The sequence below is a fragment of the Sparus aurata genome, chromosome 23 (assembly GCF_900880675.1).
Source record: "Sparus aurata chromosome 23, fSpaAur1.1, whole genome shotgun sequence".
Classification (NCBI taxonomy): Eukaryota; Metazoa; Chordata; class Actinopteri; order Spariformes; family Sparidae; genus Sparus; species Sparus aurata.
In genome coordinates, this window is record NC_044209.1 from 14479891 (window position 1) to 14760184 (window position 280294).

The 280294-nt window shown below is 41.3% G+C and overlaps 21 protein-coding genes, 1 long non-coding RNA gene, 4 other non-coding genes and 1 pseudogene across 60 annotated transcripts; 10 read left to right on the forward strand and 17 right to left on the reverse strand.

Moving 5' to 3' along the window:
- Positions 1-645: 645 nt before the first annotated feature.
- On the forward strand, positions 646-35509 carry LOC115576060 (Na(+)/H(+) exchange regulatory cofactor NHE-RF2). Its single transcript, XM_030408553.1, has 6 exons — positions 646-1387; positions 2549-2842; positions 25998-26225; positions 32561-32714; positions 33212-33330; positions 33449-35509. Exons 1-6 carry the CDS (start codon positions 1181-1183, stop codon positions 33602-33604), a joined length of 1158 nt encoding a protein of 385 aa, XP_030264413.1. The 5' UTR covers positions 646-1180; the 3' UTR covers positions 33605-35509.
- An 11973-nt stretch (positions 35510-47482) lies between these two features.
- On the forward strand, positions 47483-54439 carry LOC115574923 (uncharacterized). The gene is made up of 2 exons (XR_003982586.1): positions 47483-47658; positions 47796-54439. It is a non-coding gene; the product is annotated as an uncharacterized LOC115574923 (long non-coding RNA).
- Positions 54440-59707: 5268 nt separating this feature from the next.
- Positions 59708-66256, reverse strand: dhps (deoxyhypusine synthase). 3 transcript variants are annotated; one of them, XM_030407986.1, is made up of 10 exons: positions 66105-66256; positions 64866-65065; positions 64578-64742; positions 64366-64487; positions 63551-63647; positions 62808-62894; positions 62404-62509; positions 62209-62312; positions 61331-61456; positions 59708-60591 (listed from the first exon to the last, which is right to left on the reverse strand). In XM_030407986.1, exons 2-10 carry the CDS (start codon positions 65058-65060, stop codon positions 60496-60498), a joined length of 1098 nt encoding a protein of 365 aa, XP_030263846.1. In that variant the 5' UTR covers positions 65061-65065; positions 66105-66256; the 3' UTR covers positions 59708-60495. The 3 variants fall into 3 exon arrangements, with proteins under 3 accessions (XP_030263846.1, XP_030263845.1, XP_030263847.1); XM_030407985.1 differs by having other exon boundaries at positions 66101-66256; XM_030407987.1 differs by having other exon boundaries at positions 65960-66256.
- Positions 66257-66959: 703 nt separating this feature from the next.
- On the forward strand, positions 66960-68126 carry LOC115575730 (guanine nucleotide-binding protein G(I)/G(S)/G(O) subunit gamma-7-like). Of its 2 annotated transcripts, none has more exons than XR_003982721.1 (2): positions 66960-67565; positions 67746-67861. XR_003982721.1 is itself a non-coding variant. In XM_030407988.1 (2 exons), the coding sequence occupies exons 1-2, from the start codon at positions 67470-67472 to the stop codon at positions 67872-67874; spliced, it is 222 nt and encodes a 73-aa protein (XP_030263848.1). In that variant the 5' UTR covers positions 66975-67469; the 3' UTR covers positions 67875-68126. The 2 variants fall into 2 exon arrangements, 1 of the variants encoding a protein (XP_030263848.1); XM_030407988.1 differs by having other exon boundaries at positions 66975-67565; positions 67749-68126.
- Positions 68127-68456: 330 nt separating this feature from the next.
- On the reverse strand, positions 68457-72874 carry fbxw9 (F-box and WD repeat domain containing 9). The gene is made up of 7 exons (XM_030407984.1): positions 72175-72874; positions 71945-72092; positions 70356-71379; positions 70055-70203; positions 69739-69942; positions 69590-69655; positions 68457-69248 (listed from the first exon to the last, which is right to left on the reverse strand). Exons 1-7 carry the CDS (start codon positions 72285-72287, stop codon positions 69174-69176), a joined length of 1779 nt encoding a protein of 592 aa, XP_030263844.1. The 5' UTR covers positions 72288-72874; the 3' UTR covers positions 68457-69173.
- Positions 72875-74921: 2047 nt separating this feature from the next.
- Positions 74922-79235, reverse strand: LOC115575225 (deoxyhypusine synthase-like; annotated as a pseudogene).
- A 2310-nt stretch (positions 79236-81545) lies between these two features.
- Positions 81546-86216, reverse strand: LOC115575948 (deoxyhypusine synthase-like). Its single transcript, XM_030408382.1, has 10 exons — positions 86161-86216; positions 85218-85411; positions 84888-85052; positions 84593-84714; positions 83838-83934; positions 83272-83358; positions 82960-83065; positions 82777-82880; positions 82280-82405; positions 81546-81971 (listed from the first exon to the last, which is right to left on the reverse strand). Exons 1-10 carry the CDS (start codon positions 86207-86209, stop codon positions 81876-81878), a joined length of 1146 nt encoding a protein of 381 aa, XP_030264242.1. The 5' UTR covers positions 86210-86216; the 3' UTR covers positions 81546-81875.
- Positions 86217-87026: 810 nt separating this feature from the next.
- LOC115575248 (transportin-2-like) lies at positions 87027-104074 on the reverse strand. 3 transcript variants are annotated; one of them, XM_030407127.1, is made up of 26 exons: positions 103923-104074; positions 102259-102358; positions 101918-101993; positions 101336-101485; positions 100945-101051; positions 99156-99289; positions 98743-98824; positions 98483-98605; positions 98097-98215; positions 97882-97942; positions 97610-97781; positions 97261-97413; positions 96194-96419; positions 95826-95997; positions 94967-95053; positions 94284-94391; positions 94035-94193; positions 93847-93934; positions 93548-93646; positions 92887-92922; positions 91522-91617; positions 91332-91407; positions 91128-91227; positions 90962-91036; positions 90119-90267; positions 87027-89893 (listed from the first exon to the last, which is right to left on the reverse strand). In XM_030407127.1, exons 2-25 carry the CDS (start codon positions 102355-102357, stop codon positions 90160-90162), a joined length of 2706 nt encoding a protein of 901 aa, XP_030262987.1. In that variant the 5' UTR covers position 102358; positions 103923-104074; the 3' UTR covers positions 87027-89893; positions 90119-90159. The 3 variants fall into 3 exon arrangements, with proteins under 3 accessions (XP_030262987.1, XP_030262988.1, XP_030262990.1); XM_030407128.1 differs by having other exon boundaries at positions 103847-104025; XM_030407130.1 differs by lacking the exon at positions 92887-92922.
- Positions 96555-96623, reverse strand: LOC115576457 (small nucleolar RNA U54). Its single transcript, XR_003982864.1, has one exon. It is a non-coding gene; the product is annotated as a small nucleolar RNA U54 (small nucleolar RNA).
- LOC115576458 (small nucleolar RNA U54) lies at positions 98317-98386 on the reverse strand. Its single transcript, XR_003982865.1, has one exon. It is a non-coding gene; the product is annotated as a small nucleolar RNA U54 (small nucleolar RNA).
- Positions 99042-99108, reverse strand: LOC115576446 (small nucleolar RNA SNORD41). The gene has a single exon (XR_003982853.1). It is a non-coding gene; the product is annotated as a small nucleolar RNA SNORD41 (small nucleolar RNA).
- On the reverse strand, positions 102483-102550 carry LOC115576445 (small nucleolar RNA SNORD41). Its single transcript, XR_003982852.1, has one exon. It is a non-coding gene; the product is annotated as a small nucleolar RNA SNORD41 (small nucleolar RNA).
- A 206-nt stretch (positions 104075-104280) lies between the features above and the next one.
- Positions 104281-114290, reverse strand: il12rb2l (interleukin 12 receptor, beta 2a, like). 2 transcript variants are annotated; one of them, XM_030407132.1, is made up of 15 exons: positions 114171-114290; positions 113613-113711; positions 111446-111602; positions 111169-111338; positions 110828-110970; positions 110474-110612; positions 109937-110013; positions 109590-109824; positions 109211-109405; positions 108879-108983; positions 108620-108754; positions 107980-108117; positions 107712-107775; positions 107259-107361; positions 104281-107059 (listed from the first exon to the last, which is right to left on the reverse strand). In XM_030407132.1, exons 2-15 carry the CDS (start codon positions 113683-113685, stop codon positions 106676-106678), a joined length of 2118 nt encoding a protein of 705 aa, XP_030262992.1. In that variant the 5' UTR covers positions 113686-113711; positions 114171-114290; the 3' UTR covers positions 104281-106675. The 2 variants fall into 2 exon arrangements, with proteins under 2 accessions (XP_030262992.1, XP_030262991.1); XM_030407131.1 differs by having other exon boundaries at positions 107968-108117.
- Positions 114291-115395: 1105 nt separating this feature from the next.
- On the reverse strand, positions 115396-117003 carry rln3a (relaxin 3a). The gene is made up of 2 exons (XM_030408247.1): positions 116726-117003; positions 115396-116184 (listed from the first exon to the last, which is right to left on the reverse strand). Exons 1-2 carry the CDS (start codon positions 116880-116882, stop codon positions 115901-115903), a joined length of 441 nt encoding a protein of 146 aa, XP_030264107.1. The 5' UTR covers positions 116883-117003; the 3' UTR covers positions 115396-115900.
- A 2334-nt stretch (positions 117004-119337) lies between these two features.
- rfx1a (regulatory factor X, 1a (influences HLA class II expression)) lies at positions 119338-132795 on the forward strand. Of its 11 annotated transcripts, none has more exons than XM_030407298.1 (20): positions 119338-119505; positions 120679-120753; positions 121315-121695; positions 122265-122374; positions 122456-122554; positions 122781-123059; positions 123272-123369; positions 123463-123886; positions 124608-124789; positions 125485-125604; positions 125868-126001; positions 126200-126318; positions 126546-126652; positions 126757-126908; positions 128207-128304; positions 128874-129023; positions 129405-129613; positions 130051-130204; positions 130315-130360; positions 130464-132795. In XM_030407298.1, the coding sequence occupies exons 3-20, from the start codon at positions 121335-121337 to the stop codon at positions 130622-130624; spliced, it is 3003 nt and encodes a 1000-aa protein (XP_030263158.1). In that variant the 5' UTR covers positions 119338-119505; positions 120679-120753; positions 121315-121334; the 3' UTR covers positions 130625-132795. The 11 variants fall into 11 exon arrangements, with proteins under 11 accessions (XP_030263158.1, XP_030263157.1, XP_030263163.1 ...); XM_030407299.1 differs by lacking the exon at positions 119338-119505 and adding an exon at positions 119845-120066; XM_030407297.1 differs by lacking the exon at positions 120679-120753.
- A 684-nt stretch (positions 132796-133479) lies between these two features.
- Positions 133480-142001, reverse strand: LOC115575332 (far upstream element-binding protein 2-like). 4 transcript variants are annotated; one of them, XM_030407310.1, is made up of 18 exons: positions 141746-141999; positions 140749-140848; positions 140489-140548; positions 140216-140252; positions 140013-140065; positions 139809-139880; positions 139617-139674; positions 139062-139233; positions 138757-138855; positions 138574-138672; positions 138382-138484; positions 137869-137990; positions 137277-137570; positions 136906-137021; positions 136725-136813; positions 136135-136341; positions 135441-135631; positions 133480-135335 (listed from the first exon to the last, which is right to left on the reverse strand). In XM_030407310.1, exons 1-18 carry the CDS (start codon positions 141872-141874, stop codon positions 135327-135329), a joined length of 2010 nt encoding a protein of 669 aa, XP_030263170.1. In that variant the 5' UTR covers positions 141875-141999; the 3' UTR covers positions 133480-135326. The 4 variants fall into 4 exon arrangements, with proteins under 4 accessions (XP_030263170.1, XP_030263169.1, XP_030263171.1 ...); XM_030407309.1 differs by having other exon boundaries at positions 139062-139248; XM_030407311.1 differs by lacking the exons at positions 133480-135335; positions 135441-135631 and having other exon boundaries at positions 136203-136428; positions 139062-139248; positions 141746-142001.
- A 1450-nt stretch (positions 142002-143451) lies between these two features.
- atad5a (ATPase family AAA domain containing 5a) lies at positions 143452-155453 on the forward strand. Its single transcript, XM_030408059.1, has 22 exons — positions 143452-143879; positions 144528-144591; positions 144999-146812; positions 147180-147264; positions 147394-147552; positions 147632-147776; positions 147862-148122; positions 148686-148834; positions 149189-149339; positions 149664-149963; positions 150430-150526; positions 150626-150708; positions 150795-150931; positions 151035-151212; positions 151354-151518; positions 151632-151874; positions 151990-152054; positions 152198-152387; positions 153018-153175; positions 153275-154155; positions 154256-154414; positions 154619-155453. Exons 2-22 carry the CDS (start codon positions 144538-144540, stop codon positions 154695-154697), a joined length of 5553 nt encoding a protein of 1850 aa, XP_030263919.1. The 5' UTR covers positions 143452-143879; positions 144528-144537; the 3' UTR covers positions 154698-155453.
- Positions 155454-155891: 438 nt separating this feature from the next.
- Positions 155892-161311, forward strand: adap2 (ArfGAP with dual PH domains 2). Its single transcript, XM_030408060.1, has 11 exons — positions 155892-156234; positions 157037-157161; positions 157279-157370; positions 157622-157710; positions 157963-158075; positions 158931-159080; positions 159197-159280; positions 159515-159577; positions 159924-160001; positions 160123-160351; positions 160869-161311. Exons 1-11 carry the CDS (start codon positions 156147-156149, stop codon positions 160895-160897), a joined length of 1140 nt encoding a protein of 379 aa, XP_030263920.1. The 5' UTR covers positions 155892-156146; the 3' UTR covers positions 160898-161311.
- Positions 161312-162029: 718 nt separating this feature from the next.
- Positions 162030-177780, forward strand: rhot1a (ras homolog family member T1a). 7 transcript variants are annotated; one of them, XR_003982728.1, is made up of 21 exons: positions 162030-162441; positions 164521-164579; positions 164785-164866; positions 164967-165010; positions 165104-165157; positions 165321-165373; positions 165814-165922; positions 166923-167024; positions 167585-167683; positions 167921-168029; positions 168132-168252; positions 168646-168730; positions 168949-169094; positions 169288-169388; positions 169626-169756; positions 170446-170529; positions 170691-170813; positions 170900-171102; positions 172645-172767; positions 173273-175626; positions 176583-177780. XR_003982728.1 is itself a non-coding variant. In XM_030408080.1 (20 exons), exons 1-20 carry the CDS (start codon positions 162405-162407, stop codon positions 176698-176700), a joined length of 1983 nt encoding a protein of 660 aa, XP_030263940.1. In that variant the 5' UTR covers positions 162030-162404; the 3' UTR covers positions 176701-177780. The 7 variants fall into 7 exon arrangements, 3 of the variants coding, with proteins under 3 accessions (XP_030263940.1, XP_030263939.1, XP_030263941.1); XR_003982729.1 differs by having other exon boundaries at positions 174187-175626; XR_003982731.1 differs by lacking the exon at positions 172645-172767 and having other exon boundaries at positions 173273-173359; positions 174187-175626.
- Positions 177781-177981: 201 nt separating this feature from the next.
- Positions 177982-181624, forward strand: LOC115575265 (uncharacterized). Of its 2 annotated transcripts, XM_030407164.1 has the most exons (10): positions 177982-178099; positions 178183-178260; positions 178404-178436; positions 179247-179333; positions 179872-179966; positions 180115-180329; positions 180408-180497; positions 180592-180678; positions 180771-180836; positions 180984-181624. In XM_030407164.1, exons 1-10 carry the CDS (start codon positions 178037-178039, stop codon positions 181031-181033), a joined length of 864 nt encoding a protein of 287 aa, XP_030263024.1. In that variant the 5' UTR covers positions 177982-178036; the 3' UTR covers positions 181034-181624. The 2 variants fall into 2 exon arrangements, with proteins under 2 accessions (XP_030263024.1, XP_030263025.1); XM_030407165.1 differs by lacking the exons at positions 178183-178260; positions 178404-178436 and having other exon boundaries at positions 178006-178099.
- c23h17orf75 (chromosome 23 C17orf75 homolog) lies at positions 181270-187942 on the reverse strand. The gene is made up of 10 exons (XM_030407163.1): positions 187565-187942; positions 187019-187093; positions 186377-186502; positions 185632-185760; positions 185385-185445; positions 185166-185285; positions 183855-183919; positions 183553-183692; positions 183356-183459; positions 181270-182983 (listed from the first exon to the last, which is right to left on the reverse strand). Exons 1-10 carry the CDS (start codon positions 187705-187707, stop codon positions 182768-182770), a joined length of 1179 nt encoding a protein of 392 aa, XP_030263023.1. The 5' UTR covers positions 187708-187942; the 3' UTR covers positions 181270-182767.
- Positions 187943-188253: 311 nt separating this feature from the next.
- On the forward strand, positions 188254-196371 carry znf207a (zinc finger protein 207, a). 4 transcript variants are annotated; one of them, XR_003982645.1, is made up of 13 exons: positions 188254-188485; positions 188801-188927; positions 189025-189163; positions 189256-189438; positions 189916-189991; positions 190077-190147; positions 190304-190458; positions 190665-190757; positions 191826-192053; positions 192269-192407; positions 193220-193407; positions 193666-193746; positions 194319-196371. XR_003982645.1 is itself a non-coding variant. In XM_030407159.1 (12 exons), the coding sequence occupies exons 1-11, from the start codon at positions 188445-188447 to the stop codon at positions 193381-193383; spliced, it is 1416 nt and encodes a 471-aa protein (XP_030263019.1). In that variant the 5' UTR covers positions 188254-188444; the 3' UTR covers positions 193384-193407; positions 193666-193997. The 4 variants fall into 4 exon arrangements, 3 of the variants coding, with proteins under 3 accessions (XP_030263019.1, XP_030263018.1, XP_030263022.1); XM_030407159.1 differs by lacking the exon at positions 194319-196371 and having other exon boundaries at positions 193666-193997; XM_030407158.1 differs by lacking the exon at positions 194319-196371 and having other exon boundaries at positions 188256-188485; positions 193220-193997.
- Positions 196372-199624: 3253 nt separating this feature from the next.
- LOC115575262 (sterile alpha motif domain-containing protein 9-like) lies at positions 199625-209688 on the reverse strand. The gene is made up of 7 exons (XM_030407157.1): positions 209638-209688; positions 207360-207434; positions 205859-205922; positions 205735-205773; positions 205061-205126; positions 204536-204643; positions 199625-203560 (listed from the first exon to the last, which is right to left on the reverse strand). Exons 4-7 carry the CDS (start codon positions 205757-205759, stop codon positions 199761-199763), a joined length of 3999 nt encoding a protein of 1332 aa, XP_030263017.1. The 5' UTR covers positions 205760-205773; positions 205859-205922; positions 207360-207434; positions 209638-209688; the 3' UTR covers positions 199625-199760.
- A 5642-nt stretch (positions 209689-215330) lies between these two features.
- On the reverse strand, positions 215331-218060 carry LOC115575015 (zona pellucida sperm-binding protein 3-like). Its single transcript, XM_030406754.1, has 8 exons — positions 217540-218060; positions 217329-217444; positions 217146-217243; positions 216901-217078; positions 216716-216833; positions 216541-216626; positions 215979-216091; positions 215331-215902 (listed from the first exon to the last, which is right to left on the reverse strand). The coding sequence occupies exons 1-8, from the start codon at positions 217921-217923 to the stop codon at positions 215844-215846; spliced, it is 1152 nt and encodes a 383-aa protein (XP_030262614.1). The 5' UTR covers positions 217924-218060; the 3' UTR covers positions 215331-215843.
- A 1390-nt stretch (positions 218061-219450) lies between these two features.
- On the reverse strand, positions 219451-222493 carry LOC115576364 (zona pellucida sperm-binding protein 3-like). Its single transcript, XM_030408937.1, has 10 exons — positions 222048-222493; positions 221858-221973; positions 221658-221761; positions 221410-221584; positions 220698-220815; positions 220521-220603; positions 220248-220414; positions 219959-220120; positions 219732-219839; positions 219451-219660 (listed from the first exon to the last, which is right to left on the reverse strand). The coding sequence occupies exons 1-10, from the start codon at positions 222402-222404 to the stop codon at positions 219467-219469; spliced, it is 1584 nt and encodes a 527-aa protein (XP_030264797.1). The 5' UTR covers positions 222405-222493; the 3' UTR covers positions 219451-219466.
- A 152-nt stretch (positions 222494-222645) lies between these two features.
- Positions 222646-228186, forward strand: LOC115576365 (uncharacterized). 2 transcript variants are annotated; one of them, XM_030408938.1, is made up of 5 exons: positions 222646-222698; positions 224146-224378; positions 224993-225349; positions 225814-225920; positions 226942-228186. In XM_030408938.1, the coding sequence occupies exons 2-5, from the start codon at positions 224330-224332 to the stop codon at positions 227158-227160; spliced, it is 732 nt and encodes a 243-aa protein (XP_030264798.1). In that variant the 5' UTR covers positions 222646-222698; positions 224146-224329; the 3' UTR covers positions 227161-228186. The 2 variants fall into 2 exon arrangements, with proteins under 2 accessions (XP_030264798.1, XP_030264799.1); XM_030408939.1 differs by lacking the exon at positions 222646-222698 and having other exon boundaries at positions 224134-224378.
- Positions 228187-229086: 900 nt separating this feature from the next.
- Positions 229087-273854, reverse strand: tnrc6c1 (trinucleotide repeat containing adaptor 6C1). 5 transcript variants are annotated; one of them, XM_030408932.1, is made up of 21 exons: positions 273730-273854; positions 267073-267175; positions 266241-266262; positions 256537-256890; positions 245102-247603; positions 243205-243399; positions 242393-242559; positions 242191-242268; positions 241512-241730; positions 240499-240645; positions 239757-239876; positions 239552-239635; positions 238731-238971; positions 238484-238648; positions 238041-238217; positions 237640-237789; positions 237153-237263; positions 236540-236758; positions 235483-235556; positions 235241-235380; positions 229087-234691 (listed from the first exon to the last, which is right to left on the reverse strand). In XM_030408932.1, the coding sequence occupies exons 2-21, from the start codon at positions 267133-267135 to the stop codon at positions 234292-234294; spliced, it is 5628 nt and encodes a 1875-aa protein (XP_030264792.1). In that variant the 5' UTR covers positions 267136-267175; positions 273730-273854; the 3' UTR covers positions 229087-234291. The 5 variants fall into 5 exon arrangements, with proteins under 5 accessions (XP_030264792.1, XP_030264791.1, XP_030264795.1 ...); XM_030408931.1 differs by having other exon boundaries at positions 240499-240648; XM_030408935.1 differs by lacking the exon at positions 256537-256890 and having other exon boundaries at positions 240499-240648.
- Positions 273855-280294: the final 6440 nt, after the last annotated feature.

Consider the following 280294-nt stretch of genomic DNA (forward strand, 5'->3'; position numbering starts at 1 on the left):
CTATCATCTTTAATAATTATTTAAATAATAAATCCGGTCAAACTTTTCAGAATAAAAGTAATATACTAGTACGACATGTATATATTTTCAAAATAGAAGTGCCGTGATAGTTAACCTAAGTGTCACTGCCCTCCAGTGGTCACAGTGGTGAACAGCAACGCTGCCTGAAATCAAGGAATGATCAATGATCAATTAAAGGTTGTTAGGAATGAACATCACCAGTTAATGGTGAGTAGTGCATCTAACATAATAAGCACTTGTCTCCGGCCAAGGAGTTACTAACCCTAATTAAAAATTTAATTAGTGTCAATTAATTTTGATTTGGTCAAATCCTCCGTCCTGTCTGCAGTTCAACAGGCAGTCATCTCAGGGTTCAAAGGGTCAGAGAGGTTTAAATTAATGTCACCATTGGCGCATGAACTAATACTATGCAGCTGAGAGATAATAATAAAGGATTGATTAATATAAAGGACCACATGCAGTGGGCTATGTATGACAGTATATGTGGTGCGCATTTGCTTTGGTATCGTCTTCTTTAGTTTATAGGACATTTTTTACAAACCCTTTCCTCCCACCCAGGGGCAGTGTTGAACCACTGTGGATCCTCTGACAGTGCCCTGAATATTTCAGTTTGCTCACAGAAACAAACAGGTAGCCTGACCGGAGGGAGGTGGTGCTATTGCGCACAACGCGCTAACCCTGCGAAAAACTACAGTATAACTGCATGCATATTCACCGCACGGTTGTTATGGATTAAGGTCCGAGGAGAAGGGAGCTCAGTGGATCATTTGGACTTTAACACGCCTGCGGCATCTGCGATGATGCGCTGTTGAAGTCTGTGCGTGCTGCCAGGGATCAGTTTTGGAGTCGCCAGCAGTGCGCGACACAAGACACACGATCTGGAGGACTCATCGCATCATCGTTTTCTCAAACTTTTACTTTGCTGCCCTCCGCTGCATGTATTTTCTACAGTGGGATTTCTTTTTCTGAAGTGCATTTGGAGCTGTTTACATCGTGTTCTGTGTGTTTCTCTAATATGGGGGAAAGCGTGCGCATCGGGCAGATATGTTCTGTGGAAGTTTAGCCCTGCGCCCGCTCTCCTAAACTCTCATCTTTGCATTCTGATCAATCACACTTGGACCGAACACTGCACGAGGTTTTTAAAAAACGACGGTGGGAAATGACCAGCGAGCTGAAACCACGGCTTTGTCTCATGGTAAAAGGGGAGACCGGGTATGGATTTCACTTGCATGGAGAGAAAGGGAAGAGCGGACAGTTCATCCGCAAAGTGGAGCCCGGCTCCCCTGCAGAAGCGTCGGGGCTGCGCGCTGGGGACCGTGTGGTGGCAGTGAATGGCGCTAACGTGGAGAAGGAGACACACCACCAGGCAAGTAGATGTGCATTCATATGTGTGCTTGTACCTTGCAGGATGAGGGTGTATCAACAGGTCACACCAGCTGGTGCGTCCTGACACTGTGTGGCCACCTTCCTCCTGACATGATGCCTTGGAAACTTTGGCCCGACAGTTTGCCCACATGAAACCACTTTGATTAAAAACCCCTCTTTTGCTATAGTTGATGTCACATGAGTAATTTCATGAGATAAACATACAGAGCCTCCTCTTGCACTGATAAAGGACTGCAGGCAGGCTGAGAAGACTGTTCCAGAAATCCACTTCTCTCCTTGTGACAATCAGAGGCTCCCTGGTGAATGTTTACACGTTCTGTCCTGTAAATGCCAAGAGCTCTCTAAATATAAATCAGCCAGTGTAAAATACACCACTGACAAACTGTCTCTACCTCTGTTTGTGCGTGGTTTTGTTTCACTCTGAGACAGCAGGCTCGGATAATCAGGTTCCCAGGCTCACAGACACAGAGGAGCAAACCTGTTGATTATTGAGTTTCTTCTGCCGTGGTGTCTTTGATCCTGGTTAACTCAAAGGGCAGAGGGCATCACATCCCTGCTTCGTGCCTTGTGTTGTCAGATAATGATGTATACCAGCATCTGAACTGAGAGGCCACATCTGAAAAAACCTCCACTCTGCCCATCATGTTGAAAGAGAGAGAGAGAGAAAGAGAGAGAGAGAGAGAGAGCTGTGCTTTTACTCTTACTCACCCCAACGACCATTTTATAAGGTGTGATTATATTCTTGATTATGTCCATTTGAATGAAAACAGTGACAAGTACCAACACAGTTCACATCAAATATCTGTTTCGTCTGACAGCAGAACCAAAGGTGTCTAGTTTTCTGTCATTTCGGGAGATTTTAAGTGAAGCAACAAACTTCCACAGTTCAAATCCTTCACTTTCTATTATGCAATAACAACATCGATCAGTGTTTGACACTGCACATCCATCACATGTCAAAGAAAACCATGAATGTGTTAAAAATGCTCGAGCACAGACTCTAATTCTAGGGAAGCTGGTTAACAGAGTAATGTTGTCTCTGTTGCGTTTGGACTGGTCTCGCTTGCTCATTGACACGCATGTAATCAAACAGACTATTAAATCACAACCATGTGTCATGCCATCCTATCCCGTCCTTCAGGTGGTACAGCGGATCAAAGCCTTGGACAATGAGACCAGGTTGCTGGTGGTGGACCAAGAGACGCACGAAAGTCTGCGCAGCCTGCGCCTCACAGCCACAGAGGAGATGGCCGTCATCGGGGCCAGGCCTCCTTCCTCCTCCTCTCCACCAGCCTCCCCCTCCCCTTCCCCGTCCTCAGTCCCCTCCTCCCCCAGCAAGAAGCGGGAGAACGGCTCGGTGTCCAAGCAGCCGGTCACACTGAGCGGCCAGGTGCAGAAGCCCACCAGGAGGTCACCGTCTAAGGCTGCGAAGAAGGTAAGCTGGCCCCTGACCCAGACAGGACATGTGTGATCAAGAGTAAACAACAGCAGCTGTGTTACCATCATGATCTTTTATCATTTTCTTCTTACTGTGAGGACTGTGCACTCAGGTATATTCTTACAACAACCGGATTGAACAGTGTGGGCTAACGTCTAGATTGGTTTTCTGTAATGCTTTTTGTAAGGAGTATTGATCTATTATGTTAAATTTTCAATTTGATCTTTTGACAACATTGTGTTCACAGTCTGGCCAGGGTAAGACACAAAAACCACTTGGTTAGAGTCAGGTAAAGATCGTGGTTTGTCTTACCTGCTTTTGTCGCCACAAAGACTGCCGGGAAATGTCCCGATGTCCTGTTAAAATATTCACTAGTTTGACTTTTACAAATGGTGAAACGCCATCTCGAACTGTGGTCTCTGGCTTGTCAGCTGTCACACCGCGACCATCCCCTCCACCTCCCAACATAAAGTCTCCTCATGCACAAGTGAGCCTAATTTTTTTCAAAATGTCTAACCATCCTGTTAAGACATGAGGTTACGTCTTGTTGCAACTGAACTGAACTGTTAGTAATACGAAGTTAGCTCAGCGTGAACAAGATGACAAGGCCTCACTAACACGCCTCCTCCTTAGTAGGCCAACAAGTAACCAGCTTTAGCCTAACAACACAAGCTTTCTCAGACACTTGCAGTAAACAAAGCATTCTTAGAGACCTGTCAAGTCCCAAACACAAGAGTTAAAAATACTCAACGTATTAGCCAACAGATTGCGGTGAGTCAACCCTTTGAACAGACTCCTCTCAGCTCAGAGCCATGCTTTCACCCCGGACTTGTTTTCTTGCTGCTTTACCAGTTTCAGATTAGATTAGTAGATGTCATGCCAGTTTCCATCTTGATCTGCAGCCTTTCATGCATGTGTGTCCATCTCTAAATTTGTGTATGTGTGTGTGTGTGTGTGTCTGTGTCCCGAGGGAAGAACATGGCTAGCTGAACGCATTCCAGATGTTGATTTAGGGGTCAAAGAGGGCCAGAGAGGTCAGAGGGACTGAGCCGTCAGATGTTAGGAATCTGGCGATGGACAACGCAGTGACTCTGCAGAACAGGAAGTCCGCAGAAATCGTAAAAACTAGATGAATAAATGCTTTTCTATTACAGATGTTGCATTGATTGTGAAATAATATTCCAGAGGGTTTTTTTTTCTTCAGGTCATTCACATCTCGTCTTCCTGTGTTTGTTTACACATGCTCTTTGTCACAGTTGGTTGCCCAGAGCTCAGTGGTCACTTGATACATTTTTTGTTTTTTTGTTTTTTTCCAATTCACTGTTTGATTAGTCCATGTCGACATGGAAAACAGGATGTGTTTCCGCCCGGCTCTGTCTCTCCTGGAACGCAGCGATCTGATCAGCTTTGGTTTCACATGGTCCCTCGCAGCGAGACGAGGCCGCTCCACTTCTGCTTTCTGCATTTACACAACATGTGTTTTCACTTAGCTTTGTCCTGCCAATATGCGAGCGGCACTTAGGCACTGTTCCTAAAGGGCAGTGACAGGGCCAATCAGTTAAAATCCTAATGTGTGTGTGTGTCTTTGTTTCAGCTCTCGCTTTTGTGACCTGTGGAGAGTAATCCCAGTGCTCGGAGGGGTCAGATTGGCCCCGCTGAGGCTCAGGCAAATGCTCAGAGGTCTCTCGTTTCTCTCTGACTTTAATGACTCTAATGAAAGAATGGAAAGAAGGGTTTAGCAGGATGAGCCAAAAGGCATTAGCAGTGCAAAAGCAGGAAAATTGGAGGACAATGTATGAGCTGCTGTAGGAACATTGATTTGACCATAAATAAATTGCCTCCTGTTCGAACTAGGACAATGCAACCCTCCTATAACAATGGACTGGTACTTTGATCGTCTGCAAAGAGTTGGATGTCTCTGTCTCTCTGTTAGATCTCAAAGGAAGCAGTACTGCAGATATGCAGACTCAGTTTTGCCACTGCACGCTCATACAGCATTATGTGTGTTTTGTAGTAGTCGTTCGTCCATGTGGCTGGCAAGGAGCTTTGGCAATCGATACAGTATCAGGACAAAAAGCAGAGGGGGAAACAGACTGACCCACACTGATACCATCAATCAACAAGTGACCAATTGTTGCGCCAGGACGAAGAATTCATCCAAGTTCTTCGTCCTGGTGTCCCTCTGTCTGTCACAGCTGGAAAAGACAACTCAGTTTGCTGTGAGATGTTTCGTTTCGCTCATTCTGATCAGTAGGAGAGCGAGACTGCTGAGCGCAGCACATTACTTCTCACATTTTTGTTCTCTAGAAAAAGCAGGAGAAAAAGAATGGGGGAGAGATGGAGAGACAGAGAGCAGGCAGCATTTGGACTTAAGGAAACCCAGGAATGGGAACAGCCAATAACAACCTTGAAGATTTGTTGGAAGGAGTTTCAGGAAGTGGGCCCCCCTCAGTGGGGAGTGTGGAGTCACACAGCGAGGGGAGGTTGCTGTTGAAGGGATTTCATAGGACTTGGCTTGCCTGTGCATGTGCCAGTATGTCAGTGAGGTCGGGTGTGTATGTGCACATCTATGTGAGCTATATGTTTCCAATAGTTTGCCCTGTGCTGAGGATAGTAAAAAAAAGAAACTGTAAACATCCGACCACCAGGCTGATGAGCAATAGGATTAAGTACAACAGGGGTCATACTGTTTCATTTTGCAGTGCTTCCATTCCATTTCACTTTGAGCAGATTGGATTTGAAAATTGAATTTGACTTCAGAGCAAAGGGTTTCCAACTGTGAGACATGCCTCTTCAGGGGAGCATTCTGAAACAAATATGCTGCCTTAAGTGAAAGGGACAGTTAGTTAGTTGTAGTTTGGTCCGCTTGTCAACACGTTCAGGAGTTGGAGCAACAGTAGCAGTTGAGACACACAGGTCATGGAGCTCAGGGAGGCATGTGGTTACTGCAGTTTGCGTCACAATGCATGCCACGCCTCTGAGTTGTAACTCGAATCTGGACACAGACATGGTACAAAAATGTTTCGATTTAAGATGACATGCACTTCCTCAAAAATTTCATTATCACTGATGTTGACCATTAAAAAGTCCATAAATCCACGTCGAAATAATAGAAAAGATGCTTCTTATAACTCCAGAACTTGCCTTAGAGTTGCCAGATTTTAAAGTTTTCTTCCATATTAAAGTATTATAGTGATAGTTGTTTTGTATATCCATGTGTACATTTCAAACAGGTACTGCTAATAGCTGATTCAGCATACTTTAAATGAGCCCAATTTGCTGAAATTCAGTTGTCAGTTGTCTAAGTTTTGTCAGAGGGCCCACAGTGTCAAAACGCTGCTACACGGGGAATATGAAGACGTTAGAAATACGGCGGTGGAACCGAATGCCAAACAGTGTCAGCAAAACTTGAGGAAGTTTTACAGTTTGTTTTCTTTCCCCTCTCCTCGCTGTCGAAGCAGCAGGAATCTCTGCAGCTACAGATTGCAGTGTAATACCCTGAAGGACGCGCAGCAGAGACGCTCCACACACACACTCCTGAGCATGTACGGGGTCACAGTTAGAGACACGTAGACATTAACCTTTTCTGCAACTATAATCACTTGCACATTTGTGCTGTAAATAACTCCATTCAGGGTCTTGTGTGTTTGTGTGAGTTCCCCAGGTTACATGACACTGCCTGTATTTTCACTCAGTTTTATGACCACTCATCCCCCAGGTTCCTTTTTTGTTTGCCTGCGTGTGTGTGTGTGTGTGTGTGTGTGTGTGTGTGTGTGTGTGTGTGTGTGTGTGTGTGTGTGTGTGTCTGTGTCTGTTTACCCTCTTGGGTCTACTTGCAATATGCAGTTCTTATAGAAACATTGTGCCCTCATGCTCTCCATTGTCCATTCTCATATTGCATTCCTAATTCAACATAACAAACTATACACCGTCGACAAAAGCCATTTTTCTTTATTTTGCTAATTTCTTCACCAAGGTCTCCGACACAACAGGATTACAGTTGAGTCATATTAGGCTGTTAGAAATTCAATTTTCAGGCCTTAATAGGACGTTAATGTTGACAGTGACCGACAGTAAACTACACAACCTTATTTAAGCCTGGCAAGGGAAGGGGCTTGTGTGTGGCTGAAAGCTGCTGTGTTGTTGCAGTTGTGTCTCAAGGCTCAGGGGTCAATTCTGACCCAATGTAGTCAGCCTATTGTATTCTTAAATGCACAGTATGTCATTCCTGCCGCCCGAGGGCCTTTAAATCAAGACAAAACCAAAAGACTTATTTCGATGTTGTGAAGCAGCGGGATCATGGGAGTTGTTGTCTGCATCGTTTCTACCGCAGCCATTGCAGATGAAAATCTTAAGTGACCCAGAAATGTTCACGGAGGAGGTAATGCTTTAAAGTTTTATGCCTGTTACGTTGAGTCTCGTCCAGCGACTTCCTTCCTCCCTCTCTGATGTTTTATCTGAGAGAGGAGACAAAGGGGATATATACTAGTGATAGAATAGAATGCACTCGCCTTGAATAAAATTACAGACCTCTCTGGGTTTTAACATTTTAACACGCGAGTTGCTGGCAGAAAAAAACAAGAATCAAAACAGCACGTAGATCAGTTCGCTTTCTCCTTGAAAACAACAGAAGGACTGAAGAGGCCTCTTGGATGAGAGGTGAAACGTCTTCAAGAAACTGAAACAAGTCCAGTTGCCTACAAGAAAGTAGTAATTGCGTCAAATTGAAACATGAGCTCAGCAGCAGTCTCTCTCTTAACTATCATCGCTCAAACAATTTTCTCACTCAGTCATTTCCGTGGAGGCACATTGGGAGCCAGCAAACACATTAAACAGAAAAAAAAATGAGTGATGCTCAGGTCTGTCTGTGCCTGCTCCCCGGGAGAAAGGCGGACATTTCAAGGACAAGAACAGTATGAGTATCCTCTTACCTCTACACACACCTGAGGTGTCAGGGCTCTGCCACCCTGCCTGTTTTCTCCCCTTAGCACACACACATGCACTGAGGTGGTTCATGTGGGTGTGTCATTACAAGGGAAGCTCAAGATAAAGTGTCAGGTGTCACTTTCTCACCAGAGGCTTTTTTTAACTCGATGACAGACAAGCACAAAAAATGTACCTGCAAAAAAAAAAAATGGTCTCTCTGTTTTGTTTTTCGTAGTGAAAACTGTTTTTCTCTGTCTTGAATTTTAATAAATTGAACATCTTTGGATTTTGGACCATTGCCGGGAGAAACAGTGATGACATCAATTGATTCTAAAATATTGTGCATTTTTTAACATTTTCTGATGTCTTACCAACGAATGATTATGAAACTAATCAGCAGATTAATCATGAGTGGAAATATTGGTCACATACATAATTACACATTAAAAGGATCTGCTACAAAATGGCTACATATTTCAGCAAAACGTACAGTTTTCCCTTCATTGCAAGGAGAATTTGCATCCCTGCGTCTTTTTTGTGTGTGTGCTTGTTGCTGACATCGCGCGCAACTCACAGGCTGGCTGTCCGTTTAATGCATGTTAACTGAACATCACATGAGGAGGAAATCAGGTTATGTGTCAACACGTAACACAGATATTGTGCCTTGCAGACGGACTGAAAGATATAGAGACAGACATGTTCCTGGCTTGTTTTATGGAAGTGGTCACATTTTGAGAGAGATATTGTCTCTGGTTCTCTCCTCTCCAGCCTCCCCCTGGGCTGAATTTTCCCTCTCGGTTGGTGGCAAGACCTCCACCATACACACACACACACACACACACACACACATTGTGGTCTTTTGTTGTTGTTCTTTCCATTCCCGCCGCACTCCTGCTTGGTGTAACACCGGGCTTGTTAGGAAGTACACGGAAAGTCGTTGCTATGGTAACAGCCAGCATCAGGATCAGTGCGCTGGAAAGACACACGTGGAAAATTCTGGTAAAGTGAAAAATTAATGTGAAGTGTGAGAGAAAGGCGAAGAGAGACAAAGAGAAAAGGGCACAGGACACCATGTCCTTAATGAGTTTGACCTTTATTGAAAGTTTCCTTCGGAGCGCATGATAAGGTTCAAGTCAGGGAGGCTGTGGCTCAGGGGTAAAGCCAGCGTCTTATTATTGGAAGGTCACTGGTTCGATTCCCCTGGTCCGCACATCTAAGTGTCCTTGGGCAAGATAATGAACCCCAAACTGCTTCTGATGTGCTGGTCAACACCTTGCATGGCAGCCACTGCCATCAGTGTATGAATGTACATATGAATTACTGTAAGTCGCTTTGGACAAAAGCATCCGCTAAATGCCCTAAAATGTCAGACACAGAACAGCATGGATCAGTCGCGGTAGCCCAGATGATCCCAGCTGTGAACAGAACTTTGTGTTCTAATAAACTTCACTGCATCGTGTGTAGGATGTGTAGGGTCCTGTTATCATCTGTTGCCTATAAAGCACACACACACACACATCTGTTAAACCAGTTACAGAGAGGGGAGGGGTGTGTGTTTGTGGAGGTGGTCTATGTGTGTCGCTGCACAGTCAAGAATGTAATACAGCTGTGTGTGACGTATAAAGATTCATGATATATTGCGTTGCATGATATATGTACTCACACCACCGGTACAGGTTTATGTGCACATTTGCGCTCAGCTATGGGAGGACACACGTGTGTCACAGGCGGTGAAACCTTAACAAACTGATTTCCAGCTAAACGCCCGCTGAGACTAAACAAGTCAAACATGGAGTTGAAGTGCGCAAGAGAGAACGGTTTTCACTAAATCCTCCCACCAGAGAACTACAGAATCCTCACGCATGTGCATCTTTGTAGTATTTGAGTGAAGGAGATCTGCGTGAGAACGACATGGACGGAGAGCCCAGTCTTTCAGGGTCGGGGAAGGAGGTCTGAGGGGTCAGGCTTAAATAAACACAAATAGTAGCATTCTTGACCTCTGAGAGAGAGCAACAGAAGAGATGTCTTTGCTGACAGTAAACAGGAGAAAAGTGAGACGTTCTGTAGCAGTCAGTCTGATGAACGCTGTGAACGTGCTGCATCAGACATGTGTCGGACACTCGGCTCTTTTCCACTGACTTTCAGCTCTAAATAGACCCACAACAGCAGCAGACATCATTTCTAATCTCTGTCTCAGTTTGTCCTCCGTCCCTTGCAGATGTCGTGAAGATGATGACTGTCATGACGAGGCAAACCGCAGTAATTTCTTGATTGGAACATTATCTTTTCAATGTCTCTCTGGTTTTGCGGATCTTGGGCTGCCGTTAGCACAACAATCATCTCTGGCCATTAATTTCCAATAGCACGAAACGAGATGATGGCTCAGGCCAGGCTCCATGACATCTCCTCCTTGTCCTGTTCCCAATTCAGTTTCTCATTTTGCCCTGGATAATCGGAAAAAGATGTCCCCTGTCAGCTCTAATGTAACGTCACACAGCGCAGGAGTCGTCTGGAGGTAGTCAGCGCTTCGGCCCGTGTGATCATCTGCGCTCCATTTCTGCCTGCCTCCCAGACGTGCTGGAGGGGGGTTGCGCATATCTGAGCTTGTTCCTTGTTGCTTTGTAAAAACGAGGCGTTTGAGGTTGTGCATGCAGAACAGTAGCTGTACAGTTGAGGAAGATGTGGGAGCATGGAAACAATGTCAAGTGTTTCCTTTTGGCAGACAGAAGGCATTTCATTTGGTTAACATTTATTTAACCTGTCATCAACGGACAAAAGTTTCCCATTTTGCACAAAGAGAATATTTTGGCCTTTTCTCGGAATATCAGACGAAATACGAGTTTTTGCATAGATTTGTTTTTAGAGTGACTGAACCTTGGTGAGAGTCAGTCAGTAATCCTCTACCAACATCTGGAGCCAGCGCTCAAGAGAAACACCCCCCCCCCTTTTAAATACCAACTGCGTTACATCAAGACGCAGGGGTCTGGATTCTGTGCGTGTGTCTGTGTGTGTGTTGGAGGGAGAGTACACCAAATTCCTGGAGTAAAAGCACGGCCTGCAGGACGTGGAAGGGTCACAACTAGGGAAGGAGGGTGTGTATGTGTCTGGGGGATTAAGGAACAGAAAGGGTTGAATTAGTAAATTAATGTAGGAGGGACATGAACAATCGAGTGTATTGTATTAAATGTGTGTGTGAGAGAGTGTGTGTGTGTGTGAGTGTGAGCACAGCTGTGTCTCCATGTATTATCTGTACATGCAGAGCTGATAATATATTCAAACGCTGCCCTTGTTAAACCAGAAGATGTTGACCCGACTGTCTCTCTGTGGGCGCAGTTGGACTTGGACAACAACAAATATGATTCTTTTACTTGGACAGCAAATCAAGCCTTTGGCCCAATCCCAGTGTAGCCCTCGCCCCTACCACTTAGACCTACCACTCTTTTTTTTGCACGTTCTTGTCGAGAGGCAGGGTGTCCAGATTCTTGTTGAGATAGAGAGGTAGGGTGAGCATGGCCCTCCGAACTGACGGTTTTCATATTGAAAAAAAACACTTCAAATCGAGGGTTATGAGAACTCTCTGCTGTTAGCTGTCAGTTGGTACCACTCCACTTGTATCAGTGCAGACTGGCAGGTTACAAGCACAGGTTACTAATGTTAGTCTCCAAAAGCAATGCTTATGTTAGCAGTTGGTAACAAAGCAGGTTTTCTTTTTTACTGATCGCATCAAATTGTGAACAAATTGTGAGTGCCCATGCATTCCTATCTCCATCATATAAACTGTAAATGACCTTGTAATCATACCAGGATGGCCACAGGGAAAGATGCCATGTTGGAAATGTCCAGTCATACCATAAACCCCATCAGCGTCAACGGATGATATATGAGCGGTGTCCTATTTCATATGGGGAGGTTTCATTACCCTTTTTAACTCTGTTGTGAAGGGCGAGGGGTTCACTCAAGAACGAGGGGTAGGGGTAAAACCTTGAAGTGGGTTCAGGCTTTACATTCGATATAGTAGATCATAATATCTTGATTTGTCATCTAAGAGACAAGCTATGAGCTGTCGACACTGCTGCTGGTTTATCTCCTACCTTTCGCAGTATAGCGCCTCCTAATTGTGGAGTTCCTCAAGGCTCCGTTCTAGGTCCCCCTTTCGTGTATATAAACTTGCACTTGGCAAAATGTTACAGACTCTTGACATTTCTTTTAATTTTTAAGCCAATGACACACCACTCATTTTATCCGTCAAATCAGGAACAACCTTAATAAGTTGTGTAATAGCTTCCCCCAATACAATGAAGAAAACCCTGATATTTCACTCTAATCCAGTTTTTGATTGTATGGCAGTTTTCACTTTAGAGATTTAGAAAAAATAGAGACCACTAGATTAAAACATTACAATCTCTTTGCATTGGTTTTCAGTTGATTAGAACTGATTTTCAGGTATTACTCATTACTCTTGAAGCAGTGCGTGGTCTGGCTCCACCATACACTTTTGTGTAGCCATGTACCTGCACTCACTCAAATGATATGGACTGATCTTGTAACCTCGTTGACTTAAAATAAATGTATACAACTTTATATTCCTAAATTTTTTGGACTTTCTGTACTATGGAAAAGTCCTACTCAAATAAAGTTTATTATTATCCCCCAAACCATAATTATACATAATGTGAAGCTGTAACATTTCTTTACTGAACGCCTCCCATCCACAAATTGTAAATCTTGTAACCGAGAAGCTTGACCCAAATCTTCAGCATCATTTATAGATTGCACTACTTTTATATAGCCCTTACTGGGTCAGAATATAGGAAAACAGGCCTGCCAACTTACAATCATCTGGAACTAATATTTAAAAAAGTTTCTTGAGCTTTTGGATTTTGGGGCCTTTCCCAACAAATAGCGTCAGTGAACATTACACTAGCTCTGCTTCTTCATTGGTGTGGTTTTTTCAATCACATCTTTTAAGTATCAGTTGTTGGATGTGGGAATTTCAGTGGAGCGTAGGTCGGCTGTAGCCAGGCCGAGGATCGATCTATGTGCTGCCCACTCAGCGTCATCGCCAACAAATATGAAAGAGAGAGATAGAGAAAAGAAGAGAAACAAAGACAGAGAGCTTAAGAGGCAGGCACAAAGAAATGTATCATTGCTAAACCTCTTTATTGTTTGACTGAGAAGTCCTTCAAAGCAGTGAAGAGAGCTTTGCAACAGGTGTGTAGTTTCTGTGCTTGTGACCAGCGAGCTCACAGTTGTAACAACTGAGCGGTGTCACAGGTCTATCCATGTGTTGTTATTCTCTCTCCTGCCCATTTCTCCCACCGTCAGCCCCTTCACATGTTCAGTTTGAGTGTCTCACATCTGTGAGTGCAGCAATACATTCCCACACATCGATCCACGCAGTGTTCACACACACTTTGAATAACACAGGCATTCGTTCCTAGTGGCCCTCTGGCCCTGCTGTGCTCCGCTCAGTTCGCACGTGGATCAGTTTAATTGCAGCCATCCGTTTCTTGAGTAGATGTGATAGCAATTCTGTAGATGCTTGAGTAACTTGACTCAACTGGAGGGGGAGGCTGAGTTTGTATGGGTGTGAGGTGAGGTTAGTGTGCATCTCAGGAGACAGGAATCCTCGCTAATTCATTCATAATGCCTCGGAAAGTGGAGAGAGGAATTTTAACCATCTGCTGCACACACACACACACACACACACACACACACACAGATACATAAATCTGTTGGCCTGGTGACATCTATGAGGCCTCTGGTACAGTGCATGTTTGTGTCTCGATGATGTCACTGGAAGTCTTAACCACTCTGGGGACCGGAGGTTTTAAATAAAGACACATAAAGAGCCGGAAATGATGATTGTTTTATTTATTAATGAAATGTCACAGTGTCCAAGCTGACGTCTTTAAAGTCTCACTTATATTGGATGAATAAAACAGATATTGATTTCTGAAAATGTTGTTAAAAAAGAATAATCAACAATGACACAGATCCCTTTCTTTTTTTTTTATTTTGGGATGCTTTTTTATGAAAAAGTATATTGAGTGGGACATTTAACAGTGTAAAAAATGAACTTGTGTAATAGAGATACTGTTTCTAAATGCACTTAAATCTAGCTCTCTGTGCTGAAATCACTAGCTAATCAGCCACAATATTGTCCCACAGGAGAAGCACGATAGACAATATTATCGCCGGGGGGTTATTCTATTTATTTATATTTCATGTTGATTAGTAGTAGGAAAGGATAAAGGACTGAAAGGTTCATGTGTTGTTCACTTCTTTACTTCCTCCTGTGCAGAAAAACATGCAACACTTGAAACCATAAAGGCCTGCTACAGACAGCTAGTCTGTCACCAGTTCCCTTGAACTCTAAACCCAGGTTAGAAAAGACTCACTTACAGATTAAAATTTGTAATTAGGTAAAAAAAATGATCAGTGAATAAATATCGTGAATGTACACTGTTACTGATATATCTGCAATAAGATAATATGGTCAAGTTTTATAGTCCAAATCCAAAAACATGTTCTGTTTAACATCACAGGAGACAAGAGAATCTGTAAATACTTTCATTCGAGATGGATTCAGCCTACAAAATGGCTTAAGTCACTTTTGACTGAACACTCACTTCACATACGCATATTTGATACTATTGAAAAATCCAAAAACCTCACCACCACCTCACTGTATTCTTAACATTCTCCGTCAGACTCCTCTCTCGCTCTCTCTTACTCTTAATTCCTAACCGAGGGACGAGGGATATCTGGCACAGACTGATAACAGGGGTGTGGACACACACGCACACACGCATGCAAAAACATGACATCACCAACAACATCAACTGCTTTTTCGATCACACATACAGATAGAGGGAAAAACTGAGCTCATATGGAAATGAAAACATCTAATGATTGGTTTGAGGAGAAGTGGAGGAGAAAATAGCTGCATTCACCTTCCAAAGCTCACACCCCTCATCTGTGACACACACACATAGCTGTTGAGTGTATCAGCATCACCAGCAGCCCACACAATTTAAATTGACATTTAAATGCAAATAGGCAGAAATGTTGTATTCTGCAGCCACTGTGTTGTAACATGAGGCAAGATAAAAGATAAGAAGGGGGGGGGGGCAGAAGTCAAAACAGGTTCAAGAATTTGGGCAGAAAGAAGACATGAAATACCATGACATGGACGATGAGAGCGTGCTGCACCAAATAAATAGGAGATTAAGGAAGAATGGGGTGAAGAAAGATAGTGAGCAACAGATGGAGAAAGTGTCAGCGAGGGGCTTAAAACACCTGTTGGTTCGCCTTTTTTCCCCTCTCTCCGTCTCTCTCTGTCCGTCTTTGCATGGTTCTGTGACCTCCTCGTGATATGCTCTGACCGTGAGAATGAAACACACAGAGGCATGTGTGGAAATACAGTTACTGTGCAGGCTGAGACAGCTGACCAAAACCGCCCCGGTGGATCGATATAGGGAAGAGCCCGTTGATGTGATCTGGACGCAGACATCGGGTATTATTTCTGACTTTTTGTTTGTCTGCATCACTGCTTTTGATCCTGCAGTGTCCACCAGCATGAAACAGGTCCAGGAACATTCAATTCACATCATACAGCAGGTTCTCATGGAAACTAAACCTGAGCTGTCCTGTACATAATGTGTTGCCAAAGCACTCATGGCATCAAGAGTCCCAAAAATGAAAAATTGGCTTAGTTATGATCCTGTATGGTCTTAAATATGGTTGTTAGCTCACACAGCCGTCTGATGCTATTGATAGGAACAAGATTTGGCCTTAAACATGTGATTCATACTTAAACTTTGATGCAGCATGTTGTGTGGATCCTTAGTAACACTATCTCGCTAAATCCACGCACAGCCTGTTAAAAGCCACAGCTGATCTGAGAACAGACAGAGCCAAGACATGCCAGCGACAACAAGGCATATTTGATTTGATTGGATCGGATGCAGTTAGCAGCGGAGTCGTAGTCATACTCGTGGTTTTAGCATCTATTCTTGAAATTGCCATTTTGCATGTGGACTAGAAGAGCAACCTCTGTGCAGATTGCATAGCACATTTTTACACATTTCATTGCTGACACAGTGTATTTTATCAACAGGGTTCTTCAGTTTTACTCCCTATGTCATTGCTTTACTGTAAGATCTATGTGGTGATCTACTTCTCAAGTGTGTGTTTGGGTCATGGAGACAAAATGTCTGATGTTTTTGATTGTGCACTTTGTTCTCCTGTAGTGATTTTACACTCGGTAAAGGAGTTCAACCTCAAAACACTCAAGGGACAGATAAACCTTGACATGTTCATGTCCGGAGCGGTGCAATGTCCAGTGTGACATTTCTCTCAAAGACAAAAATGTGTTTAATGTCATGTCTTTGAAATCATTAAAATAGAGACTTCTTTATAGCAGCTCCTCAGTGGCAAAGCACCGGGGGTGGATGAGATCCGCCCTGAGTACCTCAAGTCTCTGGATGTTGTGGGGCTGTCTTGGCTGACACGTCTCTACAGCATCGCGTGGCAGTCGGGGACAGTGCCTCTGGACTGGCAGACCGGGGTGGTGGTCCCCCTATTTAAAAAGGGGGACCGGAGGGTGTGCTCCAACTATCGGGGGATCACACTCCTCAGCCTCCCCGGGAAAGTCTATTCCAGGGTACTGGAGAGGAGAATTCGGCTGATAGTCGAACCTCGGATCCAGGAGGAACAATGCGGTTTTCGTCCTGGCCGTGGAACACTGGACCAGCTCTATACCCTCCGCAGGGTGCTCGAGGGTTCATGGGAGTTTGCCCAACCAGTCCACATGTGTTTTGTGGACTTGGAGAAGGCATTCGACCGTGTCCCTCGTGGCATACTGTGGGGGGTGCTCCGGGAGTACGGGGTCGGGGGCCCTCTGTTAAGGGCTGTGCGGTCCCTGTACTGCCGGAGCAGGAGCCTGGTTCGCATTGCCGGCAGTAAGTCAGACCTGTTCCCAGTGCATGTTGGACTCCGGCAGGGCTGCCCTTTGTCACCGGTTCTGTTCATTACTTTTATGGACAGAATTTCTAGGCGCAGCCACGGGCCGGAGGGGATCTGGTTCGGGAGCCAATGGATCTCGTCTCTGCTTTTCGCGGATGACGTGGTCTTGTTGGCTCCTTCGAGCCGGGACCTCCAGCATGCCCTGGGGCGGTTTGCAGCCGAGTGTGAAGCGGCTGGGATGAGAATCAGCACCTCCAAATCCGAGGCCATGGTTCTCGACCGGAAAAAGGTGGCCTGCTCCCTCCAGGTGGGAGGAGAGTTCCTGCCTCAAGTGGAGGAGTTTAAGTATCTTGGGGTCTTGTTCACGAGTGAGGGAAGGACGGAGCGTGAGATTGACAGACGGATCGGTGCAGCGGCCGCAGTAATGCGGTCTTTGTATCGGTCTGTCGTGGTGAAGAGAGAGCTGAGCCGAAAGGCGAAGCTCTCGATTTACCAGTCAATCTACGTTCCGACCCTCACCTATGGCCATGAACTCTGGGTCATGACCGAAAGAATAAGATCCCGGATACAAGCGGCCGAAATGAGTTTCCTCCGCAGGGTGGCAGGGCGCTCCCTTAGAGATAGGGTGAAGAGCTCTGTCACCCGGGAGGAGCTCAGAGTAGAGCCGCTGCTCCTCCACATCGAGAGGAGCCAGCTGAGGTGGCTCGGGCATCTGTTTCGGATGCCCCCGGGACGCCTCCCTCGGGAGGTGTTCCTGGCATGTCCCTCCGGGAGGAGACCCCGAGGAAGACCCAGGACACGCTGGTGTGACTATGTCACTCAGCTGGCCAGGGAACGCCTTGGGGTCCTCCCGGAAGAGCTGGAGGCAGTATCCGGGGAGAGGGAAGTCTGGGTGTCCCTGCTCAGGCAGCTGCCCCCGCGACCCGGCCCCGGATAAGCGGAAGAAAATGGATGGATGGATGGACTTCTTTATAGCATAAACTGACACTTCGGAGGGTTGTGGGGCAGCAGAGTGTGATCATGTCTGCATCAAAGATATTGCTTTCTGTTGATATTTGTATATTAAGTCAAGCTGATTGCCTTCACATCCATCATGATCTCAGCTGCGCTCAGTGACAGTTCGGCCTTCCGGTAACGACACCCTTCACAAGATGTTTACGCTCCAGAGCTTTGCAGCGGATTGCAGCTTCAGACCCGCAGCTCTTCAGTCAGTCTGATGAGTTGAGCTCCAGGCACCTTGAACAGCTGGTAAATGACAACAAGCGTCAACATCCATGCCTGCGTCATCAGATATTTGGGTCAGTGCCGCAAAAGTTCAAAGAATTTTAAAAGCAGCTCATTATTACATTTTCCCTCGGCATAACGATGCAACTTCTGGCTAATTAATTGCATTTTGCTCTCTCGTCAGCTGCATTCATGGTGAATGCAGGAGAGTGAATACAAGCTTCTTCTTTACACAGTCCAGCAGCCTCATTTATTTTCCCTCCATCATTGATTTTTCACTCTTTGATCTTTGTAGAAGAGAAATGTTGCCTCTGCCCATGTGAAGTCAGCTCACATCTATAAACGGAAATTGTTATGGTCTTCAGCTCTTCTTGAATGAAATATCCCCCCAGCACATGGATGCTGCATGGAGACTGGCAGTGAAATAAAGGCATGACGTCGGCCATTACATCATGAAGAAGTTTGTCAACGCCGCAAAGACACATTAGTGCTGATGACTGATGCAGGGCATGAAAAACTGACTCTGGAGCGTTGTGACGGCACAGCACGTTGAGTCATTATAAACAGTGACTCGTGACAAGTTCAGCTCCCGACTTTTACAGAATGTCACCCTGTTTACCCTCCTACTGGTCTAATCTTTTTTAATTGTTTGTTTATTCTTGCTGTTTGGGAAATTTCCCTTGTCACTTTCCCGCGTCAAGTTACATGAGAAGATTGATGACATTCATATATTTGGCCCTCTAGTCCTTCTATTGCTCAGTTATTTGCACATTATGTCACGTTTATTAAACAAAGACAAAAACGGAATTGGAAAAATGTCTGCATTTTATAGAGTGGACTATATTTTTGTCGGGACAAGTTGCCAGGCAAATGGTGGAGACTCTAAAAGGTAAATAATGCGATGATGATGGATGAATAGGTTAAACACGGAACTTTCTGAGCCCAGGGTTTGCGTCCTGTGTGAAACAAAAAATCTACATTGTAATATTACTTTAGACTTGTTTACTTGTTACTGTCACCTGTTTTTGTAATTGTCACTTCATAGTTGAAGTTAGTTGGTTAGGTTAATCTACTAGTTAAGTTTGGAAAAAGGTCATCATTCGGGTTAAAACAGACCTTCTCACACCTTAATCACATTCTTTCTGGCAATCTCAAGGACACCTTCTGGCAATGAGAACTAGCTAATTACAGCACCACATGGGGGGATAAGGCAGAAGACTCTTTGGAACAAAATAACACTTTCCGAAAAGAAATAGTCGGCCACACGACCCCTGGTAAAACAGCTGTTTCCCCATGTGTTCAATCATTATGCTAAGCTAAGCTAACCAGCTGCAAACTATTCTTTTATTCCACTGAATGTGTGTATAATTGCAGGGGCTCGACTTTGCATCTTGAACCTGTGGTGTTCTGGCGAGTACAGTACAGTATGACAGTATATTCATGCCTAACACAGTGTATCAGTTTTCCAATCTGATCATGTTTCTCCTTGGCTCCTGCTCCTTACTTGACCCAACCTTTTGTTTTTCCCAGAGGCCCATTCACTGTTATTTCTTTACTCTCCTCCGTCTCCTTCACTCACTCCTGAGTTATGATCTCAGGAAACACTTAAACAGCAAGTAACACACACACACACACACACCGTTCAGCAATGCAGGGGACATTGTAAACAGATCTCAGCAGGTCTTGTCCTGGTAGAGCAGCGCTGGACACACAAACACACACACAGCCAACCTTCGTATCGCGGCGCTGTTACGCAACACACCACAGCAACAGTGGGAAAAAAACTGTTGGTTATCGAGATCTCGTGTTCTCATGTTCCCTCTGCTCTCTGTGGTGCTGCTCTTCTTCCTGTCCTCCACGTGCTTATCCTCTCCTCCTCGGTTGGCCCTCATTCTCTCTCTGTTCCTGAGTCCTGTCACTTTTTTTTTCCCCGATTCCCTGTCCTTCATTTTCATTTTTACAAGCTCCAAATCCCTCTCTGCTTCTCCCCAGCTGCCTGTCATTTCCCGTCCCACTCATTTTCTTCACCGCTTGAGCAACACTCTTAAAGCAGCTGCATGTGGGGCAGACCCAAACGCATATAGGAACACGCTAAGAGTTTGAGGGTAGAGCTGCATGGTCAGAGTGTCTGACACAGAGCAATTTTCTTAATTTGGAAAAGGCCTTTTAAATGATCCTCATGTGGCCTTTACTAACGCTTGAAAAGCAATGACGCCTGTGCACCACACTGTCACGCGAACACAGAGCAGTGTCAGCACAATTAAAACTGAAACCATGAGTCTTAGAAAAGACATGCTTGAAGGCCATGTTTTTCTCTCAGCTAATATTGAAAACTCAAAGAAAGCCCCACCTCGCCTCTGTAACAGATAGAACTGGCTTTACTCGTTCCACTGCTGTCCTCACGGCAACCGGTTGCCAACCATGACATCAGCAAAAGACTGACATGCTACTGTTGTTTGTACTCCACGGGCGTCATGCAACGTCAGCGATGTTTCCATTCAGTGCACCGTGTTTAATGAGATTTTATCGGTGTCATAGATGAACTCTGGCTTCAGGCCGAGCGCACGTAGGCTTTTCTGCTGCCCCAAGGAAACGTTCCTTTGTGGACATTTTAATCATCTTGTCAATCTAGATGCAGCGATGTAATCTACAGGGTGTAAATCAAGATTGTTCAGCGTTCAAATTACATATACACCAGCAAGCATGTGACGTGATTTTTTTTTTTTTTTAAGAATGTTTTAATGCGTCAGACACTGCATCTATCTATCTATCTATCTATCTATCTATCTATCTATCTATCTATCTATCTATCTATCTATCTTCCCCTTGGTAACTGTTGCTACAGCTGTCAACAGTAAGTAGGGGTTAGCAAAATTCTTGTAATGTTTTTTCAACAATGGGTCAGAAAACAACAGCAGGTCATCCCTAAGGATATGATGACGTATATCGTATCGTGACATTCCCAGATCAGTCTCACTGAAGCTTCAAAGCCCCAGAACAGTGATTAAGGACGTATTGATTTGGGTCATGTGCTAAAAAGTGAGACAACTGTCAATGTTCCGGGGTTACAGGGACACATTTAAATGTGTCCTCCCACTTGATTGGTCCTTTACTGCAGCAGAAGTCTGTTTTCAACACTGTAGGCTTATGGTAATTTCTGCATAACAAGCCCAGCTGGAAAACAGACTGTTGATTCCAGTGGAACGTTTCCAAGCTGAGGAAAGAAAAGAAAAAAAAAAAAAAAAACATTAACAAACTGGGATACAATTTTTAGCTCATGAAAGAACTCTGGTCGAGTGATGGAAAGTCATAAAAAAAATTTCATCAGGGCCATGGAACAAAAACCAGTGAATGTGCTTTGAGTTTAACTGTAGACTGGATTTCCCCTCAAAAATGGTTTGACACAATGCTTTCTTGTTTGTTTATCCTGCCGTCCATTCACTGTCAGATGTCTCATTTATTCTATATGTTTATATGTTTGTTTTTAGGTTTTCCTTTACTTGAATTCAGTACAGTAGATGCACATATATAGTAACTGTAGTCAAGTATTGTATGCTGACATGCTTCAGACCTTCAGACCACATCTGCATTCAGCAAACCAGACTCAGCAGGTAAAACTGCATACTTTCGAAACCGGGGTTGAAAGGAAACTTGACCTCCTGATCTAAGAATGGGGATATTAGGTTAACGATAATCCCCTATGGGAAGCGTGCAAGTGAAAGCGTTGTTGACAATATGCCTTACAGGTACGCACACACAGGATTTGAAGATTCTTTGTAACAACTCAGTACACACAAACACACACACATGCATGCATGCCCAGCCACATTTGAGCCAGCAGTGAGCCAGTGATCCTTGGCTGTGAAAGGGTTAACAGCGGTCACGATCCATCCATCGCAGTAGGCCACCGCTCAATTATTCAGCAAGCTGCGATCCAGTTTCATCATCTGCCATCGTCACTGCCAGCGGTCGCATAGAGAGGGAAATATACACATGTGCACAGATAGACACGCAAATTAAACATGTAAATTGGTCTCAGACATGCAGTCACAGACACGTGTAGACACGCCAACACTGCTGACTTAAGTCAAATTTAGTTTTCTTCTAAATAGTTGTCTAATCAGAAAAATCCCACACAAAAAAACACTAAACTAGGTCAAAAATCAGCTATCAGAATCACATATCGCAATATGTTTGATCAAATATTCAATATTGATACTGCATCAATATTGGAGGGATGACTGTTGGTACTTTAACAAACACTAACACAATGATATAATAAAGAATCATCAGTCATGTGTGATGTAAGTATAAGGTGGGTGAAGGCAAATGTTACAACAAGTAGAACAGTCTGGTAAGTTCAGAAAGCAGGAATAGATAACACTGATCATCATCGTGATATAATGACCGTATGTAATCATATATATATATATATATATATATATATATATATATATATATATATATATATATATATATATATGTATATATATATACAAGTATTGCCCCAACCTTATTTCCAGGTCAAATGATTCTCAGTGGTCACAGGGATTTATCAGCTTCATTTTCAATTAGCAGCGATGGAAACAAACACAAGCGACTACATACAAATGTCGCCCCTTCCACCTTCACCGGTACGATGCTGTTAAGGATGTTGACGCGTAAAATAGTGTCCCATCCTTTGATGTCAAGCAGCGCACAAACATCGTTCAGTCTGTGTCGAGTTTGTAAGAGAGGCAGAAGCAAAAGATTTAATAAACTGATCACTGTAACATCATTAGTGGCCTCCATGTTGCCTTCTACTTCTCACACAAACGCAGTTAATGGCAGCGGCAATCAAGTCAGTCACCTACCTTTAGCGGCTTACCAACACTGAACTCTTCGTTCTACTCTAGAGTTCCTCCATGCATTTAAACCTGATGCCATTATGCACCAAAATGACGGTTTATGTGCAAGTTTTTTAAACATATACAGTACTGAGGAGTCATTTGACCTGGGAATGAATGCAGATTGTACCTTTTTCCCACTGAAGACAAAAGTTGGATGTTAAATGCCAAGAGATGATACTATGATACACATTGGCACAAAGGGGGGTGGAGTTTAGTGAAAGATAAGTTCCGTGTGAATTTTTATACATTTCATGTCGGAATATAAAACGCAACGTAATCACAATCAAATCTAATGTAATCCAAGTTGTGTAACCCAACCACAGAGTCGAACATCGTACAGTGTTGTGTGTGTGCACGGCTCTCTCCCCCACATGTAGACCGGCAGAAACAAAGGCCGATTGTGACAGGAAACTGAAGGAATTCATCGGATGGTACTCGTCCCTCTGACAGCACATCCTCTCAGTGCGCTGCAGTCGGACGCTGAGGTCAGGACATGTGTGAGTGTTGTGCTGGGGCATCAAGCTCTGCCGTGGGCGTGAAATATTCTATAGTGTTGTCCTTATAGAAACGCGCCCTGTTTTATTGCAGAACTTTCCGCATTAACTTGTTTTTAGTCGTGTGGGGAAAAAAAACACGGATTGTGTGTTTTCCCAGCAGTTCCCGCTGCGTCTCCTCCCATTGGAACCTTTGGAGAAAATGTCCGATGCTGATAACTGACTGCTTTCCTGCTTACAAACTAGATTGCTGACATCAGGGGAAAATCTACATCTCATTTCTGTCTTTCTCTCTCTCGCTCTCTGTCTCATCAAAATATTTTTCACCAAAAACCATGAAGTTCTCAACACCCACAATTCAAACAAACACGGTGACCGCATTCCATTTGATGGCCTCTCGGTTTGGAGAAGTTGTGTGGCAACTCAAACCCTCTCTGGCTCACATCTTTGGAACCAGGAGCCTTGGTCCTCATACACTTTCCCACACAAGTCAGACATCTGCACCCACCCACCACCAGTAATCGGAAAAACGACGCACGCAGGGTCACGTTATCGCCCTCAGTCTCTGACACTTGTGCACAATTACGCCTGTACAAATCAAACCCGCAGCACCAAATGACCAAATCAATGCGCACGTCAAAGACTCCAGCTTTAAGAGATGGCACGGGCCCCAGGGGGTGATTAGCAGGGTGCGGACACGCATTGAGAGGCAGTCGGAGGTTAGACTGGCAGACACTTGCGTCTCCCCCACATAATGACTCCCAGCTGTGCTACTCTGTTTATGTTAGAGGAGTTCCACTGCGAACTCTTTTCCTCCCCGTCGCCGTCTAACTGGAAACGTCTGTCATCTTGATTTCTTTTTTTTTTCTACACGGCTCTGCCTCTCTGTTTATCTGTTTATCAAGTCTGCTGCATTTCTCCGCATACTCTTAACATGACTGTTTCTTCTCGTGAACTCTCTTTCTCAATCCTCTCGCTGCATCTCATTTTCTGTCCCTCCCACGCACACTCTCCCTCCTCGCTTGTTCCCTCTCTCCTCGCTCTCTGTCTGCCATTTTTCTCCTTTCGCCCAGATCCCAGGATGCAAATACATTCGACTGTAGATGTGTTTTTCTCTCTCCCTAGCACTTCCTCTCCAGCCAGGAAAAGGAGGATCTGGAGGGACTCATGAGAGTTGTTGTTACTCTTGTCTTCCCTCTTCTTCCTCCTCAGGGCGGGCTGCCCAGATCACAGCTACCCTAAAGAATTCAGAGCCCGAAATGAAATCATACATTGCCATCTGTGTTATATTTTTTTTTACAGATGAGTGGCAGAAAGCAGAGGTACTGTTGTAAAGACGTAGTTCTTAAGCTGCTTCTTAAAAAAGCTGGCATCCTCCTTTTCTGCCAGAATAAATCAGAAATCATCTTCTTCTCTCTGTGCACTCTAGTACCTTTGTCTCTCTCTCTCTCTCTCTCTCTCTCTCTCCCTCTCCCTCCCTCTCTCTCTCTCTCTCTCACCCTGCCCACATACTCCATATGTATTTTTAGCAGGCACAGGCAGGACTATGATGGAAGCTTCACATATGCAGTGGAAACTTCTCACGTTGCGTAATGCGATTGCAGATCTGTCGCGTGCACGCAGCATGCAGACTCCTACCTGGGCGGCCAACACCTCCTCTACCTGTGCGTTACCTCTGCGGATAACATCAGAGGTCGCGGAGTTTGCAACCGATGCTATCATCCCTCTCACTGCACGTTTCATTCCCGGCGTGTAGGTGGTAAATCAGTGTGATCACGCCGTAGAGCTCGAGGCACAATTATACAGGTTTCTATAAATGTCTCGGTCCAGGCTGTTAGACGTGTCAGTGATGTGCTGCACATGGACCGCTCCGGTATAATAAAATGCGACTGAATGGCAGCACAGAATGAAAACATTAAAAGGAGATCTCGCATCACATTCACTATATAACACATTATATTGCACATTGAATATGAGTTGCTGTAACTGCATTCCCTCACAATACAAAACAGGCTTGAAAGGTGTTTTTGTAGCCACCTGCTTTGTTCACGTGCTCCGCAGACAGCAGGATACCTCTCGCCCCGTCTCTCTACAAATGATGCCGCGTTTAAGCCTCTTTTATAAGCCTGTAGGAATGTGAACACCGGTTTAGGCGTAATTTTTAGAGACCTCCTAACTGAGAGTGATCTCTCCATCGAGCTCTTCATCACGAACCAATGGATGAACCTTTGCATTTTTATCTAACACTAAAATCCCCATGGTATTGAGCCATAGTTGTGTAACTTCAGTGAGTCACACTGTACATAAAAGTTGTCGTCACTTTGATAAACGGTGAACTGTGCTGTTGTTATGTGAGCACGCTGCTTCATCTGAGCCATGCTGGTGAAATTTGTATCGCTCCAAACGCCCTCAAATTGCACTCCATATGAAAAGATTATATAAATAAATATATAAATATATAATGTTTTCTCTTCCAAGGGGTCGTCCTGGAGGGCACTTTGCACTGCATTTCTTCCTAATCGACTTGTGCTTTAGACTCTAATGCACAACTTAAATCAGTTGTCATCATCAACATAATTTCGAGGGAAACAGCAAAAGGATTAGTGTGTCCACATTGCAAAGTCACACACTTTTTTTCATCTCTTCCAGGAGGCTCCTGTCCAGGCTGAAGCCCACACCCAGCCCCAGTCCCAATCACGGCCCCAAGTCGACCCGTCCGAGCTCGTTCCACGTCTGTGCCACCTGGTGCGGTCTGAGACGGGCTACGGCTTCAACCTGCACAGTGATCGATCCAGGCCCGGACAGTACATCCGCTCGCTAGACCCAGGATCAGCTGCAGACCACGCCGGGCTCCGGCCTCAGGACAGGCTGGTTGAGGTAGGACGGAGGAGCCATAAGAACAGGAGCACCCGGCAGTATAATGTATTCCAGTACAGAAGTACTGCAGTAAATAGCTCTTGTATTGGACTGCAATATATTGTCATTGTTCCTGTTATTTTGTCCACCATATGTATGAGTGTGGGATGTAAACAAACGCAATTACATTATTCAGATATGTACAGATCTTAACAGGCACGAAGAGCATCTACATTTTTGCAGTAATGTTTGTCCGTTAATCTAGGAACCGTCTCAAAAGTGCATGCTAAATTGCCAAGGCGGCTTTTCAGATTTTTGTCAAAAGCTGTCAAATTTTTTATTCAAGACAATTCAGGCCACATTGAAATTAATCTGGACTCTCCCCGATTTTTACACAACCTCTATTTGACACAACCTTTTTGTTCTTTTCCTTTTTGTTTTTTATATGGAATTCAATTACAAATTGCGTTTTGGCCATTTCAAAATTATTATGTCTCTCGTCGGCAGCTAAACATACTTACATACACTTGAGATGAGAGTATTATGAGTAACAGAACACATTTTCACACGTAAAATCAATCAATCTCAATGATCCCTAATAACTTAACGTGCAGTGGGTTGAAACAGCAGAGTTGAACAGGGGAATGAGGTGACATGTACGCATGCTAATGAGGTGATACTGATTGATGATCCTGGGCTTGTCTGCTACATGTCAGAGAAGAGTATGATGTACTGCGTGTGAGAAAACTGCACCGGAGGCCTCTCGTAAGCCTTCATCATGTCACTTTGGAGAAGCGTGGTCTTTGTCTTTGTAGGTGTGTTTGTGCTGTGCCGTGTGTGTGTATGTGTGTGTGTGTGGGTGTGTGTGTGTGTGTGTGTGTGTGTTGCTGGTTTCCCACCCTTGCTGATTTTGCACGTGCCAACATTTCCACACAACCATTCAATCCATTACCTCCATATAAATCCTTGTGTGCTTGGATCTCCTTCTCTTGACCCTTGTTTCTATGACACAGCAACACACTCTACGCCTACCCTTTGACAGGGAAAGTGGCTATTGGAGCTAATTTACTTGTGCTTTCAAACCACAAAACACATTTGCAATGGAATTATTATGTTTTTACAGTGGTTCAAAAACGTTTCTATATCATTAATTAATGTTTGTTTCAATTTTAGAACAAAGCTGTTAGGATAGTCTAAAAAAAGAACTGTAGTCCAAAGCTCTGTGTCATGCATTCTTCCACATTTGATCACATACAGATGTGACCCCCATCTATATACACTGTCACAGCTGTAACTAGAATGGCAGCAGTCACACTTGTGTCTACTGTCAGGCCCCCTGTCTTAACAATAACAGGACCAAAGCCTGTACTCAATCTTCACCCTGTGTGTCAGACTGGAGAGGATGGTCATAGGGGAGAGGAGAAGTTATAAATCAGTCTGATGGCAGGAGCTGACAAGGGGGAGACGTGGGGGAGGAGGAGTGTTTTTATGTATGTCTCTTCTTTTAAAAGATTTAGAGATATAAAGACAGATTGTGTGTGGGGGTTGAGAAAAGAAAATAAGGGGCAGCAAGCAAAGATGCAAGGACAGAAAGGAGGGGCATGTCAGATACTGTAAAGGTTAAAGGTCATTTGTTCTAAAGTCTGAGAGGGTTGAGGAGGTGGGTGACAAAGAGCATGGGTGCTCTGTCAACTTTCCCCTTGTTAAAGTAAATATCACATGCTGGCAGTGATATCATCATTTTTATTCTAAAGTAGTTTTTTCATCTGAGTGTAAACACACAACTTTCACCCTTCATTCCCATGACCTTTGCCCTCACTGGCTGTATATCAGGGTCCAGGCCAGGCAGCAGAGCAGGCCAAACAGGATCCCAACAGGGTCTGATCGTAAGGTTAAACAGAGTTCATTAAAGAGCTCCTAGAAGGTAGAGGAACATACTTCTGTGTTTGTATGTTTCACACAACTTTCCTGACAAGTTAATGATTATTCACGTACCTTCCAGGCAGCTGTCGGTTCCATTTAAAAGCAGTTCATGACAAAATGAAAAAAAATGAAAAAAATCTACTTAAGTGACTCATCAACAAAATATTCCTTCATATAGTGTTTTGCTAAAGGTGAATTTAGTGTTTCATGGTAATCAAGTTGAAAGAGGAACTATTTTAACAATGCTCTCAATGTGTCTCCAATGACCAGCTGACCATTAGAATATGGTAAACTCATAAGAAATTATAGAAAAATATCAAACCCAGAAGAAATTGACACAATGGTGTGACATGACATTTTTGAATCTCAACAAAAATTAAACAACAATTGGCGTTTTTTCCCAGAGGGTTATGTGCCAATAGATTTAAGGCTAGCAGTATCCCCTGTGTCCAGTCTTTTTGCTAAGCCAAGCTTATTGGCTGCTGAATATTTACCAACCACCAATGAGAGAAGCATCAATCCTTTCTTCTAACTCGCCGCCAGAAAGTGAATAAGAATATATTCCAAATTACCAAAATATGTCTTTAAAGACTTTCATGTTGAGAAATGTATGATGGTTCTATAACTGTAACTGTGTTAAGGAGAATTGAGCAGATGTTCGTTGATTAGTGCAGTTGTTGATCGCACTTCAGCAGCAGTCTTGGCATTAGAACGTGCTGATGTTCTGATGCTCCACTGGAACATTAAGATGGCTGTGGAGAGTGTGTGGGAACATCCTGTAGCAGGTCACCACATCTCTCCACAGAGAGATAAATTGAAGATCACAATTACAGGCTCACACACAAATTAACTGAAAGTTACTGAAGACAGTACTGTGCCAAAGTCAGTACACAAGGGAGTTTTATTTGCATTGTGTGCATTTGCAAAATCCTGTGTAGAAATGACAGAGAGATAAATAATATTTCTGATAATATCTGCTCAGTTTAGTGCTGAAACTTGACAGAAAATTAAATATCAATAACTATTCTAATGTTAGTTGCAGCCCGAGTGTAGTGTTTTGTAACAAACAAAATATTAAAATTGTGAGCATCGAATTTGAAATATCGTGGAATCAGTTCACTGTAACTATTTATGTATTTTCCCCTTGTTTATTCATGCATGCAAAAGAAAAGGTACTGTAAGTTTCCTGTTTGTGTAAAGCTTTGCACTGTTTTTGATTGACCTTATCTTTCATTTCCTTTGGGATTCTGTAAAGTAAACACTTAAAGTGTTCTGGCAAATAAGAGATTTCATGTTATGATATGAGACAACTTCATCTTGTCTTTTAGTTTTCTTTGGGCCAGAACATCCCTATTGAGATCGTTGTGTGTGTGTGTGTGTGTGTGTGTGTGTGTGTGTGTGTGCGTGCGTGCGTGTGTGTGTGTGTGTGTACGTGCTGATAATTGCAACCGTCTCCGACCATGCGTCAAGACAGCGCTTGTGTTATCTGTCAGCAGCTTGTTAGAGAGGTGAACAACCATGACAGATCTCTCTCTCCCTCTCATGTCTCTCGCTGTCTTTTTCTCTCACCACGCCCCATTACACTGGAGGTGTATCAGCAGCGAGCGCTGTAAAGAGCACGGTGAGAGCTCGGCTTGTTGCCGATGTTTTGGCAGACACCAGTGAACGCCTCATCAGTCTCTATGCTCTGCCTGCACTCAACAGTGCATACGTGGGACCTCTTACAAACTTGTGGGTGACAATAAAGAGTATACAAAAGGCCACCACACACAATTTTTGCAAAAGTTTGGTCCAGACTGAAACATCTCAACGACTATTGGATGGATTGTCATGAAGTTTTGTATAAACATTCATGATTCTAAGAGGATGAATCAGAATTACTTTACTGATCAACATCACATTTCTTCATGTATCCAGTTTAACATCTCAGTATGTACATGATGGATAGGCACAAAATCCTAATTTGCCTGTTCATTGACTTGTCATATTACCTCATTCACACATTCATGTCACCTGTACAATAAACCTGGTTCTTCCTGTTCCATCATCAGGTTACAAGTTTGCTTTGTCCCAAATTCTGATTGATGACCTAATACTGCAAAACTAATGGCATTCCCATCAGCCAAAGCTGTACTTGATGGGAACGATGGTAACATTTAACTCACTTAGCATCAGCAGGTTACTGCTGTCTCTGCGAGCATGTTAGCATTCTGAGGTTAGCTGTTAGCTCAAAGCTAGGCTGTGCTTGAGAACAGCCTCACAGAGCAACTTGGGTGTCTTAACTGTCGATTTTCGAGATGTTATTGGACTGAATCGATGAAGTTCTGATGCTGCAGTGAGTGATTTTGCAGTGTGGGTGGTGACGGAAAAATGTATCCACCATTTTACAGCCACACAAGTGTGAAACATGATTTTGTAATTAATTGAATTGGCCACTATGCCAAATGGGCTTTTATGTCTGGTGCACTTCATGGGGAACAACAGGCATTTAATTTAAGGACACTGGCAATGAACACAATTATTTCCTAAAAGCCCATATCCATCATTTCAATAAAGAAACAGTGACCCTACTGAGACTCACTCTTTCCACTGATGAATGTAACAGCTGTTCTGGGAACAATACATTTCTACTAAATTCCACCGAAATAAGTAGAGTAAATTTGAGTGGGAAAAAATAGCTGTTCAGTCACTGATTAATGGATTATCTATAACAGCTTGTTTTACAATATCTTGGAGTTTCAACTGGCTTCAGTTCATGTCACATCCATGTGGAGGCTGAAGAGTTAGAAGTCACATGTGACATGTTCACTGATGTGCAGATGCATTTAAAATTGTTGTTGTCGTTTTGAGTAATCCAGGTTTATCTGTAGCTGCTCTTATACACACACACACACACACACACACACACACACACACACACACACACACACACACACACACACACACACACACGCCACTTCAAAAATGTGCCAGTGGGCTTCAGGTGGCTGGACCCCCCTTGAGTTTGATGAGACACACACTTAAACACAAACTCAACACAGATACACACACACACACACACACACACACACTCACACACACACACACACACACTTGTTCCCTGAGAAACATTCCCATGAGAAATAAGCTCCTGCACTGTTCCTGCAGCATGTATTAATTAGCCCAGTGGGCAGAGAGCAGAGTGTATTGTCTTGTGTGGGATGGACTGTTAATGAGGGGCTGTGAAACATGACACAACACCTGTTGTTTGGCTGAATACAAAGATGCTTGTTCTCTCTCGATCTGTCTGTCTTTGTCTCTGCTTGACTGATGTCTGTTTTTCATGTCTGCCTGCCTGTCTGACTGTCTCATCTGTCTCTCATGGGAAGAAATGATAGATGATAGATTTTTTTATATGAAAGAGAGGAGATGTTTTCCACCTGTTGATTCCACTTCTTCTAACTTACTTCTAGTGCTGTTTCCCTGCTACTGTCTCTTTGTTGATCTTGTTTCTCTCTCCTTTCGTCCGTGATCGACAGATAAAAATCTTTCTCGTTGTGCCTATTTTCCACATTTATTTTCTTCGTCCACAAATACAAGCAAAAGCTCATTTCTGCACATCCCATCTTGTCATAAGCAGTGAATTTTAAACAAATTCCCCCTCAGGACTCTGACACCTGAGACCAGCAGAATAGCCGGAGCCTAGGAGAGCGATCAATAATTGATTGTGTACCAACACTAACTTGGCGCGGTGCACCTCTACCTGCCTCAGAGAGGCCGAGGTCTAGACAAAGCTATTGAAGCGCATGCCTCCAAATGCACGAGGATCTAGATAAGAGCAATAACAGGCTATTGTGTTTTGCAAGCTAGGTGTAGAGACAAGGGCAATGTTGTCAAACAGATGGTCGGTCACATGCACACATATTCATTGTGTCCCTCTGCGCAGCTGTTTTTTGATTGTTGGAGCGTCTTTCAGAAAGTCTTCTTTTATTGTGTCACATCAAAACCTCCCACAGCTGTGTGCACATCTGTGAAGAATGAAGAATTCATGATTGATGTCAGTAGTTTGACTACCACTGGGCAGAGTGGTCCAGGTGCTCTGAGAGTCCTGCTGAACAGTGGATAATCAGCATGTTGGTGTATGGCTCCATCAGCTGGGTGAAAGAGGTAACACAGGCTTTCAGTTATGATGTGAAGAAGGTTGATTTGGGTGATTTGTTCAAAATAAAAATTCAAAAATGAATGAATAAATTCAAGTAAAGCTTTTTGGTCAGTCGCTGTGTTAACCAAAATATGTTGTGTGTGTATCTTCCATGGCTGCCTGAGGGTTTATAAAGTCATCTGTCCAAGTTATCACAGTGTGTATTGTGATAAAAAAGATATATATATAAAAATGAAAAAAAAAAAACCTGTCTCTTTTTTCTGAACCTGTCTCATTTCTCTGTGTTCTCCAGGTAAACGGCGTGAACATCGAGGGCATGCGGCATGCAGAGGTGGTGGCCTTCATAAAGAAAGGTGGAGATGAGACCTGGCTGTTGGTGGTGGATCCAGAGACGGACGAGCACTTCAAAAGGAGGGGGGTTGTCCCCACAGTCAACCATGTCAGAGGTAGGACTGTACTAACAGAAGCCGATGTATCACGTAGAAAGTTGAACTCTGAGGAAGGCTGAGTTCACGTCATATCACAAAGAGATGGCAGGTGTTTTGCAGCAGAGTGAGGTTGTTACCAAATTCGGTTAACACGGTTTTTTTTTTATATATTATATACAGGCACTAATTATTGGAAAACTAGAAAGAAAGTTCTGCTATTTCAGCTATTTTACAGTTTAGTTAAGTGCAGTGGTGGAAAGTGAAAAAGTACATTTACTCTACCCTACTTAAATAAAAAAATGTACTCAAGTATTTACATTTTCTGCTCCTATCTACTGTTCTTTTTACACCACTATAACTAAACTTAGTTACTTTGCTGATTTAAATCAATAAATAACAACAAAAAATCACGATGTATTACTGTATTATTCATTAGAATATAAATCATGTACAGAGATCATGAGGACGATCTATAGTAGTGTGTAAAACAGCAGTCTGTGGGCTTCTGTGTGCAGACTACGATGGTCCATCCATATCCAACGGCTCGGCCAACACTCAGATCAACGGCAGCTCCACCACACAGTCCATCAGATCCACGCGCTCCGACCTCAGCAGCCAGGGCAACAGCACGCAGGTGGGTGTGGGCGTTCCGTGTGTAGCAATGTGTTTGGTCTTTGGTCCCTAACATGAAAATCAGAACCCTCAACCCTTCCGTCTGTCTTTCCATCTTCAATAATATCTCCCATGTCTAGCTGATGGACGATGAGGGCCGGCTGCTGGACCCGTTTGCCGAGATGGGCCTGAGCGCCACGGCGGCAGAAGAAAAGATGAAGGTCCATGCCAAAGAGAAGAAGAAAGCACCGCAGATGGACTGGATGAAGAAATACGAGCTGTTCAGCAACTTCTGAGACGTTCCCCTCCGAGGACAATTCAAACACCAAAGGACAGAGATATGACCTCCTTGGACCCTTCTATGTGGACGAGATTGTGTTATGGGACAATGTTACTACACAGACGATGTTTCTTCTCAGAGAACGAACCAAGATCCCCCATAGAACTGAAGATTTTTTTTTTTTTTTCCTGGAATCAAATGTGACAAAAGGAAACTTGTACAATGGATTTGACTTTTTAAGCCACTTAAGAGACTCTATACCGGCTTGCTTCAAAGTGCTTAATGACTGCAAAAACTGTGCATCTCAAAACACTTCCCATACACGTGCTTCTATCAGATGGGAGTATTGCAAACAGATCTTCACAAATTTGCCTAAATCCTCACCACTCTTTGTCTTTAATCATCCCATTCTCCCCAATCCGACAGACTTGTTACAAACAAATGTGGGAGGCAGTTATTTTTTTATATTTAAAAAGTATATACAAACAAACAGTATCCCATCATTATGGACTGCATTTAACAAGAAGTTTTACGGACACTGTGACGTTAATGATTGTGGACATTGTGGGAGTTTCGTCCCATCAGTCGGAGGAAGCCCAAAGTTGGCGGAAGATCACTGTGAAAGAGTTGAGACCCTCCACTTTCAGCCCACGCAGATGCTCGATAATAATAACCACAGGCCGAGACAAGGAGCGCTGTGTGTGCTGGTTGTGTGTAACCTACACGTATTCATACTGATCGTCAGATCGGCCGTGCTCTTTTCAAAAAGAATTCACGTCAATTGTTACTTAGAGCCACCACTAACCTCTCTTCCCAAAGTGCTACGGTGTACATGAGTATAACAAAGGGAGGCACCACTAAAATAACATGTATTGATACAGTAAATAATGGAAGCTGGTATGTAGAAGAAAGGCAGAATTCTCAGGGCACAAGGCACGATGAAGGAGTTCATCATTGGCTCGGTGTGTACACCAGAGGGCAAACTTACACCACAAATAGAGGCTACTTCTGGTACTTCACTGAGAAGATGTTTATCCAAGAAGTGAACAGAGGTTGTGTTGGGCTATTTCCTAGTTAAAGATAACATTTTTGTACAGATTAAACCAACAAGATAAACAGTTATACTATTTTGCGCTTTAGAGGTGCTGGAGTGTCGATTTTGTCACCTTTTGGGCTAAGCTAAGCTAACTGACTGCTCGCAGAAGCGTCAGACTTGAGAGGGTGGTACAGTGCCTCTCATCTAACTTTTCCACTAGAGAGCGAGTAAGAGTATTTCCCAAAATGACATACCATCCCTTTAATTACACGAGGACCGGAGCCAGGAATGAAGGGGAGATTAAGGCTCAAAAGTGCAGTTAGCATACTTGAGGCTAACGTTGGGAGTGAGGAGAGACGATCAGCCACGACTCGAGCAGTGTTAGCAGGTTTGTCGGGCGGAGGGAGGCGCAGGAGGAGCACACAGTGAGGTCAGAGATGCTCTGGAGGGAGATCTAGTGAAAGAGACTGTGGGAGCCATGGAGCTTACTGAGGATTACTCCGCATACAGGGACAGCTGTCGTACACATGCTCACACACATTTGGAGCACAATGTGTGTGTGTGTGAGGAAGAGGTATAGGCTAGAATGCCACAATCTAAGCAATCTCGATGCGATGCTTTACAACAAGTGGGACTGCAAGTTGTAGAAATGTCGGTCACGTACGCAGACACGTTGTCTTTTTTTTTGTACCCGGTCACATCCTTTCCTGTACTCCACACCAGCAGAAGTGTCTTGATTCGTCTATGAGCATCAGTCTGTGTGTGCGGCAAAACCTCTCTATGTTACCGTGGCTGATGTACATACAGTATAAGCATACAGTATACATGGCTGGTTGCATTTTTTTCAATAAAGTGTGACAATGGCAATTTTTTGAATATATTAAATTGGTGTCATTGTCTTTTCTGCTTTCTCTCTTCCGTCCTTTCTTTACGTTTGTTTTTTTCATCTGCTCCATAACAACTTTCTGTCACTTTGTCCCCCTCTGTTAAAACAGTGTCCCTCAGTCGCTCCTCTTGTTCCCTCACTTTTTCCTTGTCAACGCCCGCTCTCTTTCTCTCTCTTTGTCTGTCTTGCTGAGGATTATGTCGGCGTACAGTTTCATTTTCTGCCTGTTCTCCACCAGCCAGCTGCTGCTGTGAGCCACGCAAAAGTCAAACAGAGGTCAAAAGCGTGTTTTTGTGCGCGCGAGTGCAACGGAGACGGAGAAGTGTGTGTCTGCACGTTTCATGTTTGTCTTCATTGTCTGTGTTGAGGTGTAAAGCATGTGGTTGTATGGTATTTTTTTTCTGCTTCCTCCAGCTTTTATTCTGCTTATTCTGCACCAGACACTGGTGGAAGAGCAACTCAGACAGTTGTTAAGCGTAGTACTGAAACAACAGTGTAAAAATGCTCATCTACAAGTAAAAAAGTGCATTTAAAAACCCACTCGGGTAAAAGTTTAGTAGTTTATCAGTAAAATGTTCTTCAAGTTTCCAAAGGTGCAATTATTAACAAACAGGTATATCTTTTATGCAGAATTGTATTTTAGAACAATATATGCTAATTATCATATAGTTAGAATTTTTTAGGCCATGTAGACAGATATTACTTTAATGTTGCAGCTGGAAAAGGTGAAGTGGATATTATACTATAAATATATAGTCAGGTAGTTTGTAAATTTCATCAAGGGATCAATTGGGTCGTATTTTTAATACATCAACATGCATTCATTGAATATATTTTGTTTCATTAAGTAACTTGAGCCCAACCACATATATAAGTCGTACCTGTCACAGATATATCATGTCGTCATATGTGTTGCCTGATAGGAGCCAAGAGGGAAAACTTTTGCATTACAGAACATGATGCAGTAAAAGGTGCTAGGGGTGATTTATAACCATTCAATTCCCAGTGAACTGTTTGAGTGCGCTAATGTCAATTTTGGATGATAAAGTGTTTTGCTTACTTGTAAAATATCCTGCCTCCGTCACATACATGTCCTTGTCAAGAGTCATGAGTGAGAACCACATTTGAGGGATCACTGCAAAACACGTGTGTTGTGTTTACTTTCTGTGCATATGAGAATATCAGTCAATGTATTGATATCGGAATTTTTTATCGACATCAGCCACAGAAATTCAGTATCAGTCCGGCTTTGCTAGTAACTAAAGTTGTAAATGTAGTGGGGTGAAAACTAGAATATTTCCCTCTGAATTACACTGGGATAGGCGCAATAAGCTTAGCTTCTGCCTATTCCATTTCAGACTTGATGTTTATCTATGTCTTTATTTGTTAAATGTTTAAATGTCTGAATAAATAAAAATAAATCTGAATCTGAATCTGAATTGTAGTACAGAACAAAGTAGCATACAGGGGAACTTCTCAAGTACACACGGGGCTGACCTCGAAATGTTTTTAAGCACACTACTTGAGAAAACATAATTAGTTGCTTTCCAATTTCTGGGTAGTTCCCCATCAAAGCGTGGCTCGATAGATCTGACGGGCCCTAAAAAGATGGTTGGGGTAGAAAACAAGAAGTACAAGTTTCTGCTGAACAGTAATGTATTTGTGTTTCGTCCTTTGTAAATTATACAGTGATTTCTCCTCTTTTGGCATTACTTATTTATGTGAAACCAACCTAGAGATGTCCCTTTACTGATCACGCGGAGACATCTTAAATGTGTCTATGATCAGTGGGGTCAGAGTCATCATATACAGAAGTTCCCATGCGGCCCAAACAAAACTCGATCGAAAAAGAAAAAAACACTGTATGTCCACTAGGAGGTGCAACACCAACATTTAGCATCCAGGAAGTAAGCCAAACCTCAATAGCGTGTGAGGCTGTTTGTACATCCAGTGCGTACCTGATCTTTGTCGAAAATGTAATGCCACACGTGTGCACATTATCAGGCTCGCTGGAGGTTATGGCGAGGCCGAGCAGTGACGGCAGCACATCAAAGGACAGGCCCAGTTCAAAGCAGTCTGCAATTTCAGAGCAGTAAAAGCAGGAGGACAGAAGCAGAGAATAGAGCCACAGGTGGGCACTTTCTGTTTCTCCTGTCACGACCAATGCAGGCTTTTCTACTTACTATTGATGATAGATGATTGCCTGTCTCGCACCCTAGGCTTCTGTTCTCCCACACACTACTGGAGTTTCATTTAAGTTTTTCCATACAAACATTTTTTTTTTTTTTTTTGTCATCTGTGCTTTTTCACTTTGATTCTGTTTGTGTGTCTCTTCTGAATCTTCCCCCCCCCCCCCCCCCCCCCCCCTTGTGCTCCAATCCCACCACCACCATCCCACCCAAGTCAGAGTGCCACCCATGTAACAGTGCCAGGGCTGCCTGGGATGCAGCGGTGCCCGCAAAGAGAGAGAAACCAGAGACTGACAGGGAGGGAGGGAGGGAGGGAGGGAGAGAGAAGGGGGAAGGAGGGGGGGGACTGAGTGCGTCGCCATGGCTACCGTATGTTTTTGTTAGCGCTCGTGAGTCAGACAAGCAGTGACTCACAGTCAGGAGGAAACACACACACAGTCACATTCATACTCACACTCCCACTCACTCGAAGGGAAGCCAAATAAGGACAGCTACACCAACACGCACAGAGAGGGAGAGCGAGAGGGCAGGAAAAAGCAAAGAGAGAGGGGAGTGAGCTGGATAATTTTGTGCTAACCCCAAAAAATCAAGCAAGAAACAAAGAAAAAGAAAGAGCTGCAAGGGAGAATAGATGAAAGGCAGATAAAGACAGAGAGCTAGGAGAGGAGAGGCCATGTGCCAAAATGGAGGGAAGCCGATGGAGCTGGAGGGCACGAGTGTGGGCACATACCCTCTCCCAAGAGCACCCTTCACATGGGTGGGGGTAGCGGAAACTCACTCGCAGACACACCCAGCTTGTGCACACCTTGGCTTAACTTGCTAAACCACCCATTTATTGTCTGACGCCTACACGTTTAGGAAGGCCACCTGGTTTTGCACAGCAAACTTCTCTTGCATTGGATTTTGCAAGTCTCCAGGTTAACAAAGCTGAGCGGAGATGTCGGGCTGTTTTAGAGGCTTTTCTTGAACTGCAGATCTGGTCACGTAATGTTTTTGCATTGTGAAAATGAGCAGTTTGAATATTCTTGTGCAGGTCATCTCTTTTCCTTGTTTTCCCACGACCTGTGTGTTCAGTGCAGGAGTCCTTTAGGTGGTGGAGATGACTAACCGTGTTTTCACAGAGGAGTGATTTACATACAGTTACGGACCATTGCTCATCGCACGCTAAATGTGTGTTTTGGCTACCGTTGACCCTGACATAGTGGCTCCCTGTGTGAGCGAGAGTTCCCCACACATCGGCAGCAGAAGGTAGACCACTGCGCAGCCCCCTCATCCTGCAAAGATGTATCTGTGTGTTTTTACAGTATCATAAAAAGTGATATACTGCAAGTTGTCGAGGCTCCACTTCAAGCTGACAGCCAACTTCCACTCAGTGGCTTTATGACTCCATCTCTCTCCCATCGTTTCCATCATCTAGTTGGATAACACAAGGACGAATGAATGCCTCAACAAATCAATTAAATGTGTCGTTCTGTCTCTCACTTTTCCTCGTGTGCAACTTTCCCCTACTTTCTGTCTCCCTCTGTGACTCCCCAGTGGCTGAAGCAGCCAATTGGAGCCCGTCAGTTTTATCTCTGCAGAGATAACGTACTAGAAATATCACCTGTCCTATAATGGATGTGAGTTGTGTCTTTCTTTGGAGGGGGGGGGGAGTTTCACAACGCAGGTGCAGGATAGCCACAGCACACAGTTTGACTTTCAAAGAGGGTTCAGTTAAAAGATGCCTGTCAAGATAAAAATCACAGTTTGTTTTTGTTTTTTTATCGGCATGGCTCAAGACAAATCCCCACCTCCCACACAGCAGGTGAGCAGCAGGTGGAGAAAGCATGGCATGGTGGTTTTATGGGGGAGAAAGAGGAGGGTCAAAGGTCACTGTTAAGTGGGCCAGCCAGCTGGGAAAGTGCATTAGCGGCCGGGAGGCTAACGAAGGAGGGCAGAATGTGGCGCTGTAAAAGGGTACAGGAATTGGGGAGAGTGTGTACGTCTGTTAACACGCATGTGATTAATGAGACGGAGGAAGTCACCCGGCTGTGTGTCACTCCAGATGATGTCAGCGGTTGAGCGGAGGAACAGAAACAGCATATGGCCACAGATAGGCTTCCTCTCTCACCGACAACCACAAACAAACAGAAAACTACAGTCTTAAGCGTACAGTACGCCACGTTTTCATCAGTTCCTCACGTTGAAAAAGACAAATATATACACAGGCCAGTTGCGCAACTATTTGTCATTCTTCCTGATGGCTCATTGGTTCCTTCTTCCTCTTTTTTCAGCCACGGCGCCATTGAGATTCACCATTTGATTCATAATAAACTATTTCTGCAATTGCTGTCGTTGTTTCCGACACGTTTAATCTTCATCCTCCAACTGAGAGAGGAGGAAGAAATAAGACACTGTGATCTTGATCCTTGATTTGTTCTCTCGCTCCCTCCCGTGCTATGAGCTCACTTCAGGAAAATTCACCTTCTGTGTTTGTGTGTCCCGAGAACTCATCTGTTCACCGGGTTTCAACGCCAGCCAGACCCCGATAGCTGGACCACTCTTCATCTGGCCGGCTGGGTGGTCAGCAGACCGATTGGCTGGATGTCTGATTGGCTGCTCCGTTAGATGGAGGGATGGCAGTCTATGTCAGCATAAATGCCAAGCGGCCGTGAGGGGTTTGGAAGGAGGCTATCAGATGGGAGAGCGACGGAGGGAGACGGTGGGAGCAGAAAAAGGGAGTGTGGAAACAAAAGCGAGGAGTCACATCACATAAAAGGGTTCGTTCTTGTGTGGGATAATGAACCAGGACGTAAACAAGTGAGAGGGCCAGACGTCAGGCAGACAGAAAGAAAAGAGAGCAAGAAGGGGGGGTTGTAAAGGTGGTCTTGGCTGGATATTTTTAGCATGTGGAGTGGGAGAGGGCGGTATCTTCTCAAGGGGTTTTTCCAGAGGAGTATATTTAGAGCCAGGGTGTGTAGAAAAGACAGAGGGAGAACAGGAGGGATGTGCACTGTACACTGATGCCAGTCTGATGTAAGAGTCTGCAATAGGACCACACAGATTCCTTCTGTTCTCTCTGTGGCACTGCCTCCGCTATATCTGACTCTTGCACGCTCACTCCACCGTGCGCAGAGCACAGAATGCATGTAATCAGAAACCCTTGATCATATATATTGTTCTTGTGCAAGTCCAACGCTCTCACATTGACGGGCCTCTCACAAACTCCAAAATCAAGACAGTGCACACACGCATTCTTGACCCAGTTATGAAACGGGGGAGTAGCCTCTCAACAGTGAACGCCCTGTGGACAGGTCGACCATTTAAAGACGCTCAGTGCCCGACAGCTTTTCAGCACATCGACTCGCAAAAGGCATTCCAGACACCGCAAATCAGACAGAGATTTTCCAAATACTAAAGCAGCTAATGTGGTCTAAAAGTTGAGGAGAGAGGAGAGGGACACAGCTGAAAAAGCAATGCTAATAATAATGAGAGAAACGAGAGAACAGAGTGAAAGGCAGAGAGCGGTGTGGTCTCCGTACAGCTTGCTAAGGATAATAGCATGCGTGCTGGCTGGGGCAGATAGAGAGAGAGAGCAGAAGAGAGAGAGCGCAGAGCCGCAGTGACGCCATTGTGGTTCCGCAGCACTTCCTGTCTACCGCCACAGTATTTGTGTGTCTTGTCTCCACGGCAACTGCCAACACATAAATACCAGAGAGGTAGTAGAGAGAGAGAGAGAGAGAGAGAGAGAGAGAGAGCGTAGGAAAGAGAAAATAAGGACAGGCCAGTCAAAGTCAAGTGGATCAATTCGGAGCCTCTTCGCTGGCTGTTTCGAGCTCAGTTTAGACGGTGCTGCTGGTCTCTGGGTGGACTCTATGACCGTTGTTCTGGACTGGTTTCCAGTGAAATGGTCCAGCATGGATGAGGTGGTGTAGAAACATTATGACCTCAAATGTCCCAGGACTGGGTCAAGGGGTGGAGAGGGAAAAGTGCCCTGAGCCTGCTAATTCAGGGTGGAGCCGCGGAGGAGGAGAGGGATGACGGATTGACAGGTTAATTCAGGAGGCCACCTACTAGCTGACAGGTTGCTGGTTCAGTCCACTCGAGATAGCTGCAAGCACCGAAGTATATACAGTACAGCACATTATAGAGGGACACTAAACCCGAGAGAGACCAAACCCTAAAATGAAGTGCATCGAAGGAAGAAAAGCTGTTTTACAGTAGAGTCAAACTTTAATGTTCCCCCGAGGAGCGACTTGCTTTACAGACTAAAGTCCAGCACATATGTATCCTACAGTGTCACCATGAATCATGGAGGGAAAAAAAGGCGTCATGACATTATAGTTACAGTTTGTTTAAAAAACAAACACAGATGGAAGGAAGCACAATCTGCCTCTATAATTGCAACCTTTGGGGAACTAAACCTCCGCCCTGGATCTTAACATGTAAAGGATGTTCAGGCTCCGAAAAATTGTCCGTGCCTTTGAGATGAACCTCACTTCATACAGGTGAAAGGCTAGCGCCAGAGATTTTACAGCACAGCTTGACAAAACTCACTGTGTTCCTAAACCAGCAAATCATAGCAAAAATAAGGAAAGGCTCAATAAAAGAAGAATAAAATGTATCCACCAGTGTCCTTTCCACATTTAAACTTGTTTTGCCCTTTTCTACTTCGAGCCTCAAAGTTAAGCTTCTCTACTAGGACCGTGCCCAAATACTCACAGTTTATTGCTCCAATGCTGCCAGGGGCTTACCCTCGATCACAGCCGGAGCGGGCGCAGGGGGGAAGGGACCAATTTCTTTCTTTGGTCTTCGCTACATTTATTTGGGATGACTGGTCACACCAATGCACACATTCATCAAGGTCCGGGCCCATGCTCCACACCCTACAGACGATTCACGATAACGGAGTCATCGGCATACTTAAGGACGGATCTTGATGCGAGCCTGCTCTGGCACCCTTGTGTAAATAGAAAGAGTAAGGTGTACAGCTTTAAAATTAATCTACTGTCTACCATTGGAAACCCAGTTATCGAGTACTTCAACAGTGAGTTAAAGTGAAACGAGAACTCCATCTTTCTGATCCAGAATTCTCATTGTTTACTCAATATTCCATGCCAGTATGCTCAATATAATACCAGTAAGAACTTTTTGTGTCCTTGGGCAAGGCACTGGCAGTCTCAGACACCAGAAGCAGGAGAACACGGTCAAACTTTTTACATGTGAATGTGTTTGTGTAGAGAAACTGTTCCGTTAACAATCACATGTTCTTAGGGAACGTGTCGGGTTAAATTAGTGCAACACTGATACCTCGCTGATCAGCTGGCACAGATAGCAGCTCTTTCTCTCATTTCTCCCACATTTCGTTCTTTCTACAAAACCATTTTCCATTGCTTGTTGCATAATTGGTTCTGACTCACCATGACAACTAAATGGAAGTTGATTCTTTTTTTTTTTTATTCCCAGACCCTGTGGCCCCGATTAGAGCCGCTACTGTCGTCTGACTCACTGTCTAAAATGGTCACTCAGCCGAACGTCCCGTGTGACCAGCTGACACACACAAATCTACACACGCGCACACACACACATGCACACACACACATGCACAATGCAGCACACACAAGTTAGATGAAGACAAGGGTTTATAGACAGTTGCGTATAGCATTGGTTTACTGACGCTGTGTTGCACGCATCCAATTCATAATGAGTGCTTGATCAAGTTGATCATCAACTGTATTTTTCTTTGTACATTATTTGATTACATGTGAGACGGGCAATTCTTTTGAATACGTGTTGTACATGCAAAGATAATCACGAAGGTAAGATGAAAAACAGCGAAATGTATTGAGAAATACGTACGCATATGTAAGACACACACATTACCACATACAGTATATAGCCTAGCTCTGTACTCTGACCTCTTAAGTGATAGCAGAACACAGTGTGTAGCATATTTCTTTATGAACTGTTAACTTAAGGTGACACATTGCTCTACAAATTCACCCACTGCAGCTCACGATCCGCAGTCTTTCCCACCACATGATGCATATTAAAATACATGCTGCTACTTTCACACCTGTCAGGGTAATCTGTGAATACGAGCTCATCAGTTAAAACACACACACACTGACGGAACATTTACAAACCATGCTTACATATCTTTACAGCCGATAATGTTTCACAGAACCATAAATAACAGAGTATGACCTCAGGGTAAAGAAGTGCTGAACTCTCTTCAGCACCGCTTTCCAAATACGCTCGCTGCCAGCAGGAGTGATTGCTGACCACTGCACACCAGAGTCGCTCTCCGTGAATTGGCACCAGTGAAAAAAGTTGCACCTCCTTTCTCTCAGTTTCATACCAAGTTTACGTGGCTTATCGTTCATCAGCGTGGCCGATAGAGCTGGTGCTGGTCTGGACTGAGGGTTGTCTTGAGTCGTGGGTGTCTCATGATGAGTCGCTTCTGAGAGCATCTCTGTATCATCTGTCATTACAGTACTGGTGTCGCATGTGGTTTGGCTAATTGTAATCTCTGTGGGGAGTGTGCACGGCACGCAATGAGGTTTCGACTACAGAGCAGAGATGATTTTTTTTTTTTTCTTCTTTTTGGGACGAGTTAATCACTCAGATAACCCAGTTTACTGTGTCTTAAGACAGCTCATCGATCGTTGATACAGATACAGATAAACACACACGAAACATATATATATATATATATAAAAAAAGGAAAGCAAGACACGGAGACGGAGTGGTACTACAACTCTGACATACTTGGGTATTTCCATTTTCTGATACTTTATCCTTTTACTCTTGTCATATTGTTGACTGCATAATGTAAAAAATCTGTTGATATCAATACAGACAGCTCTAAGTATACCTATGTTATCATATGATACTCTGATGGTACCATATTACTCTCGAGGCGGCTGGGGCTTAGGAGGTAGAATAGGTTGGCCATCTAATCTGATCTTCCAGCTGCAGGTCGAAATGTTCATGGGCGAGATGGGCTGATCTACCAAAGTGTGTGAACAAAGAGCAGAGAACTGTCGTGGGATGGACAGGTCACTTTAGATGGGCAGTGCCGCCTCAGCCACCAGTGTTAATGTGTGTGTGAATGGATGAATATGACAAGTGTTGTAAAGCAGTTTGAATGGTCTTTTGTCCGTGTCACTACTGCTTCAATTTAAAGTTGAACTGCAACTGAAACGTTTCTATTTAATCTGTTCTTTTTTAAGTTATATACTTGGAATATATGATATTCCTTACGCTTCTTCATCTAATTATAATCCAATCAGGGTTGAGGAGGGTTATTTCAAAAGGTATTCTGATAAAGTTACTAATTACCTGTTAAAAAAAGTAGTCAGTAACTTAATCCAAGTATCACAATACTGAAGAAATTTCTTTTTAAATTCTAATCCTGTTGCTAATCCCCTTTTGATTGAATGTATCAGTAATGTAATTTTATATTTGTTTCTGTTACTTTAGCAGAATACAGTTACCTTTTTGTTGTATCCTAATTAGGTAATCCCAATTACATGTCTTCCGTTACTCCCCATGCCTGAATCCAATACATTGTTCTGAAATGAACCACTCTACATAACGGTACTTTAACTATATCATGATGCTAGTACCTCCTCCTCAGCTACTTTTACAAAAGTCAAACTTAAAAGGAAGAAGTTCTACGTGTAAAATCTACTTGTAAAACGCTTACAAAAGTATCTGAGCACTTCTTTGAAGACAGACTGGCTTCACTCACACCACAGGTATTCTTTGCTAACTAACAATCAAAAAGTGAAGGTATTCATTAAACTTGATTCAACTCTGGCTGTTATGCAAAGTTGTAAATCCCCTTTGAAGACAACATAGAAACTGAGGTCCACAAACAAAACATTATCCCATCTGAAGATAAACACTGTGTCGCGGTCATGCTTACTGGCATAGTCATTTCACTAAGCTTGGAGTGTATGTGTTGCTAAGAGACGCGCAAATGTGTATGTGTGTGTGTGGAATGTGTGACGTCCGCTCTCTCAAAGGGGCGAGGCTGTCTGTGCGGGACTTTGCCGCTAACACACACACCCAGAGACTTCAGGGGAAGAAGGGGAAGTCATAAAGCCTCTAATAGCCCGTCTCTGAAGCTCGCGTTACTGTCTCTGTGTGTGTGTGTGTGTGTGTGTGTGTGTGTGTGTTGGGGGGGGTCCTATATGTTTGACAGGTGCAGATCAAACCAAGCTTGGACACCAGCAAATCACACTCACACACAAAGACCCATATGTACATACGTTGCTGCTGTTTTCTCCCTATGAGGAGTCGTGAAACCACCATTACCACTGGGCGGTTTGAATCATTATGGACGTGTTACTGATGATTTATAATCTTCATAACTAAAACACAGGGAGGAAGATTTCCTCTTGCTCTGACAGGGACATTAAAATCACCACAACAAGAGTCACACGAACTGTAACTCAAATTTACACTTGGGTTGACTCATACCCACAGATCTCGCTCGCTCAATAAATAATTTCCACGTTGTAACCGTGCTTGAGCGATCTGGAAATATCAGTCGTGCTTTGTCTCTTTTTGCTTAGATTACTGTAACCCTGCACTCCTGCCCCAGTTAAAGTCCCTCTCTCAGCATAAAAAAAGCAGCTTGAGGTTTCACCAAAACAAGAGACGAAACCACTTTACATCAACATATTATCACACTGACATTAATACTCTAGAACTGATAAGGTTGCGACTTCACGAAAAAACACCACTTTGGCTTGGATGCACTCATATGTAGTGTCAGATAATCAGCTTCCAACTGCACACAATTAGTCTCAAAGCAAGATCCACAGCTTTTCTTTGACGCTACGCCCCTTGATCATCTCCTAATACTGCATTTAGATATTTACTTTAATGTAACAGCCTGTCATAATTTTTTTCTAGTCCTCTTATTTTAAGTTTAACATTGGATCGGTGTTCTCTCAACACCTCCGGTAATGATTTTCTCCATGAAATGAAAAGTGCTTTACAACTGAAAATCACTATTTTATTAACACACTTGCATGTGCACATACGTATATGCATTCTTGGATGAAAGCTAAATAACGAACATCTCAGAACAAGTTTGCAAAGCGGTACTGAAAGTATGTTCTGACATCCAAACAACCGCTATTAGCAGGGTTTGAGTTAACAGTATCTTTCAAGATGTTAAAAAAAAAAAAAAAAACTTCTTTCTGGAGCATAATGATTGAAAATTGTGTTGGGACAGGAGCTCACAAAAACCATAAAAACACACACCATGAAAACAGTTCCATAGATAAATAAGAGCAGAGGAGCAAAGCTGCATTTAAAAGAGGTGTCAATTGGGCCTCTTGTAAATAGCTATTGTACGTTCTCTGATCATCCCTATCTGTTCAGAGGGATGCTTAAAAACATGCAACTTTCTGCAACTCTCCATACAACATCCTCAACATTTAGAACAGTTTGTTCACCATAACACTGCACATTTAGCTTGCTCCTCTTCCTGCCTGCTATTGACTCAAACAGCCTCTGCTCATTTATTAGCAGCTGTGCAGCCAATTATCTCCCTGCCCCCTTTCCTGTGTTCTAGCAGCAGCCTTGGCCGTGCACAGGGGAGGAGAGGGAAGGGAAGGGAAGGGAGGGGAAGGAGGGAGGGAAGGAGGCAAAGAAGAGACGAGGAAGGGGAGGGCCTCCTCTCCTCTGACATCGTCATAAAGGAATCCCCTGCACTGGGTTGGTCCCGCCCACTCTCTTACTCTCACCCTGTCTGGCTCCCAGACTCACTCTGGTCCACACACACTGCTGTCTGCACCGTCGAAGGAGAAACAGACCCACGAGACGGACAGAGAGTGGGAGACACAGAGATGGAGAGTTGGGAGGACGACAACTGTGAAGTTCAACTTCGAGTGTGACGCTGGAGAGCAGGGGGACAGGGAAATTGAGACAGATGAAAGGAGTAAAAACTGTTGTCTCAGGTAGGTGCAGCATCGCGTCTGCCTCTTCTCAGAAGTTGACTGTTGACTTTTTACTGTTTTATGACTTTATGACCCGGAAAATTTGCTCTTTTCTCTTACTTTTTTTTTTTTTTTCTTGAACCACCGGTCTCCCACAGAGAGGCACTTCACACTCTGGCTCCTGCAACCTGTTGATCAGGACAAACATTCACACGGAGCGACAGTAATGTCTGCCTGCTGTTAAAATGTACTGTAATTTTGGCACTGGAATATTGTGTTGATCAGAGTCTGCCACTGTGGACCGGCTCCATTACAAAGGTCAGACGTAAATAGTTCCTTTGAATGGGATGGCTTAATTTCTGTCTGTCTTTCTGGCTGCTTGTCTGCCTGTCCGTCTGTACAGAATGCCTGTTATTTTAGGGATTATATCTCCACCCGTCTGTATGTTTCTTCGCGTAATTGCTTTGCCTCTACCTGTTTGTCTGCTTTCCTTTCCAACTATCCGCTCATGGTATGTATGTCATCCAACTACCCATGTGTGCAATCTATTTAACTCCATGTGCATCAATCTGTGTACCTCTCCGGCGGGTGTTCACAGAGCGAGAACAGAGGTCATAAAAAGTTTTAGAAAAGCAGTCGAGGGACGAAATGGTAGTGGCGAAGCGAGGCCGGAGCCGCTCAAACATTCCTCTCATTGTTCAGAGTCCCTGTAAGTCTGCGAGCTCCCAAACCTCCATGAAAGGAAGGGAATCCAGCAGCTACTGTAGCTAACCCAGTTTCAGCCACAGTTCAGGGCCGGCTGTCTCTGTCTCCCTGTCTGCCCTCTGGGAGCGTTGGTTAAGACCAAATCGGGCAGTAGAAGGCGAAAATGGAGCTTGAGGTCATTAACGTGACGCTGGAGCGCAGAGGAAAGACAAGATAAGAATGAATTGATTTCACTTTGCTCTGTGTGTGACTGACTTCAGATAACCTCTACGCAAAAAGAGAGCAGAGAGAGGTGGGAGGTGTTATTATTCTGCCTTTTACAGCGAGGAATCATTAGATTGGTAAAACTGACCGGGGAAGGCCAGATTCATGAATGGATGGAGGAAAGAGGGAATAGAAGGAGGCGAGAAGGTGGGGATCCAGGACTGAAGCTTTGGCTTTGGTGGGGTGGGTGTGCCCGGCAGCAATCTGTAGGAATGGGTCCAGGCTCAGGAAACCGTGGCGTAGTGGAATAAAAGTGTGTGTGTGAGTTGAGTTTCTGCATCCATTTGTGCATGTGTGGTTCAGTGGCAGCAGGGCGGCTGTACACTAAGTACAGGGCTGGTGGTGGTGAGGGTGTTTGGCAAAGAATCAGGCTGAGGATAGGGTTACACACATTGGGCTACAGGGAGTGGACCCGGGCTTGGGCTGGGCTCTTCACTGCTGAGGCTAGCTTTACAGCCCGAAGAGACTTTGAGCTTTTCTCTTTTTTTTCTCAATGTGGAGCTGGAAATACTTGTTTTTTTTTATGTTCAGATTAATGTCCCACATGTGGTGGTGCGTTCCATTGATTCCAGGCCAGCCAGTGAACTCTCGCCTTTGATTCAGGAAAACGGCAACAGAGAAGGCCCATAGTGGAGCGCAAGTCCTTGTTTGAATGTCACTGAATGTCACGGGCTCTGCAATAATTACGCCCTCACACGAAACATGAAACAAACACAACCTCACATGCACACACATACCCCCAGACACACTCTCTGTCTGGTCGAAAGAGAGCCAGGGTGTGGTACGACATAAGGTGTGTGGGTTCAAAGTGTTTTCTGCATTTTCACTACAGTTTTTAGCCAGATTTTAAAGTTGGGGTTAAGAAACCGACAGCCCTAAATTAGAATCCATCCAACAGATGAAAGAGGGCAAGGCCTATGAAAGTTAGTTTGCACTGCTGTGACTGCTCAGATGAAAGACTGAAAAGTTAGTTGTAGAGGAAGCGCTGCCACAGTTTCTGCTTTGTCAGGCATCTTTCCTCATCTCTTCACCTTCTTGGACTCTACTTAATACAGTTACTTTTCCATGTCTTCCTCCTCTGCGGGCTGGCTTTTGCAGCTATCAGCGCATGGTGTAATGGATACGATAGCATTTATGAAAAGCAAATGTGGCATATTTACATTCTGAGAAGGGAATTTAGATGTTATTGTTGCCCTTGTGTGCTCCAGAGCCATTAAACTTAGAAGTATCGATTTCACATGAAGTTGCGGTTGGAAACAGACTGCCCTCTGTAAATTTCTCTGATGCAATGGAAAGATACAAAAATGGCTTCAGTTTGATACATAATTATTGAATGAAGTGCACAATACAAGCGCACAGCCAGCCCGTTGGTCACCCCGCTTACTGTTTGCTCTGTGTAGCAGTTCACAGCCCGGAGGTGTGAATGATGTCAGATTGGTATGTATTTGTACTATTCCTGGTTTATGAGACAGGGTGAGAACCAAACTAATGCACATGCCATGTTTGCCCGGCAGCCCCCTGACATAACTGTGTTTGTTTATTGATAGCAGGCATGTTATGTGTGGAGGGCAGATTGTGTCTGGCCAATGAGCATTTGTGTGCATTTCTTAGTGCATCTGTGTGTGTGTGTGTGTGTGTGTGTGTGTGTGTGTGTGTGTGTGTGTGTGCACGCACACACAAGGGCATAGGGAGAGAGAAGATATGTGTTGAAACAACAAGGGGTTGAGATCCAGCTGTCTCAACAGAGGCTTTTCCACTTAACTGTGTGCCCTTGTGTAAACGGCAAAGTCAATTCTGAACTCTGGCTGAAAGGGAGAGACGGTCTGAGAAAACAGCCAGTGGCCACGTCTACACTTGGACCTCCATACGTCGTGTGCGTGAACATTAACTAAGTAGAACACACACATAGCCTTAAGCATGCAGCCCTAAACCATCAAAGCACACGCATACAAGGCCATAAGCCATGAAGACACCCTTTAAAAACAAAGGTTTTAACTTTACCAGGGTACATCTGCTGGCGACTGTCATCCAGTGAATTTTTCCTATTCGGCGCCTCTGTCAGGATACAACACGTTGGCACAATTAAGAGCTGCCAATAAGTGGCAACCCACATGGCAGAACCTTATGATTATTCTTAACCATAATAAACATCCAATTTGAGAAGAGTGTAACAACAATATTGCCCTGCTCCGCCAGGGGACTTAAAAAAACACGAGGTGGGCCAAATGCAAAAGTGAGACATGTTAAGATCCTTGCAGCGAGCGTTTGAGGTGAGGTGTTGGACAACGTGCGTCAACCAGAATGCCGTCATTACAGGAGAAGGGAAGGAATGAGCTCATAGACATTAACGGCTGCGGGTTCGACGGGGGGAACGCGAAAGGGGAGAGAGAGAGAAACCGATGGAAAAGATGAAAAGGCAGAGAAAATAACACACAAGATGAACCGCTGCCAGATGAAAGGATGGTGGGATAGAGGGTTTTAGGTTGATGGAGGAGAGGAGTTAAAGGGGAGTTAGCACGCTGTCTTTGATGGGTGCTGGGACCTTAAACGACCTTTTGTATTGAGACGGCCTTATTGTGACCATGTGGAGACAGACCAACAAAGGGCTACAATGCACGTCTCATAAAAATTAACTGAACTTAAGGAGCAGTTCACAAGTATGATCCAACAGGAAATGTGTTAAGATTCACTTTTATGTAGATATTGTATTTTGTGAAAATAACAACTCTCATAGCCTGGTCTTAAAATTATGCTAAACTATCAGGAGACTGAAAAATGCTTCTCATAATGTAATCTGTGTGAAAAGTGAGAGCAGACAGAGAGTGAATCTATGGTTTTCAGCTTTCCCCAGTAGCACCAAACTCACAGTGTGTCCTGAACAGTTATAATCTGGTGTTATTGGTTGATTGGACCGCGGACTGAGAGAAAGAACATTGGTCTGAAGGAAACTCGAAAGTGTCTGCACATGAACCATGGTTTATATCCCATGTGAGGATGCTTGCTGCTTAAAGACCAAAGACACTCAGATCTGGCTGATTTTGTAGCAACAATGATACAGCGTTGGTGAGTGCACTGTGTCCCTGGCACAGCTCTCTGGTCAGGCCCAGAATGACGACAGACAGCCAGCTAGAACTTATTTAGAGTCCGGAGTTCCCCGAAGGTGTCCCACTGACTCATACCTTGTGCATGGTGGAATATTCACGTTGCGAAAATGAAGAGACTTGATGGCAAAATAGCTTTCAGTGTGGATCTGAGGCTTGGAGATGACATTCAGTTATTTAAAAACGTCCTGTCCAGACAAGTATAATTCAACAAAAAGGAATTCAGAGTAAGAGGTTCTGCTCGGGGGACTGATGAGTGTGTGTGTTTGTCCTTCTTAGCTCCTGTAGGATATCAGATATCACTTGACAGACAGTGATAGGTCGAAAAATCCTATAAATACAGTATCACTTTCCGTATGCAACATCAAAGGATTCCTGATAATTTCTGATGAGATGTAGTAGCTTTGCGGCAGAGGAAACAAAGTTCTGTGCTTTTCTTTTCCACACAAGGGGCACAGATAAAGGGGCAGAAGCAGAGCAGAGCGGGGGCAAACGTCTTTAAAGGGAGTGCCACTTGACTGGCCACTTCCTTCTAACCTAATTCTCCATTCTGTCATTGAAAAGCTATTTTTATAAGAGGCCACGGGAAGTCTGGGAGTAGACGAGAACCATGCACATACACAGGGGCTGAGAGAGCGCAAATTCTACGACCTGTGAATGACGAAGATGTAGCACAGCGGAGGGTGATAAGACAGAGATGTGGGCAAAAGGTAGAATGGTGAGAGGGTAGAGGGTAGGATGTTGGAGCAGGTCTGTTAGGGTATTTATTATTTGTGTTGTGCGTGCTTTGACGTCTTCTTCTCACCACAAATCTGTCTAGTTGTCTCTGTTGGCCAGGGGAATTCCTGGCAGAGTGATTTTTGAGACTACAGGACTGAATCACATTGCCAGGGATTTCCAATGGCTGACATGAAGAAAGCAAGCTCTATCTCACAAACACAGATGCACACTAATCTGCCATCTCACAACACAAGTCACACACCCATGTTTCTCATTTGCATACTCGCACACAAACACACCCATCACTGTCAGGAACAGACGCCCATGCAACCTGGCTGTGCGGCAGCAGGACTTAACCCACATGTGAACAGTGAGTGTGTGCCATGTTCACAGTGGTTAAGTTCTGCCGCCACAGGGCTGCAGCCGGCAGGAGGGTCGGAAAGGTTAGGGAGGGGCCGCACTGCATCAAACCGCTGCTCCTCACATCAACACCAGACTTCAGACGTGCAAGATGGCCTCTAACGCATAAAACGCTGCTCACTGCAGTTGACCTAGAGCCATTTTACATCCTCCAAAGACCCAAAAATATGAAAATCCTGAGATTCTAACTGTTTTCCATTCCACTTATTTCTACGAGCACATGAAACAAACATCAATGCTTTATTGCCATCATGTTTTCGACAGCTCTTTTGATTATGTTGCACCTGACTGGAGAATGAGCACCATCCGCTGTTTATCTCAATTGGAAATGTTGTTTTTCTCCAGATGACTTTCTGGAAACTCTGTTAAAATTTGTGCCACATTTTAATGGCGGCAGTCCGTCAAAGGTCAACGGCATGCTGCTTCTCATTCTATTGACTAATATTTCTCCACCAAACTTAAGAATCACACTTTATCACTTCTACTGTGAAATGTGTGGATGACTCACTTGTGTGTTGTAAGCGTCAGGGTGGGTGCACTGTGGCCGAGGGCAGGTATAAGCGTCTATAAGCTTCTGGTAATAACTTGTGATCTGTTGAATTAGCTGAAATAGTGCGGCTTCAGTGTGTCCGTGTCTGCTAAATGTCAGCTGTCTCATTAGTGCTGAGGACTGCTCCTGTTCCTGTCGGGCGAGCAGCAATATGTCATCGTATGTTGTCATTTGTATCGCCTGTTGCCAGGGTCTCTCAGGGGCATCGTATGTGTAGCTCTCTGTTTGCGTTCATATGTTTTTAATGCCTCCACTTATTGATTTTCTGCATGAGCATCAGTGTCTGTTTGACTTGTGCATGCGGTGTTCTGACTTTTCTGTGTGTGTGTGTGTGTGTGTGTGTGTGTGTGTGTGTGTGTGTGTGTCTCTGTCTGTCTGTCTGTCTGTCTGCCCCCACCCCTCACCCCCTGCTGGGTCGGTCTCCTGTGCCTGCTGTGCTGATAATCAGTGTGTGACGTCGGCTGGCTCAGTTCAGCAGGAACAGGGGACTGGTCTCATTTCCACACACACACACACATATAAACACACACACACACACACAGCTGACTTTAATAATGACTGTAGCCTGTTAATTGACTTCAAGTCTGAATGTGTGTGTATGTGTATTTTTAAATGCATTTATTTTGAAATGACTGACAATGTTATTTTAGTCGATGTTTGTGGTAAACTGTGATTTATCTCGGTGAATTCTTAGTGGCTACATTTTTCAATACATTCTGTAATGAAACACTTCACTTGGATTTATTCCTGCTCTCTTATTGCATCTATTGACCGATAAACCTTACAATTTTGATGAAACAAGACAAGTTATTTTAATAAAAAAAACATCACTTTGGACTGCATGCCTTGCTTGTAATATTAAGTATGTTGTAATATTTTCATAAGTATTTTCTATGTGTTGCTGATATAATTTCATAATTACTTGTCAGTTCTGTTCATTGTCTGTTTTTGCTGTCTTGTTTGTAGAAAAAAAAAAAAAAAAATTTGATGGCTGTTGTTTCACCTACATTAAGTATTAAAACTGAATTTCTTTGAAAAAGCAGTGTATGTGTCTGGTGTTTTTTTTAACCATGTCTTCAGTTATAGGATAAATTGTACATCACAAACACAATTTTGAACAATATTATATACATATATATTCCTTTTCACTCTTTACTTTTCTCAGTCTTCTTCCTCTTTTTGTTCAGTTTATGGACAGCAACTCAAACACACCCTCAATACACAGACATTCTGACTTAATAATCTCACAGCACCAGGTTGCTAATTGGTAAAAAAAAAAAACAACAACAAAAAATCAATTATGCCAGTATGTTGATTCAGTTAGGTCTTGGTACAATTATGCAAAATTAACAGTCTGCAGTCTGACACTTTTTCCACACGTTTGCATAGCTGAAATTTTTTCTGAGACCTTGGTGAAAAGACAATCATCACTTTTCATAGCATCATCATTACTAAAAAATGAGAACGTGCATTACTAACTACAAATCTATATCTACATACACAATTCAATAATAACCTTCAAAGACAGAAAGACAAAATAGCTTTAAAGTCTTACGTGCATTTCTATTTTTTCATTTATTTTTCAAAGCTACTTGAAATTGAAATAAATACAGCTGAGCTATGAGAAAGTTGTGATCCTGTTCTCAATCCCTTAAAATCTGCATCTCCTAATGTCAGCAAACATTCATATAACAACACATGCTGGAAGAGCTAATACAGCACTGCACACTCATTTCCTATAAAGAAAACCTATAAGGGATATATAACCTCCTCTTAAATTTACTTCACTTTATAGCTGAACAAAAACTTGATGCAAATGATGTACACTTTGTGTATATTGGAGTGTATTAACCATCTGGAGTGGAGGTTTTATTTTGCTTCATTCTTGTTTAGCACCTCTAAAACCTCCTTACACCACCTATGTGGTATCTATAACCTAAACTATGAATCTGACTTCTAATTTTTGACAATTTTATCAAAGTGGCAAAAAACAAATCTACAGCGCATAGAAAATAGTACAAAACTTGAGTCATAAGCAATCAAAACATTATATTAAAACGGTTCTAGTTTGTAAAACACATTCTTTTCACGGTGTATACACACAGGTACATCAGGAAAAATACAGTATATTTACGTGTTGCGGATTTTATCCCAAACTGTTGTGCCCTTTTCACTGAAAGTCTACAGATGCACGTAAATCACTGGAAATATTAATAATTTACAGGTAACATTTCACTCACTAAAGGTTTCTGGGTTGAGGCCTACAGAGAGACACACTGAGAAGAGGTAAAGGGGAAACCTGTCACCGCACATCCTCTTTATTTCTCTGTCACTGTGGAAACCAGTAATAGAGCATGGTGGTTATAAAAAAATAAAGACAGATCTTAAAAGATGGTGACATGCAGTAAGCATTAGCCTAATCTGGATGTTTGTCCTAGCCGGGCGGTTACTATAGCAACAGTGACACATGGCCGTCATCAGCCTCAGCTTGCTGCGTCAGAGGAGGAGACGGCGGTTTAACTGACGACTTCCTCTTCCTGTCCTGAGAACGCTACGTGAGATAAAGACAGCCTACCTTTAGGTAACCTTCTCCTACTTCTCTCTTTCACTCAGCAACGTCTTTACCCGCCCTACATACATTTATTGCCCCTTTGTTTTCCGTCTGTAGTTGTAGAAGTTACCTTTCTGTCTCAGCCCCTCCTCGCGCTGCAATTCCTTGCTCCACCCACGCACATGCACTCCCTCACCTGCCGCTACCTCTTCGGGTCAGCCAATAGGCTTCCGAGGTGGGTGTTCCCATGGCAACATAACAGGTAAACAGAGGTGGAGATAAGGAACCAGGACGATGCAAAAGAAGGGTGTAGGTTTGGTTTCAGAGGTGGGGTGGTAACTTAATATGTGCTTTCCTTTTTATGCCCCATAGTCTAAAATTGATACGATTGTTTTTACCACAAAAAGCACAACAGTTTACTAACCAGTGTTGAATTTGAGTGTCTTTTTAGGACACCTACAACAAATGTTGCATTACCTTTTTCAACCCTCTCATGATGCACACAGGACCAACAAGCTCTGCCATGCCTGACCACTCCCATTGTTCACCCAACCCATTCAGTGCTCCTGATATTACGAACACTTAAAAGTACCCCACCAGCCAAAAATGTTTTTCTTTTCGTTCCTGCGGTTGAAAGTTTTAGTTTCACTCTGTAGAATGACATATATGCAGACTTTTTGTTTAGAAACACATGTACATTTTTTTCTGTACTCCTTGAAAATATGATTTTAAGAGAGAGGCCTACAAGCATTATTTGTGACATCACAAATAGTTTGGAAGCCATTACTGGTCCAATATTTAGCTACACATGTGTGACGTGGAAACTTGAAGCCTCCAGTGCACATATACTGAGAATGGATGTGACAGTTAAACTTGTGAAATGCAGAATATTTGCATTTTCTTGTATTCTAATTTGTTTTTACTGAAGAATGAGTAGGTGCCATTTAAATGATTTTTATAAGGTAATGATACTTTTTTCTGTAAAAACTATGTCAGACCGGTGATATTTTTTTTTGCACGTGTGGAAGGTATCTGTAATAGTTTCCACTTACTGATCATGATCTCTTTGAATCACCACTGCCAGCTGTAGAGAGCACACAATGCTTATTTTTGCATCTGTATGCTCTGCATTTGGAGCACTTTTACACACTCAGAGATCAGCCACTTAAATGAAATGGCAGTCAGTTAATGAAGAGCATTATATAGTATATAGGGATTTATTTTGGACAAAGCCTGAAAGTAGTAACCCAGGTCTGCTATTAAGCACAGAGCTGTGAGCATAATACAGGAATTCTTATCAGTCCTGATCTTCTATAATCTGGAATAAGTTGCGTGACATTATGAGGACACAGTTCGTGGAGAAAAAAATTATCTTTAACAATTAAAGTGAGTGGGGAAAATATGCAAATGTACACACATCAATCCACCATGTATGAAAAAAAGGATTCTTTTCCCTCCAATCCACACAGATCCACCCCACCCTGCAGCTGTACAGCAGGTCAGCTCCCCCTCTGTCTTTTCCTTCTTCTCTGTCCCTCCCTGTCTGACTGTCTTATGGTTCTTCTCACCATAAAAAAAAAAAAAAAAAATGCCGCCAATCTGTCCGGGAAAAGACATAATTGCCATTATGACTGCTGCGGCCCTGGACATCACACACAGTGTACTGATTGTTTCACAGAGGAGGACGGGGCAAACACTGTCTGCTCAGTGTGCAGACGCCACACAATATTATTATAGCGTGACTACAGCTCATCACACACACAGCCACTATCTTAGTCCTTTCAGCCCCCTCACTATCCGTGTAATCTTTCCATTAAGCACAGAACAAACACAGGATTCTATAGGGCTGAGAATCCATACACCACGGCCTTTAAAAAAATATAAATCTTTTAACTGTCAAGCCCTGGGTAAACACAGTCATATAGTGCAGCTGCCAATAGGAAATGGTAGAAATACTGAATGGAAAAGCCGTTTGTACATACAGAAACGCCCAATATGTGTGTGTGTGTGTGTGTGTGTCAGAGAGGGAGAGACATATGGTGCTGAGGTTTTGGGAAAGTTGACCTTATCCCAGTTCCAACTCTACTTCTCCATCTCTGCTTCCAAAAAAGAAAAGGTCACCGTTCCCACTAAAAAAAAAGACAATCTGACACTTTAGACAACTGTAGGGGGAAAATAAATCAGGCTTCGATGAATATACCATATACACATATGATACAAACACTACACACATTTCCACTGCTAAATCTGCAAATACTACGGGTATCTGCGACCGTGTGTCAAGGATTAGCCAGAGGAAATAACCACCCGTACAACATCGTACTGATGTACTGTGATGGGAAATGTCTTTATCCTTGTTACTGGATTCTGCTGACAGCAGAAAGGGAAGGACATGAGTCCCACCTACTGACACTCGCTGCCACTCGCACATTTGCATAACATTGCTTACAAGTTTTTTTCTTCTCTGCTGTTTTTCATTTTTTATTAACAATAGGAATAAATACAACCATGCTAAAATGAGATTTATAAGGAATCAAACCCATTCCAGATTCATCTGCTGTACATGCATGCTGTATTACAACTTGGTCCCGTACAAATAGTGCATTATTGCATCCACGTCATATTGTACGTATAAGGCAAGCAGTAAAAATCATTATCACCATGGATACAAACCTAATTCTCATCAAAGTATAATATTTTCTCTTCATGGCCAGTATTGGTTTATTATATAAGATCATTCACAATTCAGCAGCACAACTTTTAAAACATTTGGGACAACATGTAGAGCTGGCTCAAGGACAATGAGCTTCTGCTAGAAGGGACTTTTACATTAGATCTGCAACATTTGGGCAAAACTGCTCAGTTAAGGCAGCCAGGAGGTAGATATCTTTACCACTGAGTAACAGAGAGTGCAGCATTTTTAACTGTATTGAAGTTAGTTTGGTAGCATGGTTATAGGACAATCAGGTCTGGAGTAATGAAGCTAAACAACAGTGTTTGGTTGGTGCTTGTACTGATGAACTGTACATAGTATTTTCTTGTAGTTGTGTCAAGGTGGTTGTTCTATTTCTTAGTTATTCATATGACCTTTATTTACAAAGTGTGAAGTTTTCATTTACTACAACCTGCATAACCCGCACATCACACCCTCCACCGAGGGACTTTTAAGTTGAAAATTAGCATCTAACTGCGTCTGGTACAACAGATGTATTGTGCATTGTCCCATCTAAATGAACAGTAAAGGGTGGAAGCTGAATCAGAGAAGTTTGAGTCTCTTAATTACACAAAAAACAGGTTGTCAAATTGAAGGCTTATAAAGTAGATACACTCAGTGTCTACTTTATTAGATGTAACTGTACGTTCTGATTCAGGGCTGGCCAAAAGGTGGCCTGCGGGGGGCACCAGATGTTACTAGCCTTTGGCCACTGGCCCACCATCAACTTTCATTTTTGCCCTCCAAGTTTTTGCACCCTTGCTCCATTTCAATCCAGCTCAACTGTTCTGCCATAAAGTTTGCTTTTATGATGCCTATAATGTTCAGATTATGTTGACACAGTCAAATCACAACTATAACCTCGATTATAGGCATGTAGTTCAATTTACTAATTTCCTTGAATGTCACCAAAAACTGATTATAAACTTCATTAAGTTAGAAATGTATTGACATTGGAATGTACACGTTCCTAATGAAGTGGAGACTAAGAGCTACACTTTTTTGCAGTTACGACTGGTTCATTTTAAAAATATTTTTAGACATGGTTCAGATGCAACTGAAGAGCTTCAAACTTTAATAATCGGTCAGCAGTAATGCCTCGTCTGTCCTGCAAGGCAAAAAAAATCCTTTTATACAACATTGATCACACACATAGTCATGTGAAATGTGTGTCACAAAGTGAACCCCTTGTGGCCTTCTCACAGACCTACTGCACTATTTCTAATAGTCTACTAAAACCCTATTTAAAAGCAGAAAGAAACAATTTATTTATGGTTTATTAAGACATACCGGCACATGTTCACCCTGTAACAGTGGCAGTAAGATACAGGCTCTGAACATATCAAACTGACAAGCAATAAGGGATTATTCCAAGTGATGTGACTGTATGTCGTACCACAAATAAACTGTAATAAATCAAAATGCTCAACTGAATAATAAGCCTCATGATGTGTATATCTATTCTCTCTCACCCACACAAACACACTCATACACGGATATAAAACTAGAATATTTATGCGCATACACCTAAGACCTGATGCATTTTAGACAGTCTCTTTGGTACATGCAATAGCATGCTACCCATGCTATTTCTGCTATCTGGAGATACAGGAAAAAAAACTGTACTTGTTTTAACAAATAAATATTGTTATGGAGAACATTAAGACAGAAGACTTTCACCACAGACTCCCATAAAATAACATTTTCACTGCAGCATTGTATTAAATGCTTCTTTCGCACCATTCCAAAAATGTATTTTTAACAAACTCATGTCTGCAGTGAGTCAAACAAGCTGGTTGTTGTTTTTCTATAATGCGTTTAAGGGGGCAATTATTTAGTCTGTTTTCTTGCCGGCAGTCAGCTTGTCAGCGTGGAGAGCGAAGGTCTCGGCCACTATCAGAGGGAAGACTAGAGAAGCATCTGCATACACCTGGGAACAGAGAGCAGAGCAGTGCATCACTTTCACGTTATGTTTACTACACTGAACTGTATCTAGTCCCTGGTTTTCATATTTATGTTGCTGTGCTTCGGTGTCACTCCGTACACTTGGATTTTACACTGTGCTGACACTGCCACCTTGCGGCCAAAACGGAGACAGCAGCGGCTCATACACAGATTTTTTTTTTGCCCCAACCACTAAAACATTTGACACATGAGACAGATTCCCTTTTTCTTGATGAGATAAGATGAGAGTTTTTACCTAAAACATTTACAGTTTGAGTTTGGTGTCAGCCAATCAACATTGAAGCAACATTTAGTAGAAATTGGCATTTTGTGCATTTTGGCACTGCCACAGTTGAGTCTGAACGCAACGACACTGTCATTAATACAAATGCCAGGTTTCTATAACAATATTATCAGATGTCATTTCAAGCTAAGTAGCTAACGTCAGCTACAGTTAGCAGCAGTCAGCGGTTACTGCTGCGACAAGAAAAGGTATCTGTCCTTAAACGTAAACGTTGTTACACACTCTGCTCGAGGGATCCTACCCGTCGACCTACAGTTCATCCAGATGCAGGGTGAGAGTGACTGAGACACCAATCAACAATATTATGAGAAAGAGAAGACATCTCAAAATAACTTCTAATAAAAGGGTACCTGAGGACATAACTGTAATAAGTGGAGCATAGTACTGACATGGCTAACACTGCTGGGATAAATATTGATACCTTAACAGGTTTGGCGTCTGTTCTGATCTTGCCCCAGGATACAGCTTCATCGGGTCTGGCCCCAGAATCAGAGCCATCGAACTCCTGGCCCGTGTTCACAAACACCGCATAGTCAGCTCCATTCCTCTGGAGGGAGACAAGGGAGAGTGCATGTTGTTGCAGTATTAGGTTTAGACAAGGTTTGCTTTGCTGACATTGGCTGTGCTGTATGACAGCTAACTAGGAAATGTCCATCTATTATTAAACATTACTATCCACATCAAATATAGACATGTGTGAACCTAGCGTGGACAACTTGTTTTTTATTAACCTTGTCATAGTTTTGCACAGTGTCATACAAATCTTCATGGCTGACAGTAGTGTAGAAAACTATTCAGATAACACAAGTCAAAGTCTGCACTGAAAATGTACATAAGTGCACTTAAAGGTAGTCATAATGCCGGAAAACGCCTCATGTGAGTGTTAAAATATTATATGTATTAATTATTTCAATAATGCATTAATGTATAGGTAGCATTTTACTGTTACAGTTGAAAGGGAACTAATTTTACTATTTAAGATGACTTTTTTTGGTAGTAATCTATAAACGTACTTGATAAACTCATATTATTTGTAAGTCAATTTTAATCTGTAAAGCTACTTGTATTTTAAGGTGTCCAAAAAATACAGTGAAGTAAAATTACAATATTTCCCTTACTGTAGTGGAAAAGAAGTGTGAAGTAGCATAACATGGAATTACTTAACTACCAAGTTTCACAGTGTGTACTGTAACTTTCTACCACTAATGGCCAACAAAATGTTAAAAACTTAACAGAATTTTATACAAAACCTGATAGAAAGTAAGAAAGTAAGAAACAGGATCATCAGAAGTTTGTTACCATAAGATTAGCATTGGCTATATGGTGTTTGACCAGCCCTCCTCCCAGGATGATCATTCCCGTCCTTTTGGCAAACACCGCCTGGCTGTTAATCTTGCGGATATCTGAAATAAGGCCCACAGTCATTATCACAACAAGAGATAAAGCTGAGACAGCTGTGGTGATCCTGTTTTATGACAGAAATGTTGCTTTTACCTTCCACTATGTCCAAAACTAAGCCGGGGTTCCTGAAGGAGTGGAAGTAGATCATGTCGCCCAGAGAGCCGTCTGTCAGGGCAGGACTGAACACTGGAATGTTATTCTGACACAAAATATAAACGTCAAATTTACGCACTAACATGTGGGCAGTAATAGACTGTACTAACTGTACGAACTTAACTGAGACAGAAATGACAAATGTACCATGGTTGTAAACATACCAACTTTGGACTTGAATTCCAACTTATCTTAATTGACATCAGACTTGATACAAACACACTGAGTAAGACAAATCCTTATCAGTATTGTCTTTTAAGCAATTTGATTTTGTCTCTATGTTGTAACATTAATCCAATGTTCTTAGTCTGATATAATAGATAACCAGTTTAAACATAATTTACCTTGTATGCCCAATAATAGACAGAGTCAGTATTATTGATTTCCTTGCCAAGTCGATGTATCATTTTGGAGGGGGTCCAACGGGTGCCCTGAAATAAAAAAAAAAGAAAAAGAAATTAATGAAAATAAAAATTAAAAAATCACATGATGGAGACCATGTTATATTTTTAGTGTTCATTCAGCATTTTAAGAGTTAAATACAAGCACTTTTCAAGGCATTTAAACCCAAAATGTCCAGAGTCTCAAAGCCTTTTATCATCACATCTACATTTTTACCATAAACGCAATCGGGCAAAAAAGAACGTTTACAGAATTACTTTTATCCGTGTATATCGTCATTTGTTTATTTTACCTTCAATTTTCTCCTTGTTTAATTCTTCCTAATTTCTACGCCAAGAGACAACAAACAAATATGACGTTGGGTTTGTTTCATTTCAAATATTAAAACATTTTTTGGTTTAAATGATTAATTGTGTGGATGAAACACCAGGCTATATTGACAATCAAACACTCTTCGTGGAGTATATTAAATTCAAGGCTATTCCTAAATTAAAACAATGGTTAAAATTAAGCATTGTCCAAACTTACAAAACTTTGTACCAACCTTGTATTATTATAATTGGACAATGTAGTGTTTTTCATGTGAGAACATCAGAATAACAACTGAAGCTCTTTCATACTATAGGTTTCATCTGTACTGGGTGCAAAAGTAAAACAAATTTCTACATCACTAAGCGAAACAAACCTCTGTGTTCTGCTCCAACAGCATCTGGTCCAGGATGGGCATCAGCCAGTCTTCAAACTTACAGTAGTTGTCATTGGGCACCAACAGATTCCCTATCCTACATAAGAAAAAGGACAGAGAAGAAGGAGGGAGAGATGATGGGAATGTACAAGGACCAGACGTATATAAACATTTTGGGGAATGTGATACATAAGCTAGGAGTACCTGCAAGCCAAACCCCTCTATTACATGCTTTGACTTTTTGAATACATATTACGTCGGCTATTTATGATGTTATGGTAAAATACAGCAGAATAAAGAAGGCTGGAGTAAGCAAACACTATTTTATATTGTAGTCTGACCCAAGACTGATCACTGTTAATGTTATTATTACTGAAATTGTCATGTTTAAATTAATTGTTACACATTTTCAGAAGTATGCTCATTGGCTTTCTTGCCAAGAGTAAGGTAAGTAAATTGACAAAACTCCTGTCTGGTCAATGTGCCAGCAGCTGGTTTATCTTAGCTTAGTTTAGCCAGAGGAGATTATTGAGCAGCCAAGAAATAGTTGGGTATATAACCCCAGATGAAACTGTGAATCTTTCACTTTTCTTACTTTAGATGTACTTACTCACAATAACATGTGACATTGAAAAATGTTAATTAGCTAGATTTCAAGGTGCTTGTAAAAGGGAAAAACGTACATGAAATAAACTGCATATATCACAAAAAGTGAAACTAATTCTTTAGGACTCAGTGTAAAATGCTGCCTTTATGGCAGACTACCTGACCTGCATCATTCTGATGGAGTAAATGTGATGTGTGTTGTTGCCAACCTGTTGATACCCCTCTGGCGGAGATCCTTGCCTGGCAGGCTGAAGTCTCCCAAGTATGTGTGAGCCAGACACTTGATGAAATCCTCCTCTATGCCTCCAGCTGTGGTAACAATCACATCCACCTAACATGGTGTAAAAATACTGATTCTCATAAACTTGTCCCCCTGTTATTGGTTAATTGTTCTGGATGTTAAGTGTACAAATGTATGTACCATTTTGTGCTCTGCCAGGTATCGGATGCTCTCTCGGACACCGGAGCTGATGAGATTGGAGGTGTAACCCAGGAAGATGGTGCAGCCGGACTTGCTGGATGTTTCACCAGACTCTTTATTTTCATTTCCTTCGTCTGCCTCAACTGGCTCAAGACGCTTCTCTATCTGTAGGTGTGGAGTTATTAGACAACAATAGTCCCTGGTGCTGTGAGTCCCACCAATAAAATCCCACTGACCTCCATTGCACTTAAGCAAAGAAGACATCTCCTACACAGCCATTCCTCTCACCATTTGGTTGATCTCCTGGATGGCCAAACCCAACCTGCTGGCCTGGAACCCCGTGGTGAGGTAGGATTTCAACACTGCCTGGAGATCGACCCCTTGGTTGAAGTCGTAGCCTCTGATCTTTGGCATATCTTCCGGGAGATCGCAGCTAGGCTTGAGGACAGCCTCCATGGCAACAGAAGGGGCCTGGTCTGCCATCTTTTCTGCAAAAACAAAAATAACATGTTAGTGAAGCCCTGATCACGTAGCAACAGATGTAATCCCTGTAGTGACAGGTAGCAGCTCTGCTTTCACGGAAATGTATAGGAAAACCATGACTGAGCTTCTGTAGGTGGTGAGCTACATGTGTGAACAGCTGAAAGAAAGAATGTCTGATCTGACAATATCAGCCTAACTTTAAAGCTCAGCATCCCTGAGTTTTCACAAATAAACATCCTAAAGGATTCTGGGAGATAAACCTAGGGAAATGGCACTGATCTATAGAAAGGGTTCAGGTGAGGCAGTGTTAGTGTAACTGGTTTCCCAATAAGAATAATTGCAGTTATTTCATGGAACATAACTGTAAAACAAATATCCAGTCTAACCAGCTTGAGGCTTGGCAACCACAAACACACCATCCCCACCAAGTACAGCCCGTCATGGTATCAGAACATGAGCCTTGAGAAAACAGGTGGGTACAGATTGATGATATGAACGTTTTGTCAAGCTCTTCGCGTCTTTGTGGTGTGGCAGGGCAAATTGTCCTGCTGGGTGAGCAACTGTCATAAGGGTGTGTACTTACAAATGCACCTACAACGATGTTTGGATGTCATCCACATAACTGCAAGAACCAGCAGATCATTTGTCTGTAACGATTTGATCACTTTTATTTACCCGTCAGGAGATTTAATGTTCTGGCTGATCGGTCTATATAAAAACTGCATGGCTAGCTTGCACGGCTACTACGGTTACAAGCTAACGACAACAACACAATTCAGCTGAACGTATAAAAATAAACCTAAAACAAAGGTTTACACCGTGTCTAGGTGTCGTCCATTGGGCAGGAAAATAACTTAAACAGAGCACATATGTGAAAGGTGGAGGATAACATCACCTACGTGCTGTAAGTGTTGTTGTCCTCCACTGCAGAGTCGATGTGGTCCAAAGTTAGCTAGAGACAAGCTAACTCTGACTTGTTTTATCCTATCGACTGTCTTTACTATTCATTTTGACAAGTGAGGACAGTCATGAAAACGTACCTACTCTTGGATAGACGTTAGTCGATGAAGGTGGTTAAGTTTTAATCAACTGTCACCAAAGACAACGAGGACAGTCTTCATTAGCATGCATGTAAACAACGCATGGGTTGCCTGCAGCAAGCAAGTTCCTACTACGGAGGGAGCGAAGGGACAATGTACTTCCACGCGAATAACGTACGAGTGGACAAAATGAGTAAACACTTAGTTTGCCTGCATCAACACAATCGACTGCTAAATACAAGTATCTGTAGCGCATATTGTTCAGAGTTTGTTAAAGACTGTATCAGACAGGCTTGGACACAATTGGTGATTGAAATGTTTGGCCCTGTCCCTTTACATGAGGGGAACAGAATATTGAAATATCATATTCACATTATTAAGTATTTTTTTAATAATTGAACATTCATAAGTGTGTTAAACAGCGACTGGAAAAAGAGTTGCATTACTGCTTTTGAAATAACGTATTACTTATTACTTGTAGCATTTTTACTTACCATATTTATCTAATATAAAATTACTCTGAGAATGGCTGGGTGGTATGGAAGAATGGTTTGGGATAAAGGGTGGTTTAAATTGTTTCACATATGGCTGGCTGTTTAAACTTTTTAAAGCGCATGCAATTTTACAAGCACATTATAGGTTTTGTAAGTCATTACAGGTTACAGCTTTGTGTAGGATAAACTTAAGATACAGTATTCCCCACCAAAATGTTATGTATAAATTCCAAAATAATGGATATACTCAAGCCCCAGTTCTTAAAAACTTCACCCACTCTTCAGTCTTCGAGAAGATATTCCTACTGCTGAGGCCTGCAGCTGTTATTAACACATTTTTGTTACATGGCCAGTGTTACACCCTATTTTGCAGTCACTTGTCTGCACCACTTGTATGCCTACTTAATCTTTGCTAACATGTATTAGTGCCAACCATGATACATTTAACCAAATGACTGAAGATTTCAAATGCCCTGCCTTTTTATTACTGCATAAACAGATTTGTTGTACAATTTGTAAAAAAGTAAACGCACCCATTGTGGGTTAAACTCAGAAAGCGCACATGAAGGACAGCATAATGCCTTAGCCAATGATCTTTTCATCGGTTGTGTCTGTGAGGTGATGTGTGATGTTGGTGACATTTCCAGCACTATGACCTTTTATATCACAGAGCCTTTGAACTGGCTCCAACAGTGAATAAAAAGGGGGCTCAGGTGAGAAAGGAAAGCTTCTCTGACCAGACTCTACTTCACAACCTGAGCTGACTCTCTGGATTAGGTGAAACACATCATTTTCCTACTGCTCCTTTTGGTGTGGAAGAGGAATACGAAGTAAAGATTGTAGGCCTTGTTTGCTGAGCTTTTACACTGAAGGAAATGTCAGGAAAGATGTGCAGCAGCAGCAACAGCGTTGTTCAGGCACAAAAACTGGTGGATCAACTTCGGATAGAGGCAGGCATGGAGAGAATCAAGGTATGAAGGAGTCTGAATAATCTGGTAAATACATGCATGCTCGCTTCACGTCGTAAAACATCTGGACTGTACCACTTAAGATCACTTGTTTGAAGATTTCCATTGTTAAGATTTATAAATAATACTGCATTGCAATGTCTATAATCCTGTGAAATACCGTCCTTTCCACGTTCTTGCCAGCAGATCTCCCTGACAGCATCAGACTTGGTTCGGTACTGCCAGGAACACAGGCGCAGCGACCCCCTACTCACCGGCATTGCTGCCTCATCCAATCCTTTCAAAGATAAGAAGACCTGTGTGCTGCTTTGACATTCCTCAGCACAAACAAAACCGACACATAGCAGACTGCCATATGGACAACTGTGCTACCACAGATTTTCTATTTTGAAATGTGGACAAAATAATCCCTTTACTATAGCAATCTGTTTCTTTTTATTTATTTTTTTTACTTAAAGGCTTTGATTAAATAGCTCCTTTAGATGAAAGCATAATCAATATGTGTTTACCTTTGAGCAACATCTTGTAACTTTTTTTAACCTTAAAATAAAAGCTTCTAAATCATTTTGATGGTACAGTTTCTTGTAACTGAACGGTCACCGTCACAGTCACTTACAACAGTTGTGTTACAACTGTGCGGGGCGCGTAATCACACAAAATGCCAATTTCTGCACGGTATTGTTTAATACGTTTTGATGTCAACCTTGCAATAGAACATAATTAAATGGGTTACTTGAGTCAGGTCACTTTTTAAAAGTTGCTTAGATCAAGAAAACAATTCCTGCAACCTGCATTTAAGATAGCTGCTTTGTCCAACCCAGATGTTCAGCACAAAGCTTTTTCATCATGACTTCCCACAGGGCCGTGAAAAAATCCAGCCGATATATCACACACTACATTTTCAGTCCATTTAATAGTCTTTCAATGTGTTGAAACAGATAGTCACTTCAAGTATTGTGCAATTGGGATCTGTAGTTAGCTTCACACAAACATGTAAATTGTTATACATTTTCAAAACGAACACACAAACAAAGCATGTGCAGACATACCTACAATAAAGATCATATGGATTAGCACTGCTAAGTGTGATCAAATAAATAGGTTTACAAATACAATCAGTATGTCATAGAGGACTCGGATAATTCAGTCGTTTCACGGTACATGACAAGTAACTAATGTTTTTGGTACAATGTCAGTCACTGTAATAAATTCAGTGAGCATATAAATATTATAAGCTTGTTTACACACTGTTTAAACGTACAACAAGTACAAGAGAAGAAACAAACTTCTCCTAAGATAGGGTCTTTTAAACTTAGAGTATTGGCACAAAACTGGCAATTATGTGACTGCAACAAAGAGTAGCAATAAACATAACTCTAACTCTAACTGTTTTCTGTTTGTAGAAAAATCTCTCAACAGGATCAAACGAGGAACCAAATGTTTTATAAAGGGCTTTTGGCTGAACCAACACAAGTGACATTTTTATTTCATTTTTTGTATGTAATGTTAGTCACTCTGTGTATGCTGAAAGACCAGTATGGTGTAGGGTGCCTTCAGGTCTTGTCCCGAACTGCATTCAAGTCTTGCAACAAATTTAGAAGTCCTGCCCTGTCATTTTCTGGGCCTCCAGATTTCCACACACACATCCCCTGAGGCAACAGCAAGGATCCCAGCGTCCACACTCAGCTGATAGTTAGACAGCGAGACAGGTGAAGCGTTATTAGTGAGAGTCAAGACACAGAGAGAAGAAACAAGTATCTTTACAAACATTGAAAAAAAAGACAGCTGATACTGTATTGATTAGTATTTCATGCCTTGGCTCATTGTGTCACTATTAAAGATCAATGCTATTTCTTTGTTGATAAAATGATTGTTCACCTTTGGAAATTGATCAAATAGTTGATATGCTCTTAACTTATATGTCTCATTAAATTAAAATGGATCTTTACATAACTAAAGTTATGACATCATCACAGTAAACAACCTAACATTTCAATCATCTGTAAGATGTGTTACAAGGCACTAACCCCATTGACTGCAGCTTGGTGATGCAACGTGCATAATGTCCTTGGAGGCGCACAAGGTATATGTACCTGTAATAAAGACAAGAAATTACACCTCAAGACTGTTAATAGCAAAGTTAACTAAATAGGCAACTTAAAAAAGGAAATCCGACCTTGACAGTACGATCAGATGAACAGGTGTAGAGGCTTCCGGGGGACCTGTGGATGCCAGTGACCAGAGCTGTGTGCCCCACATCAAACTGAGACGGGGTTTTTAAGGTCCCAGCTTGCATGGAAAATGAGTGGAGCATGCCACTGTTGTCTCCTGCCCATACTTCACTGCCACTGTAGCTCATGGACAGCAGGTACGAGCTCAGCTAAAAGTGGAGGGAGTGACTGGAGTTAGTCTTGATATACGGGTGCATCTAAACTTATATGCACACAAACACAAACTTAGGAAACAAGGTGTGTCTGTGTGTTTGCATCTACCCGGAGTTTCTTCAAGCCTTTGCCTGCCCTGCGGTCGTAGACAGCCACAGTGCAATCTTTACTCCCAGAGATGATGTACTTGTCATCTGCAGCCAGGCACATTACAGCATTACCATGGAGACGGAGGCTTTTCACCAGGGGTTCAGCAGCTGTGGACAAAACATAATCACGTTCAGAAATTAAGTGAGTGACAATTATGTCATGTGACACTGCGTCGCCATCATATTTATATAATTGATGACCTTCATGTCTACTTAATGCATACTAAACTGAAATACAAGTTATATGTAAGTGCCCTCACCTCTGGTGTCATACATGTTGATCCTCTTGTCAAATGTACCAGACAGCAATACATCCGTCTGACAGGACAGGCAGAGGACAGCAGCCCCGGCCCTGATCAGGCCCCGCTCTGCACCACCTGCCTGTAGGTCCCATAGTCTCACTGTGCTGTCGAAGCCACCTGAGGCCAGTAGGGATCCCTGAGATGCCAGGCACCAGACCCAGCCCCGATGGGTGCTGAAGTCACCCTGCCCTCCCAATGTGTGCAGCAGTGTGCCGCCAGAGCCGGCCTGTAGATCCCACAGTTTAACATTCCAGTCTCTGGAACCTGTGGCACAAACTCTCCCCTCTCCCCCCACGAGGAGCACTGAATTGACCTGGGCAATGTGGCCTGACGGTAGAGTCATGCACTCGAGCGCTGGGGGTGGACTAGGACTTCTGGGGGGTTGACATTGCTCCACTGCTGCCCGTCTTCCATTACCCAGATTCCTTGGGTCTGCCGCTTGCTCCTGTAAATTAGGAGAACCATCTTGCCCCTCATCAGCATCATGCACCATCCTGTGATCCCTTTCATCTTCCATTAGTGCTGCTGCGTCATCTTCCAGTCTCTCTTCCAGGGCCTCTCTCAATCCTGCCAGTTGGTCTGCACCTACAATTGGCTGTATTTCACCATCTTCACCCTCCATTGCCACCTCCATCCCTTCATCAACATCATATGCAACCTCCTGCGCAACCACTCCCACCCCTTCTACCTCATTCTCTCTACCGTCTTCCTGCCCTTCTGCACCTGGTTCCCCATCCTGCCCTGCCCTTAGCTGCTGCCCCACTTGTCCCCTTTCCTCCTCTTCCTCCTGGGTCTGTCTGGCCACAAGGTGCCCCTGGCCTGTCCAGCAGGTTATCAGCTGCTCCATCTCCAGGCAAGCAGAAGGCCAGTCAAAGTCCTCCCTTGGGCCCACTGGAAAGCCAGCTTGGGATCCTATCAGTCTGCGTGCCCGGAGCTGCCAAGCGGTGCTGTCCTTACCCACATTGCCCAATGCATGGCAGACCTAAAGGAGACAAGGAAGACAGATTCAAGAAAAAATTCCAGTTTCTACAAGATAGTTCTAAGTTCAGTGTGTTTTTTTAAAGTCCCCTTTTGCTTGCCTGGTGACATGGGCAATATGTTTCAAATTCCTGCAAATGGTTTCACACGATTACAATTATCTACAGGTGGCTGTAATCCACCAGGGTAGGCAGGGTATAAGAAGATTGTTCGCTTGTTAACATGAATTCTTAATGCTTTGAAGAATTGTTTACCGATGAAGAAATGCATTTGACATGTTTGTTAGTCCTCAAAGACATGCACCATGCTTTTTATCAAGGAATGACGGATATCCAGCTTTTTTGCATTTTAATTGTCAAGAACACGTAATGAACGCCTTAATTACACACTCAGTTAATGATCAAGAACACCTTTCTTTTCTTCAGTCGATTTTGGGAGATATATCACATAGTGATTTAGTAATCTAGTGATTGGGGGCAAACAAAAAAGTCAAGACAGTAAGAAAACAATACATCTTTGAAAGGAATTTATGGGAGTGACTGTGCATAGGATCTTTAAAAAAAACTAACCTTTGGCAGCACAGTGATAACACACTGTGCAGGAAGGTGTGAGGCAATGTGGGTTACCATCTCCCAAGGTAATGACAACAAGCCACTTGTCTCAGGAGAAGGTGAGGAGCTAACATCAGCTGAAGTTGGGTGACCAGCACCCAAAGGACTGGAAGGAATAGGAAGACCAATGTGACTTGCTTATTAATCTCATACCCTTGTGCAACATGAAAGGCCAGAGACAGTCTTACCCCTGCGGGTCAGAGCTGGAAGCTTCACTTCTTGGAGACTGCACGGGGTCAGGAGATTTTCCTTCCTGGCCATCGTGTGTCCCTGCCTCCAGGTTAACTCTGACCTCAGACATCACCTATTCACCTCTCTGCACAAGACCACTAAAACTCAGTTACTGTGAGACAACATTACGTTAAACTAACGCAACCTCTTTGATTTTGTTGGCTGTCTATGTTTCAACGCACTAAACTTAAAATATTTTTTTGACTATTAAACTTCGACAAAGCGTTAGCTATTTAGGGCTTAGGTTAGCGTTAGCTACATTGGTAATGTACAATTCAGATGCATTGCTAAAAGAAAGCTTCAGCTGCCCATGACTACAACTTTCTTTTCGGTTTCACTGCATTACGTTATCTGCTCTTGTGACAGATGTACACTACAGATATCAGACAGGAGGCTAACGTTAGCTTCAAGTATTGCTAACTACCTGCTATTGTAAACAAGCCCAGCCTGACAATGCTAGCCGTTCTACAAAAGTCGTCGCCCGACTCAGTTTACCAAAATGGTGACCAGTACCGCTAGAGCAGACAAATGAAGACTGTAGTCCCACATAGTGCTATGCTACATATATCAAATGTAATTTCTCAACTTTTATCAAGGCGACGTCCCGGGCGAACTACAAACACCAGTTCCGGTACAGAAAGATGTCGTCATCATACTGCGTGGTAAAGTGACAACATTTGTGTCATCTTTTGGTAAGTTGTTTATATACATATTTTTTATATGAAATATTATACAAATTATACAAAATCATGTTTATGTCCATGATTATGAATATGAGTCAAGTTAAATTAAGTCAATGTTATTTATATATCACATACACTACCGTACAAACGTTTGGGGTCACCCAGAAAATGTTGTGTTTTCCATGAAAAGTCACACTTTTATTTACCACCATGAGTTGTAAAATGAATAGAAAATATGGTCAAGACATTGACAAGGTTAGAAATAATGATTTTTATTTGAAATAATATTTTTTTTCCTTCAAACTTTGCTTTCATCAAAGAATCCTCCATTTGCAGCAATTACAGCATTGCAGACCTTGGGCATTCTAGCTGTTAATTTGTTGAGGTAATCAGGAGAAATTTCACCCCACGCTTCTAGAAGCCCCTCCCACAAGTTGGATTGGCTGGATGGGCACTTCTTGCGTACCATACGGTCAAGCTGCTCCCACAACAGCTCAATGGGGTTTAGATCTGGTGACTGCGCTGGCCACTCCATTACAGATAGAATACCAGCTGCCTGCTTCTTCTCTTAATAGTTCTTGCACAACTTGGAGGTGTGCTTTGGGTCATTGTCCTGTTGTAGGATGAAATTGGCTCCAATCAAGCGCTGTCCACAGGGTATGGCATGGCGTTGCAAAATGGAGTGATAGCCTTCCTTATTCAGAATCCCTTTAACCCTGAACAAATCTCCCACCTTACCAGCACCAAAGCAACCCCAGACCATCACGTTACCCCCACCATGCTTGACAGATGGCGTCAGGCACTCTTCCAGCATCTTTTCAGTTGTTCTGCGTCTCACAAATGTTCTTCTGTGTGATCCAAACACCTCAAACTTCGATTCGTCCGTCCATAACACTATTTTCCAATCTTCCTCTGTCAAATGTCTGTGTTCTTTTGCCCATATTAATCTTTTTCTTTTATTGGCCAGTCTCAGATATGGCTTTTTCTTTGCCACTCTGCCCTGAAGACCAGCATCCCGGAGTCGCCTCTTCACTGTAGATGTTGACACTGGCGTTTTGCGGGTACTATTTAATGAAGCTGCCAGTTGAGGACCTGTGAGGCGTCCATTTCTCAAACTAGAGACTCTAATGTACTTATCTTCTTGCTCAGTTGTGCAGCGGGGCCTCCCACTTCTCTTTCTACTCTGGTTAGAGCCTGTTTGTGCTGTTCTCTGAAGGGAGTAGTACACACCGTTGTTGGAAATCTTCAGTTTCTTGGCAATTTCTCGCATGGAATAGCCTTCATTTCTAAGAAGAAGAATAGACTGTCGAGTTTCACATGAAAATTCTCTTTTTCTGGCCATTTTGAGCGTTTAATCGCCCCCACAAATGTGATGCTCCAGATACTCAACCTGCTCAAAGGAAGGTCAGTTTTATAGCTTCTCTAACCAGCTAAACTGTTTTCAGCTGTGCTAACATAATTGCACAAGGGTTTTCTAATCATCCATTAGCCTTCTGACCCAATGAGAAAACACATTGTACCATTAGAACACTGGAGTGATAGTTGCTGGAAATGGGCCTCTATACACCTATGTAGATATTGCACCAAAAAACAGACATTTGCAGCTAGAATAGTCATTTACCACATTAGCAATGTATAGATTAGTTTAAACTAAGATTAGTTTAAAGCACTGTTTAAAAAAACAGTGCTTTTCTTTCAAAAATAAGGAAATTTCTAAGTGACCCCAAACTTTTGGCCGGTAGTGTATGTGCCATTAATGGATTTACAGTATACCACGTCCTCTACCTCCAGACCTTGGCTGATAGAAGTAATAGTATTTTTCCTTGTTGCGACAAATAAAGTATAATTGAACACCTATCAATCATTTTCCAATGACCACACAACAAAGGTCGGCTTCATTTGCTCTCGGTACAACATGAAAGGCGAGCTCAATTCAACAGTGTCGGTAGCTTCATGCACAGGATGATATCAACATCACATTAGAGACAATGACCAGTGCAACATAATATTATCATGTCACAGTTTATTTGAGATTTTAAGGTAAAGAAGACCAAAAGAGAAGTGCTTCTAATACAGTGTTTCCTCTACATTCATATGTATTAGACAACCACAGTAAGAACATTAAAACCACAGATAAGTAAAATGCGCCAGTAAATATTATGATATAGATATCAAGACAAAAATTCAACAAACCAGAACACGCCTAGAGCCTAATGTGAAGAACTTCTACAGTAGTGAGAACAATAATAGTGCAGAGACTACCTATATGACTGTCACGATCTCATATTTCTGTGGCGGATTTTTAAATTTGGTGTTTTTATGCTTTCTGTTGTGCTAGCAGAGGTGCACTGAGAGGCTGGGCAGAGTTTTCCTCTCACCGGAGCTGCTGACACACACACACACCTGCAGCATCTCGACGGTACCTGCTGCCAGATCATTTTGTCAGTCAGATGTGGTACATGGTTCTGGCTAAATCTCCTTTCTAAGGTCACTTATAGTGTTTTTGTGTGTTCTCTTCGAGATCTAATATTTCTTTAATCTTGCAGTGATCACCTGCATTCCCATCTACCAGTGGCTCCTCCTCCTTCCACCTCTCGGATGGAGACTCAAGCCAGAGTATCACCCCACCTTCACCTGCAGTAACCTTGTTGAAGCTCAGTAAATTACCTTGCACTCAACTCCCTGCCCAGTTACCTTTACGTTTACATTCAGGGCATCAAGCAGAAGCTTTTGTCCAAAGCAACTTACAATAAGTACATTTGTCTCAAGAAAGAAACCATAACATATCACCGTCGGGTAAAAGTAAAGAATAAAAAAAAAGAAACAAATTTCAAGCCCTCATTTGAGCATAATAGCTGCTATTCATCAAGGATACCTTAAGTGCATAAGTTCTATGATTAAACTGCTTGTTGTCTGCTTATGAGACCAACTATCTATTACAAAGTGTAACAATGACAACCAAAACTAACAGGGATGAACAAATACCCAAAATGACACCCTACCACCATTGCCACAACAATTACAGAGGAAATACTCATAGATTTGAGGAGGCATCTGTTCATTTATTTTCCTTATTGGATGTCGTCTTATTAGCATGAGCTGCAAAGGTCTCGGCCACCAATAAGGGAAAAACAATGGAGGCATCTGCAAACACCTAGAAAGAGAAAAAAAGACAAGCTGTGTGTTAAAACCTAGTAATTTCTTGAAAATGAAACACACATCATTGCACCATTAATGGGCCGTCAGTTATTTAACAAATCAGGAACAGAAAGCTATATATCTAAGTTTCTAACATTAATAATAGTAATGTAGCCTTGACATGAAAAGTAATTCTTAATATCAAATACCTTCACAGGTTCAGCATTTGCTCTGATCTTTCCCCAGGACACGGCCTCATCAGGACTGGCCCCTGAGTCACAACCATCAAACTTCTGAGCCGTGCTCACGAACACTGCATAGTCAGCTCCGTCCCTCTGGAGGAAGACGAAGCAGGGTATCGTTGAGTCTGCTGCAAATGCACCGATGCATTTACAAGAGAATGAGTCACATCAATGCGGCGCTACTGTGGAAGGCAATCAGTCTGCACTTTAAAGTGAATTTCCTCTCAGTCTTCTGAAATGAATAAATACAGATACACGATCGCAGCAGATCGACTGCTGCGATACTTCACAGAATTCCAGACACTTACCCATGAGTTGGCATTGCATACTTGGTGTTTGGCTACACCTCCTCCCAAGATGATCATCCCTGTGCTGTTGGAAGCCAGAACAATGTTGTTCAGCCTCCCAACATCTGAAATCAAATGCATTGTTAATGACTCAGAGACAAATTAAGGCAACATTATGTAACTTTTTTCTCTTAAAATTCAAAATCATTTTGATGGTACACTGTCTAGTAACAGGGCGAATGGCGTCTCTGTCTCTGTCTCAGCCCCCCCCCCCCCCCACCCCCCACCAAAACCCATCACTTGTTTCTGCACTATGGAACTTCATTGAGAGGGTAGGATCACAGCGTTGCATACATGTATTGTATGTAAATTGTGGTGGGCGGCAGTTGCAAAAAATGGCAAATCTACATAATGTTGCTTTAAGTAGGCTGAGATGACGACTCTTCTACCTTCAACTATGTCACATATCAAGCCAGGGTCCTCCATTGAGAAGAGGTAGAACATGTCTCCAATAGCGCCATCTGTCAGGGCAGGGCTGAACACTGGGATGTTATTCTGAAACGGACACCAGATCCTTACTCAGTAGCAGGACAGTCACTTTATGGTTTAAACAGAAAAAACATTTACAGCAACAACCTAGTAATGACCCATAATTCATTACAGGGGGCACCGTTTAGCTCAGTTGGTAGAGTGCGCGCCCCATGTGCCGAAGCTCTGCAGCGGACCCGGGTCCCTTTGCTGCGTGTCACTCCCTCTCTCTCTCTCCCTGTTTCCTGTCATATCTTCAGCTGACCTATCAATAAAGCCATAAAAGGCCAAATAAATAAATAAATGATTCATTACAGGTTATCATACTACCAATTTAAGTACAAATGTTGGTTAGTTTACTCTATATGGACAGATCTCAGATCAATAGCCTGACTGAATACCAGGACTCACCTTGTAGGCCCAGTAGCAAACAGATTCAGGGTTGTTGATCTCCTTGCCCAGTCGATGGATCATCTTAGATGGAGTCCAGTAAACACCCTAAAAGATTTTTTAAAAATGAAATAAAATATTTGTGTACACTTTAATGTGAGGGCTGGAGCAGGTCACAAATTGGGATAGTGAAATTGTTAGAATTTGTAATTATGACTTTTAGGCCTTTGTTAGTGCAAGAGGCATTTTTGTATGTTTAAGTATATCGTAACTAGCATTTATTCACTTGGCAACACTCCCTGCACATAACAATTATCGGAAAAGAAGTTAAATGTTCAGATGGAGTCCAAATACCTGGGTGTTTTGTTCCAGCAGCATCTGCTTCAAGACTGGCCTAATCCATTTGTCAAATTTGACATAGTTTTCATCGGACATCAAAGTGTTTCCGTTCCTGCAGCCAAAGAGACACAAAAGAACTGAGTTCTCCTGAAATTAGTGAATTTCTTTTATATACTATTGATTAATCCTCTTATTTTTATTATTGTCATTGTAATCATCATTTATTTGTGTAAAATAATTCCCATAACCCATCACAATTCCTGAGAGCCTAAGGTAAGCAAAGACTTTAAGATATTCAGTTCACGATCACAGAAGACAATAACGGCACATCCTTGCAAGTAAGAAACTTGTTCTACTAGAGAAATGTCTTAAACAATTAATCAGTTATCAAAAAATATATGTGTTAGCTTCTGTAGTTTATTTTACAAGGTGTCATATTTTGCTATTTGACATGCTTTCTGACCTGTTTAGGCCTTTTTTGTAAAGTTCCTTGCCAGGAATATAAAAGTCTCCCACGTAAACCGGGATCCTCCTCTATCCCTCCAGCTGTTGTCACTAAGACATCCACCTTCACAGAGAAAGAAAGATATTGTATCACAGAATGAATGTAATGTGTTAATTTGTAGAACAAGATTACATTCCTCTAATTCAAATGTTTCCTGTTAAGTTGTGTCAATAATTTGTCATAAATAGTAGAGGAACTTATTTTGAAAGGCATGTGAGGAGGGATGTACCATCTTGTGTTCTGCGAGGTAGCAGATTATCTCCCTGATTCCACTGCTGATGAGGTTTGAAGTGTAACTGAGGAAGATGGTGCAGCTCCTCAGGCAGGGGCAGGTTGATGGATCCTCCTTCACTGTTGCATTCAATGTCTCCACAGGTTGCTGACGCCTCTCAATCTGTGGACATGCAGTGGATCAGGAAGACTGATAAAACCAATGGAAACTGTAGTGTGAGTCTGGTTTTCTAGATATAACAGACCAAAGAAACTACTAAAGACACTCCAGGTCTCAAGCAAGAAAATGCAGTGCAGAAAGAATAATTATTGAAACAATTATTAATCCAGTTGTTACACACTGCTGTCAGTAAATAGGCTTGCAGTGTCTTTAAATACTCTATGCTACTCACAGCATCAAAGCCTCAAAATAAAAACATTTGAATAAAGATAACATGAACATGGGTATTCACTCTAGTTCTCCCTATGCACTGCCCGTCTCACCATTTTGTTGATCTGCTGGATAGCCTTGCCAACATTAGTTGCCTGCAAGCCAGTGTTGAGGTAGGACTGCAGCATGGCTCGGTGATCCACTCCCTGATTGAAGTTGTAGCCCTGCACCTTTGGCATATCCTCTTGTATGGGGGCAGTCTTCCTATAGAGGTCCCCAGGTATTGGGTGGATATGGTGTGCCATACTCTCCCAAAGAAATCATAGAATTATTAGAGTTACCACAATATTGCTCATAATATATTAGCGCTTTAACATATTGGCCTACTGTATCTCGAAGTGTATCGAAGAGTGTCAGCCAAGTCTGAGATTTTTCTGTTTAACGTCTGACTGCTTATTTTACTCACAAGATGTCTTGTATAAACAAACGCATATGGATAATTTAACAAGGTTAAAAACTAGATTTTTATTGAATGGGTCTTTAAAATCAACTTCCTGCCGTTAATTAAACCCCTGAAAACGTATCTGTTTCTTACAGCTACGTGTTTGTAGATTTTTTTCTATAAAAGAAATCTGTACGTCACTAAAATTCTACAATGTTGCCAAAGCATGCAAGCTTCAATGATATGCAAATGAATGCATATGTCTTGTATATTTTTTATTCACATTTTTGTACACTGAGCACTGGCTGATGTCTCAGGGTAAGCAGGGTAAGCAGTCTAAATTGTAACCTTACCTGTCTTGGTTGTTGACAGATGTTGGTCTGTCCTTTAGATATTACTCAGTCCTGTGGACCTGCTGTTCAAAACCTTCACTCTTATAAAAGCGGGAGCAGGGAGGCGCTCCTAAGGGAAGGTACCAAGAGAAGTGACAAAGCCTGTTTGACCAGAATAAATTAGACACACAACAAAGCATTTTGATATCTGTGGGCAGCACGAGATCAATGGTATGAATTGTGCACTCTGTGATAAAACATTCAGTATCAAGTAGACGACAGCCTTTTTAGCAACATTTGAGCTCCAGTATTTCAACACTCTATTGCCACAATCCAAACAACATGCACATTTTTGTGTATGAGCTGTGATGATTCTGGTTGCGTTTCTGTGATTTCTTGTTTTATTTTGAAGTTTTGCCCTCTTGTGTCGTGTGTGTGAATTTCCCTCCCGCCTGTTGTAAGGGAAATTCTCCTTGTTGAGGTAGAGAGTTGCTATATCTCTGAAGAATTTTAGATTGTGTGTGATAGATAGATAGATAGATAGATAGAAGATATATATAGATAAGATTTATATGATATATATATATATAGAGAGAGAGAGAGACAGAGAGAGAGAGAGAGATTGAGATAAGATGAATTAAGATAATCCTTTATTTGACCCACAATGGAGAAATGTAAAGCATTGCAGCAGCAAACAGCAGTGTAGGAATATAGAACCAAAGTACAAAATTTAAAAGTAAGTATACAAAAATTTGAAATATTGAAATATCATCAAATCAAATCATAATGAATATTATCAGTTGTAGTTGTCTTTGCATCAATTGCATTTTAACCTTTGTGAGGCTAGTATTTACATTAATTTTATTGTGTAATTTACCATTAAGACCAAAACAAATCTTAATAATCTGCTTGTATGATGGATTTCTTGTCATAACAGGATCAATGCTGAAGTTTGTCACTAAGGGTGACACGGAGCCAGTGCCCAGCACGTCACCAGGGCCATCAAGCACCATGTCATCTGTAAAAGGCTTGTTCCATTGTTGAAAGAGGCTGTTCATTTAATTTGTTCCTACTAATAAAGACTGTAAACCTAAATGGCATTTCGTGATACAGTCATTTTGTAATGGGGAGGGGCCTCAAGGCCCTGCCTCCTAGGCCATTTGACCAGTTTGCAAGTAGCATCTGTGGACACGACTTATCAAAAGCTTTCACCCACATCACACCTGGTGGTGCGCTCCATTTTGATGCCTCGCCATAAAACCATCAATCCGTATAACTTTCACATACAATTCGCCATCTACTCCAAATTGCTCAAACATGTAGAGGGTCTTGCCCTGAAGAAATCGACGCGGCACACCCTGACGGCAGCATGCCCCGAAACGTGTGGACTGCGAGGGCTCATTCATTGCTGCTTGAAGGCTTTAATTTTGTTTTTTATTACATACGTTTTGGATTTTGGGCTTTTCATTGAAAGCTTATTATCAGTTCCTTATCCTGCCTGCCTCCTGTGTGTTTCTGTGTTTGGGTCCTCACCTTTCTCAGAGTGTAACATGCACTGTATAGTCAAGGTAACGCTCCAACAAAGCCAAAATATACCCAAGGATAATCTGAGAAGAACAGAAACACTTTTGAACTCTGTACCAGTGTGGCTGGTAAAGGCAGATTAAATCTTTATGACAGCAAATGTATGTCTAACAATCTGAACGGATTAGTGTGAATAATAAGTGAACATTTCAAACATAATATGTGAAATGCATATTCAGCTGTTGGTATTTATTTATCAAAATGACTAAACATCTGTTAACTAGAGTGATTAAAGTTCACACGGTGTACCACTCGGATCAGTTCTTAGACCAGTTTTATTATTATTGTACAGGTTACCACAGAGACATCCGTCTGCATGACATTTATCTCCACTGTTATATAGACTTTTCTCAGAGCAGACAATTAGACCTGTCAAAATACAATAAGTATAATAATTGCTCCATTACATTTCAGGGTGACTGTCCTAGGACCTTGGAAGATTTTTTACTGGAATGAAAAGTCAAATAGTCCATCGTGACAAACGTCTATCAAACATCTCTATAAACCTAAAAGAATGATTAAATGGAACTAAGAGACAAGTCAAATAGGGTTTGCTACTACTAATGTTAACTTGAGGAGCTCTCAATTCATTCTCTTGTCTTGTCGGTGGTCTTCTTATCAGCATGAACAGCGAAGGTTTCTGCCACTAATAAGGGGAAGATTAAGGTAGCATCTGCAAACACCTGGAGAGACAGAACAACAGGCTGTGTATCAAATCAGAGAACACGACGCCAAAGACAATCAATTTCTTTCTTTGTATGTCTGGGATTTTTTTTTCCTATGGCTTGAGAAAAGACTACACAGTGAATTACTAAGTTTGGCACAAATTCTCTGTTTTCCCAGACACTGTACTTGTGATAGAAATAGAAAAGATAAACACTTGCATGCAATTGATCAAGGGACAGACTTTGTGCAACTTCGTAACACGAGTAAAAACATCAACATAACATGCATACTAATATATAAAATCCAGAATTAGTATGAAGGATACCTTCACAGGTTTAGCATCTACTTTGATCTTGCCCCAGGTCACGGCCTCATCGGGTCTGGCCCCTGAGTCAGAACCATCAGCCTCGTGAGCTGTATTCAGGTACACCGCAAAGTCAGCTCCCAACCTCTGGAAGGGACAAATCAGTTCATCAAAACAGCAAACTGAGCAAGGAAGACATCTTTGTTGTTTAAATTATTAACTGATAAAATTGCCCTATTCTTTTTGAAAGACCAACAACAAATGGTGGAACTCCAACACTGAACCAACCAATGCTTGATCACTTTGTAACACTCAGTCAGTCAGTCAGGGAAACACTTGCATGTTTATCAGGCTGGCCTACTTTGCATAACATTAAAGTACTCAGTACTCTGGAAGACTTCTTTAATCAAACTTAGCTATATTACCTCACGCCCCTCTGAAAGAAAACAAAAGTCCACAGATAGAAAAACTTGTTTTGTACGGGGACATCATCAAATTCAAAAATGCTAAATACTTACCATTGCATTGGCATTGCATATGTGGTGTTTGGCCACACCTCCTCCCAGGATGATCATCCCTGTGCTGTTGGCAGCCACTGCCTGGGTGTTCATCCTTGTTATGTCTGGAATTAAATGTATTGGGTTAGACAAACTGAACATCACCAAGACAAATTAGGTAAGCACCAATGAAGACTGTTGTACCTTCAGTTATGTCCACAATCAGGCCAGGGTTGTCAGCTGAGAAGAAGTACAGCGCATCTCCTAAAGCACCATCTGTCAGGGCGGGGCTGAACACTGGGATGTTATTCTGAAACACCAGACCCTTACTCAGTAGCAGGACAGTCACACAAAATATAAACACACACACTGCATAGTAACTTAAACATTCAGAAGGATGTCATTCTGCTTCATCCATCCACGGATTATCATATTACCAGTTTAAGTAAAAATGTTAATTAATTTATCCCACATATACAGATCTCAAATCACCGCCTAGCGTATACCAGGACTCACCTTGTAGGCCCAGTAGCAAACAGACTCAGGGTTGTTGATCTCCTTCCCCAGTCGATGGATCATCTTTGAAGGAGTCCAGTGAGCGCCCTGAGGGAAGATGTGTCACAGAAAGATAGAACTAGAGTGTGAGATGGCAGAAATATATATCAGGATATCCAAACTACCACACTGAACGGAACAGCATGGGAAATTCCACCTTCATTTATTTGGTGTAATTCATAGCTCTTCCGTGTGCTCTAAAGTAGTTAATGCAAGAGCAATTTGACTGACTTTTTACTACTTCAGTTAAACATTTGTTATTCAAAATAAATTCTACTTGAGTACAATAGCAAATATTACTGGGGCAACGAGAGATGAACTTAAAATATCCTGGATTTCACATTACAGACACTACCAGTGAGTATTTATGTGACACTTCTGCAGCAGTATTTACAGATATACTATTCAACATCGACCATGTACTAGGTGTTGACCTATGCTCGTGTTTAATTTGTATTACCAATCCCTACAGTGTAGAACATTTTAAGAAGACAGGTAGACAAGTGTTCAAAATAGAGTCCACACACCTGAGTGTTCTGCTCCAGCAGCATCTGCTTCAAGATTGGCTTGATCCAATCGTAAAATGTGACATAGTTTTCATCGGGCATCAGAAGGTTCCCAATCCTGCAGTGTGCAAGTGACACACAGAGAAGTTAACCTATCAGTGAAAGCCAACTTGTGTATTTTCCGCATATTGGGATTGAAATGCACAATTAATGAGTCACAGTAAAATTATGCATCACTGTAATCTATGAATTTCACATCTTCTTTTGAAAATTAATGTAATGTATCCAGTTCTGAGGCTAATAATATTTTCCATAAAATCCAATTATTGGGAACCTGCATTCTTTTAGTACCTCCAACTGCCCTTAACCAACTTCATTGTGCTGTAACAAAAACTACTTGCTCCATGCACAGCATGAAATCGGATCATAGTTAAAAATAAATGTACAGCTCGTACAGTATTCAATGCAAGTAGCTGCTCAATTCATTTTTGCTTTTGCATAAGTATAGCCACACCACGGTTAAAACAGTGAAATCTTTTTATTCCTATGGCATTGTCACAATTACACATCTGCTCGAGGAAGTGAAATCAATTTGTGCAAATGTTCCGCATAAAGTTAAATTCTGTGTAGATCTGATAGCCAAAATGGAGGAAGCTGTCATCGCTTTTCAGCTATGTTGACCATTCACTTTTATTCAACTTTCTGTCTAGCAATGGTAGACAGTTGTAAATGAATGAGTGTCCCTTGTACCGCAACAGTCTGAAATGTTCTCTGACCTGTCAATGCCTTTTTTAAACAGATCCTTGCCAGGAAGACTAAAGTCTCCCACGTAAACCGGGCCCAAACACTTGATCAGATCCTCCTCTATACCTCCAGCGGTCGTCACTAAGACATCCACCTACACACAGAAAGAAATATATTTAGTAAGAGAACAAATGTAATGTGCTGCTCTGTCCTATCTTGGACTCAGATTCAGATGTTTCCTGTGAGGTTGTTTCAGTAATTGTAGTCTGCAGACAAGATAGCATTTGTCAATAGTGGAGTTTCCAATGAATTTGAGGAGGGCCGTACCATCTTGTGTTCTGCAAGGTAGCGGATAGTCTCCCTGATTCCACTGCTGATGAGGTTTGAGGTGTAACCAAGGAAGATGGTGCAGCTCCTCAGGCAGGGGCAGTTGGATGGATCATCCTCAACACTTCCATTCTCCGCTGTTAGTGGTTGCTGACGCCTCTCAATCTGTGGATGTGTGGAGTGGATCATAAAGACGGAAAGTGAAAACTGACATAGCCAAAGTCAGGGTTGCACTTGTACCCTATGTTACATTTTGCATCAAAGATTATGAAATCTTTTTAAAATAAAAATAATTTCAAATGCTTGCTGGTGGTGAACAACAAATGTCACCATGCTGTTGATCTGCTGGACAGCCAGGCCAAAGTTGGTAGCCTGGAAGCCTGTTTTGAGGTAGGACTGCAGCAGGGCTCTGTGGTCCACTCCCTGGTTGAAGTCATAGCCCTGGACCCTTTGTGCATCCTCTGGGAAAGGGACACTCTCCCTGTAGATCTCAGTATATTTGTGGATATGGTCTGCCATATTGCCTGAAAAAACAAGGAATGATCTAAGAGTTAGTATAATATTTTCCATAACACATTGGTCAGAGATCCAAATCAAGATATGTACAGTCCATCATGGACACAGAGCTGTCCAAACTGGTGGTAAAGTCTGGCTGGCAGCAAATTATCTGCCTCAGGTGGAGCCTCAAGCTGCTTCCTTTGTTCACTGGCTCTTTTTGTGGTCCTTAAATGACTTAGGTTTTTATATCACCTGTCTTTGTTGGTCAATTTGATATTCCAAATAGCCACCGACTTATTTTCTGTTGGTCCTGCAACGTCTCTCCATCTTTTTCATGGCTCACTATATGAAGATTTTTCACCACCAGCAAGTTGGGTGTAAGACAAGCACTGCTGGTATCCTGCTAGCAGGGCCACATGACCAATAGTTTACTTTGAATAATTAGCCTATTATTTGGTTTACCTGCCTAATTCAGTATGAATACAGTACCTTGTTGTTCCTCTGTACCAGTTCAGTTAGTGTCTGCCTGACCAAACTTGCTACAGAATGTCTTATGTGTACAACTTCCAGATCCCATTACAATTAGCAAATCACAAGTCAGTAGATTAAGTAGTTACACAATGTACATTGGGAGATTGAGTGCAGTGAACGAGCAAATACATTTTGCTCCAGCTACTACAGTTACCATTACTTGTCACTTATCTCAACAATGAGTCCATCCATGAAAAAAATAAAAAAGTGTCTTTCAAGCAGAGCCAGTAGATTTCAACATTACCTGTCCTGGCAGGAACACCTTCCTTGACTGTCCTGTTAGATGGCCCCATCAGGATGTTGGTCTGTCCTTTAGATGGTTCCAGCCAAAAAACATATGCAGAATTTATACCTTATAGGAGGGAGGGGTACTGTGAGTAGGAGGAGCTCCTATTGACTCCAGATTTTGAGCTGAGAACTTGTCCCAGCCTCAACTCTGCACTGTTTTGTACAGGTCAAGCTACTGGTCAAGTAGCTGCAGGCAAACGTGTGTCAACAGCTGAGAGCAGGACTTGGCTTGTCTGATTGGTGTATTTATTTATTTATATATATAAACATCCATTTGTATTATCGGTATACAGCAAGGGGTCCAGGTGGCATAAGATGCACAAATGCAAACTTGTGTTTTAGATAAAAGTAACTATATCACAAAATATGCTGTAGCTCTTTGAAGTGACATTTGGGATCAAGTATTTCAAGATTTACACTGCCTCAACCCAAACAATATGCACGTTTTTGCAGTGCAAGTTTGTATTAAAACCTAAACGAACAACAGGGGCAATCAATCCTTCTTAGTCAGCTTCATTTGATCGACTGAGAAGAAGATACATGAAGAATAAACAAGTTTTAAAAATGCAATTTATATATAAAAGTAAGCAACAAAGGGCCTAAAATTAAACATTCCACACTGGTCTATCAGCACGGTAGTCCTGAAAGTCCATTGCAGAACCAATTTTAAAAAAAAGCTGTTATTGATAACATTCAGCCACTTATTGTGGCAATCCATCTGCCCCCCTCCATAGCATTCATGTCAAAACGCCACAAGTATCACTTTGGACAGCCTTGTTCCCAACAGTTTATACACAGACACAAAATTCAACTGACACAAAGTTTAATAGAAAAAAAATTTATTTTCCCCTATTCACAAAAATTAAATAAAAAGGGATACATCTGATAACATCCCACCTGCACCACAGTTGAGCAAAAAAAAAAAAAAAAAAGGTACTACATCAAATTCAATTGCCAGCCTTGATATCAGATTGAAACAAAGTTATGAATTACTTTTCCACATTCTTCCCAAAAGGTATGCACCAAGCACTGACTCTCCTTCAGTCCAACCACAATATTAAATTTGACATAATCAAATGGTCCGCTATAAAACAACGAAAACAAATAATTCTTTAAATAAAAAGAATAAAAAGGAAAACAAAAAAATAACTTTTAAAGTCCAAAACAATTTGTGCACTGACGCACAAAAAAATAAAAAAACAAAATAAAAACAAAATAAATAAAACAAAAAACTTTCACATGAGCATAAAATTAAAAAATAAATGTTAAAAAAAAAATACCTGTGGACAACCTGCATTTAAATTTACTTCTGTATATAGCTCAGTGAATCACAACATAGCGAGACGTGGTGAAACTTTAATTCTTTGTGGTTCAGGAGCTGCATTCTTCTGAATGTTGTAATGCAGGCTGAACTAGTCAAGCCTGCATTACAAGTGGCCACTTCATATCTAAATGCTTGCACACATCAGTAAAACTTGTGCTACAAAAAAAGAAACTCCAAGTGACACTGGTTAAGGAAAAACCACACATCAAATCTTACTCTATAAAATACATAATTATTGATGTGGGCTGATATTCAGGAAAACGTTATCTGGAAGGGATACGTTTTTGTTCTTTCCCCATTAGTCGCAGTCTTTATTTCAGGAGATTTCTCAGGCAAATGTTGATACTTTCAGTGGCCACATCAACTCAGGCACAACTCAAGCAATGGCCTGGACATTACTTTATCGAAGGGCTGGTGCAAAGTTACATCTAAGCAGTACTCACGTACACACCTTAATAGTAAAACACCAACAGGCAAACAGCCGTACACACTTCAATTACAACCGTCCACTATGGACAATGACTAACAGATAAAGCTGGATAAAGACCACCACTCTCTCACGTAAGCTAACCAGTGTCAAGGGAGAACAATTAGGACTCTGAGTCAGTGTATTCCCAGGCATATCCTACACAGTATCAACGGGTGAATATATGGCACAGCAATCACTAGTTTGATCATAAGCTGGAAAAGTACCTTATTAGTCCAGCAGTGAATTGCATTGCCTTTGACAAAGCTCTTAAGGTAGATCCCTCCAAACGGACCCAATATAAAACGACTATAAAAGAAAGGAGCAAGACTTATTGAAAAGCATGCAATGTTTATGACAAGGAGAAGCCTTGATGGCTCAAGCAGCCATCATTTAACAAAGAAAAGCATTGATGAAAAAGATAACATATGGATTGACAGGTGCACTGGGACATGGATCCAAAATACTGTAATTCAGATGTCTCCCTCCTCTTAAATCCTATTCAATCCATTTTAGGAGCTACATTATAAAACTATGTTAAGAGGCCTCAAGTCTTACCCTAGTCATTTTACCATTGCTTAACATTATCATCAATATGCTTACTTTAGCAAGCCATTAACAGTCCTAAAATCACTTATCAAAAAAACTATATCTCAAGATCAGTATATTATTACTGTGTCTTACATTTGAAATTCTAAATTTCTTGCAAAAGAAAAAAGTGCATTTTTATCAGTAAGAACCAATTCATTCTTGTAGATGTCTTATCGCTCTCATTAAGTCCGTTTTGCACATACTCTCAAACGAAGCAGCAGCAGCAAAGAGGATTCTCAACTTGCCTACAGTATTTGAACGCTTGTTGCAGTGAGTGATTCTCCAATCTGACATCAGTCGATTCCTGTATTAATCTACCTAAAGTTGGTCTTCACACACACAGCCTCTATTAAACTATAGGGACATTGATTACACAATATGTATGAATGGGAGGACAAAAGAACCAAGCACTTACTGCTTCAAACTATGGCAGCCTCCCCATGCTGACAATTTGCGTAATAAATCAAGTGAGCAACAAGACAGACATTCACTCAAACATGCGTCTCTTAAGAGGTGATCATATGCCATGCAATAACTTGGTACTGCGGTGGTAAAACCTTAGAGGACAGACCGACTGCATCTTTTTTTGGCCTCCAGTTAGGGGAAAAAAAAGAATTTATGAATCGAGAGGACTTCAGCAACCACGGGAAGAGGAAGGAAATTAAATTCTGCTAAGTGTACATGTGAAAAGAGAACAAGACCCATGTATATGCACACAAAATGGTTTTTGCAATTTCGCCGTAAAAGGTGCAAAAGATTTGTGCACATTTCCTGCAGTTACATAGTAAAAGCGTCTCTTTTTTGTTTAGCCTCTGGCACGAGCCTGTTTAAACACATCAACATGTGCAAGTCATTCTACGGACTACGTGCATTGTGGTATTTGGGACTGTGGCATCCTATGCTGGTTCAGATAATTCCTTTATATGTACCCACCTGACACTCCCCTCCCCCTCCCAGCTGTCTCCTATCTTAACAGAATAATTAAATCAATGCAGGGAGGTCAAAGCCAGCCCCTAATTTTGTCCCCGCCTACCTAGGGTTCCCTGCGGTGCTGTTGGCGAAAGACACTTTTGAGTGTGTTGGATTTAGTGAGGCGTTTAATCCGAGAGGTATATGTATATCCCCAGTTTACCCTCCCACACCCACCACCCTCCTCCCACCCTCCCTCACAGAGACACACAGGGCGCGGGGGGAAAGGGGCCATCCGCTGAGTGGAGGATCAAGGCCAGTCTCATCCCTCCAGCGCTCGTTTCTTCCCACAATCTGGGCAGTGCAATGGGATCCCCAGTAACCCTCCCCTACATTAACCTGCAGAGAAGACAAAAAAGGAACAAAGAAAAGGTGTTAAAAAACAAACAAATAAACACTCAGTGGAACACTCAAGAGGAAGTATTGTCCGAGAAAAGTCTCACTCTGGATCAGAAAATGAATTTGGGAACAAAATGTATCATTGTTTATCAATGAGCTGGGTGTTTCATCATTTCCAGAAAGGGGTCTGGGGGCGTAGGTTGTTGAGATGTTTGATGGACATACCTAACAGGTTGGTGTCCTGCGTTGACCAGGGGATGGTAGAGTTAGACACCATAGCAGGCTGACAGGCGCTCCTTCAACAGAGGAGGAAATTGCTCCGAGAACTGCTGCCAGTTCTCTTCCCCAACCTGGTCCTTGAAGCCATGCAAGATCTTGGAAGGAATAACAGAGAAACCATCATGAAGGCAGAGTAACCTTCCACATGGTGGAACTACACCTCACTACTAGTTGTGAACCTGGCTGTTTTTTGTTGTTTCTTTTTACAAAAGTGGCAACCCTACAAATGAATGTAGGTAACCACTAGTCAGTGGCAGACAGTAAATTCATTCAAGCACTATAAGTACAACTCACATGCCTATCTACAATTTTGAAGTACTGTATTCCAGTATTTGAAATAGATATTATTCCTTTATTTCCAGTACATTTATCTGACAGCTATAATTACTAATCATTCTAAGATTATACATCCATCATACAGTATATAATTATATAAGTATCTTATGAACTATGATATACTATACAAACCATCGATGTCTAAATCACTTTTGCTGCACATTGGCAATTTACAACACTAGGTAATAATATTCACTAATACAATGTTTTATTTCCCAAATTGCTTTTAGGCACACCTGCGGTCCCACCGAGACAAAAAGCTCTATCCACACTTCTCAGATTCAAAAATCATCCACACTATGAAATCAGATTTCGAATGTCTGATTGGTGATCATCACAGAACGTGGTGAGCCAGAACTAAACTAGCAAGCTAAAATAATCACAGGGCCATCCATCAATGTGTTTGACAAGATCAAATCAGTGATGTGGAAATACTTCAGATGAGGCACTCACCTTATAAAACATGTCCCTCAGGTCATCCTTGGGGTTGACCCAGGAGGCCACAGCATCACAGAAGAAAATGAAGTCCTGGACAGATTAAGAGAGGACTTGTTACTTCACTACACACTCCCTCTCTAACCCCTGTATCCCCAAACAGCTTTAAAGCATATAACCTCACCTGAACCACTCCTGCAGGGTTGACGCCAATCATCACACAGATTCCCCGGAAGGCAGAGTCCTTCTCCTCATTATCTCGGATGTTCCTCAGCGATGTGCACCTGAGAAAAAGAGAGACAAAAGTGGAAAAGTATTCATTCATCTATTCAGTTGCTAGGGGTCTCGTCTAGATATTCAAATGGTAAGGTTCATACGTGTGACTCACCATGGTCTAATGAATTGCTGCAGCTGTGGTGCCACTTCCTGGGGACAGACGTAACCTAGTCTGCCAATCGTAATGGCTGCAGAGGGAGATCAATCAAAAGTTACCATAAGCCTCCCAACATGACCAACAAATGCTCACAATGTTTTAGACACAATCCCAATTTGTTCTGTGCACGTGTGATCGTGTGTACCTGTGTTTTCCAGCAGCGTCTTGGGTGTGTTTGGTCTATTTATGATCTCGACCAGGTGTGGCAGAACCATGCCTACATAGGGCTGCATCTCTGCACCTATAGACATACAACACAGAGCGGGTGCCAAATATCAAATATCTGAGGAAAATGGGTCACTTGCAGTGTGGATGATTCATGGTTATGACTGTCAAAATGTCACAATTTGATGCCAATCAGGCATCAGACTCAGCCTGCTGCCTACTTTCAACCAGTAAGAGGAGGACAGAGAAATGATACAGAAAATAAATGAGCAAGAACCAATTTTTTAAAGTTTTTTTCCTGCCATTTAAGTTTGCCTTAAGTTTGCCTTTGAGGGGGGTGAAGGAGGAGGATAATTTCAAAGTCGCAAAAAACTAGTGTATGAAGAATGTGGAACATCTTGAGGCTTAAATGGGCAGCTGAAAGTATGAGTGAGCATGAATAGTTAGACAAGTGTAAAGAGGATAAGCTACAACCCTAGGTTAACCTTGTATGAAGAAAGAGCTGAGTGAGTATGAATGATGGCTGGAAGCTAAACTGCATAGTTGGCTTTACTGTGTATGAAGCATTAGCCAAAGGAAGTTAAGAATTGTAAAAGTGAGAAAAAGGGATGAAGGATGCTAAATGAATGCGAGCTTGGAGCTAAACAGCATTCCATGACTAATGGCTGCGAGCTAAACTGCACAGTTGGCTTAACTTTGTATGAAGAATTAGCTAAAGGAGTATTAAAAGTCACAAAGTGGGAAAAGGGGTGAACGAAGCAAATATAGTGTGAGCTGGGAGCCAACCTGCATCACTGGCTATAAATTGAAGTATGAATAATTAGAAAATTGGGAAAGAGTAAAATTCTTATAAATAGGACTATGTCTGTGTGTGCCTCAAAATGCAACAGGTGTTGAAGCTATATCGGTTTTCTCGAGCTGTGATCAAAGGTTGCCACTGTGATGTCTGGATGGTATCTGCCGTTTGACCCCTGGCTCAGACAGTTCATTTCACGGGTGCACCCGTCACACTCTTACTGCTGCTGCAGAGCTCAATACTGAATTTGAATGAAGCTTCTACATTGATATGGAACAAGCTGAGTGTCACAAATGCTGTGGAATAATTGTGTGCGTAGAACATAAATTGTGAATGCTTTTAGTGTTAACACCAAATCTCAGTAACATCACCAAATCCTTTAGCAACCAGAAACGGTTGAAATAAACGGCTTTTCAAAAATCCTTCACATAACTTTCAGTTGGCAGCTTGGAGGAGAGGGGGTCTGGGCAAATAGGAGGCATGTCTCAACATCTCGAAATGAATTCTCTTTTTTCATATTGCAGTCTTTGGTCTAAAAGATACGCTCACCAGGACAATTCGTTGTTTGCTCCTTGACACTTGTGCCTGTAAGGAGATCACACAGAGTGTCACTAGGGTGACTGGATCATGGACAATGGCTTGCCAGGCGTACATGCATGCATGCACACACATGTTCACACTATGAGCAAGCATAATGGCTTCTGTTACGTCCAATGGCACAAGTTTTTCAACAGAATATGGGGTAACAACACACTGTAAGCCACACTTTCACAATCAGGTGAAGTCTCCCAAAATCCAAAATCCTAAATGCATAATGTCGTCTCAAGAATGTGTACATGTCTACAGCTAGAGACAGCCATTACAGCAGGAGGGGACCAGAACAACGCCCTACATAGGGCCAAGAACCCCAATTAACGTCAAGGGGAAAGACAAATGCAGTGTGCTTTGCACCAACTTGCAGATAAGTTTGCATAAATTACACTTTATCACACATGAGCATCCACCATAAACCTGCATGCAAGCAACTGTACCCCCTACAGCATAACGAGGTGTACAATGTCTGGATCAGAAATTATTAGGAACAAAATGTATCATTCTGTGTCAATGAGCTGGGTGTTTTCATCATATCCAGATACAGGGCACTTATTTTCAGTGAGTGCAACACATTTTTTTTTTTTTTTAAATTAAAAAAAAATGTAAAAACACTCACCCATTTGCATGGAGATCTCGCCAATGGCCCAGGTAGCATTGTTACACACGGAGATAAACTCTGGGTTCAGGTTGAGCCCCAGGATTGGCATAAACTCAGCTGGGGGAAGGGACATGGACATGCCATCAAATCACTTGCGCACACACAGGCTTTGTAATCACCAAAATCAAAAACATTGAACCATCTATGGCTACAACTGGTATTAGTCAGTGCTGACTGGTAGTCAGTAGTGGACAGGTGATGTAATTCAATGTCTCTGTGGCAGAGTTACTCAGGGCTCTGATAACACACACACTCACCAATGCAGGGTTTAACATGGAGGAAGCATGCCTTGGTTAGATCGCCCAGCAGAGCGAAGGAGCTTTGTCTCACCTCAGGCATAGTATCCTGGAACACAAATCACAACCCTTAATGTTATACTTGCACGGTAAATATCCAACATCCATAAAATTATGGAAAGAAACTGCAAAGCACATTCCCTTTATACCTGCATGCACTGGAAAAGCAGTGTCATGATGTTAGAGCGGGCCACTAGCTGTTCCACATGACCTCCCAAACCCTCAGCCAGGCCGCTCAGCAGGTCCAAGGCCACAATCATAAAATCCTTGTCAGGAGCCTCATACTGGTCTGGATGCTGGTTGTACATCTGTACAAACATGACAGACATATGTCACCTCTTAAGAAGGAGAGCTAAATAAACAACATATATATAGTGCGTGTTTGTTTGCTTCCTCACCATCGCCTGAGCTAGTGTCTTCTGTACTAGTGTGACACAGCGCTGATAGACAGGCTCACAGTAAGGCAGGAACCCACTCTGCAAGGCGGTGGCGACTGATGACAGACACTAGAGGAAATACACATGACTGTTAGGAAAACAGACATGCTGTTTTCTGGGATTGTCTGTGAAGTGCCACAGAAGCAGTCAGCAACCATACATCATTGTTTTTAGATGGGAAAGAATCTTTAAAAGCAACCATAATTCTTTACTCTGTTGTTTCAGTGTGAAAGAATTACATTTGTATACATCTACATACAACTATTTTGCCTAGAATATGTTCAGTCAAGTTCCAAGAACCGCAATTAATGGCTACGGGAGACCCAAAATGCACCACTTTTTGTAAAGGTACACACATTAACCTGCTTTTAAGCACTCAACATCCCAAGTAGCATAAGGCATGTGCTATCTGGATCAGAAATATTAGGAACAAAATGTATCATTTTGTGTCAATGAGCTGGGTGTTTCATCATATCCAGATACTGGTTAAACACTGAGAGCTTATGCTTTTATTCATTTATAAATTAATGAAGGAAAAAAAAAACAAAAAAAAAAAAAAACACCTCACACACACAATTTGGGTCAGTGTGCTAGGAAAATGTACCTCCTGTGGGGCAATATTGCTTTAAAAATGAACTTCTCACCTCCAAAAGTGGAAACAGGTCCTTGTCTTCGTCCTTCAGCTCATTCCACTTGTTAATAAGGGGGGGCATCAACTTCTGAATGTACTCCTGAGAAAAAGAAAACTGTAAATCCATTGCCATGGAAATATCTCAATTATGACATGCATCACGATCCGAACGTGGAAGATTCTGGAAGATTGTCCGGCCTCAGCTGCGCAATAAGTTTACGTTGCAACATTGCTACCATGCATCGAACTGTTACTTTTGTAGGAGCTATGATGGACGGAGGCATCATAAACATCCTTCGCCAGAAGTCATCCATAGAATTGGTCAATCAAGAACCACAACAGATCTGCAGACCACTCTCTGTAAAGGTACGCATTAATGCACTGCATTAATGTGCACAACATCCAAAGTAGCATGAGGCATGTGATATCTGGATCAGAAAATATTAGGAACAAAATGTATCATTTTGTGTCAATGAGCTGGGTGTTTCATCATATCCAGATACTGGTTAAATATTTTTAGTAAAAAAATAAAAATAAGTATTTGTAGACTCCTGCAGAATGATTATTGGAAGGACTCCGAATACATTTTTAAATGATGAAAAATTAGCCGTGTGCATATAGATCATTGACAGCTGAATCACAACAGAATCGTGAGGCCAGTGAAGATTCGCAACTCTAGTAAAGCCATACAGTTTGTTTAAACACAAATGTTCTTTTTTTGGCCAGTTAGATAAGATCATCCATCTGACAAATAAGAAAATAAGAGTATCATCTTATCATACACTCTTGGCAAAGGAAATCCCAAAAAATACTTATGTTCGTGAAAGCAAGTTAGTGTACAGGTTACAGTTCAAAATGGAGCAGGTGCTTACAGGCTGATTGAGGTGGTGACCCACTGAGTCTGCCAGAGTTCCTATAGCATCATAGAGAATAAGGAGATTCTTATGCTGGTACTTTCCGAAGGCAAACACCAGCGTGTCCAGGATAAAGCTCAGGTAGGGGACGAGCTCTGTGCACGCCTCCTCCTCCAGAGTTGCAAATGCACTAAGAAAAAAAGATGGAGCACATGAAGACATCAGTGTTTTACATAAATATGGTTGTGACATTCCGGTACTAACAAATGCTGGATGGATTTGGATCAGAAAACAATATGGGAACAAAGTGTATCATTGTTTATCAATGAGCTGGGATTTTCATCATATCCATATGAAAAGTAGAGGAGGAATGTGAAGCTGCTCACCTGCAGGCAGCCTCCTGCACTCTCTTATTGCCGTCCAGGATGCGCTTAAGAAGCTCTGTCATAAGGGGTTTGAGGTAGGAGTCGGGAGGCTGGGAGACCACCCAATGTGCATAGCGACTCAGGGTCCAGCAGGCAATGGAGCGCACCAGGGCCTTTTTGTCACATAGACACTGGATGAGGTGGGGGATCAGCTCTGGAAGGTAGGGCACCATGCCCTGCATGCAGCCTGAGGCATGGAAAGAGAAGGGGAAAGGAAGTTATAAAGAGCATGTAAAAAATAAATAAAAACAAAATAAAACAGAATCAGTTGGGATGGAAATATTACTGTTTGTACAACAGCATAGCAACACAGCTGCAGCACATCTGGATCAGAATATAGGAACTATAGGTATCATTGTAAATCAATGAGCTGGGTTTTTCATCATTTCCAGATGTGGGATGGGCTTAAAAGTCCTCCAAATTCTGAGTGGAGTGAAATTAAATATGAACATAGTTTAAATCTTCTCCCACATCTAATTAGCATGGTTGTACAGGAGGGCCACAGCTGATTGGCGACGCAGTTAACGTGTGCTAAGCATGCAATGAAGGACTTAAAAATTCAAAGGGTTCCAGTATACTTAAACAGAAGCCCTAGTCAGATGGTTGAAAAAAAAAAAAATGTGTAGAAGGGCTTTAGAAAGAGCAACATTTACTAAATTTAGCCCCATTAAGCTACATCCGCCTAAATTTTAAGTGGGTCAGTGGAATACAAAGTGCTCACTCCAGATGGCTCATTACAGCCTCTTTGCACTGTCCAACAACAACATCTGTACCAAGTGTCTGGCTTCACCCTAGACTATTTACTCCTATGTGGAAACATTTGCTCTGGTGCAGGTGGGGATCAGCAGAAATGATACTCAGATTTCAATGCATCTATTCAGCTTTTGTGACCCTGTGGTGCAATATTTTGGAGGTGGTCTGTGCCAGTCAACAGACAATTCAGTCAAACAGGGACTGGATAAAGCCAAGTTTTGACATCTCTAACAGAACTAGAGTTGCCACAGACACCACAGACGTAAGAGTCTTACCCTCAGCTATTGCCCCCAGGACAAGGATGCCAGACTCTTTTATTACCCAGTCAGGGTGGAAGAGCAGGCCTTTCAGGAGCGGCAGGAGGTGGGGAAGCAGCTCATCACGGAACACATTGGCCAGCACGTCCAGTGCTGCAGCTGAACACTTTCCTGCATCAACAAAAGAAAAGCCCAATTACAATCTTCATGTGCAACCTACAGAGGAGCATAAAGACTGGAGATGAAATGCAATGGACACTAGGTGGATTCAGACATATATAATTGATAAAAACAGTCTACAAAATGTCTCCAGAATGCCCCTTCACAGATTTTGGAAAGTCCTTAACTGCACTTCTCCATCACTTACGCAGGTTCCAGTCAGATAGTGTGTCGTCATCATCGTCATCATCATCCTCAATGTCCTCACCCTCCTCACCCTCCCCTCCTTCATGCTGCAAGGTGACAGTTCGCGACTTGTGGAAACGAGGCTTGATGTCCTGATCACTATCTGGAACAGCCTCGTCCTCCTCAACATCACCCTGGAGACACGCACACTTGACTTCAGCTATTTCATCATATATACTTTTTAACATAAAGAAGTTTTTCTAAATGAGTAGGAAGACCAAAATGAGAGCTCACCTTTAATAGTATGATGTCTATCTCTGAATACTTCATCCCATTTACCAAGATAGGCGTCAGTCTATTTTAAAAAAGGGAGAGAAGATTTCCATGTATGAGCCAATATGAAGGGGTTGATTATGTATTTAATTATCAAACTGTTGTGTTTAGAAAGAATGTATACCAAAAGTAAACGTCTTCCACCATATTTTAAAAGTAATTAACATAGTACTCACTGCACCAGGTGTCCAGACAGCATCTCCTTACAAATGGGTTGCTCTGCTAAAGTCAGCCAAAACTCACAGGCCTCCAGAGCCACATTCTCATCGGGGTCCTGGGTTCTTTGCAGCATGTACTGCAGGGGGAGAGGAAAAAAATATGATTAAGAGATAATATCAAAGAATTAGTTGGCTGTTAGAAGAAAAACTGTAAGCCAAGAGCACAGCAAAGTTTAATATCTGGATCAGAATATAGGAACTAAAAGGTATCATTGTAAATCAATGAGCTGGGTGTTTCATCATTTCCAGATGCACTGGGTGAAATGTGGCATAAATATTCTCCCACATTTAAACATGAACGTACAGGAGGTCTACAGCTGATTGGGAGGTTGTCCAACACTTACTTGGATGATACTGTGCATGTGGGGGATGAGGCGGTCAATGCGGACCTCCAGTAACATAACCAGGGCTCGACACACGTTCTTTCGAACCTCTGAGTCCTCATCTGCTGCCAGCGCAAACAGGCTCTAGTATAGGAGAGAGAAACAAAATGAAAATTCTTTATAATAGGGAGGAAAGAAAAGCAGGAATAGGATGAAGAAGAAAATGGGTTGACAAAAACAACTTTTGTCCATCTGCTATTCAAAAAGAACACATAGCTCACCTCTATAAAGGTGTCAATGTTGTCCATCAGAGCCTGGGCTCTGCCAATGATGAATTGGTTCACACAGGCTATGGCATGGGACCTGCGAGGATAACAGGAACAGTCAATTCAACCACAGAGGTGCTTTAATGTCAAATAAAATGCGTTTTTGTTAATACAGAGAAAACTGCTGGACTATATAATTCACCGTTTCCAAAATAAGTCACAGGTAAAACAGAAAAATGCGCAAAAAAACTTTAAAAACGTCAAATTATTTTAACCGAGTCCTGTTATTAGCATTATTGTGACTATGTAAATATCTGGATCAGACAGTATGAATACAAACACCTTCACAGTCAGTCAGATGTTACTATGCATCACATCCAGAAGGTAACACAAAAACAAGCAAAAACTAGTCAGTTTCTCCCTGGTACCTAATCTTGGGACTGCAGTGCTTGAAGAACTGAAGGAATTTGGGGATCATAATGTTGAGCGGTCTGTTCAAAGCGTCGCTGTCCAGCAGCTCAGACGAGTCCTCGCAGATCTTCTGCAGTGCTCCAAACGAGCCCTGAGACACGGACATACACAGAGAGGCTGTCAAATCAAAACGCAAAACGTACAGGGACACAGAGGAGAGAATGAAACTGCATCAGAAAATACAACCAAGCAAAAAGTACTGACAGCTCTGTGCGGATTGCGCTTTTTATCTCAATGAGTAAAGAAATTTTAGTCACAAATGCAGTCAATCTTTCTCATTATGGATATTTTTACATCCACAACAAATGCAACTAATAAAACTGAAATGTCATCTAAAAATATAAATCGTGAGGCTTTCAATATAAATAACATTTCAAAAGTAATAAATCATTGAATGTTTCTTTACAAGGTTCTGCACACCAGAGATGTTGACCTGAGTCTGGACTTAAGTCACTATTTTGTTTGTTGGCAACTTAACAGAAAATCACGTGAGACTCGACTTGGAAGTTAAAAACTTGTGACTTGGTGACTCGTGCGACATTTGACATTAGGGCTGCACGATTCTGGAAAAAATGTGAATCACAATTTTTTTGCTTAGAATTGAGATCACGATTCTCTGGCATGATTTTTTTCACAAAATGTTTATTGCACTGATGAACTTGAACAAAACAAAAAAAAAAAAACATTGTAGTATGCAGAGCAATGTTTTGTTTTGTTGAAGTTCTATCATTGATGAGAAATGATTTTTACAAAAGTAAAAACAAAAAAAAAAAGTCTCCAAGATGAGAGGGCATCCTTTAATCCCTCATGTTGTACAGTGTTTATTAGGGCTGTATCCTTGGCTAGGTGATATGTGATAGCTGCTGTGGTCAGCTTTCTAAAACGGAGGCATAATATTCCTCCTTTTCCAAAAGCCATGTGACGTGACGTGAAGCTCTAGTTGGGCTGTGAACAGTTGACAACGAATTTGTCTTCAAAATAATAGCTTTACATTGCACCCCATTGGAGTTTAGAACTGGGTTCTTAGCGGGGGGCTTTTAATTTGAAAGTAGCGACCGTTCATAGCTTGCGCTACAACAACAAACTAGAGATCCAGGAGACGCTAGCATCTCCCGGATCTCAGCGGCTGTCCAGTTGCCCATCTAGCAGGCGAGGCGGCAAATCGGCGGAGCAAAACAGACCCTCAATTTGCCGCCCATTGTCTAAAACCGCGGACCTAGCCGCCAAAAGGACGGGCAGATTGGCGGCTTGCTGCCCCGTCTAAAAACGGCTTCTTACTCACTCCTTCCAAACACTCAACTGCAGGCGGGCTTCCTCCACTGAATAACAGGTTGAGGGAGGAGGCAGCGGCAGTGCTGCGTTTGGGGGCGCTTCAAAAAATCCGGGAAGAAAATAGGAGCATTTGTTTGTGATTCAGCTCGTGATATAAAATGCTTCAGAATCGCTATGTGTGGAAATGAGATCACATGTATGTGTGAATCGAGATCGCGATTTTTTTACGATTTTTCGTGCAGCCCTATTTGACATCACGACATTTTATCTTTTCAGTTCACTTCTTTCAGTCTGGCTGTCAGTATATTGCAGTTCAAAAGTGATGGGGAGGGAATTTTTTTATCAAAAATAAATTAACAAAATCAAGCTTTAGTAAAAGCTATTTGGGGTTAGGGTTAGGAACAATAATGATAATAAAATTAAATTTATTATTAAAATTTTTAACAGGTAGCACAAAAAACTAAAAATAAGGACCTCGCAGGTGTTGTAGTCCTCCGAGTTGAGCAAGTTGCAGAGCTGGGGCAGCAGTTCCGGCCATGTTTGTAGCTCTCCCTTTGAGGCAATCGTAGTGATCAGGATGCCTAGAGGACCAAGAGAGAGGACAGACTTCAGACTGATTTATAATTAACAAGACCACGAGCAGTTGCCTTTGCAGCAGCTCTGGATCAGACAGTATGAATACAAATACCTTCACTGGCACTCAGGTCATTTTATGCATCATCTTCAGAGGGTAACAGAGGGAAAGCGGGGGAGGTGTGGGTGTATCGGCTATCTGGATGAAAGCTAGCCCACAAAAATAATTTGTGATGGAAAACAGCCTTCACACCAAACTCCCACACATCGGCCACAAAACACACCAACTCACCGATGGTGGCACGTATGAGCGGCGAGGGGTCGCCGATGTTGTTGAGACATTCCTGCTTGATGAAGTCAGCAACAGTTGGGGGGAAGTTCTGGTAGTGGGCCTTAACATTGTTCTTCAATATCAGACCGCTGAGGGAGCGAGTCGGCTCGTCTGCGGAACAGACCAAAAAAACGGAACAGAAGGTTATTTGAAATATGAGTTTCACATGTTTTAAGATTGTTTGGTGATTGGTCAAATGTATCGCACTAACCAGTATATGTGTGTGGGGCCAGATTAACTCTAGACACAAGTACTTTCAGTCTGTAACTATATATCAATTCTTAACTGTAAACAAATACGTTAACATATTTAATTGATCTAGATGGATTCTAATCGTGCGTTATCATTCGGCTCAACTCCACTGTCTGCCAGATGATGAGCTTATAAACCGTCCACATGTTGAGCTCACCATACACAATGTTATTTCCCTGTGTGACATACAGTACGCTAAGCTTTTAAGAGTATGGTAGTATAGCAGCACCTTCAATTATAAAATGATCTTGGTGTGTTATATATAGCTGAGAGGAAAACTTGGCTACTCACCTTCAGTTTTGAGTCGCGTAAGGACAAAGATGAGATAGTTGTTGAAGTCAGGGAACTGGTTGAGTTGTTCAAGTTTCTAGCAGGGCAGTTAAGGACCATATCACTTGGAGCTTCTAAATGAAGCAATCCTCCATTTTGGGCAACTAGAGAAGAGTCCTCAACTTTGAAACTTGAGAACATTAACAATGAAGTAAACATGGTACAGGTACAACATTAGAACAATACAAGTGTATTTGGTACTAGCATAAAACAATGCATGTCATTCAGAGAGGCACAGTTTAATAAAATATGATTCAACAGCTGTACTATTTGCACCCTCCGAAAACACTGCAGTAGGATACTTGTTGAACAGCTCGCTGTGTGACTGTGTTGGGAGACTGCGAGTCTTTGAGCAGTTGGAGGACCTGCTGAAGTCCCTGCTCATCTGGCTGCCACTCCATCCTGAAAAACACACGATAATAAATCCAAGTATTAATTCTGTTCTATACGCGTTTTCCAGCGTACCCCTCTGCAATTTTTATAGATTACCAAGTGAAATTAAAGAAAAATAGGTAAGCAAGTGGCTCTGGATCAGACAGTATGAATACAAACACCATCACTGGAAGTCAGATGTTTATGATGCATCATCTCCAAAGTCCACATGCATTTATATGGTCAGGGAAGGACACAGTTCATGAACGGAAGCTTCAACACTCAGCTCAACTGGATGAATTAAAATCTTGCATCTGCGATTCCCAATGCAAAAATTAATTTGTATGATAGGATTTATCTTAAGTTTAAGATAACCTTGGTAGGTCCTACACTGCCTTTTTTTTACTATTAAACAGTCACTTCATTACACTACTTTAAAAACTAAACGTAATATAAAGCCACTGCAGACATCACCTACTGCTTTTTTTTTTTAAATCGTATTACCCCATTTACAAAATAGTTGAGGAACAAAGTGCATAAGCTTAGGACTGCATGCAGGAAGTAGAAGGTGCACATGGTGTAAGTCTAAGGTGGGGGTGGGGGGGCACTAGAGTTTGGTAGAGGTAATTTGAGAGGGGGGGTATAACTCGCAGCACCGTTTGGCCTTTGAATCCCAGAATACAAACACCCAAAAATTGTAAATGGAAATCGGCTTGTGGCACAAAAACGAGGACATTAGACAACACGACAGCTAAAATCTCTGTGACCCAGCTTAACCGCTCCAAGTTAATCCTACCCCCCACGCCAGCCGGTCTGTAGGTCTAAGTTTCAGAAATTCTCTGTGCCTCAATACTGCTCGTTTATATTTAAAAACCGTGCTGTTCAGCACGTGGACCCGATGCTCGCGATTAAACCGAGGGTCGCATTCAGCTGCTTTCGGTCAGAGTGCGAGAAAAGTTGTCAGGGAACAAGTTAGCATAGCCATGTAGCAGGGCCGCCTTCCCGGTTCTAAGCTAGCAGTCCGTGTGGTTTACATTAACTAGTAACATGTGACTGCATTAATAGTTTTTTCTACTACAATAAGCCGAATAATCGATTATAAATTATTGGTTGGTTACGCACTTTCCGAAATGTCAATTTGCGGTTGACCCGATGCTACCAAAAGTTGCCCTTCTTGCTCAGGCCTGGTCGACGGGACAGGTCCATGCAGGGTGGTCACAATGTGCCCGTCCGGCAAAGAAATAGTCAAATACCGCCATCTGCTAGCCAAATGAATCCATGTACCAACTCATCCTTTTAGAAAAAGGTACGAGCTGAATGGACATGTAAACGTGCCACCGTTAACATAACGCTGGCAGGCAACATTAGGCTCAAACTTGGTGAACACGTTTTGCAAGCTGGCGTTAGCCGCTAAGCCCTCTGAGCATACTGTTCGACTGACAACGCTAATGCTACTAGCCATGCTAATGCTATATAACGGATACTTGTTTTGATATTCGCTTTATCAGAACACCTTACCCGATGAGGCGGTCTGATCGATGTAATATGTCTGAAATAGTTTGTCAAAGCACAAGCGGACCAATACTATACGTACAATATTGACTTGAAAGTTGAATTATCAGTACTAGGCCGCTCTTCTCCCGTGCTTCGTAGCGGTTCTTCTTGTTCAAATGAGCACGCCGACTGAAATTGACCTATGGCGGCTTCCGTTCAGTACACATTTCGCCAACTACGCGAGATTACAGGAACCCCGTTTCTTTTTCTCGTCACATACCGTAATTTATACAACAATTACCATCGGAACAAGACAGGTATACAAACTAAAAAACCAATAAGAACGATGGATTAAATACAGTTATAAAATATAGAAATGTCTACAGTATGTCGTTTGCGTATCCATCATACTTTTCTGATAATTTGTAACTTTGCAAAATAAATGGATCCAAGTGTCGTTAATGTCTATTATTCTTTGTTTTAATCAAGATTCACATGTAACATGTATCATAAAAATTCACATCACTTAAAAATCATATTCAATCTGTACATTGTTAATGCATTTGTTTTTGTTTATGAAGTTACTAGCTTAGAAGGTGTTCAAATGATCATGTTATTTGTATTCTTGGTAGGATGTACAGCAGATATTTTGTAAATGTTTATCTACTTAAGTGTTTCTAATAAAGACTTGAATATGCACATTCATTATCTGGCGCTGTTGTTGTTCTGTATACGTGGAATGTCTTTGGAAACTGTTTTTTAATTTTTATATGTAATATTATGACTGTGTTGTGTTTGCACACACATACAGTAGATTATTCCATCAGCATGGCTGTGTTGTTAATGAAATTAACTGAATTTAATACATTCAAAACTCTTTCAGACCCTTATTGTGATTGTTTATTCAAACATGTACACTACCAGTCAAAAGTTTGGACACACCTTCACATTCATTGGTTTTTCTTTATTTGTATTGTAGATTCTCACTGAAGGCATCAAAACTGAGTGAACACATATGCAATTATGTAGTACACAAAAAAGTGTGAAATCACTCAAAACGTGTTTTATTCTCTCAATGAGCTTCATGAGGTCATCGAGAGATGAAATGGTTTTCCAACAGTCTTGAAGGAGTTCCCAAAAATGCTGAGCACTTGTTGGCCCTTTTGCCTTCACTCTGCGGTCCATCTCATCCCAAACCATCTCCATTGTGTTTAGGTCAGCTGACTGTAGAGGCCAAGTCATCTGGTGCAGCACTCCATCACTCTCCTTCTTGGTCAAATAGCTGTTACACAGCCTGGAGGTGTGTTGGGGATCATTGTCCTGTTGAAAAATAAATGTTGGTCCAACTAAACGCCAACTGGATGGGATGGCATGTCACTGCAGGATGCTGTGGTAACCATGCTGGTTCAGTGTGCCTTCAATTTTGAATAAATTCCCAACAGTGTCACCAGCAAAGCAGCCCCACACCATCACACCTCCTCCTCCATGTTTCATGGTGGGAACCATGCATGTAGAGACTATCCGTTCACCTTTTCTGTGTCGCACAAAGACAGGGCGAGTGGAACCGAAGGCATTCATCTGGGCTCTAATCTGAGGTGCTGTTGACTTGTGATTTATGAGTTTGGTGATTCAAATGAATTTATCCTAAGTAGTAGAGGTGACTCTTGGTCTTCCTTTCCTGGGGCGGTCCTCATGTGAGACAGTTTCGTCGTAGTGCTTGATGTTTTTTGCGACTGCACTTGGGGACACAATCAAAGTTTTTGCAATTATCCAGGCTGACTGACCTTCAGTTCTTAAAGTCATGATGGACTGTCGTTTCTCTTTACTTAGCTGATTGGTTCTTGCCATAATATGAATTTTAACAGTTGTCAAATAGGGCTGTCAGCTATGTACCAACCTGTCTTCTGCACAACACAACTGATGGTCCCAACCCCATTAAGAAGGCAAGAAATTCCACAAATGAACCCTGACAAGGCGCACCTGTGAAGTGAAAACCATTTCAGGTGACTACATCATGATGCTCATTGAGAGAATTTCAAAGGTTTGCAGCGCTGTCAACAAAGCAAAGGGTGGTTACTTTGAGGAATCAAAAATATGAAACACATTTATAGTTATTTCACACTTTTTTGTTAACTACATAATTCCATATCTGTTCATTCATAGTTTTGATGCCTTCAGTGAGAATCTACAATGTAAATAGTTATGATAATAAAGAAACCCATTAAATGATAAGGTGTGTCCAAACTTTTGACTGGTAATGTACAACAGTTGTACATATGTTAAATGAACATTTTTCTGAAAAGAACTTTTAGGTGCAATGTTTTTAAATGTGGTAAACTTGGCAAAATGGGTGTTACATTAACATTTACTTTCATTGGGCAATAGTTCATGTCCTGTATCACCATAAATTAAAAATAATTCCTAACTCTGCATACTTCATAATGGGGCTCTAGTATGGATCATTGTGTGAGTTATGAAGAAACTGCAATGCACTGCTCACCCAGTAAACATTTGGGTTTTCTGAGAACATGAGATAAAAATAAGGGAGTACACCTGAGTTGGAATTGAAGCAGGGAAAGTGAGCACCTTGTCGTTAAGCCAGCAACTATTTAAAATAATAAAAAAAACAAATACCAAAATAAACAAATGCTAGGTGGAAGGTGGAAACCAGGGTTGAGGGAGGTACTGGAGAACTGTAGAATGACAAATCTCTCCAATGACCTGACTCCACCTTACAGGGTGCTGCAGAGAGAGTCTACACAGGCCTGTCTACAATGGCATCATCTGAATATTTTCTTCACATTAAAAAAATTACAACATACATGAGAATGTCCATGAGTCAACATGGAGACATTATAAAACGGCCAGTATTTCCGAAACAGTGGGCATGAAGTGCTTTTCATAACCTGATGTGCCCTGCTCTTCCTCTGACGAGTTCCAACAATCCTCCTCGTCCCTCTCCTCATCTGAGTCAACCATTTTACTGTACGCCTCTCTTCCATATTTGTGGTTTGTCCTTGGACACTCCTTTGTGATGCCATCCTTCATCTGATCATCTTGGCAGTCCATCTGGGAGCTCCCCTCTCCGACCACTGGCCTAATTAATCCGTCAGTGTCTGAAGTTTCCTCCAGGGAGGACTTGGAAGCCCCCGGCTGGATTTCGACAACCTCCAACAGAGAAATCTTTGGATGTGGCTCATGGATGGGAATGCAGATCCAAGTCAAGGGGTCATTAATCTATAGGGAGACCACACACAGGTTTTGCTTTTTTGTTGTTGTTTTTTTGCATTTTGGTAATACACAGAAACAAACCAGGACATGCCTACATTCATGAGCATGAAGTTGTAAATTATCAATTGGTAGTGAATTATAAAAGAAATGGCACTGCTCAGGATCAAAAATAAGTGTAAACCCCGTTCCAAAATTAAGTGCTCACCTGTTGCTTCATCTCTCTGAAAATGTGGCTATTGCGAGGATCCGGCACTTTGTCACAGTAAAACAGAGGCACCATTGAACACACTTTGTTTCCTCGACAAGCACTAGCAGACATATACGAGAAACAAAAACATTAGACCACCATCACAATCCTGAAGATCAATATAAAAAAATGTTAATTAATTTATTCTTGGCGTCAATGTTAACATCAACATTACATGAAACTTAGAGGAAATTTTAATTCACCCCAACAATTTAGTTTTGCACCCTAGTTCGTAATAAGAATTCAACAACACCTGAAATACTTAGTTAGGAATGGATAACACAAGTATTAGCCAACACAAAAGAAAAAAAATGTGACTTTCCAATCATAAAGATCAGACAGAGACAGGAGAGCAGATGCTCTGAAATATAACAAAAGTTGAAGAAAAGTTGTTCAATATAATTTTCTCACCTGAGTCCAATTAGAAAGCATATACCAAACAGACACGGTATTACCCACAGGACTGGGTAGTTTGCTGAAAGAGAGAGAGGGAGAAGTGGGATGAGAGAGATCAACTTTTTAACCCAGTATTATTACGTGGTGGTATCATGATTACCTACAATCTTGCAAGAAATATCAAATGACACTTCTTAAAAACTCATTATCATACAGTTCATCTTAAGCTCATCACAATAAACTAGTAAAGAGGTAAGATGTGGTGCAATACCAAATTCTTCACCGTGCTTTGTTTCGAATGTCAAGGTGGCATTTTCTCCAGTCCCAATGGCAGATACAGCTCTTATCCACACCCCATACTTCTGTCCCGGACTGAGATGCTGTAAAGTAAAATTCCTATGGGATGCACTCACATTGTACACTGGGAGAGACAAATTGAATAGGGTGAGGTTAAGAAATCAGAGACTAGCCAACAGAGTTGCACTAAACTAACTATAGTATTTTTTTTCTTTTATTAACACTTTGTTTCATTCTTTGCTACTTTCTTTCTTTTATATATTCTTTATTATTTTACATATAGATAGATTTTATAACAAAATATAATCATAAATGTAATTTAAACAAACCAAGAGTTTAATGTCATGCTGGTGGCACTCTAAGGAAAAGGTCAGAGGATCACCAAAGTCAGCTGGATTTATCTTCTGGGAATTATACATTTTCCAGCATTTCATGGCAATGAGCTACACCAGTTTGGACTGAAGTGTGGTGGACCAACCATACAGACATGACACCAGTCTTAACTACAATGATTTAATGCCAATTTGATCTGATCCATTGTTATGAACAATCTTTGCAAAAATCATTTGAGTTTCCTTTGTATTCTTTACTAATTACTAAAGCTATATGAAATATTGTTGATGTACCATTTTGTCCATCAAGTCCTATTTGGTAGTAGAGGATCAGCCCATCCTGCTTGGAGAGGGGCCCAGGATCCCAACGCAGGTTCACATGAGTGGTAGCAATGAAAGGCACCGCAAATGATGGCAGTTTGGAGGGGACTGAAAAGTAATTGTGACGGAAGCATGAGAATTACAAGTTTAACCTCCATTTAAAATGAGGAGAGATGAGAGAAGAAAAAAAATAATTGAATCAAAGGTCCAAGAACAATGCACAAATACTTACTTCTTTGAAGAGAATATCCAATAGCTGATAAAAGGTAATGGACTTTCCCGTTGTGCAACACTTCAAACAATGACACTTGGTAAGGTTTGTAATTTTTAAATTGACCTGTAGGTGGAGACACACAACACAGTAAATTAGCCATTTTGAAAACAGCCAGAAACCACCAAAATTCAGTATAAAGGTTAAAAATTAAACTTGTGATAACCATTGATCACAATTTCTTTAAATCAAATCACTGATCTAGATGTTTGAAACATTTAAGCAGTCTTGTTTTACATGTTATCTTCTTATAATCTATGGCATTTTTATCAAAGTAATCAAATCAAACAGACCTTTAAAAAAAGCTGCTGTCTGGCTTTTGTTCACTTTTACCCAATCAAAAGCTTGGCCAAGGGGACTTCCTGCCTGTTTGTATTGCACCACATATTCCTTCAGGGTGTCAGAGAGCTGAGAGGGGAGATTCCAGGACACTGTGAGGTTCTCTTCATTCATCTTGAGGTGCAAAGCTTGCTCATTTTTCTCTTTACCTTAGTAGGAGAAAGTTATTTGTTACTTCTGCTGATATAATACCAATACAAATGAAGGAATTTAGATAATTAGATAATACAAATATCTAATTATTGTAGCACTATTTTCCAGCAATCATACGCTTAACTATAACTTTTAACCTATAGCTCTCCATACTTTTATGAAAGTTGGGAAAATTGATACCTGGTACTGGCAGGGTGAGGTAAGAGGGCACTGTGGCACCATGAGCATTGTAGGCTGACACACTGACTGATGACGCATCTTTTAGAGAGGAATTAAAGTGGCATTGCACCTCATCACACAACATGCCATATCGTTCAGCTATGGACCCATTCACCACCGCCGACGTGCCGTTTTTGTAAAACAGTCTGACTTCATATCCTAGAATGACACCGCAAGCCTGAGAAACAGGAAGCTTCTGCATAGGATGAAGACGAGAGGATAGTGGTGAGGTTAGTTTGCAAACATAATGACTCTTGTTCTTGATTTCAACCAGAGGACAGTGATTGCAGGTAAATCGTTTGATGTACCTTCCAGGTCAGAAAACAGTCAAAGATTGGAGGGTATATCCCACAGTCCACCCATACATCTAGCTTCCCAACAGGGGCTGAACAAGAGAAGGCAGAGAGCAATTAGAATGAGTAAATAGGATTAGACTGCCATTTGTCTCACCATACTGTATGTTTCGAATCAGGATTATAAAGTCAAGAATGTAATTGCATTTGTGTCAACTTGAAGTAACTGCTTCCTTACAGAGATACCACTGTCATGTCTGCACAAGCTTAGGCAGTTAGCTAAGACACAAAGATGTTTTAACAGGGGGATACAGCTGTGGCTCTGTCCGAATGTAACAATATCTGCCCATCACCACATCGAAAACGCACTTCTTATCTGAACCTCAACAAGAGAGTGAATAAGCATGTTGTCCAAAATGCCAAACTATTACTTTGACTTTTTAACGCAACAGTTCACAACAGAAAACAGACAAAAGAAACTACAACCATTTATGAAACATTTCAAAGTTCTTTGTAATGATAAACTTGCAGACCACATAAGTGAGGACTCACTTGTCTCTATGGCTAGTATTCTCTCAATATCACTCCAGTCACTCGTCAAGCCTGTGCAGGCACAACAAACTTGAAATTCGTAGGCTGTGCAGGGCCTGCGATTTTCAAATGTGTAGCTGCCATAGAATCCCTCTTCTTCCTGTGTGGAGAGGAAAAAACAAACATCTTGAGCATGTATTCAGCAGACAAAGCTTTATTCAATTCAGAATGTCTCGTTTTTCTTTGAAAACCTTTGAGTTTCTTTCAGGACATTCATTTATTCATTCATCAGCACTGTCAACTTACTCCATTACACAGTGCGGACTATGTTGAGAGGAAGAAAAGGAATATAGTGGAAGTCAAAACCTAAGACACCTCAACCCAGACTTGGTCTGCCTCAGTCCGATGTCGGACAGCACAGGATCCCATATTGAGATCCAGCTGATCACAGAAGGAATTCCAGTGAATTTCGAATGGTTCCTGATGGCTGTATGAGACTTTAGGAGGAGGCGGCTTGACTAGATACAGAGACAGAAACCAACAATTTAAGGATGAATTACAAATCAGTACCAGATTTTTCAATTAAAACAGGCATTATTTTTAATTCTAGTTGTCCGAAGAGCATCAAGTACCACTATTATTATTATCATTATTATTATTGCTGTTTTTGTTGCTGTTGCTGTTATTAGTGGTGGTGGTGGTGATGTCAGACTCACAGATGTTCGCTGTATCGAACTCAACTTCTTCAGATTTGGCAGAACCATGCCGGTTCATTGCCTGGACCCAAACGCGAAGTCCACCATGGTAGATAAAGTGTTCACGATGGATGAGCCCAGTCAAACGGGTCCCACTGATCACATGCAACTCCCTGGTAGACAAGACAACACTAGACAAGACAGGACAAGATGAGTAAAACAAATAATGAGGCATCTCCCAAAGTTAGCACAATATTGTCATTATTAAGTTGACAATGATGTTTCTGGTTATGTTTACCTGTTATTTCCTGGCTCCCAGTGCAGGCTGTAGTTAGTCGGGATCTGAGGTTCCTGCCTTTGATCCAACGTACAATGGATATCTACAAAGCACTTTTTCTCATCACATGGGATATAGCACTCAGGGGTAGAGAGAGTAGCAGGAGGACCTGGAGGAACTAACACGGGAGAAAAGATACTATCTCATATTGTCATGACTGTAGATCTGTTGTTTTTGTCTGGTGTTGTCTTGTGGGTTCTTGTATTTGATTTCCATGTCCTTGTATCTTGTCTTGTGTCTTTTGTTTTTCCATGCCCTCATGTGTCCTTTAAGTTCTCCTGTGTATTTTCCTATGTTCCCTCTGGCTCCCTCTGTCTATTGCTTTGTTCCCTTCATGTTCTCATGTGCTCCTCCCCTTCGTTATCTCACCTGTCGGTCCACCTCACCTGTTCCTCGTCTTTTCATCAGTGTCTGTGTATTTAGTCTCTGTGTTCCCTTCACTCCTTGTCTGGTCATTGTACTTGTCAGCCCCTGTCTACGTCCATGCTTGTCTGCGCCTGCTCAGGTTTCAAGTTCCCTCATGGTATGTTTTGGTTTTGAGTTTTCCATGTTTGATTTATACTTTGCCTTTTTCTTTGCACTTTGTTGAACTGTTTTATTTTGCTACTTTGTCTTGCTGTTGTGTTGAAACTTTGCCTCTTGCCCCCATTTTGTCTGCTTTTGGTTTTTGGCATCAGCTTTGATATAATAAAGCTCGCTTTTGTTTCCCCATATCCTTGCCTCCCGTGCTTAACTGCATTTGGGTCCACCTTCCCTTATCCATAGTCCTCCCTTAATACCCCGACCTGACACATATCATATCACGTAGTTTAGGTAGGTGCACTGAATTAACAGTGGGAAACAAAGAAGTGAAGTTAGGGAATATAACAAACATGTCTAATCCAAAATGTTCCCACCATGACTCACAACAAGGAAAGGTACTGACCCACTGCAACAGTATTCCAGGAAATTATGACTCACAAAATGAATAACCACAGACAAACATCTGCAATAAAAACAGTTACTCTGAGAAATTAAAGTTAAATTTTTAAACACATTACTTTAGTATGAGCTTAAGAGGCCTCATACTGACATCAAATATGGGACTTCCAGTATTGCTTTTCTGTCACTTCTGCATATCAAATGTAGATTCTTATTACTTATTTGTGTTTCTGTCTGTTAGATTTGACTGTTATACCAAAGACACAAAGAGAGCTTTAAAAGAGAGCCAGAAAATAGACAGAAGACTGAGCTTAACCAAAAAAAATGCAAAGAGTCCTCATACGTGCATCCGCCCATCCCCACAAACACTCACACCGCACTCACTCAGTCACTCACACACAGTTTTTTTTCTATTCATCACAAGACTGTCACCTTTACCCACTTCTCGTAAGCCTGTGCAGTTTCAACAGTGATCAATTTGATGCCTGTGCACAGCACGTTGCAGAGAGGCATGCTGACAGTAACGTTAACAGGAAATGAGCCCTTTGATAAGTCTGAGTCCACATAATGGCACCTCTCCCCCTCCCCTGTCACTACTTCCTTCTTAATACATGAACTTCTGAATCACATAGGATTAGTAACTAATAAGGGAACTTATGGGCACGTGACCATCACATTTTAGCACAAAGAGGCCCTTTATCAAAACACAGCTTGATGCCTTCGGTGTGTAAAGTGAACATGTGCTGCACAAAAAAAAAAACACTCCGCTCATTCTCTATTATGATTTATTAGGTAGTTTTAAAGTTATAGTTTGCTAGTATCAGCATTGAAGTGCTTGAACTCTATGTATACGTTGCTGGAGAGCATACTTGGTGGTTAACAAAGTATTTAAATCCTTTATTTAAAGATGTAGTATATCCCCAGAGATACAAATAGTGATTAAGCATAGGCAAACACCTTTATAGTGTATTAGCTTGAAATGTAGCTAATCTGACATACTTTTTGTACCCTTGGACAGTTTATTCCTTGCCAATACATCATTTCTGACAAGCTGCTCATATATTTTGGATGTAAAACAGCAAAATCTCCCCCCTGAATGTAAAACTATGAATGCATCCAGTTGATTCTAAAAAGGCTGAGCACAAACAGGAAGAACTGAACTCTATAAAGTATGTGAGAGAAGTGCTCGAGCCTTGAATAAGCCTACCTGCTAGAGCAATACAATTTGGCAGGTTGACCAGCAAGATGGACAGAAGCCATCCCGTCTTAAGTGTGGCCATTACATCTGGACCCAGGCCTCTAATGCCTGCAGGAAACACACATAAACACAGTCATACATATTGGAAATGTATCACTTATGGACGCTAAAGTCTGAAACAGCTACATTTGTCACATCACAGCACTTTGTTGGTATTTTTGACGAGTTAAATAACTCTAGTCAGCTGGAAGAATCACCGACATGTTTAGCTATTGTATAGATACATAATGCTAGTCTACTGTACCGGCACTAAGTAGCCGACATGCCGACAGTCTGTCTGCCAGACACACATCCTGTCAAATGTACTCAAATGTAACCCAGCTAATAACGAAGTAACAAAAAGCTGGATACCGTAAAAACTGAGATAACAGTCAAAATAACCCCATATAAGGGAGAGTAATCAAAACCGTTGGCTACCTAAGTTTAATATTCTATGTTCTTATATTAAGCTGTTTTGTTTATAAACAGTAGATACCTATCAAAAGCTCATAACTATGAATTATTTACCTCACTGTGACACACACTTCGATCCCTGTCGTGCATCCTGAAGCGTTTCAAAATACGCTTGACAAAGTTTTTGTTGTGAAGTTAAAACGGTCCGTCAAGCTGACGATCTGGCCCCGCCCAATTTCGGAACTCCCAATGACGTGAGAACACACGAGCGCGCGAACGCCGCACTTTTGCTAACACAACCCTCCTCCTTCCTGCATGCTGCTGCATGTACAAAACGTGTCTGTCATATTTAGAAGGCTTTTTTTTTCCCACACAGAGACAACACGTGTGGCTTCTTACCATAACCAAAGTTTTGGAGATAGAAGATCACCGACTTGATAGAGTGATAATCTATACTGTGGGTTCCTTAAACGTCTTACTCAGATCGAAACTCGTGACCTTTTTTTCACTTGCATATTTCCTACTCATGATTCGTCTCCTTCTTCTCCACCACACAGCAGACAGATATATTGTAGTTTATACTGCAATGCAATCATTTGACAGCTGTAGTTTATTTTGAGATTAGGATTTTACATTTAAACATATACATTTATGAAATAAAAGGCTTTGTTAAAGATTAAAAGTGGTTTCTGACCTTTTTCGCTTGTAACTGATTGTATCTAGTTGGGGTCACTTGTCATATTTTGGAGGTTTTTGAGTTGATACCATGTAACTTAGACTAAGTACTTTTACTCAATTTCTGTACATTTTCAGAGGTAATTTTCAAGGTACTTGCTTGATTTGAAGTATTGCTGCTACTTTTTGCAGGCAAAATTTTCTCTGCATTTATTTGCTAACTTAATTCACCAGTTACCAGTTTGTAGTTTTTTGAAAATTACTTTTGATACTTTAGTATATTTACTGTCAGATACTTTAAGAGATTTACTAAAGTTCTATTCGTATGGATGACTTGAAGTAATATTTTAACATGATATCTTGGCTGTTAAATTTGGGTACTTTTCACAACACAGGTTAGCATTTCCGCCAAATATTAATATCCCCTTTAAACTTCTCTGATCGGGAGATTCATCTCAAACAGGTGACATTATCCCTCTTTATTTCGCAAAGTCAAGGTTAAGATCAATATTTGATCACTAAAATGTGTGATGTGGTTAAGTGTGGTTAAAATGCATAATATGAAAGGCTAGTGTGTGTTGTATTTTTGGTGAAGTGATACTATGTTTCAGCCTCTGTCATTGAGGAAAATCAACATGTCAACATGTACTCATGTAAAAAAACATTTCAGTGATTCTTAAACATATTTATTTTCTTATCATGAGTCTGAATATTTAGCAAATCTAGCACTTCATGTGCTATGAAACAAATGCAAAATCCCTAATCTACTAATGATTGACAAACAAGATTATTCATTGCAATTCATCTTAACGCACAAAAATATATATAAATTACAGCATGTATGATGGTGTTTGGGAAGGACAAAACAGCTTAGTTCAAGATTGAAAGCTGTACATTACAAAGTCAAGAATGCAAGAGAAAAATATATGTAAACATTTTTGAACACGTGGAAGCCCTTTCCATACACTTCATAGATATTAGAAAAAAAAATTCAAACAGTTAATATCATGGGTTAACAGAATGACACTGGACATAACATGACCCAAGGTCCATGAGAATTTAGGAAAAAGTAGGGGGAGTTTGTGTGTACATTTGTGTGTCTGTTTGTGTAATTATGCGTACAATATATGTCCGCCGGTGTATTCACTGTGATTGCTAAAGTTTGACTCTCAGCAAAGGGAGCTGATCTCACTCTTGCTGCAGCCCCATTTGCAGCAGGCATTGGACAAGCCCACCACCACATCCCGGCCTTTGCGGTCAGCCTTGCGAAGGGCTTCCAGGATCTCCTCGGTGATGAAAGAACGGGCTGGCCTGCTGAACACTCCCTCCTGGTTGTCTGTAGGTGTGAAGCTTACATCTCTGTTCCTTTGGAGGAGAGTCTCCACCACGGAGTTGTGACTCAAGCCCTCTGAGGAATCTTCCTGACGGGAGCTGAATGGGTCCTCCAAAACATCTAATGCAGTAGAATGGGCAAATAAAACATAAGAGAATGTTTGCCATGTTTTTTAGTTAAACACAGATATTAATAAGTTATTTAATAACAGTGTTTATAAGTAAGCAGGTCAGCATAATCTATCCATGACGACATAGTAAATGAAAATTATAGCTTCTTGATTCCAGCTAAGATTGCCCGTATGCTAAACACTGTCCAAGCCATATACCAAACAGCATTAGCATCTAATAAAAAAAAGAACTAGTATCATCTGTCAGTCTACTCTTCATATAAGCAATCTACTTGTTCCTCCATTGAACATATCAGTTGCATATGCTTTTCATTACAATTGCACACAGTCACAAATGAGCAGAAGACAGTATAAAGACATAAACTTCATCAAAGACACCCAATTCATTTACATTGATCCAGAGAAGTAAACAAAAATATAGCATCAGAAATTGAGGGGAAAAGTTGATTTAATACAGTAAATGGAAAATGAAAGAGCTAAAGTCAACTATGAAACAGTAATAGCGACAATGTAGCACATTCAGCCTCTCACCTGCACTGATTGACCGTCTCCATCGTGACCCCCCGCAAGTGAAGATGACTGCCCGGATGAACTCACGACCACACAGCTTCACCCCATATGTTGGGTCATCCATGGGCTGAACCCCGGCCACCAGCAGACACATAGCCAGCATCACAGCTTTCCACATAGTACCCAGAGAAAATAAAGCTCAATTGAAGTGGTTGAAATGATAGGCGATTCTTTGCTTTGAGCAGTTCTTAGCTTTCTGTCACCCTGTTTGCAATGGCTATGACTTTCTGGGTGACCCAGGCGTGGTTTATAAAGGGGATTCGAGCTCTGCTAGTAGACGTGCAAACTGCGCATGCAGGCCTTTTCCGGAAGAGGAAAAGATTCAGTGGAGAGATACAGTCAGAGACCTTTATGGAGACAAAAAGCGGACTAAAGGTGGCATAATTGCCAAATATGTCAGAGGCCTCAATGATATAATTGTGTTTCAACATGAGAAGCACTTTTGTCACCTTCAATTTCCTCAATTATATGACTTCATCAGATCCAACTCGTATTTAACACGCAAAAAATCCATGATCTTGGATCATGTGGGGAGTGTGAAAATGAGCAGCATACTGACATTAATAATTTCAACAAAAAACAAAAGCTATGAGACTGTGTGGCATCATAAAGTTATAGCATACTGGTCATTTACAACTTTGTTTCCATTTGTATGTCTTCCATACGGCTCAGAAAGTTCCTTTGCTATATTGCTGCATATCATGGTTTTTTGTGCCCTACTAGTACCAGATTGTTGTGAAAATAAAACACATATTTTCTAAAAGATCAGTGGTGAAATAAATCAAAGCAAGAAACATATTCATAACATAATTATTATTGAGAGGAAGCTTCAAGTTGGTGGGTGACGTCAACAAATAAGACAGGGTTACTTAACACATAGCAACATCTTGGGTCTGAAAAGAGAAAGGTGAATTTAATGAATGTCTGTTATTTTACAAAAAAGAGGGGGGATAATATACAGTTAGCTGACTTTGCCTGAACACATGAAATTAACCTTTCCGGCCTCAATACGTATGTTGCCATGAATTCCTCTGATAAGATTTTAGACTTGCTGGCACCGCTAGAGGGATATATTTAGGCCATTGTTGCTGGTATTATAATTACTAACATCAGTTTTGCCATTTTTAATCCACACAAGGCCCTCTATTACGTCCATATGTATAATTTTCCCTTTCTCTTGAAAGCCACATATATTTTTATCTCTTTGCCAAAAGGTGAACTGGGGGATCTGAGACAAAACCAGTGACATTTTCCAAGTCAGATAACAGAGAAGTCTTATTATGAGCCAGGCAAAAATAAAACACATTTTTATCTGTGTCTAGTCAAAGGTCACTCATTTAGGGATTTACAATGGCGATGGTGAATTTGTAATTAACATGGTGATAAAAAGGCAAACAAAATGACATTTTAGGAGGGTGTCTACCCTGACATTCATTAACACAGTATCACAGAAGTGACCTGTGGAGGTCACAGGAGCAATATGAAAATGCAGCAGCCTACTTATTCTGAACATGTGGTATAATCAAAATTGCACACTGTTGACAAGTTTATATAATTTATTTTATAACAGTGTGTTGTCATTTATATGTTCTGTTGTATGACAATCCAGATAGGCCTGACTTTATAACTGATAAATATGGACACAGGGTAAGAAAATTGTGAACTGGCTATCCATGGCTAGCACTTTTTATAACATGTAATAAGATTTATTTAAAATGTGTATTGAGTACAAAGACTTAATCAAAAACAAACTGTCACTACAATCAAGTCACTGTTCATTATTTTCCAGACAAGTCAAACTGCTAGACCTTAAGGCCATTCACTGAAATAGCTTGGTGTCAACATATCCGGATAAACCTGACAGGTGAATCATCCATCACCAAAGGGTGACAAATGTTTTTTGTTTTTTCAAATTGCACATGTCACACCATGCAAAATTAAAGAAATTTAATCAAGCAACAGGGGCAACTGCAGAAGGTGAGAAGAATAGACACAAAAAAAACATAAATACAGATAAATAAATATATAAAGGGGAAAAAGGATAACATTTACGACATTATTTGAAATTAGTCCATTTATGAGTCAACAATTTTATAGAGGCCCACCTACATACTTTATGGGCTTGGCATGCCCTTACAGTCTTTAGGTCCTTTTTATTGGTATACTAGCATACTCTAGTTTTTACTATTTGTGACTCAATGTGCAAACTTTTATCCAAGCAATATACTTAGAATTGTTTCTCTAATATGTAATGGGAAGGGGCTTATCACAACCTCACCCTGGAACAGAGTTAAAAGCTCTGTTAATAGGATGGTGAGAAACAAAACATTTTCCACAAGGAGCACAAATGGATAGTAGACAGCGCTGCTATGACACTTTTGACAAGCACTAAGATTAACCTATGACTTTCATTGGCACAGCATCCGCCTAGTAGTAAAAAGTTGATGTCAGTGATAGACAGGGATGTTCCACAAATGGGCGTGGGGGGCTTTGTAGTGAATGTTTTCTATGCATGTGCCTTTAAGATAATTTGGCAGAATTCAGCCAATCAGAGCAAGGAAGGGGGAGGGAAGGGAGCTGGTGGGTAGCAACAGTTGCCCTGGTGAGGACGAAGCGCCATAGCCGCGGTAGCCCTGGCGACAAGAGCCCAGCAACAAGAATCAACAACAACAACAACTGAATCCGCCATAAAATTAAAAGAAGATATTTTACCAGTGGGAAATACACACGTGGAACCAGAGGTGAACCTCTTTACATATAGGAAATATTTTGTGTCCAATTATGCTGTATTGTGCTGTTGCTCTTTTCCCTTGTTGTTTCAGTAGCCATAACAGGCAACTGCCTTCCAGTGTTAGCTGAGATTAGCCTGCAAGCTAGCCGTTGTACTGATAATCAGTCGGGTCCGTTTCTTGAACGGGGTACTTTGTGACCGCTGCTCATCCCTGTGTCAGTGAATTGTGCCTGCCGTGACGACGCAGCCACAGGCGCATACTCAAGCAGGCCGTTGTTATGGCGATGTCAAATGCAAAAAGGTACAAAATGGCGGTTGTTGTAGAGACCAGTTAGCTTGCTGCCCGTGTTACCTTGCTAGACAGCTAGCATTGGTGCTGTCACGACAGGCGCGTGCTTGTTACCGCTTACAGCTAACGGAACCAGCAACGGTCACTCGTGTGTTCTAAACTCTATTTTGGTGCATTTTGTGGCAGTTGAGCACATTCTGTTTTTATGTAGGAGCCGGCTCAACGGAAAACCAACTCCCTTAGTACATTACGTGATCCTTCCAAAAGGGAGTCCAAATTAAGGTAGTCAAATTAAAAGTGTGAATATATAGACGGGTTTTGGGATGGTGTTGAGGCAGGGGTGGAGTTGAAATTGTCCCCACGATAACGTAAAGTTGAAGAAGCTGGGGCAGGTGGCGGACATTTAACATGTAATGGGCGTGGCGAAGGAGGGCGTTTTGCAGGTGCTTGGCAAGTCCAGAGTTCAATGTAACGTTTGTTTGTTAACTGACTTGCTATTCAGCGAGGTTATAGATATGTAATACGGTTAGTTTTTGCCAATTGACTTTTTTTTGACTCATTTACGCAAGGGTTAGAGTTATATCTTCACGTGTGATTGAAATCACAGATCACAAACCCTTCCATCTGCCCTATCATTTCCATTCAGTTTAACAAAAGATGAATCGAAGATACAATGTTCATGAGATAAGATCTAGGATATTAAGTATGCAAATGTTTTAAATGGCAAAAAGGATAAGGAGCACATTTGATCTCGTGGTAATTTTGCGTGTGACATAAAGTATAACAACAGCCCACATTGCAATAGTAATGCAGTGTGATAAGGGATTCTCCCTACTTGTGTAGCAGGCATAACTGTAAATGTGAGTAGCAGTAGGCTGTATGATCACATTACAGGTAATGAGACACCGAAAGGCTTGTTCCCGTCAGTGCTCCTCCCCCACATCTCCACATGAGCTGCACCACCAACAGGTCAGCCACAGTACTTTCAGAAAAAGCCCTCATACTTAATCAGAATCTGAATCAGATATCCTTTAATGTCCCGCAAATGGGGACATTTGTTTGTCCCAGTAGCCAAATGAAAGAATATTACAAAAGACAAAACCAATAGCAAAAATAGACAATATACTTTTAAAGGTCAGAAATAGACTAGACGTATATACATTTAAACATGATGTAGTACAAAATTAACAGCAGTACATTTTTATCCACAAATACAAATAATACATTTGGGTTATTGTAAAAGTCATAATTGACTAGAATCTGTGATTCATCATGTTTCGATCTGCTACATACTACAAAATGGGGATTGTATCACTCTTACCTTTAAAACTCTGACTAACTCTCACTCCCCTGCCCTGTTTCTACATGGATGATTATACAGTGGTTTAAAAGAACAGTTGATATTAGGCTATTCTAACCAAGAAGAACATGGAAACAAATAGCTCTAGGCTTTATCCCTAGTTGACCAATACAGAGCATCCCTAATATTTATTAGTAATGCGTAACCAGTTACTTTTTTCTTTTTCCCAGGGTGATTCCCAGCTCTTGTAATGGCCACCTCAGGCTATGTAGGCGAGATCCAGCCGGCAGTCCAACCCCAGGGGGCTGGTGTTACTGTCACACAGGGGCAACCTGATGCCAGCTCCACACCTCCAACTGCCCCTCAGTTTCTGGCTGAGATCCAGACTACTGTGGTCACTCCCACTGTTGTCACACCCACAGGCCAAACTACTCCCACCGATCAAGCCACCTCCATCACAGCGCAGAAGCCTGTAGCTGGTACTCAGACTCAGTCTGCAGCACAGGCCCAGCCAGCCCAGACACAGTATGTGACTGCAGAGATCCAGGGCTCCCCCTCGCAGTCTGGAAATGCTCAAAGCACTCCTCAGTATATTGTTGTTACAGTCACAGGTAAGGATTGAACATGGCATTACATGATATGCCACTGGAACAAATGTAGAGCAGGCCAGTTTAAGGCTCTACAGTTATACATGCACAGAAGCAGCGCTTTACCTAATCAATCCATATTTTAGTGGTTCTCCTTATGAAATTGTAGTCGCTCAAATAAAATATTATTGTAAAGTATAATGGATTGTTATATTGAGTATTGAGATATACTTTCACTTTTTACACACACATAATTGCTCAAAGACAGAGTGAACCTTGAAACTATTTCAATTAAAAAGAAAAATGTTTATATACAAACCTATTTATTTAAAAAAATACAGGTCCTTCTTTATCGCAATCTGCTGGGATGCTTTCAAGTTTTATGGATCATTATTGTGTAAAATAAAGTTACTTAAGTAGCCTTATTACACTATTCTTTGTTTTGAGTTTATTGATTAGTAACTGTAACTTTAATGACCTAATATGATATTTGTCCTGAATGGTGGAATGGACTAGTGGCACTCTTAAAAAATATTCTAACTTCATTAATGTAAAATTAATGATTGTATTTGAATTCTCTCTTTGCCCTTCAGAGGGCTCCCTTCATTCAAGTGACAGTGTGTCGGACTCCAGCCCCCCTCCAGCTGTGGTGCAGACAGGAGTTCCCACACAGGTTGTTCAGCAGGTACAGACAGCTCAACAGGTAAAATGTGCCCACACACACAGACACACAGTGAAATTAATGTGTCATTGACCCTTTAAAAAAGAAGTGTCTTTATCTCAGCAGAGGTCAGTTGTGCAGGCCACCTCTCAAATAGCCAAGACTGAGCCCGGCACCCAGCTCAGTGTCACCAGTCTACAGCCTGTTCATATCAGCCCGGAGGTAAGTCAGACCACCACACCACATCATTGGTGGTCAAATATGATATCTGACAAGTCATTTGCACCCTCACTGACACAACATAGATTTTTACAATAGAAACACATCATATCTTCCATCATAAAAGAATCACATGTGACATCCACAACTTTACAACTTCCTCACACTTTGACATAGTGTTAGTCAACTAATCACATCTTTGGTTGAACCTCCCTCTGCTGGCTTCCAGCTCCGTCCTAGCACTGAGGTGACAGCGTTAGTCAGAGATAACAGTCTAGAAGAATGCCAGCTACTTCATGAGATAGGACAGTCAGAGTGCCCGGTATCAGGAGACAACATTCAAGAATGGTACGATATTCCCCTCTTCCTCCCCTTGGACCTCCTTCAGTATTACCAATCACTGAACTTGCTCTCTGTGCATGTGGAGAAAGAGATACAAGTTCACCCTCCAGTCACAAGCTCATGCCATGATCAGCCACCACTGCAGGCTACAACTGCCACTTTCCAAGTAGGTCAGGGACACAAGGGAGACTATTGCTATAGAGTTAAGGTAACAGATAATCTGTATGTAGCTAAGAAATCTATATGTCATAATTGCAAAAAAAAAATCTGTACATGAAAGTTGTCCAAATTTGATACAGTCTAACCAGGTGAGCAAGGATTGATTGGATTTTTTTGTGAATGTAGGTATGTGTGTGTGTGTGTGTGCCCACTTCATAGGTCCAGCAGCAGCTCACCCCAGTGCCAGTGCAACATGTGTACACCAATCAAGTGCAGTATGTGGAAGGAACAGACAGCAACTACACCACCAGTACCATGTGAGAATAAAGCTGTGTAATTACACATGTTCAGAACTTTTCCCTTTAAGAGTTTATTTTGTGTGAAACACTTTTTTCATGTCTTTCATGCAGTCGTTCCAGCACCTTCCCTTACACTGATACACCCCTGTACACCCAGACCACAGCAACCCAGTACTATGAAGGTCAGCCAACCTCAAGCTCACAGGCCTCCACCCCTGGCACACCTCTAACTGTCTCAGTGACTGCTGGCACCGCTGGGTCTGTGTCCATGTTTGTGGCCCAGCCCACCAGTGCAGCAGGGGGAGGGGCCACAGTGGTGACCACAGGTGGCACCACCAATGGGGCAGGGGAAGGGGCAGGCACCAACGGTGGCACAGCAAGCAGCTATGTGATCCAGGGGGGTTACATGCTGGGCAGCAGCAGCGGAGGGGCAGCTGGCAACACTCAGAACTACACTCACACTGCCCGCGCCTCTCCAGCCACTGTGAGTATTACAGAGGGCGAGGAGAGTAGCGTGCCGTCGGCAGACAAGAAGGTATGCAGAGGCGCCAAGCGCAATAATTTCTTCTCATTTTTTTTCACCCACACAATCCCTTTGGTGGCACACACAGATGATATCATAGTTTTGTCCAGTGGAAAGCACAATTAAAAATGTGGATATTCATATTAGTACTATGAAACGTTAATATTTTTAGTATTAGTAGTACATAATAAAAGTACGCCAACAATTATTGAAACATATGATATTTTTAACTGTGATTTCCTCCTCAAAAAAACAAACAAAACCATGACTGCATCATTTTCATATCATTACAGTGCATGTGATGAGGGGCATTTTTAATTTCCCTGAAATGCCCCAACACTATATCATCCTAAATTCATCGTAATGAATCGCATATAATAGTGATAAACAACCTAAGTTTGGCAAACATCCCATGTCCTAGGTCATTTATTCATTGCATACCAAAGTTGTATGCCACGGCACGCAAACAAACATACTTGTGTTTTCATATCCAAATGATCAACAAACTGTAAATGTGAATGGATTTTGTTTGTGTTTGTATAATTGATGAATAAGAAAAATGTGTGCGCATGTACTGTACTGTGTAATGAGTTGAAAAATATCAGTAATATAGTTTGCAAATAAGCAAGCATATTTTTGTGTGCACATATTTTGAGGTGTGTTATCCTGTTTGTATCTACTGGCTTTGCTAACTGCTCCAGCTATTTTCTTTTTATTATTGCCTGCGTGTCAGGTACAGTGGTTGCTGGACAACTATGAGACAGCTGAAGGAGTGAGTCTGCCACGTTCGACCCTCTACTGCCACTATCTGTTGCACTGCCAGGAGCAGAAACTAGAGCCTGTTAATGCTGCCTCTTTTGGGAAACTTATTCGATCTGTGTTCATGGGACTACGCACACGACGCCTGGGCACGCGGTAAGACGGGTCATTATGAAAGGCCAAACACACAAAACCCATTTACAACCCCTTCATACACAGCTTGCCTGTATGACATGACAGGCCTACATACATTGATACCCTACTTAATGTGCTTTTTCTTAAATGTGTTTTTCTGCCAAAAGTGTCTCTGCTTACAGAAACAAATTAGACAGAAAATGTTTGAAATCAATCATCCTCTTTATATGCACTGTATGATCCACATGCATATAGATTTTAATCAGGGAACACCCATGCAAAGCTTTCTACAGGAAATCTATGATATGTAAAGCTCTTGAAAGCATTTCGAAATGTTCGCTTAGTGTAGGAAGACGTGTGGGCATAGATGAAGACAGACAGCATGTGTGTGGGTGAGTGAGTTTGACAAAGGAGGGGAGGGTGAGCAAATGAGATTGACTTGTAGAAATGTTTTCTAATATGGGTTTAGTTAAACAATACAGTATGTTATTATTGTATTTTATGAAATTAAAGAGGCAAATTTTAAAATCAGCCTGTATCAGGACTATCGTATGATTCTAGCCTTAGGGGAGTTATCATAGGTTTACATAGATAATGTAAACCCTCCCGTCTCACAACCTCTCCTTTTCTCCTCCAATAGATTTACTAAATGTGTCTCACATTTGCCAACACAGGACCAATTTGATGTAAAAACATATTTTATCTGTCCCTTGCAGGGGTAATTCTAAATACCACTATTACGGGCTCAGGATCAAGGCAGGCTCTTCTCTTCTCCGTCTGATGGAGGACCAGCAGCATCTGGCAATGAGGCAGCAGCCCTTCTCACAGAAACAGAGGTAGACACATAGTTGTCCCTACTCACACTCACACATTTATTGTCAATCATTACACCACTTGCTGTGACATTTTTCTTAAATATCTATTTTCAGTATCCCTGTCTCTCACACTGTGTTTTATTTCAAACCATGGCATGGTTCCAGATTTCTCCAATATTATAAACAGTGCTTCAATTTAATTTCCCTTAATTATTCATCATCTTTGCATAGCTTTGAAAGCTTCATCTATGTTGTCTCATGAACTTTACCCCTATTATTATCAGGTTGAAGCCAGTGCATAAAGTAGAGGGGATGACCAATGGTACAGCAGCCGGAGCAGGCCAGCAGCAGCAACAGCAGCAGGGTTCGGGGCAGGTGGACATCAGCACCCAGGTGCAGCAGTACCAGCAGTTCCTAGGTGATTTCAGTGGACAGTTATCAATTAAAAGTATAAAAGTGTTGAGTAAGGATTTGTGGAAAAGAAGATGGTATGACGTAATATTGTGAAAAAATGGCATGTATACTAAAATATTATATTGAAGTAAATACAGGTTACCCTCTGCATATATTGTGATTTCTCCTCGAATATCTAGTGTGCTTATTTCCCCTGTTTCAGATGCATCCAGAGCTCTCCCAGAGTTCCCAGACATCGACCTCCAGGGGAAGTCTTTGCCAGAGGGCATTGAGCTTGAGCACATAAAGAGCTTTCAGCTGCTGTACAGAGAACACTGTGAGGTAACCAGCTGAGGTTGCCTTTTCTGTCTATTTGTCAGTGTCAGTGGAAGACTTCTTTGAATGAAAAGTACCCATTTTAAGTTAACTAGTTGAGGTAAATTAATGTTGTTTGACAACTGAGGGAGAAGATAAAAGTACTCTGTGAAGTGCACTTCTGATAAATGGTTAGGCTCAGTCATTTGTTATCAGGCATTCATGTTTAACATATTCTCTCTCTGTTTTGTCAGGCCATACTAGATGTGATGGTCAACCTGCAGTTTACCCTGGTGGAAACTCTGTGGAAGACCTTCTGGAGGTTCAGCCAGAGTCAGGCTGGAGATGCCACGTTGGCTGTGTGAGTGCCTAAGATTTACACGCAAACAAGAAATGTCTCCTGTTGTAGCAGCAGTAACGTTCTATAAAAAATTCTGGTAAATTAAACTGTTTGTGTGTTGGTAGTCACGACGAGTCAGAGAAGCGTCTCCCCAAGTGCTGTCTGGTGTTGCTGTGCAAGTATGACCCAGTGCTGCGCTGGAGCCGCGACTGTGACAACAGCCTGTACCAGGGCCTGGTGGAGATCCTCATCCCTGACGTCCTCAGGCCCATCCCCAGTAAGGCTCTCTTTAATCTCTGACATAGCGAATATTTGTTCATACCTGCAGCAAATGCTTATAAACATATAGAGCTATTCTTTAACCTTAGTTTGGAGTTAATCTATGAGTAAACAAAGGTCATCCTGCCATCTCATTTAAAACAGAGACTGTCTTGTGATGGAATCACACCAGCAGAGATGTCTGTCGACATATTCTAACCTATGACTGCTCGATAGTGATGACTACATTACATGAGACCTCGCCCACCTTTGAAATCAGCACTCATCTGATTTCAGTTACGCACCTGTAAAAGTTCCTGACTGCATCGTGGTCAGTTGTGATGTTATCACAATAACAAAATTAGTCCACAGACAGACTTTCCTAATTCCTATCTCTCTAGCTGTCAACCTTGTTCAGAGGAGACCCATATCGAACTTGGCAGTACACAGGACACACACATTTTCATGACTGCACCATATATGGTTGTGACACTATTGTGCTGACAGTAATCTATCCACAGACAGACATATAAATGGCTGGCAAAATTTTCAAAATTGCTTCTTTTTTTTTAAAATATTTTTTTTGGCCTTTTCATGGCTTCACTGATAGAACAGCTGAAGACATGACAGGAAACAGGGAGAGAGAGGGGGAGTGACACGCAGCAAAGGGACCCAGGCCGGGAGTCGAATCCAGGTCCGACGCAGAGCCTCGGCACATGGGACGCGCGCGCTACCGACTGAGCTAAATGGCGCCCCTCAAAATTGCTTCTGTGTCAGTTCCAGCTACAAAAAGTATCTCCAAGACCACATTTTGCCACAATGACACAGAAAGTTAAAATATAACGAGTCAGACAATTCTACATTTCTAAAAGGGTTTTCTCTCTTCGGTTGAAACATTTGGACTGATGGACTGGTCTGTTGTAGTAGAGCACACAGTTTTTCCTCATGGTGTGCCAGCTACACTGCTGTAGAAACTTGGTGGACTTATTTCTTTCAGTTTCAATTTTAGTCAGATGTTGAATTTAATTTCTTTGCCTTGGCAAAGCAAGGACTGTCCTTTCTTCCTGTTGCACATTGCCACATAATACATTTTCCACATTCTAGGTCTTTGTCTTCCAAGTAAATTTGAACCACATTGGGAATTTGGTTAGGAATATACATGGCCAGAGGATCTATTTCTCCAGAAGAAACTTAGCTGTATTTCCCAGGTGTATGATAATCTTTCATCTGGACACATCTTCAGAAGATAGCAAATGACAGCTTGCTCTGAAGCGAAGGCATTAAAGTCTCTTAACCCTTTTTTCCTGCTGTCCCCAGGTGCCTTAACTCAAGCCATCCGTAACTTTGCCAAGAGCCTGGAGAGCTGGCTGACCAATGCCATGATGAACATCCCTGAGGAAATGGTCCGCATCAAGGTACACTCCCCTTGTACTGGCTTGCAGTTGATGGAAAGATGTTTTCTCCAAACCATGACGCAAGCTGTCTTAGGTCTGCAGAATCAGCCAGTACAAAATCATATTTTGACTGGTTGCAAGTGTATCTGTAATATTTTCAAATCGGTGCAAATCCATCTTGTGTGTGGGAGTTTTCCTTGTTGTGGTTGTGTGAACACGAGCAAGAGCTGATTTAAAATAAAATGCTATCCTATTATACACCAGCTTTTGTGAAAATAAATGCAGCAAGACTTCTAGGTCAATCATGCAAATCATTAGGAGTAGAAAATGGCCTATTCTAAACCTTTTTTTCGCATGGAAACAGTCCTGTTTAAGTTTTAACAGTGTACATGGATCACTTCACAAGGATTATTTATCTTGACAATATTATGTTATTTAGTTAGGAGATCATAGCAATAAATATAGACGATATATATGAGCATGCATTACTCACCCTAAGACACTGCTGAATGAAGGTGATTTGTTGGGAGATTTGTATGTATGCACGCCTTAATGTCAGATTTTTCAATGTCCTTCATTCTTTGTCTCAGGTAACGTCAGCCAATGCCTTTGCCCAGACACTGCGTCGCTACACCAGTCTGAACCACCTGGCCCAGGCAGCCCGCGCTGTCCTCCAGAACACAGCGCAGATCAACCAGATGCTGTCCGACCTCAACCGTGTTGACTTTGCTAACGTACAGGTTGGTTTGGTCTCTGAACAATGTGGCTGGCAACATTTGTGTCTCCTGACATGTTTATGCATCAATTTCTGCTCTTGCTGGTGGTTTGATGTGCGATTTCTTCAGCCACTGCAATCATTCTGTCTTTATACAACTTTCCTACCCAGGAAGTACAATTTTATGCTTTTTCTCATAAAACCAGAGCAGATGGTGTGACACAAAACCTTGAACCTGATAGTGATTTAGTGTCATGCTTGAGGACAATCTGGCATAGAATGTACTGCACAGTGTCTTCAGGCCGAAGCACAGTCTGTGTCAACATTATGTTGCTCTTTTTCCCCCTGCTGGTACAACTAATCCCTTGTATTGACACATTGCTCTCATTCTGTCCACCCCCTGCAGGAGCAGGCCTCATGGGTGTGCCGGTGTGAAGACCGTGTTGTCCAGCGGCTGGAGCAGGACTTCAAGCTGACCCTCCAGCAGCAGAACTCCCTGGAGCAGTGGGCTGCATGGCTGGATGGTGTCGTCTCCCAAGTCCTAAAGCCCTACCAGCACAGCCCTGCTTTCCCTAAGGCTGCCAAGCTCTTCCTGCTCAAGTGGTCCTTTTACAGGTGTGATGAGAGCTTGGAATTTGGAAATGTTCATCTCCTAGTTGTCTTTGTTGATGCCTTGAGACGGCAAAAGTATGAATGAAGTTCAATTTGATGAACTGGTAAAAAATGAAAGAACACATTTTAAGTTTTTAATGATGTCAGATCAGTCTGTAATAAGTTCACTTTCAGTTTTTATAGAACAGGCAAGCAAATTAGATTTCTATTTAACAAAATAATGCATTCAATGGAAAAAACAAAAAAGATATTAGTAGATTGAATTGTGAGAAGTGACGCCTCTCTCTTGCTCTCCCATTCTTGAGAAATCAACATCAAGTTGACTCATGCTTAAAAATGTTGTCAGAGACATACTTCCCGTTTGTGGTTAGAGCCGATGTGAAGTAGTTACAGAATATATGTGTAGCTGTGGCTCAGTTCCCAACGCCTCTGCTCTCCAGTTCCATGGTGATCCGGGACCTGACTCTGAGGAGTGCAGCCAGTTTTGGTTCCTTTCACCTCATCCGCCTGCTGTATGATGAGTACATGTACTACCTGATAGAGCACAGAGTGGCCCAGGCTAAAGGAGAGACCCCAATTGCTGTCATGGGAGAGGTACCCACACACACACACACACACACACACACACACACACACACACACGAATCAACAAAATAATGTATCAATACTTATAGGACTAACATATTCCCTCTTCTTGCCATTAGTTTGCCAGTCTAGGTCGGGGTCTAAGCCAGTTGGATCCTGACAAAGGTGATTAAAATGTGTTTCCACTGTATCTCAGACAAATGCTTTTGTGACAAAAACTGTGTCAGTCATTGTTTGCAACTAACTCATTTACCATTTTCTATCCCAGAAGAGGAAGAGGAAGAGGAGGAGGAGAGCGATGATGAAGGACAGGAGCTGTCCCTTCCCTCAGATGGTCCTGTGCTGGGAGAGGAGTCTCTGGAGCCACCTGCCAAGCTGGCTAGAACAGATCAGAGAGTCCTCTTCACCACCGGATCAGCTGAAAACTAGTCACATAGTAACACTACTAGACAGAGTTGTTGATATTGATTACACACACACAAACACACAGACAAAGATGTACAATTAATACTAATTTATACACTCCACACATGTATATATTTCTTGTAAATGTGTGTGCACATCTTGCTGCATACTGTCCCGATTGTTTACGCACACACAATCAAAACACATGCTCGATCAGCACTGCTGCTGCCTGGTTGGCACAACCACCTGTTGGCACCATTGATTACATAATCACTGGCAATGCAACAGGATGTGGCTTCATAAAACCCGACCCTCTCAATGCAAAGACAACACAGAGCATTTTAACCCTCAGTTGTGTTGATCTGTAAAAACGAACTAATGCCAGGCATGTTTTATTTGTCTCTCTCATTGCATTGCAATGCTGTAGCCTCGCTGTCTCCCTGCTGAGAAACCTGTGCTCACCCTAGATCCTCCTAAATCTGTCACTGCCGTGTCAAAGTGGTCTTCAAAATACTGTGATGTGTGTGTGTGTGTAAAGATATCTACAGGAGGAGGGTGCAAAGTGGCCCTTCAAAAGTAAACGGTTGCTGAATTTAGTTTTCACTGATTCATTACATGCTGTGGGGAAGCTGTGTTGTTCAGAGGGAAAGAGACACTTGTGAAAGACAGCAGGCGGTTGGGGTTTCTGGTTGGGTTTGTCTTGTTTTTGTGTGCGTATTTTCTGTATGAGCGCTGCTGTCACTTCTGGAGGCTGACTGCTTTTCCATGATGGTGTCTATACAGTATACGTGTGTTTCTGGTTGTGTGATTGTGAGTCACGCCAAGTGTGGACTGTTTCTTTTGTAGATATTTTAAGGCATTCAGGTTTTGATTTGGGAGTTGTGTGTAGATTCCCTGTTTGATTTTATCCGCCTGTAAAGAAAAAAACATTCTTGTGTTCTTGGAGTGCCTGTCGCAGCTGCTACACACACTTGTAAAGATAAAGCTACGGCCGTGGAATTGGGGCTCCCATTAGTTGCTGCAAAAAAATCCTCTCTCTTTTCTTGAACATCTGGTTCCATGAGAGAGGTGCTGTATCTGTACGTGTCATAATTTATGTTGAAAGTGCTCCAGTCATGTCCATCCAATACATTCCTCTGTGGCCTCACTTTCCTTTAACATATCATTTTCTTGCCTTATTTCAATATATTTTTCCATGTGTGTGCCAAACCTGTTTGCTTTTACCCAAATCCTGTTGTTTTTAAACTCTCTTTCCATGTTTTAAGGAGGACTGTGCCTGAGTAAGAACAGTGATATACTTATATTCTACTGTATATTTATCCACTATTTTGAATTTTGTTGTCACTAAGTGAACCTCTTGTGCAGTGTATGGTGCTGTGTTGTCACACATTGTAAGCAACCTTTGTGTGCATTATTGATTTGTGATTGTTCGTTCAGTTATCAATCTTATATCATATCTTATGACTTTTCCACAAACAGGCTAAGGCCCTGCCTCTTTGCACATATTGACTGTTGTCGAGAAAACTCCGACAGAGTTATCTGAAATGTCTTTCATTTTCTTTGAAGTCTGAGGTGTGTTTTTGATAGTGGGGGTGCAGGTGTCAGATTTCTTGCAGTTGCTCATACCATTCGCCGCATTTGAGAGAATGTGGTTAGAGATCTGATAACTCTTCCTGCACAGTCCTCCACCGACACTCATCCCCCTTCACTGTGCTTTCATCTCACTGCATTTCCACCCTCCTGCCAATGGCTTTGTTTTGCTTCAAACATCCATATTCTTAAACACTGTTCATCACAATTGGTTGTTGTAAACATGTCATTTTTGAATTTTTAAATACAATGTCTTTGAATAGCTGCAGTGCACGCGTTTTAAACAGGCATTTGCAGCTTCAAACCAGCACATCATCCTTTATATGGAGTCTAACGCTACCACAGCTGAGTACATATCACTCCGGTCTTTTACTGATCTACAGCATATAGAATGGCCATTGTTTACCCAGTAAGAAAAAATGTTTAGTCATTTTTATAGTGCATTGTTTCTTATGTACAAAACAAGTTTAGAAAAAAAGATGTTCAGTGGCAGTGTTTTATGAATTTGGTCTGCTGTAAGTATGACTGTGCCTTTGGAGGTGGTAGAATGCAATTCAGATGTTTTTAATTTTAAAGATATAAATTAAAGAATTTTTAAAATTGCACCTGTGTTCCCTTCAAATACTTTCCTCAAAGTTCAGCAAAAGCATCCGTTTTAAAGAGGAAGTGCAGTCAGTCACCCGTAAGTAGAGCTGTATTTATAATAAGACAGAAAGGGCTTCTTGTTGTACCCACACACACTGTATTCACAGGCTTGTCAGTTACCACTTAGTAGTAGTGTGAAGCACAGTCTGACACTGGAACAGAAACCACAGGTATATTCTGTCTGTATGATGTGTCTGAGGTCTGGAATCACATGTTGAAGCAGCAAACAGGGAAAACAACATGTCGGTATAAGATGTTGGGCCATCATTAGCACCATCATCCTCTCAAATCTTTGATTTATCCTAGATGGTGTATATTGATTTATTCATTTCAAAAGAGATTATCTTTCTTTAAAAATAATTTAATAATATCTGTGTTTTATCTATCTTTTATCAGTTTCAGGTAGACTGATAGTGACATCTAGTGGGGATTTATCACAACTGTGCTTCTGTTCATGTAACTAAAGAACAAAAGAGATGCACGATATGGATTTTTTTTTCAGCCTAAATTCCTAATCTGGAGTTTATGCACACCTGAGGATAAGAAAAGGTAAGTAATGATGGGTGAGATAATATTCCACAGCTGTAATAAGATTTGTTGTGTGAAAGTTCTCTCCTCTTGGAAGACAAAATGTTCAACACGCATTTTAAAGTAATTGTGGTTTGCCCCTTTTTAATTCAGAGTATTGCTGCTGGTGGTCATCTATCAACAATATCAACACTGCTGCCAAAGGCAGACTCACAGCTGCCATTCAGAATATAAGAATCATACCTGATACATTTCTGTAAGTCAAAACCAAGTGCTTTATATTGCTGAATATATGTACATATATCTTAAAGTGGGACACATTGGAAGACTGAATTTAATTCTGTCACATAAAAAAAAATGCTGTAGGAAGGCAAAAGATCAAGATTTTCTTGTTGGCATCCATAAAAACAAAGGTATGTTAAGTAAAAAGCAAGCATGCAACCTTGAGATAAAACAAATCACAGCTTGGGTCAAACAGGTTGAATGTGGCCTTGCATGACATGTTCTGGTAGAAGAACCTGCAGCTGTATAAACTACAGAGGGTTTCAGAACCTGCAGGTGAGTGACAAAGACATACAGTATGCAGTTGCCTCAAGTTAAATGCCCACTAGCAGAATGTGTACTCAAATGTGATACAGTAGCAGTATCACATTTGTGTGTTTCAAGCAATTTGAGATAACTAGAATTGTCCACACCAAGCCAGTCACGTCTTTAAAAACAGGCATCGTCTTATTTAGATTTTGGTCTTAAGTCCACAGTTAGCTGGCGCATTCCTGGCCTAACAACAAACGCTCTCAAGTGCAAAACTGAATGGACATTTCAAGAGGCAAAAAGGGTGCTGGAACTGAAATAAAGTGAAATTAAGCAGAAAAGATATAAATTATGGCATCATGAACCAAAAATCTGGTCCATGTAGTGACCCTCACACTGATGGGTATTTATGGCAGGGCTGTTTTAATGGAAGCCATGTGTATCCAGGGCCAAAACAAAGATTCTTAACCTTCTATAAGGTAGACCGTTACGTAGCCTATAAAGCCATTTAAGAAAAAGGTGTCCTCAAGGACACCTGTCCTGTCATAGCCTCCTGATTTAAAGAGTTTTAATTTTAACCTTTAAACCTTTAAATGTAAAAATCCGGGTGCAAAACTAGATGTCCACCTCCATCTTTAAAACAACTCATGGCTTTGCATCTTGAAAAAAAGTACTTAAGTGTTTTATCAGCTACCTGTAGCAGTTTTCAACAGTCATTGGTCATCCCGCATGCACAAATCAACACTGTAGAACTAGTTTTGTACAGTGGAAAACTGTCTCACTTGTACGAAACACTTTAAGTGAACACATTCATTATAAAAAAAAAAAAAAACAATCCCACTGAACATAAGTTGAAACACCATGCAACCTCATCAGAGAAGAAATGTGACAATTTATTTAAAAAAAAGAAAAAAATCAAAAGAAAAAATGATCTTAAAAGGGATAACTCTGATGTATGATCTGTACCAGACACAGGGTATGATTATAGTCCTATTAATTCTGTTCAGTTCCATAAATATAACACAGGGGTATGATGCTAAGTGCTTTAAATGGGACTTCTAAGTCTTAAGACATTAATAAATAGAACATGTAATAAAATGTACTGGCAACTCAACCTCTCTGCAATGAAATAACCGTTTCAAGGCTTCCATGTTCATGACAGCATTTATAAATGTATGAGGAGGCATTGAGAAGCTGTGTGTCTGTCATGAAGGGGTTATCAGTCTTCTCCCTCCCCTCAGCAGCTAGTACTAGAATGTTTGTTCAGTCACATTTTTTTAAAGTATCCAGGGGGTTTTTGGTGGTGAGGGAGGGTTTTGTTTCCCCTCACAAGGAAAAAAAATCTTAAAAGACTAGATTCTGGCCTTAAGTTCAGGCTTGTCTTCATCCCTTCTTCCTGATTCTCTCTCTGGCATCCTTCTGCCATGAGTACTCACTGCGTCTAGAATAAAAACGATTGACAGAAAGCACATCCATTGTGTGAAAACCACTTGCAGAATAACTTCTTACTATAAATCATGACGTGTATTACTCTCTCTGTACCAACCTGTCCTGGCTGGGGAGTGGCTGACTGGCCAGGGGCCTGTCCTGTCTGTCCATAGTATGCAGCCTGTTGCCTGTAGTACTCCGCCCAGGCTGCGCTGTAGTCCGGCTGGCCCCCTGTTGTGGATGCTGCTCCTCCTGCTGCTGTTCCTGGGGCTGCAGGTGCTGTCCCGGGGACGGAGCCACCCGTCTGGGCTGGAGGTGACAAACAAAAGAGTTATGACCCAGTTAACCACTACATTTACATTAACTGCAAGACAAACACAGACACAGTCACAACTAATGAGCCAAGAATTGAGGAGATGCTGACAACTCTGCCTTCCAGTGAAACACATAAATAACTGTCTTGTAACAAAACATTTTATTTGTTCACTTGTCTTTCATCAAGTTCAAATATGGGCTGCAACTTACTTTCCCTATCAACTGACATATTTCTCCTTTGATTAATCAGTATGCTCATTCAATGAAAATAGTGAGATTTAACAGTCCAAATATAAGTAGAATATAACTCAGATCTAACAACATAAACTAATTTAATTTATTTCACATGTGTTCATCTGCTTTGAGTTTTTATCTCATGTTTCACTGCTGCACAACCAACTGCCCTTTGGGGACAAAAAAAGCCATTGAATGACAAGTAAGAAATTTGAAAGTTAACAGCGGGTAAAGTTACAGATGGTGTTCTTTGGAAGTCTCACCCATCTTCTTATAGTACTCCTCCCAGGCCTTGGTGTAGTCTGGCTGGCCCCCTGGCGTCTGTGCTGGTTGGGTCTGGTCCCCTGAAGTTTGGGCACCTCCAGCTGGGTTAGCGGGGTACTGGGCTGGCACAGCCCCTGACGGCTGCTGGTAGTACTGAGCGTAGTAGGCCGCCCAGGCCGCATTGGGGTCATTGGCTGCTGCCTTGCCTAGAAAAGATGCAGGGTGGAGGGGGTGAGGTCCTCATAGGGTGAGGGTGAGCCCCTGCTACTGGCCTGGAGACCGGGCTTGGAGACCAGGGGGGAAACAGAGACAGGGTTAGCCAGAGCTGCATAAGGTAGAGACACATGCATCTCATCACAACATTTCCATCAGACTCCTGTTGACCTTCACAGATTTAGAAAAAAAAAAAATGTGTCATTACTCATCTGATCTGACTGGGAGGGTATACAGTAAAACCTATAGCCTGGGATGAAGGTACTGTAGTAATGTGTTTAAAAAGAGACCCAACATGCTAAAATGAGCACAAACAAGAGTGATGAACAGTGATCATTGAAAACCAGGAGAGGCAGAGAAATCAAGGGTGACTCACTGGGGTCATGGGCTGCCTGGGGCTGCCACTGTTGGTAGGTGTTGCTCCAGCCTTGAGGAGTGTACTGATGGGGACCTGGAGGAGCACCGCTGAGAAGGAAATAAATGGTTTATTATCAAAAGTCAATCGGGGTCATCATCCTGACAAAATGAGAAAAACTATCCTTGTTGCAGTTACTCACTGTGGTGGTCCAGGCGCCCCCGGTGGTCCAGGGTTGTATGGGTTAGGGTTGTAGGGACCCATGGGACCAGCAGGACCTGGTCCACCTGGCCCCGGGCCTACAGGACACAGAGGACCCTGGGGAACACATGAAATAATCATACATCAAATGAATGAAAATAGTATAAAAGCTGCCAATACATTTTCTGTTGATCATCTAATTGACTGCTGCAGTTCTAAATTTAAACTGGTTATTTGATTGAAGTACAGTCAAAAATGTACATGTCAATTTAGGAAATCAACTGTAGAATATGAACTTTGTGTTCTGGTGAGAGTTCCAGCTTCTGTTTTTAGGCTTCTAGCATGTAACTTAAAAACAAGAATGGTAACTACCTCAATTTTCTCTTCAATGAGCTGCTTAGCGTGATCGATCTGCTGCGGTGAGCCACGAATGATAAACAGCTTGAAGTTGGGGTCTCCGTTGGGGGGCGGCTGTCGAGAGATTTCCACAAAGGCCCCTGTTTGCTGGTTGATGGACTTGACATTCTCCCCTCCCCGACCAATCACAAGCCCACACTTGTGGGCAGGAATAGAGAAGGTCATTTCCCCTCCAGGGGGCCCCCACCCGCCTTGTCCTCCACCTCTGCCCCTATTGCCTGCAGGCATGCCCGGAGGGCCTGGGGGACCCTGTAGATGAAGGACAGAAAAAGCCTCAGTGCTACAGCATAATACTGTTCTGTAATTGTGTACATGTTTATAATGAATGAAAAGCTGTCAGCGCTTGGGCTTGAGAATATTTTGATTTTATGAATTTAGATCTGCTGATGCAAATATTAAGAAGCTTACATGCTAAAAAATCTGCTTTGAGCTTGCTGCCATATATTTACTGTTATCCACAATTGATGATCTTATGAGTTTACAAGTGAATAAAAGCATGTTTTAGACTGTGAAAGTGTGTGTGTGTGTGAGTAAGAGTGATCCATACCCCCTGTCCCTCCTCCCTGACCCTGATGCTCTGCAGCAGATCGTTAATGATCTGGGCAGCGTGCTCGCAGCGGTCAGGAGGACCGCTGATGTGGGCAACCTTATCTGGACCAGTCCCGTCATCTGTAAGAAAGATTTTAGTCTGCATTAAGCAATACATTTTCACATTAACTTTTACTGTTGCTGAACCCATTTAGAATCAACATCCACTTATGTAAGTCAAGGCCTTACAAAAGTGAGGTATAAGTTACCTGCTTCTAGTGGTAAAAAATGATTTAGTGTATGTGCTGATAAAATTGCTTGCTGTTCTCGCGCCACTGTTGTCCTTTCAACACTAGATTTTTGCAGGTACACGCCTTACTGTGACACAGTCAAAATAAAGTAGTAAAGTAAGATGATACCTACACACTCATGCGAAAAGGAAATCACATACATTGCCAACTTCAACGTGTTAATGCAGACATCATCAAATGTGGAAAACATATAAATGCAACCAGTCATCACAGGGTCCTACCTTGTTTAAACTGTATCCTAACTCCAGCATCATTCTGGATCTTCTTGATCATCTCTCCATTGCGCCCTATGACCACGCCGACTGAGTGTCGAGGTACCGGGATCTGACAGAATAACAGACGTTTTTATGAACTTGGTTATGCCCAAATACATTTGCTTATACTTCCAATCATGATGCCACACACAAACTTACATCCATGCCTCCACCCATGCGGGAGCCGAAGTCAGTTCTTTCACTAAAGCCACCATGGTCTCTCTCCCTCAGAATCTCCTGCACCATTTCCTGGGCTTGCTGAGTAGAAAAAACATGGTGATTACAGTACATAGCAACTGAGCAGCAGCAAGTTATCTCAATGAGATGATTTTATGCATGTACCTGCACTTTGTAGGGATCTCCAATAATTCGTAGGGGTTTGTCAACATTGGGTCCCTGAGAGGCATCCTGGATCAGGATCATCTTCACCCCTGCACGCTCCTGGAATGTCACACAATTAACATTATAGTTCTGTATGTTCTCATGGTTGGCACTACTAAAGTAAAAACAAATTAACTGGCTCTACTTTTGAAATGTTTTTGTATATTAAAATATACTGCATCATAAAATTGCTGAAAACAATGCTCACCTATCTCTAAGTTCACATCAATCAAGAGTTTTTAAAATGCAGTAACCATGCAATGTACCTGTAGCTGTTTGATAGTCTCTCCTCCCTTGCCAATGACAAGGCCAGCCTTGCCAGCCGGGATCATCATCTCATGCACAGTGCCATTCTGCCCGTTGGTGGACTCATGATAAGAGGAAGGGGGTGTTCCTCTCCCTCGTGACACTATCTCGTCCAACAGCATTTTGGCTTTCCTGGCCGGGGAAGAGCTGACCAGTTAGTCCACATCTTCATGCTGATATAATGGCAAGTTACATTTACCTTATATTATATCATTTAGTATTTATTAAATAAAAACGTAGGTGAGAATATACAGAATTACCCAATTAAAGATGGCATAAAATAACAAGAGATTTCTAACAAAGTGAAAAAGTCATTTAAAAATGTTTAAAAATGATTATACACTGCAAACAATGTTTTGAAAAACTCTTGATGGAATTTCGCCCAGCCCTCATTTCTAACAGATTTTATGACTGGATACAAGTACACACAACAATCTACTTTATCTGAAGTGAATATTTCTGATGCTTCCACATGAGACAACAATCAGCCCATTTGCATGAGGTCTGAAACTTACTGTATGGAGTCATGGGAACCTGTGAGAGAGACGCTCCTCTCTGGAAGGCCTCCACTGTCTGCGCGCGCACGCACACACACACACACACACACACACACACACAGTTTACATAAGTAACCCGGCCAACACCAAAAGCAAAATAAAACTGTCAATTATAATAAAGGGCTAACGCCACAGAAGTGGAGACAGTACCTGGAGCTATCTGAACCTTGCAACCTGACTCCTGTTGAATCTTATTGATCTGTTCACCTCCACGGCCAATAACTGGGGACAAAGAAGCGGCAAACTGTGTGTTGTTGGTTGGTCATACTTGCAATAGTGGCATTCATTTGTATCTTATACCATAGAAACAGAGGGACATTATCATGGGCCAAAACAGATTAGGGCTTCACTCACTGAGTCCCACCATGCTGTCTGGTACACTGTACTCCTCTGTGGTGGAGGTGGGCCTGGGAACATCAGCAAGCAAGGATGACAAAGAGGCAACAAATCAGGAAATAGTAGACTTTCTGACGGCATTTTTGCTACACTACTATACATAGACAAAAGGCACATAACTACACACCGTATACATTCAACTGAAAGCTATGAGATCTCACCTTTGTTGTGCAAGAGCAGCTAGTTGTGCACCAATAGCTGCGATGGTACATAAACAGTAAGAAAGAGAGAGTGAGAAAACAGAGCAAGGGAGAGGTTTTGGATTACTGATGGACTGTGACACAGACAGAGGAGAGGAAGTGTGGACATACAAGGGTAAAGGGGCAAACTGCTGAAACATGAACACTGTACACCAAATTAAATACCGTCAACTGTGAGTTATAAGATCACAAAGCCAAAAGTAATCAAAACATAAAATAGAGTTATGGACTCACACAGTGCTTTGGCTGAATCCAGGTCACTCTGTGCAGCCAGCTTCTTGCTCTCCGGTTCATCTGTTATATGAGGAAATTACATATCTTCTGTGAGAGTTGTCACTGAATTCCTTCTGCAGCAGAAGCATCATCAATTGTCCAAATCAGAAATGGCTATTTTTTTTAAACGTATTCATTTTGGCAGACGCTTCTGTCCAAAGTGTCGCACAAATGAGATACAATCTGTGCCACAGTAAATCAGGGAGCCGCAGTCACCATACCTGCGTCCTCCAGCTGTCGTTTCTGTGCAGTGAATGGAAAGCCTTCTGATGCAGTGTTGTTCAGAGGAGTTCCAGCATCGCCCCCGATCTTAGCTGCAATCTGAAGCATAAGGGTAAAATACACCATGACAGCTGAGTTACAAAAGTCTCAGCTGTACAAGTGATCCACCTGCCCTAAAATGTGCCCCAATAATAACTCATGTCTAAACCACACAGTGAATTGCATATCTCAAAGCAAACTGTACACGCTTTAGCAATATCTACTTGACAGTGTGTATAAAGTTAACATTATGGTCTTGTCTTTTGCTTTATTCACAGTTTTTTTCTTTTTTACATTTAACTGAATCTATTCTATATTTTGTTTAGTATACTTCAATAGCTTTATTTTGCCTTTGTCTGGTGACTGATGTTATAATGCATTTCCCTTCGGGAATAATAAAGTAATACATCTATCTGTATGGCCTGGGAGATCCAGTATTAAAATGTGGATCTAGAAAAACTAAATACGGCTGCTATAACAGAGGATTGTCACTATTATAATGCACTAATGCATTATAACATCAAGCTTTTTGTGGTTCAATTTGATGCCCTTAACAATTACATTCTTTCCACCATACCCGCATTATAACACCCTAATACCAACCACCCCCAGTCAGTTTGAACATCTTCTGTCAGTTCTGCCCTATCTTGATGTCGTGTCCTCAGTGATTTAGACTGATATGTCTCGAATCTTGCAAAAGTCTATTTTCAGTTCACACTGTAGGTTTGTTGGCTACATGCCTATGTAAGCTAACATTAGCAATCTATCTACAACCAGCAGTGACATTACGTAACAAGCGTAAATGTATTATGAGCAACCGTTAACTCGAAAATATATGTTAAGTCAAAATAAATATCCCAGTGATATGTGTTAAGCAGTGTGAACGATATTATCTCTCAGGCTAACTTTTTAGCTAGCCCTCCCTCCAAACATGCTCCAGTATGTCACATCCCTCACCTGCCGGGCCCGCTGCACCGCGTCCGCAAACGCATCTTTTTTTATGCCTCCCGCTCCGTTCCCAAGAGCTGCCTGTCCACCGAGAGTGGCCCCAGGACCTGGTGGCGGCACTGCGTTGTACTCCGACATGTTCACCAGAGGACAGGCGAGGAAAAGGGAGCAGAAAACCGAGTCGGTGCTGCGCAGGAGTGGGAAGGAAAGTCAAGAAACTGACGGGGCAAGGAAAGCGCCGGAGACACTACGGCGGCCGGGACGGTTAGTTCGCGTTCTTAGTTCTCCATGGAAGCATATTTTGAAAGAAAGGGAAAATAGCTTAACGCCACTATGGATTTGATTACAGCGATTAGTTATTTACAAAGTCTAGTTTCAGACAGGCGATATGTAGAGGCGCCAGACTGATTCAAAACTCTTTATTTAGCGGTAATAGTGCATGAAAAGATACTTGGGGAAATTGATAATTATTGAATTTGCAGTGGGAGTTTACTGTTTCAGTGCACTGATATGTCATTTATAGACAAGCCATTTTTTTGTCGGCTGTATACTGCCTTTATTAAATATCTTCACAAATTATTAATAACCACATTGGGGAATCATGTGTGTGGGGGATCAAAAATCGCTTGGGCTGTCACACTTATAGGCTACTGTTCTTATACTACCAAATTCCACATTTCACATTTTGTTTCCCCATCTCGAAAAAAAAACCACTGGCTTTTTGTGATTTCGTGAATGGGAGAAAGGTTTCACAAATCTGAAACTGTGTTTTAAGCACTCTGTTTCAGCATAGTCTGTTTAACTTGTCTGTGTGAAGTGGTCCAGATTCGACACAACATTGCCACCACATTACTGGAGCCAGTTTTATAGAACAGTGGCATTTCCCGTGTAATTTTACACATCCTCTATTTAAGTTTGAAGATATAACATGTTAGGATTGTTAAATTATCATAAGTGCATGATGGATTTTCATTATATGTTTGATGAAAAACAGTATTTTCAGTATACTTTTCAAGCCAGTAAAGTAGTAATCTAAAACAAACATGTTTTCTGTGTCGATCTCAGTGCAAGCCAGTTTCTCAATAAGCAATTATTCCCACTCTACTTTTACGACATGCACAAAACAGTATATATTCAAATCATTACACAACATCTGATGATTACATGCTAAACTAGACTTTAAACAGTTTATGCTTTCACTCGAACATAACAAAAACAGTATTCATGCCTGAAAGGTCAAGAAATTAGCTGTTCAGACATCAGAATAACTCTGGAGATACGCCCATATTCTTTACAGTATCCAACAGTGTCTGGAAAACAATGCTATCCTGCATAACATTTTGTCAATGCAGGTAGTTTCCTACCTGGTTTTGTGCTACATCAGATTTGATTAACAACTTTGCCTACAGATAACATATATCTAAAAACTGAAGGGTCTGATTTTACATGTGCGACAATCACGGATTAATCAAAAAAGATTTTTTTGTTGCTTTCATTTTAATTTACAAATATTTCCCCTCTTGTTAAGTTCACTCGTTAATACCTATTTCACATTTTCACTTGCAACTCAATGAAAATGTTTTGTTAAGTGCAGCCAGTAGAGGTAGCTGTCACTTTTCCCCCCTCCATTAAATGCCACACCACCCGCCATCTTTGTTATGGGCGAATGACGTCAGGCGATGACGGAGGCATTTTCTTTCCCGTGATTGGTTGAACGCGGTCATGCCAAAGTTCGCGTGTATTTGGCGCTCTTCAGTCTCGACCAGTCTGGCGCGTTTTTGAAAGCACAGCAAACGTCAAGAAACATGTAATTTGAATACAAACTCATAGGAATTTGGAAAGTTAGCGCTTAACGTTTTATACTATCGTTCGCATCCCCGTGGCTGACATATGGGACATGTTTGGACCACTTTTGGGACCTGTGAGGAGCGACGCTGCTTCGAGAGTAGCATCAAGCGAAGTCTGCTAGCTTGTTGTTTTACAGTTACATTTAGCTATATGTCTGTTGGCAACACACAGCTGGCACCCTCACACAATGAACTTTGCCTCTGCTGCTTGTTATTCACAAACACGGGGACGTGATTAAGAAAAGGCAAGAAGTCAGTCACCGAAGTTTCAGCAAGTTACCGGTTCACCATTATCGGTACGTATAATGTATTTTCCTCAACCTTTGTTTCTCTGGTTGCCTCTCTGTCAAATGGCACACAAACTGGAAGAGATAACTTATTGGGCTCCGTGTCAGGAATGATATTCACTTACATGTTGCTCACTGTCCCTCAACCCTGCTGGAAATTACGTAAACAGATTTATGTGTAAGCACTGTACACTGACTTTACATCAACAACTCTATTAATTCCCTGCATACTATGGTATTAATGCTACCTGAGAGTACTGTGTGTAGAAGGTAGCTGTGTTTTTGTTTACAGTGTCGGCAGAGTCAGATACGTTGGCGGTTGAGTTTGAGAAAGTATTAATAGTTTTGAATATTACATTACATTTGTTTGTGTAAAACATTAAGTGTCAATAACATTAAGTGTTGTGGTTTTAACCATTTAAGTGTTAAAGCATGAACACTCTTGTGCTCTGGTAATCACTGTTAAAGCGACTGTTATAAGTTATCATGTCACCCCTGAAGATTATTGTTAATGAACTCTTTATTTGATAGTAAGGCAAAGAAGGACAGTTAAGGTAGATGTGAAGACAATAGCTTGCGCCCTACGCCACTGAACAGTTCATGTTTGCGTGATTACTTTTCAGACCATGTCCATAAAAATGGTTTCTTTTGCTTAAGGTCTCTTCATATGATGGCTGGAGTTGTGGCTATGGCATCTGTCATTGAAGACTTTGACACCCAGGTATTTATATGAAACTAATTTATGCTATTAATCACATGCTGTAAAGGGTTTTCCTCAGTCTTATGTAAGGCTGCATGACATGGTAAAAACAAAAATCATATTGTGATTATTTTGACAGATATTATGATTGTGAAATGGTTCACCATTAATGAGAGTGATCCTTTTTGTATCACTGTTTTCATTTTCACTGATAAAACTTCCAATCAAACATGTTTGAAGGCTAGGACATCTATGCCGCGCAGTCTTAAATTATAATGTGATACTGTATCCTGACACATTGTACCTTTTATCAAAAAATTGTAGCTTCAGCATTTTGTATATTGCAGTTGGCCATATTGCAATTTTTGATTATTTTTTGATTAAATGTGTATTCTCATATTTGATTAACATTGTTCCTCTTTTCAAAGCCTTGCAAGAAATCTCGCAAAGATGGTGGCAGTCCCATTGTCAAGACAATCACAAACTACTTCTCTCCTGTACCCAAGCCTGCGGAGAAACCCTTTTCTCCTCCTCGCTCCAACAACATCATGAGCTACTTTAGCCGGAAGGCTCCTTCCTCTAAGGAAAAGACCAGCTCACCAGAACAGTCGAAAGAGAACTGTCAGACATCTGAGTTTGCAGAGAAATACACCAATCCAGAGGCAGCAGTGAAACAGCCATCTCAAAAACGGATTAGAAAGGCCAGCAAAGCTGCAAGGAAACTTGTGGAGGCTGACACTTTGAGCACTACAGAGGAGGTGAGCTGCCTGATTGTAGAAGAACCAGATGACAACAGAGACTCGGTAGCAGAAACAATCAGCAGCTGTGGTGTTCTTGGCAGTGATACAGCAGCCCTGCTGGCACAGCTCAGTACTGAGGCTTGTATCACTGTGGAAAAATCAGAGATGAATGCTATTGAGACTGTCGGTGAAAAGGATGACCATCATGAAGACGGTTCCAAATGTGGGAACAATGTCAGGCTTAAACCAGACCTGAAGAGTATTGAATTATCCCCAATTTTACCTTCAAAAGATAAAGCAAAAAAGGTCAAAACTGTTGCACGAAATTCAAGGAAGACACAACAACGAGAGGTAAAACACTCAGAACCAGAGGAGACAGAAATGGAGAGCTCCTTGTGTGATGTTAGTATGGAGGTCAATGTGGATGAGGCCTCTCAGTTAAACGGCAGCACAGTTACAATCTCCTTTGAGGAATTTGTGCGGAGTCAGAGCCAGGATAGGGGTCAAGAGAACACGGAAGATGAACAGGGCGAAGAAGATGACGGTAAAATCACAACAGAGGCAGAAGAAATGGATACTGACCAGTTAAACATCCCTAACGCTAAAGAAAGTGTAGGACCTGGGGAGCCAGCTTTCCGAGTCTCTCCTCGAGCCATCACCATCCAGGCTGAAGTGCATGCAGTCTCACCCAAACAGGAAGCCAAGGCTGTTGGAAAAGTAGCTTCTATCTTTAACAAGAGAAAAGGGGCGATGAGCCCTGCAGAAGTAGTATCATCTCCTCCCAAAGAGGCTGGACACCAACTTCCTTCAACTTCTGTGACTGTCAAGTGGAAATCCAATGTTGTTCTTGAAGAGGAAGATCTAGAGCTGGCTGTGCTTGAGAGCGAATCCACTCCCAAGTGCAGTGAGGCAGAGAGGAAGCAGTTCATGGCTGCCTTCAAAAGGCCCAGTCTTGATGGGTCCAAAACCAAACCTGGAAAGAGCCAGGGCAAACAGAAGCAACCTGGTGAGCTGGCTTTAAATGATGCAGACAAAGTTGCTGAAGAGGATGCTGGAATGCCAACATCCATTGAGCAAGTCCCTGCTGCCTCTCAGGAAAACAAAGAAGTCAAAAAGAAACCAGCAAGAAAAGGCAGAAAGAAAGGTAAAGAAGAAAATGAAGCAGTCGCTGCCCCACCTTCTGCTGCTCCTGTGGAAGAAACAGTGGCGGCAACTTTTGAGGTTGATGATAAGAAAGAGAATCCTCCTGTCACATCAACTCCCACTATCCCAACAGTGAGGAGGTCCAGAAGAGAGGCTGTCTTCAGGCAAGCACCCGAGGCCACCCCAGCATCTCCTGTCAGAAAAAACAGGAAACGCAATGCGACAAAGGATGCTGATGCTGCTGCTTTACCTACTGACAGCCCTGTGAAGATGTCCCCCCTAAAGATACGCAAGTCCAAACATGGAGTCTTTGTAGCACAGATGGTGTGCCCTCCTGACACAAAACAAAGTCCGATCAGGTGACACATACATATAGTTATGATTTAATACTGTTATACATTCTAATGTAACAGTCTTACAATGAACCCGACCAGTTTTTAGTTTTTAGTTTTTATTGAAACTTGGGAGAAATGTCAATTAAACCGTTTATGAGGATTGTGTTGTGGCACTTTTTAACTGTATTCCATTATACAGATAGGTGTTTGTTATTTAGCCTAGGCAACGCAATAAAATACAACAGCCCAACAGACCACAACATTATATTAGGTTTGTGTACTTCATACACTGCCAAATAATTGTGTATGTTTGCTTGTGTTAATTTTAATTTGCTGTTAACAGTTGCTGCTGTTTCATGTTGAAATGTTTTTTTTTTTTCTTTTTCATAAGGATTAAATTGACTAGAGTCCACAAAAATATTCCCATGGCCAAGGGTGAAGGTGGAATTGGCAAAAACACGTCTTTGGCTACTAAAGTGAGTGTGATATTTTTCACAAATTGGACAAATTCTAAATGTAATGAATTAAAGGAATTATACAAGAACATAGAGAAATGTTATCATAGTTATGGGTGGAAAATGCTGAAATTCTCTCAACTTTTTCAGACATCAAATGAGTCCAAAAAAAGGAAGCAGGCAAAGAAGTTGGTTGAGAAAGCCAGAGTGATTCAGCAGAGTAAAAAAGCTGCCGCCGAGGAAAAAGGCACCTTAAGGCGTTCCTCACGAGGCAAGGCCTCCATCAAGAAGAGCTACTGTGAAGATGAGGTACAATTTAAAGGCCCACAAAACAACACTGACTTCTACAGTTAGATTTTTTTCCTCACTATGTGGTTTGTTTTGTCAGGATTCTGTCATCTGCATGGAGGAGGACCAGGCTGCCGCTCCTCAGACAGCGTTAGAAAAGATTAAACCCCAAAAGTCTTTACGCAGTCTAAATGATGTTCTGGGAAAAGCTGCATCTGTTGGCAAAGAGACAAAGACTGTTCAAGGTGGTCTTTCTCACTTTAAATAGCTATTTAGTCTTTCCCATTTTTTTGAAAAACTTCTAATAGTGTTGTATTTTCTCTATCACAGGCTCCAAAGTGGCCTCACTGGGCCAAGAGAAAACTGCCCGGAAGGTATCGGCAGTGATTTCCATCTTTGATGAGAGCAGCTGTGATGGCTCTGAAAACTCCCAGGATGATGTGCAGTTCAGGGCACGCAGAGAGTTCTTGAAGAGTGGTCTGCCCGAGTCTTTTAAGAAACAGATCGCCAAGACGGCTGCCACCAAGGTGGCATACTCTCTTTCCTGTTCCTCTTTTCAACCAGTCATACACATGAAGCAACCAACAATTGGTAGGCTGATCCATCTTTGAACATCACATTTACTCATGAATTCTTCTTAGAAACAATTTTGAGTTGCATGTTGAGTACCTTTTGTACTCTGTTAAACTTCAGAGGAAAAGATGTTTACATTTTATCAGATTCCATTTGTTTGGTATTGATTACTTTTCAGATTCAGATTACTAATATATAAAAAAAACAGATGCATTATTTTGAGATATTAAAGATTAGGATCAGTTTTTAACTCTACATGGGGGTTGTAATATTCCAAGCTGCAACATTTAATTGATAAGCATTGATAATTATACTTCAGTAACAGAACATGTATTACTCTGAAAACAGCCATTATTGCATAAGTCATTTTACCTTTGGTACTTTGAATTACATTTATGTGAAGCAAAGTATTACTTAGTAGTATCACTATTTACATTTAAGTTAATGATGTCAATACCTCAGTTACCACTATTATTTTATAAGGCGGACATTTTTATTATTATATTATAAAGGAGTGGTGGGAACAGATAAATCAAGAGGGATGAGAGTCCACTAAACCTTGTTTTTGTCATGTTTTCCAGATTGCCCCCTCTGGAGTCTGCCATGGCCTGAGTCTTCATTACTGTCTCATCTGAAAGGGCGTTGGTGCCAAACATCCAGCTCTCTTCCGTCTGTTAGTGGCTCCCTATGTGTGAGGACAGAACCAGCCAGTAGAGTCTTTTGTGAGCGGGTATGTTGAAGTAACTGTAATGAAATTATTCTCCTTTCCCTAAATGTTCAGTGAACTCGATACCAATGTAGATCAAATTGTCTGGGATTTAGTTGCATGTTTTGCAGTATAACAATTGTCTAGTTTATAGCTGAATACCTGTCTGCCAGCAAAGCTATGTTGAATTCAAAAAGGCTAGTAAAGAAAGGCTGCATTAAAAACAGACACTTAAATGCTTGTATCATTCCATTTTGGATGGTACGCTAGCATACAATCCAGATGTTTTGATGTTATGGGGGCACTTTCCTGAAGAACAACAAAGGGCTTTAACAACTGGGTTGATGTTTAGTAATATTTGTTTTATTCCTGTTGAAGGGTTCTGGCTGGAGGCCTGCGATCTCTGAAAGTGATCTTCAGCTTCTAACAGAGGATGTCAGCACTTCCAATCCTCCGTTCCCTGTTCAGATATTCATCGCTCACTTCCTGAAGAGACGAACTGATCACCAGCAGCAGTGCACAGCCTCAGGTTGGTCTGACTGCACTGAAACAAAAGTACATACAGAATGTTGTATTGTAAAGCATCGGGTTGCAGTAAAAACATTTTTAGACATGATTTCCTTCATCATTTTCATTGTATTCAGTTACCATTACTAAAATCTACAGGAGGAAATGGTGTACAAGTGCTCATTCATTTTTAAGTTATCTACTCTGCCCCTCAAAGCCCAAATGTTGAGGCGTTATTCAATTAAGTTAATGCAAACAAAAACACATCAATGAACTGCTGCCAAACTACAGACTGAATTGCACTTTTAGAGATTTATTCTCAACATCTTTGCATGTTATTTACTAGAATCAGAGGCTATAACCAGAGTCACCACACTACCAGCTGAACCAGTAGGAGGAAAGAGGAAGAGGATGGAGGATGAAGGGGAAATGACAGCAAAGGGGGCTAAGAAGCAAAGGGCCAACTCCTCAGAGGAGAAAATATCCACAGCTGAGCCGGAGCCAGCAAAAAGAGGAGGTCGTACGAGACGATCTCAGAGATCCAGGATGGAGGAGCAGGCGAACGAGAAAGCCAAGCCTTCGGTCAAAGCTACTCCTATCCCATGTGAGGATGACGTGATTTTGGTAGAGGACACTAGGAAAAAAGGTAACACTCTCTTTGAATTTTTTGATAAATAAACAATACTTCATCCAATTAGGAAACTGGCATAAGATGAAATTAAATGATTTTTAAACATACCCTCCTGGGTTTTACTATTTCAAATGTGTTGTTATCAATCCCACAGCTGATAGTCTCTGATCATTAAGTGTGGACAAACGTTTAAAATGTAAAGGTTTAGTAGTGGGACTTAAGTGTTAAAAATAGAGCCACTGCCAGCTCCACCGCAACTACGTGTGAAGAAAACACACATACCAAACTGGCATGAGACTAACATACAAGAACCTCAGTGGTGCTAGTAATACATCATTTGTAGCCTCATTGTTGACATATCTCTTAAAATTCAGCCAATGGTTTATGTAAATTTCGTTAGCTGTTCTTTATTGAATTTTTTTTTTCTTTCTATGTAACAAGTATTTAAAGCCTTGAACTCAGTCCATAATTTGTTCCACAGATGAATTGAAGGAAGACGTGTTATGGACAGACAAATATCAGCCTCAGCACTCCAGCGACATTATAGGCAACACTGCCTCAGTGAGGAGGCTGTACAGGTGAGGAACTTAAATTGCTGTATTGACACTGTATTTGCTTATACTCTTTTTTTTTTTTCATGTTTAATCTTTCTTTTTCTATTTTTTTGTGGTCAACAGCTGGCTAAAAGAATGGAAACTCCGTGCAGACCGTGAAGAGAATAAAAAGCTGAAGGAGAATAAACGGGAGGAAGGTGGCAATGGTGGGATATCTCTTTGTCTCTTCATAACTACTTTTGTTGGCTTGATGCGTGTTCATTTTGACTCCATGATGGCTCTTTTCATCCAGACTCGGACTGGGACTGCAGAGAAGAGGACTCCCAGGATGGAGAGGACATGTTATGTAATACAATTCTCATCACAGGACCCACTGGAGTTGGAAAGACAGCTGCAGTCTATGCTTGTGCCCAGGAGCTGGGCTTCAAGGTATTCAGTGGTTTCAGTATTTACTAAGGTTCAGTGTACATAACTGTGACACTTGTATAGGATTAAGTGTCCTTATTTCATGACCTCGTTCTGGTGTTTCAAGGTGTTTGAGGTGAATGCTTCATCTCAGCGGAGTGGTCGTCTAATTCTGTCCCAGCTGAAGGAAGCCACCCAGTCACACCAGGTGGATAATCAGGGGGTCAACGCCCACAAACCCACCTACTTCAACAGCTATGGCACAAGCAGCAGCGCTGGCACTCTCAGGCCTGGATCCTCTCCCAGTATGTACCTAGCTGAAATTGAAAGCACTGTTTCTATTGAGGTGCTGGTTTGTGAGGGGGTCTGTTTTATATGCAACTGGATTTGCATGTCATGTGACTATGACAAAATGTCCACAAACTTTATCTTCATTCATCTTCCAGGGAAGCTGAACTCACCTCGCAAGGTGGTTTCCTCTCCCAGGAAACATCCCCAGTCCCCAAGAGGTGGTAAAAGAGGAGGCCTGGCTCCCACCTCTTTAACTAACTTCTTCAAAATGGGTCGTCCCATCAGAGAGACGCCTAACACCAAGAAAAATGAACAAACGGGTAAGTACACCGTAAGTACCTGTATGATAATGTAACCTTCATGAAAAGTTTTTATCAGGGCTTTAATTGTACGTGTTTTGTTTTTTGTCACTCTTCCTCATCTCTTCATATAGCTGCTTCGAAGAGAGTCACCAAAACAAATGAGTGTGCCAATAAGCAAAAAGACTCTGTAGTGAAATCACCAATAGCTGCCACCCCCAAAGAGAAAAACAACGAAGAGCAGAACAAGAAGACGGCCACCTCACTTATTTTGTTTGAAGAAGTGGATGTTATTTTTGATGATGACTCAGGGTTTCTAGCTGCCATCAAGACCTTTATGACTACGACCAAGAGGCCAGTCATCCTCACTACCAGTGGTGAGTAGGAGGAAGAAGGTCAAGGCCTGTGTCTTGCAGTCTGTCCAGTGTTGATCGTATTTATTTATAATCTCTCTCTGTTTTGAGTTTTAATCAAATCTTGTATGTTTTGTAGATCCTACGTTCAGCACCATGTTTGATGGCAACTTCGAAGAGATCCTTTTCAGAGCGCCTTCAGTGGTGAGTGGATGATATACTGAACACAATTGTTTCACTGTTGGAACTTATTGAATGAATGAGTTGCAGCTTTATATAGTAATGCTTGTCAAATGGGAGAGATCAGGTGTGAAAGTTTACTTTATGTCCTTCTCTCCCTGCTACAGTTGGATGCGAGCAGCTTCCTGCAGGTCTTGTGTCTGGCAGAGGACATAAGGACAGACCCAAGGGACATCAGCGCTCTGCTCAGACTCAACGGCTGCGACATCAGGCAGAGTTTACTGCAGCTGCAGTTCTGGACTCGCAGCGGAGGTGGCCACTCTGCAACAAGGCCTTTGAGGTGCACCAGCAAAAATGGTAAGGAGATGAGAGAAGGATTTAGTTTTATTTCTTTTTTCCTTTACAGATGTTATGATAAATCAATTGTAGATTAACTCAATCTACCTTTTTTAAACGGTTGAGCAATTTCTGTCTGCTGTTGACCTTGGGGAAATTATCCATGCGTCCAAAAAGCAGTTGCTCTGCTTTTAACTGGAACAAAAAGAAAATAACGCATTGCCCCATTTTTGGCATGTGTTTAATCGGATTATATCTCTGAACTGTTAGAGCCATATGTACAAGGACAAACAACAGAAAAAGCTTTTCTAACAGTTTCCAAGTCTCTACTTGCAACCAAGAGTGTATTTTACTCTGCATTTTCTGTCATGGTATCCGATCTAGAACAAATTGGCCATCACAATCCAGTTATGTTACAACATCACCTTAAAATGCACTTTTTGTAAGATGGCTTTTAAATGACTGGTGTGATTTTTCTATGCTTTAGAAAATATATTAAATATTATTTGTCTAATTTTATGGAAGCTGGTTTTAGGTTTTACTGTATTTTTATATTACTTTCTCATGTCTTATTTGTAAAAACACCTGTTATGTGTTATTAGAAAGGACCTCATAACCCAAAAGGTATTTTTCTACTCATTCTTTAAACAGTTGAACTAAAGAAAGAGACTGATGAAGGGGCAGCCAGCATGTCTGACTGTGCAGTGACTGTCCCATCCACACTCCCTCCCTGTGACAGCAGCTGCACTGAGTGCATGCTGGGCCTGCTGAATGTTGAACCTAAGAGAGACATTTGGGAGCTGCTCAGGGTAATTCTTTCATTTAAAACATACGTTCACTATTTATTATCTTTGTTTATTCAGATTGTACTTGATTTAAGATACTGACCAGGTGCATGTTCTCAACAGGGTGGAAGTGCAATGGAGGAGGCATTATGCTCAGAGTTGCTGACTAACAGCCAGCGTCTAGGAGTGGACCTGCTCTATTCCAATATGGAGAAACTCTTACCTCTACCAAGCACACAGTTGACTACCTCCACCTGCAAGCTAAAGCTTTCTGTTTCTGTATCACAAGACCAGCCTTCTGTTAATCCAAAAGATGTACAGTCAACCAGCCTGCATGGTGTGCTGCCATCACATGCCAGGTTATTACACACGGTGGAGACAGAGGATTTATCTGATGATGGCAGTCCAGTTAAAATGTCCAATAGAATGAGGAAGACCAAGAGGCGGCACCAACTACCGGACCAGGATGGTTTGCATTCTGACTCGGATTCAGAAGACGGTTTTCTATCCCTCTGCAAGCCACAGCGTGCCCCTCAGATGAAGGATGAAGTCAAAGAGAGTTTAGTTACAAAGACAGTGAAGAGAAAACCACTGACTCCTGAGGAGCGGCAAAAAAGTCTCCCTGTCTCCCAGTGCCTAGAATCAATAGCTGACTTTTTAGACAACATGTCCTTCATGGACTCCTCCCTGCTTGTTCATCCAGAAGCGGGTAACAATCGTAGAAGAACGTCACCTGGTGCACTGGTGAAAGACGGGATGACAGATGAGTCCAGGGTCGAGATTGACAGAGGGTGTTTGGTGAGAGATGAGTCGGCCTTGGAGATCCCGGCTGCTGTGGAGGCTCTTAGCTTCTACAAGTGTCGGCTTTCCACTGTGACGGCCTGGAACAAAGCCCAACAACTAGAAGGAGTTCTGGGACAGGAGGCTGCAGCAGAGCTCAGCCTCCCTGTGGCTGCTCATCGTAATGGTTACAGTTTCAGTCAGGACAGCCCCTGTCAACCACAGTGAGTCTTATCAGCCTACCTTTGCACAATCAGTTGGTCACTGTGAATTGGAACTTAACCAATTCAAGGAAAGGTAATTTTGTGTCTTGATATGTTCCAGGCTGGTCCAGCGAAGAAGAGAAGTGATGGAGAATCTGATGTTGAAAGGAGTGTTTGGTAGCCTGGGCAACAGACCGGCTGCTTCTCTGGACTACTTACCAGCCCTCCGCACCATCTGCAGATCAGAGCAGCTTAAGGAGCAGGGCAAAGTTAAACGAAGGTAAGCATACAGGAAACCATAGCTGGCCAGCAGCATCAGGTTGTTGTGACACCAAGCTGATATGACCAACAGGCTACAAATAAATAGGTTTAAAGTTTAAGCTGAGGTGTCTTTGTGTGCCAGTCACAGAGCATGTTTGCAATCACCCCAAGTCTGTTAAAATGTATCCACAGCAAACTGAGCTGTTTTTTTCCCCCATTCCAGGTTCCTGCACTATCTAGATGCAATCCACCTGGGTCTTGACAAGAGCACTCTACAGCACCTTGCTGAAGACTTCCTATAAACCACAGAGAAAACCAGTGGTCTTGCCTGTAGAGTGGTCACACTTTTAAGAGACATTTTTGAATTTAAATTGGAAGAAGGAGGGCATTTACATGTTGGCTTTCTTTCAGGACAACAGAAGTCAGTGTTGCCTCTTGTCTCTATGAACTCAGCTTGAACTGACTTGGCTAGTTTGTCAGAGGTGTGCGCACAAAGGACTCTGAAGTTTCAACATTATTTTTAAGATGATGAATGACTGAATCACTGCATACAGAGAGCGTTCTCAGCTCAAGGGCGCAAAGCTAAATGACCTCAAATTTGCTCTGATTCAGCAAATCTTTTGGTGCTTTCAGATAATGCACTAAAGATGACTACTTTGTAATTGTGAGATGGACTGGAGGGTGTGTTTTGTACGATAGTGTTTTATACTTTGAAGCTACATTAATCGATTAGCTTTACATTTGCTTTTTGAGGAGCAAGTATGTGTCATTAATGATTTGTAAGAGATTAACATGTAAAATAGATTTGCTTCTGTATTTAAGGGCTGTGTGTAAATTGTCTCACCACAAAGTACTGTCGATGCACATAGGATTTTATTTCTGTTCAGGTTCATAGAAGTCCGACAGCTTATGACAAAAGTTAACCGTCACTATCACATTTGTCACATTTTTCTTTCCTTTTTTGGTAATTTCTTTTGTTTTGTTTTTTCAGCCTTAAATATGTACACATTATCACAGTGGTTTTTCTTGTGACTAAATAAAGGTTTACCACAACCAAATTAATAAATTCTCATCATTATCTGTATGTGCTAATTTCCAGCAAATGGCGTCCTCCCCCCAGTCTTGACCTGAGTATGTAGACCTGTAACAGTCAGTCAATAATGGATCACTATATCGAAATAAAATCAATCGCTAACTATTTTGCAAGTAAAAATGTCAAACATCTGCTGGTTCTGGCTTCTTGAATGTAGGAATTTGCTGCGGCGAGAGAGTAAATGAAGAGTATTTTCGTTTTCTACAATGAAACAATCTGAAGATGGGAGATCGTTTGATGCTGTGTTGACAACATGATGAAGTTATGTTTGCTTTGAATGCATAACGCATGTAAATTAGATGTGAATATTGTGTCATTGCACAGTAGACAGACTGATTTCACCTGAGCGTGTCATCAAATGCATAACTGAATGTCTTATCAGCGTTTATATTTGTGCACAAAGGCAGGCTGCTGTAACAACTCCGTCACAATGGACGCGCTCATTGTTTCCTGCAGTTCAGCCCGACGCGCTCCAGTGGAGGGAGTTCCCGTCTGCTCCGTGTTGTGACATCCAAAAGTAATCTGGCGCAAGTTCCAGTTTTCATCTTGACATTTTGTCCGTCGCTTTCCGCCACGTGTGAAGCTATGTGACCACCATGTTTTTTTTCTACGGCGGGATTCATCATCGTGTGAGAGGAGACCCCGACTTTGTACCGAAATGGCAAACCATGAGCGAAACAAAAAGATCTTACTGGAACTGGTGAAGCAGCCGCTCAACAACCGGTGCGCGGACTGTGGTGCCGCCGGTAAGAGACGTGCCTGTCATTTGAATGTTATACTGCATTTACAGGAACTATTATAGTCTTAGTTCATTTAGATTTGATTAGAACTTAGTTGTTGTTTTTTTTGTAAGGACAAGAATTTAAGAGCTTTTATTATTTTAAAAGCTGATCAGTCTCATATCATCTGCTTCAACACTGTCGTGTGTTTACTTTGTCACTGCAAACGAGGCATGATAAGTTTCATTGATGATTTGGTTTGCTTTGCCTGTATTGAATAGGCTTTTGGAATGTGCACTCATTTAATGCATGGTATCAGTCTATATGAATAAAATCCCAAAAGGGTGTTTTGTTGCCTCAGAAGGTTTTAAAGAAGGTCCCTGTGTCAAAAAGTAGTCTGACGATGATACTGTAGCTAAATATAAACATTTATAAATTATTTTTGGTTATTTAAAGACACAAAATCTTATTATATAAAGGGGTATTTGTTCTGAAAGTGATATGTTATAGATTTGATTGAAATAATGAGTAAGTAACAATGATTAAAAGGTCAACAGAATTCAAGCCATAATTCATTTGAGTAACATTTCAGAAATACAAATCTACTGGATCCGTTAGCAGAAACGAATAGAAAACTCAAATTGTCAAACTTTACTCAGCAGTTCTTTGTATTGATGAGGCTACAGTCGTATCGAATGCTGTTTTATTTTGCTTTCAAACACTTGAATTTACTTTTAAATCAGATTCAAAGAGGACTAGTGGATAAAAAAGCAGATACACATGGTGAACATTTGTAATTTAACAATCCTACTTCTTCTGCACACCTCAGATCCAGACTGGGCATCCTACAAGCTGGGTGTGTTTGTGTGTCTGACCTGCTCTGGCATCCATCGCAGCCTGTCCAGCCGGGTCAAATCCATCAAGCTGGACTACTGGGAGGATGAGCTGGTGGAGGTATGGACTGCTTTGTCATGTTACTATTGCTATGATGATTTTACTTGGTCAATTCATCTTTTCATTTGAAGGTGTCCATGTGTAATCTTTCTGTTTCCTTTTTTGGGGTCCTGGAAGTTCATGAAAGCCAATGGCAACGCCAGCGCCCAAGCTCTGTATGAGAAGGCTGTTCCAGCGTACTACTATCAGCCACAGGAAAGTGACTGTATGTGAGTATTTTTCCAGGATATTCATGTTCTTCTGACCTGGTGACTGGCTCATGTCTTCATAACGGAATATTTGTGTCCCACAATCACAGACTGCTGACTGGGCATTGCCACAAAAATAGAGAGAAGTGCAACCAGTGACTGTAGAAGTGAAATATAGATGGATTTCTGCTGCTAGATCTAGACTTAATGAATCGCGCTCTTGTGGTTTGTAGTTTCTGTCGTGCTGTATATGTTTTGCTCTTCATCTGCAGCGTCTTAAGAGAGCAGTGGATACGGGCAAAATATGAAAGGATGGAATTCACGGGAGAAACCAAGTATCCACCAATTTCATATACAACAGGTGATGTTTGCCGACACATTTGTCTACTACAGAACATGCATCTGTTGCTTTTAAACTAATATAAACATGCAGTTCCCCATTCTCAAGCAGAACCGTGTAAGAAAAACCTGTTCATTGCACCAGGAAGTGAAAACTGACTGGATTGTCACCATTGTAAAAATGTTTGGCTTTGATACCAATACACGTTCATTTTGGGTTTAACCTGTATGTGTTCAAGCACCTGTGACTCAGTGTTTTTTGTATTGAATCCAGGTTTCTATGAAGGCATGCTGTGGAAGAAAGGGAAAGAGAACACACAGTTTCTGAAGAGGAAGTTTGTACTGTCAGAGAGAGAATTCACCCTGACTTACTTTAACAAGGAAAATGTGAGTTCCCAGCAACTCGATGACACATTTTAAACACACTGTGCGACATAAAAGAACAATTACTTAAAAAAACAATTTAAACTTTACAAGATGTGGTGTTGATGGTAATATTTCTTATGTGGCCATTGTGTGTATTGCTGGATTTGAACCAAACTGATTACTTTGATTCGAAACCATTTACTTACAGCGGTTTTAACTATGTTTTATTTTTAATAATTTATGGCAATTTACATGTGTTAATCAATTTTTATTAGCTATATGTCAGCGGATAGTAACATGATTTTAAAAAACGAGACCTTCCCTGTCTCTCTGTTGCTTAAATAAGCCTGTGGATAATTTGTTTAAGTTGTTTAACACTGCTGGACTGTGGATTTCTCTGTGAAGGACTTGGGTCAGATTTTCCACAAAAGTTCAAAGGATGCAACTTTCTGCACATTTTTTAGTGTCTCTCTCCGCTCTACTAACAAAGTGGAACAGTGATTAACATTAGTTAGAGTCCACAAACATAAACTAACGACCGACTTCACCACCATCATAGTAGTGATGCTTGTATGGTCATTTTAGCAGGTGCACTGTTTTTCACGTTCTCCATCGTTGTTTACCTTGTTAGTGTGCTAATGACTTTCTGCACTAAATACAAAGTACAGTTCAGGTTGACGGAATGTGTTTAGTTTTGCAAGTCTTTGGTCAGAAACTGATGCATTGGACCATGAATGTTTTTCTATAATTCATGGCAATGCATTATAGCATGGCTAAAAATGAGTGTACAAGAATTAGAATGCTAAATAAATCCAGTTTCTGTATCCTTTGTACCAACTCTGAAGTGCATATCTATATACTGTATTTGTGATCTAGGAGTCCAAAGGCCCCAAAGCTGTAATCTCCATCAAGGACTTAAATGCCACCTTTCAACCAGATAAGATTGGTCATCCACACGGACTGCAGCTCACCTACCAAGATGACAATCACACCCGGAACCTTTATGTTTATCACGAGAGTCCTGAGGTGCGACTGCGTGATCATCCCAAGTGTAAATAACAGTGACCAGCAGGTGTTTTACTGATTGTTATACAGTAGCTTTAGGGCTGTGGAGAAGCTCAGGTTCTCTTCTTCTACTCTAGGAAATTGTCTCGTGGTACAATGCCATCCGTGCTGCCCGCTATGCATACCTGAAGACAGCATACCCGACTGGCAGCGATGAAGAAGTAGGCATCACACCTTCTTAGCACCAAATAGACGGACAAGATGTTTGGTCATAGTAACCTTTCAGTTACTCCCAGATGGGGATGCACTTTTAAAAAGCATTCTAAATACCAGTTAATTCACAGCTGATGCAGCGAGCTGTCATTTTCAACAGAGTCAACGGCAATAAGAATAGAAACTTTTTTTTTCACTTTACGTGTTAAAGCTTGATACATGTATCTTTGTCTCGTTGCCAGCTGATACCAAAGATAACAAGAAACTACCTCAAAGAGGGGTACATGGAAAAGACAGGGCCGTTGGTAAGTAATTAAAGAACAAAACAGGAAATGTATAGTAGATGGAAACATGTTCTTACAGGAGATTTATTTGTATATATTTATTTTTGTCAGCACTCAAGTACTTCTTCTTCTGCTGTCTTCACCAGTGGAGTTATTGTTGTTGGCGACAGTAGAAGTACATTTGAGAGTTTCTGTTCCTCTTGCATACACAAATACACATATTCAAATGCACTTGATGGCACTTTTTTATAGATTTAAAAAAAGGTTATCTGTGTGGTAGTTGTTGAATTGCTCCAAATATACTGCAGTTGTGAATGTAAAGTGATTAAATTATTAGCATTGCATATATTGAATCTGTTTTTAACAGCAAAAGGAGCCATTCAAAAAGAGGTGGTTTATATTGGATTCTCAAAATAGGAAGTTGTTCTACTTCAAAGGCCAGTTGGTGAGAACAAAACCTCTTCTCCTTCTTAACCCAATGATGTGCACTGCTGTAGTGATTATAAACACTTAACAACCTCTATTATGTTTGATATTAATTAGTTTTCTCTATTGTATGTATGAAGGACGCAGAGGAGTTGGGGGTAATTTTCATCGGCACAGAGAGCAAAGGCTACTCTGTTAAGGAGTATGTCCCAAAGCATGCTCGGGGAAACAAATGGAAGTGCGGGGTTATGGTGGCGACGCCCGAGCGACAGTTTGTCTTCATGTGTGAGCAGGAGAGAGAACAGAGAGAGTGGCTGGACGCCCTCAAACAAGTCCTGCACAGGCCCATGGCACCGCAGGATTATACCGGTAAGCAAGGCCGGCAGTAATGAAAACATGTACATGTGCAGTGCAAATATATGTGCTTTCTAATATTCACATGTGCATGTGTAAGCTTCAGCTTGAAACATTTTTTGGTCTGTGGAGTGGAGTTTGAGAGGGTTTATTTGCCTTTAAACTGCCACCTTAAGGAACACAGATATTTTCCTGGACAGTAGTCTATCATCTTTATATAATGGGTATCGAAGTAATTAGTTGGTCAAACAAATCTTCATCGAGCACAAGCAGAGCTGTGTCATGCAAGTTGTCCTCCACATTTGTTTTCAGTTAATCAACCATCCAAATTCATGCCAATCAATCCAATAGTTTTTTCAGGACCTCACTTAATATAATAATGTTAACCTCATGGAGGAAATGCCAGTGTTACACAGAAGCCAGTAGGATTCATCTTTCGAGGACCATGAATGTCTGTACAGAATACACGGTCTTCCATCTGATAATTGTATGCATCTATATGACCCCATTGTACCCTTGTTTCTTATTTCAGTTGAAGCCAGTATGAAGTATAAAAGATAAACTACAGAGAGGTGTGTGAACAGGATGATGACTGCAGCGTTTGAAAACACAGGCGTTGGCGCTACTGCTGAATTGTTCACCGTGATGCTCCAAGTACTGACTCTCCACATTGATCCACGATTCTGACTCTGCTCTCTGCCACAGTGTGTATTAAAGACTATTCACTCCCATAAACTGATACTGGATCTGATGCTCGATGTCAGATTACAGACTGTATGTGTCTTTATGTAAAATCCCCTCTTATGCCCAAAGATTCACGGTTTCAGTCACTGCATATTATCATGCTATTTTTATGATGTCTCTCAGGGTTTAATATTTAAGCATTTCTAATGAAGAAGCATATGAATTTTCATTTGGTAATGAACGTGTTTTATGACACTCCCCCCCGGAGAAAATAAAAGATTTTTTTTAAAACACGGTGTGGTTTATTTCATGGATTACTTGTGAAGTTCACTTAAATTTGTAGGGGTCTTTAATTGAATCCCAACACCTATTATAGTTGCGACAACATGGGTTTCTATTTGCATTCAGACAGCATTTGTAAATTTAATTTTAACATACGACTTCGGCTACATTCCTTAAATTTAACCCAACTGAATACTGAATATTGTTTTCTAATTTTTATCTAAATGTATATGTTCTCAAGTTATTATAATCAGTTCCGTTTAGGGCATGCCAGCTCGCCCCCCTCAATTTTGGTGACTTTCTTTGCTTTGAAAATAGAAAATATATCCAAGCAAAATTTTATTATGTTTTGCCATAAATACACACACACTTTTATTCACAAAAAGAAGACATAAAAACAGAATGTCAGATTCAATCCATTATGGCAACATACATGCACATACATTAAATATCAAATTAAATAAAAAACACTATAAATATGTGACAAAAACCAACTACATTTTAAAATTAAAGCCAAAAAAAGAGGACACCAAAATTAGTTCTGCCATGTAAAGCTTTTGTGATTAGACAGTTTAACAGTTTTAAACAGTTTAAAACAGTCTAATGTTAAGTTTTAACACTAAGAAGTTTGATCATTTACAAAGGTACAGCCACGAAATAAATGTAGTTCCTCTCTTTGGAGCCAGAGAGCGGCATAACGCTTTTTTAAATATCATATGAAGTTTGTCCTGTGCGACTCCCTGTAGTTGCCGGGTACTGGAGGTCGGGCATGCCCATGAAACATCCAATGCGAAATGCTATGAAGGCGCCGAAAAGACTGTGATTAACCTGAAATTACGGAGAAATGTGCCACCAACTACTTTTTAAATTGCCTTCCTGCTGAGCTGATAAGTCGAAAGTTGTGAAGAAGCGCGTAGAAAACACGAAGGAGCACAGAAAACTGTCCGTCCGTTTTGCCCTACAAAGGCGCCGAGAGTTTGACAGCGGCAGGACTCCACTGCGCAGGCCTGACGTTAGGTAAACTGCTGGAGGGGGACGGCATCCAAAGGACTACATGAAACAATAAAGACAGTCCTTTCTGAAGAGGGAAGCACGCTAAAACATGAGGAAGGACGTGAGGATACTACTTGTAGGGGAACGTAAGTAGCTTCTTTAATCCCTAAGCGGCTGAATGCTTTATTAGCTAAAATGCTAGTGAGTGAGCTAGATGCTACGGCTAGCAGTGGCATTCATTTAATCTAACAATACACCTAGCAGTGATTATATGTGCAGTGAGGGGCTGGTTGGTTTATTTCACAGCGTGTACAAATCTTACACAGTGACTGTAAGTTATTCCATTGTATGAGTACAATAAATATCTATGTTCTATGTGGTTTCTATCAATTAGGTATCACATGGTGCATGATGGCTGTCTCACGAGTATTTCCATGTCCTGTCCTGTCTTGATACTCAACACTCTCCTTCTCATAACCAGACTAAATATGTAACGTTACTGTTGATAATACAGCATAATAATCCCCCTGGTGCGAATAGCTAAATGGTTAACTCAAAAGCTAAATATGACAAGCACTATGAGGGTGGTTTTTATTGCAGTCCTGTTGTATTGGACTTTTTCACTCTGTATTTTTGTATGAGGTTGTACTGGAATACCAGATATAGAAATAACTACTCAACAATAATCAATAGAAACAACAGATGAGTGAGAGAAAAGATAATTAAATAAAAGTATAAGTATCATTAGAGGGGGCAGAAACAAATTATTTATTGATATCAATGAATCTCTTTGGCCTTAAAAACCATCAAGAGTCTGGAAGCATAACATATTTGACTTTTTTGATTGATAATGAACTTGTGATTATCTCATTATATCAAGATAGTTGCTTATGAATTAACCATTGGTGACTAATGTTTCAGTCCTAATTGGCACACAGATGCACTGTTTGATATATTGAGCAGAGTTATGGGAAAAAAGTTTGTGATTACAACATGTTGACCTTTTCCATGATGCTGGGGTGAGGGTGGAATTAAGTAAAAAAGGCAACAGATCCCATCCTACCAGAATGGTTTCACCTTGTCTAGTGTATGTGTTCTCTCCGAAGCATGTGTGTTGATGGTACTATTTATATTTCAGTTGTGGCTATGCAGGATGGCCTACATTTCCACAGTTGGCAAGGTGGTTTTCAGTGAAGCCAAAATGCTACGTGCCAACTTCAGTGTTGTGAAGTTCAGTAGTTCAGTGGGGTTACGAAGATCAACTGTCAAGACACTGAGTGAAAAAAGGCGACCACAAATAATCTGTTATACAAACCAAAAGCTCCCACAGACCTAGAAGATGTCTTCAAATTGCAGGTTCTATCTGACCAACAGCCTGAGACCCAAAATATGTAATAATTTCAAAAGTCATATAAAACAGACAAAAGCAGCAACTAATATTTTTATCAGGTGGATTGTCTGTTTAGGATGGATTCGTTCTGTGTGATAAATGACTTATTGACTATCAAAACGATTACTCTTGAGTTGATAGGTCAATTGAATAATGAGCTCATCGTCTCAACCTTACAGCAAACAATCCCTCAGTACAAAAGGCCTCGCAAGTTAAAACTGTTTTGTCAGTAGATTTGGTTGTAGCAGTGGTGGATGGGTGGCTGCTTTAGATGCTCTTTTTGTCTCAAGCATTTGTTCTACTGTAGACAGAAGCTCCCTCTTTCTAAGTTGAGAGGGAATCAGGACAAATATTAATGTGTATTTACTTCAGAAATACTTATTTTGTTGTATATTTAGATGTAGTGGCCAATTAATATTGTTTTGCAACTGCTGGGTATCCACCACCAACAGAATAATATTAAGTTTGAGTTATGCATTTCCCAATGCAAGAAAGAAAAACCCAGTAGTCAAACTGTAGGTATACCTGTTAAGATATATTATATATTAAATCTATATAACACAGGCATCATTTCAGAACATATTTCTCCACTGTGTCTTTCAGCTTTGCTCTGTGCTGGAATGTAGCTAATGCTCCTGTGAGGTCTGTGGTGCTTGGCTGCTTTTCATAACCCTCTTCAGCTGCTGTTATCTCTGCCCTGTCACATAGTACATTTCCCAGACCCCTTAATATGAAATGCTAGAGAGGTTATGTGCTAATGACCCATTGTCAGTAAAAGAGGTGTGTAATGACAGTTTGTATTAAAAAAAAAATGTTTTATCATTTGCCCATACAGCCAAGGTGGGGAAGACATCACTGATAATGTCTCTGGTCAGTGAGGAGTTTCCTGATGAGGTATGTATTGGCAGCCAATCAGATGATCCATATGGTAGAAATCATACTGGAAGCTGTTTACAGTTAATCATATCTCTTCAGGTTGTACTATTGTTTGGATATGTGTGAATCATGAGAGTTAAAAGCTAAAATACAAGACAAATGTTACATTTATTGAAGGCGTCCTTGTTCCCAGACATTTGGATCATTGTCCCCTGTCTTCCAGGTTCCTCTTCGAGCTGAAGAGATCACCATCCCAGCTGATGTCACCCCGGAGAGGGTGCCCACACATATTGTGGACTACTCAGGTAATCCTTCCTTCATGACAATAGAAATGGGTTGATTTAGTAACAGCAAAGCTTGATGACATTTAAAACACTGTATTGGTTTGCCTTTTGCCAATTTTAGAAGCTGAACAGTCAGATGAGCAGCTGTATCAAGAAATATCAAAGGTTGGCTTGACCCCTCTGTTCTTGTAATGTCTGCACCCTATAGATATTGTATGTGCATCACAATTAATTATTTGCTTATTTTCCCCGTTACAGGCAAATGTTATCTGCATAGTCTACTCAGTCAACAACAAGAAGTCCATTGAAAAGGTGAGTGTGATTTATATCTGTGCTCAGCTTAGTTAATTAAATCCACAATGTCAGTATGTCAGGAATTTGATATGCTTATCATCCTAATCTGCTAATATTAATATATGTTTGTAATGGATGTTTGCCCGGCTACAGTGTTTGATGTTGTGCTTTACTCCCCTAGGTGACAAGCCACTGGATCCCCCTCATAACTGACAGGACGGACAAGGACAGCAGGTGTGATCATGTCACTTTAATAGATTTGTGTTTGTGTATATGTGTCTTTCTTCCCTGTGGGGGCTAGGCTGATGGTGCTGCATCTGAAAGTTAATTAAGCCCTTTTGGTTTATTGTGTAATGTGTTGCCACTTGTTCTTCGAGGCCTGTCCCACTAGCAAATTTTGCTTACTCAGCAGAAAGAATGCCTTTATAGCATATTGATGGGTATTGTTTTTTTGTGTCTCATCACTTGTCCTTGTAGACATCATCAAATGTCTTGTTTGTCCAACACTTTAACCCAAATATAGTCGCACAATGATGTAAGAAGGGGAATTTCTTCTTTTTCAAATTTCCTAACCCTCTTAATTAAAGGTTAATTCAGTAACTGTAAACCAACTAATTGATCAGTCACCTAGTTGTTGCAGCTTTATAGTGAAGTAATGAAAGGCTTTATTACAGGGTACCGTTGATCCTTGTGGGTAACAAGTCGGATCTGGTGGAACACAGCAGCATGGAGACCATCCTGCCAATCATGAATCAATACCAGGATATTGAGACTTGTGTTGAGGTAAGAGATCAATACGCTTTCTCACACACAAACACACACCGAACACATATAAGACCTCTGGAGCCATTGTGGGAAATGTCGAAGTAAATATTGATGAAGCACTTGAGAGCGAGGAACTGGCAAATGAAATATGAAATCCAATACTAGCAGGGACTCTACAGAGTGAGGCCGGTTGTCTGCAGGACAGATTGGCCCCTCCTGCTGTTTGGCTGCTGTCCAGCTGCAAACTCCACTTGCACTCTGACTGAGTCATTAATAGATTTAGATTACTGAATTGCGCGCTCCAAAGCCAAGGCCTTCTGACTGATGGACTGAGAGTGTGTTGATAGGTTTGTAGGAAGTTGGCCTCTGTCTGCATTAGTGTTGAATTCAAATTTCCCTCTGTCGCATGAGATGGCTTAGTCATGGCCTCTTCAGGTGGATTAATTACGTGGTTAAAATAGGATGATGAGGAGGACGTGAGAGAAGTCACATACAGAGTGGATGCAGTTGGAGTGTGGTCACACAGCTGGTGAGAGTTGAACTCTGTATGAAAGACATGTAAACCAATATTTTACTGTTGACTTAGACAAGGTGCAGGGTTGTTGTATGTCCTGCTGTACCAAGGTACATACATGTGTGGTTTATTCTGTTTGTCTTTGTCAGTGGTAAAATAAGTATTGTTTCTCTAAGTAGCAGAACCACAATTTAAAAATATTCTGTTAACCGTGAAAGTCCTGCACTCAAGATCATACTTAATTGACTATGAACAAATGCAATGTTAAGTACAAGTAACTCAGTGTTATGCGAAAGTACTTGGCTTGAGAAAATGTACTCGGTTACTTTCTGCCAGTGTTCTGTACTATTTTGACCATTGACCTTCTATTGACACTGTTAAATTGTCTATTCACATAACTTCATTAAGGTTTTTGGGAAAATGTTGAAGTAAAGGTAATGGAATATGCTCCAGGGTTGCTCTTGCTCAGGGCATTCACATACACATGTTTCCCTTTTTCCTCAGTGTTCTGCCAAAAATCTGAAGAACATTTCTGAGCTCTTCTACTATGCCCAGAAGGCTGTTCTCCACCCGACAGGACCCCTGTACTGCCCAGAAGAGAAGGAGGTGAGTTCTCTACTGTAGATGCAGGTACAGCAGATGTGTAGACATGTGTAAATAATAACTTCAGTGAAGACTGCATTCCATTTTGGTGTGCAGTTTTCCGGATCCTGGTATTGAGTATGCTTACTGCAACATAGAGCAATCATTGAAAACAGTTACACTTGTTACAAAAGTGTGAAATTGTCATACTTGGATTGTTTGCACTGATCTCATATACTGCTGAATACAGTTTCTTTGTCAACATAATTAAAAAATGTAGTGTACCTGGTATCCGTTACATTCGTTCTAACACGGCAGGATGCCAATTATGTATTTAGTGACAGTCTCATGAGAATGACACGGAATCAGTTCGTGAAGCATGTTGAGGGTGCATGTGTGAATGAAAATGCCAATGAATAAAGGGGAGAAATCAAAGGCTAGAAGTGGTTTGTTTGAGGAAGTGTTCAGCAGGAACGTATTCAGGAGAGAAAAAAGTTGGATCCCTGAAGTTAGCTGCCATAGTGAGTAATTTTTTTTAAAAGTACATTTAACCGCCTAGTTATTACATTTCTTCTGTATTGCAGCTGAAGCCCTCCTGCATTAAGGCTCTAACTAGAATCTTTAAAGTGTCTGACCTGGACAACGACGGCATCCTTAATGACAATGAGCTCAACTTCTTCCAGGTAATGTTTTTCACATTATAGTGTCACTGTCAGTGTAATGTTCATGGCTATGCAAAATATGGAAGTGTTCCTCTCTAGCACAAATTGGAGAAACTGATAAGTGTCAGGCTTCACTGAGCTGTGTAGTGTGATATAAGGTGAAAACTGCTTGACTGGTTTAGGGTGGCAGGTTTAAACATGAACCAAACTGCTTTCTTATTTCACACATTGCTCTATGTCATTTGTGTATGTCTACAGAGGACGTGTTTCAATACACCACTGGCACCTCAGGCCTTGGAGGATGTAAAGAATGTTGTTAGGAGGAACATGAATGATGGAGTCAAGGACAATGGACTCACACTCAAAGGTCAGACACTTACCTGTTTACTTGTTTTCATATTCTTCCTCTCTCCTGCTTCCTCATGTCTCTTCAACAAGCCCTCTCTTGTGGTTATCTTTATCGTTACAGGCTTTTTGTTCTTGCACACCCTCTTCATACAACGAGGTCGACACGAGACCACCTGGACTGTGCTCCGGAGGTTTGGTTATGACGATGACCTGGAGCTCACACAGGAATACCTGTTTCCTGTGTAAGTGCAGAATTAAAGCTTATTTGTGGAGTTACATTTTCTTTGTGTTGAAGTTGCAGTGGAGACGAGATGGATGGGGCTGTCTGAGCAGAACTTCTTGCTAAATCAGCAGGTTGTCCTGTTTGATGATAAAAGTGCTGACCAGTTGTCATGTGTTGTAGAAGCACTTGAAACTAAGACATTCAATTTCAGCTTTCTTTTAGTCATCACTGGGTATACACAATACTTCTATAATGCTATGTTTTGTTTTCTGTTCATGCTGAAAAAATGTTGAGGCCTTCTACTGATAACTATGTACTATCAAATAATTTGCAGTTTTCTTGGCTAATGCCCTTCAGTTGACACTCTAGAGCTTTCTGTTCAATATTGTTTCTCTCTGTCCCTGTACTGCAGGATAAAGATCCCCCCAGACTGCACCACAGAGCTTAACCACAATGCTTACCTCTTCCTCCAGAGTGTCTTTGACAAACATGACAAAGTGAGTGGTTAGAAATGTTGAAGATTTAGAAATTTTATAAAAAAAAAAAAAAAAAAGTATTATTTATAATAATAATAATAATAATAATAATAATAATAATAATAATAATAATAATAATAACCTTAGATGTTTAAGGTTAACCACTTTTGTTGCTCATTTATTTAGACAATCTTGACATAAATATCTGTGTCAATGTATATACACTTGTCACATTCCAGGACAGAGATTGTGCGCTGTCGCCAGACGAGGTGAAGGACTTGTTCAAAGTCTTTCCCTACATGCCCTGGGGTCCAGATGTCAACAACACGGTTTGCACTAACGACCAGGGATGGATCACATACCAGGGATACCTCTCCCAGTGGACGTGAGTATGGAACTATCTATTAATATACTGGTACACACAGAGACACACTCACTGCTATTTTAGTTTTACATCGTCTGAATACGTTCACACTACTGTAGGACCTGATTCATTACGTAAAAAAACACAGATCGTTTTACAAAATCATGCATGTGTAAATCTGGTATGCTCCTGACTTTTGTGTTTTCTGTGGTAGGTTAACAACATATCTAGATGTGCAGCGTAGTTTGGAGTACTTAGGTTACCTAGGCTACTCTATCATCTATGAACAGGAGTCCCAAGCAGCTGCCATTACAGGTAAGATAATATCATTTAATTAATTAACAGCCCTGTATGCAGATTAACAAAACAAATAAAAAATTAGAAATAAACACATTTCTGTTCAGAATTTAAGCACTGTACTGATCAATACCTGCATTGTTTGCTTTTTGTTAACGTTTTTATACAAATGAAATGCATGAATTTTACTGCATCTTGCCATTTTTCATATATGTAAAGTATGTATTTAAAATGATGCATTCCCTATTCTTTCAGTGACGCGTAACAAGCGCATTGATCTGCAGAAGAAACAGACCCAGCGCAGTGTCTTTCGCTGCAATGTCTTGGGGGCTCGGGGCAGTGGGAAGAGTGGCTTCCTCCAAGCTTTCCTGGGCAAGAATCTGCAGGTCAGTGTAGATGATGGCTGCAACCCCCATTAAACTTTACTTCACGTTCATGAGGGCAGTGTTTAACATTCATATCATATCTCAAGAGAACTTTTAAATCAGTCTAACTATAGGATAACCAAAATCTAAAGTCAGTTAATTATTAGCTGCTTTTGTTTGGAATGTGCAAATGATGCAGTCAAATTATATCTTTGTCTCTTTCCAGAAATCATGACCCAGTTACTCAAGATAATCAAGACCTATTACGAGCAGTTTCATGACAAAACTATTTTCTTTTCACAGAACTGCACTTGGCAACTATATCGATATGCAAAAGAAAACCTGCATCTACTCATGGATGAGAGGCTTGGTCTCACCACACACATACTGTGTAGATTGATAATGACTTGCTTGGCTGAACCCTAACATTAACTAGCCTCTTGTCCATGAGTAGATGCTCGCTTTCTTCACCTGATGCACATTGCGTCACTTGATTGTAAAAATCCTGTATCACTTGTAACTCCACAGGCCGAGCTAAAATAAACAACATGCCCCAAATTACATGTCAACCACCTCACAGCAGACCAGAGTCAACAAACTGTTGATATGAGAACTTTGTTAAACTGTGTGTGATTTAGACAGCTTCCAGAGTTGGATGAAAATTGAAACAAGCCAGTTTATAAACTGACCTTTTTTATTATCCACCACAGCAACAGAGGCGAATTCGAGAAGACCACAAGTCCTTGTATGCCATCAGCACGACCTATGTTTATGGTCAGGAGAAGTACCTGCTGGTAAGAACCATTTACTCCTCTGCTTTTTGGATTACTGTTTCATAATCTGTGTGTATTACAATTTACTGTGTATCAGCATTAGTACTCTGCAAAACGTTAATCCCTCCATCTGCACACTCTGTCTCTCTCTCGCTCTTTCCGTTATGTCTGCTCACCACAAGCTCCATGAGGTGATGCCAGATTTTGACTTCCTGTCAGAGGCAGACCTAGCCTGTGATGTGGTTTGCCTGGTGTATGACATCAACAATCCTCGCACTTTTGAATACTGTGCCAAAGTGTACAAGGTATGTTTCAGAAGTCGGGAAAAAATGCTCTTCAGATGAACTGAGGCTTGTCAAACTGCTAACACTGATTGTTTCTTGTTTGGCAGCAATATTTCATAGACAGCAAGACACCGTGCGTGGTGATTGCAGCCAAGTCAGACTTGCATGAAGTACGGCAGCATTACAGTCTCTCACCGCAGGACTTCTGCCGTAAGCACAAGCTCCACCCACCCCAGCCCTTCACGTGCAACACGACCGATGCACTTAGCAAAGACATCTACACTAGACTCACCACCATGGCCATGTATCCGTGAGTATCAAGCCTCTTTGTGGTCTTATCTAGTTGACCCTTTACACCTCTGGGAGTCTTGCAAACATAGCTAGCTTACCCACCTGTCTATACCTATGAACTTTTACCTCTCCTGGATGTATGTGTCAGACAGTGACATTTTGCAATAAGTGTTCAAATGTAACCGCATGGTTAAATAATTTAAATCCACCATCTATATACTGTGTGACATATAAACTTTGGGCTCTTTCAGCCACTTTCTGATGCTTGTAAGTCAGCGGTATGAAAGCCTATAGGGCAATCCTCTGACTTTCTAGGGTGTCTTAACTTCTCAAAGCTCTCTGATCAGATTAGATTTCAGAGTAGATTAATTGGCACTCAGTGCGACGTACCATAAATCTTATTTTAGCCAGCCAGAAATCCTATTTTCTAAATTCTGAAACCATTTGATCTGCTGCACTCTAGGCATCATTTGTAAGGCATTGATTTATAGAAATGTGCTTACTGAGAAGCGAGCTGAGTCCAGGGGCTGCCAAGACTAAACAAGTAAATTAATCTACTGAATGAGGGTAAATCCTGGCTCAAACAGTGATGACTCAGAAACTAGATGTTTAAACCCAGCACATTTGAAGTAGTCCAGGTTAAATGCATTATATTAACAGTTTGAATATGTAAAACTATTCATAAAGGTGTCTTAATTCATCCTTTGTATGAAGCTGTCCTATTATTGACCTTCTGAGGTTTGAATGATTTGCTAATCAAACTAAAGAGTATGGCTGACCAAGCAACTACAAAATGCCCTTCATCCTAGCTGAAAATGTTTTCCATTTAGCTGGGAAAAAACATGTAAAATATAAAAATGTCCATTAGCATAAAATGTGCAGTGCAGAGCTGAAATCCTCTGTCCCAGCATCTGTCACTGCTCAACATGTTGGCAACTCGCATGTTAAGAATCATGTCTCTTTTTTTTTTTTTTTTTGTAATTTGGTGTCACTGATTGTAACCAAGAAAAATGGTTCCAAGTCCTGAGTTAAGCAGGGGGTACAGTGGCTCACCTTTTTAAGGCTTTGGGCAACTCGGTCTTAGATTAAATTGATATCAGAAAAAGAGTCTCTCTGTTTTTATTTAAACCAGTCCATTATATGACTGCTAAAATACAAAAAATGGATACCAAAATGTTTTAAGTGGCAAAACCAAAAGACATTAGACCTTTGACAGATTTTGAGAGCTTTTGCATTTTGTTCTTGATTTGCTACCCTACAGATTTTGTTGTTGTTTGTGACTGTCCCCATCGTTTCTGTGTGGTTCCCTCTTGTATTTGTTTCATTATAATTATGCTCCTTTTTTAGACTTGTTTCCTTGTCAATACGTTCAATGCATTTGGGGTTGGGAAGGTAAAGGTAACTGGCAACTCAGAAAGGAATTTTAAAACTTAGTGACTTAATGTTTTAAGTGAAGTCAAGGTTTTAATCCTGGCTTTTTCCTCCTCTCCCCCTGTGTCTTGTTTGCTGCCCGTTGTCTTTGTATTGTGGTGCAAACACACATTTTTGTGTCTTTCCGCAGCCATGCCCGTCTCCGCTGTATGTGCACCTGCAACAGGTGCACCTATTGCCTGTGTCAGAACCTCCTCAAGTTGGAGCTGCTGCGCAATATTAAGGCCCAACTCCGCAGGGTCGTTTTCAACAGGTTCATACGTAGAATAAGATCTAGTGTTTTAACATAGACTCCTTCCTCCTGTCTGTTCCTCCCACCCTTGGGTTGGTCCTCTGGTATGGGCAACAGAGAGGCTCCTTTTTCTCCCAAGCTCTCTAATGGTGACAGCTCCTTTGCTTTCCTTCAGTGCTCGCTAGTGACCAGGTTTACTTCACATATCCACTGCAGGGAAAAGGGAATGTTGATGTCATTAAATGTGAGATTAGTGATACCTTGCACTGCCAAAAATGGTTGTTTAAGTAAATACTATAGTCTGCTTTAGTAATGTTAGATTATGTGAAAATAATTAGACACTTGATTGCTCTTGGGGAAATCCTCCTTCTGTTTGCCACAATGGTTTTGGTCTAATTGGTGTCAGTATCTCTTTCAAGGAGATAATCTTTTTTAAGCTACATTCAGAGGATATGGTTTTATTCACTCTCTTTATCACATGCCTAAAACCCATCGGTCATGTTCGGTGTCTTGGTCTCTGCTCCAGCTCCAGCCAGCCTACCAGCTCTCTGTACAGTTTGACACAGCGAAGTGTGACCATGCTCAACCAGCTAACACACAGGCTGCTAGCCAGGCAGGTGACAGTGTGTCTGAAACCGTGTGATGAAACGCATGATGTTATTTGCTTTTGCAGTGCAAACTTAACTCGTAATACTGATTACTATACATAACACAAACATATTGTTAGATTAGAAACAGAAGTTGTGAATTGGAAACATTTTCATTTATTTCAGAGGCATGATGCAATTTTCTATTCTTAAAAATTCAGAACATATTAATATATGTATATACAGTTTCAAACTACTATACGCCAGATCTTTCTTTTCTTTAAAGGTTTTGTGTTTGCTCCTTCCTGTCCTGCAGTGGATATGCAAACTGTAAATCTTGACTAACAAGCATATCATTTGCATTGATAATGAGAGAAACACAACCACTCTCTTTGGCTTGTGCTTCAAACTGAAAACCTCATTGAAGTCTGCATGTCTGCATGTTTGCTATGTGATTTCTTTTAAATTGCATATAAATATTACAATTATCCATGTCTATTTATTTCTTGACAGCACCAACTTTCATCAGTTGTCAGTGCTTAAGTATCTATGATGTTTTCAGTCTCGCTTTGTCTTCATTTCCATGCTTAAGTCCGAAGTCTACACCAACAGGAGACTCTTTATTTTGAAAAGCACAGTTGTTGCTTTAATTATATGCTTACTGTGCATCTCCTAAAATAAAAGCTCCTGTGCATTTAGACTTCATACATTTAACAGGCTGATGTTAAAAATCAAATTGTTCATCTTTGATGTTTAAATTGAGTGTGTTGTACTGTACCAATCACCCTGTCATTTCACCCTGTTTTTCCTATCTTGTATTTCCTGTCTTTGTGTTTTTCCTTCCACTCAATAGGTGTTCATACACAAGTTTTTGGCTGCCCCTCTCCCTCATTCTCTTGCATGTTTTCACGCTCAGCTAAGCTGCTTGCTGCTATGTTGCATGGCATATCTGTTCTGTCTTGGTAACCAAAGGCGTGCCTTAGCAAAATATTGCCATCTACTGGCAGCTGGGAATATGTTTCTCATCTGTCCATCTGTACAGTAAAGAGAGCTTGGTGTTTTGAATAAGATGTGGGAGGTTTGTTGCTCCATAGTGCAGGGTTTTAATGGCTGTTTATGGTGTTGGATTTTACAGAAGTGTGTGGTTTTTGGCAAATGAGTGATTATTATTATTGTGGATTGTTTATTTTTTTTTGCCTAAAGTGGCATAAAATGCAGGGCTTCTGGTTTGGTGTTCATGGACCCTAGTAGAACTGCATATTGAAGTTCTGCATCGAGTACTAACCCTATGTGTTGATGGCTGTTTAATCTCTGGGAGTTGTTGACACTATTAATAGCATGATGCATAATAGACGGTCATGGCAGTGCAAGGAGCAACACACCACATTGGATGCCCAACATGATAAATGAAAAGTGGTGCTGGTTGATTGGGTTGAATTGTGTTGTTTGATTTTAAATTACTTCTTCAATCACAAAAATTACACTCAGAATTAGCTAATTGTGTCAGGCCACTTCAAAAAAATCGGAAATGTGAAGGTCAGTTCAGAGGAATTAAAAATGTAGTCTTATGATATTTACCTCCTAAAATGACTCAGTATCTCCAGTCTGGCTGCCATGTGGTGTGTACAGTATGTGTATGCATATGTGATGTGTGTTTGAAGTGTGCGGTGACATTTGAACAGGTATGCAGTCATGGTTGAGCTTATGCTTTGGGTTTGGGCGGTGATTGAAGTTTCCTACTTTTCGGACTGGGTAGAGCTGGGTGTTACAGATGAGATTAGATATCACAGTATTTTTGGTGTAATTGTTGATGCTTAAACAAAAATATTTAATTTAAACTAATGAAATTTCACCTGCCTAAAAATCATTAGTAATGTTTCCAAGAAAGATTTTAACTTAAAACTTAAACTCGTTGGCGTGTAGACACACACATTTTTTTTTCACATTTTATAGACCCCATGAAAAATTGTCAGTCTATCAGTCTATCAGTCTATCATCAGTCGCTATTGCAGCCGTAGTCAGTATTTTACTGAAATATTTCCCAGCTCTACCTACTGAATCGGAGTGTGTGTGTGTGTGTGTGTGTCTGTGTGTATGGGCACACCACTGGTAACAGTGTGACTGGGTGCGTGTGTTATTCGTGTGGAAGGCTGCTGGGCTGGGTGGAAGCTGTGGGGGGCTGCCTGCTGTCAGAGGAGGATTTCAGCCTGACGCAGCAGGTTTCAGCCATCTCCAACGTGGAGGGGTCCATCTTTATGGAGGCCTCTGCAGAGCAGCTAAATCTCCCTGAAAGGTAAAGACAGGAGCAAGATCCGAGGGAGAAGGATGTTTTATTTTAATCATGTGGATGGATGGGCAAGTATGTGTTGGATAAGTTCATCTAACCAGTATTCAACAAGAGGTTGTCGGGTCATTATTTTAACAGATAATGCAATGTTTGTATTTATGTCCTGAAATGTTGTAGAGGGACTTAATGGAGTCTTTTACAGGAAAGGTTCCATGTCTTATTCAATATCTGGTGAAGATCACTCAAGTCAGTCTGTTCCTTTAAAATTAAAGGCAGCTGAACTTGTCTTTATGAATGGCCTGTGAGGAAAAAGATGTTGAAGACTCTCCTGATGCCACAAGAGTACCAGGATCCTAGTGTGTGTCTTAAAGATCAAGATCAGCTGCTGGATGGATTTAATTTAAAATTGTTATATTTAATCAAATTAATTGTGGCAGTTCTTTTCTTAGTGTTCTTGTTTTAAACACTTTGCTATTTCTTGCATTTCCCCTTTTCATTGCTTGCTTTTATTTCTGTCTGCTTAGTTTCCCAGTATTTGACCAGTTGGATCTGTTTGGTAGGGCTGTTGTTAACCCAGTTTTAATAATCCATCAGTTTTATGTTTTCTTGTTTTTTGCCTTAAAGCAGCTCCTCCTCAAAGTCCAACACCTCTCCTTTTTTTGACCCATATGTTGGTTTGGACCTGTTCCCTGAACCAAAACTAAACCAAATGTCAAGAGAAAGCATGTGTTCCTGTTTCAAGATGGCATCAGACGACACCGATATTCGTCATTCATGGTCCTAATTTTAGGGAGTTTCCAGGGAGCACATGACTTTTTCTTGTCAGTTGGCAACTCTTCCCGCTCTGGTTTTAACAAAGTGGAAAAGGAAATTGTACATCGCTTATTGTGTTAGATGCTGCCCCCCTTTTTTCCATGCTACATCCCCCTCACCTGCTCTTTGTTTCTTACTTCCTCTCTCAGGCACATGGCTCAGGCGGACCTAAAGAACTCCACCTTCTGGCTGAGAGCGAGCGTAGGTGCCACAGTGTGTGCCGTGCTGGGCTTCGCCATGTACAGAGCCCTTCTCAAACAGCGGTGATGAGACAGCATGAGACTTCCTCCCCCCTGGTCCCAGTATTGACTCTGCCCATTCCCTACTACCTGAAAGACTCAAAAAGACTGAACAATGCCTCAGCATCCAACTCCACCTCATCCCCATCTCACAACACGAGCAAGAAACAAATGAGCAGAACATAAGTACATTTTGTATGCATTTAAAAAAAAAAAAAAAATGTAGTCTGGTTTAGTTTTTTTTTTTTTGTTTATGTTGTGGGGAAAAGGGCAGGTTACTTTTGAAACATCAGCTGCCCATCGGTCAATTTGTAACGCTGACATTATGGGATCCGTTGGTCTAGTCTAGTCCAGGTCAGACACTACTAGTTCCTGGATGTCTCCAGCTGATCCAGTCCTCTGTTTTTTTTTTGTCTCAGGTCAGTATTATTAGTTAGATGGATGGAGACCAGAGAGAGGCAGCCATATACAGAACCACCACAAAGGGACTTGAATCTGTTTATAGTTGTGTATATGCAGTATATTATGTATGTATTCCTCAAGAATTTTAGGATTGAACCCCATAGACAACATCACAAGCCGGAAGCATCACCTACATGAGGTGCTAGTGCTACATCTAACACTAGAAAGGTCATGGATGTCATGCACTTGTTCATTTTGTGTGTTAATTTATTAACCCGTTTCTTTGTTTTCTTGTCTGTTTTGAGTGCACTGCATGAAACAGATGGAGGGATTTGCATTTTCCATGTATTTTTGTATTTAGTATTATCAAAGCTGTCTTCATGGTGTGTCATAACTTTCTGCTTGTTTTTAATTTTCTGGTTTTCAGATAGAGCTTTGTCCCTCATTATATTTTTATGAAGTTAGAGGCACCGTAGAGCAAAAGATTACGCTATTAACAGCAGCCATTCAGCGCACCTCTTCCACCTTAAAATTATGAAAGTGTTTCTTCTCATTCTTCTATTTTCCAGCATTTACAATAAAGTAAAGTGAAACTATCTGGCACAGCTGTTCAGCTGTTGGGTGGAATGACAGCTAATTTAACATCAACCTGGAAAATAAAATGGTTTTAAATATCTGTAATAAATGAAATTTACACCCACTGGTATCGGCGTGTTTGTGTGTCCTTGATTAAATGCTGTAGTGGAATTGTGCATTTTAAAAAGTGGATGTGTGAAATGATGTAAGAAACTGTACGATTAGCTGGGACCTTTTGTAAAGCCAGTGAATAGAGAAGTGAGTAAATGATGTGGCTGCGAACTATGCTCTCAGCCCGTGTGAGGAGGAAGTCGCACCACATTCACAGGTAGGTAGACTAATAAACTTCTGGCAGCCACAGTGTGAAATAACCACAGAGGGCCAACATGTCTATAGACGGGACTAAGTTGTTGTTTGAGGGCTTCCTAGAGAAAAGAAGAGATACTTTGGTGAGTTACAAACTATCTCGGTGTTTAATGCGAATATATGTTGTTGTTTTTTAAATGACTAATATTTTGTTTCCTGCTGCTAGAAAATAAGTTGGGTGACGTATTGGTTCAGGCTTCAAAACACAACCTTGTTCTTCTATACAAAAAAGAATGGCAGTGCTGTAAGTAACATTTGCTGCGGTGTAAATATCTTAAAATCCACACTCAAATGTTCTTGTCAGTGGTCTGCCACTGGTAGTACCACTTCTTTAACCCAAAGAGCTCAACCATTAAAGAGTTTTTGTGCTGACTTTGCTCTCCACAGTCTCACTTGAAAGGCAATTACTACATTTACACGGTAAGTTCTCAACAATTTAGTCCATATATGAGTAATTGCTTTGCTGTTGTGGATAGAATCTCTTTTAATTAATTACCACCTGTATATTGTACGCTAATACTTCTATTTGCCTGCTTTAGATGGACACCTTACAGTAATTGATAGTCTTAATACATATCCAGAGTTTGAAGAAGTACTCAGATCTTGTATGAAAGTAAAAGCAGCAGCACCACAATGTAGAAATACTCTGTTACAAGTGAAATCATGCATTTAAAATGTTGCTTTAATAAAAGAACAAAAGCAATGGCATCAAATGTGCTAAAGGAAAAAGTACTTATGTTGACGATGGTAAATGTGGTTTGACTACTTCATATACTTCATCTGTTGGGTAGCTTGTGAATCCTCTTGGGAATCAGTAGTTGCATTTTAAAGTTATCTTAATTTATTAATTGATTACTTCATGTAATTTATTAGTTGATTTTATTTTGTAATAAACTAAATATTAAAGTAACTGAAGTTGTCAAATAACTGTAGTGGGGAAAAGTACAACATTTTCCTATGAATTGTTGTGGATATGGAATATCAGCCTATATAATGTTAAATTGAAATGGGACATTCTGCATTATGGGTACTTAAAGTATATTTTGATGTTAATATTGACGCTCTTAAGTGAAAGTACATGGCTTTCACTTTTAACATTGTACTTCTCACTGCGGTGTTGCTGTGTTTATAGAGGTAAAGAACTTCCTCCTCCACAGTTTCTCTGTTTCTATTTAGGAAACAGATTGATTTACTTACGTTTATGATCTCTGTGTCCCCCTCTTGGGTCAGGTGCAGTCAGTGCGAGAGGTCCAGAGAGCAGACAGTAAGCGTTTTATGTTTGAGATCATCATGACCAATGGAAAGAGAAAATTGTTGGTGAGTCATATCTGTGGTTTGACTGTCGTGTTCTCTTTGAAGACTATCGATCTGTGGGCTGTGACTGTTGCAGTTCAGGTCACCTTTGCCTTTAAATGAGGGGTTGAAAACAGCCTATGCTACATTTACTGAGTACTATTTTGAGCTACATCTATCTTAACTTGAGAGTTTAATACATTCTACTTCTACTCTTCAGGGGGTAATATTGTACTTGTATATGTCACTACATCTCTTTGATTACTTTGGTTGCCAGTTATTTTGCATACTCACATAGATAATGAGTCTATGAGTATATGAAAATAAACCAATAAGCACTATAAAAAAATCTCCTTTCCCTTTGAGTTTGATTTGTAATAAAGTGGCCATAGTACTCTCTCAGGTGGGAGACTGTAATACTTCTTCCATCACTTCTCCAAACACCTGTGTGTGTGTGTGTGTGTGTGTGTGTGTGTGTGTGTGTGTGTGTGTGTGTGTGTGTGTGTGTGTGCGTGCGTGCGTGCGTGCGTGCGTGCGTGCGTGCGTGTGTGTGTGTGTGCAGGCAGCAGAAACAGCAACTCTCAGACAGGAGTGGATAGGACACCTATGGCAAGCCATGCATCTTTCTACCACTGGGGTCTCCAGAAGCAGCACACAGTGAGTAAGAACAGGGTTTTCTCCTCATGAAAGATCTGAACTGCACCTAAGATAATTCATGTTTGGTCAAGTTGACTTGAACTCCTCACATGCATTTTGGTGATTTTTTGTCAGCTGCTCGGACGCTGACCATTATTTTTTTCTTCAGACTTGAAATGGGTGAGCACCTAGAGAGAACAAACAGCATCACACCCATCCGTTCACACAGTGAGAGTGTGATGGAGTCGCTGCCTGCTCGACCCCTCTCTGCCCCTACAGGCAACATCCACCATGTGATCAGGAGCATCACCTCCCCCATCCACCTGTCTGAGGAGATCATATACCAAAACACACTGCCAGCCTGTAACTTCCAACATCACAATGGTAAAGGATTTGACTTGTTAATTAAGTCTCGAATAAATTGAACATTCAGCTACATGATGCTAACGACTCTGTTTTCAGGTGACAGTCTCAACAGCCTTCAGTGTTCCAGCAGACTGAGCAACGCTGAGGGACAGGAAGGAGACTATGACATTTTACCAAAAAGAAAAAGTATGATCATAAATAAACTTTAAATTTGTCATCTATGCTAACATAGCAAGCAGTCCAAACGGGCCCTGTCATGTGTTATATTCTGTCCCTTCAGAAATATGTGAGAGCAGCACTTCAACAGAGATGGCCGAGGAGGTGTATGACATTCCTCTCTCTTACAGGAGGGCTTCTGAAAATCCAGGTGTGATAACATGTTTTTCCCCTGGCAGCTAGCTTCTAAATACTTGGTTTTACCAGAATATTAAACATTTTTTGTTGTTTGCCGTTTTTAAGACCCCACAGAGAACATCTACGATGTACCAAGCTCTCTTTTAAGGAAGTTGCCTGATCACACTTCAGGTAAATCCTGCTTCATGTCATGCTTTTGTTACGCTCCTGTTATAAGACAATCACAGTTGCCGATATGTACACAGAATGATTCATGCAAAAAAAAAAAATGCCACATATGCAGCACTAACAAACATTTTCTCATTTGCATGTCTCAAGCTTTCAGCTCAGAGGAGCAGGCTGAGGATGGACTCTACTGGATGATATGAGGTCAAGTTTGAGGACACACGTGATAGACTGGAGTGTAGCAGCAGCAGCCTCATCTGCTTCTTTCTTCTTTGTTACGAAGACTGTTTCTGCTTAGGATCTGTAACGTTGTGCTTAATGCTTTGACAGGTTTGAGGCAATGCAACAGCAGTGATGCAACAGATATAACAAGTGTTAAAAATGTTTGTCTAATTTGTAAGAACTTTTGTATCCAGACAGCACGCAAAACAGTCACAAAGAGGTTCAACTGTGGTATTTAATTCAGCTCCTTCTATACAAGACCGAGTACCACATAGACATTTATAACTGCAGCATACACTGTACAGAAATATCTACACATCACGCACTGTAGCGAGTCACACTATGATTCACAATAGTAAAATGACTCATTTACATGTCACCTGCTTCACAGTTTGAAAGTGTACACCACCAACATTGATATTGCTGTATTACACACTTTGGATTGGTTTGAATAGGAATGGTGTAAGCTTGGTTCTGAACCCTTTATGGGTTTAATAGCATATAAGGTACACGATAAAAGGAAAATAAAATTAAAACATGCTAACATTTACTGTGAGCACTTTTATATACCATCTACTTTCACTCTATGTTTTTATTTTGTCTCTTAAGGGGTATTCATGTTTTAGAACTTTTAGACTAATCAAATGCTCCCTAAATGTAGTGAGTGACTGACCACATTGTGCCCGTTTAGTTTTTTCTCATCAAGTTTTCAGCTGGTGACAGCTGGGAAGATTTTTGTAAACAGAAAATGATATCCAAAAATCACAGTTATATCTACAACACTACTTTCCCAGAGAGGGATTAAACTGACTTGAATATCACTGGATAGACATACAAACATACAGTAGCAGTGTTCATTAGACAAAAATAACATAGTAGTGCAGGTATGGGGTTTAAATCTAAGCAAAAAGAAGGCCTATGTAACAAGCAATGCATAAAAGTGATTTGTGCATTCTCAATGTTTCTTCTCAAAAGAAAAGAGTACAATCAAATATAATACAAAACAATAAAAAAATATATGGACATCAATCGAGCAACAGATAATTACACTCCAATGAGTGGAAGCTTTCGCTTGGATCAGTTCTGTGTTGTGATCATTGTCAGTTAGCAAAACACTACAAATAATATTTGGTTCATAGTATTGTTACACTCATGCAGCACAAAAATTGCAAAAAAGGAAACGATTGGGAAAGTGCCACTCTAGAAATAGATCTAAACTGACATGCACACTATTTGTTTTCATTTGAATTCACCTGTTAAATATATATATATATATTTTTTTTTAATCTTCACCCCTTCACAACTAACCTTAATTATTAAGACCAGTGCAGTGATGTTACAGAGTGAATAAACTATTATTAGTGATATTTGTTGAGGGAAGCTTAATGTAAGTTGTCAGTCTATTACAGTACATGTTCCACATCTGACTATCACTCTTCTAGCTGAGAAGCAGCAGTACCAGAAGAGGATATGATTAATAATTTATATCTAAATTCTGAAAATGTCATTCAGAAGTTGGTCGAATCTACATATCTTCACTGTGAAATTAAAAAAAAACTGTGAAAAACAAGCAAACTGATGTTTAACTTAAGATGTAGTGCTAGGTTGAGGATAGTACTAAGTTATCTGTTTTGTGGCTTTAAGAGGAGACTGCCTCAACAGTTACAGAGAACGTTTCCAGACTCCACAACCCTGAGATACATGGTTTAATAGAATCAGGCCTGGGCCTGGGATTGTTCCTTGAGGAACTCCTCCAGGACAGTGATGATGCTGCAGGCTTCAGGCAGGTCGCTGTGCTCAGCCCTGGCATTCTGCAGCAACACATCTCCATTTCCACAGCCCTGCAGGAACTGGCAGCAGCGAAAAAGGGCGTAGTGACTCATCTCTGCCTGACGCACAAAACGCTTCAGGCTGTTCATGTCCTGGATGGCCTGTCGAATGAGAGCAGTGGTTGATAGAGAGGAAGAAGCTTGTTAAGAAAGGGAAGAGATCAGGATGAGGGAAAGAGGCATCTGTTCAAAGAGGAACTGAGAGCTATTATCTAAAAGTTTCTCAACCTTGTGGTGGGCTAGTGGGACTTTTAATGCGGATATCTTTGTTTCATTAGTTTGTTATGAAAATAAATAGACTTGGAGCATATCATCATTGGCCTATTTTATATTAAAAACAATTTTCTTCTTGACTTTTTCATTTTGCCATCAGTATAACTGATGCTGACTGATAAAACTTCTACACTCATAGACATCTTGGGATCTGAAAACAGGTCAAGAAACTCTAGTCTGTCTGTGTGCATGTTTTGTCACCTTAAGTTTGAAGTTCTCCAGAATTTGTCTGAGCAGGAAAGGATTACAACGCTCTGCAGCATTTAGAAACGCCTGAATCCAGTCATCACAGAAACGATTACTGACTAGGAAAGAAAACATTATTATTATACTTAGAAAGAGAAAAGAACTCAAACCACATATTCCTCGTCAGGTATACGTCACGGAGCATGTCTTACCAGTGTTAGAGAGTGTGGGTGGGCTGGTGGAGCAATCTACGATCAGGTCAGAGTGTGTGTCCTCTGACATAGCCTTACACAGAGAAGCTGCTGTTGTGTCTTGCTGGGACAGGCCCTGCAGACTGGCTGCTTTGATGAACCTGGTAGAGAACACAATACACATTTAACAGCTAACAAACAAATAATCACATACTGTACTGCATGGAAATTAACAACTGGCAGACATAACTATTATTGTTTTTTAACAGTCTTAGAATTTGAGGATGTGTTAGTGTTGTTACTGGGGCAGTCACCTAACTCACCTTGACACATCAGCCTTTGTCCTCTCATCTGAATTATTGACCTCCACAGGTGTGTGACTCAGAGCCTGCACACAGAAGATGTAATGGCTGAAATGAATTGCTCTGGAAAAAAGCCTCGTCTTACAGATGCGCAAGTAAATAAGTATTTCAAGGAGCAGGTCACACAAAAACAGTGGCATTTACTTGGTCTCTAAGCCAGGCTGCATTTTAATGATCTAGATAGTTTTGTTGTAATTTAGCGAGGCTTGGAACCCATGACAACGTCTCATTCTGAGGTACCGTCGATATGACACCAGAGTAACTACAGTCGATTAAAAAATAAAAATGGCCAACTATTTTAATAATCGCCTAATAATTTCTGTCAACTTCTGTTATCATTTATGATAATAAATAAAATTAAATCTTTAGGTTTTAGACTGTTGATTTGACAAAAGAAGCAATTTCAAGACGTCACTTTGGACTCTGTGAAATTGTGTTGAGCATTTAAACTTTGTTTGACACCTTATAGAGTAAAATATTAATCATTAAAATAATCAGCAGATTAATCAGTAATTAAATAACTTTGTAGTTGTTGCCAATCTTTACACTTTCTATTATTTACAACAAAATTAACTGTTCACAATTAGCAGAGGTAAATGTGTTATAATAATAATAATAATAATAATAATAATAATAATAATAATAATAATAATAATACATTTTATTTGTACAGCGCTTTTACAGCTCTCAAAGACGCTTTACATAAAACCAAAAACAGAGGAAAAATACATAGAGAAATAAATAATACAGGAATATTACATATTACAGGAGAGGATCACTGGTGATGTCTTTAATTCAATTGATTTATTGGTTTGAGTACTTAAAACCAAACATCAATGAGCTCCATTGCAAAACCAAACCGTGGCAAGTCACACTGTAATTATCTAAAAAAGGGTCTCACATTATTTGGCTTTCCATTACTCACATAATATTTTTACTAAACAGTACTCCCCAAAATAATGTCAATATAAAGCCAATTACCTATAATACTGCAATTTGGTATTGTTCTACAACGGTAATGTTTAAAACCTTGTTAAAAGGGCCTCTAAAGGAGCTGCTGATCCAAGGGAGAGGTTTGTGGTCATGTTATGATGGCATATTATTGAGGTGAAATGATATAAAAGGCATCTGCACACACCAATCTGTGCCATAGTCTGTTAATGATTTAATTTGGATCGGTCTGTGCGGATGCTTTTCCTCTCATTATTTATCATATGTCAGGTTGGGTACCTCTGACAAGCTGGACATATTGTAGGGGTGAAAATGACTCACAGCGTGCAGCAAGAAGCTGATGTTGCTCTGGACCAGCTGCACCACACGATGGATGTGCATGACAGATTCCTCATACCACCGGCTCAGATAGGGACGCACCTCTGTCTCAAGGTTCTGCAGCTGACACACACACACACACACACACACACACAGGCAAATTAATATGGCAAAATAACAATATATATAAAACTTCATTATACTGTTATAACACACTCTTACCTCTGGGGTTTGCAGGCTGCTATGCAGGCCTTGGACATATTTATCCAGCTCTAATCTAAATGTGAATTTGGTCAAGGAATTGGAACTATTGCTTGTTATACTGCACAAAGCTACAGCAAAGTGGAAAACAATACAACAAAGCAAAAAAGCAAAAGAAACTTTTATAATGACAAAGATTATCTATAAAATGAATACTGGAGAACCTAATGAGGACACTATGGAAAAGACAGCTTTGCTCAAAGGATATAAGTTCAGTCCTTTCTCAGAGCCGCCCATGAAGCAGATGACATATCCATTTCCATCAGCATCAGGCTGCTCAGGAGACCTTTCCTGCTCTAGGAGACAACAGTAGCAGCCAACTGCCTGCTCCGGAATACTGGGAAGAGTATAAATTATCAACAAATTTGTGTTAACTAACAAACTTATTTGTCCACTTATTACTGTGATGTATCAAACAAACTGGATCCCCTATAATACAATTTATAATGACAATGAAGCATACGCTGCATCGTTCCAGTTGGATTGAAGTCAAGCATGACCTTGGCTTGTTTGTTTTATCATGATACATTAATTTTGTGTCCCACTTAGTTAGTATGTAGCATAAATTATGCAAAATTTGAGTATGGCTGCAACTAAAAGTTATTTTCACTGTTGATTAATCTGTCAGATAGCTTCTTGATTACTCGATTAGTTGGTTGGTCTATAAAATGTCAGAAAATGGTAAAAAATCTTATCATTGTTTCCAAAAGCCTAAGATGAGGTCCTCAAATGTCTCATTCACAACCCAAAGATATTCAGTTTACTGTCATTGAGGAGTAAAGAAACAATAAAATATCCACAGTTAAGAAGCTGGAATCAGAGAACTTTGACCTTTTTCCAAGACTCTAAAACTAATTATTCAATTATCATAGTAGTTTAAAAGTTAACAACTTATTTGATTAATGGGTTAATCGTTGCAGCTCTAGTTGTGAGGAAAAATGTAAACTTCTCACCTGAGTTCGACCGTGGCGATGTTGCCCATGCCTCCCAGCAGGGCTCCTTTGCTCAGCCTCCTTGAAATGTAAGTCCGCAGCTCCGGTTCTGCCTCTGATGGAAGGCTGCTGTCTATTAGTGTCAGGCTGTGGGAAGGGCAGAAAGTCACTATTATTATTATTACTACCATAAGCAGCCTGTGGTGGCAATGAGGAATTTGGAAGCCACTCAAGTCAATGGAGAACAGATGGAAAAAGCTGATGAGCCATTAGCCACATTCAACACAACACACAACTGAGTCACATAGCTGCAACCGTGCCACCCCACTAGGTGTCAAGAAAACACATAGACACTGACAGAATGTACTTTGCCATTTTGCTTTAACACTACAGACATTCAACAAAATTTCATTCACTTTTTTCCAACTTCACTTGACACAATGGAGAGACCCATTCAGACTGGGAGAGACCTAAGGGCCATGTAACTCAGCAGCACAGCAATGACCAAAAAAAAAGAACAAAATCACGAATGAAAACAGCATTGATTCCATGTTGGTTGGATTTCCAGTGACAGCCCGTGGATACATCAAAGCACAACAGTGAAAGCCAAGCGAAACGACCACTGAAAGCAAGGAGAAGGTAGGTGAATGGCTCCTTTGTTACCTAAAGTCATCCTGACTGGTTGTGGAGTCTGCTCTTCTCTGGTTCCATGCCACATTTTCCCCAGGAGCCTCAGATCTAAGACAATTGACAGTTCACTCATCACCTGGTTAGTTTTCGATGCAGAAATCTCTTTTTACCTGCAGGTTTGTTCCTGTCAGCAGGCTTAGGAAGAAGAACTACAAACAACTAAAGAATGCATAGTAAATAAAAGAGTAGTGTAGAAATAAACATTAATTTTATACCAGGGACCTGGTTGTATTCAAGGAAAAAAGGAAAGAATAGTCACTCTGTGGTCTGCTGTAGGATAAGCGTCAGAAAGTGTAAACAATACATAATCCAACAATAAAAATCAATTATTAGAAAAGAACACATTATATCACGTTAAAACAATGATTACATTCCTTACATATGCAACATCACACCATAGACGCAACACAAATTTCCATTATTTCTATTAGAGAAAGGTACTTGCAGCAGAGCCTGAGAGCAGCAACACCAGCTGTTTGGAAAAACAGATAAAGTCGGACAACAAATATCGACCATTACCTTGTGCCCTGATAAAGATAGATGGTATAGTAGCAGTTCAGCTGTATTTTCTGGCTGTATCCAGCGATTTCCTCGCTGTCATAGTCATCTCTCTCTTCCACGTCAATTGAATCTTGGAAGGACGAGGTTTGGGAGGTAAACATGATCGTACTGCTGCACGGATCAAGCTAGCAGTCGGCTAAAAGTGGAATAACAATGGCGACTTTCTGTCGTTGAGCTGTGCTGTGTCAGTAGAAAGGTGATATTTAACGTCGTGATCTGATCGTCTGATATTAAAATTGCAACTGGATAAATGCTACAGGTGCAGTAAAATGTATTCCTGTCCTCCTATATATGCGTGTTGCGCATGCGCAAGATTTATGTGTACGTTCTCAATAACGTCCGACTTTAATATCGAGTGTTACGTCGGTTCCTGGGACATTCATCAGTGAAAGTAACCTACACATGACTAGTATGACGTTAAAAATGGCCGTGTAAATGATATGTTAGTCGTTTATCACTAAATTAAATTGCTTATTGAACTTATTAATTTACCACCGAATTGTGGATCTATGTGCCGTTAGACTTGTAACGTTAGCCAGAGCTGGGTGACTGAAAAGTACATTGCAAATATAGTCGTGGCACGGTTAGCTGTGGACGTCAATTTACTTGTAGTTAATCAAACATATTTAAGGGTTATAATATAAGTAATGGTCCAAAATACGATTGTTTGCTTAACAACTAAACGTTGTGGACCACCAGAGGGCACCCGAGGCAGCAGACTCTTGCGGGACGTACTGACGCCATCTTCAGTTGCTTCATTTCCGCTCTGGTTGGTTTGCTAACACCTGTTTTATTTATCTGGATTAACAGGCGGTAAACTGTCAGTACAGAAATAATAATGGGAAGAAAGAAGAAAAAGCAAATGAAGCCTTGGTGCTGGTATCCTTTTCCACATCTTACCTTTAATGTTATGACGTTATCTAGCATTTATTAATCTGTGTCAGTGGTAGACAGCTTTATCTTCTGTCTACTGAGCTAACGTCAAGTCAACCTGAGCTTCTAATAATAATCAGTGTGTACATGTTTGTAATATGTAGTCCGAATGACTGATCCTGGACTTGCTTTTGATGTTGGAATGACTACTCTGACAGGATATTAAACGGAGGCGATGTCGGTCTTTGATGTCCTGTGATGTGTGGTTATTATTCGCAAGGTGGTTTTCCAGTCAAAGAGTTTCCTAAACCGTAATTTCAGGTACTGTAACAGAGATTTCGATGATGAAAAGATTCTCATTCAGCATCAGAAGGCCAAACATTTCAAGTGCCACATCTGTCATAAAAAGCTCTACACTGGCCCTGGGCTTGCGATCCACTGTATGCAGGTGAGGAAAGAATAATGCAGACCATCTCAATGAAATTTAACCCATATCAATTGTTATGTATACTGAAAATTACCTTATTGTTTCTCATCCATCACAGGTACACAAAGAGACCATTGATGGAGTTCCTAATGCAATACCTGGAAGGACAGATATTGAGCTGGAAATATATGGCATGGAGGGTATTCCCGAAAAAGACATGGAAGAGAGAAGAAGAGTGCTAGAACAAAAGAACCAAGGTATTTGCACCAAAAGAAATGATTAAGCACTGTATTTTACAGTCTTTTTATGGTCTATTCTAGAGACTTACTGTGCTACTCATTTTTATCAGAGACTCAAAAGAAGAAGCAGAACCAGGACGATTCTGATGAGTACGATGACGAAGACGAGCCTGGTCCCTCCTTCCAGCAGCCTGCTGCAGGTCAACCCCAGGCAGGCTACATCCCTTCTATGTCCCAGCCTGGCATGCCACCCGGATCCGGTGCTCCAGGGATACCGCCGGGCAGCTACTCAGGTGGGAAACATAACTTGAATTGGAATTAGTCAACTATTCAGGTAATCCTAAATAACACTGAGTAAGTATCATGCTGTATTTTTACAGTATACAAAGGGTGATTATATAGCTATTCTAATTATATTCCTGCACATGTTACACGTTACACAACTGAGGAAGCAGTCCCATGTTTCTTATTTTTTCTAGTATTTAACCTAAAACCTGATGCTGACATGGTGCTGTATTTTCTTTCCCTCCCTGCTCTTCTTCTGGCTATTCAGACATCTAATTCAGACATTAGAGTTTTATAAGCACATCTTCGTTCACAATTCAATTCCCTTCACTCACTAAATTTTACCCCCCAAAAAATAAATGCTATTTATTCAGCTATTTTCAGATTGAAGTATAGGTTGGTTCATGTTGAAATAGGAACATTGATCAAGATGTCAGCAGAAGCATAACATAATTCCTATCAACAATTTTTTTGTTTTGTTTTAGGAATTCCCCCAATGCTGCCTGGTGTGCCACCAATGATGCCAGGAATGCCACCTGTTCTGCCAGGAATGCCTCCAGGGTAAGCATTAAAGATGATTAAAGATTTAATATTAATCCCATCCTATTTGTTTTTAATATATTAACCAAGGACATTCTCCTTATAGGATGATACCGATGGGTGGGATGTTGCCTCCAGGTCCAGGGATGCCTCCAATGATGGCAGGTGTGCCACCGGGTAATGTCAGCACTCACTTCCACATCACTACCTTGATGTGTATTACTAATTTAAAATGACAATTTTCTAAATTAAAGTTTGTCAATATGGTGAAACACCACTGTGGTGACTTCTCACTTGTTCCTTGGTATAATGAATTTGTTCTGTTTGTGACAGGCATGCCTCCCCCTGTGGCCCATCGTCCAGGCATCACACACATGGCTCAGGTGCCCCCTGCTGCGAACATGCTGACAAGACCTGCTGTTCCTGCTGCAACTGTCCCCTCAGCTCAGCCTGATGTCACAAAACCTCTTTTCCCGATTGCTGGACAGGTAAAACCTTCATGAAACCTTTTCCGACTTCTTAATCTCCCTCAGCACTCTAACATGGGTAGCAAATTATCTGGGATGTTTGAGTAGCTTTCTCTGTGTAACAGCAGCTGGTATAAAGGAGACTTTAACCACCAATTTCTTTAATGAAATATTTATTTTATTTATTTTATTTATTTCTTATTCTTTACTCTTTTCCTGTGCTGCAGATGGGTAACCGTGTTGCAAGTACAAGTGCAGGCTCATCAAGTGCAGACTCTCAGTCTGCTTCCCCTAAAGCTTTGTTTCCTACTGCATCACAAGTACGCAGCTCTATGCCTGCTCTACTCTGGCAACCTGCAGCTTTACAATTGGCATGCACACAATTGTGTATAGTTTGCCTGTGGTGCAGTTATTCTATTTCATTTGCCAATGCTACTATCGCAAGAAATCTTAACAGAGTGGGTGAAAAATACCTGAAAATTATTTTTTTTATATTAAGCACATGCCTTTGTCTGTTTTATGTTTGCTGCACATCTGCATTTATAGAATATGGCTGGAAAAAATTGCTTTATCACCTCAACAATGTAAAAAATGGAGAGCTGTGCAGATTTGTAAAGTGGGCTTCTTATTTCTGAACTTCTGTACAACAAAGTAGCACAGCATGCTCTTTTGGATTTGTTTTCTTGCAGGCTGGACAAAATAGGTTTCAGTCATACTTTAAAAGGTTATTCTGTTCTATTATTGATATGCGGTGAATATGTATAGATTTGAACAGCACAGCATACAGCATGTCCCCCTCACTTTTGGGGTTTAGTTTGATTTATTTCCAAATAAACACTAAACCTAAATGTTTTTTTTTTACCCATTATCTTCATACTTTCCAAAATTTAGAAGATGTTTCAACTATTTCTGTGTGCTCAGAGCAATTTGCTTTACCAGCAGCAGTGAGTGAAATGAAGGCTTTAAGACCAGGGTTTCACCTTTTAGGCTACATGAAGGCTTCTGCTGTAACTTCTGGTTGGTGGAGGAGGACCTGATATAAGTTTAGGTTAAATCACCTTGTTTCTTCAGTAAATTATTGAAAGACATGTTTTTGTATAATTTAAATATATTTTCTCACTTCTTTAGGCCTCAATAGATAATAAAGCACAGCACAATCTCAGCACATAAAGGCTTAATGACTCCTTAGCTACCACTAAGGGTACAAACAGAGTCCAGTCCATCTTAAGCCTGTATTGAAACAGTCATTTTAATGCCAAGCTTTAAATAGCCTAAGTATAAACTTCAATAATGGGAGTAACCTTAAAGTATGATTGAAAGTGTCCCCCGTTTGAAAGATAAATGCTGTTCAGCAGAGTCTCTAATGTGTTTCCTCTTTCCCCCCTCAGAGTCAGCAGACAGTGTCAGGGTCCCCCCACCCTCCCCCCTCTACTTCCTCTGATCCCTCAAAGCCCACATTCCCAGCCTACACTCAGGCCACCGTAGCTGTGGTCAGCCCTAACTCTGGCAGTAGTACAGTCTCCAAACCTCCCTCTACTGTGACCAGTAAGCCTGCCACCCTCACCACCTCCAGTGCAACCAGTAAGTTGATCCACCCTGATGAGGATATCTCACTGGTGAGTAGTCCAGCTACAATTATCTTGATTTATAGTTTTTTCAGTAAGTAGCATTTTGGGGAAAAAAAGGCTCATTAATCATAGCCACAGTCATTAAATGGCATTTTTTATGTATATATGAAAGTGGTTTATTAATTTTACTGTTTATTACTTCTGGTTGAGATACAGAATTTCAGTCTGAAATCACTTGTCCTTGTTTGCTTTGTGTCCTGTAGGAGGAGTTGCGGGCACAGTTGCCCAGGTACCAGCGCAGTGTTCCCCGCCAAGCCCAGAGCACCGCTACAGCACCGTCAATGGGTCCCGTGGGTGGCATGATCTCTCCTCAGCAGCCTGGCATGAGGCATCCTCTACCTGGTATATGCAATGTGCTAGTAGCTCAGATAAAAACATTCCATTTTACACATTTTCTTTGTCTAATAACCAAAGCAGTTTATTATTAGCTGTTGCAGCGTACAAAACTAGAACTGAAGTGTCATAATTATATATCATTAATTATCATTATTTATTCATTATTATTACCCTTTCTTTATAAATGCTATAATTTACCATGGAATTATGGTTCAAATTGTACAGATTTGTACCGATAAATATGACATTCCCATCTGCCTCAGATGTACTTTGTGTTTAGTGCTAATTAGCAATACTACCAGGCTAACATGCCTGACTAAGATGGTGAGCATTATTCGTGCTTAGCATCAGCATGTTGGCATAGTCGTTTTGAGTATGTGAACATGCACTTGACATTTAGCTCGAGGCACCCCTGTGCCTCATGCTGCGTTCATAGCATAGCATAGCATAGCAGAGTTAGCATGATTACACACTCGATGTCAATGTTATAGTTGCAGTTACGACTTAAAAATGCATAAATCAAAGTTTGTCATGTAATTCAATCTACATTTTTTGAATATAGTGTTGTATTGTCAATGCAGAGTACTTTAATCGTCACACAACTAATTCTGTAATCATTGAACTGTCTTGATGACAAGAACGCTCATAAAGATGGAAATGTTTCAGATCTCTGCTGTATGACATGAATAACTTGGGTCTAACAGACCTGCCTGCATGGCTGTGGACTCTTACTAGCTATAAAACATTGTGGCTTTCACTGTATAACAAGACTGATTTTTGGAGGTAAAAAACAAAACAACCAACCTGTGTTCTCTCAGGCCAGTATGGTGGTCCACCCCAGGGGATGCCAGGTTACATGCCAGGAGGGATGCCTCCGTACGGACAGGCCCCTCCTGTGGTTCCCCCAGGGTTCCAGGGAGCCCCTCCGAGGCCACCCATGGGTATGAGGCCCCCTGTCATGTCTCCTGGAGGCCGCTACTGAAGCCTGCCTTCCCCTCTTCAATAGGTTTGGACACTCAACCCTTTTCTAATGTCCTCAGCTGCTAGTAGACAAACCATTATTGGTATTCTAGTACGACGACGTACTGTTTATTCTACCACTGAGCTATGAGGAAGAGACACTGAATAAACGGCAAACAAAAGAGCTATAAACGCATCACAGAACGCATGGGAAATATTTACACTGTATTTAATCAAGACTATGAACTGTTGTTTCAAACCATCTCTGTTCTGTGGCTTTTTTTCCTTCTCATGTTTCATTTAGGTGTATAGAAGTGTAGTAGATATGGTTCGTAGTGTTGTGAAGGCGCTGGAGTTACATGGGCAGTACCCACCCTTTATCAAGGCAAGTTTTATGTAAATACATTTCTGTTCTAAGCTTAACAGTGAGGCCTTCACAGCACATAGTGCTGTTGGACTTTGTGTCCCCAACTTTGTTTGGTGAGGGCTTCAATTAACTGTTTATTCATTCATGCTCATGTTTTGTGTTCATAGTTTTGATGGGTAAATACTCCATCTACCTGAAATTGGTGAAGCACTAAATGAAATGGTATATGTATTGTTGTAAAACTGTATTACAATAAACTGTGGTAAAAATGTAAGACTCTTCTTTGCGGGACATTAGTGGGAAAAGAGACGTCACAGCAGGTTTGTAAAACTACACGATGACTGTGCTTCTGTTGTCTTGAAGATAAACATCAGCAGAAATGTGCATCTGTGCTTTTAAGTTTTTGTTCAGTTTAAATTGAAAATGTTGGTAAATGTCTTATTTTTTGCTAGAAGATTTTTTCTTATTGATGCTCTGTACATGGCACTGTCAGGCCTGTCATTGACGCACTGAGTGCATTGTACAGCTGCATAACTTCCGGGTGGCTGGTGGCTGTAGTGCTAAAACTCAGATTTCTCTTCTCCCTGTAGCGATGCCATGGGGGACTGGCTGAGGCCCTGTCTCAGTGTAGCCCTGTTTCAGCCTGAGGCAAGTCTCACCATTTTCTGTCTTCTCATTCATTACCAGGGGCCCTCACAGCTTACACGCTGTTGGATCTCGATGTCCCCAAACTTGCAGCAAGTTTGGTGAAGGCCCTTGTTTGTGTTGTTGCGTTTAGGCACCATTTTGTTCAGCCATGTAATCTCAGTAAATTATATTCTTTCTTGTTAATCTCTTATGTGCCATTGAACCTCAATTATTAATTGAGAGCATCAGGAAGCTCTGTTTTCATTCAATAACATATTTTACTAAAAGTCTAGAGCTATTAAATGGAACTATGTCCCTTTACAAGCTTTTGTTAAGTATTCCTACCCTCCACAGCTGTCTGAAATATATTAATGGCTTCTGGTCAAGAGCCACACATAGACACCATTACCAGTCTGTCACCTACAGCCATATATATATATATATATATATATATAAATACATTCAATGTTTGTTGAGAGGTTTGTGATGAAGAAATGACTTTTCATATGCTTGTAAATGGCTTTACCACTTAATCCTGTTTGTTTTATCAGCTTTCCTCACTTGATCATTTGAATTTAACTACTTACATGACGGAGAATCTCTACCAGTCACAGGTTAGTTAAAGCTGTAAGTACCACTGCTGTAATTGTAATTCCTGTTGACCTGTCTTTTGTGTACACCAGAGATGTGAACTCTGTCATCTCGAGTCACTATTTTAATGACTTGCAACTTTACTCGACAGAAAATAAACAACTTTAGACCTGACTTGGACTTGGAAGCTTAAGACGTGACCTGACTTGACTTGAGACATGATGACACAAGTGACTTGTCTTTGTACATTTTGTTTTCAGATTAATATTTTGTTGATTGGCAGTCGGAATTTCAGTTTATAAAAGTGATGAGGAAAGAATATTTTGTGAATGAGAAGTATTTCATTGTATTTCTTTCACAGACTCCCAAAAAAAAGTAAATTCATTGTTATACTTTATGAACTGGTTGTATAATTGGTGAAAAATATTATTTTTTGACAGGTACTAATGCCTTGTTCTCTTTATAAAGACTGGATACTCCAGGTAAGATGAAAGTTTCTTGTGGAGGGACTTGACTAAACTCAACTTGTGATTTGACTGGAACAGACTGCCCAAGAAAAATTACTTATTTGGACTAACTGAATTTAGTCACATGTCTGGTGTGCACACATAATGAGTTATTGATGATTGTCATCTAAAGGTCCTCTTTAAAAAGACAAAAAATAGCCCACAACACTTCTTAAGCATCTCACACTAATGACAGTCAATGATTCAGTGGTCTCATGGAATAACTGTCAAATAAATTACAGTGAGTACTTGAGTGTGCAACAAATTTCTATCCTCTAGTTCGGGTTATCGTGATCAGTATTTAAACAGTTTTTGGTTGTTTTAAAGTACTGACTTAATGCTTTACACATTTACGCTGGTAAGTATGGGCTCATTATTATTTATCCAGTAAATATTAAGCAGTTGTTTGCTTTAACTCTGCTGTGTAACAGATTATTGGACAATGATAATATGGTGTAATATATTATCACACACTAAATGTTTACAAAGATTTTACCAGCTGAAAAAAGATTTCACACATTTTCCCCAGGTCGTAGTTATTTAATTCCTTGTCTGAGAATATGATTTTACTAGGACCAGTTAGAGGCTTCATTTCTGTGCGAATGTATGAATGTCTACTGTTTTTCCTTAAATAACCCAGTATGTAAACTTTAATGTGTGTGTTTTTTTTTGGCTTCCCTCAACATTGTCTAAATCCCTAAAATCCGCCAGTGAGATCAGACATTTAAGTTTAAAAAATACTCTGTATTTCCTTCCATTTATTAAAGGAGCAAATTAGTGGAAGGTAGTCTTATCAAATTCAGTATTTACCCTATGATCATATTGTAATAATATAGTATAATATGGTATAAGTAATTTAACTCAAGGAAAGTGCTTCTGAAAACCCTTGGTCGCTGAAATAAAATTTTAATTGAAAGACTGAAGTGTTATGTTTTTTTTATGCATATTCTAAACACTATTCTCATCTACAGGAACCTGAAACAGTTTTTTTTAAGTATGATTTTGACAGACTGGGCCTCCGGTCACTGAAGGCATTCTTATATTTGAAACATGGCATTTAGGCATGTTGATATTTAAAGGCTGTCTAATGTTCAATGCAAAATAAGTACTATGAAACCATCATGAAATTGTCTGCTTTTTATTATACACAAACAGACAGACTTTCTATTAATGAATTAATGAACAGTTCACTTACACTTCTCAGATCATTCAAAAAACATGAATATTGAATATTAATTAAAATAACAAGAGATTCATGCTATCAAATATGGTTTACACCAAGATTTACATGGCATAGGTTCTGCACAACAACTGTTATACCTCTAACTTAATATTAAAGTCTTACATTTGAAACAGTCATTAAAATGTCTACTTTTTATTATACACAGACATGAGGCAGACTTTATACATACTGGTACAATTCAATTGAACTTTTCAGAACTTTTCAACATTGCAAGTATTACATTTTAATTAAAAAAGAAAATACAAAATGCTTGCGACATTCAAAGTTTCAAATACGTTTTACAACAAGATTTATGTAGCTAATGTTCTGCATAACAACTTTATAACTTCTAAATACCTTTTATCTTCAAATCTCACATTTGAAACCATGAAATTGTCTGCTTTTCATTATACACAAACATGAGGCAGACTCTCGGTCTACTAGTACAATTCATTTACACCTCTCAAACAAGTTTTAAGTATTAATAAAGAAAGAAAATACAAAATGCTTGTGATTCATGTTAATATGGTTCACATCAAGATTTATATGGCAGATGTTCTGCACAACAACTGTTTAACCTCTAATTACTGTCATCTTAAAATCTTGCATCATGAAACTGTCTGCTTTTTATTATTTACAAACATGAGGCAGACTCTATGTCCACTGGTAGAATTTAACCACACTTCTCAGATCATTCAAACCCCTAACCCTAATGTAAAAAGCTATTAAACTTAAAACAGTAAGGTTCAAAATTATTCAAAATCTTAAAACTACTAATAAAAATACTTCCATTATATCATCAGGGGCCTTTAGTCTTTGTTAACATAATTTGATAGATCAGGGGCCGTATTCCTAAAGATTCTTAGTGCAAAGAGTTGCTCCTAGTGGCCAAATTCTAAGAAAATTCTTAGAATCATGATGTTTTCATGCCTCATGAATTTCCCCTAAAAGTGAAGAGTAGATCCTAGTAAAGATAAAAGCTATTCCTAAAGAATCCTAGCTCTTAAGAGAGCTCCTAAGGTGAGATCTGTTAAGAGCAGGGAAGAGGACTTTTAAGCGGCTTAGGAGTTCCCTGAGCAGAGGACAAAATGGCGGACGGAAGAGGCAGGAGAGATATTCTTCAAACACTGGATGACAGTGAATTAATGAAACGCTACAGATTGGATTGTGCAGGAATCATGTTTGTGGTTGATCTCATTAGAGATGGACTTACTTCTTCAACCCAACGCCACAATGCAACACCACCCGAAATGAAAGTCATCACAACACTGCTTCTTATAGGCCGGTCAGCAATCACAGACATTGATGAAAGCTGAGTCATTTTACCCTCATTAATACCAAATTGAGTTGAAATGTTGAAAGTTGAAAGTGCAAAAAATTACCAGCATGGCAATTAATATAAGCAAATAAATATAACTGTCACTATGTGAATACTGTGTTAGTGGGCCTACGTTTTCACACATTTTGTAGGAACATTTTAAAGTATAGCTTACTATTCATTTAACAGATATTTTCTTTTATGTGAAATATTATTTACAATTACACAGTCTTCACAAGATTAGATTCTATGATTAAGTTTATCGATTTGAGGGTCCATCCTTTGCCCATTATTACCAAAAGTATATTTTTTATCTAGCTTTTAGGATCAACCAATCACAGCTTTTGAAATGATGACTCATACCTAGCAACGGGGTAGACCACACCTCCTCACTAAGATAGGAGTTTCTGTCCATTCCTTGCTCAGAGTTCTCTGAGAATGTTCTGGAATCACTCCTAAGCTAAGAGTCCTTGCTAGGAATTTTTAGGTTAAATTAGGAGCTCTCTGAGAGGATTCTCAGAATCTTTAGGAATACAGGCCCAGATGATCTTCTTTATTTCAGTTTCTTACTGCTAGATCCGCAAGTAATGCTATATGAGAATTGTTTCCCTGTGAAAGCTTCACCTGGATGCATCCTATATTCAGTATAGCAGTGCATAGTTGAAAGCAGTCTAATCTATTTAAAATCTCTTTTGATGTACTTTTCCAAACAAATTCCTGTTTCCTTTGAGGGACAGAGGAAGACAGAACCCGTATCTGTTTTCAGTCACACTTGAAAATAAATCTCCAGAATTTTAATGTCTTCAGATTTGTATTAGTGCCCTATATGAAAAAGGAGCGGTCTGCCTACGCCTTTTGTAGCTCAAGATTACACAATCACTGCAGTGTAGCACAGATATTTGCACATTTATATTTGGGACATTATTCTACTGCTTTGATGTCATAGGCAAGTACTCCATCAAATGAAAAGCCCAGGTAGAAGGTGACCCTTTCATTTCCATCAGGTAAGGAGGCAGAATATCGAGGAAAGACCCTTATCTTGCTGTCTCTGGATCCACCACTCACAAACAAGTTTCCATTTTCTGTCCATCCTTCGACACGTTGCAGTAGCTGCATAACTTCCCTGGTTTTCCATACTTCCCCTCCAAGCCATTTCAGTTTTCTTTCACTTAGAGGTCCTTTGATATGCTTTTCGATGGCAGTTCTATGGACAATCTTGTTGAGACCTTTTGCCTTTGCCAGAAAGAAGTGGATCATGATTTTGCTTTTCCTCTGAGAAACATCTTGGCTTTTTTGCCAGCAGAGTTTCTGAAGTGCATCAAGGGCTGATAAAAGGATCTCTGTATTAGCAGAACTAGGCTCATTGCCAGTCTCAGGCCAAAACAGAAGGGAGAGAAGGAAGAGAGCACTTGCTGTTGACATGTTTCTCCCCTGTGTAATAAATCTCTGGCTGAGATCTTGAAGCTTTTCAAGTGACAAGAGCTTTGAGGATCCGGGTAGAGTACAGTTAAGAGCTATCTGGCAAATGATGAAGTTTGAAAGTTCTCTCTGATCCAAGCACTTTCTTGTCAGGTTTTCTGGGTACATGGCGATTATTTTCTCAAGTTTTTTTCCTGCCCTCTTTGTGTTCTTGTCATAAAGCAATGAGAGGATGGACGTAAAATTTCCTCCACCAAGCTTTGTTATCTTCATCTGTCTTTGGAATGGAGAAGACTTCTCAGCTGGACCAGCCGTGTCAGTACTGTTGTTTTCAGCTGCTTGGTCACTGTCATCCGATGTTTCGCAAAAAAAATGTGGCATATACAGCAGTTTTCCTTGTCAGCCATTCTCTAGGATTGTATACTTGTTCAGGATCCCTTGCATCAAGTTCCTCATCCTCTTCGCTAATGTCAGTTTGAAAGTAGATTAGGTTTTCAGAAATGTACTCATGTGCGTGATCCAGGCTCTTTTGTAATCCTTTCAACTGCTGATGAAACTTCTTCCACGGTTCTTTGACCTCTTCTGGTATGTAGTCTGTTAGCAAGTACTTCAACAACTCTGATTTTCCAGTAATGTTCATAAAAACATCCACACTTGAAAGGAACTTCAGCAGCCTGCAGCCAACGTCTACTTCCCCCTGGTACGAACTGTTCAGGCTGACTGTCTCTTTCTTTGTTGTTTTCTCTGAGGCCCGAAAGGCAGAAATCCCTTTTAGTGCAGTGCTTATGATTTCACTTGCCCTCTCAGGGGAAGGTTCTTTTTCCTCAAGTGTGTCAAACAAGTGGTAAAACCACCACTTGTAAACTTGTCCCAAGGTGTCAAGGACAAATGTATCATATGGAAGAATAGCTTTTGCTTCCTCTGCCCATTCTAGGGCCTCTTCAAATCTCAAATGTGTGTAAAGCAGTCGGGCAAGCTGTTGTGCCACATACGCATCTTTTCCCAAAGCTATGTGAGCAGTTTTCATGAGTTCAACAGCCTTCTGAAGACCATCTCTTTCTGTGATGACATGCTCAGTAAGGGGTGAAAAAGCTGAGTCTACTGGATCCCCTCTGCTCTTTTTGTTGCGTCTGATGAAAAGAGCTCTGATGAACATCAGGAAGTCATCACGGCCGAACCTATGATTGATAAGTACTTTGTCATTGATGAGATCCATGGCAATATCATTCTGTGGAGTATTTGCAGACAGCTGACTCAGAATTTCCTTCGCCACCAGTGGATGAATAATTCGTATAGATGAGATGTGTGTTGAAGCTTCTCTAAGGTGGATGAAGAGAAGCTTAGCTGCATCACTGAGATGATTCACAAATGCATGATTCCGCGTTTTGTCATGGGTGGTTATGCCAAGAGATGCCTCGCAGTGTGATACAGATATGTATGAGTCTCCAACGTAGGAATTCAAGAGAGCCACAAATCTTAAAAGGCGAGTGCCTGGTGATGAATGATCAATATCACTTAGAGTGTTTTTCACAAAATCCTGAATGTAACTTGGCTGAAACCCTTCACTCATCAATACAAATGTGAGGATGTATTTTTCGTCGATCTGAAGTTTGAGTTCCTCACATTTTTTGGAGAACAATGGCTTCTCTGCATCTTTGAGCTCATGTGTGACTGCCACTGTTTGAGATGGTGATGCTCTGCACATTCTTTCTGGATCATTGGACCTGTTGCAGATGAGGAGGATAAAGCACAGCACAGAGGAACTAATTTTTTTGGTCGTAATGACATTTCCAAGCTCCCATCTGAGATCATCTATGTAATCTGCTTTGCGGTCTTCCAAGAGCAGGAGCACTGGCAGACAGTTGTTTTTGTCTCTCTCGTCATGTTCTCTCAGTTTCACTGCGTGCTCACACACGGTTGTGATTTCCTTACTCTGTTTGACAACTGCACATCGTACTTTTTCTTTCCAGCACCAGAGGATCTGTCGTGCAACTGTACTTCCACCACTCCCAGGATGATGATATATGTTCACACTCTCAATGGGACGTATGGCTTTGGCACAATTTGCTATACGGTCCAGGATTTTGCTTGCGTCTTTATAGGCATCCCTCTTTATGATGTTTCCACACATTTGTTTGTCAGCAAGCCAGAAATTGATCCAGTCTATCTTTCCACCTCCATAGAAATACATCTCAATCTGTTTGATTTCGTCCTCACTCATGATTTCCACATTTGTTTCATTACACTGGTCAATACTGATGATTTCCAAAGAATCTAGCATTGCCTCTTCAACTGTCTTTATGAAGCATTCTCCTCCGTTGTAGACTGGCAATGTCCTTTCGGGTTGATTCTTTAAGAGCTGAATGCTTTGAACTGTGGCATCCACATGAGTCAGTGGCATTTCAACAATGCTTATGTTGTGGAGTTCAGACATTTCACAAGACACCTGAGCAAGACTTGACCACTTTTTGTAGTTTTCCTTTGACTCTGATATGACTGCCAAATAATCATGTCCACTCATCTCAGCATAGAATGCGTGGAATGTCTCAACAAGTGGCTGCTCAACATCAGACATGAGCAGGAAGAGCACAACATATGAACTTCTGGGAAGAATTTGATTGCAGATGAGACGCACCCCGTTTATCAGTTTCTTCTTTTTAGTTTTGATCCAGGTTTTTTCATCACAGGTTTCCTCTCCACCGGGGAAGTTTTCTCTTCCATTGCAGAAAATCCAGCTTGTTCTCTCAAAAAGCTTCAAAGAATGAATGAATTCAGCAGTTTTCAGTTCGTCTGTATTTTCATAGTCACCCAGAAAGTGAAGGGTTACAGCCTTCTGCTCCTTATATTTACCACAAAGACCAGATGTCTTTGAGTCGGGGTCAAAATCAAACACACAGAATAGATTCATGTCAAGCAAGAATTGTATGCTGTCGAGATGCTGTGGCTGAAATTTGTTGGTCACTACTATGTAATGAAGAGAGTTGTCCATATGTGTTTTCCCACATGTTAAGAGGATGCAGAGTTTCCTTTTTTGATCCTCTCTGCAGTCAACAGCTGTTTGATTGCTGGAAGATTCTGCCTCTTCTCTCTGTTCGTCTTTCTCACTCAGTTGTTGAATGAAACAAACAAACTCATCATCATCATCAGGAATGCTTCGTGTGTTAGCGCCTACTCTGCGATAAGGAACTTTCTTTTCATAGATTACTTTTTTTCTCTCCTCAGAGAATTTGGGGATACCAACTCTGTATAGCTTATTTTTAACAATGGTTGCTGTTGGAACAATATCATATTCAATGACACATGTTTTCACTGTATTCTCAGTAGCTTTCTTGTCAACGACCTCAATGAATCTGGGGTTCCTTATGCACTTCCTGGCATCTATTTTTTGATTTGAGTCTTTGAAACAGCTTTCAATGTAGTCTAGTGCATCAACAAAATCCTCTCGCCTCCTGTCAGGGACTCCAACAATTTCACCATGCTGATGGGTGCCGCTTATTTTATCCATTATCCCAAAATGAATTGTCCCATTGGTTCGCATATTCATGCATGCACATGCAAATCTTAACACCTCATATGCAACTTTTGATTTTAGCCTTGTTGAGTCTAGTTTGTGTGCATTCTCGAGGGACTTGTATTCATGACATGGAAGAATCAGGTTTTCAGTTCCAGTCTCAGGAGGCAGCACATTGTGTTTGACATATCTGCAGTTTTTACTTTGCTGGTCAAAGTTTGCATAGTCACAGACAGATAAAGTTTCTCCTGTAGAAGTTGAGGTTTTTTTGCATTCTATAGGTCTATCTTCCTTCTCTGCACTGTCAGAAGGTTTTTTAGAAGGGGTTGGATGGTCCTGTTCTAGATGCACCTTTTCTTTTGTCTTATTTCTACTTTTACCACTTAAATCCCTTCCTTTCTTCAGTTTGTTTGGTTCTGGCATTAAAAGTTCATCTCTTTTCTTGAGCAGATGTTCGATTTGGCCACCTTTCATTTCAATTGTTGTGCTGAGGTAGTTCCTCTGTAGAGAAGTGAGAACTGGTCCTGTCACCTCCTCCTCCTCCAGTTTTACGATGTACTTCTCTTTTATTCCAATGCTTCTCAACCAGGAGCTGACATGAGACTCTGTCCATCTGTCACAGGGCAGGTGTTGCCACCCTGTTGAACAAATGTTTTTAAATCAAGTGTCATTAACAAGAGGGGTTCAAATCTTTGACCATTTCACTGTGAATGTAAGTGTTCTTTCCAATAAATACAACAAAACTAAATTATGTTTTGCCATGAAAATATATGATATACATATTCAATATTTAGATTATTGGCCATGTTAATGTAGGATGTGCTTTTCAAGTTTGTTTTATTGGATAATGCTTTAATTGATGGGTGTTTTGCTTAAGATTTGTCCATGGTTCTGTCCTGCTTTTGGGCTGTTGGAGTTGCACTGTGCAAGTTAAAATAAAGTGCATGCCAAAAAGCAACCAAGGCTTTATTTGCGATTGAATATGAGTCAAACCTTTGTGTAAATGCATAATTATGAAGAAAGAGGCACTTTTAAGATTTACCGTAGTTTTGTTTTTGGGCAAGCAAATTTTCAAAGAAGGTTTTTGAACTACTCACATTCGCAGTAGCACCTCCAACGGTGAGTAGTTCAAAAACCTTCTTTTTAGTAAACTCTGTGTACACAAACAGTTTTCTCAATGCCCGTGTTCATGTGTAGAGACCCTGGTGATACTACAAGCAAAGTTTCATGTTGTGTCGAGCCTTCTTAGTGTTTTGAAAATAGCGATTTTGATCTTAGCGTCAGAGTGCCCCTGCATCCCATTGAAAATTAACTTGCCCGAAAATGAAATTACCGTAAATCTTAGTGCCTCTTTCGTCGTAATTATACTTTTACATGAAGGTTTGACTCATATTCCACCGCAAATAAAGCCTTTTTCTGACTGTAGTTGGTAGACTTTGTTTTGTTGGAAAATCTCTTTAAGCATAAAGTTTGGATAATCCGTAATCATGGCCGGCCCTTGAAATCTGGAGGCCCTAAGCAGGATACGTTTTGGGCGTCCTGCTTTGCCATGAATATACTGTTTAGTATTCATAGAACCAGATACTGTATGCAATTACATATAGATAACTTACCAGCTGTTGAGCTGTCCTCAGTAGCTGAACCAGGAGTTGCAGTGGAGTCATCCCCAGCTGCCAGAGGGGCTGAAGATGTGTCAGCTTGATTTTGGCATGATGATGGGCCTAATGGAAATAAAAACAAACATTTGTTGTGATTAATGAAGGAAAAAATGGGGAGTGCTGCACAGGATCAATGCAAAAGACCCTTACTATCCAACAGACCTACAAAAATAGTGCTAAGTGATGGGTGGCAGTCTAGAATGATCCGAGTGTCTGAAACACGTTGGCAGTTTCCATGTTTAAAAAAAGAATTTTTAAATGTATTATCAGAGTTTTTTGTCAGTAAGTCTGACAGTCGGTGTTTAATTTTTATCCAATTTGTTGAGATTATTTGTTTTTATTAATCTTGAAGTCTGTTACTTTAAATAATTATCTTTATAAGTTATTATATATCATCATTATAAGTAAAACCATATGTGAGGTTAATTTTATGTAAACAAAGACATTATTAATTGACCATTGGAAACATTGTTTACTTACCAGCAACATCTGCTGAGGTGTTCTCTAAAGCGGAACTAGAAGTTAGAGTAGAATCATCTCCAGCTGCTGTGTGCGACAAAAAGGTAATATAAGTACAAGAAGACAACACATGAGTTCTGACTTTAAAAGTTATTTTTTATACAAGTATAAGCCGGTTTCACTGTATTGCACACAAAACTATTCAAAAAGAAGGCAGCGGGACACTTTCACTTGCCAGTGCTTTCATCATCCACCACCACCAAAATATTTCAGTGTTGCTCCCTCTGAAAAATGTATTTACTTATTTATTTAATGATTATTGCGAACAGGAAATACTTATACCTTACCTATACAGCTTTAGCTTAGTATGACGTTTTTTAATCCTTACACACTGTTCATATTCTGACCTTCACTGTATGGAGCAAGTCATTTTTTCTGTATAATTATAAACTTACCAAAATTTGAACCACAGTTGTATTTTGCTGCCACAGATATTTTATTGGTCATTTAATAAATAGGTGATTAATCCTTCATGAATGTCCCAGACATTTAAAGAGTTTAATAATCATTATTTTACAGCTCCTGGAGACAGAAACTTGAATTTTTCCTCCATAAATCTTCACTAATTGTTAATGGCACCAAATCAGGCCCTTATTTCTACAACATTAAAGTGAAATGCAAAATCTCATACTCACTTCTCTCTGCAGAGCTGCTTTCCATTTTTATGGATGTTTCTAAGGACAGCAGGAGATTAACTTTTATATTTGTTTCATTGTAACTTGACATGCACATTCATACTAGACCAAATATAACTCTCACCATGTGGAGCACAGGACGGGCGCACCTATATCACTGTTGATCATTTTTCAGTCTTTTGAGGCCTCTGTTGATGACAAAGCAGTGTTGGCACAATTTCACTTCATCTTCATCCTTATGTGATTGAAATTTCAAAAGCAGTTTGTACACACTAAGGTTTGTTTTTCTATATCTGAGGTCAGTTATGTATTTATATCATATTAAGTTTTTAAGTATGGACAGTTTTGTATTTTGTATCGAAAACTCATGCACATGTGTTGTCAAGCTACTGTAACAGTAGGACATGTTACAGGTCATTGTGGCCACCAAACAAATAAATACACCCCTTCATATTAGTATTGTAAGTTATTCAGTGCAATTGTTTTCTAAATGTTATGTTCTAGAAATGATTTAAGTGAGCGTACAGACTAAGTAATTTGTTCTCAGGTTAACTTATTTTAACACTTGGGGGCAGTAGAAACAAGCTAAAGTGCAAGACGTGTGTTTATGTTTGTAAGTAGGAAGATAAGGAGCACGAACTTTAACATGAATACTAATGTTGCTTGTTAACAAACTGTTGCTTTATTTAAAAAATAAAATAAAATGCAGGCAGCCAAATGGTTAATAATGAGCTGAAACTCAGTAATCAGCAGTTTAAGTATTTTTTTGGCCTTATTGAAAGTACAGCTGAAGATGTGACAGGAAACAGGGGGAGAGAGAGAGGGAGTGACACGCAGCGAAGGGACCCGGGCCGGGAGTCGAACCCACGTCCGCCACAGAGCCTCGGCACATGGGGCGCATGCTTTACCAACTGAGCTAACAGCGCTCCAATCCTAGCAAATTTTCATTGTTTGTATTGAAAAATAAAAAGTGGGGTTCACAGAGGATTTTTTTTTAATCACACATTGAACAAGGAATCTAAGGAGGCTTGTTTAAAAGGCTCAATTGTTATGATACCAACAATGTTGTTTTTCATAATCTTGTTTTTTGTTACTGATCTAAAAACACAGAGATGCACTTGTATATTGTGACCTGACTGAACGTTAATCAGAAATCTACTCACACAGAACATTAATTGAGTCAGAACCATTCAGCCAAAGAAATTGGGTATAATGAAAATGGTTTCCTGCAAACACATATACATATAATTTCTATCACAGTTAAATGTCACAAAAAATATAATCACAAGAAAATACCATAAATCAAATTAAGAGAATGGTACTGACCATGAACTTGAAGTATGATTTACAAAGTTCATATTTGTAAAGGTTTGTATTTTCAAGTCTGTCAGATGTTTGTGTGCTGCCTGTCACTCAGCAAGACAGAAGCATGACAAAACAAAGTATTGAAAATATTTACTGTTATGTGGATATTCGTAAAATCTGCCCTATTTACACTGAATTAAATGGTAAATGTCTTAACTATCTTAAAAATAATACTAAAGCATTTTAACCTAATGTATCAATTGATACCCAAACCAGGTGAGATTCAAAGCTTATAACGCCTGTCTAGTATTTGCACTTACCAATATTGTATTCACGTAGGCTTAGAGGACTGTATCCAAAACTCAACCTCCTCCTTCTGTTGAGTCAGTAGTGAGCTTGTACAAAAGAAGAAAGTTTGCTCTTGTTTATTTTATTGTTACGGGTGTGTCTCTAGATATGACCAATAAATGTGTGATCCTGTTATTGACGCTTTTATATGTTGCAGTGAATCAGCAGGGAGCAGTCTTAGTGAACAAGGTCTTTCTCCTGATTTGCTGAGAAAAGGAAAGATTACTTTGAAGTCTGAAATTACGATTCATACATTTTCTTCTCTGGGTTTTGTGGTGAGGGTGAAAATATTTAAAGAGTTCATTATTACAATGTCATTTGAAGTGACTTTCGATGTTAAGTAGGACCAGGGGTGAGCAGCAATTTTAAATGTGGGGGGGTTCTAGGGGTAGCACATTAGCACCGCAAACACCTTTGGCCCCTGTTTCAGTCTCCAAAACTAATGCAAATCATTTCTAGATTTTCTTCACTAGGATATGCAAATAATATTGCATTCTAAATGTACATTATAGCACAATGCTCTTTAACCCAAGATATTCACAAGCAATGACATACCATGGTATTAAGCAATTAATTTATATGTTTTATTAAAGAACAAGTGTGAGTGAAATTGGCAAGAACACTCCCTCTCCTTCTCTCATGTTCACCTCCTCTTCGCTTGTGCTCTCTCCCTTTTCTCTAGTGTTCTCTCCCTCATCTTCTCCATGCTCTCCTTTGTCCTGACTCCTGGACTTCCCTTCCTCATAAACATCCTACTTAAAGAACTCAATATTAATATTTCTGAACATGGAAGTGTTGAAATATTTGATGTAATCTTAGAACAAACCTCTACAACCTTGATTTTGTTTAGGAAACATTCCTTTCTTTTGTTGTTCTTTTATCTGCTTTTTATTAATTATTTTTAGGGCTGTCAAACGATCAGTTTTTTTAATCGCGATTAATCCCATTTTGTCCACAGTTAACTCGCGATTAATCACAAATTAATTGCAATTTTTTTGGCAATTTTTTTTCTGTTCTAAATGTACCTTAATGTATTTTTTTCATGTTCTTAATACTTTTAACAACATAAGAAAGGCTTAGGGTCAGGCAAATATGCTTGCTTAATGAAAATGTTTATTCAACACTTCAAATCATGCGGGAAAATAAAAGGCTCAACAAATATCCCCTCACCCGAAATGGGATCAAAACATGGTGATGTCTGCTTTTGCCACGGTGGGCTATTATCTGCCATGTGTTTGGCTTGCAAATGATATTTGAGACTCGACGAACTTCAATAGTAACTCATTTCATGTTGACAGTACATGCAGATAACTTTTGTCCTATCGACCGAACCATCTGGCAGTGAAAGTGAATTTGCCGTTTATAAGTCCTTTCTCCATTTCCTTTCGCTTTCGCTTTTCAGTCCACCGTGTTTTCCCCGAACCGCCAACCCTGCTTCTTGTTCTTCGGATTCCCTTTTTTTATTCTTCTGCCACCCTCTGGATCAAGACTACAGGTGCCACGACGGCCGTAAATCATATGCACGTTTCTTTTTTTCTTTTTTTAAATACCGAGCGTTAATCGCGCGTTAAAACAATTAACGGCGTTAAGAGGATGTTGCGTTAACGAGTTATTAGCGCGTTAACTTTGACAGCCCTAATTATTTTACATATATTTTGTTGTTCTAATCAGTTTTAACTAATCTTTCATCCTAGCCTTTACTGGATTCTATATTATTTTATTCCTCTTATTATTTAAGATATTAATAGTTTTATTGAATATCATTGTCTTCATTTCTATCTGAGAGCAGTAACAGGGATGAGTTGATGTAGGAGATTTTCTTCATTGAAAAGAAGGTGTTAAGCTCCAACAAATAGCTTTAAGTTACGTAAATGAACATCTACATGGCATTAATGGAAGAATATGAATGTACTACTATAAACTTGAATTAGTGCATTAGATTGAAAACTAGCTTTGTTAAAACTAGCACTTAAATGACAACTTGACTTGAAAAATAAGTCAATCTTCTGCTACCTCTTCCTTTTTGGCATTCCTAACAAAAAGAATAATGATAATGTTGGATAATATCAAAATCAGTGGATGTCTCTTGAAAACTATCTGTCAGTTACCATTAACTTTACCTGGCTTGCATTAACTTTGTTTGCCACCTGGCTTGCTTAATATTAGCTAACATGCCACAAAGCCAACCATAGTTTAGATATTTACAGACAGAATTCTACATTATTAACTAGTTAAATAACCGTTTCATACCTCTGCTCTGTTCGCTGTCTGCAGCAGCGGGTGACTGCAGCTCCGCTAGCATGTAATTGTTTTACTCTCCCGGGCGGCCGGGATTAGTGGGTTTGGTCAAATCGCTGTGATTGGCTTGATGGCTGTCAATCATTGTAGCTTGACCAATGGGGTTTCATGTATGGGGCAGCGCACTATGGTATCGTAGACGTAATATACGTATATTAAGTCTATGTATGGTATGGGGGAGCTACTCAGCGTACTGAGGTGCGCTGCATTTCAGTACGCTGGTACACCGCGAGGGCGGGCAAACGGTTTAATACCTTAGGGAAAAGTGGGGGGGATGAAATCACCTTGTTGTAAAAGTGGGGCTGATGCAACACCCCCATCCCCCAACGGGTGCGATGCCACTGAGTAGGACTAATGTATAGTGGAACTTATTCCAACCTTTTACGGACGGTGACTTTGGCTACAAAAACTAAATTTGGCAGCTAAACACTAAATGAAAAAGTGTGGCATAGGCACAGAAAAAAAGCTGAAATACTAAAAACTCTAAAAATAACTATTTTTGAAACTTTTGGAGTCAATCTTATGATTTCTTTCTTCAGGGCTGTCAGTTTCTATCCAGTGACAGTGTTTCTTAGTTTCATTTCTCTGTAACTGTTCTGGTGTAAACAGCAGAGGCTTGTGGGGAGGAGGGCACAAGTGTGATTTCCACCTAAGCTCCATATTACAGAAAAACAGTACTACTGGACCAGCTGTCCAAAGCCTGTGATGACTACACCTAGCTTACAGCCATGTGCTGTTGTTTCTTTACCTCATGTTACAGTTTTTCTTGATTGCTTTGAAGCAGCAGTCAACTCAAACTCCACATTTTCAAAACTGTTAACACACAGGCCGAAACAGTGGCACTCAGGTCAAAATGACTCATTTTGTTTGCAAAAGGCTCTAACCGTGCCAAAACATTTAAAATATGCAACAAAAGCTAATTTTGCCTTCAAACAACACAACTTGCAAACAAGTGTATGAGCTCTTCCAATCCACCATTACACAGTGGACAACAAAATACAAAATACAGCACTCAGTGCAAATCAGTGCACCATTGCTTGTCATTGTGGCCTATTACTGTCGCAGCTTTCATGCCAGTGCCATTTGTTGTCAAATTTGCCGTCTTGCAAAGAATTGAATCCAGAATCAGAAATGCTCTGATGCATTTTTTGATTCCATTGATTCTTTTTTTCGAACTGTGGCTGAAAACTGAAATACTGTAATTATTACACAAAATACATGGAAACCAAAATAAAATCTATTAGAGTATAAGAAAATAAGAAAGCTGGTATAGTCTCATAGTTCACAAAACATTTCTGCAGCTTCACAGCAAGCATTTTCCTGAACAACTGACCTGTTTTAAAACATAGAAAAGAAGTTACAGTTTTTATTGATTGCTTTGACCTGTTTAAACAAACTGGAATCCACTCGGTTTTCATCATCACTGTCTCAGCAGAGCACAAGACACCTCTTGCAAATGTGTTAACCCTTTCTCATTGGATTGACACATTTTCCCCACCCTTTTGCAGAACAGTTAACACGGATATCATTCAAGCAGTCCAAACTCCATTGTTTTAGATATTTATATACATATATATATATTTTATATCTTTATCTTCTTTTCTATGTTTTAAAACAGTTCAGTTGTTCAGGAAAAAGCTTGCTGTGAAGCTGCAGAAATGTTTTGTGGACTATGAGACTATACCAGCTTTCTTATTTTCTTATACTCTAATAGATTTTATTTTGGTATACATGTATTTTGTGTAATAATTACAGTATTTCAGTTTTCAGCCACAGTTTGAAAAAAAGAATCAATGGAATCAAAAAATGCATCAAAGCATTTTTGATTCTGGATTCAGTTCTTTGCAAGAAGGCAAATTTGACAACAAATGGCACTGGCATGAAAGCTGCGACAGTAATAGGCCACAAGGACAAGCAATGGTGCACCGATTCACACTGAGTGCTGTATTTTGTATTTTGTTGTCTGTGTAATGGTTGATTGGAAGAGCTCATACACTTGTTTGCAAGTTGTGTTGCCATGAGTGCCACTGTTTCGGCCTGTGTGTTAACTATTTTGAAAATGTGGAGTTTGAGTTGACTGCTGCATCAAAGCAATCAATAAAAACTGTAAAGATATAAAATATTACAGTAAGGTATAACAATCTATTACTGTAGAGTATAAGAAATAGCCACTATTGATACTCAGGCTCACCTGTCTTGACGATGGGCCACATGGCCTCATCCACATCACATTCATTATCCTCTCTTGCAATGAACCAAAGGAAAAATCTTCTTGCATGCCATCCAACCTTGACATTCCTTTGCACCTATTTCTCACTCTCATCTGCCTTAGACCTCTTCAATCCATGTTGGCAAAGAACAACACAGCCGCTGCACTTTTTAAGGCCTGCAGACTGATTGCTCATTGAAGATTTGTGTTTAGGAGTGTCAAACAGGTGCTTTAGTGATTTCATACTGATGTAGGTAGTTTCTAATAGTTAGGAACAGATGGTTTTTGTTTGGTTACCATAGCTAAACAATGGAGTTTGGACTGCTTGAATGACATCCGTGTTAACTGTTCTGCAAAAGGGTTGGGAAAATGTGTCAATTCAATGAGAAAGGGTTAACACATTTGCAAGAGGTGTCTTGTCCTCTGCTGAGACAGTGGTGATGAAAACTGAGTGGAACCCAGTTCAAAGCAATCAATAAAAACTGTAACTCTAATAGTCAAAATGGGCCATAGCACTTTCCAGCACACCTCTTCCAATCTGGCAAAAATGTTGGTAGAAAGAAACAGACTTTTTTGGGGGGACTTTCAGGTGTACTTGTGGAAGCTTTTAGCCAGGGGCTTTTGGTGGCTGCATTAGAAAAAATAAATAATTAAAAAAAATTTGTAATATAGCTATAATTGTTTATGCCCTTTTTACTTTCCAGTTAAAAAATGTTTTCAATAGCCTACTAATGTTTCCTTTTTCTGTTCAGGTTTAGTTTTCCGTGCCTGCCGAGTTTTTTATTTTTGAGAATCCATAGGTTAAACTTGAGATTATATTGGAGAATGTTAGTCGATACGATACGGTGACTTAGCTATCTGACCAGATCGAGGGCAAAATGAACAGTCCTGAAAAGTGTCTCCTGCTATGTTCACCATTTTAACTTACAGCTACCTACTGAACGTTAAACTCAAACACAACTCTGCGTTGTACCTCTTGCCATGTGGACTTGAAAGTCGATTAAGCCTGAGAATTTACTACCATCTAGCGGCCACAGAGAGGAACTGCAAGATGACATTTCAAAAGAAAACTGTTTCTAAGTGTAGATTTGCTGTCAGTATTTGCTACTCATCATGGTGTCAGTAACAGTCTAACGAGTTGTGTTAATACCTTTGTTTCTACAAGCTGTTTACTCCACAGTGAAATTCAAACCACTGTCAACCAGTGCAGACGTTAACTTTACCTTCATCACAGCTTTGGCTTAGCTACAATTCAGGCTGTTCTGAGGTTGCAGTTTTGATTCTTATAATACTCAGTGAAGTCTGGACATTGTGGGTTCAAACCATGAGTGGCTCATATGATTTTTAAACCTTATGTCCAAAACAGAGTGAAATCCTTCCAGAAACAAAACTTCATCCCCAACTCGTTAGCTCAGGAAGATAAGGTGCTTCCTTGAAGACTGAAGGTTGTGGGTTCAAACTTTGATTGAGTTTTAAAGGCTGCTGTCCACCTGTCTGATCCAGCAGCTCAGGTGGACACTCTACAGGTAAGAGTTTGATCTCATAAGACTCAGTGACTTTTGAAGTCCAACAATTATAAATAAAATGTAAAAGCACTCAGAAAAGAGATGTGTCAAAAGAGCCTGACTCTTTATGGAGTTACTGCTCAGAAGAACAAGTAAAAACCTCTGAGAGACTCTTTGGTTGTTGCACCCCGTTAGCACAGCGGGGTAAAACCAGGGTGGGAAGTTTTGAGGTCATGGGCTTGAGTCGTGATTGATTTTGTTGTTGAGGTTCAAAAGAGTGAAATGGGAAAGAAACAAAAAGCATCAATCACATCCAGTATCTCAGCCTGATAGAGGCCCTGTTAGCAGTTCTGAGGTTGTGAGTTCGAGTCTTGATCTTCACCAAACTCCTTGATTACTTCAGCTGCAGAGAGCAACATTTCCCTCATGAGCAGCACCTGGTGGCAGAAGAGAGCGAAAAACAGGGTCAAGGGTTGTTCTGTTTGTGAAGTTGAAAACTTCGATATAAATATTTAACTGTGATACACTCCATGACAGAACATTATCTTATTTTATAATGTATAAAATAGCATTTAGTGGTAAAAAAAAAAATAGGAAAGTTGCAGTAGGCCACTATCATAAATATGTAGTTTTTATTACTACTACTACTACTACTATGCTGCATATTCTATCTTGACTTTGAATGGGAGCAGCTAGACGTACAGTTACATACATTGGTAGCTGTAAACACTCATAAAAACATTATAAAAATTAATATGTGGGTTTGGTGCCAACCTGTACACTGAACACATAAAGAGTAGTTAACTCTTTCTCTGAAATGTTTAATCATCAGAGAACGTTGCAGACGTTGTTTTTGGTGCCTATCTGTTTCCCAAATATATTGGTAGGTGTGTGAATGTGTAAATGCCCTCTGATGGGGGGTGCCAGTGTGATTAGCTTAGCTATCAAGAAGGCTACACAAAGCTGGCCTCACCTACAATTGCAGACTTCTTGAGACGATGAGAATAATGGATAGAAGTAAGAGGGAAAATTAGTCTCTTTACATCAGAGATATTAAAACAGCTCTTTCTTAATGTTACAAATATAGATAGTATTGTACTATACCAGTAATCAAGCTAATAGCTGTACATATTGAAAAGGTGACACTGACACATGATGTAATCAACCAATTTAATTAAGTGTACAAGTTCCACCCTGTGTCAGGGCAATGAGTCACAACGATTGTCCAGTTGCAATTTTTATGTAATTATTGTGGCAGTATTACAAAGATTAATAGCAGCCTGAAGTGTTGAGTTGTTTTATTTTGTGCTGTGTTAACTTCATGTATTCTCTTTAGCAGCAATACAGCTGGACTTACAATCACAATGCCCACAATGTTTAAGCCTCTGCAATCATTTGATAACTTCATTTTTTTCCTCAATTGTTCTTTTAATTCGTTTAATAACTCGTAGTTCTCACAGTTGTCACCTGCCCCAATAGATGAGGGCTTAAATCATGACCAAACAGCGTCCTCGGGTGGTCAGAGTGCACAAGTACACCCGTTATTGGTCAAACTTTTAATTTTGAATGCTTTAACCGGAAGTGTTACTATGCTAATGTCTGTAGCTTGAAGCAACGAACGTGCAGATGAAGTTACTCGATGTGACCACAAGAGGGCAGTGCAGTAATTTCTAAATGGAGGTTGATTAGGGCAAACGTTAAAAGGCCCAACAGTCAAACAATGGAGGATGTGAAAAGTTGATTTCTCCGTCTTTGAGGACAGCTGTACCGCAAAGTTATCGGCCCCATTAGCCTCTCACAGCACAATTTGTACAGCATGATTAGCCTAGCTAGCATGAAGGCTACTAAAAACTGGCCTAACTTACAGGTGCATGTCTCATTAGCTGCGTGTAACATTGTATTGTAGCGGTTAAGAAAATGACACTGCTGGATAGAAATGACAAAATGATTTTAAGTAGTTCATCCACACTAGAAAAAACTATTGAAACAACTTTGTTAACGTTACACATATTTATATGATTGTAATTACACCAGTGATCAGCCTATTAATTTGTAGGTTACATATGATAAAAGTGACATTTCCTGTAAAATTGAGCATTTTAAATTAGAGTTGCAGTTCTTCACTGTGACCACTGGAGGGCAGTGAACCACCACAGTCAAGTCAAGGCAGAGGCAAACACCTACCGCCGCTATAATACCTGTTCCGGTTAACGCCTGCAAAATAAAATAGTGACATTTTAACAAAAGTGATGATATATTTCCTTTGAAGATTGATCTGCTGTTATATTGAAGGCCTATTCCATGTAATAAAATTATTGAGAAGGACACAGAACTTGCTCAGCATTTTAAACGGGCTCTTTTAAGTCAGGATGGTTGCTTTTAATGTCACCATGCCACAAAATTAAAATGACAAATCTGATGTTGTCCAGTCCTTTGTTCGTTGCCTATTTGCTGGGGACTATTATCAGAGGGCCGAGAGTCACAGTGCCACAAGCCATGATATCTGAAACAATGAATGAAAATGTTAGTAGGATGAAATAGCAGGTTTACACTTATGAAACTCAAGAGATTCAGCAAACCTTCAGGGATCAGACGTCTCAGATGTGTCTTATTGTTCCAGTCAGGAGAGCTTTTGTGACAGTTGCTGTCACAGCATTGACACACGTCATCTCTCCCATCCACATTTTTCCATCTGATGAGAAAACAGACACATAATTTTTTACTTAAGCTGTACAGTTTGTCTACTGCAAATATATTAAAGCCAGATAATCATACTGTATAGTTGTGATTTCGTATGTGTGATTCACAAACCGGCAGTTTGTAGTTTCCCTGGAGTAACAAGTATTGTTAAGAGAAATAATGACTAATCATTCCTTTTAAAATGTTCCTTTGGGAACTTCGTTAATTACTTTAAATTTAAAATCTTGTCAACATAACTGATGGCCCTTAATTTAGTACAAGATATATTATTTAAAAAGGTACAATGACCATTCATCATTCGAGCATATGTTTGGTTTTCAGGGCTGGACATTTATCATCTGCAGTAATACCAGAGTCAACATATGTATACATATAGTGCAGACTAAGCTATACAAGGCACTGTATGGTTAAGAAAGGCACTACAGAAGAAAAATAACTCACCCTGAATGCACAAAGTTACAGGCCTTGTTGATGGGGCTACTCCTCCACATTTCAGAGGTAGCTTTCAGCCAGCAAGTGATAAATATCTATGAGAAAGAGACCACAGAGATGTCATTACACAGCCTTGGAGAATTTCAAAACTTAAATAAAATAATAATGATTGTAAGTGGCTCACTGAGTTCCTTGAATCTTGTTGAAACAGGAAAGCATTAAGCTGCAGGTGAAGCGAATGAGCCCTCCCTCTGGGTTTGAACAGAGTGTTTGATCCTCCCTCTTTTGCATCAGTCAGGCACCTGATAAAAACATTGTCACGTGCATGTCATTTAATGTACTGTAGAAGTTGATTTGAACTACTCTTACCCATGGTTTTCTATGAAGTAGTATCTGGGGACTGATGTTGCATCAGGTGACAGAGTAGCAACACAGCTGTCAATGAAGAGTCGTCTTTGTCCTGAATCAGGACCGATGTAAGATGCCTGGAAGTGCAAGAGGTCTCCAAGGTAGAAGACACTGGAGGACATCTCATGTGTCCAGTCATCTATGTGCAGACACAAACATCAGTACATGCACACTAATCAAGAAAAAACATTGGAGTTCACACATACCGGTCATCAACTTTAGAGAGAAAGCCAACTGCTCTGTTGCAGGAGGAGGAGAGAGGGTCAGGGGCGGCTGCTCAGCAACACTGCTCACCAAGTGTGTCCTGTTCCAGAAAGTTTAACACATCAGCCTTTATGAAGAAGTGTAAAACTGCAGCTCCACCCTACAAAACAATGACAAAATCCCACCTTTGAAAGTGACAGGAAACAGGAACTACAGTATGGGTCATCCTTGTAATGGCATGATAATTGGCAGCTGGTGAGATTACCAGCTGGTTTGAGTAGGTCACGTAGTCCTCAGATATCTGGAGATTCATTGAAAAACACATTCAAATCTTTTGAACAGCCATAAATAAATAAAGAAATCCATCACAGTCACTATCAAACAGTGAGAACTTACAGTTAACTTAGAGCCACAGTCTTGCAGTTCAGCTTCAATGATGTATTCACTGTCACCAGCAGAAACAGCTCGGCACTGACTCCTCTGTGAATGTCCCGTGTCTCCCAGAGAAAGCTCCCCAGGAGACATAAGATGTCCGTTTTTATACATGTCATCCTTTACCACAATGATCATAGTCTTTCCTGTGCACTGCACACGGACACTGAATCTGTCTTTGAGTTGTGGTCTGCTGATTTCTTCTGCATCAGCTCTTACTGTCGCAGATTTATATTCCCTTCCTTCAGCGTCGATCATGGGTCCATCTTTTAAAGGACGGATAGCATCTGCAACAACGCAGGCAAATGACAGCAGCAGTGCCAGAGAGGCAGAGTGACCTACCATCATAACGACCGGAGAATGTGGAAACTCCAGTTGTGACGGAATTATAAATAAGATGCAGAAGATATCTGAGATAATCCTCCCAGTATCTCAAACACTTCCCAGTTCAGACCAGTCAAACCACACTGGGAGGACAGCTGGAAGCAATTACTCATTAACTGATGTGGGCGAATTGGTCAAAGCTGCAGCCACACTGAGATACTGCATATGATTGGCCCAGAGTCAACATTACATGGGTGCATATAGAGAATTTACACGTATGCTCGTGTATAAATAGATCGATTTCAAATCCAGTGAATGGGTCGTGGCAGCATTGTCAGATCTGAGAGATATTTAATTTTACATGTTTATTGGTCACAGGTGAAGGCACAATTGCAAGACATGGTGTAGAAAATGATGTTTTTCTTTAATGAATACATTTCAGGTAGGTTCCACATACAGAAGGGAGAGAGCCAGACTTTACAATGCTAGATCTGGAAAATTAGATGCTCGGGCATCCTCAAAAAGGGCGTGGTGACAAGCCTGGGAGAGACAAACAGTAAGGTAACCAATATACTGTGGGACTGTATGTTTTGAGCTAATATGAGGATATTCACAATTATTCTGATAATGGAAATTCACCATAATCAGCTTATCCTGAGTCTATTTATCATGACTCAACAAAACTTATATCCTCCGATCTAACTGTAAAACATTATCTCAATCTTTTTAAAACTTCACAATGAGACTTGATTTAAAATTCATCAGGCGGAGGTCAGGGTAGAAGTATTAGAACACAGGTACAATAAATGACATCACTTAACTGTAATGCAGCCAGAAAAGACAATTATGCCATATCAGTATTTAACAATGACCAAAATCTAATCATGGACAGAGTCTAGCCTCAAATTTAAATTTTATCCATAATAGCAACTTTCATTAGTGATAGTGTAGATAACTGTTTAAAATTAATCAGATTCAGTGTGTACAATAGTGTAAGGAAAAGTTGTGAAGTATACAGCAGTCATATTAATATGCTACATTTGAGTGAAAATGGGAAACTGTTCAGCTAGAAAATTGAGGTTTATAATCCGATACATTTTGCTGCCCCTGAAGTTCAATTTGGCAGTGACATTTTCAAGCTGCAGTTGGATGACACCTGGCAAAGTCATACTACCTGTACATTGTTCTAACAGTTAGGTGTCAATTTCATTTAAGATGAGTGCAATCTTGGAGATTAATTTTCAAGTCAACTACGAAAATATTCAGTGCTTGTTTTCAAAAGAGCAAACTTCTGATTTTCTTTGTGTAGTATATTTTGGAAAAAGTGAACTTTCCCAACCAGATTTTAGTTTCTCAGTGTGAATATATACACACTAAAAACCTGTTCAGTGTTAGGACGGCAGATTTAGAACCAAGCACATGTGTCCTCCATCCCAATGTCAACGTTTCCTGCCAGCAGAGCAACTAGTTTATACTGCAGACTTCTGTACACATACAGCCAGTAAAGACAGTTCCATCCTGCATGATGTGCAGTCAAATCAAAAAACAAAATTGTTTTAAATGTTTATTATCTCTTTGGGTCTTTTGTATCTGAAAGGTCAGAGTCTGTAGCGGTTGCATTTGACAGCGTTGTCACATCCAATGTGAACAGAGCAGTGGGGCTGACATCACTCAGGGCTGCTGTGCCGTTATTGTCCAGCGCTGCGTCTTCTGAGTTCATGGTGACCAGAGGATCATCAACTTCACTTTCTGTGTCTCCATCTGCAATTAGAGAAGTTGTTGGTTAGCCATTTCATTAAAAGTGACATTTTAAAAGTATGTTCAAACTTTACCCATTAGATCTTTTCCACTTTTGAAATCTTTATCCTGCTCAGAAGCAAAACTCTGATCCTCCACATCATCTGGTGAAGATGGACCAGGAAGCAGTCCCTTCTCCAGATCTAGAACAAACAGTTTAGCATCTAGATGTTTCTTTGCAGAGTTCTTTGAACACCACCTTTCTCAGCAGACACTTGATTGTCAAAAGTTATGGGGCCAATAAGACAAGTCTCGTTCTTACAAGTTCCTCTGTCTTTTACTCCACTTCTCCACTGGCTGCCATACAGAGCAGGTCTGCTGATCTTATTGAGAAGGGGAGGCAGCTCTTCCACAGGTAGAGGCCCACTTTTCTGCATTGCTGGCAAGACCAGCATTGGACCCACTCTTGCCTCCTGTTCCCACACTACAAAAACAAAATATTATGTCATCTAAAAAGTCTTTGTTGCAGGTGATGTTCCTCTGGAGTCAGCATCCAAGAACAAATTCCCATTTTTTCCTCAGATGTGTCTAGTTTGTACAACAAACCCAACCTTTAGTCTTCAGTCCGCTCCTCCAGGAGGCTTCAGGCTCAGCTGGCTTCCCAAACCCACGAGGACTGAACTTTCCCGGGCTGCTGGGCAGACTGTGGGCTTGTTCAACTTCATTTTGGCTTTGACACTGACCACACAAGTAGTCATTACCATCAGCTGACCGCCATCTGAAAAAAAACCCCCCCAAAAAAAACAAAGTCATTTCTTAGTACACATTTTCTGTTCATTTGTTTTGTTGTTCAAATTGAAATATTTCAGATGGCTCACACTCACCTTCCATGTAGATAAGTGCATGCCTTGTTTGTTGCCTGTGCATCATTTACTGGAACCGCATTCATGTGACAGGTGATGTAGAGCTGTAAGAGAGGGGGGAAAAAAAAAAAAAAAAAAAAAAAAGTGGAAATATATTGTGCATGCTCAATTAAGACACTAAATTAAATACAGACTCACCTCTCCTCTGTCCTCATCATGAAACCTAAAGGCATCAATGACCAAGTACAGCTTGTCATCCTGTGTGCGGGGCAAGTAGTGAGACTTTGAACCTGGAAGCTGGGAGTCAACCAGGCACCTATGTGGAGAAGGTCATCACTGTAGCCTCAAGAGTATTGATTTAGCATTGCAAACCAGTTGGGGACAGATTCAGGTGAGTTATGCTAGTGGTGGCTAATCTGCAGAAATGCAGTTCTCTACAAATTTGCTAAAAATTTTGTTTAGGCCAGAATCTGTCAGTATATTTTACTGTATACAAAATGAAATGTGCAAAAGTATAGGGTTAACCGCAACCCTCATATTTAAGTATTTATTTGAATATTTGGCTATCAAACTAGCTTGCTAGGTCATAAACCAGAGCCAAAGACAATGTAGCCTAATAAGTAATGTTGCAGTTTGGCTGAGGGCCTGCAAACGCCAACCCTCCCCACATAAAAACCTTTAATCCTCCTCACCTGTGAAAGGCAGTAATGTAGCCTCAAACAGAGACGTCGAACAAGCTACATAATGTCTGTAACCTCATTTACTCTTTGGCCCACACATTAACCAACTCAAGCATCACCTGAGGCAGTTTTTCCAGACTCCACAGAGCTCCTCTGCAGCTGGAAAGGCTTCACACAATATTGCACATCATTTAGCATCAAGTGTGCCTTTAAGCATTTCAAGGGCTCACCCATTTTCAATGAAGATGTATCGAGGCACAGAGTATATGTCCGGGTCAAGTGTGGCCACACAGCTGCTAATGAATACTCTGAGGCCCATGTGATGTCCAACTCTGACGGAGGCCTCGATGGCGATGGGGTCACCGAGGAAATACACTTTGGAACTTCTTTGGTACAGCCAGTCATCTACCCAAAAAGGACAATTGCGGTAAGCCAAGATGTAGACAAACAAGCCATTTAAGAGGTGCGCAAAACCCACTTGTCATAACTCTCAAGTCAAACTCCAAGGTTTCCACTGCAGCTTGTGTCGATATGAAGGGGATCCAGGTAGGCGTCAGTGAAGAACTAGACAAACTGTACTTCCTGGGGAACAAAACAAGGATTTTTAAAAAGCGAGGTTTTGCCCACAGAACTATAAAGACAGACTTTAAAAAAAAAAAAAAAAAAAGGCAGACAGACCTTTCGTAATGACACTCAATGGGAATCACAGCCTCCTCCATTCGAATCACACCATCTGGAGAGGCAACAGGAGAGTACATGAGGAGGTTCGTGTAGACCAGGGAGTCCTCGGTCATCTGTGGAGAGAAGGTGTGTTTAGGACTAGAGGTCGTGATGAGATGTGTGCGAATTGCAATAAATTAACCATTACCCAGTGTTTGGTTCCGCAGTCCATTAGTCCAACAATGATTGCATACTCATCTCCTGAAGACGCTGTGGCTCTACAGTAATCACTGTGCTCCACACCGAGGCGCAACTCATCACTGTTAACAGGAGCTCCGACTCCAAACATGTCGGCTTTGATAACAACCTCCAACGAGTCCGGATGGCAGGTCACCCTGACAGTGTTCACTTGCTCTCGTTCATCAGCCGGGGCCTTCTGTTGCTCAATGCTGATCTGAGGTCCCTGTAGCAGCGCATGTTGTGTGTAATGTTTCGGTGGGAAGGCAAACGCTGACCTAACACCGAGTCCAATGAGGAGGTTTGCCCAAAAAAACAAGGTCTCCATTAATGTAGTTCAAAACAGCAAGCTGGTCAAGAATACAAACGCTCCTGCCTGACCCACTGGCAACCAACCTGTCTGAGCTGTGGAGCGTTTTTTAACTTTTATGCAGACAATCAGCCTCATCCCAGCAGCACTGCACACCTGAGCCCAATCAGCTGCTGATGAGCACACAACTGATACCCAACTGAGTGGGAGGAGTCATGAAGCACCGCCCAAAGAGATGGAGGTCATGAGACTCAGAGCCAAGAAAGGGACAATCCATGAGGAAGCAGCCAGGACTTTTAGATAGGAAGCACAGTGAGTATTGTTTTTTTGCAAAGATAACAAAACGCTCCTAGCTTTTCTTGCCGTGACCATCTGTGCTGCTGAGGCAGGGAAAAAACTCTGAAAGAACAGAAAAGTAGCTAATTTTGCACAAAAAAAGTCTTTGGGAGTTACTGGAGAGGAAGTGCAGGCTCTGAGAGAGGCCCTGTCAGGTGTATATGTATCTTATATACACAGACATCGTAGTGCTACAGTGCACCAAAATGTCAAAAGAAAACATAAGAGAAGTAGTGAAAAAAGTACAGAAATGAAAGAATATCTTACTTTATGTTTTTAAAAAAATAAGCCTGAAAGGCACAGCTACAGTAGCCAGGATTCAGTAAATGTTAAAGGAAGTTATATTTGTAGCCTCTGCTCAGTTAGTCTTCAAGACCAAAATACCCAGAAATCATTCGCTTTTCTGTTCTTTACATGTTCCTGTTTTCCAAGATGTTTCACTGAAGTAAACAAATGTGTTTTTCACCAGCAAAAACTTTATCAAGTAAACACTCATTTGGGTATTCCCCTGTGTTTTCATACTGCTTGGATGTATACTTTTTGTATGTGAACTACAATAAAAGCTCCATCAGTATTTTGTTGATTGTATAAAATATAGTTAGAATTCACACCTAGAATTATTGAGTTTAACCTGCTGATGGCAAAGTATCATTGTTTTTCTTACATCACTCATATAGACAACCCTCCAACTTAGTTATTCAGTCATTTACTTTAACTTTTCACCTATCAGTGTTTATTTCATTTATGCCTTTCATTTTAAGTCTGTATTTAGTTCATTTTCTGTTTTTATTTTCATATTTTTTGATGTCTTACGCGTAAAAAACAGTTTTCTATGTGTTTAAAAAGAATACAAATTGTTCTGATCAAATAAAAACAGGGCCATTGTAAGCGTTACAAAGATGTACACATATTTTCTTATTCATTTATTGCATGGCTGCTGGACTCTCTCGGGTGCATTAATCTACAGACACATACACATACACATTCACAGAACAACCAAACCACTTCCGCTGGAAATTTTCAGTAAGGCATTGTGTTTTTTTAAAAACCACTGACTATCAACACCAACTGCCCTCCAGACTGTCTGAAGTCGATTTCAGACTGATCTTGTGCACCCTAGACACACCCGGTGAGACAGAACGAAACTGATATTACTCCCCTTTTTAGGTGATGATATCATAACCCGAAAGCAGCCAGAATAGCTACAAATCAGATCTTAAAGACAATTCTGTTCACTGTCAGGCTATGAAAAAAACAATAGTAGATGGAGGTGGAACTTTTAATATAGCAAATTACTACTGTAATTAATTTTTTTTAATTAATTAATTTTAAATTTGTTTAATTTGTAATTTGTTTAATTTTCTACATAAGGGGTGTGCATTCAGTGTCTTGAGGCTTCAAGGCGTAACATCCTGTGTTTCAGAACTCAGCAAGGCAGACTCGGCATACAAGACCAACCGCAGTATGTCAACGGCAAGTCCTCTTCCTGCTTTGAGGCGAGAAACAATAAATACAGTGAGGCTGTCCACAAAGTCTCATAAGAGGTGAAGGAAATAGGAGGAGTACAATATGACTTCGCTCTGTGTGCTTTTATAACTGAAAAGGCCATGAAGAGGAACTTTGCATGCGTTCTCATTTTCATTCAGCTCTTTGAAGGTAAGAGGAATTCAGATCTTAGTAAAAGAATGTAAACTGATATTCGTTGTAATCCTAAATGAAAGTCTTAATTTTGCCTTATTTATTTTTTATTTTTTTAGCTTTGTTACCCACACAATAACATTTCTCTAACATAACGTGTATGCAGTGTAGTTTGTCTTTATTTTGTATATTTTTTATTTTTTTTTGCTGGTAATTGGCGACCTGGGGATGAGACTCAACAATCAACTATCTTTCTCCATAGATGCTTGCTGCACATTTACTGTTTAATGTTGCACTTAATTTGTCATTCAAATTGGATGTCAGCTGGAATCATCTCCAGCTCTTTTATCTTATCGCTTTAAATTTCACAGCAATCCGTCCACTAGTTGTTGAGACATTGTTCAAAAAACAAGACACATGTTTATCTCAGGGTGGCGTTAAGAGATGAAAAGTCCAGAAATCAACAGAGTCAGTGGGATTCATCCTCTTGGAACCATACATGTCTGAACGAAATCTCAGGACAATCCATCCAATAGTTGTTGAGATATTACAGTCTGAAACAAAGTGGTGGACTGACCCCACACTGTCTTCGACAGAGCCATGCAGCATGACCAAAACTGTCATTATTTCAGTCTATGCAGAGTTGATCTTCAGGAAGCTGTCAGAGAGCGAATCACTTGAGCTCTCATGCACCCCTCAGCTGGAGCACAGCAGCCTCACAGGCCTCCACCTTTACCACCGCAATGCCCAGAGCCAGACCACCCTGCTGTCGATGGCAGAGGGCGGCGAGGTCAGGGTCAACCCGGAACACAGGGGCCGTCTGCAGCTCCGTGGAGGACTGGACTCCCTGCAGATAAATGTGACCACATCACATTTAAAGCCCAGTGACACAGGACTCTACGTGTTGGAGCTGAGCTACAGAGAGAACAACTCTGAGCAGATCATCTTCATCAGCGCTCAAAAGGTTTTCTTGTTGGTTGAAGGGACAGGTATGTGGTTCACCCCTCACAATGCACACTTGCAGTTTGTTGGGAGTAAAACCAACCAGAATAAATATTGGCAGTGTGCGTTCCTACAAACCACGGATGTGGTCTCTTCAGGTTCAATCCTGAGTCTGTGCTGTGCTTGTGGTCTTGATGGGTTTAAGCACAAAACCACTTTAGGTAAGGTGTAAGAAAAGATCACATTTAGGCTTACCAGGTTAAAAACTTCCAGTGGTTTAATGCTTAAAATGTTGACACACCACCTCGAAAGCTTGGCAGCTGTCTCGCCGATAGACCGCCACCTGACATGAAAGTCAGCTCAGATACAAGTAATACGAACGTGATATGACTTGTATTGTAGAAATGTCAATATCACATGTATGACTCTCACACACTTGAATGCATCTGTCTGTCAGACTTCTTTCTGGCGACTGTTCAGATTCTAATGTGTTGGTGTGTTTGTGGTGCAGGGAGTTCATGCCGGTGCCCTCCCAGCTACCCTTCACTGCTCTTGACCGTCTTTACAGCAGCAGGCCTTCTTCTGCTCACACTCAGCTGGCTGGCCATAGAGAAATGTGTGAGTATTGAAACTTTAACTAATATATCATTCAGATTGCAGTCATGTGACATGCAGATTCAAATCGACATGTCACTTCATGTTGGGAAGCAACACCGCAAGTGTTTTTCAGTAGTTGTTGCTGTGTGTGTCATTTCCCCCTCTCACATTATTTTACTGTACTTCTGACTGACTAACTTTTCAGACAACTGCTGTCAATCAAAATTACAATGTCAGCTGTACAAGTGGGTCATATTAAGATGAACTTCAATTAATGTTTCATCTTTAGCAGCAACAAACTGACATCTGTTTGAGTGAGTTAATTCTCAAGTAAGTCACAAAATCTGTTACATTACTCAAAGTGGTAAAAACTAAATCTTGACCGATTTTAACAACTGCAACAAAATACAGCCTCAAAAATGACCTTTAAGTAAAATCAATCATGCTTTCAGTCTAAAACAAACTGTTATTTTAAGTTTCGGTTACAGTCATGTTACTTTCACTTCAACTTTTACTGAAGGGACCTCAGGATGACCTGCAACGCAGACAGTTACAAGAGGAGTTTATAAATTAGTGTTTCGTTCAGTGTATTGCAATTTTCTCTTTTCTCAGCTGAAATGAGACAGTTGTTCTAAAGGAATAAAATCCAAAGTGGCATTACTGTATCAAACATGCAAACAAATTTGACAACCAATTAATATTTGTTTAAGCAGAGATGCCAAAAACTCTCTTATTCTTTTAATTATTTTTCATTTTCTAATGATTGTAAACTGAATATCTTTCTGTTTTGAATTGTTAGTCAGATAAAACAAGAGTTTTAAAGATGTCACCCTGTTTTACAGACTCAAATATTTATCGATGAATTGAAAGGGCAATCTGTAAATTAACTGATGAACACAGTTACAAGTAACAAATACATACTGGAGCTTGAGGCCTTGAGGATAAACATACAATAAGTAAATAAGTGCATAAGTTTATAAACATTCCAAACTGAACATACATTGACTTCTACAATGGTAAGAAATAATGTTATATGTTGTAGGCAAAGATGAAGATGAAGCCTCATCAAACACCACAACCCCCTGTTCCAATCTACGAGGAAATGACCTGGAAGCAGCAGAGTACCGGAATCCCCCAAAATAACCACGAGGGCCCCTCACACCTGGAGGAAGTCAACTTCCCCGTGTACGCTAACCCCAACATCCGACAACCACAGGACAACTACTACGCCTGCCCCAGACAGCTCGCCCTCAGAGCCTGACGTGACTTCTGGCATTAAAATAATGGTGCAGCAGACATGTACAGGAAATGACACCAGCTCTGTAACTAAAGAAATATGATTTGACCGCATGTGAGGGGCGACATCTAATCCAGGAAGTAAGAGAGATCTCAGATTCGTGGAACAAAAGCAGATAGGCAAATAACCACAAGAAAAAAAAAGCTATTTTATTAATATTTGAAAGAAGCTCCATAGTTCATGAAAACATTTGTTTCGGTGCATGTCATTTAACAATCACATTCTATGAGGAGAAAGAGATATACAGAGAGAAAAATTAAAACATTACAAGCCACTGACTTTTCATTAAATCTCGGTACAGACATTTTTACTTAATATTGAAAAAAAAGGCAAAAAAAAAACCAAACAAAAAAAAACAAAAAAACCCCAGCCCTAATCCCATACCCCCCATCCCACCCCTCAAGAAAACCGTAACAACTGAGAAAAAAACCCTTGAGGGTGACAGGCTAGAATCCCACAGTGCTAAAGAGTGAGACGCTCATTGGTTTTAGGAATACACAGCATGGCGATGTAGCGCTAGGTCAATCTGAATCAGGGGAGGGAAGCTGGAGGCAGGGGGCTCGACAAATCTCATCTCCACCCCCTCTACCCCCTCAAAAAAAAACAACACACATTGGAACCCAAAAAACCCCTGCAATAGATCAGCCACGTAGAAGTAGGCCATAAAATCCCCATCTTCCACCCCCCCAACCCCAAACACTTGTGCATAGTTTCATGATCCTTTACAACCAGCTCATGTTTTACAAACATCCTCCAAATTGTGAAAAATGTTCCACAAAAGTCTGATTTATCTATTAATAATAATACCCGCTGTGGGAGAATGAGAGAGAGATAGAGAGAGAGAAAGAGGAAAGAAAGAGTAATGCACAATGTTCCTGATTCAGTCAGGACGGGACCTCATTAAGAAAACACAATAAAGATTCAAACATACAGCATTTTGCATGTTATTCACGGTCTTTTTTTTTCACAATCAAAATCATTGACCTCTTTTTTTTTTTTGTTTTTAAATGTAAAGCAATTTTAATATATAGATTTATATATAAAGCACTCCATTTTCATTTAAAGTCCATTATTTGGTTATTATGTAACTGCTACGGATTTAGAAACAAAAGGTATTTTCTCTTCTTCTGAAATCCATAACTTTCAGTGCTTAGAATCGTTTCTTTTAAATCATCCTTTTTTTTTGTTTTTTGTTTTTTGTTTTACTCATCATAAAAATGTACATTAAAATGGCGTGGAGTTGGTACTCTGGAACCCTGGCCTTCCTGAGACAAGATCCACTTTTTCGTGTGTGTGCAAGATAGTGAGCAATTATGTCTTTTTTTCTTTTCTTTCTTTTTTTATATAAAGGAAAAATATATATAATCAACATAAAACATACAGGCTTTAGATAGTCCATGAAATCAACATTAACACAGAACAAAGAAGGTTAAACAGAACGAGACAACACTGTTCAATCCCAGAGTTCTGAAAGTAGCACAATAAATCTTCATTCTGTGAAGTGTTGCACTTTTTTTTTTTTTTTTTTAAATGGAAGCATTTGTCCTTTTTTTTTTTCTTTGTCCAACATTCCCATGGTTGAATTATTTTGTCTTGCTGAATTTTTCTTCTGAACTCCAGAAAAAAACAAAGTGTTTGTAAACTGTCAGTGGCCTTGCAGGGAAAAAAAAAAATAAACGAATGACAAACATGGAGTGAATTGAACAGAAGTGAAAACAGAACGAAAGCTAACAAACCAAAAAGGTAGGCACCTCTGAAGTGAGCCCTAGTAACCAAGGCTCAGTCTGATGTCTTGTCCTTCACTCTCTCCGTTGCTCAGATTCGGGAGAGCTGAAGTCCTTCTACCCCCAATCTATGGCCACAGGTCTGCAAAATACTTTTTTTGCTGCATTTTTTTTTTTTTTTTTTATACACATGTGATTTTTTTTTCTTCAGTTTTTTTGTTTTGTTTTTTTAGGTTTACAGTCTGAAAAATGGTGCAATACTCAATTATGATCCATACTTTCTTGGATTATTCCACAATGAAAGCCACTAAGGTAGATAAACATTACATTTTAAAAACACACTTATTTTAGTCCTTGAGTAAACATTTACACATGAACTGTCCCCGTCTCCCCTCAGTACTTGTATCATGTTGTTCATTTAGCTGGATGAGGGGTGAGGCCGACACTCAGTGCAACGCTAGAGGCTAGTAACAATTAACATCAGAATATATTTTTGACAAGCAAAAAGAAAAAACAAAAAAACAAATCAACAACAAAAGTATACTGAATTGAAAAGAATCACAAGGCGGAAATTCCTCCGCTGTAATCACGAGCTCTCATACATATTTTCACCTCACACGCTAGTCAACAGTCATTCACACAACATACAGTACAAGCAGCCTTGTGCAAACACTCAAATACAACAGATGTAAATTTGCCTTTATATCGATCTTTGTTTTCAACAATACTCGCATTACAAATTTAATTCACTCTGAACCGATGCTATCAAAAAATCTCTGAAGTGTATGAATGAGACAAAAAAACCACTACAAAAAGTGTTCACATTACATTATTGGCGCTTCTTTTGATTCAAGTATTTGTTTTCATTATTTTGTATTACTCTGATATGTTTATGATCTTGTCTTCTGGGAAATATATTGTTGAGGAGGATACACAGGGTTGAAGGCAGGGCAGGGAGAGGGAGGGGGCTTAGGCTAAGTGGAAAACAGAGAGATCCAGCCATATACACACATACACCCATTATGTACTCTTGGGTGTATACTGTATATGAACTAGCATGTGCATATTCAACCCAGGCCTTTGTTTTTTAAAGAGAGATTTGCTAATTCAACTCTTTTCGGGGGCCCCTGCCCCACACCCTTGTCTGATCGATGATTGAGAAGCATATTATGCTTGCGCTCCAGTTGCCTTAGAGTCTGTGTGACTTTCAGAAAAAGGGAGAGCATCGGATTTCCAACACTAGACAGGTAGATAAGAGTGCAGGTGAGGGGTGTGGTGGGAGGGGCCGGGGCTCTCAGTGCTGGTGTTGCGCCAAAAAATCCAGGGCACATCTGAGACTCGACCCTCTGTCCCAGTCACCCATCCTCCCACTCTATTTGACTCCCCCACTTCCACGCCAGTTCCTTGATTCAAGTCCAGTGTTGAGGAATATGTAGGTTTCCAGGAACAAACAGACAACACAGGCAATAGTGATTGTTTTGTTGAATGATGCAAGTCTGAAGCGACTCTGGAAGAGGGCAAATCCCAAAAGTTTTAAGACTTGGTACCAAACTTGAGGTGTGTCTCCATTTCTGCTGATACGCTGGGGCTCCTGCTTGGACCCTGACCTCAAAGCCAGATGTGCAGTAATAGCCTGTTATATATTTGCTGGCGCCACCTTCAGGTTGGAGATCCAAAATGAACCCTCAGGATACAGCTCACAGAGAAACAGCACAGGCATCTCAGCCTCGGAGTGCACAGCTGAAACAGACTTTTTTTTTTGTAGTTTCTAGTTTTTGCAAAAAACCTTGATGATAAAGAAAAAGATGTTTTTGGTTTTTAAAGAGATGTACCCGATGTGACCCATAAACAGTGCACAGACACATACAGGGAACCCTCAACCCACCCATCCCTCCTCTTGCAGCCTGATTCTTCACTAAATATCCAGTCTCCTGTTGGTGAAAAACCAGCACCATTCATCTGTCCTGCCCTTCTACTCCTCAAGCCTCCTACAGCTGGAGCTTGTGGTGTACGCCCCTGCAGCAATAAAAGAAACTGAAATCTTATCACTCTAAAGAAAAATTAGGATATGGCAAGATGGAAGTCGATATCTGTAGATGAGTTGGCACAAGACTGAAGAAGTGACTGTTTACCAACCACTAACGCCTCCAGCAGGTCTTTTAGTGTCATCTAGTAGCTCTGTCCACACAGTGGGAGACTAAACCCTTGAAGAGAAGCTTTTTCAGTGTCCCTTTCATTTTATCCAGGGGTTTAATTTTCAAGGGAAGCTGCCTGGTAGTAAAAGGTCGAAAGATAAGAGAAGATGTGGCGGATGGCTGTGATTTTCTAAATGGCTGTGAACCAACACCTCCTCGTCTTTGCATAGAAATGGAAGGCTGTTATCAGTTGAGGTGGTTCTAAGTGTAACTGAGTGCTCCCAGAGTTAAACATAAAGCACCAGCGTGAGTGAGGCCCATCAACACTAAAGGATGTGTGTGTTATGAGACGACATAGAGCGGAGGAGGGTGCTCCAGGACGGACAGAAGAAGTTGGCTCACTATCCTGGAGAAACTTAAACAACCCTTCCGCACTTGCTTTGACTCTTCAAATGCCCGGTCTGACCCCACATGAAGAGCTCCCCCACCAGCCTTTTCTACAGAGATCTGCAGTGTTTAGTATGGCCTTGCTGCATGGCTGAGGCGTACCTCTAGACTACACACTGCTTCTGCCTCGGAGGCGGTGGGAGGGGCAGGAGAGAAGCTGAACACTGCATAAAGATCAATATCAAAAAGCCATGAAATTGTCATCAGAAAACAATCATTATCTATATCATCAATGATAACAGCAACAATATCAGCAAACTTCATGACAACAATAAAATAAAAATGCACACTGGCAATTCCATAAATGAAACCAAGAAAAACAAAACACACCCAACACCTCCATCTCTGGCTAAAGTGATCCTTGCAGGAGAGAGACAGAGAGAGCGGAGTTGGAGGTTGCTGAGGACAGAGTCTGGCGCAGCAGTAGTAGTAAATTTAATACAGGTGGGCCAGTTCTGAAAGAGCTGCTCTTGGCCTGGAGGCCTGGGGAAGGGGTAGAGGGGGGAGCCAGTTTGTAGGGATCTGCAGGGAGGCAGCAAGCGAGCAGGAGGGTGGGGGTGAGGGCTGCTGCAGAGCACTGCTCTCTGCAGCAGGCAGGCACTCAGTGGCCACACTTTCACACAGGTTGGCAGGGCCTCCGATAGAAAGAACACGAAAAGAAAAAAGGATGAAAAAAGATGGCGATCCTCCCTGCTGGACCCAGCAGAACATAAACAGGTTGAGCATTTCCAGACACCAAGGCTAAAGATTTCAAAGTATGCAATGTAACAGTGATATTTACTTTGATAAAGAGGGTGAGGATGGATGCTTTGGGGTCTTTCCCTGCTGCACCCATCTTCAGTTGAGTTAGTTCTTTCTTTGTATTTCCCTTCACTTTGCTACCATGTTTGACATCCTTCCTGGTCCCACCGACTTGAGGGAAGAAGGACTGAGGAAAAAAAAAAAAACCATCTTCACATCCATGTTAAGTTAAAAAATAAGTATATAGAGAAGAAGCCACAAAGCAGATTGCTTTTTGTCCTTGTTTTTTCAGTTTTTATTTGCCAGTGCTTCTCTTTTCTTCTGTTCGTTGGCATTAAGGGTATTTCGAGCTGCGACGCTCTTGCTAAGTGCTATGATAGACCACCTATTCACAAATCTTTGCCTCATACTTTTTTACCTACGCAAAATTTGGGCAAAAAGATAAAAACAAAGTTAATCTGGTCTTCTGGGTAAAAAGGAAAACAAGCTCCTCTCAATTTGGTTTGACGCCTTCTCCCCAAGCACCCAACCACCCACCCACCCTCACGCACGCGCACACACACACACACACACACACACACACACACACACACATTCAAAGAAACACACACACCTGTCCGTCCTCCTCCCTCAAAACTAGTCACTGGCATAAGTGTGGAGAGTAGGCTGGCTGAAGAAGTGCTTTATGTGTACGTCCTTGTATCTCGGACAGAAGGTGGTTGAAGACCTGCTTGCTACTCTCCTAAGCTCACACACTCTTGAGGGGAGGGGGGTATGAAAGGATAGTAGTGGCAGTTTTAGGGTGGGGGAGGGGGTTGCAGGGTAGATAGAGCTTTTGCAGTTCAATCATTCCTCATAATTGCCTCTCTTTCTGTGAGAGGTTCATGGTAGGGTGCTTGGACGGTAGAGTCTGTGGCTTATATTGCACGTCACTTGAAATGGTGTTTTTGCAGGTGGAGCAGGGAGGTGGGGGTCACTGACTACACACCGGTGGGAAACATTTAGGACTTGAGGTTTTCCGCAACATCAGTGAGAGGGTCCAAGACTAAGACCAAACTGCGGGGTTCCCCACGCAGATGAGTTGAGGTGCATTGAAGTATTTGTCTTTACAGTTCCATAGTAATAGCAGTGGTTCATTTTGTCATCCATCACGTCTTTAACTGTACACGCGACGACCCCCCCCCCCCCCCCCCCCGAAAAACTCCACACCAGGTTAAGATTGACAGACACAGTTGAATAATATCAGTTCTTAGCTGTTTTGCAATGGTTTAAGAAGAAAAAATAAAAAAAAACACTACAAAAATAAATGGCTTGAACACGGCGAACAGAGTTGCATCATTCCCTTTGAGCGTCGTGTGGGGAACTCAATCTGCTTTGCAAAAATGCACTGAAGTCGTGAGCTGTGGTTGCTTATGTTAAAGCCGCAGCAGCATGTACTCTCCACTCAGGTTTCACTGGCTCAGAAATAAGGGTGTGCAAGTGTCCGTATGCTTCTTCACCAAGTACAGTGAGTGAGGATAGCAGGGCAGGAAAGAGGTTAAGGCTAATATTAGTGCTGAGAGCGACAAATGTTGAGTCTGGACCAGCTGAAAGTTCGACAACCACTCTGATTGAAGGGTTTTTTACTTTGGGAATGATGCCTTTTAATGGATCTCTGAGGTGCAGTATGATTGGCCTCAAAAGGCGGAGAAGGATCAGTTTAAAGATGGCAGCTCGTCATTGTGTCAGTTTGACTAAAGTTTCACACGAGGCGAGTTCTCAAAAGTTCATTTCTGTAAAAAGTTCTCTGTCTTTGTTGAAGGAAAGACTTCTTCCTGTGTCTCCAAAAGTAAGAGCTGAACACTGTGACCAACATCTCATACTGAGATTCACAAAACAACTGAAACTGAAAAAAGAGCAGAGGAGGTTGGCGAGGGTGAGCAGCGAGGATGTAGCCTCGTCCTCCTCTCGTCTCTCCTTTTCATCGTTACACCCACACTGATTATCTCCACAATGATTTGCAAGGTTTTTGCTCCTGTTGGTGTTTGTCAATTCTAGGCTTGTCTGTCCTACATGGACTCCCCACTCAGCAGGTCGCCAGGCAGCAGCGTATTGATTGGGGTGGGACTCCCCATGACCCGTCCCTCCTCTCCACTTGGGGGCCCCCACAGGCTGGAATACTGCTGCACGCCACCCCACAGCAACTCTCCGCCTGTCTTTGCTCCGCCTGTTCCCAGGCCGCTGCTACTGCTGCCGCTGCCGCCACCATTGTTGTTGTTGTTCCAGTGGGGTGAGGGACCAATAGGGTGGGAGGCTCCGGACCCGGCCCCGCCCATCCTTATATGATTGGTGCCTGGAGTGGCCTGCCAGCTGGTTGTTCCACCAAGCAGCTGGCCCTGTGCAAAGAAGCGGTTCACTTCCTCTTCCCCAGCAAACTCTGCCAAGATGGTGGTGTTCCCGAGCACACACCTGGAAGGAGAAAACAGGAAAACACAAATGAATAATCATTAAAACTTCATAAAAATGAACTGAGCAAATACCATGGTGTCTACAAGTACCAGACACTCACATTTCATTCTTTTGAAGAGTTTTTCAAGATAATTTAAAAACAAGTTCAAGATTTTTGGACGAACTTCCTTTTCAAGCATTTCAGGTAAGTATAAAAGGTAAATTGTATATAGGTGGACCCATGCAGAGGAAGGGATGATGTAGGAATATAGAGTGAGTTAGGTCACTCTATAGCCCCATTCATACTGCCCTTTCAGTGCGGGAATCATGTGCCGATTGCCAACAGGCAAGTCCAAGTAAATGTAAAAAGGCAATATCAAGTTCGGTAAAAGGTTTCAAGATTTTAATAATTAAAAAACCCACTTTCACACTGAATAGCGTGACTCATTTTGACAAGCAAAGTTAAACCATGGATAAATGAAATGCTTGTGGCAATTAATATTTATAAAACTGAATTTAAGGCCAAAGACACCCTTCAAACACCTGAAAAAACTCCATTACAAAACATACATGTGCAGGGACTTCTGAGCCTTGGCAGCTTCATCCTTGGAGCTGTAGCGTACTACAGCGTTGCCTTGTGTCAGGTTGAGGTGGAATGTGATGAGGGGGCCGTGCTGCATGCACAGTGTACGTAGAGTCGAACCGTCAATCTGGCGGACAACAGAAGGCCATTAGTGGACATATACAGTTAATTCTCTGGGAGGCCTAAATGCTTAAAGGCTAACTGAAAGACGCTGATTGCAAACTGTTACCTGTGGAGTGAGGTTCCTCAGAACCAGCCAGCTACTGGTCCTTGTGGAGCTGTCTGTACTCCACGTGGTACCTGCTGTGTATAAGAGAAATATCAAGTTTGTGCTTGCCAGGCTTGTTTGACATCAAAATCATTTACTAAAACTTAATGGGTGGTGTCGAAGAACACCCAGTGTCAGTTGATGCTTGTTCAACCACAAGATTTTCCGAAGCTTTTGCATATCTTGCCTACTTTGTAAAGTTTCAATTTGGGCTGTGGTCATATGCCACATCAAAGTGCTGCTTGCTCTTCGAGTATGTTCACACCTAAACACCATTACACAGTAATATACCAGCTCCATCATCTGACTTTTAGACAACTCACATTTCATGACAGCTTAAGAAACGTCTTGAACTTTGAGTCATAGCCATGAAGAAAGTCAACAACTTCAGTTTTTTGGTTTTCATATCCAACATTTTCACATACAGGACACTAACGTTTGATGTCATACGTTTGCATGTCTATGCTACCAGGTGGTCTGCAATAAATCAGAACTACACAAATGTTAAATATTCTTTCTATACTGAAAGAAACCTAAAATATCTTGTCCAGTCAAGAAGAGTACACGCTTCTAATTGAGATGCCATTTCTTAAAATAATAACATAATAATAAAACAAGTTCACCTGGGATTTTGACAAAAATGAAAATTATGGTTGTCTTCTTCAGTTTGACTATCTTTTTAATTTACATGCAATAAGTTGTAAAAGATATCTGAAAAGGATTAAACTTAAGTGCTTTAACTGATGTTGGAGCCTAGTTAAATTGTTCTATTAACCCATTTTTAAGAATTTTTTGGCCCTTTCATGGCTTTATTGATAGTACAGCTGAAGAGGTGATAGGAAACAGGGTGAGAGAGAGAGGGGGAGTGACACGCAGCAAAGGGACCCAGGCCGGGAGTCGAACCCGGGACAAAAGCCGACAAAGCCTCTGCACATTTGGAACGCCTGCTCTACCAACTGAGCTAAACGGCGCCGCAACCCAGTCATATTTAACTCTAAATATTTGACTATACGAATACCTGTGGTGTAAGAGCTACTCCAACCTTGAGCCAGACCCAGGGAGCTGCCACCCCAGGTTGAGGAAGGCTTGGTGTTGGTGAGGCCTGGCGGGGGGCGAGATGGTGCTGTGTTGCTGCTCCGGGGGCCCTGGGGTACCTTCCAAAGCTCATGGGACAGAGAGGCCTGGTTGTGAGAAATAGGGCCTGGAGACCAAGTAGATTTCATCTCTGATAGTTTACCTGGATGGGAAAGAGTGAGGGAGGTGAAGATGTGCATGAAGAACCAAGTGAATGAAACACAGCTGCTCTTACAGGAGGGAGTCCTGCAGAGTATAATGATCAGACTAAAACGTTGTCTCATATTTGACAACACTTTCCATGCTTCACACAAGAAGAAAGGAGAAGATGGACTAACACCACAGGGGGAATATGCACTGCATGAGAGGCAAAGTTGAGAGGAAAAGAGCTAAAATGAGGGTCATACTAAATCAAGGGCAGTGACTCGAATGGGCAGGAGAGATGTGGTTCTCCAGTGAGTGGTTGAGGCTCTGGTATTAGGGAGAGGATAATGTTGATTTGCAGTATTGTAGCCACTGCAATGTTGGGGGGAGGACATTATGGATAAACCATGTACCTGCATTGTCCGTCTCCGGGGATGACAGACTGAACGAGCTAGTGTAGGCACTGACTGACCAATCAGTGGAGGGAGGCAGAGCCTCGTTCTGAGATGAAGTGGGAGAGGAGCCTAAGCCGATGCAATCAACACAAACAAAAATAAACAGACAAATAAGGAAAAAAGTGCAGAGAGAGAAAATGGAGTAAAGGAAAAATGCACTACAAATGATCATAGTAGGTCATTAAGAAGAGAAGAGGATATAGTGGTAAATGACAATGATCATAGAGGCAGTATACAGTAGGAAAATGAAGAGCAAAAGAAATACAAGCAGGCTCTCTGGTGACAAAAGCTGCATGATACTGTCAGACAATACGTGGGGATAGAGCTTATTTTACAAGCTTTTCAAATTCTGCTTGGATGTGTTTTACTGTACCGTAACATGGCACTGGACTTTACTGAGACACTTGTTCAGCCCCTGCTCTGAAACTCTTGACCCTGCTCTCACCTCCACTCCTGTCCCGTAGCAGATAGCGGTTGACATCTTGAATGTTGGTGTTGATAGTGGGCCCGCTGGGGACACTGCCAGGGGTCACGTTGGGGTCTGTCTCGGGGTCAATATTCTGGAGACCCTTCCAGGGCACACCGGGGCAGAACTCTGTAATTAAAAGCATAAGAGTAAAGATTACATAGTGATAGTCTAAATCTGTAATTATGTGACAGCTACCAAACAAGTGGTGACCTGGCATCAGTTCAGTTTTTCTATTTCTGACCAAGTCAATCAATAGCAGTAGTTGCCAAGATGGTTAATTTCTCGAAACAAACTGTTCAAGAGTGATCCAAGTCAGACGCCTGAAGGCAACTTGGAGTCAGATGTTTCAATAACCAATTAACAGTGAGGTATCTAACCTGGTGGCCAGTTAATATTGGTCCCATTGGCCATCTTGTCATTGTTGCTCTTGCCCTGCCCCCAGCTGTCTGGGGGGACCAGGGGGCTGGTAGGAGAGTCTGAACTGGACATCAGGTTGTAGGGGCTGTAGGAGTCCTCCAGCTGATGGGGCTTACCAGGGGGGCCAAGGTTGGCACCTGACAAAAGTGAAAACATAAGTTTAGAGGTTGACATCAGTTATATGTAGGAAATGTTTTACATTTAAGTAAATAATGAAAGACAGTTTGTTCACAGTAATTTTTAATTGGAGATGAGGATTCATTTAGAAAAAGAATACCATGAATGTTTTCAAAATAAAATGATCAGCCATTATAACACAAACTTTGCCATGCAAACACACTTTCAGATATGAATGTGTTCCCTAGTGGGGATTTTTAAATTACCCAGCATTTCCTTTTCTCACCGTGCTTGCCCAAATTGGACTCTAGAGGAGAGGAGTTTCCAGAGAGGCTTTCGATGGAGTGAGGATGCGTCCACTGCGAAAGGCGCGACTGAGGCTGGGCAGGTTCCTTCATTGACAGACTTCCCACCTCCATGCAGTTTACATTCATGTTTGGATTCAGTCCAGCTGAGGAGACAGAGATAGATGTTACTTCACAAGCCCACAAGGACTCAGACTTTATTGAGAGAGATCAGTCAATGCTGCTTACAGAGGGAGTAGGGGCTGTAGGTGTTGGGAGATGACTGCGGCTCTTTGGTCTGCAGGTCAGGGAGGCCTGGAGCCTGGGGGTGACCTGGAAATGAATCCAGGGTGGATTTGGCCCCGCCAGGATGCAGGCCCGAGTGGGAGGGGGGTGCTTGCTGTTGTTGCTGCTTCATCAGCAAAGCCTGTGCCAGCTGACGCTGGTGCTGTTGGATCTGCTGCTGCATGTTATTGATTGTACGTGCAACCTGGGACGGCATCAAAGTGAAGACATATTTAGGATCTATATAACAGAAATAAAATTTGGCCTGGACTGTTTTTACAGCGTTTCACTTCAATTAACTAGAGCAATAATTTAAAAATCTAGTTTATTTACAGTGATGGGAGTGACAGGGTTCGTACACATTTTTCAAGGTCAAATTCAAGCACTTTTCAAGCACTTTTTAGGGTAATTTTAAAGATTTTCCAGCACCTTACTGCTGGGGTAAAATACGTATCTAAAGGAATATATATACTTGTGATTTTTTTCTTCACTTTTTATCACAATTATGTACATTGTATTATGCTGTAAACATCTAAAATTATATTCTATAATAGCAAAACTTCAGAAATTAATTATCCAGTCTGATCCCAATTTTGTAAAAGACACAGAGTTATAATGTCAAGCACTTTCAAGCACTTAAACTAAAATCCAAGCAGTTTTCAGACCTTGAAAACACAACATTGAAATTCAAGCACTTTCAAGGATTTCAAGCACCCGTACGAACCCTGGAGTGAGTAAGACAGAGTAGGAAAATAGGGAACTGAAGACTAAGAAGGTAAACTTACTTGCTGCTCTTGTTGTCGAATGGGGCCAGAAACGTTACGCTGCGCCTGCAACATCTGCTGCTGAATTTGTAAACGCTGGTATGCCTGTGTGTCAGATAGATGTCATGGTTTCACTGTCAAAAGACGTCACTGTGTCTATCAATTTAGTTACAACTTGATAGTGTCTAATAAAACTGAAAGCGAGGAAGGCAGAAATGAGACTCACCAGTTGCAGCTGGTAAAGTTGATTCAGAAGGGTCATATGTTGAGGGTTTATTGGTGAGGTTAAAAGTGCAGGATTCAGACCAATGTTTTTTGCTGCAAACTGTAAGAGCTGTGCTTGAACCTGTGGACAAAGTATCATCACATTAAGAAAACAATGTCAAAATGTAAAATCAAAATGTAAAACAGATTGGATTAGGGAGACCCTGGTGACCTCATGTTCATGGATGCACCTTAACTAAGTTAATACCATACCTGGAAAATCAGTCCAACCCATTTAAATCATTCTGGTCATGATGGTGAAAATGACTACCTCGAAGCACAATTTGAATTCTATTAAAAATGTGCAATTAGTGATTCAGGAGAAAGCTACCTGATTTTCTAGTCCCATTCCTAAATTGTCAAGACTGTACCAACACTTTGGGTTAGTAATTCAGTGCATCTCTGTGTCTTGTGACTTGAATTTAAGCTAGATAAACGTATAAATAAATTTCTCCCATTTTTCCTGGGCGTTGAAAGGACATGAGGACCGGCTCCACTGTTTTGATGAAAAATAAGGCTTAATAGCAAAATAAGTCTGAACTGATTCATCATACATGAGAAGCTCATCGTGAAGATTTTTTTAGACTGTACACTGAAATCTGGATGTAAAATATTTATGACTGCATAAATTAAATGCCTTGCCTTCTACAGTGTTTACATAGTAAGTGAGAAATGAGGCCACATGTGTGTGTGTGTGTGTTTACCTGAGGGGAGAGAAACTGAGGCACTTGAGCACGTAGACTAGGTTGAGAGGAACTGAGAGGCGGCACTGGTGGCTGAGGAGGCGGCTGCGGTTGCTGCATGGCCCGGGCTTGTGCTGCTCCACCACCGCCAAACATTCCACTCTGCATCTGCTGGACAAAGGAAGAGTCAAAAGACTGCCAGTCTACCTGGTTCCAACACAAGATGAGATTCCACTATTCAGTTATCAGTGTCCTTGCACCTATTCCATCAGTGCCAGCAAGTCCTTAAACAGTCTTGAAATCAGTTATATACATTCATGGGTTTGAAATGTCTTGAATATTGTATTTAAAGTTGCATCAAAATACATGAAATCCAAAAAAGAAGAAACGAGACAATGATAATGATAATTTGGAAAATTTAAGGTGTATTGTTTGTTTAGGAATTGGAAGCTGTTCGTTCAACCCTTTTTGACAAAAGGTCAAAATTGGTAATTTTTGTTCTATATTAAAGTGAAACTCTCGCCAAAAAGCAGCCGAAGCTTTATTTGTGATTGATTATGAGTCAAACCTTTGTGTAAATGCATAATTACGACGAAAGAGGCACTTTTAAGATTTACTGTAGTTTCGTTTTTGGGCAAGCTAATTTTCAATGGGGTGCAGGGGCACTTCTCCGCTAGCATCAAAATCGCTATTTTTAAAACACTAAGAAGGCTCGACACAACATGAAGTTTTGCTCGTAGTATCACCAGGGTCTCTACACATGAACACGAGCACTGAGAACATTGTTTGTGTACGCAGAGGTTACTAAATAGAAGATTTTTGAACTACTCACTGTAGGAGCTGGATGTGGAGTAAAAACATCTTACATAAAGTTTTACACTGAATTTGGAACCAGGTTTTATCAACTAACACTACTAGTGAATCCATTCAAAAACACCAATTAATGCATATTTCCTACACATATTTCCTATACCGACCTAACCAGCTAAAATTCTATTTCATGTACAGTATGCAAATGCAAATTAATCAATTACCTTATCCATGAAGGGCAAACGGGGATCTGCTGAGGGGTCTTTGGAAAGAAGCGGAGGCCGGGGGCAGCTTATGGGCTTGTTGATGAGCCCATTGTTGTAGTCGTGGCCGGTTAGCCCCATTCCACGCTTGTCCAGTTCAGTCTTCTTCTCCAGCAGGGCACTCATGGCCTGATCTAGGTTCATGTTGCTGCTCTTAAGAGCCTCCTCTGCTGGATCCCTCTGGAGAAGAAACCAGAAAGCATCAGTTAAGCACAAACAAATGAATGCAAAAATGTAACTTCTCTTTTCATGACTAATGTTAGAAATATAAATAACACTGTTTAGCCTGGGTTACTGGTCTCACACATTTGCTCCAACTGTGCATTAAATGACCACTCACAATTGTAACTGGACTAATTAGCATACGCTTAACTGTAAAAAACTACAGATTTTTTTTAGCAAATGTACAATCACATAAGTGCAGTGCTGTCATTGTTTGATGGTGGCTCTGGAAGATGCCCAAGTTAAAAATTTTACAATTTATCAAGGTTTTGCCTCGCCATCACAATTTACCCACCTTTAGATGAGTCATTTATTACATTATGTTAAAACAATCACCATTAATCTAAGGTGATATAGCTATATTAATATAAAAAATGACTTTTTATACGAATATGAGTTTTATGTCACTTTAACTCACAGGGAAGCCCATGTCTGTCAGCTGTTTGATGAGACGATTCATGATCCAGGCATCTTCTTGCTTCCCTGGGACCTTTCCCTGTCAAAGATGAAGACAGAAAATGATTATGTCTAGATTAATTTCATTCTATTTTACAATACGTCATATGAAAAAGATACTTAAGGTCTCAGAGATAAGTCTGCATGTAGCTGGTGCTTCACACCTTCTGTGGGACCTTTTTAGATGCATTGCCCCATGAGTTACAGGAGGAGTTGCTCTCTTGGGAGGCAGCGCTGTTCCACATGTCTCCCTCCTCAGCATCCCACTGGCCGCCCGACAAGTTCAGCTCTTCACCTCCACCTCCCCATCCGTCTTGCATAGGTTTGGGGGCTGGAAAACACACAGCAAGAGAGGATGTAAACCAAGAGAAAACTGTGACACATGCCTTATGCGATACCTTTATGAGGTTGTTTTATATTTTTAAAGGAAAAAAAAATAAAGCAAATGAAATCAAATGTATTACTGAAAGCCTCAATGTGTATAAAATGATCATTCTGACATCACAGAGGATATATTTTTCTTCACCTCCACACATTGTGAAACACTAACCCTAAAAACAGCAAATTTCACCTTGTTTGTTTTTTTAAAAGATCTGATACAACAGCTTCAAATTTAAGATAATTATCTGGCTAGTTGTCCTCTTGCTAGTGAGATTTCAGTTTTTAAATATATACACTGTATATATCAGGTTAAGAAAACTCTGATGAAGGAAAAGTAAAGTGACAAAATTCAAGCCTAGGGTAAATATTTCAGAAAATGTTACATAAACTGAAACTGTCACATGTTGCACATTACTACATAAAACTAGTCTGAACCTGGCCACAAGGGGTCAGTGTGGAATTCTGGGTAATATTTCGACTGCTCTCGCTTCCCTTATACCATACTGATGTCTTTGATTTGACTCATCTGGAGAGAATTAATGAACTTTTCTAAGCCGCGGAGCGCACACGGTAAAGACCAATTTGAACTATTTACCGGGTTTGCAAGATGCAGATGTCATCGCTGGGTTGCCCCGGCCATAGCTGTCTGGGTTGCCGTCTGCCCAGCCTCCACAGCTCCCGGTAGGCTTGCCCCAGGCAGATGTCCCATTGTCCACGCTGACCGGAGGGGGTGCAGGTTCCCCCCAAGAGCTCTCTGATTTTGTGTGGGAGCCTTGTATCTCTCCCCAACCTGGAAGACACACAAGGACAAGGGACTTTCAGCAAAAATACTTCACTGCACAAATACAGAAATCTTTTATAAGTTAATATCACCTCCAGCATTTCAACTCATTTAACTAATTTTTCTCGTAAGAGGGCAGAAACATATTATGAAAGCTCATTTGCGCTATTCACATTCCTTTGCACTGTCTGACCAATAGTGCTTTGTTATTGACTGGTTGAATTGACTAAATATGCTTGAATATATGAGTATGAAGCGTTGGCTGAAAAGATTTGTGCTGCTCATGCTCCTTTGAATGCAAAATGCTAAATTTAATCTATTTAAATTTGATCGAACTATATCACCTCTGATTAGTTACTGACTGGTAGTAAGTTTAGATGTGTCCTGCTTTACGCCAGAAATATGACAAGCAAATGTGTCTTTGCTATGAAGCATTTTCCACACACTCAAAAAATGGATTAAAATATTTAGCCTCAAATTGTAAATACAGCTTTAATTGTAATGTATGTATCTGATAGGCCGACAAAAACATACCACTTGTATTGTCTTTGATTGTTTTCCTGTGCTTTAGATTTGTTGAGATAAGCTGAGCTTTAAATCAAACTGAGCCTCTGGTAAATACCATCACCCCTTTTATCCTTCTGTTCTGAAGTGTGAAGTGCCACTTGTGTAGGATGGCACAAACCTAGGTTGGCTTTGCAGGATGGTTGACAGAGGGAGAAGATGCCCATTTAAAATTTGGCACAGCCCGGTCCCTCTTGGCATGAGAGAGACAGTGCTGTCTCTGCGCCTGTGGCAGTGCCAGGCTCGGCTTAGCTCTCTCTCCAGGGAGAGGTCAAGTCCTAAAAGCTGCTCCAAAATTATAGTTAACATTCAAACTTCTAGGATGAATTGCTGAGGCGTTACACCGATCTAAAACATAGCATACTGGAAGTTATGTTATTCCAAACACTGTCTTTCCTTAGCTATGATAAGTAGTGAGGAGTTATCCTACTTTGCTCAACAGCCATTATGCCAGCAATAGGGACTACCATTAGGTTTTATTTGGAAGCAAATGAAACCAATGTAGTGTCAGCATGCAGGGTCAAGTGAGGGACAGCAGGGGGCGTCTGACCCCTCTCAGCTACTAGGGCTTGCTCCACCTCCTCCCTTCTATTACTGACAGATGGTGGCTCCCATATAATCACACACTTCCGATTCGTCTCAAACAGTTTGTGGTGAATCGCTATTTTCACGAGACACTTTGTAAACAGCATTCTTGTGCTTCCTCTGGGCACCCATGAGAGGTTGCCAGGGCTACCCGCACAGACGTGTCGACTGTTGTGAAATGTGAGGAGCCTCATGAGGGAGGGACAGGGCTGGTACTACTTAACTCATTTCGATAGTTGATTAGACGTAAATCCAAAGAGGGCAAACTAGGTCAAGATTTGGCCTTTAAGTGGATCAACAGATTGGAGCTTAACAGTGCACTGTGCTAACTAACCGACAACCAACTTTCATGTTTAACAGCTTTTACAGTGAAAAATAGAGAAACAAGGAAACAATTAAACTGTTCAACTTGAGTTGCATTTTAAATATCTGATATCAAATCAAATCAAGTCTGAATGTTGACTATTTAATCTAGCTGTACTGTACTATTATCCAATAAATCTGGCCAAATTGGCTAAACAGAAGAGGTGTGGGCTATTGCAAACTGATTGTGTTGTCCTACCTTGATTTATCAGGGGACCCCTGCTGTGAGATGGCCCAGACTGATGCTGGACAACAGGTTCCATAGGCCCACTAGTGGGACCTGGGTTTTGGGAGTTTTGGGTGTGGTTCTGTAAAGGTGCAGGTGGCCCGTGATAGGGGTGATTGTGAGGGGGGGGGTGGTTGTTGTTGTTCGGGCCTGGTGGGTTATTGCCTCCAGTGGCGACTTTAGCCTGGGACATTCCTGGATTGTTCCTGTCCCAAAGGTTTACTGCTTTGTTGTAGGTAACAGGGTCACCCCACGCTGAGGTCCCATCATCTATCTCCATCTTACGTCGGATTGAAGGTGGGGAGGGCTCCTCCCAGCCTGTAGGCTCAGCCGAGGACTCCTGCTTACCACCACCCCAGTTTCCACTCTTTTTCACTGTGCCTGAGCCACCCCAAGAGCCCATGCTACTTCCTCCACTACTACCACTGGGTCCATCCTGAGGCTTGCCCCCCCAACTTTGAGGAGGGCCACTGGGACGCTGGCAAACGGGCTCTCCCCAGCCCCCATTTCCTCCAGTTCCAGATACCCCCGGTCCTGAAGAAGCCATTCCCCAGCCTCTTGATTTTTCCTTCCAGACACCTGCTTCTCCTTCCCACCCAGGGTTGGTGGGACTCTTTTTGCTCTCTTCTGGTTCTCTCCAGTCCCCTGCATTATTGCTCCCTCCATTGTTGCCCCAGCTGTGGGACGCTTTGGGTTGCTCTACCCAGCCCTGGGATGTTGCCTTGATGTGAGAATCATCCCACCCAGCTGACTTCTCCTCTCCCCAGGACTGACCCCCATTCTTGGTCATACTAGTGGTGGGGCCTCCTGTTGGAGGGTTTCCCCAGCCACTAGGACCACATGGGGGCTTAATGTTGTTGGGTGGCTCTCCCCAACCAGAGCTAGGCTGGTTAGTAGCAGCTATGCTTCCACCCCAACCTGAAGCTCCCTGAGAACCAGGCACATCATTTCTGCTCCCAGAGTCAGTCCTCTGAGAGGGGCCCATGTTAGTGTTGGAGGGCCCCTGGGCATCACTTGGAGTGGGTGGGCCAGAACTCCATGACTCAGCCCCCGCATCTGCATTTTTGCGCTTAGTATTGTCCATGTCCCAGGTGGTGTGCTGGCGAACAGGGGTCTGTCCCCAGCCAGTGTTACACAACACCCTGGGGTCCAGATCTGGGGCAGGCAGCAGAGGAGCTGGATTATCTCTCGATGAGGGGTCTCTTTGCCGGGGATGTCCTTCCATGCTGTCACTGCTTCCTTCACTAGCACCAGCTGTGCTAACAGCTCTGCTCCAAGGACTAGCCTGTGGATCCTGGGGAGGAGAGCTGGGGGCATCCCAGCCTCCCTGGGCTTCTTCAGTGTTCTTCCCCCAGCCTCCACCCGACTGGTCACCCCAGCCTCCCGAGTTTCCTGCTCCACCTCCTCCATGGCCCCAGCCAGAGTCCCAGCCAGGTGTCTCCTTAGCTGAAGGAGCCTTTGACTCACCACTGTTACCCCATACTGAACTACCATCTTCTCCATTGACCTGTGTGCCCCCCGGTGGGGGCTGGCCCATGGAACCCAAGCCTACAGGTGCACTACCCCAGCCAGGCAAGTTGCGGATGGGGCTGGGGGGTTCCTGCTTATTAGTGTGATTTGGTCCATCAGTTTTAAGGTTTTGAGGTTCTGAACTGAAAGACACATTCGTGGACGGGGAGGGGTGAGGCTCTGACGTGTCAGAGGCCATTATGCTGCCCCAGGCGCTGCCAATCCCCGAGGAGTTGCTGTTAGTGTTGGCTCCAGTACAAGTGCTGGTCTGGACTGGTGGGGGGCCAGGTGGATTACAGAGGTTGGGTGAAGGTTGAGGAGGTGAAATGGTGTTGGCTCCCCCTGAGCTGCCTCCCCCTGTGCCACCCCCATCATGCCCCAACATGGGCCAGGCAGAGGGGTTGGCATTAGGGTTTAGGTTCAAGTTAAAGTTGGTGGTGGAGGATGATGAAGAAGAGCCCCAGCCCCTGCTGGCTCCCCCGGCCACTGGGCTGTCACTTTTCCCTTCACTCCCCACTGAGGACTGGGGGGGGCAATGGGAAGGTCCAGGCCCAGAGCCCCAGCTGCGATTGGCTGCAACCTGGCTAGAGAGCATGCTGGTTCCAGTATGATTGGCAGGGCTGGGCCCACTGTTGGCCTTGCTGCTAAGATGGTTGGCAGAGAAGTGGCCCGTTTGATTATTGGCCCCTGTGGCCATACTCACTGTACTACAACTACTACTAGTACTACTGCTGCTGCTGGTCAGGTGACCAGGGTCAGTGTCCAAAGGGCATCCTCCTGGAGGGGCCTGGCTCTGGCTGAGGGTAATAGAAGGCCAAGCCTCTGTGTCCTTCTGGTCAATGATCAGTTGATCCCAGCCACTGAGATTGATGGAAGATGCAGCACTTGTGGCGCTCCTGTTGGCTGGCAGGTGTCCCCAGAGGGGATTATCATACTGGGCTCCCTGGCTGCTCTGTGGGGGCAGTTCTGTATGTGAGGAAAGAAAAACAACAAGGCATGAGCAAGAGGATGAGAGAATTGAGGTATAAGTCATGTACGTCATCACACCCACATATGCTTAGTAAGGTTGAAATACCATGGCAACATGTAAGGTGCCTACTTATGTGTACATAGACTTCACAAGATGCCTTATTAGTGAAAATAAATACCACCCACACTATGGAGTGCGAAGACAGAGAGAAGAATGACTAATATGATAGCAGAAGCAGCTTTAATTAGAAAATAATGCAATATCTGTACACTCAATTTGAACACTATAACATTTTATAGGTCACGCACAGTTTTCATAGATGTTTCCAAATAAGCAATGTCTCAAGACAGGACCAATTCTCCCCACGATGTAATTAAGGAAAGATGAGAATATATTCACAGTGTAACATAATGTACTACAGAAGACATTTCCTACTGACTTGAGTTTTTTGCATCCTACTTTTTCCTAAAAAGGTATATTTGCTGTATCTGGATTCTCAAAACCAAATATTCTGACACTGAACATTGTGGTGGGCCATTTTATACCAAAATGTGAAAGGGTTGAAGTCAAACCTCTTGTGTGTTTTGGGTTTTTGAAAAATACAATATTAAATACAATTCTAAAACCAAAAATTAAAATTGAACCTTTAGATTTTACTATTATTTGGTGTGCATCCCTTACAAGAGTCTTTGTTGGTGTTATCGGACATGCTGCTTTTGTTTCCTTGGCAATGCTACGCTAAGATTTCAAGCTGCATCTTGCAAGAGTCTCGTGCTGACCTTTGACCTTTTACCAAAGTTTGAAGACGCTGTGAGGAAGTATCAGCATAGCAGCTTCACTCAACTGATTCATAACTTTGAAACTGGGGTCATAGACCAGTTGACAGTACATTTAGATTGATCCAGAGTTCCACGTATTGATGTAATTCTATCTTTAACTTAAAAAAAAACGATATGAATCGGAAATCGTTTTTTTAGTTTTTCTTTTTTTTTTTACACCCCAGTAAATATAGATAAAAAAATGACAAAATGGAAAATTGCACCGTATGCATAGTCTTCAAATCTTAGTCATTAGGTCACCCTCAAAGGGACCGTCATATTTGGGAAACACATTTGAGGACGTATTCAATGACAGAAGCTAAGCAGCTGACTCACTTCTGACCTCCTAAGCATTGCAGCATTGACCTTTGCTTGACATGAAGCACGAACACTCTGCACTAGCTCTAGGCAGCCAGTCTCCTCACCTCAACCTCTGTTTCCATCTGCCTGCACAATTGCTCTGATAACACAATAGTAACGCTTTGGATTTAGATCCCTGTGGAGTGAATTCAGCCAGCTCCCTGGAGTGTAGTGTGCATGTGGATCATGTTGATACAAACTAAACCCAGTTGCAGATCATGATTGGTGCACTGACCAACCTGCTGCCACCTCATTGCCTCATTTCTGCTGCCCCTCATGCTGCAGCTTGTTGTTTACATGTTCCTTCCCATGCATGCTTAGTTTGTATGCAAAGAATAATTGTGTCATCTACATGAATGACAGACATTTTGTACCAACCAGGTTTCAAGCATACTTCAATTCTTGCAACTAAAGGAGAGAGGAGGCAGTGAGAGAATAGGAGGGGAAAAAAAGAGGGCACTGTGTTTCTGACACACACAGTGCTGTCGTTCTGTAGCGTCACTCTACTGAGAAGTGCAGGACCGCCATTTTCTCAGTCCTGAACTACAGCCAAAAAGACTCTGAGCTACCGTCTGCATCTCCAACTCTGCTGCTTTAATAGCACACATGTCTCTTACAATAACGCAAAACATAAGAACTCAACACTGCATGCACACAATGCACTGTTGCTGCAGCTTTAATGTTGCTCATCCGCACATTGTATAAATACAAGCCACCAAAACAACACAGAAGAGGCAGAGAAGACTGAAAAATGGAAAGAGATAGGGGGAAAAGAAGGAAACACCAGAGTGAAATACCTGTGGAGAGGTGCCTCCCAACCATCCTGTAAAGAGCTAGGTTTTGTGCGACGCAGCGATCATCCTTGCCTCAATATGTCTGCTCGGCTCGCCAAGCTTCAGAGGCTCGTTTCTGAAATGCTGCCAAGAAGTTGCACAGCTCTTGCGCGGCATGAGACAACCCCTCCTCCCTTCCTTCCTCACCCCTCATACTAGGTCCCTCCCACCAACACTGCTCTGGCTGGCTTTCTCCTCTTCTATCTATTGCCTCCCTCTGGCTTTATTTATATCCTGCTCTATTCCTATCCTGACGGAGGATAGTCTCCCTCTCTGGAAAAGCACTGAAAGGCTGGTTGGGGGAGGGGATGGGCGCATTGGAGAGATGGGGGGCAGTACAGGCGGGGGGGGGGGGGTGTTGGTTGTTTAACAGCTGAACGATAAAGCCTGGAGACTTTCATTATGCACTCACGAGGCATGAAGTAAAACAAAACAAAAGGGGGACTCTTCTATCCTCCCCCCACCCTCAGATCTTTCAACCTTTCAAAACTGTCACTAAATATTTAGCCAAGACCACTCCATCTGCAATTAGCACTGCTGCCCACAATGGAAAGCCTCTTGAGTAACAGCGGCATGCAAAAGAGAGCAAGAATAACCCTACAAAGGCCCCCTGGTGCTGGAATGACAATCTTCTCACACATGTAAGTGTTTATGTATGAACAGGCATATAATACGATCACAAATGAAGACAAATGTAATTTTTGGTCTAAATCTATGACGACTACAAGCTGGGAATGCCGTGACAATTATAAGTAGCAATACCAAGGTTTTGACAGAAAACTGCCACTTCCAAGGAGGTGCTTTCTTGGCATTGGACGAGGACATGAAATGAGCAAACTCACATAGATGTAGTCACAGATCGTGCATGATTAAGGACCAGTGTTCTGGTCTTGAACATGGTACTGGAGCTGCAGGGCAGAAAAAGGTTGCATACATAGACAAAGACATGCATGAGATTTAACATAAGGCATGGAGGGAGGAGGATAGCAGGGGCTGTGATCTTGGCAGAAGAAAAAAAGTGCAGCAGCAGTCGACCAGATCAAGGCTGGTATTGTTTACAAATGATCCCAGCGCCCACGCAACAAAACAATAACACAATGTTTGGTAGACAACAGAGTCCTTTTATGGCTAAGGTTCAGCCCACTGGGCCTCTCCACCGTGAGGACCTAACATGCTGTGAGGTAATGCCATGACCACTCGCTCTTTTGTACGTTAATGTACACACGGTGCAGACACTGAAGCTACTGTGTGGATGCATACACACTGGCAAACACAAAAAAATACCACACGCTACTTCCTGAAAGCTCAGGTCAGAGGGTGAACCTTGCTTCAATGCTTTCAAGTGGACACAAATGCACAACATGCAGGTGCTGTAATGTGTCACTGTGTGTGTGTGTGTATTTTGCGGGGTGGTGGTCAGTGAAAGAGGGATCATGAGGGATGGACATACAAAAGCACTAAGGACAGAAAATGAAGGACAGCAGAGATGGATGTTGAGAGATTGAGGGAGGAAGTAATATAGGAAGGCTGTGTGGGCCTCAGCTGGACTGATCCTGGCTTAATGAAGTCCCCAAGGGGCAGAGAGACGGGATGGTACAGAGCTGACAATGCATGCTGCCAGCCAGATGAACGAGCACACGCACCCGCACCCGCACCCACACGCACGCACGCACGCACACACACACACACACACACACACACACACACACACACACACACACACACACACACACACACACACACACACACACACACACACACACACACACACACACACACACACACACACAGAATTACCAATACCTCTGTGTTTAACAATAACAATCACAATTGTTTTTTTTATTTGCTGCACATAACTGTACATCAACCAAATAAAGGGAAGCAGTTTTCTTTCATGAGACACCATCTCAGGTAATCTTTGGATTATTGAATTTTTAGACCTACTGATGCTTGCAACACTAAAACTGTTCGAAGTTATAAGATTTACAAACATTATGTCTATACAAAAACATATACTTCAATCAATCAATTCTAAACGATATAACACACAATTAAGGGATACAAAAGGATGGAGTATCCGTGAATTGGTAAATTTCAGTTAAGCCTCATGTAGTATCCCTTGAGGTGAGGCGGCTCAGCTCAGAAAAAGCTAGCATTGCTAAGAACTTCTCCTGGCTCCTTTGTAATTCAACAATACAGTGCAACCCAATTACTGACACCTCACTTTGCCGACTAAATGTGTTCGGAACTGAAAAGATCGATATTGGAGACTGATAATGAATTTAGCAACTGCAACTGATAATCGATTTACAATTTTTGCTCATCACTTTTCAAGAAAAAGTATTTTAAAAATCTAGTAAGTGTTAGGTTGTGCAACCACTAATGTGAAAACACCTTTGCAAAACACCTTTTATCTTATTCAGTATTATTCTAGCCATTAGCTAGCAAATAAAAAAGAAGTGGCCCCGCATTTCCTGCCTGCCTATTTTGATGCAGTATGATAAAGCAGAATCACCGCCATTAGCTCTACACCGAACCAGGAGAGTCCTTGTGGGCCAACTACACACACAACAGCTACTGCTACTGTTGGGAATATGCTTAAGAAGCACAGATAGTTTGTTGACTATTGGTTGAATTATATTCAACCTGGAACAAACAACAGCTGCTTGTACAGAAATACATGCAAGCCATTATTTCTTATATAGATGCTTTCTTTGCTGCTGCTTTGTTGTTAATGCTACACTATTATCTCAAGTGACAAGACTAACGGAGGGACAAAACATGTCTTCTAAAAAGTACACATCTCAGATATCTGGTTGTCATGTTTGCCCACGAGTATCCCCATTTCCCTGCTCCTCTAAAGGATAAACCAGGTCAAGGGCTTTCACCAGCATGCCAGTCTTAAAATAGCCTGCTCTCTCACGCCTCCTCTATATGAAAGGACCCTGGGATATGGATTGTTAACCAAGCAAAAGGCACCATCGGGAGAAAGCTATAATAATGGCAAGACTCAGAGACATGCGTATAGTATGTGCAGCCTGACTAATCCTCACTGCCCTGGGGCCAATGAGGGTATGTGTGAGCTGTGGTGTTGGTATAGTAGAGGTGGAGGAGATGAAAAATATGCATCAGAGAACCACGAGTTTGCCAGAAAGAGCGAGGGGAGCTGGGGCACAGAGCGAAAGAGAGACAAGACAGAAAAAATAAAGAGCAAGCGCTGAACATTTGTGGTTAACAGAGAACTGATGTTTAATCACATCACAAGATGTCCCAGTCCTCTTTGAGGGGATTCCCAAGGCTCTTTTACAGCATCATCAGCAGACTTAAAGAGCACATCAAGTCTTGCATGCAAACATTCTCTCTGCAGTTAATGTGCTAATAGATTGTCAAGAGGAGAACATTGTTTTTTTTTTTCACTTGACGACAAGGCTCGTTTACATTAATATATTTTTTGTTGGTGTTGGCCCCTGTTGTGCTTAACAAGTACAATGCCTTTTGGGTTTATACAACCTCGATTGTTACTTCATTGGCTTTCACTTGGGGGTGTAAGACAAATGAAAAAGGGAGCAGCTATAAATCGTATGTGTTATGGGAAACACATTATAGGACAACAAGCCAATTCTTTCATTAGTAAAGAGTCAAACTCAACAAGTCTGACATGGTCTGCTGGGTGCATTACTGCTACATGCCAACTAATAAATGCACTTATTTCAAGAAAATTGTATCTTCATTAAGATTATATATTTATATTGATACAAAATGTGATGTCTTGTCATGAACCTTGGCCATTAAAACACACCAGTGGTTGCTGCTGCTTGCCTTTATAACAGGTTAATACTGTATAGCACCATTCGCATATGCACTGCTACCCTGAAATTTTCTGGACATAACCAGGAGGAGCTATATCGTACGTGGGAACGCAAATGTCTGAATCAATTAACTGGGACTTTCCCATACCAGCTCCCAAGAACAAAGTACGACTGAGCCTGTGGGGCCGTCCACTCGGACGAAAACGATCTTTTATTTGCGGCCAGATAAATCCACTGAAAATGACCAAAAACGCTGTAGTTCACATTCCAGCCTATAGGTGGCACTTGGCATTCGCCAAAAACGGAGAAGAGGAGACGGAGCAGGAGCATTAAGCTTGCGCGCTGTAAACAAACAGACAGTAGACGGAGAAACCGAACACAACAAGGAGAAGATGAAAATGGCTAGTGCAAGGAAACCAGAATCGTTTGTGTGGATCGTTAAAGAGGTCGAACTGCTGCTGTGACTCACACTCAACTACAAGGCGAGTAAGTTGCAAGAAAGGCTCAATATCTTCTGTGGAGCGAACACGAGCAGTAGTCGGCCATTGTTGTTGTTGTTGTTGTTGTTATGAGACGTCGCGGGGTTCAGAGGTCGAAGGCAAGAGGTCGAGGGGTGGGGCGATGGCGTCATCGTTTTGGAAAGTATGCGGATTCGCTGTCCACATGAAAACGGGAGGGCTGCGTTTTCGGATTTTTCCACCCCGAGACCCGTTTTCAGGATCCGTGTGGACGGTCGGCCACAACGATGCAATACATGTGCATTTCGCAAAAGAGCGTTCTAGTCTGGACGGCCCCTATATGTGAATAGAGCAGGCCACTGTCCGGAGAATTGACAGCTAGCAATGACGTTGCACGAAGTGTAGCTGCTTCGTACTCTTTTATACTTGTCTATTGCTTTGAACCCTTTGGTTTATACTTGCAGATATGCCAAATAAATGTAATGTTGGTATCAATGCATAAAAATGTCACTACAGATGAGTCATCTACCTCATCTTTCTTGATGCTCTACCCTGGCGCCACCCCTCGCCTAAACCAAACAGATTACGGTAGGTGAGAACTCATCTGACAATCTCTAGTTTTGTGCTACAGCTTTGAAAATATGTGAAAATGACTTATGTGTCGGGTTGAGAAGGGACACTAAAACAACAGAGGAAGAGAATGTTTGTGTTTATATACGGGCATATGTATACACGTATAGACACAAAGACCACGTTTATCAGCCCTACTTTTCAAGAGAGCCGACATGTGACCGGGTAATGAAAGACAGGGAGAGGCGAGGGGGAGTCAGTGGATAGAGGGAGGAGGGAGAGAGTAGGGAATGAATGCAGCTAGTGTGCTTTCACTGTAAGCTATCAGCAAGAAATGAAAGCAGGGAGAAAGACAATGGTGGAGGTGGGTTTACCTGTTGGCGCTATACATGTGTGTTAAATGACAGTGCCGCATATTTTACGGACCAGAAACCAAATTGTGAGGTTTTAATGTGAGACGATAAAAGAGACATAGGAAGAATCGTAAACAGAGATAGACTGGAGGGTCATGTGCAAAACCTCCCACTGGACTCCTGTTTGTCTTTCAGTCTGGAAGCCCCTCCTGTTTGTCTGTCTTAATGTAATCAATCAGTTCAAAGACACACAGAGAGCAAAAGCAGAGCAGAGCAGGGCTGCCAGAGAGGGGCGGAGAGAAGCTGCAGCTTTTACCGTAAGCCATGAGTCACTTCAGCCCACAGCACTGGACCTCTGCCATGCTCGCTCTCTCCTTCTTTCTTTCTTTCTTTCTTTATTTCTTTCTTTCTTTCTTTCTTTCTTTCTTTCCTTCTCACTCAGTCTTTCTATCAGTGCCAGGTCAGGCCTACTGAGGCACCCAGCCAACTAGATCGCTTCATATGGCTCCTCCTCCTCCCAAAACAGGAAATACTGTGGGGCTGGTCAGCAACGCTCAAGAAGAGTGGGAGGACGATGATGAGAGGGAGGAGGAGGAGAAAAAGAGAGGACAGGATAAACATCTCGTCGCCATGGAGATAGGACTGCATTCAAACAGCAGAGGGGTTGGATGATGCTCAACCACACACCTATGTTAAAATTTGTTTTCTTTCCCAGATAAATCAAAAATGCCAAGTGCCAAGATGATATTTTATTAAGAAGGAATAAACCTTTACCACTGGGAAATCCACGAGAACCTAGTTTACTATGACATGTACAGCCTCAGGAAGGAAAATACACACACGCATACAGAGACAGCCAGCTGTGTTTACTCTCCATCCTCTACCCCAGTATTCCTCTATCCCCATTTCTAATTCCCAACCAGGCAGAGACAGAGTGAAAATAAACAACAGTCCCCAACACCTGCAATGCAAGCGGCTTCGCACTGATCTACAGGTACACTGTGCCGTTACAATCACAGTGCCATGCAAAGAAACTAAGGAGTAGATAAAGCCAATGTCATTCAAAAAGGCAGTATCAGTAGATGCAAAACACAACCACTCACAAACGCAGCCAACATATGCCAATTGGCTGTCAGGATAAGTGTAACTTACATTTACCTTTACTGGAGGTGGGAAGAAATTGTATGGATTAAGTCTGAATTTAATCCTGAACTAGTCTCCATCTACTGATTTTAAGCATCAATTTCAGCCAGTTCAATTTGTGGAGGATCGCAACACCTGATTAGCTTTCCGAGTTATCTGGTTCACAATTTCTGTTGGATTGCTGGCATGTAAGAAATACTTGTCAGCTATCTTACAGTTTCATCAGTTTTACAGTCTGATTTCCCACATGCCGTTGTAGGAACAGTGCTAAACTTGCCACTATTGGAGTCGTATTTAAACTGCTGTAAAACAGAATATGCTGCAGAACAGTTTTTTCCTTTTTTTCTTCTTTCCATTCATCATAGAATTGCACAAAAAACCCACTCACCACTCTCAGTAAAGGTCACATAACTAATCCAATTCAGGCAATGAATATACTGAAGTGATTCAACCTTCAACTCTCTTACAGCAACCCTACTGCTACATGTAAAGACACAATTAATATTTATTTTCAATAACCATTCATTGATTTCCCAAAAATGGGATTAATACATAGGGACTCGCCAACAGAGTGTCTAGGCTGACCTGTAGGCAGGCTGGCTGTGGAGGAGGAGGAGCAGGAGGGAGAGGAGTGTATGTCTACTGCTGCTGCAGGTTCAGTAGTGACGGGACGTCCCGAGGTGGTGACAGGCAGGGTTCCGGAGGGCAGAGGCTGGCCCCTTTTCAAAAGCTGCTTGTGCTCCTGCTGTCGGAAGCGCGGGGGCACCTCTCTGGGCGGGTAGCGCTGCTGTAGCAGAGTCTGGGGCTGCTGTGATGTCTGCGGCTGACCTCCGGAGGGGGCGCGCTTGCCATTGCCACTGCTTGGGGATACAGACGGGACAGCGCCAGGGTTGACGGGGGGAAGAGGAGGGGCGGGGTCGAGCTTGGCAGAGTCTGGCACTGTGGAGGTGGGATGGGGAGGCAGGTGACAAGAGGGCAGAAATGCAGGGATAAGGGAGGTAAAGAAGCATTAGGCAAAGCAGAGCTGTTAAAAGCACACTTGTGCCAAAACTGTTATTGAATCATGATGATAAGTTGCACTTTTAATGATTGTTTGATTGCATTTATCATTGTATTTGACAGTTGTTTAGATGCATGTTTAGTGCATGTACAAAAAATAATCACAACAGAAGTATAGTTTTTTCTGGAACACTGCTGTGGTTGATGATTTCCTCCACTTTTAAAGCCATGGACACTTTTGGAAGAGGACCATAATGTTAAATTCAGAAAGGCAAATGAGGAGATCTATAAATGCACAAGATTTGCCATCTCTCCTGGCTGCCTGAAGTTTGACTCCAGGCAGTGGTCAGTTTAAACACATGGCTGCTCTTTGAAGAACCAGAGGGCTGTAATAATCTCAGGGTGGTACTGTAATAAACCTTCAGCCTTTAGAAATGTCCACGACACACAACTCTCACAGTCTGCCATGGTGCCTGGTCACAAATTAGACGTGATGAGGACGTCAAGTATCCGATAACAGCCCACATTACTGCCTGCTGCAGGATTGTGGTCTATTGTCTCTATCAGGACAGTACTGTGAAGGAGTGTGACGCCCCTTCAAAGCTATTCATGGTTTGTGGCATATTATGGCCCCTGAAATGATCTCATCTCAGCACTCTACCAAAGCTGTGTGATTCTCTCTCTCTCATCTTTAACCTACAACATTTAATTTTTTGTCCAAACATGTTGTGAAAACAGCACTGACAGTTCTCCATATCAACCTAAAAAGTGATTTGACATTTGCTTATTTACAAATCTAGCAGTTACAGATAGAGCTGGGTACTGCCACTTATGTTCTAAATACAATTAGATTTACAGGGTTCCCACCAAATTCGAATTTCTGATTAATATTGATTATGTTGGATATATTGCACTTACAATCCCAATTTTGCTTGGACATGCAAGAAATTATGAAAGAACTATTGTTGTAAATTGTACAAGGAATTAGCATTCATTTGGAGGCCTGACTACTGTTACCTGGTAAATGTGACTTTAATATTCATTAACTTTAAAGCTGTACGCTTGCCGTCTGCAAACTCAAGAGGTGAATATCTGATTCTTTGGCTGCTAAATGCTCCACTATGTTCACCAGTTAGTTACCATCTACATCTTGTTGTTTGGTGTTGAGAAGGTGGATAAACAATGAGCTTCACTATAAAGTGAAGCAGGGGTGAGCTGAAGATTTGGGTGAAATTAAAGCCACTCTAAGGCGTAGCTCCATATTCTGACCTTTGCACTGTCAACAAGAATTCTCTTTGTAAACTATGCAAAAGAAGAAGAAGCTTTAAAGTATCCTCAGCAAGCTAATATACTACAGCTGAATAGGGAAGTTTAAGGTTAAAGGTCACCACTAAGTCAAACAGGATGATCACCTCGGGTTCACACAGCCATTGCTGGGTGAGATGCATTATGGGACAAAAAGCACACGGTATAATCACCTCAGTATGTTTCATTACATAACAGAATAATCTGGTGTGATAGAATGCAGACATGATGTATAAAATGTGTTTAGTACCTATACATACTGTACGAGAGCAAACCCAAACATCAGCTGACCAGACATAATGAGCACTTGGGCAAAATTGTATGCGAGTTCTGGCTGGTAATAAATACAGAGTGAAGAAAAAAAACTAAAACAAAAGAAAACACATTGTAAAGGCAGCAACCAAAAGATAAAGGAAATCTGTGGCCTAAATGAGTTATAAAGAGCAGTGCCTTGCCATTGGCTGCCATCCCGAGTGTGTGCAGTGAAGCAATGAATAACTTGCACACATGCGGCCAGCCCGACACACACAAAAACAAAGAGTTATGTAATGCCGAGGCCCACACTGAGGGGAGAGGACAGGATGGTGCCGTAGAATTCACAGCTTTGTAAATACTGACAGACATGTTTGCTCACATCTAACAGCCCTCTCTTCATCATTTTCCAGGATGTTTATGTCTGTCATGCATGTGTGTGTATGTGTTGGGGGGTCTTCTGTGTATTTTTGCCCCCCAGTGCTGCATTCCCTCTATGGGCTACAACCACTGAATACATGGTGTGATCCAGTTACACCCGTGTCTGTCTGTGTGTCTCCCTCTCCCTGCAACTCAGGAATCAGGGGGTGAAGCTCCGGAGCCTGAGCTCGCCTCTCATCGGATTTCTCTACATCTGCTCCATTTCCTCTCCGTTCTTGTGCTTTATCCCTCTCCCCACCTTCCTGTGCTCTCCTATCCTCCTTCATTCACTATGATCTACTATTATCCTCTTGTCATTATTACTGTATTAGGGGTGGCAGATGGACACAATAATTCGCAGTCAATTCTCCCTGCTGATTTTAAGAGGTGATTTCCTCTTAAAAACACAGGACTTAGTGGTTTGTGCCACCATGTGTAATAATGGTTATGAAGGAGATCGTTATGCAGTTGGGACTCTCTAGTGTGTGACGTAGATTCTTCTGGAAGCTGGGGGAAGGGGGAAGCTGGCTGGTTGCTCTGTTGACCAATCAGAGGAAAGAGACGAAAAGGGAGAGGGAGGGAGCTAGAGAGAGAGCGAAATAGAGAGCTGACTTACAGAAGGGAAGGGAAGGAGGTAGAGCTGGGAGAATAGTGCGTGTGTGTGTGTGTGCGTGTGTGAGACAGTCTCCACCCCCTTCACTGTAAGTTCGAGTCTCACTGCCTGAAACCAGCTCGGGTCTAAATCCGCTTACAATTAGAACACTATTTTGCCTAGTGTTCTGTGCTGGATTCTTCCTTTCAAAAAATGACATTAGTCCTGCACATTTAATGACATCAAGCTGACTGATACACAAAAGCCAAATGTTGTAATAATTGCAGTTATGTTAATCATGATAATCATTGGAGCAAAGAGGAGACAAAAATGATCAAACCTCCAAAAAAGCTCAGCAGCTCATTAAGCATCACGGCAGCGTTGTGAAGATAAAAACTGAAGTAGAGTAAAAAGAGATCAGAGCTTCTTGCTCTGACAGCCTATTTGCAAAAACATATTCCTCAGCTGTGTGGGTGCACAGGAGAATTCCCAGTTCATCAAAGATGCACATCAAACCGTGGCCTTGGGGCTGTGTGCGCTTAATGCAGAGGAAGACATCCCATTTTCCACTTTAAAAGGGGTCTTAATTTTCTGAGAATAAAGATGATAGCATGCTTGCCTGACTGTTTACAACCTTGAGGTTGGGGGGAAGTTGTCTGGGATGTTCTCTGAGGGCTGAAGGTTGGTGGAGGAGACCTTAAAGTTGAAGGCTCCTCTAAGTGTTAATTTCTATGAGCACATCGGAGAAAATTTTAAAGGTAGACTGGCCTATGCAAGTACTACTGTACCTGTGATACCCAGCTTATCTTTGGTTTGTATTTTGAATACAATTTTTAAAAAAATCTTACTTTCTTAAATCTTAATCTCAATGTATTTCTATGGCCCTGTAAAGCACTTTGAATTACCTACAGACTTAATAGTACTATGTACAGATGCCTTCCTTCAGTTTAGTTTGGGCAGTTTTGATGCCTCATATTAACGTGTTGTAAAACAAATACAGTAACAATTTAAATACACAGATTTAATCAAATTAGACACTTCTGGTAGTGCTTCAATTATCAGCAAACAAAAGGTGCTGCCCATATTAGTTATACTGCAGAGTATCATAATAACAACAATAAGAGCCCCATGCTGATTCTGCTTTCCATTCATCAAATTGGATCTTGCTCTTAGGTGGTGTGTATACAGATACAAATGCTAAAGTTCTGCTTGTGAGTGATTATAAGCTTTGCAAAGCTGAGCCTTTAATCAGCCAAGTTAAGGCCTGAATGAATGCTTTTACAAACTACCTTAAGAACATCCTATTTCTCTAAACAGGGTTTCTGTTGCTCAATAGCCATCAGGTTACATGCTTCCACTCTCAGGCAGGTTCATTGGCGGTTTCATAGGTAAAGTCTTTTCCATAACCATTACGAGAGAATAAATTCTAAAGGAATTACAATATGGAGCAATCTGGAAGGTGAAGTTATAATATCTCACACTAAATGAAACCCTACATATGCACACATTTGTGTCCTTGCCCTTTTGTCCATGTGTATTAAAGTATAACAAATTCTCCATGATGCATGTAATCGCTTTAGTGCTCTATATACAAAGTGTATCGCTTATCTGGTGTTGCTGCCAAAGTGTCACAGTACACTCCTCTAATTGAAGTGTAACAAAAAGGAAACCTGAAAATTGCTAGATCCACATTCGAGGTCTATTAAAACGGAGGTAGCAGAAAGAATATCAACGATCATGAGTGATGAAAGGAGGCACGTCTTTAGGGTTCTCCATCTCTTTCTTCCTGTGGGCTTTAAATTGTGAGCAGTGAGCGCCTCGCAAGAGAGAAGATTAAAGGGCTTAATTAGAAGTGAATAACTATGACACTGTATTTAAGAGGGAAAACCCTCCCTCACTGCATCACATTCAACACAGACAAAAAATGCTATTTAAAGTCTGACGGCACAGTGTGAAGAACACAAGGCTATATAGGTCAGAGCATTTATCAAATGGTAGCTTGATATCTGAACGGTGCAACATAATCACACATCTGAGGGGTATAATACACTCAAAGTCAACACTGGTTATCATCACTAGAAAAAAAAATCAGAATATGTGTTTTTAGCCTGTTCAAAACATGCAGAAGTGTCAGCAGAAGTGTCACCACAAGAGCCAGTCCACAGATTATGCCCACTGCTCTGAGAAGACAGGTGGAGTACATAGACAGACAGCTTCTCTGGACTCACTCCCCTGTCCCTGGCCTTTTGTGCCAACAGCTGCAGGCAGACCAGATTCCACTGTCTGTTATGATTTAGAGGAAGTGATGTGTGAAAGAGAGGGGAACGTCCTGTCCTCCTGACCTGGGCAGTAAATGCTGGGCAAAATGCAATCCACTGAAAAATGACAGAGAATGCAATATTGGCACAATAGACAGAAAGGAATATCTATATGACCTTTTCATCCATTCAAGTGATGAAAAATAGTCCATTTGTTTAGAATGTATTTTTGTTTTCATCAAACTACAAATCATCCCTGTGAAAAGCTAAGTTATCTATGATGAGTTAGCTTACTTTATCCCTCTATGTCACTGATCCTTTAAAACACAGCTGAACAATTAATTATAAATATTATCAAAATCACAATATAGCCAGCTGCAATAGCAAAATCGGTGGAGCCTGTTTTTTTTGATAAAGGTAAAATGTGTTGCAAAATCAATATACAGTGTTACAGAGAATCCCCAGCCTACAACTCGTGTTCTCTAGACTTATGGGAACAAACTTGTCTGGTACAGACCCGAGAAACAAAATCACGTCATCCTCATTTTTACATTTTTTCCTATGAAAATGAAAGGCAGTTCTTACCATTCCCACTGAAATTGTGACTCTTATCACAATCTCATTTGAAGTAATCACAGTATGATTTTTCTGCATATCGTTCAGAGCTACTTTAAAGCCAGCTCCAAAAAACACCCTTCGATTCACAACTATTAAAACAAGTTATTAAAATATGTAAACACATATTTCTGATATTGACACTGTTAGTTAGAGGTACCAGACTAACTTAACTCTGTAACATCCCTGTGGCCATATTACCCTGAAAAAACTCTAGTCAAATACCGGACCCCCCCCAGAGTTAATGATGGTTTAAATGACTGAAGAGACAATAAATCTAATGACAATAAGCTTACATGCAGAATTTATAGCGTAACCCTCCACAACAGAAGTTACCTCTGTTGCTCTTAAATTGTGGTTTATCATCACCACCACTGCAATCATTTCAGCCGTGCTCCTTGAGATGAGACATGTAGAAGAGGCGGTGACGATGACAAGAGGCTCACTGGTATAAATTCCCCCCTGATCACACCACAATTTATGACGCTCCAACACAAAGCGCTGTGCGTAATTAAGCGATTGTGAAACGGCAAATTAATCTGTTATGAATTTACTGCCGTGACACTACTTTATAATAATGTTATCTTTTATTGCACTATGTAAATGTGCGCCTTGATGTGTATGTATATTGTGCCCCATCCTCGATAGGGATATAAATGCACAGCATGAGCAGAACACAATAGCTCATTAACCCTTAGAAATTAACTCTGGTACAGCTTGTTGATGGCAGAAGGCCTCTCCTGTGGTACACAACTGCCATCATGAGCTTGTATTTGTCACTATCAAGGTTCAGCTCTACTGTGATGTTGACCTATACTGTGACACTGACGACAAAGAGACGAGATACAAGAGTTAGTAAAGTAGTTAAATGAGGATGTCAAATACTTCAAGGTGGTAAAATATTCCTCTAATGACCACTGAAAATACCACAGGATAGTAACACTTCTAAAAACAGAGTACAGAGCAGAGCAAAAGCAAGAGGAATCCTACCAACCTTTACTGTGTGTTTTTGGTTGAAAGATATTTATGCAGCAGTAGATGTACATTAAGATACTTTTTTTTCCAGCTCAGACCAAAGGTAGTCTTGTAGTTCTGTGTGGCTACTTTGGACTGGCCACTTTGCTTCAATCGCTTTAAAAGAAGAACAGTACATGAACAAAAGCTCAATGCACCTTCTTTTCAAGCATGTGTTTCATTTTCATTTCAAGCATGGCTGCCAAATGATTTGCCTAAATATGAACATTGTTTACAGAGATCTCTCAAAGTATCACTTCCTAAATGGTCAGGAGACGGATTTAATCATAATTTAGCCCTTGAATTCATTCTAAAAATCTTCTATCATAAAATCCTGTGGTTGGCTAGTTTTGCTTTCAAACCACAACATGAACTGCACTGGAGTTCACTTGGAAACGGATCGAGACCCTCCTTTTCAGGAAGTCTTGGACATATTGTCTGGTCCTCAAACAGAGTTCATCAGACAACATTCAGTGCAACCAAAATCAACTGTATCACGCAGGCAAACTCACCAGAGATAGTTAAATTAATAACATTTTTGGTGAAGCAAAGGGGTCTGTGCATATTTGTGCTTTGCAATGTGAAACTATGAGTAAAACCACATGTTTATGTTTGCGCAGCACACAATGTACATATGCAGCTGGTGTTTGCCTGTGACATAAGGGGACTGGTAAAGTGAGAGTGTGTGTGAGTCAGTCAAGTGAGCCAGTAGAAGTATCCTACAAAGGGCCCCCTCAGCTGTGCCGGCAAACAGGAAACTGCCTCGCATTCTCACAGTTTCACATGGCTCCGTCTGTTTCTTTTGCTCTCACATGCCTTTTTCTAACCCTCTCACATCAACCAAAGGCACCGTGTTTTAGTGGTAGCCTCCCTACACTTTGCCACAAATGTAACCACAACAATTCATCCTATCTCTTTCCTTACAGCCCACCCTCTTCTGCTCCCTTTTCCCTCCTGCTGGTCCCAGGATGGGCCTCTCCACTAGACCAGACAGGAGTGTTACCAGGAGGAGGAGTGTTACCATGGTGCTTGGGGTCTTCCCGGAGATCTCCTGTGTATGGATGCCTGTTTATTCAGCCTCCGCACTATCCCTGTTCTCCTAATTAGTTCTCAGTGCACCCCGCATTAGTATCAGAGACAATCTGCCTTTCGCGGTTGATTAGTCAATCATAATTTTTTTGTCATTTTATTGTTTTTATGTTTTTAACTGTGAATAAGCCATTAGCCAAAAACACAATAACAGTCATATATCTGGTATCACAACATTTAAACATTTAATAATATTCTATAATTTGAAATGAGCTCCTTGTGCATCTCTGATTGAAATGTATCTGTGGTGAAACAAAAACACTGACATTGTCCCCAACTGAATCAACAACACGATTAATCCTCAGGTATGAATTTAACATTACAATAGAAAAACAGTCATGTCATGTGGCCCAAGACAGTGGATAAGAGCACATCAGAGTACACAAATATGTTGCATGTGCTAAAAGTCACGTGTGACATTTAAGGGGCGGAAGATGACAGTAAAATTAGGTCATGTTGCTGTTATGAGCAGCAGCCAAGAAAATAATTGTGCATCTGACAGCCTAGTTTGGCGATGGGGAGAAAAGAATAGTATATAGGTCAATTTGTAGATGTTGTGAAACAACACAAAGTAGAGACCAAGAGAATACTAACACAGCTTACCCAGATCACATTCATTAGTGCAGCAAACTGTGAGGGGCTGAGGGTGATTCAGACAAGAGGAACAAGGGGTGGGAGGGGGTGCACCTCTGTGACATTATAGTCTCATTAACTCATCCTTCAGGGAGAGAGAGGGAGGTCAAGGCACTGACCCTTGATGATGGGAAGTTCACAGTTGCATGCACCCACAAGAAGAGAGCACAGGTCGATCCCCTCCTTTTTACTGATCTGAACAAAATAAGCCACCAAACCCCTGCAAACACATTTATCTGAACACAGCTTTAGGCACAAAAACAAAAAAGCCACACTGTAATAAGATGTGTATTCTCTAGCAGCCATAATTCTCCAGAAGTTCTAATCATATTTTGCCCTGATTGTTCCATTAATAAGTCCCTTTCCCATCTGCCTGCTCATAACCTCAACCAGGAGATGTGCTCCTGGGCTGACTGTCCAATGCTACCAATCCGCCCCTCACTGGTCATTAAGAGCTTTGGCTTGGGGAGACAAAGTGAAATGTGGGTCTGCAGCTGCCACAGGAGTTGTTTAAAATGTGCACGTTAAGCACACTCTTCCCTACAGAAGTCACCTTTCAGTAAACTTTATTCATGTTAATTTTTTGTGGTACTTTTGCTCAGGTTTTCTCCTCAACTCGACCCTCCTAGGTATGCCTTAGGAGTCCACAGGGAGGCCTGAGGAGCAGCTGCACCATCCCTCTGCTCCTTATTAGTCTTGTATGGGCACCTGGCCTCCATTTTGGCTCAGGTAGTATGGACCACTTGGCTGCTGCTAATGTTTTCAGAATGGTTTACTAGAATAAAAATGGATTCTTCATATCCAAATTCCACAACAGTGAAGAGAGCGTGAATTGATGCTCTGGGGCAAAAAACAATTCAATTCAGAGTGATCCATCTCAGAGGACACGATATTTAAAGCACCAACACAATGAGTCTCTCTAATGTTTGAAAACAACATGGTAAAAAGTTAGCAAGGTTCTTAGCAAATAACTTCGCCGGAGCTGAGAAATTATGTGTTATTGTATGTGAAGCAGATTGTAACACAAGAGAGCAAAGGAAGATCTTTACAACTGCAGGCAAAAAAAGAACAGAAAAGAAAAATCAAGAGAAATACAAGTAGCCACAACTCACCTTTGGTTATCTGTTCTGTGGCCTGAAAAAAAGGGGAAAAATGTTAGCAATGGAAATAAGACTTACAGTAACTTATGATCAAGAGAAATTAATTTGTGGGCCTAAATGTTAACGCTGCATCCACATCTGAGTTGCACTGGCTGGCTCAACAGCTGCACTACAGCACCAGAGCAACTAGCCAGGGCAATCGGAACAAAATGTTCAGGGGCTGGTTTTGCTCATCTATTGAAATGCTAAGAGGTTCATGTTCATTCCTACTGCTTGACAGGGTGAAAGGGTTCAACGGGTTGGGAGCTGTGGAGGGAGTAAAATAGACAACATAAATGCTACTCTCATACATTAAAAACACAAAGCACACACAAACATACTTTCACTGGCACTGACAGGAAGGGTCAAGGATACATAAACGTATTTAAGAGAGCAGCAGGCTAGCGTTCAACTAACACTGAAAACAGATGACCCACGGGAAAAAAAGTGAGGAGGAGAAGGAGGAGGAGGGATAGAGGTGGGCGTAAGAACAAGGATGATGACTGCATAGGTCCCGGGGAAATGCTTCTGGGGAAACACACATGACAAAATGCATGTGCTCAATATGCATGTGATCCCTGTGATGTAACTGCAGCAGAAACACCTGAGCATACTTGAAAGCTGCATTTGGTTGTGCACCAATTAATGTAAAAATAGTACCGATGGCGTTACAGCATTGACATCTAGGTTTGGTTGAGGAAAAAGGAAGTGGAAGTATGGACTGTGTCGGGTAGCATTACTTTTCTTTGCTGGGAGACAGTGGCTGTATGACTGTAGCAAATAAAAGAGCTTGCCACAAGCTTACCTTTTTCTGAGCAGCGTCTTTCTTTTTCTTCTCTTCTTGCTTTTTCTTTTTCTTATCTTCCATCAAATGGTTCTCTTCTCGTGTTTTTTGCTTCTTCTCACAGCTAAAATACAAGAAGAGAGACAGACAGAGAGACAGTTATTTCTATTCCAAGCACCAACTGAGGAAAAACTGTCTCAACAGGTGAACACCTGTTAGAATGATTTCTCTCCAAGCTAAAATCAGTGTTGTCAACGGCTGCTGGTATAGCACACAATATAACGTGTATTAGTAGTAATACAACTGCCAGAAAGAAGAATGTGGGTTTGTTTTGTACTTCACTCCTGAGCTGTACAGTTCTGGGCAAGATGTGGCGTTTTGAACCGTGCAGACTGTACATGTGTGTGTTTTAGTTTGGTGGTCTTTGGGGTTGGCTCTGAAAGATATTTGGGAGGCCCTTGCAGGTATAATAAAGTGGGGGCCAATGAGACTAGGCCCCTGTTCTTTAGTCTACATGCCCAGCCAGTGCAGCAGATCGGGATGTAACTAATGTGTGGGCAGAGCACACAAAAACAATACCTACTCTTGGTGGTAGGCGATGTAGACGTTTCTACACCTTTCTGGTAATAGCCTAAACCTTCTCTGCCCTGTACAGAGAATAAGTGTTCATACAGAGACACAATATAGTTACATGTGCGAATGTCTCCAGCTGAGAGCTGCTCTATATCTATCCTAATCCTCTACACAGGAAAAATAAATAAATAAAAGCTAGAAGCTGTGTTTTTTAAGGACGACTGACAGAAGAGTAACCAGCCTGGAAAAATACATAAATTGGAATCAAGTTCCGTGAACCCTAAATATGAAACTGTACATGAAACATTCAGCCTTTTTTTCATGCCATGCCTATGCCGCTTCAGGCGACAGTAGTGTGTGTCATTGCCTGGCAACAAGCTCTCCCAGAGGCCCTGGTGAGCAGTCAGGTGGAGACAGACAGCGCCCTGAAGCAGTGCATTGAAATCAGTTTGGTTGTGGAGGTTCAATAATAGAAAGGAAAAGCAAGAATAAACAAGCATCAGAAACTAAATCAGAAATCTGAGCTTAAAATTAGTTGTGTTGGGGCATGGAGCATGTCATTGGAGCTTGGGGTCAAGAGAGTGTTTGAATAGTCAAATACTATTACAATGTTTTTTTCAATGGTTTGACTGCTCTTTCTTGCCCTTCTGGGGAAAATGGGTTAAAAAAAAGTTTGAAAATGACTACTATGTGTATGCAGTCAAACTTATACTTAGCTATACTATAACTAAACATTGTTGTTTTTTAGTGATACCAGAGTTTTGTGCTGTCTTTGAAATATTGCAAGATGATGCATTTTCTTCCATTTCACAAAGATAGTAGTAAAGTAAGAAAGCATAAACACCCTGCGAGCAATAAAAGAAACCACCAGCCTCAACTGAATATCTCTAAATTGATCATTAGAATGTATTTACATATAGTATTAGGATGATTGATATAAACTGTCTCCTGAGTTTCAAAGTTGTATACAGTAATTCACTATTGTTTTCTATATGGCTGAAAGGAGGTACTATGAATTGTAATGCAAGGTGTTTGAAAGCAGTCAACATGTGTATGTACAGTGCAGTTTCCTTAATCCTTTTAAATACCTGAATATGTCAGAGGACATTTACGTATTATTAATAGTATGTTTGAGTAATAATCTTATAATTGGAACTGTAATGGTGCATATTCACTGTAGGTTCACTGCGGGTTATAACATTTGCATCCTGACTTAAGAGTGTGCAATAATGTGTGAATAATGTATGTATACCTATAGTGCAATCCAATGTCATCTTACAAAGTATGCAGCAATGCTTTGTGAACTTGACGACAGCAGCTGCTGCCACCGTCTCCCAGAGGCCATGGTCACCTCTGCTCTCAGACTAAGCGGTTAACCAACATGGGACAAAGGGTAACCAAGGGGAAGCCTTCAGTTCACTGCAAAGATCAGACCCCACAATCTTCTTTATCCATTCTTCAACACAGCCAATACAAGTGAAACACTATTCCAGTAAGACCAGAATCAAACTAGAGCACTATTACTATATTTCTTAGAAGGTAAACCTGTGCTTTCTGCTTCCTGTGTAAATAATGCTCCACTGTAGAGGAAGCTCTTTATTTATTTATTTATTTTTACGCGGCCAATATATCCGTAACAGGCAAATGACACAGTGAAAGAAATACACACAGTAAACTGAACCCAGGAACCTGACTCATGAGTCGCTCAATGGTAAAGATACACAGCCATGGCAATAAATGTTTGAACATATAATTGGTAGACATGCTTTAGATGTTATTTAAATCGGTGTCATAGCTGTTCTGAATTTCCTGTACAGCGATTGGAGTCGCTAGAAGATCATAAAAACTTTTGTGAATTATCAGCCACTGCTAACAGATCCATAAAAAAAACAAACAAAGAAGCAACACTGTGACAAGTTATTTCAGCACAGTTAAATGAGTTGAACCAAATATTCCATCACAATTTTAATGTTTTCACTTTAAATTGTGAGAATGTGTATTTACATACACTTTTTAAAATTGCAAGTATTGACAGTAACAAATAAGCTATAAATTATTTGTAGACACCTTTTTTGCACTCGCTTGTACACTGAGCCTCCTTACCTACTCAGCACATGCCTTCAAGGTTTGCTGGAGCTGACAACTGAATTCACCCAGTCCTGCGACACTCCAGGCTTGGCGGAGGCCAGTTTGCATGCCTGGGATTAGGTTGTTGTTGGAATTTGCTTTGACAAAAAAAACACACAGCCTCCACACACCTATCTACCAATTCACATAATTAACACTTATTTATACCTCCAAGAGTCTGGGTATGGAACCTGCTGGTGCAGCTGCCATGCTAAATATAGCTGGTGCTGCTCCTTTCAAAGGCATCAGTGGGGCTTGTGTCATGTAGGATCAGAGGATAAGAGAGATGCTCCAGTTAATGTGAGCTGCTGCTGGCCTCCAACCCGGATGAAGAGAGTGAGTGCCAAGCAATGTGTCAAAATGATTTCAGTTTAAGAAACATTTGGTCCCTGAGCAAGACAGAGGGGGTCTCACTCAATGAGGGCTGCCGTTTCTTTTACAAACATCTGCCTGGCTTGGACAGATGTGCGTCCCTTGGATTCAGAGTGCTGACTGATGGTGAGATGGGGGAGGATGCACCAATGGTACCTCCTGCTCATTTGGATTCTGCAGCACTGTGTCATAAGACAAAACTTAAATCAAACCACTTCTTAAAGATAAAGACTCACACATATATTAGGCTACTTATGATATTTTAAAAAATAAAGCCAATTCCAAGGAGCCCTTTTATCAACTGCAGACGCATATAAATTAATAATAACAAAGTCTATTCTATTAATAAATAAAAATATACAGAGGGGGCTACAACGATCCAGTTTTCATTCGCAGTTTACTCGTAGTAGCGGGTTGAGCTGGATCATGAGCAGCCATTCGTGGCAAGGAAGCACAGCTCGTGCCGATATGAAGGACGTAGGTCAATGAGCTCAGCTCTGTTGTGGAATTACATCCTCCTGTCAGAACAACAGGATTAGAGCTTGGTGTCCCTCTTAAAACCAGACACTCACTCTGCTGACAAAGGAAGCCAAAAGGAAGAGAAAAAAATGACACTCAGACTGGGGCAAGACCAAGGACAGCCTAATAGAAGCAGGTGTAAAAATTGTGAAGAGAATTTGTGTGGATATTGAGAGGAAGGAGAGTCGATGTGTGCAAGGTGAACTGTGGATATGTAAATGCCACGCTGCCCCACATTGAAGCAATGAAGATGAGGTGGGGGGGGGGGCTACAATTGATGAGGCTGGTTTGTGTGTATGTGTGAGAGATGGGGGAAGGGGTGCTAGACGGCAGTCGCTGGGCACAGAGCCAGGAATGCCATCGCTGCAAGCCAAACAAGAGCGCGGCGAGCCCTTGGGAGAACGCTCACTAGCAACCACAGCAGCAGCAGCCACTGCTATGGCAGCATGTGCAGCTCCCTTTGCTCTCCTGCGCAATCGCACTTCAGGGCAACACAGCTTTTTCAGCTTGCACTGAAAAATATCTAACATGCAGCAGCAGGTTTTCAAATGCACAATGAAAACAAAACAAACACATAACAAAAACCAAAAACAAAGTTAGTCAGCACCACCTTTCAAATTGTGTGAGGGTTTAGAAAACTGCTGGGTAAGCACTGACAAAGTCCTTGTGCTCTGTAAAGAGGATTGCACTCTCTAAAGTACTTGAAGCTATTCTCAGTGTGGTCATGTTAATGCTTTCTGACCCAGCCTGACGACAAGGAAAAGGGAAACTCATGCTGCACTCCTGGCACTCTGAACTAGCCCTAAAATAACTTGTATGGACACACTCCAAAAGAACTGCCTCCAGTCCTCAATGTCAGTTGTCTGCTCCAAAAGTAAAGGGAACACATTTATGAGTCTGGTTGACAATTTACAGATCAAAGAACATGCTCAAAAATGTCATATTAAATTCCAACCACATTGCTTTTCTCAATGTTTCCACATTTGTCTATAAAAATAAATAAAAAATTAAACCTCAGTGTGAAGTAATTACCTGTATTGGAGGGAAAGCTCACATAACTCTATGCAACAATAAAACCAATTTGGTTCTGCCAATTTTTTGTCTCTGCAACAGAATATTTAAGAAATGCTTTAAAATTGCACTTATCTTAAAATACTGCCAAGACACTGCCCCCCCTTGCTTCTATTAATTTGTGTAATATTTAACATCACTGTTAGGTTGTCACATACCAGATTTGTAAACTTTAATACAACATTACAACATAATAGTTCTTAACCTCTATTAATACTACAACAAAAGCAGCCTGAGGCAAACAGAATAGTAACAAAAAAAAGAGTCTGAGGTGTGAGACTATTCTCAGGTTTTACTAAAGCCTAATAATAGTAAAAAATTAATATTTTTCTTTTCTTTTTTACAACCTGCACTCAGTGCTTGACATGATCAGACGCAGATATCGTATTGTTTTAAACACATGGTATCTATAAAGGATTAAGTATCAATAGTTTTGACGGCTTTAGAGAAGTTATCTGTACAAAAATAGCAACAACTGCTTCAGCATTTAAACCTACACAGGGTGAATGGACAGCTTTTGTGCAAACTTGTTTAGAAAAAAAAAAAAAAACTCAAAACAGAAACATGTTTCTTTGACAGCAATCAACTGCCGTTCAGAGATATGCAAGCTCATCATTTCCACTGAGGACTCCAGCTAAGCATCTGATCACTGACACCAAACAACCCACCAAACCCAAATGACACAATCTGGCAAAATGCCCCTCAGCCCTCTAGTCCAACGCTAAGCAAAAAGCCATAGAGAGTTTTGAAGCGAAAGTGAGGCTATGACCTAAGCCTTATAGTAATCACAGTATTTAGAGGCCTGTTTTTGTTATCAAGCCCCCTTCGGCGCCTCTCTGTGAATACACACTGCCTCTTTCAGAGGCTTGGGTGCTGACTGGGGCCCCTGACCCAACACGGACAGCAAAGACCGCCACCCCCTTCCCTTTTCTACCACGATCTCTTCATCCCTTGCCAGGCACAGGCCCAAATTAGGGATTCTAACACATTAGTAAAATCAGCGAGCCTCAAAGCTTACGTCAGTCTGCCCTCTACATGCATCAGGGTGCTGGCATTCCCAGTCTCCACACACTGTCTTCTCCATTAGGACTGTGTGTCACCGCAGGATATCAAGCTGCAGCAGGAGCAGGGAATATAGGAAGCAATCTTTGATGCATCATGTATCTCAAGGTTTACACTCTCTCATGCTCAAACTATGGACTCAATAGTTAAATGTCCACCAAGTGTAAATCATTGAGCAATCCAGCAACAATTTCAACAACCATCTCAAGGTTATATCAAAGCAACAACATGTAGCTACAATGTATTTGCTGCATATAAAAGCAACTAATTGATTCTAAAGTGAAGGCCAGCTGGTACCTAACTAGCTATTCAATAAATAAATGGTTGAATGGATTACGGGTACGGACGCTGCAACTGGTCTTAGTGAATGCAACTGGAAAAAGCGATGTATGTGGACATGAGGACAGTGATTAAACTCGGCTTGCTAATGCGTTTACTGCCAATCAGGTGATGCATGTTGGATCCAGGCAGCTCCCCCTCTCTCTCTCTGGGGCATGTTTTGTGAAAAGGAGCTGCAACTATATTCAGCCATCAGCGCTCTTCCACACCAGTGCAACATCAAGTGTTCAACCAATATCTGCCGAGCTAGCCTACTACAAATACGACAACTCACAAGCAATAACACAGGGTGCCCTTGAATCCTCTGTGTGCTCGTTAGGGCCAACTGGTCCAAGTTGCCATTAAGCCATTATGAAGAAAACCCTACCGAATATCTGCTAGGGTAAGCATGTAATGCACGAACTAAAAATAAGGACCAAAATGTCAGCGACAACTGCCATAAAGAGCACTCGCAGCGAAGAAAACATTGATGTCAAAGTGGGCTGAGCTGGAAATATGTTGATTCCCATCACAGCTGCTCTATTTAACCTCTAAATATCGCATATTTCCGCAACTGGAAATCGACAAGGTGCAAATGCGTCGTGCTAATCGCTCAAAGGGATTAATAAATCCTACCATGAAGCGTTCAGGAGGTTCTCGTTGGCGGCGGAGCCTCTGCAGCCATTTTGTAGTAACTGACCGGAGCAGCAGCTCGAGACGGTTGAATCGGTGGTAACTGGGGGAGAGGGGAGGAGCCTCACCTTGCCACGTGACCTTCAATAACAAAACAAACTGGTCGCGATCCACAGCGCTCCTCCCCCGGCGTTTCCATGACAACTGCAGCTCCTCCATCATTCACTCCCCTGCACTGCACTGATGGGCTCGAGCTTGCAGCTGTGTGGCCTCGTGCCTCCCCACTCCTTACGATATATAGCAAGAGAAGGCTGTATACACGCACACTCTTCAACAAACTACATGCGAAAAGTGTGTCGCCGTGTTGGCATAAATATAAAATTTCATTTCAACCCGCAGATTGTTCAACATTGAAGCCGTGCTAATGTTTCACACCAACAGAGGGCAGAATTTGTGTCTGTGCTGAACCCTAACTGTGCTGCTGTTATGATGTCACCTTTATTTTTGTGTCACTTTATATGTGCGACTATGATACCAAATCATCGTGGTGGTAAGTACGTACATTTAATCATGAATGTTCTACTTATGTGAGAGCTATAATTATCTCCTAGTTACATTTTAAATTAGGATTTTTCATAAAAGAAAAAAAAAAAAAAAAAAGATCAGCATTTTTAAAGTTTAACCCAGTGGTTCTGAACCGTTTAGAGAAATTTTAGAGTAAGGAAATGTAGTTGATGCATCAAAAACAGCCAGTATTGAAGTAGCAGAGCTTCAAACGACTAAATTCAGAAGTATTATCAAATCACTGCTGGTGAAACCAGTCACTTCCACAAGTCAATATTATGGTCACTTCAGAGTGAGAAATTCCCCCTGCACATAGCTCAATGGAAACCTTATCTCCACCATCGAACTGAGGAGAAACAAATGGGATGGGAGAGCCTGCCAGGCCAATATGTCACCACTCAATGAGCCAGATCTGGAGCTGAATGAGGACCCTTGTATCTCATTATCAGACACTGAAGTCCACTCTAAATGAGACTCCAGTGGCATCTGATGGAGGAAACGTATCTGGAAGCATCAAACAGTGAACACCCACAAGAAAATAACTATGAATCTGATTACGAAGTAGGGTGATAACCACCATGTGCTCGCAATTACACAACCATCTGTACTCATTGTCGTGGGCATATGGATTATGGTGTCACCCACATCTGGGTAATTGCAGAGATATGCATTATAGTGACAGTGGCAAAACACAATTATTCAGTTCACAAGATGATGGAGCGCAAGGGGAAAAGTGTGTGGTGAGGAGGGGAGGGAGGGAGGCAGTAATCATGCAACATGGTGATGAATCTTCCCTGTGTGTCATGATGTAAATAATCTGTTGTCTGAATTCAAACTTTGTGTGTGTGTAATTTTTCCACGTTGTTCCTCTGACAACATGCGTCTATTAATTACGACTAAAAGATCTATTCTACAATGCATACTTTTTCAAGAGGTTCTTATCAAACATGAATTAGTGTAAAGTGCATGCTCAGACACAAGTGTACAGTTACAGTGTTTTGTTGCTGATGCTATTAACTAAGCTAAAGTTAGCCAGACTGTTAGCAGTGGCAGTGTTTGCAACAGCAGCGACAACGGTAACACCACATGGAAACACTAAGCCGGGGGAAAGTTGAAATGTTGTCTATTTATGCTTTAAACTGAGGAAGAGTGTGACCTCTGTGGTCATGACATAGATCATTTACAAGACAAATGGTTCAACTAGTACAGTAGCATTCCTATTCTTTACTGTATTTGAGTCTTAAATAATGATTTTTTTGGCCCTGAACAGCTATTAAATTTGAGACAGCTGTCAGCCCATTGTTTGCAGCTACAGTGCAGGGTAGTAGATGATAAGTCAGTTTATACAAAATAATGCTTTGTAGTTAATTGAATTTGCATCTGTTTACCCAAAAATGAATGTTAATCAAAGAGAAAAAACACTTTTGATTGCTCTTACCATTTTGTCTTGCTTTATGTAGCTATACTGAATGCTATATTGTCTGCCTTTATTTTAATACAATCCATAACACTCTTGATATTGTTTTTTGTGAACAAAGCACAGAGAGATATTTTAAAGACTACATTTTTGTCCTGTACTTGGAATGTCAGCGAGCTAGGATCTGAATGTAGATTACTAATACTGAAAAAACAGTAAGGTGTTTTTTTCACCACCCTTCAGGGACAAAGAATGTTAAGAACCAATGGAAATATTTGAACTCTGCATACTTGCAACACAATGGCTCATTCAAATAAGCATCTAAAATGTGTGTGTGTGTGTGCATTATGTAAGATATTATGTGGTAAGTAAAAAAAAGAAAAAGAAAATCCAACCTTGATGTCGTAACATTGGGCGTTAGCAGCATTGATCAGTGCATCAGTGCCACCACATTTAAAAGATTTATTGTAACTTTAATACCACTATGGTTATTTTAAAGCTATAATTATTACTACAGTTTACAACTTTAGGTAACACTTAAGTGGAACATTTATAGAAAATGTAACTTTAGTTGATAATTATTTCACAGTTAACAAACAATGAAATGCTCAACAAACCATCTATGGAATAACTGTTTATTGTAAAGTTGCAACTGATGTTTGTAATACTTCTTAATTGCTTAATAAATGGTATATCAAGCATTACCTTGTTTGTGAACAGAGAAAAAACATTTAACTAATGTTTAATTGACTATATATAGAACTTCTTCTTAAGTCCCAAGTGCTCATTGCCAATACAATGACCTCACAGATGAAGATAACATTTCTACAAACCTCCTATCCTCCTCTTTCCCCGTATTGTTGCATTTTTCCTCCATTAGAGCAGCCATCTGAAAACCACTGGAGGCTGCATGACTCCAAGCTCAATCTCATGTTTGAAGTGTAGTGAGATGGCAGGTGACAGGAGTGGAGTTGCCTGGGGCGTGTCCATTAGAGTGTGTAAATGATGACATTGCTTCTGTCAGTGTCCGTCAGTCTGAGAACAGGAGGGAGTCCATGGAGACCATCAGCACCGGCCTGACGTGATGCAGGGCCACATTCTCAGGTCTTTGCTGTGCTTTACTGCAAAAAAAGAGAAAACTTTCCAAGAAAACCTAGGGAAATGGAGGATGTTGGTGCTGATGGAAGAGGAGCATAGGCAAGGAGAGGATACATGGAAAATTATGGTAATCCCCGATGGCCAGTAAAAGTATGAAAAATATAGATTTTTCACACCCTAAAGGGATCGAAGCATTAACGTAGTAATCTTGAAGATTCTCATGTAAATACATGTCTGTGAGGTCGCTGTCTATCGCCAAATGAGCCCTTGTATTTGCCGTAACTAGTGCAGTGCTCGTAAGAAAAGTGTATTCCTATAAAAAAGTGGGAGGTTAAGCAGCTTTTTCATGGATGGCCAAATGAGGCTGTGTTTGAAGGTGGGATGTCAGGGATATTTAGGTTTGTTATGAAATCCGATATTCCAGGGTATAATTGGCTGTTTTTGACTATTTTTGATTTTGCCATTATATTTCACCTTAAAAGCTATTTACTTGGTGTCATTATTTTCAGCACAACCTCACATGTGTGACTGTACAGTTATTTTTTCATTTTGACATACTGTATTAACACAATGGACCTAAAATCACAAAAAAAACATAAAATCCGAGTAGAAAAAGTTAGATTTTTTTACTGTGAAAACCACAAATATGTTTAACAAACCATTTTTTTTTTAACTTATAATGCAAATATAAATTGTTGTTTGCTAAATTTGTGCATACATTTAAAAAATGTACAAAGTTATATGTAACTATTTACATTTAAATGCAGGCAATGCTCAGGTCTGCCTGAGCTCCTTCCAGCTCCTTCCAATAAATAGCTGGACTGCCTGCTCCACATTCAGCTTCTCCTCATTATTCTGACTCATTAAACAAAAAACCGACTCCACTACACACTAAACACACTACACCAAACACTACATAACACACTAACTACACGCTCCAAACACGCTAAATGTCACCAATCTCTCAACTCTCAATATCGCTGTCTACACACCGACCATCGTTGCCTGTCAATCATCCGCCTAGGTCCCTCCCACAACTTCCTGTTCCTCAACAACCAAACTTGCTGCTTGGACACTTTCGTGACAAAAGCCTGTTTTTACCGTTTCTTCTGCACCAGACACAAAGCAAACGTGAAGGCAATGTTCGCGAAAAAGCGTGGCGGACATTATTTACCCTAGGTCCGGTTTTGGACATGCCGATGCGTCCGGTCCGTCGCCTCGGGAGGTGGGCCGTGTAGCTAGCGGCTAGCGGCTAGCAGCTAGCTAGCGGCTAGCTACACATGAACATCCACAGATTCCGATTCCACTTTGTTGTCTGCGCATCTCCGGATCTCCTCAGACCCGAACAGACTCGGCCCGGACTCGTTTAATCTCATTAATCCACAACAGTCAGTTTAGATGCACAGAACAGAACAGAACGGACTGAACCGCCTGCAAAATCCCGGTCCAACTCGCGCCGCTGCAGGTATAAATCCGCTTGTTACTTCAGGTATGTCGTGGGCTTGAGCTCTGCAGTGATTGGCTCTGGTGTGCACGTGGCCAAGCTCTGCAGTGATTGGCTCTGGTGCGCACGTGACTGTGGTTGCTCTGGTGGACAATGCTCGGCGGAATTTGTAAAGCATTTATGAAATAATTTATTCACGGTATCATTGCAGTCCAAACAAATGCTTAGATGCACACCACTGAACCACGCAGCAACCATGTTGAAAGTCTCGGGTCAGTGTGATCCTTATCCGCAGAGATATTTGACCAACAGACACATACACACACATACACACACACAGACAGACAGAGATTCCTTGTATTTATAGATAGATAGCAAAGATGTACACTGGGTGTCTGTGGCGACTTTCCCGGAAAAAAACTACAAGCGACGCACAGTTAGTGACACTTTCAAAAGACAGATGACAGACGATGAAACTTTAAAAAAAAGTTGCAACTCAAAATAAAAAGAAAGCAATTAGATGTTCAGAATAAAGCAAATGGTCTTAAAAGGAAAGTGACCATTAGCGAAGAAGAACCACAGTTTGTATCGCTGTTGCCTTGCCAAGGTGGAGAACACTAAAAGAAGGAAAGGGACTGAAGGGAAACACAGATGTTGCTCTCTTTCTCTTGGATTGGTAGGTACCATTAAAGTTTATCATGTCAAATATAAAATCTTGTCTACCTAAATTGTGGACCTTGCTTTGGGGGAACGTGAGTCACCACACAGATTAAGTTTGTTACCTGTTGTTATCTTCTAAGCTGTTTGTTTGTCAACAGGATTATGTATTTAGCCCTATTCTCATGACACTTTGTGGAAGTCATTAGGTTTGCAAACAATGAACGGGACCGCTTCAGGGCTAATTTAGCGAGTTAGCAAAAATACACCTGCAACTGTCGCTTGTTGCCACCGGTGTCACCAAAGAGAACGAAACGGAAATCTTTAAGGTTACCGCTTTAATTTATTGCATATATAACCATAAATTATCAACAGAACATAATCGAGACAAACACAAATTGAGCTATTGATATAATGAAGGTCTCAACTAATTTTAACACATCTGTCACTGATGTGTTAGTTCCAAATAAGAAAAGACTAGATTAGTTTGATCATCATACTTCACCTCATAGATAGTGCGGTAATAGAAAGAGAGATAAGTGATGGTGCTTTACAGCTAATCAGACGTGAGCTGTGTGGGTGGGCATTAGCCCCCCATACAGTCTGTGTAGCCTTGTAGAATGGCACTAGACGCTAATCAGATTTATGGCATGCATAAACATAATTGTGTGCCTTTCTAGATTCAATCGAACAATTAAGCTCAGGCAAACATTAATTTGCCTTCACAGTGATGGTTTCTTTAAGCTGTCTGTCCTCGCTCTTTCTAATTTGTGTCATGTCTAAAGGACCTTTTTCTTCATCCCTCTCCTCTTACAAACATTACTTCTTCTGTATGCTCAGTTAAGCACATGTACAAACACAGACTTACACAGACACGTGAAGCACATCAATCTCTTCAACAGGTAAAATACATCAGGAGGAAGAGATGACACAGTTATATCCTATGAAAGCCTGTCTGGCCGTCATCCTTCAAGGTCAGCGCATACCAGCGCTGACTGCACCTGCCAAGGTCACGCTGCTATTTGGGGGTGGGTGGATGGTGGCTGGGGGTTGAGAGAAGTGAACGTGCTACAGTGCTAAAAGTGTCACCCCACCAACAGCCTTGATTGTTTCTATTTTCAGTTGAGAAGAGATTAAAGTCCTTGGGGGCAAAGATATCAATCTGTTGTAACATAATGAGTCTTTTCTAGTGGGCAAATAGACACTTGGGCCAACAATGGCCGTGGTCGATATTTGCCTGCCACTCATGATTAGATGCACTGAGAAAAACAGAGTGACAAAGAGAGACCAGGCGTGGATAGAGAGAGAGAGAGAGAGAAGGGAAGACCGGTCTTTCACGAGAAACAAAGAATATGAATGAATATGTTTGTAAACCATCAGAACATAAA

What these genes read in the sequence shown, in the direction of transcription:
- rfx1a (XM_030407298.1), top strand. Translation starts at nt 121,335, where the DNA reads ATGGCCACCTCAGGCTATGTAGGCGAGATCCAGCCGGCAGTCCAACCC. An exon ending in CTACAACTGCCACTTTCCAA is followed by an intron (nt 123,060 to 123,271) that starts GTAGGTCAGGGA and finishes CCCACTTCATAG; the next exon opens with GTCCAGCAGCAGCTCACCCC. An exon ending in CCAGTTGGATCCTGACAAAG is followed by an intron (nt 130,361 to 130,463) that starts GTGATTAAAATG and finishes TTTCTATCCCAG; the next exon opens with AAGAGGAAGAGGAAGAGGAG.
- tnrc6c1 (XM_030408931.1), bottom strand. Translation starts at nt 267,135, where the DNA reads ATGGAAGATAAGAAAAAGAAAAAGCAAGAAGAGAAGAAAAAGAAAGAC. An exon ending in ATCTGCATCTTGCAAACCCG is followed by an intron (nt 242,560 to 243,204) that starts GTAAATAGTTCA and finishes TGTGTTTTCCAG; the next exon opens with CCCCCAAACCTATGCAAGAC. An exon ending in GTTTGCCCTTCATGGATAAG is followed by an intron (nt 240,649 to 241,511) that starts GTAATTGATTAA and finishes TCCTTTGTCCAG; the next exon opens with CAGATGCAGAGTGGAATGTT.
- LOC115575265 (XM_030407164.1), top strand. Translation starts at nt 178,037, where the DNA reads ATGTCTATAGACGGGACTAAGTTGTTGTTTGAGGGCTTCCTAGAGAAA. An exon ending in GCAATTACTACATTTACACG is followed by an intron (nt 178,437 to 179,246) that starts GTAAGTTCTCAA and finishes CTCTTGGGTCAG; the next exon opens with GTGCAGTCAGTGCGAGAGGT. An exon ending in ATGGAAAGAGAAAATTGTTG is followed by an intron (nt 179,334 to 179,871) that starts GTGAGTCATATC and finishes GTGTGTGTGCAG; the next exon opens with GCAGCAGAAACAGCAACTCT.
- rhot1a (XM_030408079.1), top strand. Translation starts at nt 162,405, where the DNA reads ATGAGGAAGGACGTGAGGATACTACTTGTAGGGGAAC. An exon ending in ATGAGCTCAACTTCTTCCAG is followed by an intron (nt 167,684 to 167,920) that starts GTAATGTTTTTC and finishes GTATGTCTACAG; the next exon opens with AGGACGTGTTTCAATACACC. An exon ending in CAATGGACTCACACTCAAAG is followed by an intron (nt 168,030 to 168,131) that starts GTCAGACACTTA and finishes TTATCGTTACAG; the next exon opens with GCTTTTTGTTCTTGCACACC.
- LOC115576364 (XM_030408937.1), bottom strand. Translation starts at nt 222,404, where the DNA reads ATGGAGACCTTGTTTTTTTGGGCAAACCTCCTCATTGGACTCGGTGTT. An exon ending in ACTGCGGAACCAAACACTGG is followed by an intron (nt 221,974 to 222,047) that starts GTAATGGTTAAT and finishes TTCTCTCCACAG; the next exon opens with ATGACCGAGGACTCCCTGGT. An exon ending in ATTGAGTGTCATTACGAAAG is followed by an intron (nt 221,762 to 221,857) that starts GTCTGTCTGCCT and finishes TTTGTTCCCCAG; the next exon opens with GAAGTACAGTTTGTCTAGTT.
- LOC115576365 (XM_030408938.1), top strand. Translation starts at nt 224,330, where the DNA reads ATGAAGAGGAACTTTGCATGCGTTCTCATTTTCATTCAGCTCTTTGAA. An exon ending in TTTCATTCAGCTCTTTGAAG is followed by an intron (nt 224,379 to 224,992) that starts GTAAGAGGAATT and finishes TCATTATTTCAG; the next exon opens with TCTATGCAGAGTTGATCTTC. An exon ending in GGCTGGCCATAGAGAAATGT is followed by an intron (nt 225,921 to 226,941) that starts GTGAGTATTGAA and finishes TATATGTTGTAG; the next exon opens with GCAAAGATGAAGATGAAGCC.
- LOC115575248 (XM_030407127.1), bottom strand. Translation starts at nt 102,357, where the DNA reads ATGGAGTGGCAGCCAGATGAGCAGGGACTTCAGCAGGTCCTCCAACTG. An exon ending in AGACACTAGCTCAGGCGATG is followed by an intron (nt 94,194 to 94,283) that starts GTGAGGAAGCAA and finishes ATGTTTGTACAG; the next exon opens with ATGTACAACCAGCATCCAGA. An exon ending in ACCCTGCAGGAGTGGTTCAG is followed by an intron (nt 91,037 to 91,127) that starts GTGAGGTTATAT and finishes TAATCTGTCCAG; the next exon opens with GACTTCATTTTCTTCTGTGA.
- LOC115576060 (XM_030408553.1), top strand. Translation starts at nt 1,181, where the DNA reads ATGACCAGCGAGCTGAAACCACGGCTTTGTCTCATGGTAAAAGGGGAG. An exon ending in AGAAGGAGACACACCACCAG is followed by an intron (nt 1,388 to 2,548) that starts GCAAGTAGATGT and finishes CCCGTCCTTCAG; the next exon opens with GTGGTACAGCGGATCAAAGC. An exon ending in CACAGTCAACCATGTCAGAG is followed by an intron (nt 32,715 to 33,211) that starts GTAGGACTGTAC and finishes TTCTGTGTGCAG; the next exon opens with ACTACGATGGTCCATCCATA.
- adap2 (XM_030408060.1), top strand. Translation starts at nt 156,147, where the DNA reads ATGGCAAACCATGAGCGAAACAAAAAGATCTTACTGGAACTGGTGAAG. An exon ending in GGGAGGATGAGCTGGTGGAG is followed by an intron (nt 157,162 to 157,278) that starts GTATGGACTGCT and finishes GGGTCCTGGAAG; the next exon opens with TTCATGAAAGCCAATGGCAA. An exon ending in CCACAGGAAAGTGACTGTAT is followed by an intron (nt 157,371 to 157,621) that starts GTGAGTATTTTT and finishes CTTCATCTGCAG; the next exon opens with CGTCTTAAGAGAGCAGTGGA.
- dhps (XM_030407986.1), bottom strand. Translation starts at nt 65,060, where the DNA reads ATGGCAGACCAGGCCCCTTCTGTTGCCATGGAGGCTGTCCTCAAGCCT. An exon ending in CGCCAGAGGGGTATCAACAG is followed by an intron (nt 63,648 to 64,365) that starts GTTGGCAACAAC and finishes TTTCTTATGTAG; the next exon opens with GATAGGGAATCTGTTGGTGC. An exon ending in AGTTTTGGACATAGTGGAAG is followed by an intron (nt 62,313 to 62,403) that starts GTAAAAGCAACA and finishes GCCTTATTTCAG; the next exon opens with ATATCCGCAAGATTAACAGC.
- LOC115575332 (XM_030407309.1), bottom strand. Translation starts at nt 141,874, where the DNA reads ATGTCGGAGTACAACGCAGTGCCGCCACCAGGTCCTGGGGCCACTCTC. An exon ending in CGGTGCAGCGGGCCCGGCAG is followed by an intron (nt 140,849 to 141,745) that starts GTGAGGGATGTG and finishes CTTATGCTTCAG; the next exon opens with ATTGCAGCTAAGATCGGGGG. An exon ending in ACGACAGCTGGAGGACGCAG is followed by an intron (nt 140,549 to 140,748) that starts GTATGGTGACTG and finishes CTCATATAACAG; the next exon opens with ATGAACCGGAGAGCAAGAAG.
- c23h17orf75 (XM_030407163.1), bottom strand. Translation starts at nt 187,707, where the DNA reads ATGTTTACCTCCCAAACCTCGTCCTTCCAAGATTCAATTGACGTGGAA. An exon ending in ACAAAGGCTGATGTGTCAAG is followed by an intron (nt 183,693 to 183,854) that starts GTGAGTTAGGTG and finishes GTTCTCTACCAG; the next exon opens with GTTCATCAAAGCAGCCAGTC. An exon ending in ACCCACACTCTCTAACACTG is followed by an intron (nt 183,460 to 183,552) that starts GTAAGACATGCT and finishes TTTCTTTCCTAG; the next exon opens with TCAGTAATCGTTTCTGTGAT.
- LOC115575015 (XM_030406754.1), bottom strand. Translation starts at nt 217,923, where the DNA reads ATGATGGTAGGTCACTCTGCCTCTCTGGCACTGCTGCTGTCATTTGCC. An exon ending in TACTTCATAGAAAACCATGG is followed by an intron (nt 216,834 to 216,900) that starts GTAAGAGTAGTT and finishes TGTTTTTATCAG; the next exon opens with GTGCCTGACTGATGCAAAAG. An exon ending in AACAAGATTCAAGGAACTCA is followed by an intron (nt 216,627 to 216,715) that starts GTGAGCCACTTA and finishes TCTTTCTCATAG; the next exon opens with ATATTTATCACTTGCTGGCT.
- atad5a (XM_030408059.1), top strand. Translation starts at nt 144,538, where the DNA reads ATGATGGCTGGAGTTGTGGCTATGGCATCTGTCATTGAAGACTTTGAC. An exon ending in AGAGACAAAGACTGTTCAAG is followed by an intron (nt 147,777 to 147,861) that starts GTGGTCTTTCTC and finishes TCTCTATCACAG; the next exon opens with GCTCCAAAGTGGCCTCACTG. An exon ending in TTTTCAGAGCGCCTTCAGTG is followed by an intron (nt 152,055 to 152,197) that starts GTGAGTGGATGA and finishes TCCCTGCTACAG; the next exon opens with TTGGATGCGAGCAGCTTCCT.
- LOC115575262 (XM_030407157.1), bottom strand. Translation starts at nt 205,759, where the DNA reads ATGGAAAGCAGCTCTGCAGAGAGAA. An exon ending in AAGCAGCTCTGCAGAGAGAA is followed by an intron (nt 205,127 to 205,734) that starts GTGAGTATGAGA and finishes TGTCGCACACAG; the next exon opens with CAGCTGGAGATGATTCTACT. An exon ending in CACCTCAGCAGATGTTGCTG is followed by an intron (nt 204,644 to 205,060) that starts GTAAGTAAACAA and finishes TATTTCCATTAG; the next exon opens with GCCCATCATCATGCCAAAAT.
- znf207a (XM_030407159.1), top strand. Translation starts at nt 188,445, where the DNA reads ATGGGAAGAAAGAAGAAAAAGCAAATGAAGCCTTGGTGCTG. An exon ending in CAAATGAAGCCTTGGTGCTG is followed by an intron (nt 188,486 to 188,800) that starts GTATCCTTTTCC and finishes CCGTAATTTCAG; the next exon opens with GTACTGTAACAGAGATTTCG. An exon ending in ACCGCCGGGCAGCTACTCAG is followed by an intron (nt 189,439 to 189,915) that starts GTGGGAAACATA and finishes GTTTTGTTTTAG; the next exon opens with GAATTCCCCCAATGCTGCCT.
- il12rb2l (XM_030407131.1), bottom strand. Translation starts at nt 113,685, where the DNA reads ATGGCCACACTTAAGACGGGATGGCTTCTGTCCATCTTGCTGGTCAAC. An exon ending in TGGGAGCCAGGAAATAACAG is followed by an intron (nt 111,339 to 111,445) that starts GTAAACATAACC and finishes TGTCTTGTCTAG; the next exon opens with TGTTGTCTTGTCTACCAGGG. An exon ending in CAGACCAAGTCTGGGTTGAG is followed by an intron (nt 110,613 to 110,827) that starts GTGTCTTAGGTT and finishes CTCTCCACACAG; the next exon opens with GAAGAAGAGGGATTCTATGG.
- LOC115575730 (XM_030407988.1), top strand. Translation starts at nt 67,470, where the DNA reads ATGTCAGGAAAGATGTGCAGCAGCAGCAACAGCGTTGTTCAGGCACAA. An exon ending in CAGGCATGGAGAGAATCAAG is followed by an intron (nt 67,566 to 67,748) that starts GTATGAAGGAGT and finishes TCTTGCCAGCAG; the next exon opens with ATCTCCCTGACAGCATCAGA.
- rln3a (XM_030408247.1), bottom strand. Translation starts at nt 116,882, where the DNA reads ATGTGGAAAGCTGTGATGCTGGCTATGTGTCTGCTGGTGGCCGGGGTT. An exon ending in GAGACGGTCAATCAGTGCAG is followed by an intron (nt 116,185 to 116,725) that starts GTGAGAGGCTGA and finishes CTACTGCATTAG; the next exon opens with ATGTTTTGGAGGACCCATTC.
- LOC115575948 (XM_030408382.1), bottom strand. Translation starts at nt 86,209, where the DNA reads ATGGGGCCATCTAACAGGACAGTCAAGGAAGGTGTTCCTGCCAGGACA. An exon ending in TTTAAAAAAGGCATTGACAG is followed by an intron (nt 83,935 to 84,592) that starts GTCAGAGAACAT and finishes TGCACACTGCAG; the next exon opens with GATTGGGAACCTTCTGATGC. An exon ending in TATGCAATGCCAATGCAATG is followed by an intron (nt 82,406 to 82,776) that starts GTAAGTATTTAG and finishes TGTCCCTTCCAG; the next exon opens with AGGTTGGGAGCTGACTTTGC.
- fbxw9 (XM_030407984.1), bottom strand. Translation starts at nt 72,287, where the DNA reads ATGTCTGAGGTCAGAGTTAACCTGGAGGCAGGGACACACGATGGCCAG. An exon ending in TTATCACTGTGCTGCCAAAG is followed by an intron (nt 71,380 to 71,944) that starts GTTAGTTTTTTT and finishes TGTCTCCTTTAG; the next exon opens with GTCTGCCATGCATTGGGCAA. An exon ending in CAACATGTATGACACCAGAG is followed by an intron (nt 70,204 to 70,355) that starts GTGAGGGCACTT and finishes TTTTGTCCACAG; the next exon opens with CTGCTGAACCCCTGGTGAAA.